Here is a 288,358-nt window from a genome sequence, read left to right on the forward strand (position 1 = left end):
GTCTCCGTTTGGCATCCATATTCTTTACTATTAGCCTCATTGCTCACACAAAACCTTAGGTGGAGGTGTGTTTCCCTGTGTAGCATGCACAGAAATGAATACATTTCAGGATGGGAGGGGTGTCCTTTGGCAGACACCCACACTATGTGATATTTTTATTTCGTTTGCAGCAGATCCATTCATACAGGAGCTTGGCAAAGAGGTGAGGCCAATAGGGTTGTTTCTGCATGGGTATCTAGCAGGGAACCACTGAATATGGATGATAGTAAAGCCGCTGTAATTATGTGCAACGCCTGCGAAATGTTTCTATTCTTGTCGGAGGATGTGGGTAGCTATACCTGCAACATCGCAAGCTGACGGCCCTCCCGGAAGAGAAGGTCAAGGAATTAGAGGTCTGTGCATCTACACTTTGGCGTATTAAAGTTTTCTGGAATAGCAAAGCAGGCTGTTCTGAATGATGCGCCAAAATGTCGGATAAACGAAAATGTCGGATAATACGGTGTGCTGGCACAGCTGTGCCAGAAGCTAAATTTTGTTTTTCTATGCATGGTTAGTAGGCATGGGTAGGTACAGTCGTTTTTAAAAAGTCCCAATTCAAATTATCAAAAGCGTTTTCTGCATCCACGGCTAAGAGAGCAACTTCTTTGGTGGGAAGCCTTAGCATTGAACGGTTGTGTTGTTTAAGTGCAAAGCATGGAACCCTGCAGAACGTCTTAAATCGTTATTATTTTGGAAAAAAAGACCTTTTGAACCAATTTCGAGCCATGCAGGAATAGTGGGAGGAGTAATTCCAAATTTCAACCACTTACCCATTGTTCGGAATTATTTTCCGATGTCTCCCACAGTTATTTTGATTTTTAGAACAATTAAGCAACTTTGGCAAAGCCTCACAGTTTCCATTCTTGAAGGCCATGTTTTAAAATCTCACAGTTTCCCCTCCACGGCTGGTGGTGAACACGGCGCTGAAGAGGGACAAGGTGGGCATGGCTAAGCACAGCTCTCCTTGAAGGTCGCTGGGGGCATGGCCTTCAAGGAGAGCTGTCCTTAGCCATGCCCACCTCGTCCCTCTGCATGGCAGCTCACCACCAGGGAAGGGAAACCGCGAGATTTTAAAACTAACAGGGAAGGGAAACCGCGAGATTTTAAAACTGTTTGTTTAGGCTGACTTTGTCAAAGTTGCTTAATGGTTCTGGAGGGAGGGAGGGGCACCTTCCATTAACGAAGCAAATGAAGCAATTCGAATTTTCTGCTACTTCTGAACTTTTTTTCAAGAAAATTTCAGAAATCATTTTAAAATCGAATCGCCAGCGCCCCCTATATACGAAACGAGTTTAGAACCATTTTTTCTGGATCGCCCAAGCCTAATGGTTAGTTTGCACGTGTTTCTGTTAGCCAGGCATTTTGCAGTTAAGCAGCTTTCCAAAGGCTGCAGTCATAGGCTAGCAGCCTATCTATCATCGTTGGGGCTTTTGGAAACGCCCTTTTCCCCAGGTTCAGGAAGGAAAAAGGGGACAGTTTGTTCAGTCTTACAGTTTGAAGCCCAACTACAAGTCGTGTGAGTTTTCCCTCCTGTAGAAAAGCTTCGTTTCTTACAAGCTTGGCTGGGGAAGACAATTCTCACAGCTTTACTAAGAAATACAGCACAGCCCTTGTTGGGGTTAAAGAAACAGATCCACAACATTCGTGGAAAAAATCCAAAGGACTCCAGCTGGAAAATCTTCAGAGTTTTAGCCGGTAAGGTCTACTTGGGTACCCATAAAGCAAATTGGAACCGGTGGTAGGGCCCCACGCCAGCTAAGCCTAAAAGACAGATTGCCCAGTGAGGGGTCAAAAGGATTTCCCTCAAAAGAAAGAAACAGTTCATGGAGCAAGTTGCCTGTCCATTGTGGACAAGTTAAGAAATATTTGGTTGATTTGTTGAAGATCTAAAAAGTATTTGACTGATTTGTTGCACCAATAAAGAACTTTGTTAAACTTTCCAAGCTTCTAAAGACTTTGTATAGAGAAATTCATAGGGTCTCTCATCCGAGGCACCCCGGCATTCTGCTGGGCACATAAAGATCACATCCTGTTAATAGACAATTGCTAAAGGCCCAGCGTGTGACAGCACATACAGAGTCTCCTACTGTTACCCATTCAACACGGTGCTAGACACCTAGAATACTAACAATGGGGACTCAAAGGTTTAAGGGAAGGCAATGCCTGGGGGCTAGAGCTGAACCAGGCATAGGGTTACTGCTGTAGTAAAATCTGTTGGCAATGCTGCAACTGGTAGTAGGAGTGGTAGAAGAGGGAAACGAGACACTCAGGTGTTAGATGAGGAGCAGCAAAGGAAGAGAATCCAGGAGATACTTATGTCACCCACTGATGAAGAGTCCTTTGAAGGTTTCTCTGAGAGGAGAAGGAGGAGTGAGGAGGAGGAAGGAGATACAGATGAGAATAGAGGGATTAAGAGGATTACTCGAGAGCAGGAGTCAGATGAGGAGCGTCAGAGAAAGAAGATCCGGGACATACTTACTGCTCCCACAGAGGAAGAGGATTTCATGGGCTTTTCTGGGAATGATGGGTCTGAGGGTAATGGGGATGAAGAGGAACCACTGGATTGGACCAAGGTTCAGGAGATTCGGAATGTGTGTACTCAACAAACATCCAGTGACACTTTTGAGGGGTTCTCTGGTGGCGGGGATTGGCAATCTGGTGATACCATGGAATCGTGGGGAGACCTAAGTCTTGACAAAAGGTGGAAGAGTTGGAGGGATGGGCGTTCGCATTCAGCTATAGAGGCTAAACCAGCTGACAGTGATGAGGATGGGATGGAGGGCAGCTCATCAACGGATGATGAGTTGTAAGATAAATGAAGGCACTGGAGCAATAGAACTTTGCAGTAGGCAAAGTGTTGGTTTTGTGCCTTGGCTCTTGTCGCTGCCGCTTTTCTGTTGGGCTTGGGTCCTGGATCTGCAGGTTGCTGTTTTGCTTTGTGTACCGACCAGCTTGGATTCTCGTAAGTGCGGATTTCCCCTCTCCTTGACTTCGGACTGCTTTTGACGACGATACTGCCTTGTGGACTTTGGAACCTTCAACTGGAATTTCTTTGACTTTGGGCTGCATTTGGACGACGACTTTGCTTCACGGACCTTTGTTTGCTTAGCCTTTATCTGCTGCTCTATTTTGGGTGACTTTGGACACTACTCAATTTAATCCGGATTATATCTGTTTAATCCGGATTATACATATTTCTGTTTATTCTGGATTATTTCCTAAGTATGTTTTTTGGTTTTCGTTTTACTGGCATGCTAATATTATTGTTAAATGAATTTATTGGATCATTTGTACTATGTTTTAAAATGTTTTTTACTGTTTTAACTGTTATTCTTATGATGTATAGGTTGTAAGCCTCACTGATGCCTATGTGAGGCTGCCTTGTGGGGAGAAGGGCAGGATACAAGCATAGGAAAAAAATTATAAATTATAAATTATCCCATGGGATGAAGTCCTAGGTTCTAGTTTGAAAACTGATAAACAAGTTGTCTCCTCCCAGTTCAATGTCTTAGGCGATCCCTCATTGGACGAGTAAGATGGTCTTCCATTATGGATTTCCTTGTGGGTCCGCATGTGACTGTGGAACCCTATTCTTGCTCTGCATCTTCTTCCGCAGTGTGGGCATTGGTTTCCAGGTGGAAGGCGGTCCTGATTGGGGTTGGCTTGATGTGCTTTCCTCCTGGCACGTTTCTCTCTTTCACCCTCCACTCGTGCCTCCTCGAATTCTGCAGCACTGCTGGTCACAGCTGACCTCCAGCTGGAGCGCTCAAGGGCCAGGGCTTCCCAGTTCTCAGTGTCTATGCCAGAGTTTTTAAGGTTGGCTTTGAGGCCACCTTTCAATCTCTTTTCCTGCCCACCAACATTCCGTTTTCCGTTCTTAAGTTCAGAGTAGAGCAACTGCTGTGGGAGACGGTGGTCAGGCATCCGGACAACGTGGCCGGCCCAGCGGAGTTGATGTTGGAGGACCATCGCTTCAATGCTGGTGGTCTTTGCTTCTTCCAGCACACTGACGTTTGTCCGCTTGTCTTCCCAGGAGATTTGCAGGATTTTCCGGAGGCAGCGCTGATGGAATCATTCCAGGAGTTGCATGTGACATCTGTAGACAGTCCACGTCTCACAGGCATATAGCAGGGTTGGGAGGACAATAGCTTTATAGACAAGCACCTTGGTCTCCCTACGGATGTCCCGGTCCTCAAACACTCTCTGCTTCATTCGGGAAAATGCTGCACTTGCAGAGCTCAGGCGGTGCTGTATTTCGGTGTTGATGTTGACTTTGGTGGAGAGGTGGCTGCCAAGGTAGCAGAAATGGTCATGGCCCGGGAAGTGAGAGAAGAATAACGGAGGGGAACAACAGGCTCCACAAATGGCTTCTTGGTCGACAGTTTCATGAAGATGTGATTCTGTGATTCAGTCCTTTTTTTCTTTTTCTGTAAGTCAAGATTTCAAAATGGTTCCACCCCAGGCCTTCTATTAAATTGTCAGAGTCGAGGGGATTTTGGAAAGAAATAAACAAGTCTGCTTGCGGCTTTAAGAGAGAAAGAGCCATAAAATAAGGCTGAATATCTAAGCTTGGGAGATTTAGAGGCCCATTCGTAAGTATTCCAGGCATCTAATCACAACAGTTGAGTACTTTTGAAAGACTGCGTCAACTTCAGAATGTCAAAGTTGTCAGTTTCCCCGGCTTTTAATTATTAATTTCCCCCCATTTTCTCATTGATTTATTCGTTTCAGTCGATGGTTTACTGCAGCTTGTGTTTACTGGAAACCACCCGGGATCTTTTTTAGAAGAAGGAAAAGTGGTACAAAATGTTCTTAAATGGTCTTGGTAGGAAAATAGAGCGTAAGAACTCTCAGAGGAGTTGAAGAAAAGAAATGGGTTTAATAGGAACTGTCGGAGTTCAGCTTGTGATTGTGTTTCAGGATCAGGGTGCTTTGGATGTGGGGAATGATGTAAATGAGGTTCAAGATGGCAATGGTTTGGTCAGTAAAGAATGACATAGAGACACCTGTTCAAAGTGTAGTTTCCCAAGAGAATGTTCCTACAGGGTATAGGGATGATGGTTTACTCCCTGAATTGCTCCCAGAGAGTTCCCAGGATTTGGGGCTTGAAAACAACTCAAAACTAGTGAGCATACAGGCGAGCGGAAATCAGTCAAAACAGACAGGCCGAGCAATGCCTTCGGCGTTCTGCCAGGCTTCAACAGAAAAAGATAAGGGCTGCTCAAGGAAAGGGAAACCAGTTTCTGAGTGCTTGGAAAGGCCTAAAAGTCCCAATTTTTGTTGTTGTATTTTGCACTTTATTTTGCTGTATTATATCTTTGGCCTCATGTTAGCTGCCTAGAGTCCCCTTTGGGGATATGGTGGCGGGGTATAAATAAAGATGATGATGATTATCCACATTATCTGCTTTGAACTGGATTATATTATAAGTAAGGTAAATAAAATAATAAATAATAAATATTATTTATTATTTATTAACTTTATTTGTACCCCACTACCATCTTCCCAAGGGACTCGGTGCGGCTTACATGAGACCGAGCCCAAACGCAACAACAAAAGCAATAAAACAACAATGCAAGCAATTAAAAAAACATAGACAATAAAATACACAACATTATAAAAAAAAGAAACGTATAATTAAAACAGTGGGAAGGCCAAATGTAGAGTTAAAATTGGAAATAATGTTGGGCTATGAACGAAAGGTAATACTAACGTTTGTGAAGGGGATACAAGCAGACTCAGGGAAATGTTAAGTGTTTTGGAGGACAAAGTGCTATGGGATTTCATTATTCCAGGAAGGCACACTGGAACAGCCATGTCTTCAAGCTCCTCCTGAAGACTGCCAAGGTTGGGGCCTGTCTGATGTCTTTAAGGAGTGAGTTCCAGAGTCGAGGGGCCACCACCGAAAAGTCCCTCTCCCTCGTCCCCACCAAACGCGCCTGCGATGCTGGTGGGATCAAGAGCAGGGCCTCTCCGGAAGATCGAAGGGATCATGTGGGTTCGTATGCAGAGATGCGATCACGTAGGTAGGCGGGTCCCAAACCGTTCAGGGCTTTATAGGTAAGAACCTGAACCTTGAATTGGGTCTGGTAGATGAATGGCAGCCAGTGGAGCTCCTTGAACAGGAGGGATGACCGCTCTCTGTAAGGAGCCCCAGTTAACAACCTGGCTGCTGCCCGTTGGATCATCTGAAATTTCCGGGCCGTTTTCAAGGGCAGCCCCACGTAGAGTGCATTGCAGTAATCCATTCTAGAGGTGACTAAGATGTGGACCACCTTGGCCAGATCTGCCTTCCCGAGATACGGTCGCAGTTGGCGCATGAGTCTTAATTGTGCAAAGGCCCTCCCGGCCACCACTGACGCCTGAGCCTCAAACGTAAGTGAAGAATTCAGGAGGACCCCCAAACTGCGGACCTTGGCTTCAGGGGGAGTGCAACCCCGTCCAGCACAGGTTGCCACCCTGTACCCCAGTCTGGTTTATGATCGACCAGGAGGACCTCTTCAGCTTGTTCGTCCTCATCCAGACAGACACAGCGGTCAAGCACTCGTCTAGCACTCGAGGGGCTTCCTTGGAGGTAGGTGGAAAAGAGTAGTAGAGTTGTGTGTCATCTGCGTAGAGATGGCACCCAACTCAAAAACTCCAGATGACCTCTCCCAGTGGTTTCATGTAGGTGTTGAAAAGCATGGCGGACAGAATGGAACCTTGCGGGACCGCACAGGTCAAAGGCCAGGGGTCCGAGCAGACGTCTCCAAGCTTCACTATCTGGGATCAACCCTCCAGGAAGGACCGGAGCCACGACAAAGCCGTACCTCAAAGGCCCATCTCGGAGAGGCGTCCCAGAAGGATACCATGATCGATGGTATTGAAAGCCACTGAGATGTCCAAGAGAACCAATAGGGTCACACTCCCCCTGTCCAGCTCCCTGCGGAGATCATCCACCAAAGCGACCAAAGCCGTCTCGGTGCCATGGCCAGGCCTGAAGCCAGACTTAGTCTACACTGCAATATAATCCAATTCAGAACAGATACTCTGGATTTTATATGGCAGGGTAGAAGGTGCCTGTGGTGCAAGCTTTCAGAGCCCAACGGACCTCTTTGCTTTCTCCATCCGTATCTGAAATGCAACGTTTGATGCTGTAAATTGACTGCCGAGTGTAATTTATTTGACTCGTCAAAACCCAAGTGGGAATACGAAGCCTTTTGTTGTCTCTCTCTGTTGTTCCAATTTGAGTCAAAAATCTCACCATAATCCAACTGTCTCCAAGGTCAAAATGCCAAATAGGACTGCTGCCAAACATCAAAATACGAGCAAAAACCCCTCGCATGGAGAGCAGAGATCTCTAGCGTTAGGGAAGAGCAATTATTACTCAGTTATTTTGTCCTTAATGAGGACCAATCCTGCTGCGAAAGGTACAATCCCACCCTTTCACAACCTGGATTTTTTGGGTTTAAGATAAGAATGCGATGGAGACTGAAAAGCCAGGAACTGGATGAGATGAAATCAGAACTGAGGTTGGTCAATGGCTTTTGCCGTCAAATGTAATGAATAGGGATGTGCAATCCATTCCAAAAATGGTTCAAACGTCATTACATAACTATAGGGCACTGGCATTTCGTTTCTAAATTGTTTCTAAAATACTATAGAGCAGCGTTTCTCAACCTGGGGGTCGGGACCCCTGGGTGGGTCGCGAGGGGGTGTCAGAGGGGTCGCCAAAGACCACTCGAAAACACATTATTTTCTGTTGGTCATGGGGGTTCTGGGTTCTGTGTGGGAAGTTTGGCCCAATTCTATCGTTGGTGGGATTCAGAATGCTCTTTGATTGCAGGTGAACTATAAATCCCAGCAATTACAGCTCCAAAATATCAAGATCTATTTTCCCCAAACTCCACCAGAGTTCACATTTGGGCATATTGAGTATTCGTGCCAAGTTTGGTCAAGATCCATGATTGTTTGAGTCCACAGTGCTCTCTGGATGTAGGTGAACTACAACTCCAAAACTCAAGGTCAATGTCCACCAAACCCACCAAAACCTTCCAGTATTTTATTTTGGTCATGGGAGTTCTGTTGGTGGAGTTCAGAATACTCTTTTATTGTAGGTGAACTATAAATCCCAGCAACTACAACTCCCAAATGACAAAATCAATCCCTCCCAACCCCACCAGTATTCAAATTTGGGTGTATTGGGTATTTGTGCCAAATTTGGTCCAGTGCATGAAAATACATCCTGCATATCAGATATTTATATCACAATTCATAACAGTAGCAAAATGACAATTCTGAAGTAGCAATGAAAATAATTTTATGGTTCGGGGTCACCACAACATAAGGAACTGTATTAAGGAGTCACGGCATTAGGAAAGTTGAGAAGCACTGCTATAGAGAGTAACGAAATTTCGTTATAGTACGATAAAGGTAAAGGTTTCCCCCGACATTAAGTCTGCTTGTGTCTGACTCTGGGGATTGGTGCTCAACTCTTTTTCTAAGCCAAAGAGCCGGTGTTGTCTGTAGACACCTCCAAGGCCATGTGGCCAGCATGACTGCATGGCACACCGTTACCTTCCTGCCGAAGTGGTACCTATTAATCTGCTCACATTTGCATGTTTTCAAACTGCTAGGTTGGCAGAAGCTGGGGTTGACAGTGGGAGCTCACTCCACTCTCCAGATTTGAACCACTAACCTTTCAGTCAGCAAGTTCGGCAGCTCAGCAATTTAGTGAAAAATTCATCACGATAACGAGAGTAACGAAATTTTGTTACTATTTCAGGGGCTCTTATCTTCCTCATTCTTAAAGCTATTGGGGTGAAACTTGCTACAGTGGTGGAACACATTGACCACTCTTAGCCCACCAAATTTCAGAACGTTTCACTAATCCACAGATTTTTGGGGAATTTTCAAAATTTTTATAAACAACATTTTCATATAATCATAAAATCATTGGCATCTCCCAATTAGCTCAGCGTTTTTAGCAGCTATTCTGGCTGAACGCCATCTATTCTCTGTCTTTTTCGTCTCTCTAGAAATGTGGGCACTTTCAAACCCTCATCATTTGATTCTTCTTCTCCCTCAAATTCCTGAGCACTTCCCTGCTCCCCTCCCTCTTCTGAAGATGAGGAATCCCTAACAGCGGTTCATATCCAGGGAGTGGGGTGAGCTCCTGTTGTTAGCCCAGCTCCTGCCAACCTAACAGTTCGAAAACATGCAAATGTGAGATCGGTAAGTACCCCTTCTGTGGGAAGGTAACAGTGACCCATGCTGGCCACATGACCTAGAAGGCATCTACGAACAAAGCCAGCTCTTCGACCTAGAAATGGAGATGAGCACCACCCTGCAGAGTTGGACACGACTCATGTCAAGGGAGTCAAGTAGTATCCACACTGTTTTCACTGAAGAGGTTCAACCTTAACTTTGTATTTGGAGATATTCTTGCTATCTGATAGTGTTCCCACAATGTAGAATAGAGTCCACAGTGCTCTCTGGATGTAAGTGAACTACAACTCCCCAAACTCAAGGTCAAAGCCCACCAAACCCTTCTACTGTTTTCTGTTGGTCATGCACCAGGATTGTGGCGCAGCTGGCTGAGTGTCAGCTGCATTAAGACCACTCTGACCAAAAAGGTCATGAGTTCGAAGCCAGCCCGGGTTGGAGTGATTTCCAACCAATTGTGTAGCCTGTTGTCGACCTTTGCAACTCGAAAGACAGTTACATCTGTCAAGTAGGAAAATTAGGTACCACCTTAAAGTGTGGGGAGGCTAAATTAACTGATTTATGAGGTCATAAAGAAGACTCCAGCAAAGCATTCCAGCGGGGAAGCGTGCGGGGAATGCGGAAGTGCTTTATCAGCGTCGCAGATGGACGATGAAAGCGACAGCTCCCCTGGTGGCCAGAAAAAGTTAAATAGCCTCTGTGTATGTCTGTATATGTTTGTATGTCAAAAATTGGCATTGAATGTTTGCCATATACGTGTACACTGTAATCCACCCTGAGTCCCCTGCGGGGTGAGAAGGGCGGAATAGAAAAGCTGTAAATAAATAATAAATAAATAGTCTAATTGCACAACTGGCAATAGGTATCATACAACACTGTGCAATAAGGACCGTCAAATTAGCTATTGTGACAGTTTCCACCTCCGTGCAATCAAGTCCTTGGTGTCATGAGACAATGCCATGTAGCTGGATTCGACAGGTATGACATAAAGTATGCTGGGAATGGGATACAATGACAATGAGTGAAGAGAAGTGGCGTCAACACTTCGATTTGTCTTCAGATGCCAACGTAGATATGAAGGGATGACCTGGTTCGCATAAAATCGGGGTTGCAACTGGGACACATTCGTCTCCGCTCCCCCCCAGAAGCAATCTCATAATTCCGAAACGGAGATCCATGTTTTGTTTTCAAGTTATAAGACAACAGGCGGGGAGTCCAATCGCCCCGTGCACAACGAATAAAACGGTCAATAAATCTTTGTAGGTTTGCAATTTTACGGCTCGTCTCTTAGGAACGATCTCATCCCTGCATTTCGACAGTATGTCAAAACAGAGACAATATCGGCGCCTGTCTTCCTTTCTGGCTCAAGCGATATATTAAATAGGGCCTAATTTGTTTTTGAGAGCTATTCTCTCCTGCACTTTGAGAAGACAGACGTGGGCGGGAATATGCTGGTAGCCTTGAGCAACTTCAATAAAGGGGCGAGTTTGTGTTTTGTTTTAAAAAAATGAATATGTGTATTTAAAAGTGGGAGAGACTCTGTCTCAATAGCGGTGTTTCTCAACCTTCCTAATGCCGCAACCCCTTAATACAGATCCTCATGTTGTGTTGATGCCCAATCATGAAATTATTTTTGTTGCTACTTCATAATTGTAATGATGCTACCAGAGGTGGCCCTAGGTAATTTTCAAAGGAAAGCAAACAGTATTTTGCCCCCCCCCCCCCCAACCAATCATTGATATATATTTTCTGTTCGTCGTGGGAGTTCTGTGTGTCATATTTGGTTCAATTCCATCATTGGTGGAGTTCAGAATGCTCTTTGATTGTAGGTGAACTATACATCCCAGTAACTAGGGATGGGCGGTTTCGTTTCGTTAATTCGTAATTCGTTAATAATTCGTTAATTTTTTCAATTACAAAACGATAACGAACCATTCTGGAGCAATTATTAAAAAAACCGAATTTTCAAAAACGTTTTGTAAATGCTTCGTATTTCGGTATTGTATTCGTTTCGTTATTGTTTTGAGGTCGTTTCGTTATTATTTCCGCATGTCTGGGCCAGTTTTATGGTTTAATTAGTGAAAAAAAATTATAATATCACACCAACAGTCAACAACAGAGGGAGAGGGAAGCGTCAGAAGGTTTTGGAGGTTTTTTAGCGTATTTCGCGGTCGCGTCCGCCATTAACGAATTGATTCGTTATTGTTTCGGAAATCGATTCGTTAATTTTTTACCATTTACGAAATTTCGTAAATATCGAACTTTTTAAAAGGAAATTTTTGTAATTATTTTAAATATCGAAACAAAAAAAACCCCCAAATACAAATCGATTTTAGAAACAAATTTTTCCGTTGTTACCCAGGCCTACCAGTAACTATACTTGCCGCACTTGCTCCCTTGCCTGGCCCGCTTTGGGTCCGGAGGCGTGCCTGAAGACCCCGGCGTGTGCAACAAAATTCACCTCTTCTCCTGACTTTCTCCTCAGCCATTGGAACCAAGAGAGAGAGAGAGAGAGAGAGGTGGAGATACCCACCTTTCCTGAAGGTAGGTGCAAAAACAAAGGAGGGAGCGGAGGTGGGAGATACCTCCAGCCAGAGGGTCTCTCTCTCTCTCTCTCTTGGTCCCAATGGCTGAAGAGAAAGTCAGGAGAAGAGGCGACTTTTGGTGTGCACGCTGAGGTCTTCAGACACGCCTCCGGACCCGAAGCGGGCCAGACGTGGTGGCTCCGCCCCTTGGCCCACCCGCGGATTGGGGAGAGGAGAGAAGGCGGGTGGAGTGCCGGGGGATCGGGAAAGGGAGCCGGTCATGGGGAAGGGATCAAACGCAGAGAACGATTGAGCGCCGGCTCTGCTCGCGCACCCGGTGGCCGGGTGGAGCAGGAATGAGAGGGGCTAGGCGAGCCTCAAGGGTCCAGCCCCTTTGGGAAGAGGATCGCCCGGCAGCAAGGAAAGAAAGCCAAGGCTCCCCCCAGACTGCTAGGGCTGTTGTGAGCTGAAGGGGCGCTCCTCAAGTGGTGGTCGAGGGGCATTTACAGAGGCGCTTCTGCGCCCCTGGCAAAAAAAGTGTTCTGCGACCGCTTACTTCGCGTAATGGATGAGCTGCCCCTGGATGCTACTGTTATGAATTGTAATGTAAATATCTAATATGCAGGGTGTATTTTAATTCAATGGACCAGATTTGGCACAAATACCCGGTATGCCCAAATATGAATATTGATTGGGTTGGGGGAGGGATTGATTTTGTCATTTGGGAGTTGTAGTTGCTGAGTGTCATGTATCATGTTCTGCAGTTGATTGTGGTTGGCGGTGGCAGGTCTAGCAGTTGGTGATGGAAGGGTTAATGCAAGTTTTAGTTCTAAAGGGTTGAGTAATCTGTAAGTAAGAGTTCATGGGTGAAAGCAATTAAGGGTGGAGGTATGCAAGCTGGATATAAGGAGCTAGCCTTGGGACTGATCTTTGGGAAAAAAGTACGAGGGGTATTTTTAAAGTAAGGTCCGTTTTGTTGTAGACACTAGTAGTTCATGCGCATACTGCAACAAGCGCATGCGTCGTGTACCGGCATGCCTCGGGAACAACTGTGCTCAGTTTCCGCTCCGTAGCTAACCTGTATGGTTCTGTTCTGTGCTTTAAAAATGTTTAAGACTATCAACTCACCCTCCGCATGTGAGGTTCGCTCAGTGATACGTTTTTTGTCAGCAAGGAACCTGCCTGCTGCAGAAATTCATCAACAGATTTGTGAAGTGTACGGTGATACTGTTATGAGTGAAAGCAAAGTGCGTAAGTGGGTACGACAATTCAAAGATGGCCGTGACAACGTCCATGATGAGGACCGCTCCGGTCGCCCTTCTTTGATTACAGACGATTTGGTTATCGGAGCAGGCGGCAAGTTTTTATGAAGAGGGTATTTTAAAATTGGTTCAGAGGCATGATAAGTGTTTGAACAAACTTGGCAACTATGTCGAAAAATAGAGTGAAGTATGAACTTTCTGAAAATAAATTTACTTTTTGGAAATAAACTTTCGTTGTGTACTTATGTTCCAACGGACCTTACTTAAAAATACCCCTCGTATTTGTCTTATTTTGGTGGTAGATGCTGCTGGTTTCCCCCTAGTTTTGTGGATTTTCGGTATCCTGACCAGTCTTTTGAACCCTGGAACGTTGAATCTTTGAACTGGCTTTTGACTATGGTATAGACTTTTGATCCCTGGACTTTATTTATTTATTTGTTTGTTTATTAATCAATTTTATATACCGCCACTCACATTAAAATCAAAGAAAAATTTCAGCAATATTCAAATATTCAAAAGTTTTACAAGCTCTACGAAAAGATCGTAAGTCTCGGAGAGCTCGTGTTTCCGCTGGCAAGGCATTTCACAGGTAAGGAGCCACCACCATGAATGCTCTACGCCTAGTAGACATCAGGTGAAAGGTCCTAAAATTGGGAACTTCAAGGAGATTCTGATCATCTGAACGGAGTGATCTCGGGGGTTGGTAGGGGGTGAGGCGGTCCCTTGGGTACTCCGGCCCCAGGCCATATAAGGCCTTAAAGGTAAGAATCAGCACTTTGAAGGTAATCTGGTGCTCGATTGGCAACCAGTGCAGAGAATCCGGGCAACAGCATTGTGTACTAGTTTAAGTTTCCGGATCACCAATAAAGGCAGGCCTATGTAGAGGGCATTGCAGTAGTCCAACCTTGAGATGACTGTAGCCTGGATCACCGTGGCCAGGTCGTCCCTGGACTTTGCTCATTGAACTCTCGGTGTTTGACCACTGGATTGGACCTTTTGACTACAGTTTTATCTTGAACCTGCAACAGCTGTCAGTTTTGTTTCATATTCTGTGTCTGAGTGCTATCTTTATGTTTTGGACTATTAAAACAGCCAGAAAGTAAGTGCTGCATTAATTAAATTGTTTAACCCAAACTGGGTGTTTGTTTGGTTCATCTCTACCTGAATAAGGCAGAGCCCTGGCATCGTGACACTGGGGTTTATAGTTCACCTACAATTAAAACTTGTGCGCCAGCTGCGCCCGTACCTTGGGAAGTCTGACCACGGTGGTCCACGCTCTTGTTACATCCCATATAGACTACTGCAACGCTCTCTACGTGGGGTTGCCTCTGAAGACTGCCCGGAAGCTACAACTAGTCCAACGAGCGGCAGCCAGATTACTAACAGGAGCAGGGTACAGGGAGCATACTACTCCTCTATTGCGTCAGCTCCACTGGCTGCCAATTAGCTTCTGAGCACAATTCAAAGTGCTGGCGTTGACCTATAAATCCCTAAATGGCTCCGGCCCAGTTTACCTGTCCAAACGGATTCTCCCCTATGAACCATCAAGGTTGTTAGGATCTTCTGGAGGGGCCCTGCTCTCGGTCCCACCTCCTTTGCAATCGCGTCTGGTGGGGATGAGGGACAGGGCCTTCTTGGTGGTGGCCCCTCGGCTCTGGAACTCTCTCCCGATGGAGATTAGATCTGCCCCTTCCCTCCTGACTTTTAGAAAGCTGGTAATATCTTGGCTCTGGGACATAGCCAAGTGCTGCGTTAATTAAATTGTTTAACACAAACTGGGTGTTTGTTTGGTTCATCTCTACCTGAATAAGGCAGAGCCCTGGCATCGTGACACTGAGGTTTATAGTTCACCTACAATCAAAGAGCATTATAAACTCCACCAATGATGGAATTGAACCAAACCTGGCACAGAGAACTCCTATGACCAACAGAAAATAATGGGTTTGTTGGGCATTGACCTTGAGTTTGGGAGTTGTAGTTCACCTACATCCAGAGAGCACTAAGGACTCAAACAACGATGGATCTAGACCAAACTTGGCATGGATACTCAGTATGTCCAAATGTGAACACGGGTGGAGTTTGGGGGAAATAGACCTTGACATTTGGGTGTTGTAGTTGCTGGGATTTATAGTTCACCTACAATCAAAGAGCATTGTGAACTCCACCAATGATGGAATTGAACCAAACCTGGCACACAGAATACCTATGACCAACAGAAAATCATGGGTTTGTTGGGCATTGACCTTGAGTTTGGGAGTTGTAGTTCACCTACATCCAGAGAGCATTAAGGACTCAAACAACGATGGATCTAGACCAAACTTGGCATGGATACTCAGTATGTCCAAATGTGAACACGGGTGGAGTTTGGGGGAAATAGACCTTGACATTTGGGAGTTGTAGTTGCTGGGATTTATAGTTCACCTACAATCAAAGAGTATTCTGAACTCCAGTAACAATGGAATTGAACCAAACTTGGCACACTGAGCTCCCATGCCCAACAGAAAATACTGGGAGGGTTTGTTGGGCATTGACCTTGAGTTTGGGAGTTGTAGTTTACCTACATCCAGAGAGTACTAAGGACTCAAACAATGATGGATCTGGACCAAACTTGGCATGGATACTCAGTATGTCCAAATGTGAACACGGGTGGAGTTTGGGGGAAATAGACCTTGACATTTGGGAGTTGTAGTTGCTGGGATTTATAGTTCACCTACAATCAGAGTATTATGAACTCCACCAATGATGGACTTCCCACACACAACTCTCATGCCTTGAAGGGTGGACTCCCCAACAATGAAAAGTTGGATGGATATATTTCAGGATTGCTTTCGTTGTGTATTCCGGCATTGCAGGAGGATCAAATGGCTGGACCAAGAGGTCTCTTCCAACTCTGTGACTCAATCGCCGTCCCTTCTTTTCCCTTCCTGCTCGTAAAATACGTCTTTTTGTTGATTAAAGAGGACTAAGAAGGAACATTTTCCCTGATGAAATTGATTTTGTTCTGTGAAATATTGTCATGTTTTTAATTCCGGCAACAGAAGGCGAGCCGTGAAGGCTTGGCCATGTTGTTAACAACAATAATGAAACGACCACATTGAATTTTAATCTGTTCATGCTGTTGCCATTTTGATTAGAAAACGGGGTCTATATCTTGGAGAACGAGAACGAGAGCCTCACAAAGGGTATAATATTGACATCTTTGCAATAAGCAAGGTGTTGTCCACATATGTATGATTTGTTAAAAGTTGGGAAAAGCTATTTCCTTCCTTGATGAAGCTTTGCATGGCAAAGTTAGGAGCACAATTCAAAACAATCTGAATAGATTAGAGAGATGATTGGCCAAAACTAACAAAAATGAAGTTCAACGGGGACGAATGCAAGATACTCCACTCAGGCAGAAAAAAAAGAAATGTAAAGATACAGAATGGGGGACGATGCCTGGCTCGAGAGTGGTACGTGTGAAAAAATCTTGAGTCCTTGTGGACAACAAGTTAAACATAAGCCAATAATGTGATGTGGTGGCAAAAAAAAAAAAAGCCAACAGGATTTTGGCCTCTATAGTGTCTAGATCCCAGGGAAGGCATCCTCCCCATGCGCTCTTCTGCCTTGGTTAGAACATATCTTGACTATTGTGTCCAATTCTGGGCATCACAATTGAAGGGAGATGTTGACAAGCTGGAATGTGTCCAGAGGAGGGTGACTCAAAGGATCAAGGGCATGGAGAACAAGCCCTATGAGGAGCGGTTTAAAGAGCTGAGCATGTTTAACCTGAAGAAGAGAAGGTTGAGAGGAGATATGATAGCCATGTATAAATATGTGAGAGGAAGTCATAGGGAGGAGGGAACAAGCTTGTTTTCTACTGCCCTGGAGACTAGGACAAAGAGCAATACTGTGTCCCGTTCTGGTCACCACAGTTGAAGAGAGATATTGACAAGCTGGAATGTGTCCAGAGGAGGACAACTAAAATGATCCAAGGATCTGGAGAACAAGCCCTATGAGGAGCGGTTTAAAGAGCTTGGCATGTTTAACCTGAAGACAAGAAGGCTGAGAGGAGACATGATAGCCATGTATAAATATGTGAGAGGAAGTCATAGGGAGGAGGGAGCAAGCTTGTTCTCTGCTTCGCTGGAGACTAGGACGCGGAACAATGGCTTCAAACTACAAGAGAGGAGATTCCATCTGAACATTAGGAAGAACTTCCTGACTATGAGAGCTGTTCAGCAGTGGAACTCTCTGCCCTGAAGTGTGGTGGAGGCTCCTTTTTTGGAGACTTTTAAACAGAGGCTGGATGGCCATCTGTCGGGGGTGCTTTGAATGGAATTTTCCTGCTTCTTGACAGAATGGGCTTCGACTCGATGGTCCACTAGGTCTCTTCCAACTCTATGATTATAGGGGCCCGGGGTGTCGAGGGGCTGCATATGCCGCAATACCGCTGAACTGCTGACCCGAAGGTTGGCAGTTCGAAGCTGTGGGTTGGAGTGAGCTCCCACTGTTACCCCTGCTTGAAACTGGATTATACAGCAGCGTAGACTCACATAATTGAGTTCAAAGAAGATAATCTGGATTATATGGCAGTGTAGAAGGGTCTACTGTTAGTTTCAACCAAAAACAATGACCATATAATGCTTCTAGAACATGGCCATATAGCCCACGAAAACCTACAACAACCCAATGACCATATTGTCGAAGGCTTTCATGGCTGGAATCACTGGGTTGTTGTAGGTTTTTCGGGCTATATGGCCATATCTAGAAGCATTCTCTCCTGATGTTTCGCCTGCATATATGGCAAGCATCTATGGATCTTCTGTTAGTTTCGACCAAAAACAATGGCCATGTATTGCCGAAGGCTTTCATGGCTGGAATCACTGGGTTGTTGTAGGTTTTTCGGGCTATATGGCCATATCTAGAAGCATTCTCTCCTGACATTTCGCCTGCATCTATGGCAAGCATTTATGGATCTTCTGTTAGTTTCGACCAAAAACAATGACCATGTATTGTCGAAGGCTTTCATGGATGGAATCACTGGGTTGTTGTAGGTTTTTTGGGCTATATGGCCATATCTAGAAGCATTCTCTCCTGACATTTCGCCTGCATCTATGGCAAGCATCTATGGATCTTCTGTTAGTTTCGACCAAAAACAATGACCATGTATTGTCGAAGGCTTTCATGGCTGAAATCACTGGGTTGTTGTAGGTTTTTCGGGCTATATGGCCATATCTAGAAGCATTCTCTCCTGACGTTTCGTCTGCATCTATGGCAAGCATTTATGGATCTTCTGTTAGTTTCGACCAAAAACAATGACCATGTATTGTTGAAGGCTTTCATGGCTGGAATCACTGGGTTGTTGTAGGTTTTTGGGCTATATGGCCATATCTAGAAGCATTCTCTCCTGACATTTCGCCTGCATCTATGGCAAGCATCTATGGATCTTCTGTTAGTTTCGACCAAAAACAATGACCATGTATTGTCGAAGGCTTTCATGGCTGGAATCACTGGGTTGTTGTAGGTTTTTCGGGCTATATGGCCATATCTAGAAGCATTCTCTCCTGACATTTCGCCTGCATCTATGGCAAGCATCTATGGATCTTCTGTTAGTTTCGACCAAAAACAATGACCATGTATTGCCGAAGGCTTTCATGGCTGGAATCACTGGGTTGTTGTAGGTTTTTCGGGCTATATGGCCATATCTAGAAGCATTCTCTCCTGACATTTCGCCTGCATCTATAGCAAGCATTTATGGATCTTCTGTTAGTTTCGACCAAAAACAATGACCATGTATTGTCGAAGGCTTTCATGGCTGGAATCACTGGGTTGTTGTAGGTTTTTCGGGCTATATGGCCATATCTAGAAGCATTCTCTCCTGACATTTCGCCTGCATCTATGGATAATATCCATTTATTTCAGTCTCATATTATTATAACAGCCTATTCAGGCTGAATTATCCATGGAAGGGAGGCTGGTGGGCAGGATGGGGAAAACACGGTCTTTATTTCCCTGTCAGTTCAAAGAAAGTGGCTGCGCAACACATTCAGCAACAGTTATGTTTTGCAAAAAATAATAAAAAGGGGAACTTTAAAGGTTTTGTTTAACATGCAAGTTGGCAGGGGAAGCTTCAAAAGGCAAGTAATTGTTTTGTGCGGCAAGAGACAACAAGAGTTTTAAAACTGTTGTTAACCCTGCTGAGCTGAAGATATCACCTCTAATTAGCGCGACACACGAGGACTCCGTCACTCACACACACAAGCGCGCACCGAGGCGCAAAACGAATCCAGTCGCGGTTATGTTCACCCTCTCCGAGGTGCCACGGGGGCATGGAAAGGTCTTGTCTGTTTCTTTCCTGCGGTGCTGTGGATGTAGCGTACCTGGATTTCAGGAAGGCCTTCAACAAGGTCCCCCATGACCTTCTGGCAAGGAAACTAGTCCAATGTGGGCTAGGCAAAACGACGGTGAGGTGGATCTGTAATTGGTTAAGTGGACGAACACAGAGAGTGCTCACTAATGCTTCCTCTTCATCTTGGAAAGAAGTGACAAGTGGAGTGCCGCAGGGTTCCGTCCTGGGCCCGGTCCTGTTCAACATCTTCATTAATGACTTAGATGAAGGGCTAGAAGGCATGATCATCAAGTTTGCAGATGACACCAAATTGGGAGGGATAGCCAATAGTCCAGAGGACAGAAGCAGAATTCAAAACGATCTTGACAGATTAGAAAGATGGGCCAAAACTAACAAAATGAAGTTCAACAGTGACAAATGCAAGATACTCCACTTTGGCAGAAAAAATGAAATGCAAAGATACAGAATGGGGGACAATGCCTGGCTCGAGAGCAGTACGTGTGAAAAAGATCTTGGAGTCCTCGTGGACAACAAGTTAAACATGAGCCAACAATGTGATGTGGCAGCAAAAAAAGCCAATGGGATTTTGGCCTGCATCAATAGGAGCATAGTGTCTAGATCTAAGGAAGTAATGCTACCCCTCTATTCTGCTTTGGTTAGACCACATCTGGAATATTGTGTCCAATTCTGGGCACCACAATTCAAGAGAGATATTGACAAGCTGGAATGTGTCCAGAGGAGGGCGACTAAAATGATCAAGGATCTGGAGAACAAGCCCTATGAGGAGCGGCTTAGGGAACTGGGCATGTTTAGCCTGAAGAAGAGAAGGTTGAGAGGAGATATGATAGCCATGTATAAATATGTGAGAGGAAGCCACAGGGAAGAGGGAGCAAGCTTGTTTTCTGCTTCCTTGGAGACTAGGACGCGGAACAATGGCTTCAAACTACAAGAGAGGAGATTCCATCTGAACATTAGGAAGAACTTCCTGACTGTGAGAGCCGTTCAGCAGTGGAACTCTCTGCCCTGGAGTGTGGTGGAGGCTCCTTCTTTGGAAGCTTTTAAGCAGAGGCTGGATGGCCATTTGTCAGGGGTGATTTGAATGCAATATTCCTGCTTCTTGGCAGGGGGTTGGACTGGATGGCCCATGAGGTCTCTTCCAACTCTTTGATTCTTTGATTCTATGATTCTATGCTCAGACCAGGTGAACCGATAATGGATCCATCGCGAGGTGCCCTGACCCAGTCCCAATTAAATAGATAAATAGACCCGAGTGGCTGACTCGGAAGCTCACACTTCGCAGGTCGGTCTTTGCACCAGCAAGGTCTATATTTGGAGGTTGTGTGTTTCTGAAGAACCATAATTAAGAACTGACTATGATCTTGACCAAGGGTCCCCAAACTACGGCCCGCGGGCCACTTCCGGCCCGCCAAGGGCACTTATCCGGCCCGTGGAGGAGGAGCACCCCCCCAACACAGTGCCCCTTCCTTGGCTGGCTCACGCTATCCATCAGGTCTGATGGGAAGCGTGAGCCAACCAAGGGCAGCTGCTCCGCGTGGCCTACTCGCGTGTAAAGCACCTGCTCCTCCCTTGGCAGGCTCAAGATCCTTCTCGGTGGTGGCTCCTCGGCTGTGGAACACCCTTCCCGCAGACATCAGGCTAGCCCCCTCCCTGTTGATATTCCGCACGAAGTTAAAGACCTGGTTGTTTGAGAAGGCTTTTGAATAGTAGTGCAATGACGGGTAACTCGACCATAGGAATGGAACAACGGAAATGGTATTGGATTGTGAACTTGACGATGAGACGACTCGGAATGGCTTGTAGTTATATTGATGTTTTTGATGAGATGTTTTGATAATGATGTACTGTGGATTATTTTCTGTATGTTGTATTTTGCACCTGTTTTTCTATGTTGTACACCGCAATGAGTCGCCATTAGGCTGAGAATTGCGGTATATAAGCGAAGTAATAAATAAATAATATAAAATAAGATCTATTTTCCCCAGACTCCACCAGTGTTCACATTTGGGCATATTGAGTATTTGTGCCAAGTTTGGTCCAGATCCATCATTGTTTGAGTCCACAGTGCTCTCTGGATGTAGGTGAACTACAACTCCCCAAACTCAAGGTCAAAGCCCACCAAAACCTTCTAGTGTTTTCTGTTGGTCATGCACCGGGATTGTGGCGCAGCTGGCTGAGTGTCAGCTGCATTAAGATCACTCTGACCCAAAAGGTCATAAGTTCAAAGCCAGCCCGGGTTGGAGTGGGTTTCCAACCAATTGTGTGCAGCCTGTTGTCGACCTTTGCAACCCGAAAGACAGTTGCATCTGTCAAGTAGGAAAATTAGGTACCACCTTAAAAAGTGTGGGGAGGCTAAATTAACTGATTTATGAGGCCATAAAGAAGACTCCAGCAAAGCATTCCAGCAGGGAAGCATGCGGGGAATGTGGAAGTGCTTCATTAGTGTCGCAGATGGACGAGGAAAGCGACAGCTCCCCTGGCGGCCAGAAAAAGTTAAACAGCCTCTGTGTATGTCTGTATATGTTTGTATGTCAAAAATTGGCATTGAATGTTTGCCATATATGTGTACACTGTAATCCGCCCTGAATCCCCTGCGGGGTGAGAGGGGCGGAATATAAAAGCTGCAAATAAATAAATAAATAATAAATCCCAGTAACTACAACTCCCAAATGTCAAGGTCCATTTCCCCCAAACTCCACCTGTGTTCATATTTGGGCATTTTGAGTATCAGTGCCAAGTTCGGTCCCGATCCAACATTGTTTGAGTCCACAGTGCTCTCTGGATGTAGGTGAACTACAACTCCCCAAACTCAAGGTCAAAGCCCACCAAACCCTTCTAGTGTTTTCTGTTAGATTCAGAATGCTCTTTGATTGTAGGTGAACTATAAATCCCAGTAACTACAACTACAACTCCCAAATGTCAAGGTATATTTTCCCCAAACTCCATCTGTGTTCATATTTGGGCATTTTGAGTATCAGTGCCAAGTTTGGTCCAGAGCCATCATTGTTTGAATACACAGTGCTCTCTGGATGTAGGTGAACTACAATTCCCCAAACTCAAGGTCAAAGCCCACCAAACCCTTCTAGTGTTTTCTGTTGGATTCAGAATGCTCTTTGATTGTAGGTGAACTATAAATCCCAGTAACTACAACTCCCAAATGTCAAGGTATATTTTCCCCAAACTCCACCTGTGTTCATATTTGGGCAAATTGAGTATTCATGCCAGGTTTGGTCCATATCTATAATTGAGTGCTCTCTGGATGTAAGTGAACTACAACTCTCAAACTCAAGGTCAATGCCTATCAAACCCTTTTAGTGTTTTCTTTTGGTCATGGGACTGTGCCACTTTTGGTTCAAATCCATCATTGGTGGAGTTCAGAATGCTCTTTGATTGTAGGTGAACTATAAATCCCAGCAACTACAACTCCCAAATGACAAAATCATTTTTTTAGTCAAGGTCACTCCTTGGGTTAGTAGGTGTCTTGTGTCCAAATTTGGTGTCAATTCGTCCAGTGCTTTTTGAGTTATGTTAATCCCACAAACGAACATTACATTTTTATTTATATAGATGATTATTATTCTTATTATTATTAGTGCAGAACATTACAGCAGAGGGGAAAAAATCCTGTAAATGTTGACCTGGGAACAAGACGAAGTAGAAGCTCAACTAGATTGCATGAGTTTAGAGTCGGCACCTCCATCTTAGCTTAGACACAAACACAACACACATACACGCAAAGTGTTCCGTGATTCATATTTACTGGATTTCATCTACTCTGGACTGGGCTTTTCTGTGAAAGATGGACATTTTCGCATTTTTCTGAAGCCGAAAATATAGTTCAAACGAAAGATCGCCAGCTGTATCATCCCGTCAGATGAGAAACCCAGATAGACAACATCTTCAAAATAAGATTCCATCACTACCAACTGAAATACTAAATCTGCATCTGAACTGGCAACCATCTAGAGCAGAGGTCCTCAAACTATGGCCCGCGGGCTGAATACGGCCCTCGTAGGTCATTTACCCGGCTCTCGCTGAGGGTCAACCTAAGTCTGAAGTGACTTGAAAGCCCAAAACAACAACAGCAACAATCCTATTGTCGAAGGCTTTCATGGCTGGAATCACTAGGTTCTTGTGGATTTTTTCGGGCTATAGAGCCATGTTCTAGAGGCATTTCTCCTGACGTTTCGCCTGCATCTATGGCAAGCATCCTCAGAGGTAGAGGTCTGTTGGAATTAGGACAATGGGTTTATATATATCTGTGGAATGGCTGGGGTGGGGCAAGGAGCTCTTCCCTGCTGCAGTTAGGTGTGAATGTTTCAGCTGATCACCTTCATTAGCATTTGAAGGCCTGCCTGAGCCTGGGAAAATCTGTTGCTGGGAGGTGTTAATCTGTGCCTGGTTTTTTCCTCTCTGTTGTTTAGCTGTTATAATTTTAGAGTTTTTTAATACTGGTAGCCAGATTTTGTTCATTTTCATGGTCTCTTCCTTTCTGTTGAAATTGTCCACATGCTTGTGGATTTCAATGGTCTGTACTTTCAATGTAGTCTGACATGGTGGTTGTTGGTGTGGTCCAGCATTTCTGTGTTCTCAAATAATATGCTGTGTCCAGGCTGGTTCATCAGGTGCTCTGCTATGGCTGACTTCTCTGCTTGAAGGAGTCTGCAGTGCCTTTCATGTTCCTTGATGCGTGTCTGGGCAATGCTGCTGCGTTTGGTGGTCCCTCTGTAGGCTTGTCCACAGCTGCATGGTATACGGTAGACTCCTGCAGAGGTGAGAGGATCCCTCTTGTCCTGATGAATCAGCACCTGATGAACCAGCCTGGACACAGCATATGATTTGAGAACACAGAAATGCTGGACCACACCAACAACCACCATGTCAGACTACACAGAGAAGCCATTGAAATCCACAAGCATGTGGACAATTTCAACAGAAAGGAAGAGACCATGAAAATGAACAAAATCTGGCTACCAGTATTAAAAAACTCTAAAATTATAACAGCTAAACAACAGAGAGGAAAAAACCAGGCACAGATTAACACCTCCCAGCAACAGATTTTCCCAGGCTTAGGCAGGCCTTCAAATGCTAATGAAGGTTGAAACATTCACACTTAGCTCTAGCAAGGAAGAGCTCTTTGCCCCACCCCAGCCATTCCACAGATATATAAACCCATTGTCCTATTTCCAACAGACCTCACCTCTGAGGATGCTTGCCATAGATGCAGGCGAAACGTCAGGAGAAATGCCTCTAGAACATGGCTCTATAGCCCGAAAAAACCCACAAGAATCTAGCAACAATCCTATCTCATCAGCCAAAAGCAGGCCCACACTTCCCAATGAAATACTAATGAGATTATATTTATTAAAATTGTTCTTCATTTTAATGTTTTTTGCACTACAAATAAGATACGTGCACTATGCATAGGAATTCATTCATTTTTTTTCCAATTATAATCCGGCCCTCCAACAGTTTGAGGGACTATGACCTGGCCCTCTGTTTAAAAAGTTTGTGGACCCCTGATCTAGCGGTAAAGAAGACCTCCTGAGAACATGCCCTGATGTAGACACCACAAAGCTAAGGCAACGTCACCTATCCATTCTGGATCTTTCCTTTTGACAGCCATCAAAGTTCAGCTCCTTTCTGAGGTCTTGGAGAAACCATAACACACGTTTTAGGATTATTATTATTATTATTATTTTAAGAAAAAGGCTTTTGTGACACAAGGCAAAGAGGAAGAAGAACCCTAGACAACTGTTCTTTGAAAAGCCAAGCTGTATGTCAGAGTGGTCCTCCAGAGGTCCTTGGATTGCAGCTCCCATCATCCCTCACCCCTGGCTTCCCAACTAGCACTGATGGGCGGTGCAATCTAAGGAGAGCCCAAATTGGTCATCCTGGCACAGCTTGGATGTCAGGAGTGGAGGCACCTTGAGTTGCAAAATTATTATTACGAGGGGTATTTTTAAGTAAGGTCCGTTTTGTTGTAGACACTAGCAGTTTGCGCGCATACCGCAACGAGCGCATGCGTCGTGTACCAGCATGCCTCGGGAACAACTGTACTCAGTAGGCCTGGGCAGTTTCGTTTTGTTAATTCGTAATTCGTTAATAATTCGTTAATTTTTTCAATTACAAAACGATAACGAACCATTCTGGAACAATTATTTAAAAAAACGAATTTTTAAATATGTTTTGTAAATGTTTCGTATTTCGTTATTGTATTCGTTTCGTTATTGTTTTGAGGTCGTTTCGTTATTATTTCCGCATGTCTGGGCCAGTTTTATGGTTTAATTAGTGAAAAAAATTATAATATCACACCAACAGTCAACAACAGAGGGAGAGGGAAGCTTCAGAAGTTTTTGGAGGTTTTTTAGCGTATTTCGCGGTCGCGTCCGCCATTAACGAATCGATTCGTTATTGTTTCGGAAATCGATTCGTTAATTTTTTTACCATTTACGAAATTTCGTAAATATCGAACTTTTTAAAGGGAAAATTTTGTAATTATTTTAAATATCGAAACAAAAAAAAACCCCAAATACAAATCGATTTTAGAAACAAATTTTTCCGTTGTTACCCAGGCCTAGTGCTCAGTTTCCGCTCTGTAGCTAACCTGTACGGTTCTGTTCTGTGCTTTAAAAATGTTTAAGACTATCAACTCACCCGCCGCATGTGATACGGTTTGTGTCAGCAAGAAACCTGCCTGCTGCAGAAATTCATTGACAGATTTGTGAAGTGTACGGTGATACTGTTATGAGTGAAAGCAAAGTGCGTAAGTGGGTACGACAATTCAAACATAGCCATGACAACGTCCATGATGAGGACCACTCCGGTTGCCCTTCTTTGATTACAGATGATTTGATTTGATCGCACACTCAAATCTTTGGTTTTTATGGTCCTCTGTTAGGAGTTTCGGGACCCAATGGGAGCACAGTTTCCTAAACTTTAGGTGTTCAGAAACAATGTTGTAAAGCACTGATCTCGACACATCAGGAAATTCGTTTGAGAGACCTGTTATTGTGAAGCGGCTGTTCTCATGACTCCTCGCTTCAACTGAAGCCACCAAATTGTTTGTAATCAAAGAAGGGCAACCGGAGCAGTCCTCATCGTGGACGTTGTCACGGTCATCTTTGAATTGTCGTACCCACTTACGCACTTTGCTTTCACTCATAAAAGTATCACCGTACACTTCACAAATCTGTTGATGAATTTCTGCAGCAGGCAGGTTCCTTGCTGACAAAAACCGTATCACTGAGCAAACCTCACATGCGGAGGGTGAGTTGATAGTCTTAAACACTTCTAAAGCACAGAACGGAACCGTATAGGTTAGCTACAGAGCGGAAACTGAGCACAGTTGTTCCCGAGGCATGCCGGTATACGACGCACATGCTCATTGTGGTATGCGCGCGAACTACTAGTGTCTACAACAAAACGGACCTTACTTAAAAAATACCCCTCATATTTTCCCCTTCCGGGCTCCCACTGAAATGAGTATCTGAAATGAGCACATCTACGAAAAACTCTGAGATCCAGGGAAAATCAGATTAATTCAACAGGGATGGAAACATCTGCCAATGCCACACACATCCCTCTGGACCAGGCAGCAAACACATTGGCAAATTTATGCATAACTGAGTATATCAATATCATCGCAGCCTCAGACTAGGCCCATCCAGACAGTACCTTTATCCCGGGAGCTTCCAGAGCAAACAGGAGAGTGGCCAGACACAGTCCCTTGTAAACATGGAAGCAATCGCTACAAAAGGTAAAAAATGCGAGATTTCCCGGTGCGGGATATGCGGATTTCGCATGTCTATACGTCCCTGCAAGGATTTTTTAAAATCTGGGTTTGTTCCTGGGTTTTAGATATTTGTTCCTGATTGGTGAGTTCCTAAAAAGAAAGGCGACATTGGAGTAGAAGGCAAAAACTTTGTTTGTGTGACAGAAACTTCATGAAACATGCGGAGAGCACAGTTTCTCTGGCCAGGACAAAGAACGAAACTTTTTGCAGTGATTCTCCACATATCCGCATTTTGAGATCCCATGGAGGCCATCTTGGGAGCCTCTAAATCTCGTAACAAAGCATAAACAGAGACAGAAATCCCAAGGCCAACAGGTCTATATGTGGACCTCGTCGGAATTCCCGGGATTTTTCCCTCCTGTTTAAAACCCGTGATTTAGTGCTGTCTGGAAGCGCCCTAGGATAGACCTCTACATACAAAGACAAAAAGGTATGTTATTTTTGTAATGTAGTAAAGTCCTTCCAATCTGACATCGTCTAGAGGTGGGCAACGACAGTACTCCGGATGTGGCAGGATCTCAATTCCCATCCAACATAGCTAGCTGGGAGTTGAAGTCCCAAACGACATCTTAGAGGACCACAGTTGGCCTGAATCTGGCCTTAAACGGTAGGGAACTGGAGTCGTCAACACACTCCCAACTACCCTGTTTTGTTTTGTTTTGCACCATTGGCCATCAACACTGACTGGACCCGGTTCTTGCTTTGACTGGGATAGAAGGCCTTTCTCGCTACTTGCTCAAGGAAGACACAGGAGGGTTGATACCCTTTTGCACAAAGGAGATGTGGCTCCAAATGGAGAGAATTTCCAGGTGACCGAACCTCCCTTTGATCGGGACTGTAAACATCTGAGTTGACCAGTTGGGAAGCTCAAAGGACATTCAGGTTGGCACCCAAAACCCACTTTCCCCCCTCGTTGTGTGTTTGTTAACCGTGGGTTTCTGTAGAGACTGGAACTGGATACCTGGCGCCCCTTGGTACACTGACCACACAACAACATTCTCCTCTCAAACAAATAGACTCAACTGGAGAAACAAAACCATCTTGAAGAATAAAATCAGTGTGTCTTGTTAGTCCCTCCCTGCCTAATGCCCGTGCATCTGCTCCCCATTCATGGGAACCAAATGCTATGGAGGTTTCAAGAAAAGGAGAGGCAATGTGAAGGAAGACTCTGATATATTTCCTCCTCTTTCACATTATAGAGGAGATGCTTAGGAGCTTTCCAAAATCCCGGACGAGCCCCCATATCTATTTCCCCAAGCGCCGTTGGGGTCCCTAAACTAATCACAAATTCTCAACATTTTCCACACACAAACTCCAACACCTTATCTTTGACACCCTCGAAATGAACGGCGTCGCATTTGGAAGAGATTGATTCCCAACTCTACGTACCGATCCCGCAAACTGATTTTATCCTTCAGGTGGCAAATGAAAAGCAGAACAACTCCAAAAGGAAAGCAAGAGATACACCAACCAAACGCCCCAAAGCCCCATCCCGCCCGCCCCCATCAAGACATCCCAAACAGAAGGCAACGCAAACAGAGAGTCCAAAAGAAAGAGAGAAAAGGTAAGAGTCCCAAACCGAGTACGCAATCTAAAAAAAAGAAAACCAGAAAAGCCAGAGGTTGGGGTGGGGATGGGGGGACAAGACCAAAGAAACAAGCCAAAAGGAAGGGAGGGAGGGAGGGAAGGAGGGGAAGGAAGAAAGGTTATTATTATCACTCACTCTCCAGCTCTGTGTGTTTAGTGCGAGTATGGCAGCTGCAGATATGTAGGTACAAGCAAGCAGGAACAGGGGGTTTTTGGAGGGGTTTCTCAATGTTCAGGTGTTTTGTTTTGTTTTGTTTCGGTTTAGTAACAATGTTTTATACAAGTTCAACGAAGCGCTGTGAGCCAAGCTGGTTCTTCCTTTCTCTCTCTCTCTCTTCCTCCGTCTCCGTCCGTCGCCGATCATGGTCCCCACCATCGTCCCACTGTCTGTCCGTCCATTCCTTCCTAGGCGCGAGAGAAATTCCATAGACATATTGGTTGGGTGGGTTCCGCTGTCACTCAGTTGAGGTTGGGTTCCGATTTGCCACATCTTCCTCCTCCTCCTCCTCCCCCCCTGCTGCCCTGCCGCCATGCCCCACCCTCCCCGCTCAGATGAAATACTCCTTCTTGTCGTCCCCGCCAGTCTGACCGCCCTCGGCATTGATGATGGCCGTGTCCGCGTCCGGGGCATCGTCGGAGCCTTTGGCCTCATGAGTCAGGTAGGTACCTGTGTAGAGAGGGTGACACATGAGAGGCTAATTGGCTTGGCACAGGGGTGTCAAACTTGCCCCTACCCTAGAAACATTTAAAAAGGACCTCAAAACCTGGCTCTTCCGCTGCACATTTGATGAGTAGATCTACATCCTCATACTAGTTTAACGGTTTTTGTTATTGGAGTTGTACAGGAGTTGATTATAAATTGTATGATTTTAATTGTATTTGTGTTTAGATTGGCTGCAGTAATGCTGGAGCGGCTTAAGTCAGAGGAGTCCTCCATGTGCGTTGCAGGAGAGAGGGAAGTGGGAGGAGCTTAGAGGGGAGAGTTTGAAAAAACGACAGTTAAAAAATCAGTTAGGGTTTAGGTTTAGAGGAGTGACCAGTCAGGAGTTAGGTTCAGAGGAGTGAGGAGTTAAGAGAGAAGGAAAGGAAAGGAAAGGTGGTGGAGTGACTTGTGAAGTAAAACTTTGAGGCTTGAAAAGCTGGGTTTGGCTATTGGAAGTTTCTCAGGCTAGTGCAGCCGAATGGTGAAACATAGCTGGTATTCTGTTAGTCTAAGGAGAGGCTAAAGAATAGTTTACTTAGTATTTGATCTAGGGAGGATCAACTAAGGAAAACATCCCTGTATGGAAACATTGTCTGAAACAAGTGCTCTACGTCAGAAAGATACTGTGTTACTTGAAAGAATGAACTGTTAAAGTTACAAGTATTATCCCAAGTGCAACAAGGAAAAGTTACCTCTTGCAACCACATGCTGTGTACTTAAATAAAATTGTTAATTTTTATTTGAAGATTGCCTCAGCTCCGTCTATTCTGGGTCCAAAGTGCCATTTCTCACAATATTACAACTTACCTCACGTGGTGGCAGAAACCCAGGGAAAAGTAACCAAATAAACCTACATTCTTCTCTCCAGTCACGCTACAGTATATACAGTGTAATTACTACTAAGTTATTACTTTCTTAATAAAGGAGGAGGTGCAATTGAACAGCCTCCCTTCTAACTTGATGGTAAATTTGGTTCCTAATCGGCAACCTCCATTGCAAATCGGCTAGTTCTTTTTAAAAACGGGAACTGGGGTAAAATCTCCTGAATATTGGTTCCTTTCAAATTGGTAGCAACAATGAATTATCCCTCAGCTCCCCTGCTTCTTCTCAGGAGTGCATTCCCCCCATAGGAAAGTTTTGCTCCACGACCTCCACTAACCGAGCTCTCCTCCGCAAATAATCTGTCCTTGTTTATCTCGTGTTTGTCTTGCCTGAGTTTTTAATCTGTTTCTACCCAATTTTCTTTTATCTATTACATGTAGATCGCCCATGTTACCGTGATTGTGTTTATTGTAATTTTATATTGCTATGTTGTTTTATGTAATTGCATTATTATTGTTTATTATTTGCGTTTTCGGTTTTGTTTTATTTCATGTAATTGTTGTTTTGGGCTTGGCCTTATGTAAGCTGCACCGAGTCCCCATCGGGGAGATGGGGTGGGGTAAAATAAAGTTATTATTATTATTATTGTTATTATGATTATTGTTACAGCATGCACGAAATCACAGTGTGTGTCAACTGTAATATAAGATGTATGAAGCTGATTGGTTGGGATATGCTCAAGGTGATGGCCAAGCCTGGGACTTTTGGATACTGTTACATTTATCAGTCTTTTTATTCTGAAAGCTATCAAGAAAAGAGCACATTTCCTGAAATAAGAATCAGGAAAATAAGATTCTGACTGTAAATAGAAGGTCAGCTGCTGTCCTCTCCTTTTTGCCTTGACTTTTACTTGTGTTGTATTTTGAAATGGTCATATGACTAGTCAAATTATTATTATTATTTTCTCTGGATCTTCTATTATGCAGATAATATCGTCCACATATGCTCTAAGTTTATAGAATCATAGAATCAAAGAGTTGGAAGAGACCTCATGGGCCATCCAGTCCAACCCCATTCTGCCAAGAAGCAGGAATACTGCATTCAAATCACGCCTGACAGATGGCCATCCAGCCTCTGTTTAAAAGCTTCCAAAGAAGGAGCCTCCACCACGGTCCGGGGCAGAGAGTTCCACTGCTGAATGGCTCTCACATTCAGGAAGTTCTTCCTCATGTTCAGATGCAATCTCCTCTCTTGTAGTTTGAAGCCATTCCATCTGAACATGAGGAAGAACTTCCTGACTGTGAGAGCCATTCAGCAGTGGAACTCTCTGCCCCGGAGCGTGGTGGAGGCTCCTTGAAGGGTTTGGCAAATGTGTGGATGCCTCTGGGGCCAGTCCAGACCCCAGGAGGTCTTTAGATGGTGTGTTCTTGCATGACAGGGGGTTAGACTGGATGGCACTTGGGGTCTCTCCCAACTCTATGATTCTCTGATTCTATTTCTGCCCTGGAATGGTTGCAGATTTGGTAGCTCGTACAGATTTGCCCAGAGACAAAAATGGTCCAAAAAAAAAAAAGTCCTATGCTTAACTTGTAATGACACAATAAACAGCAGTAAGGGAAATAGCTAGAGCCCCCCTCCAAAAAACCCCCCAAAAACCAAACAAAAACAAACAAACAAACAAAAACCTATATAAAAGGGCCAAACCTCCCACACGAATGTACCTTTGTGCCGGATCAGATAATGTCCCAGAATTATGAGCAGGATCAGAAGAAGGAAAACAATGACGGCGACAATTCCCCCAATGACAGCATGGTAGGTACTTCCGGCGTGCGCCACTGGACTTGCATCTGTTTCATGGGAAAGAGAATGGAAAGAGCTGTCAAACAAGCATAAGAAGCACACCGTTCTCTTTTTGTGGGTTTCTTTTTTCCCCCACTTGCCAAGTGGAGTAAAAGAACCAAGAAGAAAAGCAAAAAGCCAAGAGTCTATGGAAGGGATGTTGAGATCTATCTCCAGTTGAGTAGGGTAGAATGCTTGTATTTTTATTAGAGTTCAACAGCGAAAACAGGAGCTGTCTTCATAGACCTGTCAGTGGCTTATGATACTGTGAACCACTGCCTTCTCCTGAGAAAAATGTATAATATCACAAAGGACGACCACCTCACCCGCCTCATAGGAAACCTGCTACACAACAGGAGCTTTTTTGTTGAGTTCTAGGGCCAGAGAAGCAGATGGCGGAAACAGAAGAACGGCCTGCCTCAGGGGAGCGTGCTTGCCCCATCCATGTTCAACATCTACACAAATGGCCAGCCACTGCCAGAAGGGACAGAGAGCTTCATCTATGCTGATGATCGTGCCATCACTGCTCAAGCAGGGAGCTTTGAGATGGTTGAACAGAAGCTCTCCAAAGCTCTAGGTGCTCTTACTGCCTACTTCAGGGAAAACCAGCTGGTGCTTAATCCATCTAAAACACAGACATGTGCTTTTCATCTCAAGAACAGACAAGCATCCCGAGCTCTGAGGATCACCTGGGGAGGAATCCCACTGGAGCATTGCAGTGCACCCAAATACCTGAGAGTCACTCTGGACCGTACCCTGGTCTACAAGAAGCACTGCCTGAATATCAAGCAAAAAGTGGGTGCTAGAAACAATATCATACGAAAGCTGACTGGCACAACCTGGGGATCACAACCAGATACAGTGAAGACATCTGCCCTTGCGCTATGCTACTCTGCTGCTGAGTACGCATGCCCAGTGTGGAACATATCTCACTGTGTTAAAATAGTGGATGTGGCTCTTAATGGGACATGCCGCATTATCACAGGATGTCTACACACTACACCTGATGCCCACTTTAACAACACAACTGTTCAATACTAAGGCTTCCTGCCAAAATGGAATTGTAGAGGAGAGTCTACTGAACAAGCCAGTACCTGCCACATACCAGTACTGCCATCTGTTGAGGAGCTACGAAGGTGGAGGCATTACTTTTCATTCAACCCTCGTATATGTCAAGAAACATTAATTTTTAGTGTTTTGACTGTATTTCCTCGCTTGAGCATTTTGAGTGATTTCCGGGAACAGAGAAGCATGAAACCGCCATTATGCTCTCGTTGCTTGTTTAACATCTTATCATTGCTACAGACATTTCCGTCCAAACAGGAGTTCTCAAATTCACCTTGAAATTGCCTTTAGGCAAAACTTGGGAGCGCAATCACGCAGGTTTGTTCGTATGTGTGCATCGTTTCAGTCCATTCGGAGACCGGTCGCTGCGCCTGTGCAGTGGATCGAAAAGCTTTGGAGACGATAATGTCTGTTGATGGCATTAAATTTGTACTCACTGGTTTAATTGTTTTTAAACTGCCGTTTGTCCTTGAAGATATTAGAGCAGTCGGGAGGATTAAAATTATACGCGACACGATAAAAACAGTCGAAACAACATCATTACGACCAAGCAAAAAAAAAAAAGGTACTACAGAGAAATTACATTAGGACATTTAAAATTAAAATAACCAACCATAGAATCATAGAATCAAAGAGTTGGAAGAGACCTCATGGGCCATCCAGTCCAACCCCATTCTGCCAAGAAGCAGGAATAAATATTGCATTCAAATCACCCCTGACAGATGGCCATCCAGCCTCTGCTTAAAAGCTTCCAAAGAAGGAGCCTCCATCACACTCCGGGGCAGAGAGTTCCACTGCTGAACGGCTCTCACAGTCAGGAAGTTCTTCCTAATGTTCAGATGGAATCTCCTCTCTTGTAGTTTGAAGCCATTGTTCCGCGTCCTAGTCTCCAGGGAAGCAGAAAACAAGCTTGCTCCCTCCTCCCTGTGGCTTCCTCTCACATATTTATACATGGCTATCATATCTCCTCTCAGCCTTCTCTTCTTCAGGCTAAACATGCCCAGTTCCCTAAGCCGCTCCTCATAGGGCTTGTTCTCCAGACCCTTGATCATTTTGGTCGCCCTCCTCTGGACACATTCCAGCTTGTCAATATCTCTCTTCAATTGTGGTGCCCAGAATTGGACACAATATTCCAGGTGTGGTCTAACCAAAGCAGAATAGAGGGGTAGCATTACTTCCTTAGATCTAGACACTAGGCTCCTATTGATGCAAAATGGTTTGGGTTGATATTTGATTTGTTTTATTTTTATTTGTTTATCGTGTCCGAAACGAATTGAGGATACAGTTATAACGTATTTTAGGATACAAAGTTTAAAAAATTGGGGTTGTACTAAATGTCCTTTGATTAGGAAATAGCCTCTGGTGTCACTGTGAGAAGGTCCTCCATTGTGCATGTGGCAGGGCTCAGGCTGCATTGTATCAGTGGTCAGTGGTTTGCTCTTCTCCACACTCGCATGTCGTGGATTCCACTTTGTGGCCCCATTTCTTGAGGTTGTCTCTGCATCTCGTGGTGCTAGAGCGCAGCCTGTTCAGCGCCTTCCAAGTTGTCCAGTCTTCTGTGTGCCCAGGGGGGAGTCTCTCATTGGAAATCAGCCATTGGTTGAGGTTCTGGTTTTGAGCCTGCCACTTTTGGACTCTCACTTGCTGAGGTGTTCCATAGGCCTGGGTAACAACGCAAAAATTTGTTTCTAAAATCGATTTGTATTTGGGGTTTTTTTTTGTTTCGATATTTAAAATAATTACAAAATTTTCCCTTTAAAAAGTTCGGTATTTACGAAATTTCGTTAATATTTACAAAATATTTTGTAAAGATGGCGCCCTTTTTTTTTCAATATTTTTTCAATATTTTTTCAATTTAATTATTAATTTAGTAGAATAGGGAGGAGAAATTATTATTAAGGAGGGAAGGCAGGCACTCACGCTGGCGGGCCCTCAAGTGCTGCCGCCGAGTCGGGCCCGGCTCCTCCGAAGCAATGCGAAATTGGGAGAAGGGCTCCCCAAAGGCCATCTAGCCCAGCCCTCCGCTAAGGAATTGGGAGAATGAAGCACAGCCCTCCGCTAAGGAATTGGGAGAATGAAGCACACCCACCGCAAAGGTGAGGAAGGAGGGACGGGCCGCCTTCCCGCTGAGGGTCGCTCGCCCTCTCGCTCGCCCTCTTGCTCGCTTGCTCAGCCGGCGCCTTCCCCGCCCTCTCCTCCTCCTCCTCCTCCTCCTCTTTCAGGCTCTGACTGGCTAAGGAGAGGAGAGAGAGGAGAGCTCCCAGCAAGCATCTAGCCAAGCCATCTTACGTATTTCCGAAATGGACAGAAATACAAAAATATTTGGCGCATGCCGTTTCGATATTTAAAAACACTTCCGGGTTTAAAAATAAGTTTTGTAATCGTTTTGTAATTGCTAAAATTAACGAATATTTAACGAATTACAAAATTAACGAACGAAACCGCCCAGGCCTAGTGTTCCAGCGAGTGTCTCTGTAGATCTTAGAAAACTATTTCTTGATTTAAGTCATTGACGTGCTGGCCGATATCCAAACAAGGGATGGGCTTGAGATGTCACTGCCTTGGTCCTTTCACTATTGGCTGCTACTTCCCGGCGGATGTCAGGTGGTGCAATACCGGCTAAGCAGTGTAGTTTCTCCAATGGTGTAGGGCACAGACACCCCGTCTCATTAAGAGCCACATCCACTGTTTTAGTGTGGTGAGATGTGTTCCACAGTGGGCATGCGTACTCAGCAGCAGAGTAGCACAGCGCAAGGGCAGATGTCTTCACTGTATCTGGTTGTGATCCCTAGGTTGTGCCAGTCAGCTTTCGTATGATATTGTTTCTAGCACCCACTTTTTGCTTGATGTTCAGGCAATGCTTCTTGTAGGTCAAAGCATGGTCCAGAGTGACTCCCAGGTATTTGGGTGCGCTGCAATGCTCCAGTGGGATTCCTTCCCAGGTGATCTTCAGAGCTCGGGATGCTTGATGTTGATTGAGATTATTGTCATGGTTATAGAATCATAGAATCATAGAATCAAAGAGTTGGAAGAGACCTCATGGGCCTAGTCTCCAGGGAAACAGAAAATAAGCTTGCTGCCTCCTCCCTGTGGCTTCCTCTCACATATTTATACATGGCTATCATATCTCCTCTCAGCCTTCTCTTCTTCAGGCTAAACATGCCCAGCTCCTTAAGCTGCTCCTCATAGGGCTTGTTCACCAGACCCTTGATCATTTGAGTCGCCCTCCTCTGGACACATTCCAGCTTGTCAATATCTCTCTTGAATTGTGTTGCCCAGAATTGGACACAATATTCCAGGTGTGGTCTAACCAAAGCAGAATAGAGGGGTAGCATGACTTCCCTAGATCTAGACACTATGCTCCTATTGATGCAGGCCAAAATCCCATTGGCTTTTTTTGCCGCCACATCACATTGTTGGCTCATGTTTAACTTGTTGTCCACGAGGACTCCAAGATCTTTTTCACACGTACTGCTCTCGAGCCAGGCATTGTCCCCCATTCTGTATCTTTGCATTTCGTTTTTCCTGCCAAAGTGGAGTATCTTGCATTTGTCACTGTTGAACTTCATTTTGTTAGTTTCGGCCAATCATCTCTCTAATCTGTCAAGATCGTTTTGAATCCTGCTCCTGTCCTCTGGAGTATTGGCTCTCCCTCCCAATTTGGTGTCATCTGCAAACTTGATGATCCTGCCTTCTAGCCCTTCCTCTAAGTCATGAATGAAGATCCTGAACAGGACCGGGCCCAGGACGGAACCCTGCGGCACTCCACTTGTCACTTCTTTCCAGGAGGAAGAGGAAGCCTTGGGGAGAATCACCCTCTGGGTTTGTCCATTTAACCAATTCCTGATCCACTTCACCATAGTTTTGCCTCGCCCACATTGGACTAGTTTCCTTGCCAGAAGGTCATGGAGGACCTTGTCGAAGGCCTTCCTGAAATCCAGGTACGCCACATCCACGGCATTCCCCGCATCTACCCAGCATGTAACTCTATCGAAGAAAGAGATCAGATGAGTCTGGCATGATAAATCCATGTTGACTATTAGCGATGACCGCATTTGTTCTAAGTGTTTGCAGACTACTTCCTTAACAATCTTTTCCAGAATCTTGCCTGGTATCAACGTGAGGCTGACCGGACGGTAGTTGTTTGGGTCATCCTTTTTTTCCCTTCTTGAAGATTGGGACCACATTGGCCCTCCTCCAGTCTGCTGGAACTTCTCCCGTTCTCCAAGAACTCTCAAAGATGATTGCCAATGGTTCCGAAATGACTTCCGCTCGTTCCTTCAGTACTCTTGGGTGTAGTTGATCTGGCTCTGGGGACTTGGTCTCATTTAGAGCGGCCAGATATTCCTGGACGACTTGTTTCCCAATTTGGGGTTGGATGTCCTCTAATCCCTCATCCACTCCATCTTGCTGAGGTTGAAGATGAAACTTCTTTTTGTGAGAAGACCGAGGCAAAGAAGGCATTAATTGGCCAGCTTGATTGGCATTTGATAGCCTTGAAGCTGTAAAGCCTGACTGGTTGCTGCCTGGAGGAATCAATCAAAAACTGGGGCTTCCAACAGACCTCACAACCTCAGACGATGCCTGCCATAGATGTGGGTGAAATGTCAGGAGAGAATGCTTCTGGAACATGGCCATACTGTCAGGATTAATTTAGTTATGTATGTGTTTTTCAATGTGCTTCTATGTATTGCCACGATGGATGCCACTGTGAATCGAAAATGCCACGCAGAAATGTTTATACTTTGAGGCTGTGATTAGGTGAACTTGAGAAAAGTAAGATAAGGTTTGTTCTTGCTGAGAACAGAAGGGAGTTGCCAGTCTCAGCAAGAGAAGATAAGCAGATGTGAAGAGGCTTTCGGTTTTGACTAGTTTCTGCATTGTAGCTCGCTGTAGTAAGACGTGTCTGTTGTATGGACTTAGTAAACTTAGTTTCTTTTGTAACTCAAAGACTGCAGAGTCCTTATTTTGCAACTCAGTGTCTGCTTGATCTAGCATTCCTTCCGTTGGGGATCGCCAATCTCTGACACATACAGCCTGGAAAACTCACAGCAACCCAGTGATTCCAGCCATGAATGCCTTCAACGTTGAAGGTAATCATCCCTGTATGTATCCACTATCAACATAAGCATAACTCTAGCAGAATAGCAGATTGGTGCAACAAAGTCCTAGTGTAGAGATGATGGAGGAACCTACTTCTATCCAATGCTTACCGTTGACGTCCAGCTTATAGCGCGTGGTGAACATGCCCATCATGCTGGATGCGTGGCAGATGTAAGTCCCACTGTCACTTTTGTTCAAATTGGGGAAGATGAGGATATTCTCTTGGGCTTCGGGAAGGGGTCCATCGGTTCCCTCCTTTTCCCACTTGTATTGATGAGGACTGTCAAGGAGGAAAAAGGCTGAGAATTAGTAATATCAGATTACAACAAACAGACATGCTGTGTTCGGGGGAGATCATGTATTGATGAAGGCATTCATGGCCAGAATCACTGGGTTGTTGTAGGTTTTTCGGGCTGTATGGCCATATTCTAGAAGCATTCTCTCCTAACATTTTGCCTGTATCTATGGCCATACAGCTCGAAAAACCTACAGCAACCCAGAGAGCTTCATGAACTAACTATGTCATGAGTCTCAATTTTTTTCTAACAGAATTGGTATTGCCCAACTGTAGTAGTAGTAGTGTGACGGCGCGAATGGCGCCACCTATGTGTAGAACTGTTAGTTGCAAGATTTAAACCAGGGATCCTCAAACTAAGGCCCGCGGGCCGGATATGGCCCTCCAAGGTCATTTACCGGCCCTCGCTCAGGGTCAAACTAAGTCTGAAATGACTTGAAAGCACACAACAACAACAGGTTTCAGCGGTGGCCGGGAGAGCTTTTGCGCAATTAAAACTTGTGCACCAGTTGCGCCCGTACCTTGGGAAGTCTGATCTGGCCACGGTGGTCCACGCTCTTGTTACATCCCGAATAGACTACTACAATGCGCTCTACGTGGGGTTGCCCTTGAAGACTGTTCGCAAACTTCAACTAGTCCAGCGAGCGGCAGCCAGATTGCTCACCGGAGCGACATACAGGGAGCATACCACTCCCCTGCTGTGCCAGCTCCACTGGCTGCCAATCCAGTTCCGAGCACAATTCAAGGTGCTGGTTTTGACCTACAAAACCCTGTACGGTTCCGGTCCTGTGTATCTGTCCGAACGTATCTCCCTCTACGTCCCACCTCGGAGTCTGAGATCATCTGGGGAGGCCCTGCTATCGACCCCACCACTGTCACAAGTGAGGCTGGTGGGGACGAGGAGCAGGGCTTTCTCAGTGGTGGCCCCTCACCTGTGGAACTCACTCCCGGGGGAAATCAGGGCATCATCATCCCTCCTCGCCTTTAGGAGAAGGGTGAAGACTTGGTTATGGGACCAGGCCTTTGGGCACTCCGGCAATTAAATCAGACAACCAGGCGAGTAAGACCAGCAGGATTGATGAAGTGGAACGTAAAACTAGATCTATGAGTAGCGAACGCTGACCATGTAAGAGGAGAATCTGGGTTTGTATTTGGTTTTATTGATTTTATTGATTTTATGGTTATAATGTATATTTGGTGTTAACTGTGTATTGATGTAATTTTGTGTTGATTGTTTTTATGATGCAGGCATCAAATTGTGCCTTTGCTTTTGTAAGCCGCCCTGAGTCCCCTTCGGGGTGAGAAGGGTGGGGTAAAAGAACCACAAATAAATAAATAAAACAACAACAACAACAACAACAACAATCCTATCTCATCAGCCAAAAGCAGGCCCACACTTCCCAGTGAAATACTAATAAGTTGTTCTTCATTTTAATTATTGTATTGTTTTTAAATGTTTTGCACTACAAACAACATATATGCAGTGTGCATAGGAATTAATGCATTTTTTTTCAAATTATAATCCAGCCCTCCAACAGTTTGAGGGACTGCGACCTGGCCCTCTCTTTAAAAAGTTTGAGGACCCCTGATTTAAACTGTTGTATCATGCTTAATCCTGCCTTTTTACCCTGCTTATGTATAGTTGGATTGATTGGTTATTTATAGCTGTCAATCAATGTTGTTTGCACCAGTTGAATTGCTTTCTCAGCTCAACTGTTTGGCCCCACCTCTTCCTGGAGGAGGGGAGTGCTTCCTTTTTTCATTCTGCCATCAGAGTTTCTATCAGATGGACGTGAGTAAGAGACTTGACTCTAAAAAGACCCTGATTAAATTACCTCTCAGCACCAATTCTGAGGTTTTTTACCCTTGAGACTTATGCTTCATGTTCAGACCAACCTGAACGACGTTGGAAGTATCATATCAGTGGCTTATGATACTATGAACCACCGCCTCCTCCTGAGAAAAATGTATAATATCACAAAGGACGACCACCTCACCCGCCTCATAGGAAACCTGCTACAAAACAGGAGCATTTTTGTTGAGTTCCAGGGCCAGAGAAGCAGATGGCGGAAACAGAAGAACGGCCTGCCTCAGGGGAGCGTGCTTGCTCCATCCATGTTCAACATCTACACAAATTACCAGCCACTGCCAGAAGGGACAGAGAGCTTCATCTATGCTGATGATTGTGCCATCACCACCCAAGCAGGGAGCTTTGAGATGGTTGATCAGAAGCTCTCCGAAGCTCTAGGTGCTCTTACTGCCTATTACGGGGAAAACCAACTGATCCCTAATCCATCTAAAACATAGACATGTGTCTTTCACCTTAAGAACAGACAAGCATCCCAAGCTCTGAGGATCACCTGGGAAGGAATCCCACTGGAGCATTGCAGCACACCCAAATCCCTGGGAGCCACTCTGGACTGTGCTCTTACCTACAAGAAGCATTGCCTGAACATCAAGCAAAAAGTGGGTGCTAGAAACAATATCATATCATGTTTGCTGGGAGAATCATTTTTGCACATGCACTGTAGCGTCTTTTTGCTTTTTTGGCTTTAGAAGTTCCTTCTGCTGTGTTTTAATGTGTTTTTATGAGTGATTGTCACTCATTGGCCTGATAGGTGTATTGTGTCCAAATTTGTCTAATGGTTTTTGCGTTATGTTAATCCCACAAACTAACATTACATTGTTATTTATATAGACTCTGTGTGGTCTGATATGGGAGGAGATCCACGAAAGTGACACCCCGAGTTACCACACTGACATGAAACTTAGGGACACAATTGGATTTGGTCAAAGGAGAGGAAGGACTTACATTGGGTTTCCTTGTCCATCACAACGAAGCTCCAGGTTCTGCCCTTCTCGTGGATGCTCAGGTTTTGGTTCAATTCTAGCTGTTGGCATATCTGGAGAGATGGAGAAAGGAGAGGAGAGGAGGGGGGAAAAGCCTAAGACAATGGACCATCTCAATGAATATTTGTGGGGTTCGCCATCAATAAGATTCCAACTACCATCATACCATTACAGCCAAAAAGCTATAGACCAATCTCCCTGTTGTGCCACCTTTACAAAGTTCTGGAGAGACTTATTTTGCATAGAATATAAATGTCGTAAATAAATAAATAGGTCAACAGCAAGCTAGACTATTAATGGTCGGGAGCTCACTCCAACCCAGGTTCGTTTCGCACTCATGATCTCTTAGTCAGTAGTGATTAATGCAACTGGCTACTAACTAGCCGTGCCACAGCCCGGTCCTTAGAGAAACTTTGGAGAGAAACAACCAAATAGGGCAGAAGTCATTTTGGTCAACTGCACTGCATCCTGTCACATCCCCAAAATCTGGAGGAAAGCAAGAGTCATCGCCATCTTGAAGCCAGGCAAAGACCGTAATGACCCAAAAAGCTATAGACTAATCTCCCTGTTGTGCCACCTCTACAAAGTTCTGGAGTGACTTATTTTGTATAGAATTATGGAAAAAATAGACCCCTGACTGATCCCACAACAAGCTGGCTTCAGGAAAGGCCAAAGCTGCACATCGCAAGTGCTGAACCTGACTCAGCACATAGAAGATGGCTTTGAAAGACAGCAGATCACAGGAGCTGTCTTCATAGACCAGTCAGCAGCTTATGATACTGTAAACCACCGCCTCCTCCTGAGAAAAATGTATAATCTCACAAAGGACGACCACCTCACCCGCCTCATAGGAAACCTGCTACAAAACAGGAGCTTCTTTGTTGAGTTTCAGGGCCAGAGAAGCAGATGGCGGAAACAGAAGAACGGCCTGCCTCAGGGGAGCGTGCTTGCTCCATCCATGTTCAACATCTACACAAATGACCAGCCACTGCCAGAAGGGACAGAGAGCTTCATCTATGCTGACGATCATGCCATCACCGCTCAAGCAGGGAGCTTTGAGATGCTTGAACAGAAGCTCTCCGAAGCTCTAGGTGCTCTTACTGGCTATTACAGGGAAAACCAGCTGATCCCTAATTCATCTAAAACACAGACATGTGCTTTTCACCTTATTTATTTATTTACAGCATTTATATTCCGCCCTTCTCACCCCGCAGGGGACTCAGGGCCGATTACAGTGTACACATATATGGTAAACATTCAATGCCAATTATGACTTACAACATATACAAACATACACAGAGGCTATTTAACTTTTTCTGGCCGCCAGGGGAGCTGTCGCTTTCATCGTCCATCTGCGACGCTGATGAAGTACTTCCGCATTCCCCGCATGCTTCCCCGCTGGAATGCTTTGCTGGAGTCTTCTTTATGGCCTCATAAATTAGTTAATTTAGCCTCCCCAAATTAGGTGGTACCTAATTTTCCTACTTGACAGATGCAACTGTCTTTCGGGTTGCAAAGGTCGACAACAGGCTACACAATTGGTTGGAAACCCACTCCAACCTGCGCTGGCTTCAAACTCATGACCTTTTTGGTCAGAGTGATCTTAATGCAGCTGACACTCAGCCAGCTGCACCATAATCCCGAACAGACAAGCATCCCGAGCTCTGAGGATTACCTGGGAAGGAATCCCACTGGAGCATTGCAGCGCACCCAAATACCTGGGAGTCACTCTGGACCATGCTCTGACCTACAAGAAGCACTGCCTGAACATCAAGCAAAAAGTGGGCGCTAGAAACAATATCATATGAAAGCTGACTGGCACAACCTGAGGATCACAACCAGACACAATGACGACATCTGCCCCTGCGCTATGCTACTCTGCTGCTGAGTATGCATGCCCAGTGTGGAACACATCTCACCACGCTAAAACAGTAGATGTGGCTCTTAATGAGACATGCCGCATTATCACGGGGTGTCTGTGCCCTACACCACTGGAGAAATTACGCTGTTTAGCCGGTATTGCACCACCTGACATCCGTCGGGAAGTAGCAGCCAATAGTGAAAGGACCAAGGCAGTGACATCTCCAGCTCATCCCCTGTTTGGGTATCAGTCAGCACGTCAATGACTTAAATCAAGAAATAGTTTTCTAAGATCTACAGAGACATTCGCTGGAACACCTCAGCAAGCGAGAGTCCAAAAGTGGCAGGCTCAAACCCAGAACCATCCCCATTGATGTTAAAATCTGATGTTGTTTTGTCTTACTTTGGATCCTATGCCTGTTATGGACTTTGCATCCTGTTCTCTCTGCAGGTTCTTGACTCAGTTCAAGGGTCAATGCCAACCCTACCCACCCCTTGGCCCATAGTTACGTACAATATACTGATATCTGTTGGGACGTGGATTTATCCGAGTTCTGCAAGGAGGCATGGTCCACCGTGCAAGTGACCTCAACGCCGTCGTCCTCTTTTCCGACAGCAAATTCAACGCGACTGGTGACGGTGAACGTTTTCCCATTGGAGTCTTCTTCCACCTCGGAAGGTTCGCCTATCAGGAGAGGGAAGGAAGAGCAATAGAACAAGAAATGCGTGACTGTAAGGATGGGATTGGGGACTATAGAGCAGCTTGGATTTGAGGATCATCGTGATGCATCCATAAAGGCTCAAGGCCGTATTAGACTGTGTTGATGATACTTCAAGACTCAATCACCTGGAGCTACTTTTGGCTTCGTCTCAGGCAATTAATGGTCTGCCACTTAAATGAACGACAGATGAATAAATGCAACAGTTTTATAACTATCTCCACCAATAATCGGATTCCATGGGATGGGGTGAGCTCCCACTGATAGCCCCAACTTCTGTCAACTTAGCAGAGTGATCTTGTCTGCTGTGGACTCATCTTGTTGTGCTTCAAATAATAATAATAATAATAATAATAATAATAATAATAATAACAACAACTAGATGCTTGGGAAGTGTTTGACTTGTGATTTTGTGATACGAAATCCAGCATATAGATCTCGTTTGCTGTGACATACTGTGCTTTTGTGTCAGTAAAATAATAACAATAATATTACATAATAATAATACGCAGTGGGTTTACCACTGAGCTACTGAGCTTGTTGATCGAAAAGTCACAGGTTCGAATCTGGGGAGTGGGGTGAGCTCCCACTGTTAGCCCCAGCTTCTGCCAACCTAGCAGTTCGAAAACATGCAAATGTGAGTAGATCAATAGGTACCGTTTCAGCAGGAAGGTAACAGCGCTCCATGCAGTCATGCCCGCCACATGACTTTGGAGGTGTCTATGGACAGCGTTGGCACTTTGGCTTAGAAATGGAAATGAGCACCACCCTCCAGATTTGGACTTGTGTGTATGCATATCCAGAAATTGACCTTTGTTTAAGCTTGGGCCCTATTTGCAAGATATATCATTGTGTATATATTTGCATTTTTTTGAACTGCTAGGTTGGCAGAAGCTGGGGCTAAGAACGGGTGCTCACCGCGTCCCATGGGTTCAAACCTTCCAGTCACCTTGTAAGTAAGTTTAAAGATGTTGAGGTGGCACCTTCTGCTGTCAAGAATTCAATGACTGCACGTTACTTAAGTTGCAGGGTTCCATACTTCGCACTTTAACAACACAACTATTCAATGATAAGGCTTTTTGACAAAATAGAATTGTAGAGGAGAGTCTACTGAACACAAAATATGTACTATATATATACACACATACACACACAAAATATATTCAATGAAATGTGTATAATTACCACCAAAATGGAACTGTAGAGGAGAGTCTACTGAACACAAAATATGTACTATATATATACACACACACATACACACACACAATATATCCGATGAAATGTGCAGTTCCAAAATAGAACTGTAGAGGAGAGTGCTGAACACAAAATATGTACTATACACACACACACACACAAAATATATTCGATGAAATGTGTATGATTACCACCAAAATGGAACTGTAGAGGAGAGTCTACTGAACACAAAATATGTACTCTCTCTCTCTCTCTCTCTCTATATATATATATACATATACACACACACACACATACATACATACATACATACACACACATATACAGAAAATATATTCGATGAAATATGTATGATTACCACCAAAATGGAACTGTAGAGGAGAGTCTACTGAACACAAAATATGTTCTCTCTCTCTATATATATATATATATATATACACACACACACATATACACACAAAATATATTAGAAGAAATGTGTATGATTACCACCAAAATGGAACTGTAGAGGAGAGTCTGCTCAACACAACATATGTTCTCTCTCTCTCTCTCTATATATATATATACACACACACACACACACACACACACACACACATATACACACAAAATATATTCGATGAAATGTGTATGATTACCACCAAAATGGAACTGTAGAGGAGAGTCTACTGAACACAAAATATGTACTATATATATAAACACACATACACACAAAATATATTCGATGAAATGTGTATGATTACCACCAAAATGGAACTATGGAGGAGAGTCTGCTGAACAAGCCAGTACCTGCAACATACCAGCACTGCTATCTGTTGAGGAGGCATTAGTTTTCATTCAGCCCTCATATATGTATGTGTGTATATATATATTCTATATAAAATGGACCATATTGTGTAGATGAAACAAAGTTTGTGCCACCTACTTGGGAGTGCTCTGCCACCCTTATGCCACCGGAGTTCAGCCGCTGGCTTGCTGCCTGAAGAGATGCATGTCATCTGGGCCAGATCGCCTTCTCGAAGAGGAGATGAGTAGCCAAAGATCTGGGGCTTTTGTGGGATCCCTGCGTGAAGCAAGAAACACCTTGAGACAGAGAACTAGCCATTGGCTTGAAGGATCCATAGCTGTACTTGAAACAGCGGAGGGAGAGAACAGCCTTTCTCATTTTTGCAGCCGCACTTCAGAGTCCCACTGGATTTCCCCAAGGTTTTGAAGCTGGCTCAGAGACGCAATGGAAAAAAAATTGGGATCAGGCAAGGACAAATGCTCAAAAACATGTCATGTATTGCTTACTGACAAATTCAGCTTTCGGATTCATTTCTTGCCTTTAGAGCTGAGAACTCCGGAGTGGTTTGATGTGGGGGAACATTTGGATTTTCTGATTATTTTTTGTGGTTGACATCAGCTCCTTTGAACAAGGCCAATTCCAAGGGGTTCTGCAAAAATGATTCCATTTGGGCTCCTCAAAAGCCTCTCATCTCTTCGCTTTGCCATTCCCTCCCACCCTCAATCATTCCCACAGTCACAAACAGGGATTTCTGGCTGTGTGTCTCTGTGTACGTTTAAGTCACAAGTCAATTTATGGTGACCCCATTAATTTCATGGATAATTGAGGAAGCCTACACCCCGCCACTGCCTTCATAATGTACTGGGGACCCCCAAAACCCAAGAGATTTATTTATTTACTTCGTCTATTTGTATTATTATTATTATTATTATTATTATTATTATTACATGTAATATTACTAATAACATTACAATATAACGTATTCTCCCCTACGAACCATCAAAATTACTAAGATCATCTGGAGAGGCCCTGCTCTCGGTCCCACCGGCCTCGCAAGCGCGCCTCGTGGGGACGAGGGACAAGGCCTTCTCGGTGGTGGCCCCGCGACTCTGGAACTCTCTCCCTCTGGAGGCCAGAACCGCCCCATCCATCCTAACATTTAGGAAACGGGTGAAGACGTGGCTGTGGAGTCAGACCTTCGAGGAATGAGACAACACCATAGGACCCTGGATGGAAGTTGATGTAGATAGGATGACTGACCACAGTAGTTTTAGACATAGTGTTATTTTAAAGTTTTTGTAATTGTGATATATGATATTTTAATGAATGTATATGTTTTTATGGCTGTAAACTGGGCTGAGTCCCTCAACGAGGTTGAGAAGCTCGGTATACAAAACTGTGAAATAAAAAAATGTGAAATAAAAAAAATAGTATTGTCGAAGGCTTTCATGGCCGGAATCACTGGGTTGTTGTAAGTTTTTTCGGGCTATATGGCCATGTTCTAAAAGCATTTTCTCCTGAAGTTTTGCCTGCATCTATGGCAAGCATCCTCAGAGGTAGTGCTCACTACCTCTGAGGATGCTTGCCATAGATGCAGGCGAAACGTCAGGAGAGAATGCTTTTAGAATATGGCCATATGGCCCGAAACAACCTACAACAACCTAATGGTAAATTGTGGGCACCACAATTGAAGAGAGATATTGACAAGCTGGAATGTGTCCAGAGGAGGGCGACTCAAATGATCAAGGGTTTGGAGAACAAGCCCTATGAGGAGCGGCTTGAAGAGCTGGGCACGTTTAGCCTAAAGAAGAGAAGGCTGAGAGGAGACATGATAACCATGTATAAATATGTGAGAGGAAGCCTCAGGGAGGAGGGAGCAAGCTTGTTTTCTGCTTCCCTGGAGACTAGGACGAATGAACAATGGCTTCAAACTACAAGAACGCAGATTCCATCTGAACATTAGGAAGAACTTCCTGACTGTGAGAGCCATTCAGCAGTGGAACTCTCTGCCCCAGAGTGTGGTGGAGGCTCCTTCTTTGGAAGTTTTTAAACAGAGGCTGGATGGCCATCTGTCAGGGGTGCTTTGAATGCAATATTCCTGCTTCTAGGCAGGGGGTTGGACTGGATGGCCCATGAGGTTGTGACTTATAAAGCCCTAAACAACTCCAGCCCAGTTTACCTGTCCGAACGGATTCTCCCCTATGAACCATCAAGGTTATTAAGATCCTCCGGGGGGGGGGGGGAGGGCTGCTCTCGGTCCCACCACCCTCGCAATCATGGTTGGTGGGGACGAGGGACAGGGCCTTCTCGGTGGGGGCTCCCCGGCTTTGGAACTCCCTCCCACTAGAGATTAGATCTGCTCCCTCCCTCCTGACTTTCAGGAAACTACTAAAGACCTGGCTCTGGAATGTGGTATTCGAGGACTGAATCTATAACCTCCGTCTACAAGGGAACTGTGACTATGACTATGACTATGACTATGACTGAATTGACGACTTGGCTTAGGTAATTGTGATGATGATGTTTTTATTGTACTTTATTGTACTATTTTAATCTGTAATGACGTTGCACTTTGTTGTACTTATATATTACTGTATTTGCATATATGTTGTAAACCGACCTGAGTCCCTCGTTGAGGTGAGAAGGTCGGTATAGAAAACTTCTAAATAAATAAATAAATAAATAAAGGGGGACTCAGGGTGGCCTCGCAACAGGCATTCATTCAATACCAATAATTTTGCAAGGCCAACAGTTTGTTCATCACAAGCACAACAACCCAAGAAATGACTATGTGCAGGGGCGGCTCAAGACGGTACGCAAATAACGCTTTTGCGTAGAGCGCGCGTCTCGGGGGGGGGGGGGGGCAGCGTGCGTCTCTCTCCCGGCGTTAGGAAGTGCGCGGGGAAGGAGGGGTGATGCAGGGCGCGCACTTCCTAATGCCGGGAGAAGGACGCACACTGGCGTTGCTGGGCGCTTGGGAAAAGAGGCCTCATGCAGGGAGCATGCCTTCCTCGCCAGGCTGGGTTCCCAAGCCTGGTGCCCAGCCTGGTGAGGAAGGCACACAGAGCAGTGGATGGGTGAGGGAGAAGCTGCTGAAATCTTCTTCGGCAGCGCCCTCCTCCTTCCCTCTCCGTTGCTCCATGCCTTCTTTGCCAAGCTGGGCTCCCAAGCCTGGCACTCAGCCTGGCGAGGAAGGCGCACAGAGCAGCGGAGGGACGAGGGAGAAGCTGCCGTTCTTCGGTAGCGCCCACCTCCTTGACTCTCTGTTGCTCCATGCCACAAAGTTTCGCTTCTTCACCAGGCTGGGCTCCCAAGCCTGGCACTCAGCCTGGCGAGGAAGGTGCACAGAGCAGCGGACGGGTGAGGGGGAAGCTGCCGAAGCCTTCTTTGGCAGCGCCCACCTCCTTGTCTCTCTGTTGCTCCATGCCTCAAAGTTTCCCTTCCTCGCCAGGCTGGGCTCCCAATCCTAGTGCCCAGCCTGGCGAGGAAGGAGCACAGAGCAGCGGAGGGGGAATCTGCCGCCGCTGAGGCCCTCTTCGTGCCCCGAAGGAGTATGTGTGTGTATATATTTATGTATAATTTTTCAATGATTGGGGGGGGGGGGGGCAAAATTCTGTTTGCTTACCCCTGAAAATTACCTGGGGCCGTCCCTGACTATGTGCTTTAATATCATCAGATGGTCGATACAAAAATCAAATAGACAATCAAGAACAGAAGAGCTCCATTCTCCCTGCAAAAACAAGACCAGGAGCAGATTGGGGCATCAACCACAAGTATCAAAAATTAAAAGTAAAGAAGAATACTAAACCGACTATCATGTCAAAATACAATCTGAAGAATATCCCCATAGCATTTAAAGACAATGTGAAAAATAGATTTGCACAATCAAGCCGGATACACCAGAAACCAGATGAATGACAGACTGAAACCGGGGATATTGTCACCATGCAACCCAATTTCTGTGTCCTTGTCTCACCTAGCACAGTGACAATGGCCTTAGCAGTCCTGACGGGCATGGTGAATATGGAACAGGTGTATTCTCCTTCGTCGGCCAGAGTTGCATTGTCGATACTGATGGTCAGCTCGTTGGGTGTTGACCTCTCCAATTGGATTCGAAGATCTCGCAATGCTAGGCAATCAGAGAAAGAAATACAATTCAATGAAGGGTTGGTTCCATCAACTTCACGTTATAGGTTTTCAGTGTAAAGCTTAAGGTAAAGGTCCCTGGTCGAAGCAGTCCCTGGTCAAAGTGGTCTCTGATCAAGTGGTCTTTCATCAATGTAGTCCCTGGTCAAAGTGGTCCCTAGTCAAGTGGTCCCTGATCAAGTGGTCTTCATCAATGTAGTCCCTGGTCAAAGTGGCCCCTGGTCAAAGTGGTCTCTGATCAAGTGGTCTTTCATCAATGTAGTCCCTGGTCAAAGTGATCCCTGATCAAGTGGTCTTTCATCAATGTAGTCCCTGGACAATGTAGTCCCTGGTCAAAGTGGTCCCTAGTCAAGTGGTCTTTCATCAATGTGGTCCCTGGTCAAAGTGGTCCCTGGTCAACTGGTCCCTTTTTTTGACCAGGAACCACTTGACCAGGGACTATTTCGACCAGGGGCCAACATTAGTACCAAAAAGGGTACAAATTAGTTTCTGGTCAACTTGAGATTCGGTTTGGTTATTTGGGGTGCTGATTCAGAAAATTGCATTGGATAGACCACATCAGATCTAGTTACCGATACAGAACATATGCCATCTAGTAGTCTCCATCTGCTCACCCAGAGAAAACCATATTTAATAATCTAGAGCTGATGTGGTAGTCGTAATTTTTCATGGGTAGTCAGCCTTTCCTCTTCCGACATCCCCGTTGCCTCGGCACTATAAAAGGGTTTTGCAAGACCAGTCGCTCTTGTTGCCACGTGGTTTCGAGGGAACGGTGTAGTAATGGTAAGGCAGCAGATCATATTTTCGTTGGAGCCCCCGGTGGCGCAGAGGGTTAAACCCCTGTGCCGGCAGGACTGAAGACCGATAGGTCACAGGTTCAAATCCGCGGAGAGGCGGATGAGCTCCCTCTATCAGCTCCAGCTCCTCATGCAGGGACATGAGAGAAGCCTCCCACAAGGATGATAAATACATCAAAATCATCAAGGTGTCCCCTGGGCAACGTCCCTGCAGACGGCCAATTATCTCACACTAGAAGTCACCCCTGACACGACCAAAAAATATTTTCGTTCATGTGGACCACTGGTGGTCCACGGACTAGAGGTCAGGAACCACTGATTCAGCTGTATCTTAATACTCTTACCTCTTTTTTCCCCAAAATAGAGTGTTTGCTGGGCAGGGTTGGACCACTGGAGTGAGGAATCATCGGGGTCTTCCACCTCACAGCGGAGGAACACCTTGGAGCCTGCTACTACGATTTCATCTGACGTCGTGGGTTGGCTTGCTGCAAAGAGACAAAGGAGGAATTGGTGCTATCAGAACACAAGGTAAGATCATCTGGAAATGTACTTTTTCAAAACCAATCACAGTCAGCTGTCCACATTTGCTGTAGTTAGGGGCACAGGACCTCTCTATGAATCTGTAGGTCCTCCAATATGACTTAATGGTCAACTTCTGCCATGGAGCCACAGTGGAGGACCTAGCGACCCTTAGAGAGAACATTTTACCCGACCCCAAGAACGATAAATCCTGCAAAAAGTCAAATTCACAAATGTGGAAGACCATCTATTATAGCAGGCTTGTTGTTGTTGTTGTTGTTGTTGTTGTTGTTGTTGTGTGCTTTCAAGTCATTTCAGGCTTAGGTTGACCCTGAGCGAGGGCCGTGTAAATGACCTTGGAGGGCCGTATCCGGCCCGCGGGCCTTAGTTTGAGGACCCCGGCATTATAGTGACACTTTAAAACTTTTTAATCTTAGTGTTCCAAACTAACCAAATAATTGCTTTTATAGATATCATAAAAAAAAAAAAAACAGAAAGTGCCAAGCCTTTGGTAAAAAATACCTTACTATTCTGAAACACATCAACCACATGTTGCACTCTGGCATTGAAACACCTTTTCACCCAGTACCACACCAGAAAGTACCACATAATACTATCTATCTATCTATCTATCTATCTATCTATCTATCTATCTATATTAGGCTTGGGCGGTTTCATTCGTTAATTTCGTAATTCGGTATTAATTCGTATTTAAATTAGCTTACGATCCGATATTGAGCCATTTTGGTATAGTGTGAGGAGTAATTAAGAATCGAAACAATTTTTCCAATTTTCGTAATTATTTCGTAATATAATATAATAATATATAATATATAATACAATATATTATAATAATATAATATAATAATATATAATATAATATATTATAATAAAATATACAATAATATAATATAATAATATAACAATATATAATATAATATATAATAATATAATATAATATAGTTGTTGTTTGTTTTATCACACCAACAGTCAACAACAGAGGAAGAGGGAAGCTTCAGAAGTTCCCCCTGTCCCGTTTGGAGGTTTTTTTAGCATATTGCGCAATCGCGTCCACCATTAACGAATCAATTCGAAATTTACGAAATTTCGTAAATTTCGAAATATTTTAAAGAAAAAAATCGGAATTCTTTAAAAAAATGAAAAGCAATGGACCCCCTAAAAACGAAACGAGTTTAGAAACAAATTTTTCCATTGTTACCCAAGCCTTATATATATATATATATATATATATATATATATATATATATATATATATAATGCTCTGTGCATAATGAGTGCCTTAAAAACAAAAGAACCAATGAACGAAATCACACCAAATTTGGCAACAAAGCGTCTCACAACACAAGGAGTGTCCATCACTCAAAAAAATATGATTTTGTCATTTGGGAGTTGTAGTTGCTGGGATTTATAGTTCACCTACAATCAAAGAGTATTCTGAACCTCATCAACGATGGAATTGAACTAAACTTGGCACACAGTTCTCTCATGACCAACAGAAAACACTGGAAGGGTTTGGTGGGCATTGACCTTGAGTTTGGGAGTTGTAGTTCATCTACATCCAGAGAGCACTGAGGACTCAAACAATGATGGATCTGGACCAAACTTGGCATGAATACTCAATATGCGCAAATACAAACACAGATGGAGTTTGGGGGAAACAGACCTTTACATTTGGGAGTTGTAGTTACTGGGATTTATAGTTCACCTACAATCAAGGAGTATTCTAAACCCCACCAACAACAGAATTGGGGCAAACTTCCCACACAGAACCCACATGACCATCTGAAAATGCTGTGTTTTCTGGTGGTCTTTGGTGACTTTTCTGACACCCCCTCGCAACCCCCCAAGGGATCCCCACCCCCACCCCCAGGTTGAGAAATGCTGCCTTAAGGCCATCCAGTCCAACTCCCTTCATCAGGGCAAGAAAACATAAAGCCCTCCTGACAAAGACCCATCCAGCCATAGATATAGATAAATATATATGATTCACACATAGACGCGCACACACACACACACACGTTTATGACAGATATAGTATCATAGATTGAAAGGGACCCCTAAAGAAGGACAAGTATATGTTGCATGTTCCAGAGTAGGCAAACCAGACAATCTTTACATCAGCACTGACAAAGAAACAACGAAAAATACTGTTTACCCACGAGGATAGAGAAATTACATATATTAGAAACTAACACTTTCTCATTACATTATTTTCCAGATCACCAGACTGGGCCACAGCAACGCGTGGCAGGGGACCGCTAGTAAAATATAAAATAGCAGTAATCCAAAACTGGCAAAGCACATAAAGTCAAGAGAACCAGAATCCACAGCAGTTATTCAGACATGAATCCCTATACCAGGAAACAGGACCTCCTTCCAAAGCAAACCCTTACAGGAACAAAGAGATGAGCGAGAACAGGAAACTTAGATCATGAACTTGAGAGCAGTAATAGGAAAATCATCCTTTAGCAGCATTCTCTCCTCTGAGAGGCTTGAAGCCAGACTACTTAATTTAAACCTGTTCAGGCACTCATGACATCATGCCGAATACACCTGGACTTCATGGTCTTCTCACAGATTCTGCGAGAATATCTAGTTTGTCTGTTGTTTTACTCCCTCTGTTCTCAGGCCTAATCTAGTTTCCTGAGAAAACTCCCCATCAGCCCAAGGACTTTCATTTTCCCCTGTTGCCTGGGAACCAAAACATTGGCCTCATCTGCCTGCAATTTACTCTGATCTGAGGCCTGCTATTCTCTCCGATCACACACACAGAGGTGGCCCTAGGTAATTTTCAACGGTAAGCAAACAGTATTTTGGCGCCCCCCCCCCCCAACCAATCATTGATATATATTTTCTGTTCATTGTGGGAGTTCTGTGTGCCATATTTGGTTCAATTCCATCATTGGTGGAGTTCAGAATGCTCTTTGATTGTAGGTGAACTATACATCCCAGTAACTACAGTTGCTGCACTTGCTCCCTTGCCTGGCCCGCTTTGGGTCCGAATGCGTGCCAGAAGACCCCAGCGTGTGCACCAAAAGTCACCTCTTCTCCTGACTTTCTCCTCAGCCATTGGGACAGAGAGAGAGAGAGAGAGAGAGACAGAGGTGGAGATGCCCACCTTTCCTGAAGGTAGGCGCAAAAACAAAGGAGGGAGCGGAGGTGGGAGATACCTCCAGCCGGAGGGTCTCTCTCTCTCTCTCTTGGTCCCAATGGCTGAAGAGAAAGTCAGAAGAGGCGACTTTTGGTGCGCATGCTGGGGTGTTCAAACACGCCTCCGGACCCAAAGCGGGCCAGGCGTGGTGGCTCCGCCCCTTGGCTCACCTGCAGATTGGGGAGAGGAGAGGAGGCGGGTGGAGCGCCGGGGGATCAGGAAAGGGAGCCAGTCATGGGGAATGGATCGAACGTGGAGAACGATTGAGCGCCGGCTCTGCTCGCTCACCCGGTGGCCGAGTGGAGCAGGAACGAGAGGGGCTAGGCGAGGCTCAGGGGCCCGGCCCCTTTGGGAAGAGGATCGTCCGGCAGCGAGGAAAGAAAGCCGAGGCTCCCCCCAGACTGCTAGGGCTGTTGTGAGCTGAGGGGGCGCTCCTCAAGTGGTGGTCGAGTGGCATTTACAGAGGCGCCTCTGCGCCCCTGGCAAAAAAAAGGTGTCCTGCAACCGCTTACTTCGCGTAATGGATGAGCCGCCCCTGCACACACAGATTGCTCATTTTGAAACCCAACTTCTCCCTCATCTTCTGACAAATCCTTGGACTCTTGCTGTGCTGGAACACTATATTGACTACATTACAACCATCAAAAAACTAAGTTACTGCAAAAAGTTATTTAACGATAAGTCTGTTATGATACATAATGTGTCACTTCCAAGATCTAGATCATTTCTAGCACATCACAAATTTCATGCAATGCATCTGGGCACATCTGACTCCATAGGGACAGTGGAGCTCACATGATGGAATGACTCATCTATATAACTAAATGTCTTGCATATAAAAGAAGTACAGCAGGTAAATGGTCATCCTCCATGTTAGGTTTCTATCTCAAAAGAACACATATTTTAATGGAGGAAGGTTCTTTTCCCCAAACTTAATCACTTCAGTGATATCGACACTAAGAACAGCCTGTTCCGTTCTATATTTAATGCTTCAGAATAGCAAAACTCAAAGAACTAGCAGAAGATAACTGATCAGAAAGAGTGGAAAGGGAGGTCAGTTTTCATGTTGCAAATTCAAGATGGGAGCGTTTTGCAGGATTGGTGGGCGGATATTTGGCTAGGTTCTGGGCCGACGTATTCAGTCCGCTTTCTTCCCTTCCTTGCCTCCAGCAACCCAAGTACGGAAGAGCCAAGTGGCACTGAAAAAGAGTACAGATACTCAAGAATTCAACTGAACTTTGCATGCTCTGCGGCCATCAGCAGCAGCAACATATTAAAAATGTGCTTTCAGCACGGATACCCTGTAGTGCGCTGAACCAAAGAACCTCTCCCTTTCCCACTCTGTTGACTTTGTTGTCTCTCTGCTCCGTGGGTGTCTCTACCAAGCACATTCTCTTCTGCCTTGTTAGACCAGAGGATGGGATGGGGGGGGGGGTCATGTGCCCAAGTTTCTCTCCTCCTTCACTTGCCTGGTTGACCAAAGTGAAAAGTGGCTAGAGAAGGGAAAGAGGACCTTTGGCAGATATCATTAGTACGGCGCATTAGCTGGTCAAAACTGGGCCAGAGTGAAAAGAGAGGGGGCCAGGAGACAGTTCCATTTTGTCTCCTGCATATGTCATCCATTGGGGACCCCTCCCCTCAGCACCAACTGCTGCTCTGGGCCAGAGTGAAGAGAGAGGGGGCCAAGAGACAGTTCCATCTTGTCTCCTGCATATGTCATCAGCTGGGGACACCTCCCCCCAGGACCAACTGCTGCTCTGGGCCAGAGTGAAGAGAGAGGGGGCCAGGGGACAGTTCCATCTTGTCTCCTGCATATGTCATCAGCTGGGGATCCCTCCCCCCAGCACCAACTGCTGCTCTGCTGCTCTGTCTCCTGCATAAGTGAAGAGAGAGGGAGCCAGGGGATAGTTCCATCTTGTCTCTTGAATATGTCATTAGTTGGGGATCCCTCCCTTCAGCACGAACTGCTGCTCTGGGCTATAGTGAAGAGAGACGTGGCGGGGGACAGTTCCATCTTGTCTCCTGCATATTTCATCAGTTGGGGTCCCTTCCCCCCAGCACCAATTGGCGCTCTGGGCCAGAGTGAAGAGAGAGGGGGCAGGGGACAGTTCCATCTTGTCTCTTGCATATGTCATCAGTTGGGAACCCCTCTCCCCAGCACCAACTGCTGCTCTGCGCCAGAGTGAAGAGAGAGGGACCAGGGGACACTTAAATCTTATCTCCAGCATATGTCATCAGTTGGGGAACCCCCGCCCCAGCACCAACTGCCTCTTTGGGCCAGAGTAAAGAGAGAGGGGGGCCAGGGGACTGTTCCATCTTGTCTCCTGCATATGCCATCCGCTGGGGACACCTCCCCCCAGCACCAACTGCCGCTCTGGGCCAGAGTGAAGAGAGAGGGGGCCAGGGGACAGTTCCATCTTGTCTCCTGCATATGTCATCAGTTGGAGACCCCTCTCCCCAGCACCACCTGCTGCTCTGGGCCAGAGTGAAGAGAGAGGGGGCCAGGGGACAGTTCCATCTTGTTTCCTGCATATGTCATCAGTTGGAGACCTCTCTCCCCAGCACCACCTGCCGCTCTGGGCCAGAGTGAAGAGAGAGGGGGCCAGGGGACAGTTCCATCTTGTCTCCTGCATATGTCATCAGTTGGAGACCCCTCTCCCCAGCACCACCTGCCGCTCTGGGCCAGAGTGAAGAGAGAGGGGGCCAGGGGACAGTTCCATCTTGTCTCCTGCATATGTCATCAGTTGGAGACCCCTCTCCCCAGCACCACCTGCCGCTCTGGGCCAGAGTGAAGAGAGAGGGGGCCAGGGGACAGTTCCATCTTGTCTCCTGCATATGTCATCAGTTGGAGACCCCTCTCCCCAGCACCAACTGCCGCTCTGGGCCAGAGTGAAGAGCGAGGAGGCCAGGGGACAGTTCCATCTTGTCTCTTGCATGTGTCATCAGTCGGGGATCCCTCCGCCCAGCACCAACTGCCGCTCTGGGTCAGAGTGGAGGGGAGCCAGGGGATAGTTCCACCTTGTTTCCTGTGCTATGCTAATAGTATAATATAATATAATACAATATAATACATTGTATATACATATAATATTCATAATACTATAATGTAATACAATATAATTCTAATAATAATATGACATTATAATTAATAACTTTATATTACTAATAATATTACAATATAATGGTACAGTACGATATAGCAATATATAATACTGATATTGTACTATGCTAATAATATAATATATTGTATGTATATATATCTTGTAAGCCCCTCTGAGTCCCCTTCAGGGTGAGAAGGGCGGCATAGAAATGTCGTAAATAAATAAATAAACATCCTTCTCCCATCAGAACAAGCAAGCCCTTGTCTGGGCTAAGCGGCCCCCGCATCTCAAGGCATGCACACTTGTTGAGATTCAGCACAATGCCCTGTACAATCGGCCACGCACCAGGGCATCAAAAGCGCTTCATAGGACGAGGCGAAAGGGCTCAGGAATGCGCCAGAGTGGGTGCTTTGATGTTTCCTTCTGAACCCCCTAATTCATAAGAACATAGGGAGATAAGATTTGGCATCCTGTTCCTGACAGTGGCGAACTTCATGTTCCCAGAAAAGCTTGAAGTCAAATCTATGGGGAAGTTTTTCAGTTGCTACTCCTTCCCCAAATGGATATTGCAGAACTTACTTGCATGGCTCAGTGTTTTTATGAGTGATGGTCACTTGTTGGCCTGAGAGGTGTGTTGTGTCCAAATTTGGTGACAATTCGTTCAGTGTTTTTTGAGTTATGTTAATCCCACAAACTAACATTACATTTTTATTTGTATAGATATCATATCATAACATTTTGGGGGCTCCACAAGAAACTTTTGCTTCAAAATGGGTTCTATGTCTTAAAAAGTCTGAGAGCCCCTGCTGTGGAGAATTTCTGCTCCAAACCGGATGTGGAATAAGTCGCCAGTTTAGATAAGCCTTTATAGGCAAATGAATGATGAGAGAGCGAAATTCCATTTCAAATAACTGTGTCTAATAAAGACCAAAGAGGAATCCTGTGGATCACATCAAATGTCCATCTGAACCATCATATCGAGGCCAATCAGATGCTTGGCATGGCAGTGGCAGCTATCTCCTACTGCAATATCCTACTCAAAGGTTTTGCCAGCTTGTCATTTGACTTGCCTGTGTGAATGCTAACAAGCCAAATCTATATTCAGGCCTGGTTCTATTTCCAAAGATAGTTCCTATTTCCTATTGTATCTCGCAGGCCAGGGCCCCATTGTCATCTGTTTTTTGGGGACATTGTACTGAATTGTTCTCAAGGTGATTGGTGATCATGTATTCAGCTCCTTCTGCAGTTTCCGAGTGGGGAAATGAATGCATCTGGCCTCCAAGAACATCAATGTAAATGCATGCATATGTACACCAAGGCATCATGCAGGGCTTAGTTGGTGGTGTAACACAGCTGTAATGTTCATTTGTGGGATTAACATAACTCAGAAACCACTGGACAAATTCACACCAAATTTGGACACAAGACACCTATCAGACCAATGAGTGTCCATCTAGATATATAAAAATGTTCTGTTCGTTTTGAGTGACACCATAACTCAAAAACCGCTGGACGCATGGCTGCCAAATTTGGCCACAAGACACCTACTAACCCAAGGAGTGACCAACAGTCAAAAAATTGATTTTGTCATTTGGGAGTTGTAGTTGCTGGGATGTATAGTTCACCTACAATCAAAGAGCATTCTGAACCCCACCAACGATGGAATTGTACCAAACTTGGCACACAGTTCTCCCATGACGAACAGAAAATACTGGAAGGGTTTGGTGGGACCAAACTCTACATGAATACTTAATATGTCCAAATGTGAACACTGGAGTTTGGGGAAAATACAATCTTGACATTTGGGAGTTGTAGATGCTGGGATTGATAGTTCACCTACAATCACAGAGCATTCTGAACCCCACCAATGATAGAAATGGGCCAATCCTCCTACACAGAACCCCCATGTGGGCCACAACAACGCATGGCAGGGGACGGCTAGTTATTCATAAAAACACTGAAAAACACAGCGTAAGAGACTAAAAAAGTAAAAAAAAAACATTACAATTCATGCACAAAACCACATAGATACACATGGACACATACGTACACACAAAAAAACACAAATACACAGACTGGGCCACAGCAACACGTGGCAGGGGATGGCTAGAATATAAATAATAATGTAAGGTTCATTTGTGGGGTTAACATAACTCAAAAACCACTGGATGAACTGACACCAAATTTGGACACAAGACACCTAACAACCGAATGTATGTCTTTCACTCAAAATTTTTTGATTTTGTCATTTGGGAGTTATAGTTGCTGGGATTTATAATACACCTACAATCAAAGAGCATTCTGAACTCCACCAATGATGGAATTGAACCAAACTTGGCACACAGAACTCCCATGACCAACAGAAAAGACCGGGAGGGCTTGGTGGGCAATGACCTTGAGTCTGGGAGTTGTAGTTCACCTACATCCAGAGAACACTGTGGACTCAAACAATGATAGATCTGGGCCAAACTTGGCATGAATACTCAATATGCCCAAATGTGAACACATGTGGAGTTTGGAGGAAATAGACCTTGACATTTGGGAGTTGTAGTTGCTGGGATTTATAGTTCACCTACAACCAAAGAGCATCCTGAACTCCACCAACAATGGAATTGAACCATGATCATCAGAAAATACTGGAAGGGTCTGGTGTGTGTTGACTTTGGGAGTTGTAGTTCACCTACATCCAGAGAGCACTGTGGACTCAAACTATGATAGATCTGGGCCAAACTTGGCACGAATACTCAATATGCCCAAATGTGAACACAAGTGGAGATTGGGGAAAACAGACCTTGACATTTGGGAGTTGTAGTTGCTGGGATTTATAGTTCACCGACAATCAAAGAGCATTCTGAACCCCACCAACGATAGAACTAGGCCCATGACCAATAGAAAATACTATGTTTGCTGATGGTCTTTGGTGATTCTCTGACAACCCTTCATGACCCCCCTCCCAGGAGTCTCGACCCCCAGATTTGGAAACGTTGCTCTAAACCAGAGGTCCTCAAACTCTCTAAACAGAGGGCCAGGTCACAGTCCCTCAAACTGCTGGAGGGCCGGATTATAATTTGAAAAAAACATGAATGAATTCCTATGCATACTGCATATATCTTATTTGTAGTGCAAAAAACACTGAAAAACAATACAATAATTAAAATGAAAAACAATTTAACAAATATAAGCTTATATTAATATTTGAATGGGAAGTGTGGGCCTGGGATTGTTGTTGTTGTTTGCTTTCAAGTCATTTCAGACTTAGGTTGACCCTGAGCGAGGGCCGGGTAAATGACCTTGGAGGGCTGTATCCGGCCCGCGGGCCATAGTTTGAGGACCCCTGCTCTAAACATTAGTACAACTTGATGATTGAATTTTATTGTTGAGTAAAGACCTTAGGTCCTAGTTAGTTTGCACAGAAAGGCTTCCAGCATCTCCAGAAGATCCCAGCAAAGACTCATCTCAGAAATTCTGGAAATGTGTTGGAGGCAGTGAGTCAAGCAGGAATCAAAGAAGCATATAATGCCCTGGAAGTGAGTTGGTAGAAGGGTAATAAACATTACATTTCAATTACCGGAGCATTGCTTGCCTGCAGGGATCTACCTGACCTCCTCCTGACCTGTACACTCCTACGGTGAAGAAGTGGAGATGGCATGGAGCGAGTACACTGGCTTGAAGCCATAACGCTCATCAGGAGCAGGTCTTCTACAATATTAATGGGTCGAAATGGCCCATTCCCATGAAATCACTTTTCCTTGTAGTGAAGACAGCAGACAATCACATAGTGCAGTGTTTCTCAACCTCATTCTAATGCCGCAACCCCTTCATACAGTTCCTGTTCCGTCTTCCAGGAGCATAGTTTGCATTACCTTTTAGTTGCATGGGATAGTGTTCTTTTGCATTTCCCCGGGGTGCTGCAGACCCAGCAGCAGCCTGGAAGTTAAACAGTATCGGAGTCTGCAAAGCCAGCCTACAGGCCTTTTTTTGCAGCTATTGGTTTAGAAAGTATCTCTTTGGATTTAGAAACCGCCTTTTTTCCTGGGCTGAGATCTCCATTTTGGAATCTTCCCTGCCTCCTTCAGTGTAGAGAAAGAAAGCTTCAGATGTGCTGTTGGTCAGGCAGGTAACTCTGAAAAAACCATTGTAAGAACTATTGAGCTATATAGATAAAGAAGCTGATTGAGTAATATTGGGTCTGATTGAGAAATAGATAGCTAGAATCATAGAATCATAGAATCAAAGAATCAAAGAGTTGGAAGAGACCTCATGGGCCATCCAGTCCAACCCCCTGCCAAGAAGCAGGAATATTGCATTCAAATCACCCCTGACAAATGGCCATCCAGCCTCTGTTTAAAAGCTTCCAAAGAAGGAGCCTCCACCACACTCCGGGGCAGAGAGTTCCACTGCTGAACGGCTCTCCCAGTCAGGAAGTTCTTCCTCATGTTCAGATGGAATCTCCTCTCTTGCAGTTTGAAGCCATTGTTCCGCGTCCTAGTCTCCAAGGAAGCAGAAAACAAGCTTGCTCCCTCCTCCCTGTGGCTTCCTCTCACATATTTATACATGGCTATCATATCTCCTCTCAGCCTTCTCTTCTTCAAGCTAAACATGCCCAGTTCCCTAAGCCGCTCCTCATAGGGCTTGTTCTCCAGACCCTTGATCATTTTAGTCGCCCTCCTCTGGACACATTCCAGCTTGTCAATATCTCTCTTGAATTGCGGTGCCCAGAATTGGACACAATATTCCAGATGTGGTCTAACCAAAGCAGAATAGAGGGGTAGCATTACTTCCTTAGATCTAGACACTATGCTCCTATTGATGCAGGCCAAAATCCCATTGGCTTTTTTTGCTGCCACATCACATTGTTGGCTCATGTTTAACTTGTTGTCCACGAGGACTCCAAGATCTTTTTCACACGTACTGCTCTCGAGCCAGGCATCGTCCCCCATTCTGTATCTTTGCATTTCATTTTTTCTGCCTAAGAGATTGAGATTGAGTAGTATCGGGTCTGATTGAGATATAGATAGTAATTGAGTTACATATAGAAAGATAGATTGAGTTATATAGATAAAGAAGCTTATTGAGTTATAGATAGATATTGAGTCATTCAGTATTATTGAGCATTACTTCATCTCCAAAGCTAACCTTGAGCTATAGAAAGGGGAAAAAACCCTGTTTTTTTCTAACCATAGCAGCTCAGGGTTAGCGTGAAAAGATCCCTGGATTTTTTTCTACCATTTGGGAAAAAGTTACCTCAGTAACTGAAGGAAAGTAAAGAAAGATCATCTCTATGGTTTCACCAATTGACTGTTTTGTTTGTAACTTTGGCAAGCTGTGCCAAGTCTGCAAGGACTTTGAGAAATAAATATTCTGTTTTGGTGTTCAAAACCTGTAGTAGCCTCAGTTGCTGGGAATCTCAAGCTTCTAAAGAAAGACCCCTGCGGTCCGCCCAGACAAAGAGAGAAGCACATCTTAGTTTTATTTTTATAGGATCTGGGTGTGACGGCACAGTTCCTCAGGTTGTGTTGACCCCCAACCATAACATTATTTTCATTGCTCCTTCATAACTGTAATTTCTGTGTAGTCTGACATGGTGGTTGTGAGAGTGGTCCAGCATATCCGTGGACAAGTCTACATAGGGACCACCAAACGCAGCATTGCCCAAACAAGAATCAAGGACCACGAAAGGCACTGCAGACTCCTTCAACCAGAGAAATCAGCCATAGCAGAGCACCTGATGAACCAACCTGGACACAGCATTTTCTTTGAGAACACAGAAATGCTGGACCACTCTCACAACCACCATGTCAGACTACACAGAGAAGCCATTGAAGTACACAAGCATGTGAACAATTTTAACAGAAAGGAGGAAACCATGAAAATGAGCAAAATCTGGCTACCAGTATTAAAACACTCTAAAATTACAACAGCACAACAACAGAGAGGAAACAAACAAGGACATCTAATCACCTCTCAACAAAAGATTGCTCCATGCACTGCCAGGCCATCAAATGCTAATCAAGGTGGTCAGTTGAAACATTCACAACTAGCTCCAGCAGACAAGAGTCCTTTGTCCCACCCTGGTCATTCCACAGATATATAAACCCCTTATCCTAGTTCAAACAGACCTCACTACCTCTGAGGTTGCTTGCCATAGATGCAGGCGAAATGTCAGGAGAGAATGCCTCTAGACCATGGCCATATAGCCTGAAAAAACCTACAACAACCCAATAATAATATTTTTATTATGTTTATTACATTTATTTATATCCTATTTTTTCTCACCACGAAGAAAACTATTTGTTTTTGTCCTCTTTTCTGTTGTCTTAGATCAGCGTTTCTCAACCTGGGGATCGGGACCCCTGGGGGGGTCGCGAGGGGGTGTCAGAGGGGTCACCAAAGACGATCAGAAAACGCAATATTTTCTGTTGGTCATGGGGGTCTCTGTGTGGGAAGTTTGGCCCAATTCTATCATTGGTGGGGTTCAGAGTGCTCTTTGATTGTAGGTGAACTATAAAACCCAGCAGCTACAACTCCCAAATGTCAAGTCTATTTCCCCCAAATTCCACCAGGGCTGACATGCGGGCATATTGAGTATTCACGCCAAGTGTGGTCCAGATCCATCATTGTTTGATTCCACAGTGCTCTCTGGATGTAGGTGAACTACAACTCCCAAACTCAAGGTCAATGTCCACTAAACCCTTCCAGTATTTTCTGTTCGTCATGGGAGCTCTGTGTGCCAAGCTTGGTTCAATTCCATTGTTACTGGAGTTCAGAATGCTCTTTGATTGTAGGTGAACAATAAATCCCAGCAACTACACTCCTACATGTCAAGTCTATTTTCCCCAAATTTCACCAGTGTTGGCATGTGGGCATAGTTTGGTCTAGATCCATCATTGTTTGAGTCCGCAGTGCTCTCTGGATGTGGGTGAACTACAACTCCCAAACTCAAGGTCAATGTCCACTAAACCCTTCCAGTATTTTCTGTTCGTCATGGGAGCTCTGTGTGCCAAGCTTGGTTCAATTCCATCATTACTGGAGTTCAGAATGCTCTTTGATTGTAGGTGAACAATAAATCCCAGCAACTACACTCCTACACGTCAAGTCTATTTTCCCCAAATTTCACCAGTGTTGGCATGTGGGCATAGTTTGGTCCAGATCCATCATTGTTTGAGTCCACAGTGCTCTCTGGATGTAGGTGAACTACAACTCCCAAACTCAAGGTCAATGTCCACCAAACCCTTCCAGTATTTTCTGTTGGCCATGGAAGTTCTGTGTGCCAGGTTTGGTTCAATTCCATCATTGGTGGAGTTCAGAGTTCAGGTGAACTATAAATCCCAAATGTTAAAATGTTAAAATCAATCCCCCCCCCCCCAGCCCCACCAGTAGCAACAAAAATAATTTTAGTTTTGGGGGGTCACCACAGCATGAGGAACTGTATTAAGGGGTCACAGCATTAGGAAGGTTGAGAAACACTGTCTTAGATAAATCCTTGTGTTCTCATTTGCAGTCAACGCATACTTTCCCATCCCCACATTACTTTGTGATTCCTTCTTTTTAAAGCCCACATAAACATTCAGGTGGACTCACACCCATTTTTGGATCCAATTTCCTCTAATATACGTCAGGGTTGCTGACGGCTGCCTCCTTTGTCTCCTCTTTCCCTTGAGGTGCCCGTTCTTATTGGAGGACTGTATTGCAAAACCCAGAGAAGTGTGACAAACAAAGTGGGGGAGAGACTGCAAAGTGTTCCCACTTCCCATATTAGTTTGGGAAGTGCAAATTAAATTGCATCGTATCCGAACGCGAAGCAAACAAATCTATCTTCCTTTCCTAATTGCGACTAGAGTCTGTAAAGAATTTTGTATCAGTTTGTTTTTTTCCCCAAACCGATCTGATAGATGTGAGAGAAAGCAAAACTGACAGATTTGCCCAAGTCTAATTACAACCCAGTGTCTCCAACCTCAAGATTTGAATAGCTATTCATCTGTTTGATCAGCTCTGCCTCCTCATTTGCATATCCCCGCCCCTCGTTCTGTTCCTGCTCGGTGTAATGCAACCGTACGTACCTACACTGAAAACCAATTAGTGGTTGTTCAAAAATCTGGTAGTAAACTGAGTGCTGATCCTTATGTACCCAAAACAAATAAGTACCAATCACATTGGAGAAGGCTATTGGCAAGACAGTCTTCTCCAATAAGAATAATGTGTGGTGACTGGCACACTGGGTACAGTGTCTAAAGACCTTGGCCTGCACTTAAACACAATTGGCACTGCCAGCTGCAGAAAGCCACCTTACTGGGATCTGCATGCATTATTTGCCGATACATCACACAGTCCTAGACACTTGGGAAGTCTCCGACGTGTGATCCAATACAACAGCCGGCAGAGTGTCTGCTGTGGACTCATCTTGTGGTGTTTCAAAGAATAATAATAATAATAATAATAATATCCGACATGTGATCCAATACAACAGCCAGCAGAGTGATCTTGTCTGCTGTGGACTCATCTTGTTGTGTTTCAAATAATAATAATAATAATAATAATAATAATAATAATGTCCGACGTGTGATCCAATACAACAGCCAGCAGAGTGATCTTGTCTGCTGTGGACTTATCCTGTTGTGTGCCATCACACCCAGATCCTATAAAAATAAAACTAAGATGTGCTTCCCTCTTTGTCTGGGAGGACCGCGGGGATCTTTCTTTAGAAGCTTGAGATTCCCAGCAACTTTATTTCTCAAAGTCCTTGCAGACTTGGTACAGCTTGTCAAAGTTACAAACAAAACAGTCAATTGGTGAAACCATTGAGATGATCTTTCTTTCTTTTTTCCTCTAGTCGTTGAGTTGCCTTCCTCCAAATGGTAGAAAAAATCCTGAGATCTTTTTACCCCAACCTTGAGTTACTATCTTTTAGAAAGATTTGTTACAAACAAAACAGTCAATTGGTGAAACCATAGAGGTGATCTTTCTTTTTTCCCCTCTAGTCGCTGAGTTGCCTTCCTCCAAATGGTAGAAAAAATCCTGAGATCTTTTTACCCCAATCCTGAGTTACTCTCTTTTAGAAAACGTAGGCCTTCCCTATTCCAGCCCAAGATTAGTTTTGGAGATGAAGCAAACAGTGTTCAATAACTATCTCAATAGTCATTTATACTAAATAGCTCAAAATCTCAATATGCTAAGACTCAATTGCCTTTCTTAATGCTGAACGACGAATAGTTTTATATAATGTGGTTTGTTTACTTCGTGTGTTTAACGGTAACAATTGTTTTAATTGTTTTAACTATGACTTTATTATGTGTAACTGTAATTGTATAGGCATCAAGGGGTGCCTTGTTGTGTAAGCCGCCCTGAGTCCCCCCTCGGGGGTTGAGAAGGGCGGGGTAAAAGTAACGGAAATAATAAAATAATAAAATAAATAATTAATAACTCAATTTGGCTCAATCAGTACCAATCACGTTGGAGAAGGCTATTGGCAAGATAGTCTTCTCCAATAATAATAATGTGCCGTCACACCCAGATCCTATACAAATAAAACTAAGATGTGCTTCTCTCTTTGTCTGGGTGGACCGCGGGAGTCTTTCTTTAGAAGCTTGAGATTCCCAGCAACTGAGGCTACTACAGGTTTGAACACCAAAACAGAATATTTATTTCTCAAAGTCCTTGCAGACTTGACACAGCTTGTCAAAGTTACAAACAAAACAGTCAATTGGTGAAACCATCAAGATTATCTTTCTTTCTTTTTTCCTCTAGTCGCTGAGTGGCCTTCCTCCAAATGGTAGAAAAAGTCCTGAGATCTTTTTACCCCACCCCTGAGTTACTATCTTTTAGAAAGCGTAGGCCTTCCCTATTCCTGCCCAAGGTTAGTTTTGGAAATGAAGCAAACAGTGTTCAATAACTATCTCAATAGTCATTTATACTAAATAGTAGGGCTGGGCAACCACTGAAAAATTTGTTTCTAAACTCGATTCGTTTTTTGGGGTTTTTTGCGTTTCGATATTTAAAAGAATTCCGAATTTTTTCTTTAAAAAAGTTCGATATTTACGAAATTTCGTAAAATTATGAAACAAAACGAAACGATTACGAAACGAATACGAATCGATTCATTAATGGCGGACGCGACCGCGCAATATGCTAAAAAACCTCCATATGGGACCTCTCCCTCTGTCGTTGACTGTTGGTGTGATATTTATATTTTTTTTCACTGATTAAACAAACAACAACTATAAAACTTGCCCCAGACATGCGGAAATAATAACGAAACGATTTCGAAACGATTTCGAAACGAATACGAAACGAATACGAAGCAATTACGAAACGAATTGAAAAATTCGTTTCGTTTTTTAGATGCTCCTGAATGGTTCGTTATCGCTTCGTAACCAAAAAACCCCAAAAAAACGAATTTTTAACGAATTACGAAATTACGAAACGAAACCGCCCAGCCCTACTAAATAGCTCAAAATCTCAATATGCTAAGACTCAATTGCCTTTCTTAATAACTCAATGTGGCTCAATCAGTACCAATCACATTGGAGAAGGCTATTGGCAAGATAGTCTTCTCCAATAATAATAATGTGCCGTCATACCCAGATCCTATAAAACTAAAACTAAGACGTGCTTCTCTCTTTGTCTGGGTGGATCGCGGGAGTCTTTCTTTAGAAGCTTGTGATTCCCAGCAACTGAGGCTACTACAGGTTTACTAGGTTCTTGTGGGTTTTTTCGGTCTATAGGGCCATGTTCTAGAGGCATTTCTCCTGACGTTTCGCCTGCATCTATGGCAAGCATCCTCAGAGGTAGTGAGGTCTGTTGGAATTAGGACAATGGGTTTATATATCTGTGGAATGGCTGGGGTGGGGCAAAGAGCTCTTCCTTGCTAGAGCTAGGTGTGAATGTTTCAGCCTTCATTAGCATTTGAAGGCCTGCCTGAGCCTGGGAAAAAATCTCCTGCTGAGAGGTGTAAGCTGTGCCTGGTTGTTTCCTCTCTGCTTCATTAGCAGGGGTTGGACTGGATGGCCCATGAGGTCTCATCCAACTCTTTGATTCTATAATTCTATGATTCTACTAATTTTTTTTGTCGTGTCAGGAGCAACTTGAGAGACTGCAAGTCGCTTCTGGTGTGAGATAATTGGCCATCTCAAGGATGTTGCCCAGGGGACGCCCGGATGATTTGATGTTTTTATCATCCTTGTGGGAGGCTTCTCTCATGTCCCCGCATGAGGAGCTGGAGCTGATAGAGGGAGCTGGAGCTCATCCGCCTCTCCCTGGATTCGAACCTGCGACCTGTCAGTCTTCAGTCCTGCCGGCACAGGGGTTTAACCCATTGCGCCACCAGGGGCTCCATTACTACTACTACTACTACTATAATATAATTATATATTTATATTACATGTAATATTACTAATAATATTACAATATAATGGTATAATACAATATAGGTAAAGCTAAAGGTAGTCCCCTGACATTAAGTCCAGTCATGTCTGACTCTGGGGTGTGGTGCTCATCTCCATTTCTAAGCCGAAGAGCCGGCGTTGTCCATAGACACCTCCAAGGTCATGTGGCCGGCATGACTGCATGGAGTGCCGTTACCTTCCCGCCGGAGAGGTACCTATTGATCTACTCACATTTGCATGTTTTCAAACTGCTAGGTTGGCAGAAGCTAGGGCTGACAGCGGAAGCTCACGGCGCTCCCCGGAATCAAACCTGCGAAGTTTCGATCAACAAGCTCAGCAGCTCAGTGCTTTAACCCACTGCGCCACCGGGGGCACCGTAATACAATGTAGTAATGCTAATAATATAATATATTGTATGTGTATGTGTGTGTGTGTGTGTGTGTGTGTGTGTGTATATATATATATATATATATATATATATATATCTTGTAAGCCACTCTGAGTCCCCTTCGGGGTGACAAAGGTGGCATATAAATGTCATAAATAAATAAATAGGTCAACAGCATGCTAGACTATTAATGGTCAGGAGCTCACTCCAACCCATGTTGGTTTCGAACTCATGACCTCTCGGTCAGTAGTGATTAATGCAGCTGGCTACTAACTAGCTGGGCCACAGCCCGGTCCTTAGAGTAACTTTGGAGAGAGTGAAGAGAGGGAAGCCAGGGGACAGTTCCACCTTGTCTCCTGTGCTATTCTAATAATATAATGTAATATAATATAATATAATATATATACATATATTATTTATAATATTATAATGTCATACAATATAATACTAATAATACTAATAATATATTATTATTATATATTTATATTACATGTAATATTACTAATAATATTACAATATAATGGTATAGTACAATATAGTATAGTATTACAATATAATGGTATAGTACAATAGTACAATATAGTACAATATAGTAATGCTAATAACAGAGACGGCCCTGGGTAATTTTCAACGGTAATTTTGCCCCCCCCCCCCAACCAATCATTGATATATATTTCCTGTTCGTCGTGGGAGTTCTGTGTGCCATATTTGGTTCAATTCCATCATTGGTGGAGTTCAGAATGCTCTTTTTTTTTAGGTGAACTATACATCCCAGTAACTACAACTCGCATATGTCAAGGTCTATTTTACCCCAAGAGCACTCCAAGAGCGCCCCTGGGCAAAATCAACTTTACTGCAAATGCTTACTTTGCGTAATGGGTTGAGCCTCCCCTGGCTAATAATATAATATACTGTATGTATATATATATTGTAAGCCACCCTGAGTCCCCTTCGGGGTGAGAAGGGCGGCATATAAATGTTGTAAATAAATAAATAGGTCAACAGCAAGCTAAACTACTAATGGTCGGGAGCTCACTCCGACCCAGGATGGTTTCGAACTCATGACCTCTCTCGGTCAGTAGTGATTAATGCAGCTGGCTACTAACTAGCCGCACCAAAGCCCGGTCCTTAGGGAAACTTTAGAGCATGGATAGAATAGAGCAGAATAGAGCCCCCCTCTCTTCACTCTCTCCAAAGTTTCTCTCCAATCTGCCTTGGTTAGACCACATCTGGAATAGTGTCCAATTCTGGGCACCACCATTGAAGAGAGATATTGACAAGCTGGAATGTGTCCAGAGCAGGGCGACTCAAATGATCAATGGTCTGGAGTACAAGCCCTATGAGGAGCAGCTAAAGGAGCTGGGCATGTTTAGCCTGAAGAAGAGAAGGCTGAGAGGAGATATGATAGCCATGTATAAATATGTGAGAGGAAGCCACAGGGAGGAGGGGGCAGGCTTGTTTTCTGCTGCCCTGGAAACTAGGATGCGGAACAATGGCTTCAAACTACAAGAAAGGGGATTCCATCTGAACATGAGGAGTGTAGTGGAGGTTCCGTCTTTGGAAGCTTTTAAACAGAGGCTGGATGGCCATCTGTCAGGGGTGATTTGAATGCAATATTCCTGCTTCTTGGCAGGGGGTTGGACTGGATGGCCCATGAGGTCTCTTCCAACTCTTTGATTCTATGATTCTATGATTATTATTATTATTCTATATCTTGTAAGCTACTCTGAGTCCCCTTCGGGGTGTCATAAATAAATAAATAGGTCAACAGCAAGCTAGACTATTGATGGTCAGGAGCTCACTCTGACCCAGGTTGGTTTCGAACTCATGACCTCTCAGTCAGCTGGCTAGTAAGTAGCTGAACCACAGCCCGGTTCTTAGAGAAACTTTGGAGAGAAACAACCAAATAGGGCAGAAGTCATTTTGGTCATCTCTCTTGTTGCGTTGAACCGAGCCTTTGGACTCCAGCAAGTCAAGTTGCGGAGTGCGCAGCGCACATATTAATGGCAAAATGATCTGTCTGAAACTCGGGAGCCGAAATTAATGACCTTATTTAAATCACCCATTTCAAATGAAGTCATTTCATTCCGAATGTAAAGCGCGAGGGGGGTGTCGGCACTTCACTTTCCGAGGCGCTCCACAAATTGGAAGGCCAAATGGAAAAACGAGCCTGGCTTTATGGAAGGGGGGAGATTGATAATGAGGCGAAGAGGCGAGGAACGACAGGGAAGGAGGAAGGAGATACGAGAGAGAGAAGGAGCCAAGCGTTGGGGGAAACCAGCCGCGATCAATGGAATAGAAGAGAGGCGAATCAATATCAGAGGGAGCTGTTGTGGGGAGAAGTCGGAAAAAATACCCCCAGAGGGAGAAAAGGAGCCAGTGAGCGAGATGGAGAATGCGTCAGATGTGGAAACAGAAGGAGAAACAATGACAGCGGCTATATTTTCGCCAAGGCAGGCAAAGAAAAGTCCCACCGGTTGATGGGCTCAAACCGTGGCCAAACGCTATTTGTATTGCTGTTGTTCTTTGCTATCGCAATGTAAGGCAGCCAAGCATGGCGGAATCAAACACAAAGTCTAAAGTCTGCCGAAAGGCAAGGTATTTTCTCATCTGATAAAAAAAGCACACACATATGAGGCAGTTCCTTCGAAACCTTTGGGAACTAGAAAATCCGATCAGGTGGAAATTATCAACAGAGTTCCAAATAGAGCTTGTGTGTGCCCCTGACATACTCCATCCCAAAGGTGGGTGCATCTACATTGTAGAAATTATTATTATTATTATTATTATTATTATTATTATTATTATTATTGTCATGTCAGGAGCAACTCGAGAAACTGCAAGTCGCTTCTGGTGTGAATGAATGCAGTTTGACACCACTTAACTGCCACATCTCAATGCTATGGAACGTGGGAGCTGTAGTTTAAGGGAGCGTTTCTCAACCTGGGGGTCGGGACCCCTGGTGGAGTCGCGAGGGGTGTCAGAGAGGTTGCCAAAGACCATCAGAAAACACAGGATTTTCTGTTGGTCATGGAAGTTGGCCCAATTCTATCGTTGGTAGGGTTCAGAGCGCTCTTTGATTGTAGGTGAACTATAAATCCCAGCAACTACAACTCCCAAATGTCACGGTCTATTATCTCTAACCTCCTCCAGTATTCACAGTTCGGCATGTTGAGTATTCGTGCCAAGTTTGGTCCAGATCCATCATTGTTTAAGTCCACAGTGCTCTCTGGATGTAGGTGAACTACAATTCCAAAACTCAAGGTCAATGCCCACCTAACCCTTCCAGTATTGTCTGTTTGTCATGGGAGTTCTGTGTGCTAAGTTTGGTTCAATTCTATCGTTGGTGGGTTCAGAATGCTCTTTGATTGTAGGTGAACTGTAAATCCCAGCAACTACAACTCCCAAATGTCAAGGGCTATTTTCCCCCAAACCCCACCAGTGTTCACATTTGGGCATATTGAGAATCCATGCCAAGTTTGGCACAGATCCACCATTGTTTGAGTCCACTGTGCCCTCTAGATGTAGGTGAACTACAACTCGCAAGCTCAAGGTCAATGCCCACCTAACCCTTCCAGCATTGTCTGTTCATCATGGGAGTTCTGTGTGCTAAGTTTGGTTCAATTCTATCGTTGGTGGAGTTCAGAATGCTCTTTGATTGTAGGTGAACTGTAAATCCCAGCAACTACGACTCCCAAATGTCAAGGTCTATTTCCCCCAAAACTTCACCGGTGTTCACATTTGGGAATATTGAGAATCCATGCCAATTTTGGTCCAGATCCGTCATTGTTTTAGTCTGGATGTAGGTGAACTACAACTCCCAAGCTCAAGGTCAATATCCACCAAACCCTTCTAGTATTTTCTGTTGGTCATGGAAGTTCCGTGTGCCAAGTTTGGTTCAACTCTATCATTTGTGGGGTTCAGAATGTTCTTTTATTGTAGATGAACTATAAATCCCAGCAACTCCAACTCCCAAATGTAAAGGTCTATTTTCCCCAAAACTTCACCGGTGTTCACATTTGGGCATATTGAGTATTCGTGCCAACTTTGGTCCACACCTATCATTGTTTGAGTTCACAGTGCTGTCTGGATGTAGGTGAACTACAACTCCCAAACTCAAGGTCAATGCCCACCAAACCCTTCCAGTATTATCTGTTGGTCATGGGAGTTCTGTGTGCTAAGTTTGGTTCAATTCTATCGTTGATGGGGTTCAGAGTCCATCTTTGATTGTAGGTGAACTATAAATCCCAGCAACTACTCAAATCGCAAGGTCTGTTTTCTCTGAACTCCACCACTGTTCACATTTGGGAATATTTGAATATTGAGTATCCATGCCAAGTTTGGTACAGATCCACCATTGTTTGAGTCCACAGTGCCCTCTAGATGTAGGTGAACTACAAATCCCAAGCTCAAGGTCAATGCCCACCTACCCTTTCCAGTATTATCTGTTGGTCATGGGAGTTCTGTGTGCTAAGTTTGGTTCAATACTATCATAGGTGGAGTTCAGAATGCTCTTTGATTGTAGGTGAATGATAAATCCCAGCAACAACGACTCCCAAATGTCAAGGTCTATTTCCCCCAAAACTTCACCGGTGTTCACATTTGGGAATATTGAGTATCCATGTCAAGTTTGGTCCAGATCCGTCATTGTTTTAGTCTGGATGTAGGTGAACTACAACTCCCAAGCTCAAGGTCAATATCCACCAAACCCTTCTAGTATTTTCTGTTGGTCATGGAAGTTCCGTGTGCCAAGTTTGGTTCAACTCTATCATTTGTGGGGTTCAGAATGTTCTTTTATTGTAGATGAACTATAAATCCCAGCAACTCCAACTCCCAAATGTAAAGGTCTATTTTCCCCAAAACTTCACCGGTGTTCACATTTGGTCATATTGAGTATTCGTGCCAACTTTGGTCCACACCTATCATTGTTTGAGTTCACAGTGCTGTCTGGATGTAGGTGAACTACAACTCCCAAACTCAAGGTCAATGCCCACCAAACCCTTCCAGTATTATCCGACGGTCATGGGAGTTCTGTTTGCCAAGTTTGGTTCAATTCTTTTGTTGGTGGGGTTCCGAATGTTCTCTGATTGTAGGTGAACTATAAATCCCAGCAGCTACATCTCCCAAATGGCAAAATCAATTCCACAACCCAAAAGAATTGGCCGTCTGCAAGGACGTTGCCCAGGGGATGCCCAGATGTTTTGATGTTTTACCATTCTTGTGGGAGGCTTGTCTCATGTCCCCGCATGAGGAGCTGGAGCTGACAGAGGGAGCTCATCCTCTTGCTCCCTGGATTCGAACCTCTGGCCTGTCAGTCTTCAGTTCTGCCAGAACAAGGGTTTAACCCATTGTGCCACTGAGAGCACTCCTTGGCAGAGAAGACTAAACACCTTATAAAACTACAACTCCTATGATTCCCTAGCAGTGAGCCATGGCAGTTCAAGTGGTGTCAAACTGTGTTAATTCTAATGTGTGTACACCACTGTTGCTGCCCAGCAGTGAGGGATGATAGAAATTGCAGTCTTGGGTACTGTTGCCATATTCCAATCCCTTACATACGTACATATATTTGGGAGGTCATGCCAATTGTTCCTATTATGCAGATTGAAGTAATTTGCATATTAATGGTGCAGATTGCTAAAATTTGCATATTGACTATGCAGATTCTAATGTGCATCTGTAGCTATGCAAATCAGGCAGGGTGATTTGCATAGCTACTTCTGCTGATGTTAGAATCTATATAAATAAAAATATAATGTTCGTTTGTGGAATTAACATAACTCAAAAACCCCTGGACGAATTCCTCCCAAATTTGGCCACAGCACACCTACTAACCCAACGAGTGACCATGACTAAAAAAATGATTTTGTCTTTTGGGAATTGTAGTTGCTGGGATTTATAGTTCACATACAATCAAAGAGCATTCTGAACTCCACCAATGATGGATTTGAACCAAAAGTGGCACACTCCCATGACCAACAGAACCAAATTTGGCACACTCCCATGACCAAAAGAAAACACTACAAGGGTTTGATAGGCATTGACCTTGAGTTTGAGAGTTGTAGTTCACTTACATCCAGAGAGCACTCAATTATAGATATGGACCAAACCTGGCATGAATACTCAATATGCCCAAATATGAACACAGGTGGAGTTTGGGGAAAATATACCTTGACATTTGGGAGCTGTAGTTACTGGGATTTATAGTTCACCTACAATCAAAGAGCATTCCGGACTCCAGCAATGATGGAATTGAACCAAAAGTGGCACACAGGACTCCCGTGACCAACAGAAAACACTAGAAGGGTTTGGTAGGCATTGACCTTGAGTTTGAGAGTTGTAGTTCACCTACATCCAGAGAGCACTGTGGACTCAAACAATTATAGATCTGGGCCAAACCTGGCATGAATACTCAATATGCCCAAATATGAACACAGGTGGAGTTTGGGGGAAAATATTCCTTGACATTTGGGAGTTGTAGTTACTGGGATTTATAGTTCACCTACAATCAAAGAGCATTCCGGACTCCAGCAATGATGGAATTGAACCAAAAGTGGCACACAGGACTCCCATGACCAACAGAAAACACTAAAAGGGTTTGGTAGGTATTGACCTTGAGTTTGAGAGTTGTAGTTCACCTACATCCAGAGAGCACTATGGACTCAAACAATTATAGATCTGGACCAAACCTGGCATGAATACTCAATATGCCCAAACATGAACACAGGTGGAGTTTGGGGAAAATATACCTTGACATTTGGGAGTTGTAGTTGTAGTTACTGGGATTTATAGTTCACCTACAATCAAAGAGCATTCTGAACTCCACCAATAATGGATTTGAACCAAAAGTGGCACACTCCCATGACCAACAGTACCCAATTTGGAACACTCCCATGACCAAAAGAAAACACTACAAGGGTTTAATAGGCATTGACCTTGAGTTTGAGAGTTGTAGTTCACTTACATCCAGAGAGCACTCAATTATAGATATGGACCAAACCTGGCATGAATACTCAATATGCCCAAATATGAATACAGGTGGAATTTGGGGAAAATATACCTTGACATTTGGGAGTTGTAGTTACTGGGATTTATAGTTCACCTACAATCAAAGAGCATTCCGGACTCCAGCAATGATGGAATTGAACCAAAAGTGGCACACAGGACTCCCATGACCAACAGAAAACACTAGAAGGGTTTGATAGGCATTGACCTTCAGTTTGAGAGTTGTAGTTCACTTACATCCAGAGAGCACTCAATTATAGATATGGACCAAACCTGGCATGAATACTCAATATGCCCAAATATGAACACAGGTGGCGTTTGGGGAAAATATACCTTGACATTTGGGAGTTGTAGTTGTAGTTACTGGGATTTATAGTTCACCTACAATCAAAGAGCATTCTGAACTCCACCAATAATGGATTTGAACCAAAAGTGGCACACTCCCATGACCAAAAGAAAACACTACAAGGGTTTGATAGGCATTGACTTTGAGTTTGAGAGTTGTAGTTCACTTACATCCAGAGAGCACTGTGGACGCAAACAATTATAGATCTGGACCAAACCTGGCATGAATACTCAATATGCCCAAATATGAACACAGGTGGAGTTTGGGGAAAATATACCTTGACATTTGGGAGTTGTAGTTGTAGTTACTGGGATTTATAGTTCGCCTACAATCAAAGAGCATTCCGGATTGCCAGCACTCCAGCAATGATGGAATTGAACCAAAAGTGGCACACAGGACTCCCATGACCAACAGAAAACACTAAAAGGGTTTGGTAGGCATTGACCTTGAGTTTGAGAGTTGTAGTTCACCTACATCCAGACAGCACTGGGGACTCAAACAATTATAGATCTGGACCAAACCTGGCATGAATACTCAATATGCCCAAATATGAACACAGGTGGAGTTTGGGGAAAATATACCTTGACATTTGGAAGTTGTAGTTACTGGGATTTATAGTTCACCTACTATCAAAGAGCATTCTGAATCCTAGACATACAACGAGGGATCATCAAATAAGTTAATAATTTCATAACCTCTTATAGTTGCATTCCAAAAGCTCTTATAGGGTGGAATACAAATGAAGTGTTGTTGTTGTTGTTTGTTAGTTATTTTAATTTTCTAATGGTTGTCAAATTATTTAAGCCTCACAAACACAACACGGACTACTGCCTTGGCATAAATGTAATGAGAAGGATGCATTTTTTGCATTGACCACACCTTTCAATGCGTGTCAAAACTCCAACGCTTCCCAAAAATGACGGGGCCGATCAAAACAAATATGCCTTCTTGGAAAGAATACAAGAAGCTTCATTCCGCTTGTCAATCCAATGCATGATCCCAACCCCTCCATCTATTAGCTGTCCCTATTAGCAAATTAATTAATTATCTAATTACTCCAAATATGACAGTCTCTCCGTATAACTGACGGCATCTAAGATGACAGTTTTCCTTAACTAATTAGTACAGACAAATCATTCCATCTTTGGGGAGGTGGAAGGGTTGAGTCTTAAATTGAGAAGGTGCGATCCGCACGGCTCACCCGTTCAAGGAGGTCAGCTCCCAATTATGTCCAAATAATAATCCCTGTGGTTTAAAAAAGGTGGTTTAATCTGCATTTCGGTCATTTCCCTCCTAGTCTCATCATTCATATCTTCATTCAAATCCTGTCAAATCCGAACTCTTTCAATATTAATGAGAGGTGGGTGAAAGTTTCATTTCGGAGTGGCTTTGATAGCGGTGTGCATTCGGGTAAACCCTGACTGGTTTTGTGTCTTGGCTTTTGGTGGAGGCCCTGATCCATTTTTAGAGAGCCTCTCAAACTCAGGAGGGCAGATATCTGTTTTCGCTGTCCGGTGCTGAAATATCCATTTTCTATTACCTGAGATCAGCGTTTCTCAACCGGGGGGTCGGGACCCTTGGAGGGGTCGCGAGGAGCTGTCAGACGGGTCACCAAAGACCATCAGAAAACACAGTATTTTCTGTTGGTCATGAGGGTTCTGTTTGAGAAGTTTGGCCCAATTCTCTCGGTGCCAAGTTTGGTTCAATTCCATGTCTGGTGGAGTTCAGACTACGTTTTAATTGTAGAACTATACATCCCAGCAACTACAACTTCCAAATGTCAAGGTCTGTTTTTTCCAAACTCCACCAGGGTTCACATTTGGACATATTGAGGATTTGTTCCAAGTTTGATCCAGTTCCATCATCGTTTGAGTCCACAGTGGATGTCCCTCCATTACCCACTTTCGATGGTGCCGCCCTATCTCCATCGACCACTGTTAGACCCGTCGCAAACTAGGTTCCTGCGGGAGAAAACCTTGCTAGCACGTCCCTGACGTCACGAGACTCCGCCTCTCTCCCCGCCCCTTTCTCCACCCCTTTCTCTTTGCCAGCGTGGTTTTTCCTTTGCTAGGGCAGCATTGCCAGCATACTCTCTCAGTTGGCAGAATTCAACTGAGAGAAAATGCGGGCAATGCTGCCCTAGCAAAGGAAAAACCACGCTGGCAAAGAGAAAGGGGTGGAGAAAGGGGCGGGGAGAGAGGCGCAGGCTCATGACGTCAGGGACTTGCTAGCAAGGTTTTCTCCCGCAGGAACCTAGTTTGCGACGGCTCTTAGAGCCGTAGCAAACTAGGATTTTGCAAGAGCAAACCAAGCCAGCACGAGCGATGCTCCGCCTCTTTCTCAGCCTCTTTCCCTTTGCTAGGGCAGCGTTGCGAGCATATGCTCGTGCTGCAGCAAACTACAGGAAGCTTGCGCTCGGGCTTGCTCCGAAGCCCCGCCTCCCCCCCCCCCCCCGAGGCTGCTCTCTCTCTTGCTAGCGTGCCTGTTTTCCATTGCAGAGGGCAGGGATGCGAGCGTACGCTCACAGTTGAATTCTGCCAACTGTGAGAGTACACTCGCATCGCTTCCCTAGCAAGGGAAAACAGGCACACTAGCAAGAGAGAGAGCAGCCTCGGGGGGAAAAAGGCAGGGCTTTGGAGCGGGCTCGAGCACAAGCTCGCTCTCGCTGCCAGTAGTTTGCTACGGCTAAGAGCTTAGGTTTCAGCGGTGACCAGGGGAGCATTTGCACAGTTAAAACTAGTGCGCCAGCTGCGCCCGTACCTTGGGAAGCCTGACTTGGCCACGGTAGTCTATGCTCTAGTCACATCCCGTTTAGACTACTGCAATGCTCTCTAAGTGGGGTTGCCTCTGAAGACTGCTCGGAAGCTTCAAATGGTCCAACGCTTGGCAGCCAGGATATTAACAGGAGCGGCACTCAGGGAGCATACCACTCCACTGCTGCGCCAGCTCCACTGGCTGCCAATTTGCTACCGGGCACAATTCAAAGTGCTGGCTTTAGCCTTTAAAGCCCTAAACGGTTCTGGCCCGACCTACCTGTCCGAACGCGTCTCCTCCTATGAACCAGTTAGGACATTAAGATCATCTGGGGAGGCCCTGCTTTCAATCCCGCTGGCTTCACAAGCACGCCTGGCGGGGACGAGAGACAGGGCCTTCTCAGTGGTGGCCCCTCAGCTGTGGAACGCCCTTCCTACAGATATTAGATCAACCCCCTCCTTGCTGGCATTCCGGAGGAAAGTAAAGACCTGGCTGTTTGAACAGGCATTCGACTAAGCAGTGTGATTGTTTGACTGACTATCGGAACACGGAATATCAGATAATGAGTTTGGATTCTGATTTCATTGATGAGACCTGATGGATTTGTTATACTGATGTAGTGATGTATTGATATTGATGTTTAATGATTTGTGGTGCTATTGCTTTTAAATGCTTAATGATTTTGTATTGTGTATACCTAAATTGTTGTAAACCGCTCTGAGTCAACTAAGGGCTGAGAAGAGCGGTATACAAATAAAGTAAATAAATAAATAGGTGTCATCCTGGATTCACAGCTGACAATGGAAGCTCAGGTCGCTGCTGCCAGCAAACAGGCCTTTTTCCATCTACGACAAGCGAGGCAACTGGCACCCTACCTATCTGACGAGGCTCTGGCAACGGTCATCCATGCCACGGTCACATCTAGGCTGGACTATTGCAACGCCCTGTATGTGGGCCTTCCGATGTCTACGACCCGAAAGCTCCGTATTGTTCAGAATGCGGCAGCCAGGCTACTCCCAAGAACACCCATGAAATGCCATAGAACACCAGTGCTGCAACATTTACATTGGCTTCCAACTGAGTCCCGTGGCCTGTCTAAGATATTAGTTCTGACCTTTAAAACTCTTTCCGGCCAGGGTCCATCGTACCTTAGGGACCGCCTCTCCTTCTCCCATCATCGGAGGTCGCAACGACCAGCACAACGTCACTTACTCCGTAAACCGAGTCCTAGAGAAGTGCACTTGGAAAGGACCAGGCGCAGATGGGCTTTCTCTCTTTCTGCCCCTGCCTTGTGGAATTCCTTGCCGCCCTACATGAGAGCCATGCGGGACTTAGGGCCTTTTACTCTCGCACTTAAGACCTGGCTTCTTACTAGAGCATTCGATCTCTGTTGATTTTTAATTTTTGTATGTATGTATTTTATCTTTTGTAATTTAGCTGTAAATCGCCTAGAGCATTCTCGGATGAAGGGCGATTAATAAGTTATTAAATCATTATGATGATGTAGGTGAACTACAACTCCCAAACTCATGAAGAGCGGCTTAAGGAGCTGGGCATGTTTAGCCTGAAGAAGAGAAGGATGAGAGGAGATATGATAGCCATGTATAAATATGTGAGAGTTTGGGGAAAATACAATCTTGACATTTGGGAGTTGTAGATGCTGGGATTTATAGTTCACCTACAATCACAGAGCATTCTGAACCCCACTAATGATAGAATTGGGCCAAACCTCCCACACAGAACCCCCATGTGGGCCACAGCAACACGTGGCAGGGGACGTCTAGTTAATAATAAATCCAAGTTCAACTTGCAAGGTCATTCAATATTAATCAAGCTGGCCAAATGCAACATTCACACTTGCCTCCAACAGACAAGAGTTCTTTCTCCCACCCTGGCCATTATTCCACAGATATATTAACCCCACTTGCCTAGTTTCCAACACATTTCACAACCTCTGAGGATGCCTACCATAGATGGGGGAAAAACATCAGGAGAGAATGCTTCTGGAACACAGCAACCCAGTGCTTCCAGCCATGAAAGCTTTCGACAACAAATCCAATCTCTTTCTTTTAAACAGTTTTCAATGGAGGAAGATGCAATGAAAACACCCAGCGCGCTCCCATCCTTTCATATTAGACCCAGTCTTTCCATTGAAAAAACTCCCCCCCCCCCCATCTTTCCGCATTACCATGTCTTTAATCCATTTAGGAAATTAGTTTTGTTCTTTCCTCAAACATTGTATTTGCCCTTCTGTGTTGAGGGCACAGTCTTCAAACCTTGAAAGAAGAAAGCTCAATATCTTTGACTTTAATATGAAAGGCAGGAAACTCACCATGGAATTGATAGAGCTACTGATTCGATGATAATTTTTTTTGCTTACATCAGATTGCCATTACAAACATAGATGCAAAAAGAGAGTGTGGTTTGACAATTTAATGTCAATTAGAAACCTTTCCGAACAGTCGGGCAAGCCTCATTGAGTGCCCCAAACATGGTTGAACACAATGGTATCAAATCCCCTGGCTTTTAAGACCTAGATTTATATGAATCCATCTGACAGGTCCCACTATACTCAAAAGTATATAAAATCAAGTCTTTTCCTCACTATGAAATCGCTTGTGGACTTTGGTCAATTTGAATCAATGCCTAGAGTTGTCTGCTGAATTAGTTTCTTATTTATTTACAACATTTATATGCTGCCCTTCCCACCCTGAGAGCAGCTTACAAGATATACACACTGTGTGTGTGTGTATGTATGTAATGTTCATTTGCAGGATTAACAGAACTCAAAAACCAGTGGGCAAATTGACACCAAATTTGGACACAAGACACCTAACAACCCAATGTATGTACTTCGCTAAAAAAAAAAATGATTTTGTCATTAGGGAGTTGTAGTTGCTGGGATTTATAGTTCACCTACAATCAAAGAGCATTCTGAACTCCACCAACGATGGAGCTTGATTAATATCGAATGGCCTTGCAAGTTGAACCTGGATTTATTATTAATTATTTATTTACATTATACATATTCAGCCCTTTTCGCCCTGCAGGGGACTCAGGGCGGATCACAATGCATATATACATGGCAAACATTCTATGCCACATACACACAACAGATATAGACAGACACACAGGGCTATTTAACTTTCCGGCTTCATGAGGGTATGCTTCAAATTCCAAGGATTCCCCGAAGCAGGAAGCAGCCAGGCTTTGAAGCTGCAAGGCTATTTCAATGCTAATCAAGGTGGCCAATTGCAACATTTGCACCTGCCTCCAACAGACAAGAGTTCTTTCTCCCACCCTGGACATTCCACAGATATGTAAACCTCACTTGCCTAGATTCCAACAGACCTCACATCTATGGGGATGCCTGCCATAGATTTGGGCGAAACGTCAGGAGAGGATGCTTCTGGAACACGGCCAGACAGCCCAGAAAACTCACAGCAACCAAGTAAACTGGATTGTTTTGCAAAAACAGATTTTTTTTGGCTGAAAGAGGTCCCCCAAAGCAGAAGCGGCCCTAGGTAATTTTCAATGGTAAGCAAACAGTATTTTGGCGCCCCCCACCACCACCACCAACCAATCATAGATATATATTTTCTGTATTGTCGAAGGCTTTCATGGCTGGAATCACTAGGTTCTTGTGGTTTTTTTCGGGCTATAGAGCCATGTTCTAGAGGCATTTCTCCTGACGTTTCGCCTGCATCTATGGCAAGCATCCTCAGAGGTTGAGAAGGTCTACTCAACCTTCTCAACCTCTGAGGATGCTTGCCATAGATGCAGGCGAAACGTCAGGAGAAATGCCTCTAGAACATGGCTCTATAGCCCGAAAAAACCCACAAGAACCTATATATTTTCTATTTGTCGTGGGAGTTCTGTGTGCCATATTTGGTTCAATTCCATCATTGGTGGAGTTCAGAATGCTCTTTGATTGTAGGTGAACTATACATCCCAGTAACTACACTTGCCGCATTAGCTCCCTTGCCTGGCCCACTTTGGGTCCAGAGGCGTGCCTGAAGACCCTGGCGTGTGCACCAAAGTCACCTCTTCTCCTGACTTTCTCCTCAGCCATTGGGACCAAGAGAGAGAGAGAGAGAGAGGTGGAGATGCCCACCTTTCCTGAAGGTAGGAGCAAAAACAAAGGAGGGAGCGGAGGTGGGAGATATCTCCAGCCGGAAGGGCTTTTTCTCTCTCTCTCTCTCTCTCCATTAGGCCTGGGCGGTTTCGTTCGTTAATTTTGTAATTCGTTAAATATTCGTTATTTTTAGCAATTACAAAACGATTACAAAACATATTTTCAAACCCAGAAGTGTTTTTAATTATCGAAACGGCATCCTCCATCTTTTTTACGGGCTTCCGCCCGTTTTGGAAATGACGTTTTAGGGATGGAGGATGCTGGGTGCGCCGGGAGCCAATCCTGCGCTCCCAAGCACCGTGGCTGATTGTGATTGGGCGGGCTGCCCTTTAAAAGCGGCTCCGCGTGGCCGCATTGCTCATTGCTGGGGAAGGCGAGGAGACGGGAGGTTCGGGAGGGAGGCTTGGCTTGCATTCATTCATTGCTTGCATTCATTCATTCCCTGGGCTGGGAGCAGCGGGGAGGCTTTGCCGTTTGCTCCACAACAGGGCAAGCATTTTTAAATATTTCTGAAAAATATCTTTCTTTTATTCTTAAAAAAATTCAAAAAATATTCTAAAAAAAGAAAAGACCCTTGTGTGCCTGTGTGTGTGAGTTTGTCCCTGTCCTGTGGCTATGTTCGCTCCACAACAGGGCAAGCATTGTTAATTTTCCATTTTTAAATATTTCTAATAAATATTTCTTTTTTAACGAATCGATTCGTTGCCACCTTAACGAATCGACCCCCGTCTTCATAACGAAGTTTCAGAGGTGATTTGCGCATGCGCAGGGGGTCCGCCATCTTAACGAATCGATTCGTTAATATTAACGAAATTTCGTAAATACTGAACTTTTTTAAAGGAAAGTTTTGTAATTATTTTAAATATCGAAACGCAAAAAACCCCCCAAATACAAATCGATTTTAGAAACAAATTTTTGCGTTGTTACCCAGGCCTACTCTCCATCTCTTGGTCCCAATGGCTGAAGAGAAAGTCAGGAGAAGAGGCGACTTTTGGTGTGCACGCTGGGGTCTTCAGACACGCCTCCGGACCCGAAGCGGGCCAGGCATGGCGACTCCGCCCCTTGGCTCACCCGTGAATTGGGGAGAGGAGAGGAGGCAGGTGGAGCGCCGGGGGATTGGGAAAGGGAGCCAGTCATGGGGAAGGAATCAAATGCGGAGAACGATGGAGCGCCGGCTCTGCTCGTGCACCCGGTGGCCAGGTGGAGCAGGAACGAGAGGGGCTAGGTGGGGCTCAAGGGCCCGGCCCTTTTGGGAAGAGGCTCGCCCGGCAGCTAGGCAAGAAAGCCAAGGCTCCCCCCGGACTGCTAGGGCTGTTGTGAGCTGAGGGGGCGCTCCTCAAGTGGCGGTTGAGGGGCATTTACAGAGGCACCTCTGCGCCCCTGGCAAAAAAAGTGTTCTGCGACCGCTTACTTCGCGTAATGGATGAGCCGCCCCTGCCCCAAAGAAAGCAAGGGGAATGACAACAGAGGCAAAATGCCAAGCTGTGTCTCTCTGTATTGTTAACTCTTTGTATGTCAATATTTTGATTTGGGAAAAAAAAAAGAGAATGTGACAAATGCAAAGCCTGCCATACATAGCAAACCGCAGGGATGTGGCGAGAGATAGCGGAGGAATACCGACTGATGAAAAACGACCTTTCCGAACTTTAGACTGAACTTTAAATTGAAATTTGGATTAGCCGAGGAATTGGAAAAACAAGCGAGAAAACCGGAGGGAGATACGGGAGATTAAGACAGAGGAGTCAGAAGAGCACGAAGAGACATTTGTAGATGGAGGTCTATGCCCAGATTAGGAAGATTGGGGGGTTTTGGGGGTAATTCTGGAAGAATTGGGCAAGAACATTGGGGAAACAACATATATCGGAAGAGTGACATTGAGTGTGGAGAGGATAGTCATAGGAGTAGACGGTATGGGAGAAGGAAACGGAATGTCTGCGTTGTTGTAGGTTTTTTGGGCTATATGGCCATGTTCTCGAAGCACTCTCTCCTGACGTTTTGCCTGCATCTATGGCAAGCATCCTCAGAGGTTGTGAGGCTATAAGTGACCATCACTTATAAAAACACTGAAAAACACAGCAGAAGGGACTGAAAAAGCAACCCCCCCCAAAAAATACATTACAACGCATGCGCAAAACCATATATATACATGTAAACACACATATATACGCATATACACGAATATAAACACACATATATACATATATACATAAACGTAACACATATACACAGAAAGGAGGAAGGAAGGAAGGAAGGAAGGAAGGAAGGAAGGAAGGAGAGAAGGAAGAAGAGAAAGAGGGCAAGAAGGAGGGACGGAGAGAAGAAAAGAAGGAAGGAAGGAAGGAAGGGAAAGGAAAGGAAAGGAAGGTAGAAAGGTAGAAAAGGAAGGAAGGAGAGAAAGAAATAAAAAGTGAAATAAGGAAAGAAAGAGAGGGAAGGAAGGAGAGAAGGAAGGAAAAAGCGAAATAGGGAGGGAGGGAGGGAAAGAGCCAAGGAAGGATGAAACCAGAGCAAAGGAAGGAAGGAAAGAAACAGGTCGAGAAGGAAGAAAGAGGAAAGGAAAGAAAAAGAGGGAAGGAAGGAAAGAGCGAAAGAGGGAGGGAGGGAAGGAAGGAAAGAGCCAAGGAAACCAAAGAGCAAAGGAAGGAAGGAACGAAACAGGTCGAGAAGGAAGAAAGAGGAAAGGAGAGAAAAAGAGGGAAGGAAGGAAAGAGGAGGGAAGGAAGGAGAGAAGGAAGGAAGGAGCGAAAGAGCAAAAGAGGGAGGGAGGGAAGGAAGGAAAGAGTCAAGGAAATCAAAGAGCAAAGGAAGGAAGGAAAGAAACAGGAAGGAAGAAGGGAAGAGGAAAGGAAAGGAAAGAAAAAGAGGGAAGGAAGGAAAAGGGAGGGAAGGAAGGAAAGAGCGAAAGAGGGAGGGAGGGAAGGAAAGAGCCAAGGAAGGAGGAAACAAAGAGCAAAGGAAGGGAGGAAAGAAACAGGTAGAGAAGGAAGAAAGAGGAAAGGAAAGAAAAAGCAGGAAGGAAAGAGGGAGGGAAGGAAGGAGAGAAGGAAGGAAAGAGCAAAAGAGGGAGGGAGGGAAGGAAGGAAAGAGTCAAGGAAATCAAAGAGCAAAGGAAGGAAGGAAAGAAACAGGAAGGAAGAAGGAAGAAAGAGGAAAGGAAAGAAAAAGAGGGGGGAAAGGAAAGAGGGAAGGAAGGAAAGAGCGAAAGGGGGAGGGAGGGAAGGAAGGAAAGAGTCAAGGAAATCAAAGATCAAAGGAAGGAAGGAAAGAAACAGGTCGAGAAGGAAGAAAGAGGAAAGGAAAGAAAAAGAGGGAAGGAAGGAAAGAGGGAGGGAAGGAAGGAAGGAGAGAAAGAGGGAGGGAAGATTGGCCACAGCAACGCGTGGTAGGTACATCTAGTAGGAAATATATGTTGGCGACCCCTTTGAAACCCCCTCGAGATCCCCCCCAGGGGTCCTGACCCCCAGGTTGAGAAACATTGAACTAAATGGAAAATTTTAAAGATTTTGGAGTATTTAAGTAAAGGGAGTAAAGAACTAACAGGAAGGAAGAAACAGCTGCCACATTTCAATGTACCATGACTGTCTCTTTCCTTCCCTAGCCAGTGGCCACTCCACCCTTCAATGACTTGCTGCAGCAGAAGGGCTTTTTGTATCTCCTGCCCGGCACACCCCATATCCACCATCCCTCTGTTCCCTTGCTGTCATCTCAGTTGATTGTTCAGACCTAACCAGAAATAAATTTGGAATAAATATGACTATTCGCAGCCTCTGGTTTCAGTTTCACGTTGCTGCATCACCTTCGCTGCTGAGTTATTTGGGGCAGCTTGTTATGCTTCCAGGTGTGTCGCTGGCCTCACGTGGAAACATCATGTCCCCAAAAGCTTTGTGTTGAATGAGAGCACCCGAAGAAAAAGGATCGAGAGAAGGCGGCCTGCTGCCAAATTGGTGGCCTGTCTTCCTAAAACCGGATTTGCAAAGGAATAGCATTTGTGCTCCTTTGTTTATTCTCTGTTTAATGGCTGCACAAGTGTCCCTTGTAAGCAGGGGCGGCTCAACCATTACGCAAAGTAAGCAGTCGCAGTATAGTTGATTTTGCCCAGGGGCGCTCTTGAGGCGCTCTTGGGGGAAAATAGACCTTGACATATGCGAGTTGTAGTTACTGGGATGTATAGTTCACCTACAATCACAGAGCATTCTGAACTCCACCAATGATGGAATTGAACCAAATATGGCACACAGAACTCCCACGAGGAACAGAAAATATATATCAGTGATTGGTTGGGGGTGCCAAAATATTGTTTGCTTACCGTTGAAAATTACCTAGGGAATATCAGGGTCGAGCAAAAAACTACATGGTTAGTAAAAAAAAGCTCTAGGTGCCCTTACTGCCTATTACAGGGAAAACCAACTGATCCCTAATCCATCTAAAACACAGACATGCGCCTTTCACCTTAAGAACAGACAAGCATCCCGAGCTCTGAGGATGACCTGGGAAGGAATCCCACTGGAGCATTGCACCCAAATACCTGGGAGTCACTCTGGACCGTGCTCTGACCTACAAGAGGCACTACCTGAACATCAAACAAAAAGTGGGCGCTAGAAACAACATCATACGAAAGCGGACAGGCACAACCTGGGGATCACAACCAGACACAGTGAAGACACCTGGCCTTGCGCTGTGCTACTCTGCTGCTGAATATGCATGCCCAGTGTGGAACACATCTCACCACACTAAAACAGTAGATGTGGCTCTTAATGAGACATGCCGCATTATCACGGGGTGTCTGCGCCCCACACCACTCAAGAAATTACACTGCTTAGCCGGTATTGCACCACCTGGCATCTGCCGGGAAGTAGCAGCCAACAGTGAAAGGACCAAGGCGGAGACGGCCCGGAAGCTTCAGAAGATGGCCCGGAAGCTTCAGCTGGTTCAGCGCGCGGCAGCCATGTTACTAACTGGAGCGGGTAGCAGGGAGCACACAACGCCCTTGTTGTCCCAGCTCCATTGGCTGCCGATTTGCTACCGGACCCAATTTAAGGTGCTGGTTTTGGCCTACAAAGCCCTAAACGGTTCCGGCCCAAAATACCTTTCGGACCGCATCTTGGCCTACGAGCCCACGAGGACCTTGAGATCGTCTGGGGAGGCCCTTCTCTCGATCCCGCCTGCCTCACAGGCACGTCTGGCGGGGACGAGGGAGAGGGCCTTCTCGGTGGTGGCCCCCCGGCTGTGGAACACTCTCCCTGCAGACATCAGACAGGTGCCCTCCCTTATGTCCTTCTGAAAAAGCCTCAAGACATGGCTGTTCGAGAGGGCATTTAATTAGTGCTATAACAATGTGGTAAAGATGACTGGAATGGAACAAGGAATATGAGATTGGCTACGATTCCACTATGAGACGAAGCGGATTTTTAGTGTAGTTTTGTAATTGTTGTGTAGTTTATAGGTTGTTGTAATTGCCTCTTTGTAAATTGTCTTTATATGTGTGTACACCGCCATGAGTCGCCCTAAAGGGCTGAGAATGGCGGTTAATAAATGCATCAAATAAATAAATAAATCTCCAGCTCATCCCCTGTTTGGGTATCAGCCAGCACGTCAACGACTTAAATCAAGAAATAGTTTTCGAAGATCTACAGAGACACTCGCTGGAACACCTCAGCAAGCGAGAGTTCAAAAGTGGCAGGCTCAAACCCAGCACCTCAATCCGTGGGTGATACCAGATGAGAGACTCCCCCCTGGGCACACAGAAGACTGGGCGACTTGGAAGGCGCTGAGCAGACTGCGCTCTGGCACCACGAGATGAAGAGCCAACCTTCAGAAATGGGGCTACAAAGTGGAATCCACGACTTGTGAGTGTGGAGAAGAGCACACCACTGACCACCTACTGCAATGCACCCTGAGCCCTGCCACATGCACAATGGAGGACCTCCTTGCGGCAACACCAGAGGCACTCCAAGGGGCCAGATACTGGTCAAAGGACATTTAATCAGCTACCAAGTTTGAAAAAATTGTGGTTTTTTAAAATTAATTTATTTATTATCTGTTTGCTTGTTTTGTTCTGTTAGAAATGTAATACAATGTTCTGGTTGTGGATGACATGATAAATAAATAAATAAATAAATATTGTATATCAAATCATATATATTTTGAAATGCTGTGCTAGAGTAACCTCTTTTAGTGTTTATCCAAGCCTAGTGGATTTTTTTTTGTGCAGTTGTAACAGGAGGTGCATCTACACTCAGGGGCGGCTCGTCCATTACGCGAAGTAAGCGGTCGCAGAACACTTTTTTTTTGCCAGGGGCGCAGAGGCGCCTCTGTAAATACCCCTTGACCGCCACTTGAGGAGCGCCCCCTTAGCTCACAACAGCCCTAGCAGTCCGGGGGGAGCCTCGGCTTTCTTGCCTCGCTGCCGGGTGATCCTCTTCCCAAAGGGGCCAAGCCCTTGAGCCTCGCCTAGCCCCTCTCGTTCCTGCTCCACCTGGTCACCAGGTGCATGAGCAGAGCCGGCACTCAATCGTTCTCTGCGTTTGATCCCTTCTCCATGACCGGCTCCCTTTCCCGATCCCCTGGCGCTTCACCCGCCTCCTCTCTTCTCCCCAATCCACGGGTGGGCAAAGGGGCGGAGCCGCCGCACCTGGCCCACTTTGGGTCCAGAGGCATGTCTGAAGACCCCAGCGTGCGCACCAAAAGTCGCCTCTTCTCCTGACTTTCTCTTCAGCCATTGGGACCAAGCGAGAGAGAGAGAGAGAGAGAGAGAGAGCCCCTCCGGCTGGAGGTATCTCCCACCTCCGCTCCCTCCTTTGTTTTTGTGCCTACCTTCAGGAAAGGTGGGCATCTCCACCTCTGTCTCTCTCTCTCTCTCTCAGTCCCAATGGCTGAGGAGAAAGTCAGGAGAAGAGGTGACTTTTGGTGCACACGCCAGGCTCTTCAGGCACGCCTCCAGATCCAAAGCAGGCCAGGCAAAGGAGCAAGTGCGGCAAGTGTAGTTTCTGGGATGTATAGTTCACCTACAATCAAAGAGCATTCTGAACTCCACCAATGATGGAATTGAACCAAATATGGCACACAGAACTCCACGACGAACAGAAAATATATATCAATAATTGGTTGGGGGGGGGGGTAAACTTTGCTTACCGTTGAAAATTACCTAGGGCCGCCTCTGTCTACACTGTGGAATTAATGCAGTTTGACACCACTTGAATGGCCCTGGTTCCAGGCTGTGGAATCCTGGGGGTTGCATTTTGGTGAGGACTACAACTTCCGTCTCTTTGGTAGAGAAGGAGAAAGACCTTGTAAAACTCCTGGGATTCTAGAGTATCTGTTTAGATCTAGAACAGTGGTTCTCAACCTTGCTAATGCCGTGACCCCTTAATGGAGTTCCATATGTTGTGGTGACCCCCAACCATAATATTATTTTCGTTGCTACTTGATACCTGTCATTTTAGTACTGTTATAAATTGTAATGTAAATATCCGATATGCAGGATATATTTTCATTCACCTGACTAAATTGAGCGCAAATACCAAATATGCCCAAATGTGAATGCTAGTGGGGTTGGGCGAGGGGGGGGGGGATTGATTTTGTAATTTGGGAGTTGTAGTTGTTGGGATTTATAGTTCACCTACAATCAAAGAGCATTCTGAACTCCACCAATGATGGATTTAAACCGAACTTGGCACAAAGTACTCCCATGACCAACAGAAAACACTGGAAGGGTTTTGTGGGCATTAACCTTGAGTTTGGGAGTTTTAGTTCACCTACATCCAGAGGAGCGCTGTGGATTCATGCAATGATGGATCTGGACCAAACTTGGGACGAATACTCAGCATGCCCAAATGTGAACACTGGTAGAGTCTGGGGAAAACAGACCTTGACATTTGGGAGTTGTAGTTGCTGGGATTTATAGTTCACCTACAATCAAAGAGCATTCTGAACTCCACCAGCGATGGATTTAAACCGAACTTGGCACACAGAACTCCCATGACCAACAAAAAACTCTGGAAGGGTTTTGTGGGCATTGACCTTGAGTTTGGGAGTTGTAGTTCACCTATATCCAGAGGAGCGCTGTGGATTCATGCAATGATGGATCTGGACCAAACTTGGCACGGATACTCAGCATGCCCAAATGTGAACACTGGTAGAGTCTGGGGAAATTAGACCTTGACATTTGGGAGTTGTATTTGTTGGGATTTATAGTTCACCTACAATCAAAGAGCATTCTGAACTCCACCAGCGATGGATTTAAACCGAACTTGGCACAAAGAACTCCCATGACCAACAGAAAACACTGGAAGGGTTTTGTGGGCATTGACATTGAGTTTGGGAGTTGTAGTTCACCCAAATGCAGAGGAGCTCTGTGGATTCATGCAATGATGGATCTGGACCAAATTTGGCACGAATACTCAGTATGCCCAAATGTGAAAACCGGTAGAGTCTGGGGAAATTAGAACTTGACATTTGGGAGTTGTATTTGTTGGGATTTATAGTTCACCTACAATCAAAGAGCATTCTGAACTCCACCAGCGATGGATTTAAACCGAACTTGGCACAAAGAACTCCCATGACCAACAGAAAACACTGGAAGGGTTTTGTGGGCATTGACATTGAGTTTGGGAGTTGTAGTTCACCTATATGCAGAGGAGCACTGTGGATTCATGCAATGATGGATCTGGACCAAACTTGGCACGAATACTCAGTATGCCCAAATGTGAACATTGGAAGAGTCTGGGGAAAATAGACCTTCGCATTTGGGAGTTGTAGTTGCTGGGATTTATAGTTCACCAACAATCAAAGAGCATTCTGAACTCCACCAGCGATGGAGTTAAACCAAACTTGGCACAAAGAACTCCCATGACCAACAGAAAACACTGGAAGGGTTTTGTGGGCACTGACCTTGAGTTTGGGAGTTGTAGTTCACCTATATCATGTAATGATGGATTCATGCAATGATGGATCTGGACCAAACTTGACACGAATACTCAGTATTCCTGCCTTTTGGATCTCAACATTATTTGGAATACAAGCTGCGTGGATAAGTAAAAAGGGGGAAAATGCAAATGGGATTCTTCTACTGTGAAACATTTTTTGCAGAAATGTTGTTTGTGCCAACGCGGCTGGGAAAGCTGTTATTGAAATGACAAATAATATGATTGTTTGGGTGTTTCTCCAGACGCTTTCATCGTTCCCGCTGCCATCCCCGAAACTCACCCCAATTTGTCAATTAGCTTTTTTTCCTCCCCGCTTTCCCCCTTTTCGAGGTGGCGCGATGAGCCAAGCGCATGGTGCAGCCTTAGATAAGGGCAACTGGCTGATTTACATAATGGCATTGTGACATTGCCATGACTATCCTCTACACTCATGCTTTTTTCCAACCATAACATTGTTTTCGTTGCTTCTCCATAACTGTAATTTTGCTACGGTTATGGATCGTCATGTAAATCTCTGATATGCAGGATGTATTTTCATTCACTGGACCAAATTGGGCACAAAATACCCCATACGCCCAAATTGGAATACTGGTGAGGTTGGCTTTGTCATTTGGGAGTTGTAGTTGCTGGGATTTATAGTTCAGCTACAATCAAACACCATTCTGAACGCCACCAGTGAAGGAATTGTACCAAACTTGGCACACAGTACTCCCATGACCAACAGAAAATTCTGGAAGGGTTTGGTGGGCATTGACTTTGAGTTTGGGAGTTGTAGTTGCTGGGATTTATAGTTCAGCTACAATCAAACACCATTCTGAACGCCACCAGTGAAGGAATTGAACCAAACTTGGCACACAGTACTCCCATGACCAACAGAAAATGCTGGAAGGGTTTGGTGGGCATTGACTTTGAGTTTGGGAGTTGTAGTTGCTGGGGTTTATAGTTCAGCTACAATCAAACACCATTCTGAACTCCACCAACGATTGAATTGAATCAAACTTGGTACACAGAACTCCCATGACCAACAAAAAATACTGGAAGGGTTTAGTGGGCATTGACCTTGAGTTTGGGAGTTGTAGTTGCTGGGATTTATAGTTCAGCTACAATCAAACACCATTCTGAACGCCACCAATGAAAGAATTGAACCAAACTTGGCACACAGTACTCCCATGACCAACAGAAAATGCTGGAAGGGTTTGGTAGGCATTGACCTTGAATTTGGGAGTTGTAGTTACTGGGATTTATAGTTCAGCTACAATCAAACACCATTCTGAACGCCACCAATGAAAGAATTGAACCAAACTTGGCACACAGTACTCCCATGACCAACAGAAAATGCTGGAAGGGTTTGGTAGGCATTGACCTTGAATTTGGGAGTTGTAGTTACTGGGATTTATAGTTCAGCTACAATCAAACACCATTCTGAACGCCACCAATGAAGGAATTGAACCAAACTTGGCACACAGTACTCCCATGACCAACAGAAAATGCTGGAAGGGTTTGGTGGGCATTGAACTTGAGTTTGGGAGTTGTAGTTGCTGGGATTTATAGTTCAGCTACAATCAAACACCATTCTGAATGCCACCAGTGAAGGAATTGAACCAAATTTGGCACACAGTATTCCCATGATCAACAGAAAATGCTGGAAGGGTTTGGTGGGCATTGACCTTGAATTTGGGAGTTGTAGTTACTGGGATTTATAGTTCAGCTACAATCAAACACCATTCTGAACGCCACCAATGAAGGAATTGAACCAAACTTGGCACACAGTACTCCCATGACCAACAGAAAATGCTGGAAGGGTTTGGTGGGCATTGACCTTGAGTTTGGGAGTTATAGTTGCTGGGATTTATAGTTCAGCTACAATCAAACACCATTCTGAACGCCACCAATGATGGAATTGAACCAAACTTGGCACACAGAAATCCCATGACCAACAGAAAATGATGAAAGGGTTTGGTGGGCATTGACCTTGAGTTTCGGAGTTGTAGTTTTCCTACATGCAGAGAGTACTTTGGACTCAAACAATGATGAATCTGGACCAAATTTGGCACAAATACTCAATATGCCCAAATGTGAACACTGGTGGAGTTTGGAGAAAACAGACCTTGACATTTGGGAGTTGTAGCAGCTGGGATTTATAGTTCACCTACAATCAAAGAGCATGCTGAATTCCATCAATGATGGAATTGAACTAAACTTGGCATTCAGAACTCTCCTGACCAACAGAAAATACTGGGAGGGTTTGGTGGGCATTGATCTTGAGTTTGGGAGTTGTAGTTGCTGGGATTTATAGTTCACCTTTAACCAAAGAGCATGCTGAACTCCACAAATGAAGGAATTGAACTAAACTTGGCACACATTACTCCCATGACCAACAGAAAATGCTGGAAGGGTTTGGTGGGCATTGACCTTGAGTTTGGGAGTTGCAGTTGCTGGGATTTATAGTTCACCTACAATCAAACACCATTCTGAACTCCAGCAATGATGGAATTGAACCGAACTTGGTACACAGAACTCCCACGACCAACAGAAAATACTGGAAGGGTTTAGTGGGCAATGTCCTTTGGTTTTGGAGTTGTAGTTCACCTACATCCAGAGATCACTGTGGACTCAAACAATGATGGATCTGGACCAAACTTGGCACGAATACTCAATATGCCCAAAAGTGAACACTGGTGGAGTTTGGGGGAAATAGACCTTGGCATTTGGGAGTTGGCCGTTGCCGGGATTTATAGTTCACCTACAACCAAAGAGCATTCTGAACTCCACCAATGAAGGAAATGAACCAAACTTGGCACACAGTACTCCCATGACCAACAGAAAATGCTGGAAGGGTTTGGTGGACATTGACCTTGAGTTTGGGAGTTGTAGTTGCCGTGATTTATAGTTCACCTACAATCAAACACCATTCTGAAACCAGAGGTAGGATCAACACAACTTCCAGTCTATCTCTCCTCAATTTGTTGTAAGCCCAAATTGGTTGGGAAACTGTGCTCAAAGAGTCATCATCAATGGCTTCACTTCAAACTGGAAGGAGGTCTCCACTGGAGCGCCTCCGGGTTTTGTCCTGGGGCCATTGCTGTTCAACGTTTGTATCGACGCCTTAGATGATGGGATGGAGGGATTTCGACCAAATGTGCAGATGATACAAAACTGGGAGGGATGTCTAACAGCTTGGAAAACAGCAACAACATTCAAAAGATGCTTAGTAAATTTTGGCAGGCATTTAAACATGAACCTCAATAGAGACAATGGCAAAATTTCACATTTTAAGCAACACAAAAAATGCACAAGGGACAAGATTATGAAACATGAGGGGCTTTCATTAAAGATTTCCCCTGATCGACTTCTATTTATCAGAGGACGCTAAAACTGCACATGTGTAATGATATAAGGACAGGGCAAACCTTCCCTCCCTCTTTCTTCTTCCTTTCTTTCTTTCTTTCTTTCTTTCTTTCATTCATTCCTTTCCTCCCTCCTTTCCTTCCTTCCCTCTTTTTCTTTCTCTTCTTCTTTCTTCCTTCTCTACCTGTTTCTTTTCTCGGTTCCTTTGCTCTTTGGTTCCATCCTGCCTTGTCTCTTTCCATCCTTCCTTCCTTCACTCTTTCTCTCTTTCGTTCCTTCTCTCCCTCCTTCCCTCCTTCTTTCCCTCTTTCTCACCTTCCTTCCTTCTCTTTCTTTCTTTCCTTCTTTCCCTCTTTTCCCCCCTCTTTCTCTCCCTCCTTCTCTCCTTCCCTCCTTCTTTCCCTCCTTCTCTCCTTCCTTCCTTCCTTCTCTATCTTTCTTTCTTTCCTTCTTTCTCTCCTTCCCTCCTTCTTTCCCTCTTTCTCTCCCACCTTCTCTCCTTCCTTCCTTCTCTACCTTTCTTTCTTTCCTTCTTTCTCTCTTTCCCTCCTTCTTTCCTTCTTTTTCCCTCTTTCTCTCCCACCTTCTCTCCTTCCTTCCTTCCTTCCTTCCTTCCTTCCTTCCTTCCTTCCTTCCTTCCTTCCCTACCTTTCTTTCCCTCCTTCTCTCCTTCCCTCCTCCTTTCCCTCTTTCTCTCCTTCCTTCCTTCTCTCCCTTTCTTACTTTCCTTCTTTCTCTCCTTCCCTCTTTCTTTCCCTCTTTCTCTCCCACTTCTCTCCTTCTCTACCTTTCTTTCTTTCCTTTTCTCTCCTTCCCTCCTTCTTTCCCTCTTTCTCTCCCTCCTTCTCTCCTTCCTTCCTTCTCTCCCTTTCTTTCTTTCCTTCTTTCTCCCCTTCCCTCCTTCTTTCCCTCTTTCTCTCCCTCCTTCTCTCCTTCCTTTCTTCTCTCCCTTTCTTTCTTTCCTTCTTTCTCCCCTTCCCTCCTTCTTTCCCTCTTTCTTTCCCTCTTTCTCTCCTTTCTTCCTTCTCTATCTTTCTTTCCATTCTTCTCCCCTTCCCTCCTTCTTTCATTCCTTCCTTCCCCTTTCTGTATATGTGTTTTGTGTGTGTATATGCATATGTGTGTATATATGTGTGTTTGTGTGTGTGTGTGTGTGTATATATATATATATGTGTGTGTGTGTGTGTGTGTGTGGTTTTGCACATGCGTTGTAATTTTTGGTGGGTTTTTTTTTTGCTTTATAATTCCCTTCTGCTGTGTTTTTCAGTGTTTTTATGAGTGATGATCACTTGTTGGCCTGATAGGTGTATTGCGTCCAAGTTTGGTGTCAATTTGTCCAGTGGTTTTTGAGTTATGCTAATCCCACAAACGAACATTACATTTTTATTTCTATAGATTCCTTCAGTGAAAGGAAGTGTTCAATAATGATTTTGAGATAAGTAAAATGTGCGTTGTTGCGTAAAAACGACCCATTTTTGCATGCCTTTCCATTCAAAAAGATGCCCGGCATAGGCGTCCTTTGAATGATGCATGACACCCTTTCAAATCCATAGGAGGATCTCACTGTTCTTCACCATCCATAGGACCAAAGAAGGTTAAAATGAAAGAGAAGGAACTTGCTTTCAACTGATTGCCCAGATAACCCTGGAGCAAGGAGCCCATGTACACACACAAACACACACTCGCGGTACACGGCCAGTGTTGACCTTAATCTGTCCTCTTTATTCCCCAGGCTCTCCATCTCAACATATAGGTCAATCTATTTGCAGCCTCTCTCTCTCTCTCTCTGGGAATCCCCAGCCCAGATTGTTTTTTTGTAGAATCGCAGACCCTGAGGATACAAAGAGCCCTAAACACACGGAGAAAAGGAATGTGGAGAGTTTAAATAAAAACCTTATACTGTCCCCCATGTTGTTCAACATCTACATGAAGCCGTTGGGAGAGATCATCCGGAGTTTCGGGGTGCGGTGTTATCTGTACGCGGATGATGTCCAACTCTGTCACTCCTTTCCACCCACTACTAAGGAGGCTGTCCAGGTCCTGAACCGGTGCTTGGCCACTGTGTCGGTGTTGAGACTCAGCGTCTGTCTCATGCACCTACTACTAGTAGTAGGAGGAAACGTAGCTTAGAGAATGATGAAGCTCAGCGGCAGCTGAAAAGGATCAGGGATTTGTTCCTAGAAACGACCGATGAGGAAGATTTTGCAGGTTTTACTCGCGAGGAAATGGAGCTGGATGATTACAGAGGTGTAAAAAGAGTAGCCAGCAGCTCAAATAGCGATGTAGGATCTGTTGCTAAACGCTTGAGAGATGTAGCAGATTGTGGGGACTTTGACAGTGATGAGGAAAATCTGGATTGGACTAAAGTGCAAGAAGTCATGGATGTCCTTAACGCCCCCACCTCAAGCGATGAATTCCAGGGGTTTCAAGATAGTTGGGATGTAGATAATTCCTTGCAGGATGGAGCACGGAGTGCTGACTGGCAACAATGGCGCAGCATGGATTCACCTGAGGAATTGGACCCAGCTGACAGTAACTCCAGCGATTCGGATGAGATTTAAGCAGCAGCCTGGGGACAGAATAATCGCAGAGTTCAAAGTGTTGCATGCCGTGTGCCTTGTGTTAACTCCTGCCTGAGTTCTTGTTGCAGCTTCGTGTTACCTGATTCCGTGAACAACCCTGCTGGTTCCTGACTCGTGAGTCTTCTGTGCCTTGACCCTCGGACTGCCTGACTACGCCCCTGCTTAATCCTGTTAACGTCGTTGAACCGCTCCTCACGAGGATTGTTGTATGCTGTTTCGTTGGCTTTTGGAATGGACTAAGTTTCCCTGCTGAATTGAAGCAGTTTGTTTTGGTTTAAGACTGACTTTCCTTTTCGTCAGCCTAAGCTGACTGGGACTGCTTTGTTTACTTCTCTGCTGCCTGCAAGCCTCTCTAATTTGCATCTCTGAAGATAAGAGCCTCCTTTGGTTTGTTAATAGACATTAAACACCTTCTTTTAACTCTAACGGTGCCGTTTGTGTTCCTGCCTGGCCTGGGTCTTGACAGTCGGACTGGATGAGGGTGAACAAATTGAAATTGAATCCAGACAAGACAGAGGCACAGTCGAAAGGCCGAACGGGGTATAGGGTTATAGCCTGTGTTGGATGGGGTCGCACTCCCCCTGAAGACGCAGATTCGCAGCTTGGGTGTGATCCTGGATTCATCGCTGAGCCTGGAACCCCAGCTCTCGGTGGTGGCCAGGGGAGCATTTGCACAGCTTCGGCTCGTGCGCCAGCTGCGCCCGTACCTCAGGAAGTCTGACTTGGCCACGGTAGTCCACGCTCTGGTCACATCCCGCATAGATTACTGCAACGCGCTTTACGTGGGGCTGCCCTTGAAGACTGCCCGGAAGCTTCAGATGGTCCAGCGCTCGGCAGCCAGGTTGCTAACGGGAGCGGCACTCAGGGAGCATACCACTCCTCTGTTGAGCCAGCTCCACTGGCTGCCAATCTGCTACCGGGCACAATTCAAGGTGATGGCGTTAGCCTACAAAGCCCTAAACGGTTCCGGCCCCACTTACCTCTCCGAACGCATCTCCACCTATGAACCGACGCGGACACTAAGATCTTCCGGGGAGGCCCTGCTCTCGGTCCCGCCTGCATCACAGGCACGGTTGGCGGGGACGAGAGACAGGGCCTTCTCGATGGTGGCCCCTCGGCTATGGAATGCCCTACCCATTGACATCAGACAGGCCCCTTCGCTGCTGGCGTTTCGGAAGAAGGTTAAAACCTGGCTCTTTGAGCAAGCGTTTGGCTAATCAGCGCAATTGAACATAGGACGACGGTAAATTGAACATAGGAATGGCACAAGGATTATGAGAATGGATTTTGCTTTGCGATCGAGGCATCATGAATTGATAATAATTGTGTATTTTGTTATTGTGTATGATGTGTTTTAACTGTTATTGTTGTGTTAATTTACATTGTGTAAACCGCATTGAGTCGCCTAATTAGGCTGAGAAACGCGGTATAGAAATAAAGCAAATAAATAAATAAATAAATACTCAGCCATATGGGGCAGGTGGGGCTGCGGAGGTAGATATACAAGGGGTCTTCATTAAAGATTTCCCCTGACCCACTTCTATTTATCACAGGACGCTGAAACTGCACAAGCGTAATGATATAAGTTGTTCTGGTACGGCTGTACCAGGAGCTCCAACTTTATTTGCTTTGTATTAAATGTTTGTTTGCAGTCCTAGGTTTTGGGGACTCTGCAGATAGGTGGCTTCCTTTGGTTGCAGTCATAGGGCAGGCTTCCTGTCCATCATCGTTAAGTTTTGCTCAGGGCAATTGGGAAGGGAAGGGAGCCATTTTTAGTTAGTCTCTGCAAGGAAATCTAATGTACAGGATGTGTGCAAGCTTCCCCTGTACAAAAGCTTCAACCCTTAAGACTTTCTGGGGGGAAACAGTCTTAAGAGCATCCAAAGATTCCCAAAGATTCCCAGGGAAACAGCCCTAAAGCTCTGAGGAATTTTGGAGGGAAAAACAGCTTTGAATATCAAAGAACTCCAGCTGAAGAGACTACAGGCCTTGCTGGTAGGTCCACTCGGTGCTTTGAGACGCAGTTCAACCCCGGTAGTGGAGCCCACATCAGTTAGGTTTAGGTTCACAGTCAGCCTGGGAGAAGTTAGAAAGGGATTTTCCTTTAAAGTAAAGTAACAGTTAGTAGCCACCAGTTGCACAAAAGCCTGAAAGCATGTGTTTAACCTTTTGAAGACAAGAGAAGTTTCTGTTTGATTGATAAAAGACTTTGTTATATTTCACAAGCCCTCTAAAGACTGTTTGTGGTGGAAAATTCCTAAGAGCTTCTCCTTGGGCCCCCTGGCTTCCCGCTGGGCAAAGGTTGCACGTCCTGTTCTAAAGGAAATTCTTTACAGGCCCAGCGTGCGACAGAACATAAGTCTCTATAGCAGATGTTTTTGGCCTACAACTCCCAGAAATCCTAGCCAGTTTACTAGTTGTTAGGATTTCTGGGAGTTGAAGGCCAAAAACATCTGGGGACCCCAGGTTGAGAACCACTGCTCTATAGGTTATATGCCAATTTACAACTCAGAACTAATAACGGTCTTGATTTGACAGGTGCCGAAGTGGTGTGAAGTTTGGGGATGGACCCAGCAGAATACAGAGCAGTCCTCGAGTTCCTTTCCTCGAAAGGCAATATAGGAGATATTCGATGAGATAAAAGAGGTTTCTGGTGAGGATTCCCCATCATATGATGGAGTCAAGAACTGGAATCATCCATTCAAATATGGTCGGACTTCGGTGCAAACAGCTCCAATACCAGGGCGACCCCACTCTGTAATTGATGAACATCCAGCAAGTGGAGGTCGCCATTTTGGAAAATTGCTATATAACCAGCCACCTAGCCCAAAATGCACTGCATCCTGTCAGATCCCCAAAATCTGGAGGAAAGCAAGAGTCATCGCCATCTTGAAACCACACAAAGACCGTAATGACCCACACAAAGACCGTAATGACCCAACTCTACAAAGTTCTGGAGAGACTTATTTTGCATAGAATTATGGAAAAAATAGACCCCTGTCTGATTCCACAGCAAGCTGGCTTCAGGAAAGGCAAAAGCTGCACATCGCAAGTGCTGAACCTGACTCAGCACATAGAAGATGGCTTTGAAAGGCAGCAGATCACAGGAGCTGTCTTCATAGACCTGTCAGAACCACCGCCTCCTCCTGAGAAAAATGTATAATATCACGAAGGACTACCACCTCACCCGCCTCATAGGAAACCTGCTACAAAACAGGAGCTTTTTTGTTGAGTTCCAGGGCCAGAGAAGCAGATGGCGGAAACAGAAGAACGGCCTGCCTTAGGGGAGCGTGCTTGCTCCATCCATGTTCAACATCTATACAAATGACCAGCCACTGCCAGAAGGGACAGAGAGTTTCATCTATGCTGATGATCGTGCCATTACTGCTCAAGCAGGGAGCTTTGAGATGGTTGAACAGAAGTTCTCCAAAGCTCTAGGTGCTCTTACTGCCTATTACAGGGAAAACCAGCTGATCCCTAATCCATCTAAAACACAGACATGTGCTTTTCACCTTAAGAACAGACAAGCATCCCGAGCTCTGAGGATTACCTGGAAAGGAATCCCACTGGAGCATTGCAGCACACTCAAATACCTGGGAGTCACTCTGGACAGTGCTCTGACCTACAAGAAGCATTGCCTGAACATCAAGCAAAAAGTGGGTGCTAGAAACAATATCATACGAAAGCTGACTGGCACAACCTGGGGATCACAACCAGACACAGTGAAGACATCTGCCCTTGTGCTATGCTACTCTGCTGCTGAGTATGCATGCCCAGTGTGAAACATATCCCACCACGCTAAAACAGTGGACGTATCTCTTAATGAGATATGCCGCATTATCACAGGGTGTCTGCGCTCTACACCACTGGAGAAATTGCACTTTTTAGCCGGTATTGCATCACCTGCACCTTGAATTGGGTCCGGTTGATGAATGGCAGTCAGTGGAGCTCCTTGAACAGGAGGGATGAGCGCTCCCTGTAAGGAGCCCCAGTTAACAACCTGGCTGCTGCCCGTTGGAATCATCTGAAATTTCCGGGCCATTTTCAAGGGCAGCCCACGTAGAGTGCATTGCAGTAATCCAGTCTAGAGGTGACTAAGGCGTGGACCACTTTGGCTAGATCCGCCTTCCCGAGGTACAGTCGCAGTTGGCGCATGAGTCTTAATTGTGCAAAGGCCCTCCCGGCCACCACTGACGCCTGAGACTCAAACGTAAGTGAAGAATCCAGGAGGACCCCCAAACCACGGACCTGTGACTTCAGGGGGAGTGCAACCCCATCCAGCACAGGTTGCCACACTATACCCCGGTCTGGTTTATTTACTGTTTGTTTATACCTTTGATGAACTGTGCCAAATCTGCAAGGACTTTGAAGAATAATTTTTTTTTTATGTTCAACCTTTAATAGTCTCAGTTGCTGAATATTATTTATTTATTTATTTATTTATTTACAGCTTTTATATTCTGCCCTTCTCACCCCGCAGGGGACTCAGGGCGGATTACAGTGTACCCATATATGGCAAACATTCAATGCCAAGTTTTGACATACAAACATATACAGACATACACAGAGGCTATTTAACTTTTTTCTGGCCGCCAGGGGAGCTGTTGCTTTCATCGTCCATCTGCGACACTGATGAAGCACTTCCACATTCCCCGCATGCTTCCCCGCTGGAATGCTTTGCTGGAGTCTTCTTTATGGCCTCATAAATCAGTTGATTTAGCCTCCCCACAATTTAAGGTGGTACCTAATTTTCCTACTTGACAGATGCAACTGTCTTTCAGGTTGCAAAGGTCGACAACAGGCTACACAATTGTTTGGAAACCCACTCCAACCCGGGCTGGCTTCGAACTCATGACCTTTTGGGTCAGAGTGATCTCAATGCAGCTGACACTCAGCCAGCTGCGCCACAATCTCAAGCTTCCAAAGAAAGACACTTGCAGTTCTCTCAGATATAGAGAGCAGCACATCATAGTTTATTTTTATAACGTCTGGATGTAACGGCACAGTGTAACCGATGGGGAGAAGGACTCAGAACTGGGCAAAGTTAAGTTGCTCTCAGTCCACAGAAAGTGGGTCAGGGGAAATCTTTAATGAATGTCCCTCATATGTTCAAAAATTCCCTATAGCCACCCGGATTGTCAAATATCAAAGAATAGAAATGAGTTGGTTCAATGGATCGTTCAACTTCTGGTTGGGGACGAAGGAGAATTATGTCCATCTTTATGCATAAATATAATAGCCTACTTTCTTCATTTGAATGTTGGTGTTTTTTTAATGAGCATTGGGAAATGTGAGCCTGCCAAATCCATCTCTCCTGGCAGATGCCATTGAGCACTTAGCTTTGAATCCATGTGCATTCAGCCATGATTGTGTAGCTGAATCAGAGGTGCCGACTCCTTTTTGTGTGTGTGTCTTCTCTCCCTCTTTTTGACAGGTTCCTCATCTTTAACCGCCCAAACAAAACACGATTCTTTCTCCAAGCTGAGAATAGCTGCGCCTATTGAATTCCTTCGGTGCAACGGCAAAAATAACATTCTTTCCCTTGTTGCCTTGACCTCGGCTGTCTGGCATTCAAAGATATCCTTCCTGTGAATAGGAAGGTTCCTCTTCGAGGTGGCTTGCCTCAAAGTACCAATTGGGAGGTAGCGGAGGTCCCTCTGCTCCGTCTGTGAGCTTCTTGTGGGAAGTCTCCATCTCGCTTTGGGAAAGAAAGATTATTATGGGATTCTATGGATGCTAGGATGTGCTGGTCCTTTGAAATAGTGGGCATCAGAAACATGACGGGATCCCCAAGGGGGTCCTTCCATCTATACACACATTATCACCCAGGGGAATGGAAGAGAAGCACTGCACAGGGTCCCTTGAGGTTGGTTTGCATAGAGAAGCAGGGCATGTTTGCATCCGTAATGCCTCTCCGGACGACGCGAGCAGAGGAGGGAGATCCAGAAATCTCTAAGAGCAAGTGTGCCACTTTTCTCAAGAGCCGGAAACATTTATTTCCTAATTACAGAGTGCGGGAAATTAGGACACATTGGTGCCAAGTAGACCCATTCTGCTATACAGTGATCCCTCACTTATTGTGGGTGTTCCGTTCCAGGACCAACCGCAATAAGTGAAAATCCGCGAAGTAGGGACGCTGTGCCCACTCGAGCGGGCAGAGTGTCCCTACTTTGCGGCCGCCTTCGCTACTCCCCACCTCGAAGGTCCCTTCCTCACCAAGCTGGGCACCCAAACCTGGCACCCAAACTGGAGAAAAAGGAGTGGGGAGCAGCGGAGGTGGCGGCCGAGAAGTATTTATTTGATTTATTTATTTATTTGATGCATTTATTAACCGCCATTCTCAGCCCATTAGGGCGACTCATGGCGGTGTACAATACATATAAAGACAATTTACAAAAAGGCTAATTACAACAACATATAAACTATACGACAATTACAGACTACACTAAAAATCCGCTTCGTCTCATAGTGGAATCATAACCAGTCTCATATTCCTTGTTCCATTCCAGTCATCTTTACCACATTGTTATAGCACTTAATTAAATGCCCTCTCGAACAGCCATGTCTTGAGGCTTTTTCGGAAGGACATGAGGGAGGGCGCCTGTCTGATTTCTGCAGGGAGAGTGTTCCACAGCCGGGGGGCCACCACCGAGAAGGCCCTCTCTCTTGTCCCCGCCAGACGTGCCTGTGAGGCAGGCGGGATCGAGAGAAGGGCCTCCCCAGACGATCTCAAGGTCCTCGTGGGCTCGTAGGCCAAGATGCGGTCCGAAAGGTATTTTGGGCCGGAACCGTTTAGGGCTTTGTAGGCCAAAACCAGCACCTTGAATTGGGTCCGGTAGCAAATCAGCAGCCAGTGGAGCTGGGACAACAAGGGCGTTGTGTGCTCCCTGCCACCCGCTCCAGTTAGTAACATGGCTGCCGCACGCTGAACCAGCTGAAGCTTCCGGGCCGTCTTCAAGGGCAGCCCCACGTAGAGAGCGTTGCAGTAGTCGAGGCGGGATGTGACCAGAGCGTGTACCACCGTGGCCAAGTCAGACTTCCCGAGGTACGGGCGCAGCTGGCGCACGAGCCTGAGCTGTGCAAATGCTCCCCTGGTCACCGTTGAAACCTGGGGATCCAGGCTCAACGATGAGTCCAGGGTCACACCCAAGCTGCGAACCTGCGCCTTCAAGGGGAGTGCGACCCCATCCAGCACAGGCTGTAACCCTATACCCTGTTCGGCCTTGCGACTGACCAGGAGTACCTCTGTCTCGTCTGGATTTAATTTCAGTTTGTTCGCCCTCATCCAGACCGTTAAGTAGGGACACTCTGCCCGCTCGAGTGGGTGGAGCTTCCCTACTCCGCGGATTTTCACTTATCGTGGAGCATCCCTACATTGCGGAACGCAACAAGTGAGAGACTTGAACCATGGTTCATATATCAAACTGACAATTTATTAGGATACATCGAACATCATCATCATAATCATTAATATTATTATTTGAAATGCAACAAGATGAATCCACAGCAGACAAGATAATTCTGCTGTCTGTTGTATTAGATCACATGTCGGACACTTCCCGTGTCTATTATTATTATTATTGTTATTATTATTGTTATTATTATTATTATAGAATAAATAGAATCATAGAGTTGGAAGAGACCTCATGGGCCATCCAGTCCAACCCTCTGATACAAAAACACAGTATGACACTGCAAACAATATACACACAAACAATATAACACAGCAAACAAAAACACTATGACACAGCAAACTCCCTCTGTCTCTCTCTCTCTCTATATATATATATATATTTATATATAAAACACACACACACTAGCCATTCTCTGCCACACATTGCTGTGGCCTAGTCTGTGTATATGTGTTTTATGTGTGTAATAATAATAATAATAATAATTTTTTGTCATGTCAGGAGTAACTTGAGAAACTGCAAGTTGCTTCTGGTGTGAGAGCATTGGCCGTCTGCAAGGACGTTGCCCAGGGGATGCCCGGATGATTTGATGTTTTTTCATCCTTGTGGGAGGCTTCTCTCATGTCCCCGCATAAGGAGCTGGAGCTGATAGAGGGAGCTCATCCGCCTCTCCCCGGATTCGAACCTGTGACCTGTCGGTCTTCAGTCCTGCCGTCACAGGGCTTTAACCCACAATAATAATAATAATAAACCTTTATTTATACCCCGCTACCATCTCCCGCAGGACTCGGTGTGGCTTACAAGAGGCCGAGCCCAAATACATCAGAAACAAAAAACACAACAACAACACAACAATAAATAACTCATAGGAAAGCAAAACAATAACAAAAATCACGACGCATTTAAAAACCTGGGGCAGGGCCAAATGTAATGGTTAAAATTTTTAAAAGAAATGCTGGGCATGTCCAGGTGAAATAGGATGGATATTTTAGGGATAAGTGGGTGTGCAGACAATTCTAACTCTCTTGTGAAGTGCATTTGGGACAAATTGCTTGGGATACCTTAATCTGGGAAGGCACACTGGAACATCCATGTGTATATATGTGTATATGTGTGTGTATATATATATATTTGTGTATATGTGAGTTTGCGTATCTGTTGTAATGTGTGGGTTTTTTATTTTTTGGCTTTTAAAGTCTCTTTTGCTGTGTTTTTCAGTGTTTTTATGAGTGATGGTCAATCGTTGGCCTGATAGGTGTCTTGTATCCAAATTTGGTGTCAATTCATCCAGTGGTTTTTGAGTTATATTAATCCCACAAACGAACATTTTTATTTATATAGATAATAATATATTGAGCCCCCAGTGGCGCAGTGGGTTAAAGCGCTGAGCTGCTGAGCTTGTTGACTGAAAGGTCCCAGGTTCAAATCCGGGGAGCAGCGTGAGCTTCCGCTCTCAGTCCCAGCTTCTGCCAACCTAGTACTTTGAAAACGCTCCCAGTGGCGCAGTGGGTTAAAGCGCTGAGCTGCTGAGCTTGTTGACTGAAAGGTCCCAGGTTCGAATCTGGTGATCGGTGTGAGCTTCCGCTCTCAGCCCCAGCTTCTGCCAACCTAGCAGTTTGAAAACATGCAAATGTGAGTAGATCAATAGGTACCTCTCCGGTGGGAAAGTAAGGGCATTCCATGCAGTCAAGCTGGCCACATGACCTTGGAGATGTCTACGGACAACGCCAGCACTTTGGCTTAGAAATGGAGATGAGCACCACACCCCAGAGTCGGACACGACTGGACTTCATGTCAGGGAAAAACCTTTACCTACGTATATATATATACAGACACACACACTGAATTATTATCAATATTAATAATGTATTATTATTATTATTATTATTATTATTATTGATTTCCATTGCTTCTCTGTGTAGTGCGACATGATCGTTATCAGAGTGGTCCAGAATTAGACTTTTTTTTTTGTCGTGTCAGGAGCAACTTGAGAAACTGCAAGTCGCTTCTGGTGTGAGAGAATTGGCCGTCTGCAAGGACGTTGCCCAGGGGACGCCCGGATGATTTGATGTTTTATCATCCTTGTGGGAGGCTTCTCTCATGTCCCCGCATGAGGAGCTGGAGCTGATAGAGGGAGCTCATCCGCCTCTCCCCGGATTCGAACCTGTGACCTGTCGGTCTTCAGTCCTTGCCGGCACAAGGGGTTAACCCACTGCGCCACCGGGGGCTCCAGAATTAGATTAATCCAACCAGAGAAGTCAGCTATATAAGAGCACATGATAAACCAAACCTGGGTATAGAATATTCTTTGGGAACACATAAATTCTGAACCATTCGTTCTACAGTGTAGATGCGCCTCTGATGTCCTCCTTGTGTTTTGGATGACAGCTCTGACCATTAGGCATTCTTAGTTAGCATTTATGGGTGCTGTACTCCAAAGGCCCCAGAGGGCCTCGCGCCAAGTGAGTAATATTACTACTTATCGCATTCATCACAGACAGAGAGCTACAAGAGCTTTACATTCATTACCACGGTAATTTGTGTAATCCAGTAAAACTGAATCCGTCAGTAGGTCTCCTAAATGGTATCCAGGAGACTGAAAAAGAACAAGACCCGTCTATGTCAAAAACCAGACGCCAAAGCGATTCCCTCCTTATACCTCTTCTATGATTTTGTTGACATCTGGTGTACATTCAATTCTTTCACTCAACGCAAACTCCAGATTCTTCACTTCTAGACAGCAGTGATCGATTTTGCTTGCAATACAGAACAACGCGGTCTAAATATGCAAAAGCACCAGATCCCACGTGATCTTGAAAGCTAAGCAGGGTCGGTTCTGGTTAGGACTGGGTTAGGACACCACCAAATCATTGCTAGGAATCACTATCCTTTGTTCTGTAGGCATGCCACAGAATCATAGAGTGTGAAGAGACCTCATGGGCCATCCAGTCCAACCTCATCCTGGCAAGAAGCAGGAAAATCGCTCCTTGGATTTTGGACTTGTACTGTTATTTTACTGCTTTGCCTACATATATTCTATAATAAACTGCTTGCTGATTTTACCAAGCTGGTGTGGTGTTTCAAGTCTGAAGTGTTCCTGCTCTAGAACCACAGAATCATAGAATCACAGAGTTGGAAGAGACCTCATGGGCCATCCAGTCCAACCCCATCCTGGCAAGAAGCAGGAAAATAGCTTCTTGGTTTTTGGATTTGTACTGCTATTTTACTGCTTTGCCTACATATATTCTACAATAAACTGCTTGCTGATTTTACCAAGCTGGTGTGGTGTTTCAAGTCAGAAGTGTTCCTACTCTAGAATCATAGAATGACAACGTTGGAGGAGACCTCTTGGGCCATCCAGTCCAACCCCATTCTGCCAAGAAATCGGAAAATCGCATTCAAAGCACCCCAACAGATGGCCATCCAGCCTCTGTTTAAAAGCCTCCAAAGAAGAAGCCTCCACCACACTCTGGGGCAGAGAGTTCCACTGCTGAAGAGCTCTCACAGTCAGGAAATTCTTCCTAGTGTTCAGATGGAATCTCCTTTCCTGTAGTATGACGCCATTGTTCCATTGCGTCCTAGTCTCCAGGGCAGCAGAAAACAAGCTTTCTCCCTCCTCCCAATGACTTCTTCTCACATACTTATACATGGCTATCATGCCTCCTCTCAGCCTTCTCTTCTGCAGACTAAACATGCCCAGCTCCTTAAGCCGCTCCTCATAGGGCTTGTCCTCATAGGGCTTGTTCTCCAGACCCTTGATCATTTCAGTTGCCCTCTGAGTTGTAGTTGCTGGGATTTATAGTTCACCTGGAATCAAAGAGCATTCTGAACTCCACCAATGACAGAATTGGGTCAAACTTCCCACATGGAACCCCCATGGCCATCACAAAATACTGTGTTTTCTAATTGTCTTTGGTGACTCCCCTGACATCCCCTCACGACCCCCCCCCCCAGGGGTTCCGACACTGAGAAACACTGATCTATATGGTTTCCTAAATTGACTGTTTGTGTTTGTAACTTCATCAAGCTGTGCCAAGTCTGCCAAGGACTTTGAAAAATAAATGTTCTGTTAATGTTCAAATCTGGACTGGCCTCAGTTGCTGAGTATCTTGAGCTTCTAAGAAAGGCACCCGCAGTTCACCCAGATAAAGAGGAAAGCACATCTTAGTTTTAACCTTATAGTGTCTGGGTGTGACGGCACTATTATTATTATTATTATTATTATTATTATTATTATTCATGCTCCAACTCTCTCCCCAGGGAATATTGAAGTTAAATCTCCCAAAGAAGAATGGAAATGTCACGAACCATTAATGCTAATGATGAAATCCTATATCTCTAACCAGTGGACACACCTCATTTAGCTCAATGAGATGTATTTCTAAGCAGATGTGAACAGCATCATGCCGAAAACAACACCAGAGAATGCTACAACTCACGGAAATCTATATAGTGTAGCCGGGGCTGGTGAGAACACCTTTTGAACTGCGGGAACGTGGACATCATCGGCCACTCCATTCAATTATTTCCGTTCATCTTCTGCAGCTTAATTACAGGCCTCGGAATTGCTTAGTTGTCGGATTATGGATTTTCCCAGCAAGCTCTTGGAACTACCTTTGTTGTAACACAAACAGAGCACGGGGTGGTCTTGAAAGAGCAATTAAGACCTATTAGCTTCATGAGAAGCCTACTTTGGATTGAAATCTATACCATTTCTTGATGTGGATCAATTCTGACTCCAATAACGTTGAGGTCCTCCTTCAAAGTGAGGCTATGGAATGAGGAACGACCATAGAGAGAGTTGAATATGAGAGAGTCTTCAACTTCTGACAATGGGAAGAACCTCCTCAAACTCACTTCTGGGTGTTCCTATGACCTTGACCAACTTCTGGTGAGTATTATGGGTTCTAGAGCAAAGTCAGGATACTTGAGAGTTTGGAGCATGCCATGGCTTCAGAGCAGCCTGGACAATGGAACTGGTTCTACAAGGGTTGAATGAAAAATAATGCCTCCTCCTTCGTTCCTTGGGTTTGGATGGGAATATTTTAATAAATCGAACGCAGAAATAATCCTTAGAACAGTGTTTCTCAACTTGGGGGTCGGGAACCCCTTAGGGGGTCACGAGGGGGTGTCAGAGGGGTCGCCAAAGACTGTAAGAAAACACAGTATTTTCTGATGGTCATGGGGATTCCATGTGGGAAGTTTGAACCAATTCTATCGTTGGTGGAGTTCAGAATGTTCTTTGATTGTAATGAACTATAAATCCCAGCAACTACAACTCCCAAATGTCAAGATCTATTTCCCCCAGACTCCACCAGTGTTCACATTTGGGCATATTGAGTATTTGTGCCAAGTTTGGTTCAGATCCACCATTGCATGAGTCCACAGTGCTCTCTGGATATAGGTGAACTACAACTCCCAAACTCAAGGTCAATGCCCATCAAACCCTTCCAGTGTTTTCCATTGGTCATGAGAGCCAAGTTTGGTTCAAATCCTTCGCTGGTGGAGTTCAGAATGCTCTTTGATTATAAGTGAACTATAAATCCCAGCAACTACAACTCCCAAATTACAAAATAAATCCTCCTCCAACCCCACGAGCATTCACATTTGGGTGTATTGGGTATTTGTGCCCAGTTTGGTCCAGTGAATGAAAAGACATCCTGCATATCAGATTTTTCCATTATGATTTATAACAGTAGTAAAATGACAGTTAATGAAGTAGCAACGAAAACAATATTATGGTTGGGGGTCACCACAACATGAGGGGCTGTATTAAGGGGTCATGGCATTAGGAAGGTTGAGAACCACTGCCTTAGAATGTGCCCTTGAAATACAACTATTCACTTTTCCACATAATAACCAGACAATTGGATATCTTTGTGCCAATGATTAAAAAGTTTTCTGAAGCCGTCGCAGAAGAAGTCGACACTCTGTTTCCGCAACCAGCATCTCACAGTTCTCTCAACGTCTTCATCAGAAGCATAACGATGTCCCCGCAGATCTTCTTTCATCATCGGGAACAGATAGAAGTCAGACGGTGCTAAATCTGGACTGTACGGAGGATATCGTACGGTGGCGAGATCCAGTCTCTGACCTTCTCAGGCGTCAGCATTCTGGGTACCCATTGTGCACAGATCTTCCGATAGCCAAGCAAAGCAATTATGTGACCCACACATTCTTGTGAAATGCTGATTATGCTTGAAATTTCTCTCTGAGTGATACAATGATCGTCCTGAATCAATCTGTCAACCTTTTGCTTGCGAAACTCAGTGCTTGCTGTTTTGTCACTATGGAGAAATTGAAGGGAATCCCTCTTTTGGTTTTTTTTAAATATATAGATATCTTTGTAAAAATATTTTTTAAAAAAATTCCTTAAAATTAATGGATAAGCGAAAGATTCTGAAACTTTGCAGGATGGATGCCTTACTTATGTTCTGTCACTGTGGAGAAATGGAAGTGAATATTTTCCAGATCACCAGACTGGGCCAGAGCAACGCGTGGCAAGGAACAGCATGCATATATATATATATATATATATATATATATATATATATATATACACTTTTGAAAAATTCCTAAAAATCTGTGGATAAGTGAAACATTCTGAAACTTTGCAGGACGGATGCCCTACTTATGTTCTGCCACTGTGGAGAAATGGAAGTGAATATTTTCCAGATCACCAGACTGGGCCACAGCAACGCGTGGCAGGGAACAGCTTATATATATATATATATATATATATATATATATATGCTTTTGAAAAAATCCTAAAAATCAGTGGATAAGTGAAACATTCTGAAACTTTGCAGGACGTATGCCCTACTTATGTTCTGTCACTGTGGAGAGATTGAAGGGAATACCTCTTTTGAGTTTATTTAAATATATTGATATATTTCTAAAAACATTTTTCAAATTCTTTAAAATCAGTGGATAAACAAAACATTCTGAAACTTAGCAAGATGTATGCCCTACTCATGTTTTATCACTGTGGAGAAATTGAATGGAATACCTCTTTTGGGTTTTTTTTTTTTAAATATATAAATATATTTCTAAAAACTTTTTTAAAATTCCTTAAAATCAGTGGATGAGCGAAATGCTGTGAAACTTTGCAGGACGGATGCCGTACTTATGTTCTATCGCTGTGGAGAAATTGAAGGGAATGCCTCTTTTGGGTTTTTAATATATATCTATATACACATAAATGCTCTGTGCATAATGAGTACCTTCAAAACAAAAGAACCAATGAACAAAATCACACCAAATTTGACAACAAAACATCTCACATCACAAGGAGTGACCATTACTCAAAACATTATGATTTTGTCATTTGGAAGTTTTAGTTGCTGGGATGTATAGTTCACCTACAATCAAAGAGCATTCTGAACTCCATCAACAATGGAATTGAACCAAACTTGGCACACAGGACTCCCCTGACCAACAGAAAACACTAGAAGGGTTTGGTGGGTATTGATCTTGAGTTTTGGAGTTGTAGTTCACCACATCCAGAGAGCACTGTGGACTCAAATAATGATGGATCTGGACCAAACTTGGCACAAATACTCAATATGCCCAACTTTGAACACAGATGGAGTTTGGGGGAAATAGACCTTGACATTTGGGAGTTGTAGTTGGTGGGATTTATAGTTCACCTACAATCAGAGAGCATTCTGAATCCCACCAATGACAGAATTGGGGCAAACTTTCCACACAGAACACCCATGACCAACAGAAAATACTGTGTTTCCTGATTGTCTTTGGTGACCCTTTTCACACACCCCTGGTGAACCCCCCCCCCCCGGGGTCTTGACTTCCCAGGTTGAGAAATGCTGCCTTAAGGCCATCCAGTCCAACTCCCTTCACCAGGGCAAGAAAATATAATCAAAGGTCTCCTGACAAAGGGCCATCCATCCATTCACACACACACATCTATGTATATGACAGATGCAGTATCATAGATTTGAAAGGGACCCCGAAAGAAGGACAATGATATGCTGCATGTTCCAGGGTAGGCAAACCACACAATCTCCACATCAACATTGGCAAAGAAACAGCAAGAAATACTGTTTACCCACAAGCATAAAAACATTACATATATTAGAAACCAACACTTTCTCATTACTTTATTTTCCAGATCAGACTGGGCCACAGCCACGCATGGCAGGGGACAGCTAAAATATATATATCTAAAAACTTTTGAAAAATTCCTAAAAATCAGTGGATAAGTGAAACATTCTGAAACTTTGCAGGACGGATGCCCTACTTATGTTCTGTCACTGTGGAGAGATTGAAGGGAATACCTCTTTTGGATTTGTATATATATCGTATATACTAGAGTATAAGCTGACCCGAATATAAGCCGAGGCACCTAATTTTATCACAAAAAACTGGGAAAACATATTGACTCGAGTATAAGCCGAGGGTGGGAAATGCATCCCCTATGGGTCAATTTCAAAATAAAAATAAATACCAATAAAATTACATTAATGGAGGCATCGATAGGCTAAATGTTTCTGAATATTTACATAAAACTGTAATTTAAGGTAAGACTGTCCAACTCTTATTAAACCATTATTCTAACCTCCTTCAATGTAAATGTACTTATTATTAAAATAATAAATATAATAAAAATAATAGAGTAAAATAATTTAAATGCAATAAAACAGTAATAATAGAGTAAAATAATAAATGTAGTAATAATAGGGTAAAATACTGTAAATGTAATAATAATAATAATAATAATAATATAATAATAATAATAGGGTAAAATACTGTAAATGTAATAATAATAATAATAATAAAATAATAATAGGGTAAAATACTCTAGATGTAATAATAATAATAGAGCAAAATAATAAATAGAATAATAATAGAGCAAAAAATGCAAATATAATAATAATAGAGTAAAATAATAAATGTAATAAAATAATACTAATATCAGAGTAAAAGAATAAATAACCTTGACTCGAGTATAAGCCAAGGGGAGCTTTTTCAGCCTAAAAAAGGGGCTGAAAAACTAGGCTTATACTCGAGTATATACTGTATATTTCTAAAAACTTTTTAAAAATTCCTAAAAATCAGTGGATAAGTGAAACGTTCTGAAACTTTGCAGGATGGATGCCCTACTTATGTTCTGTCAGTGTGGAGAAATAAAAGGGAATACCTATTTTGAGTTTTTAAAATATATAATATTTCTATTTTTTAAAAAAAAATTCTTAAAAATCAGTGGATAAGCAAAACATGCTGAAACTTGGCAGGCTAAGAGTGGTAAATGTGTCGTACAAGTGTCCCAAGTCTTATCCCGATAGCACTAAAAATGAGAGAGAATCAAGGCTCTAAAGTTCCCCCAGTGCTGCCAATGGAACAAAACTTCTGAAATTCGGATTTGAAATGAAACGGCGCTATCCCCGAATTTTTCGAAACATTTCCAAAATGAAGTAGAGGCCACCTGAATTCTGAAACAAAAAATGAAATGGATGTCTACCATTTTGCACACCCTTTGCGATCAGCTCTGTCGAACGTTCTTAGCTGGATAGATTTCTTGGCAGCGAGTCTATGCAGAAAGGTTTTTATGAAGCTTAGCAGACCTTCGAAGCAGCTGCTGGGCCCCAACGGCAACCTCCCTGCAGACAATGCCAGATCCGCATATTCTTCATTTGCATTCAGTAGCTTGGTGCTTGACTGACTCCTTGCTCTCTGCAGGGTCTTTTTGGCAGATCCAGCCACCGGCGTGCCCCCGAGGAGAGCTCAGCCTCCCTTGGCAAGGACTCAAAGCTAATTGTCATGAGATCATTGCTTTCTGACCCGAGGTCTCTCCACCCCTTCGATATTATCCGATCTACTACCTCCCACTCCAAGCTGAGTCACAGGCTCTTTTCACAGGCCTCGGAAAGCGCCCGCTTGGAAATGTTCCTGCACACAGGGATCAGACAGCCTCAACCCAGCCTCAACCCATCTATCCCTCCCTCCCTCTATATCCATCCATCCATCGTTTTATCTATCTTGCAGTCCACAAGAAGAGAAGAATGGCAGCATTATGGTTAGTCACATGACTGTCATTGTAGCTTCGTGGATGGCCATCTGTAGGGAGGGATCAGATGGTGTCTTTGTGGTTGGACTGGGTGGACTTTGGGGTCTCTTCTGGCTCTAATATTCTATGATTCTATGTCTACCGTGCTGCATTTGAGCTGACAATATATATTCCAAGTAGTTTATTTTACAAGGCCATGACAAAAAATTACAGGCACAGAGTGCACAGAACAGGAAGCAAAAGAAAACAAACAAATCTGTCTGTCTGTCTATCTATCTATCTATCTATCTATCTATCTATCTATCTGTCTATCCATCCATCCATCCATCTATCTATGTATCTATCCATCTATCCTTCCCTCCCTCTATATCTATCTATCTATCTATCTATCTATCTATCTATCTATCATCTATCTATTTATCTATCTATCATCTATCTATCCATCCATCCATCCATCTTTTTATCTATCTATCCTTCCTTCCATCTATCTATGTATGTATGTATCTATGTATCTATCCATCTATCCCTCCCTCCCTCTATATCCATCCATCTTTTTATCTATCTATCCATCCATCTTTCTATCTATCCATCATCTACCCATCCACCCATCCATCTTTCTATCCTATCCTTCTCTCTCTCTCTATCCCTCCCCCTCCCTCCCTCCAACTTTTTATCCATCTTTCTTTCTTTCTTTCCTTCCTTCCTTCCGTCCGTCCGTCCATCCATCTATCCATCCGTTCATCCTTCTACCCTATCCTTCTATCTATCTCTCTCCCTCCCTCCCTCCCTCCATCTTTTTATCTATCTATCTATCTATCTATCTATCTATCTATCTATCTACCTATCTACCTATCTACCTATCCTTCCGTCCTTCCTTCCATCCTTCCTTCCTTCCATCCATCTCTCTCTCTCCTTCCTTCCTTCCTTCCTTCCTTCCTTCCTTCCTTCCTTCCATCCATCCTTCCATCCATCTATCCCTCCCTCCCTCCCTCCCTCCCTCTATATCCATCCATCCATCTTTTTATCTATCTTTTTATCTATATATCCATCTATCTTTCTATCTATCCATCATCTATCCACCCGTCCGTCCATCTGACCGTCCTTCTATCTCTCTCTCTCTCCCTCCCTCCCTCCTTTTATCTATCTATCTATCCTTCCATCCATCCATCCATCCATCCATCTATCCATCCATCATCTATCCAACCGTCTGTCCATCCGTCTGTCCATCCTTCTATCCTTCTATCCTTCTATCTATCTATCTACCCACCCACCCATCCATCCCTCCCCCACTCTCCCTCTATCCATCCATCCATCCATCCATCCATCCATCCATCTATCCACCCATCTATCTATATATCTATACACCTATCTATACACATAATAAAGTGGAAATATATATGCGGCTGGGTTGTCCACTTACAGAGACAAGCTACTGCTTCCACAAACAGCTACAGCTTCCACCACTCAGGAGATACCAATGGCCCTCCCTCCAATGACATTGCAGGTTATAGTGAGCGCCATGAACATGTCCAAGAACCCTGCCAATGTCCTCCACCAACACCATACTGCCCACCACCCAAAGGAAGACTTACAGATAGGGACAATTCTATCTTAGATTTTATGTGTTTCCTCCACCACAGATATCCCAGTGTTTATGACTCTCTCAATTGGTGTGGAATTTGCATGACCCGCCCACTGTCTCTCCGTAACCCTTTCCTATGCTTTTCTATGGCACACAGCAAACAGAGGAATTGATCCACAATTGGACATACTAGGAAGGTTTTGGGAGAATTCACCATGACACAAAAACCAAAGTTACAAAAAGATCTGTTATACAACTCCAGTATGCTGATAACAATGTCTTCTCTGCGCATTCAGAAGACCTAAAAGCCACTCTAAACACCTTTGCAGAAGCACACGAGAAGCTTGGCCTGTCACTGAACATCAAGAAAGCCAAAGTGCTCTTCCAGCAGTCACCAGCCAATCCCTCTCCAATGCCAGAGATACAGCTTAATGGTGTAATGTTAGAAAATGTCGACCATTTCTGCTCCCTTGGCAGCCCCCTCTCCACAAAAGTAAACATTGACACTGAAATTCAACACTGCCTGAGCTCTGCAAGTGCAGTATTTCCCCAAATGAAGCAGAGAGTGTTTGAGGACCGGGACATCCGTAGGGATACCAAGGTGCTTGTCTATAAAGCTATTGTCCTCCCAACCTTGCTATATGCCTGTGAAATGTGGACTGTCTACAGACATCAACATTGACACTGAAACACAACACCGCCTGAGCTCTGCAAGTGCAGTATTTCCCCAAATGAAGCAGAGAGTGTTTGAGGACCGAGACATCCATAGGGATACCAAAGTGCTTGTCTATAAAGCTATTGTCCTCCCAACCTTGCTATATGCCTGTGAAATGTGGACTGTCTACAGAACTCAACATTGACACTGAAACACAACACCGCCTGAGCTCTGCGAGTGCAGCATTTTCCCAAATGAAGCAGAGAGTGTTTGAGGACCGGGACATCAGTAGGGATACCAAGGTGCTTGTCTATAAAGCTATTGTCCTCCCAACCCTGCTATATGCCTGTGAAATGTGAACTGTCTACAGACATCAACATTGACATTGAAATACAACACCGCCTGAGCTCTGCGAGTGCAGCATTTTCCCAAATGAAGCAGAGAGTGTTTGAGGACCGAGACATCCCTAGGGAGACCAAGGTGCTTGTTTATAAAGCTATTGTCCTCCCAACCCTGCTATATGCCTGTGAAATGTGGACTGTCTACAGACATCAACATTGACACTGAAATACAACACTGTCTGAGCTCTGTGAGTGCAGCATTTTCCCGAATGAAGCAGAGAGTGTTTGAGGACCGAGACATCCGTAGGGAGACCAAGGTACTTGTTTATAAAGCTATTGTCCTCCCAACCCTGCTCTATGCCTGCGAAACATGGACTGTCTACAGATGTCACATGCAACTCCAGGAATGATTTCATCAGCATTGCCTCTGTAAAATCCTGCAAATCTCTTGGGAAGACAAGCGGACAAACGTCAGCGTGCTGGAAGATGCAAAGACCACCAGCATTGAAGCGATGCTCCTCCGCCATCAACTCTGCTGTCCGGATGCCCAACCACCGTCTCCCAAAGCAGTTGCTCTATTCCGAACTCAAGAATGGAAAACGAAACGTTGGTAGGCAGGAAAAGAGATTAAAAGATGGGCTCAAAGCCAACCTTAAAAACACTGAGAACTGGGAAGCTCTGGCCTGTGAGCACTCCAGCTGGAGGTCAGCTGTGACCAGCAGTGCTGTAGAATTTGAAGAGGCACGAATGGAGAGTGAAAGAGAGAAACGTGCCAAGAGGAAGGTGCGTCAAGCCAACTCCGACAGGGACCACCTTGCACCGGGAAACCGACGGAGGGATCGCCTATGACACGCAACTAGACTTAATGTCAATGGGAAACCTTTGCCTAATAGTTAAGCAACTAGAGAATATCAGAGCAGATGAGGAATTTGGAAGAAATAGAGAAAGAGCTCCATGTCATCTCCAACACAAGGGTTTTTGCCTCTTTGGTGCAGGAAGCTTGACGGTGTCCGCACGGGTCAGGAAACAGCCTCCGTCCCGCTTTGGTTCCTGTGCTCCTCAAGTGTGCCCAACTGTTTGCCACCCTCCGGCGTGACCTAAATCCGCAGCTCGCCCTCAAGCGACTCACAAGCCTGGCAGCTTTAACTAACAGATGGGAGCTCTGAAGCTGCCTTTGCCACTGCCAGCTAGATTTAATTAAAAGCGCTCCCCGGCTGTAACCCACTGGCCCTTGACAGAATGGGGTCACCGCAGTGACGGGCATGGAGCTTTTCTCCCTTGTAACCGGGTCTCCAGCCGCTCTGGATGCCAGGGAGGCCGGACTAGCAGGGGGTTGCCAAAGACAGACAGGAATCCTCAGCTGTATTTACCTTAGACAAGGTCTGAGCCAGTACAAGGCTAATAAAGAATCGTAGAGTTGAGACAAGAACCCAAGCACCATCTAGTCCAACCCTTTGGAGGAAAAGCACAATCAAAGCACTCCCAACAGATGGCCATCCGGCCTCTATTTAAAAGCCTCCAAAGAAGGAGCTTACACCAGACTCCAGACTTTGATCAAATGAGAACAAGCCCTATGAGGAGCGGCTTAAAGAACTGGGCATGTTTAGCCTGAAGAAGAGAAGGCTGAGAGGAGACATGACAGCCATGTATAAATATGTGAGAGGAAGCCACAGGGAGGAGGGGGCAAGCTTGTTTTCTGCTGCCCTGGAGACTAGGACGCTGAACAATGGCTTCAAACTACAAGAAAGGAAATTCCATCTGAACATGAGGAAGAACTTTCTGACTGTGAGAGCCGTTCAGCAGTGGAATTCTCTGCCCCGGAGTGTGGTGGTGGCTCCTTCTTTGGAAGCTTTTATACAGAGGCTGGATAGCCATCTGTCAGGGGTGATTTAAATGCAGTATTCCTGCTTCTTGGCAGAATGGGGTTGGACTGGATGGCCCATGAGGTCTCTTCCAACTTCCAACTGACACAAAAACATGTTCAACATCTACAGAAATGCCAGCCACTGCCGGAAGGGACAGAGAGCTTCATCTATGCTGATGATCATGCCATCACCGCTCAAGCAGGGAGCTTTGAGATGGTAGAACAGAAGCTTTCCGAAGCTCTAGGTGCTTTTACTGCCTATTACAGGGAAAACCAGCTGATCCCTAATCCATCTAAAACACAGACATGTGCCTTTCACCTTAAGAACAGACAAGCATCCCGAGCTTCGAGGATCACCTGGGAAGGAATCCCACTGGAGCATTGCAGCGCACCCAAATACCTGGGAGTCACTCTGGACCATGCTCTGACCTACAAGAAGCACTGCATGAACATCAAGCAAAAAGTGGGTGCTAGAAACAATATCATACGAAAGCTGACTGGCACAACCTGGGGATCACAACCAGACACAGTGAAGACATCTGCCCTTGCGCTCTGCTGCTGAGTATGCATGACCAGTGTGGAACACATCTCACCACACTAAAACAGTAGATGTGGCTCTTAATGAGACATGCCGCATTATCACGGGGTGTCTGCGCCCTACAACACTGGAGAAATTACACTGCTTAGCCGGTATTGCCCCACCTGACATTCGCTGGGAAGTAGCAGCCAATAGTGAAAGGACCAAGGCAGAGACATCCCCAGCTCATCCCTTGTTTGGGTATCAGCCAGCACGTCAATGACTTAAATCTAGACATAATTTTCTAAGATCTACAGAGACACTCGCTGGAACACCTCAGCAAGCGAGAGTCCAAAAGTGGCAGGCTCAAACCCAGAACATCAATCAATGGCAGATAACGAATGAGAGACTCCCCTCTGGACACACAGAAGACTGGGCGACTTGGAAGGCGCTGAACAGACTGCGCTCTGGCACCACGAGATGCAGAGCCAACCTCAAGAAATGGGACTACAAAGTGGAATCCACAACATGCGAGTGCGGAGAAGAGCAAACCACTGACCACCTGCTGCAATGCACATTGAGCCCTGCCACATGCACAATGGAGGACCTTCTTGCGGCAACACCAGAAGCACTCCAAGTGGCCAGATACTGATCAAAGGACATTTAATCAACTAGCAAACTCACAAATTCTGTATTTTGTCTGTTTGTTTGCTTTGTTCTGTTAGAAATGTAATATAATTTGACTGGTTGTCCTGACACGACAAATAAATTATTATTATTATTATTATTATTATTATTATTATTATTATTGTTAACCATGTGAGTGGAGGATTTGACTCAGCTCCTCCTGGCCCCAGTTCCACCTATTTGCCTGAGCAGTGTTGTCCTCTTGCCCAAATCGACAACATACGTAATAGTATCGCCAGGTTCAACCGGTGAATCTGTCGAACATCCGAGGCACCTCCTGTTTGAAAGATCGCAGGCAACGGCAAAGATGGGCCATTGATCTGACCCAACATGGCAGCTCTTATGTTCTTGGCCATCAGGTGTCCAACGGAGGGAGAAGGTCATGGACCGGCAGAGGTTACGAATCGGAGCTGTCAGCCGCGGGAACGCAAAGCGGAGGAGAAAAGAACGTGAAAAATGGCTCCATTACGTCTCCAATGAGCGGCCTCTAACAGCATCCCTGGCAAACGTGACGGGGCTGCTTCATGAGCGATCGCGGAAAGATGGAAGAACCAAAAGATGTGAAAGATGGAGGGAGGAAAGTCAGAAGGGAGGCGGCCGTTGAGACGTGACTTGATGCATCAGCACCATGGACAGCTCCTTTGTTCAGCGCCTTCAGTGGCAAGCAGAACAGGCGTCAAAACTTTTGCTAGATCAGAATGCCCAGCAAATTCGGAAACTTCTCTTTGGGCATCAGGAGAATGGTGCCAATCATTTATTTAAACAGAAGCCAGACCTGTACGAAATCATCATCATCATCACCATCATCATCTTTAATTACATATTAATCGCCCTCCATCCGAGATGCTCTAGGTCAGTGGTTCTCAACCCCTTACTACAGTTCCTCATGTTGTGGTGACTCTCAACCATAACATTATTTTCGTTGCTACTTCATAACTGTAATTTTGCTACTGTGATTAATCATAATGTAAATATCTGATATGCAGGATGTATTCTCATTCACTGGACCACATTTGGCACAAATACCCGATATGCCCAAAATGGAATACTGGAGGGGTTGGGGGGGAGTTGATTTTGTAATTTGGGAATTGTAGTTGCTGGGATTTATAGTTCACATACCATCAAAGAACATTCTGAACTCCATCAGAGATGGAATTGACCCAAACTTGGCACACATAACGCCCATGACCAGCAAAAAATAATGAAAGGGTTAGGAGAGCATTGGCCTTGAGTTTGGGAGTTGTAGTTCACCTATCTCCAGAAAGCACTGTAGAATCAAACCATGATAGATCTGGACTAAACCTGGCATGAATACTCAATATGCCCAAATGTGAACAATGTTGAGAGTTTGGGGAAAATAGACCTTGACATTTGGGAGTTGTAATTGCTGGGATTTATAGTTCACCTACAATCAGAGAGCATTCTGAACCACACCGATAGAATTGGGCCAAACTTCCCACATATAACCCCCATGACCAGCAGAAAATACTGTGTATCCTGATGGTCTTTGGTGACCCCTCCAACACCCCATCACGACCCCTCCCCAGGGGTCCCGACCCCCAGGTTGAGAAACACTGCATTATGCAAAGTAAACATTTGCAGTATAGTAGATTTTGCCCAGGGGCGCTCTTGAGGTGCTCTTGGGGGAAAATAGACCTTGACATATGCGAGTTGTAGTTACTGGGATGTATAGTTCGCCTACAATCAAAGAGCATTCTGAACTCCACCAGTGATGGAATTGAACCAAATATGGCACACAGAACTCCCACGATGAACAGAAAATATATATCAGTGATTGGTTGGGGGGGGGGGGGCAAAATACTGTTTGCTTACCATTGAAAATTACCTAGGGCCACCTCTGAGCAGCACTATCAAAGGTAGGTAACAGATGGGTTGGACCTATCGGGCGGCCATGCCAAAGGATCTCAGTCTTTGCCGGATTCACCGTCAGTCTACTAGTACGTAGCCAGTTTGACAGAGCCTCCAGACATAAGGTGAAATTGTCTGGTATTGACGTTACTCCAGGCTCCAAGCACAAAAGGAGTTGGGTGTCGTCTGCATATTGATAGCAGTCCAGGCCGAATCTCTGAGCCAAACTCGCAAGGGGTCTAACGTAGATGTTGAAAAGAAGAGAGGAGAGAATTGCACCTTGGGGTACCCCACATAGAAGGGGGGAACTTGCAGAGACTTGATCCATATATTCCACGTACTGACTCCAGTTTTGGAGGAATGAATTAAACCAATTGAGGGCCTGACCCGAACTCCGGACATGGCGGATCATTAAATCGTAGTCAATGGTGTCAAACGCTGTGGTAAGATCGAGAAGTACCAGTAGCACCGATCTGCCACTATCAGACTGACAACGAAGTTCATCTGTAATAGCAACCAGAACTGTCTCCGTCCCATGAATCAAAATCAGAATATTTGTCTTTCTGCCCAAACGCTATTTACTTTGAAAAGATTGCTCCCTACTTGTTTTGATCCTTTCATTGGCAGAAGCAAGGACTGAAGCTGGGACTGTCTGCATGCAAACCATGTCCTCTTCCTCTAAACCAGCGTTTCTCAACCTGGGGGTCGGGACCCCTGGGGCGGTCACAAGGGGGTGTCAGAGGGGTTGCCAAAGTGTCCGACGTGTGATCCAATACACAGCCAGCAGAGTGTCTGCTGTGGACGCATCTTGTTGTGTTTCAAATAATAATAATAATACTCCAATATATTTTACACTAAGCAGTAGCAACTCTCCAAAGTCTCAGAGTGATAACACTATCCTTTCTCTTCCTCTGAAGGTACCAAAACAAAGGGTAGAAAAAATAAATTCCCATCTAATAAGCAGCAACATCCCTGCCAGCCCGAAAAGGCCAAAAATCCATTCGCTTGGAAGTTCCCATCAACCAGCTTAAAGAGGAGCTAGTTTAAAATGCATGAGCGAAGAAACCCAAGGAAACAGGTTTGATTTGCTGCCAAAAAATGATATAACCATCGGCACAAGTCAAGCCTGTTTGCTTCCTCTGTAATCCCTTGGACCGAGCCTCATTTGAAGGCATTCTGGAGGAAGAACAATGGGAGGCCACCCCCGGAATGGCGGAGGGCATCCAGAGCAATGTGCACAATCGGCACTTTTTGCAGAAAAATATGCAAAATTGCCTTCTTGTTTGGACCGAGGATTGGACAAAGAGGGCTCTCAGAAACGTCTCATTCAAGTGTGAAAGAGAAAGGAAGCCAGCTCCGTGCAAGATGCCCTTGATTCTCCCTCCATTCCATTGTCCATCCTGATTCAACATCATCATTGCGAGGCACCTGGGAAGAGGAGAACGCGGGGAGATTAATCTGTAGCAGACGGGCATTGCCAAGAACAGCAAAGCGACGCGGATGCTCACTTGATTTTTTCAGTCTGCTGCTCATTGTTGTCCCTGTTTCGATAAGGCTTGCCCCGAGGCGAGGGGCAGGGAGGAAGGGCGAATGGGACCTGACACAACAATCTCGGTTATCGCCCGTGAAGGGTTCAGTTGGGCGTAAACCATTTGTAAAACAACCATAGTCGTTCTATCTATGGCTGTGAGAAACACTAGTGAGAAACACTGTGAGAAACACGCAGGATCATCAAGTTTGCAGACGACACCAAATTGGGAGGGATAGCCAATACTCCAGAGGACAGGAGCAGGATTCAAAACGATCTTGACAGATTAGAGAGATGATTGGCCAAAACTAACAAAATGAAGTTCAACAGTGACAAATGCAAGATACTCCACTTTGGCAGGAAAAACGAAATGCAAAGATACAGAATGGGTGACGCCTGACTTGAGAGCAGTACGTGTGAAAAAGTTCTTGGAGTCCTCATAGAATCATAGAATCATAGAATCAAAGAGTTGGAAGAGACCTCATGGGCCATCCAGTCCAACCCCATTCTGCCAAGAAGCAGGAATATTGCATTCAAATCACCCCTGACAAATGGCCATCCAGCCTCTGCTTAAAAGCTTCCAAAGAAGGAGCCTCCACCACACTCCGGGGCAGAGAGTTCCACTGCTGAACGGCTCTCACAGTCAGGAAGTTCTTCCTAATGTTCAGATGGAATCTCCTCTCTTGTAGTTTGAAGCCATTGTTCTGTGTCCTAGTCTCCAAGGAAGCAGAGAACAAGCTTGCTCCCTCCTCCCTGTGGCTTCCTCTCACATATTTATACATGGCTATCATATCTCCTCTCAGCCTTCTCTTCTTCAGGCTAAACATGCCCAGTTCCCTAAGCCGCTCCTCATAGGGCTTGTTCTCCAGACCCTTGATCATTTTAGTCGCCCTCCTCTGGACACATTCCTCGTGGACAACAAGTTAAACATGAGCCAACAATGTGATGTGGCGGCAAAAAAAGCCAATGGGATTTTGGCCTGCATCAATAGGAGCATAGTGTCTAGATCTAGGGAAGTAATGCTACCCCTCTATTCCGCTTTGGTTAGACCACATCTGGAATACTGTGTCCAATTCTGGGCACCTCAATTGAAGAGAGATATTGACAAGCTGGAATGTGTCCAGAGGAGAGTGACTAAAATGATAAAAGGTCTGGAGAACAAGCCCTATGAGGAGCGGCTTAAGGAGCTGGGCATGTTTAGCCTGAAGAAGAGAAGGCTGAGAGGGGATATGATAGCCATGTATAAATATGTGAGAGGAAGCCACGGGGAGGAGGGAGCAAGCTTGTTTTCTGCTTCCTTGGAGACTAGGACGCGGAACAATGGCTTCAAACTACAAGAGAGGAGATTCCATCTGAACATGAGGAAGAACTTCCTGACTGTGAGAGCCTTTCAGCAGTGGAACTCTCTGCCCCGGAGTGTGGTGGAGGCTCGTTCTTTGGAAGCTTTTAAGCAGATGCTGGATAGCCATCTGTCAGGGGTGATTTGAATGCAATATTCCTGCTTCTTGGCAGGGGGTTGGACTGGATGGCCCATGAGGTCTCTTCCAACTCTTTGATTCTATGATTCTATGATTCTATGATTCTCTCTAGTCCAGTGTTTCTCCACCTTCCTGACGCCACAATTCCTTAATACAGTTCCTCATCTTGTGTTGACCCCCCCCCAACCATAACATTATTTTCGTTGCTACTTCATAACTGGCATTTTGCTACTGTTATGAATCATCATGTAAATATCTGATATACAGGGTGTATAAGGCAGATCAGATAGCACACCAACTCTTGAAGAATGGGAAACCCAACTTTGCCACCAAAGTAGGAAAGAAACCAATAGCCAGACAACAAGAGATTGAGAACAACAACCTTCATGAACCCTTTACATCTACTGAATTGGACATGGCTCTCAATAAATGTAAAAATGGCAAAGCAGCTGGTCTGGATGATCTACGGATGGAACAAATCAAGAACTTTGGTCCAAAAGCAAGGTGCTGGCTGCTGGAGCTGATGAACAACTGCACTGCATCCTGTCAGATCCCCAAAATTTGGAGGAAAGCAAGAGTCATCACCATCTTGAAGCCAGGCAAAGACCGTAATGATCCAAAAAGCTATAGATCAATCTTCCTGTTGTGCCACCTTTACAAAGTTCTGGAGAGACTTATTTTGCATAGAATTATGGAAAAAATAGACCCATGTCTGATTCCACAGCAAGCTGGCTTCAGGAAAGGCAAAAAGCTGCACATCGCAATTGCTGAACCTGACTCAGCACATAGAAGATGGCTTTGAAAGGCAGCAGATCACAGGAACTGCCTTCATAGACCTGTCAGTGACTTAAATCAAGAAATAGTTTTCTAAGATTTACAGAGACACTCGCTGGAACACCTCAGCAAGCGAGAGTCCAAAAGTGGCAGGCTCAAACCCAGAACCTCAACCAATGGCTGATACCAAATGAGGGCTGCAACTCCCAGATGTCAAGGTCCGTTTTCCCCAAACTCCACCAGTATTCACATCTGAGCATATTGAATATATATGACAAGTTTGGTCCAGCATTGTTTGAGTCCATTGTGCTCTCTGGATGTAGATGAACTACAACTCCCAAACTCAAGGACAATGCCCACCAAACCCTTCCAGTATTTTTTGTCCATCATGGGAGTTCTGTGTACCAAGTTTGGTTCAATTCCATCATTGGTGGGGTTCAGAATGCTCTTTGATTGTAGGTGAACTATACATCCCAGCAACTACAACTCCCAGATGTCAAGGTCTGTTTTCCCCCAAACTCCACCAGTGTTCCCATCTGGGCATATTGAGTATTTGTAATAAGTTTGGTCCTGATCCATCATTGTTTGAGTCCATTATGCTCTCTGGATGTAGGTGAACTACAACTCCCAAACTCAAGGACAATGCCCACCAATCCCTTCCAGTATTTTTTGTCCAACATGGGAGTTCTGTGTGCTAAGTTTGGTTCAATTCCATCATTAATGGAGTTCAGAAAGCTCTTTGATTGTAGGTGAACTATAAACCCCAGAAACTACAACTCCCGAATGACAAAATCAATCCTCCTCCCAACTGCACCAGTATTCAAATTTGGGCATATGGGGTATTTGTGCCAAATTTAGTCAAGTGAATGCAAATACATCCTGAATATTTGCATAACAGTATCACAATTACAGTTGTGAAGTAGCAATGGAAATAATGTTCTGGTTGGGGGTCACCACAACATGAGGAACTGTATCAAGGGGTCACAGCATTAGGAAGGTTGAGAAACACTGGTCTATTCAACTGCAGTTTTCTCTTATTTGGAGGATACTGTATGGGAATGAAAGGATTATTCACAGTGGCTCAACGTATGAGTATGAAAACTGACCCCTGTCTCTAAATCTGACTCAAGCTTGTTTTATCTTCTTGGTCATCTCACAATTTTCACAGTATAATCCTCTCCTCCATCTCCAAATCTAGCTTGAAAGTCAGCCCACGGACACCTTGCCGTACTACCAAGAGGAAGAGAAGACAAAGGCAGGTTTGTGTCCCTCGCTGAAGGAGAAGTGCCACAGAGAGGACTAATCCAACCAAGGACCGTATTGCTATCATGAGCATTTATTTCTCCAGCCATCTTCATTCAGCCTTCCATGTCAGCCTTCCATGTATAAAGGGTCTGGAGAACAAGCCCTATGAGGAGCGGCTTGAAGAGCTGGGCATGTTTAGCCTGAAGAAGAGAAGACTGAGAGGAGACATGATAGCCATGTATAAATATGTGAGAAGAAGTCATAGGGAGGAGGGAGTGAACTTATTTTCTGCTGCCCTGGAGATTAGGACGCAATGGGCTTCAAACTACAGCAACGTTTCTCAACCTGGGGGTCGGGACCCCTGGGAGGGTCACAAGGGGGTGTCAGAGGGGTCGCCAAAGACCATCAGAAAACACAGTATTTTATGTTCGTCTTGGGGGTTCTGTTTGGGAAGTTTGGCCCAATTCTATCATTGGTGGGGATTGGAAATGCTCTTTGATTGTTGGTGAACTATAAATCCCAGCAACTACAACTCCCACTTATCAAGGTCTGTTCCCCCCCCCCCCCCCCCCAACTCTACCAGTGTTCACATTTGGGCATATTGAGTTTTCATGCCAAGTTTGGTCCACATCCGTCATTCTTTGAGTCCACAGTGCTCTCTGGATGTAAGTGAACTACATCTCCAAAACTCAAGGTCAATGCCCACCAAACCCTTCCAGTGTTTTCTGTTGGTCATGGGAGTTCTGTGTGGGAAGTCTGGCCCAATTCTATCATTGGTGGGGATCAGAAATGCTCTTTGATTGTTGGTGAACTATAAATCCCAGCAACTACAACTTCCACTTGTCAAGGTCTGTTCCCCCCACCCCACCCCAAACTTCACCAGTGTTCACATTTAGACAAACTGAGTTTTCATGACAATTTTAGTCCAGATCCATCATTGTTTGAGTCCACAGTGCTCTCTGGATGTACGTGAACTACATCTCCAAAACTCAAGGTCAACGCCCACCAAACTCTTCCAGTATTTTCCATTGGTCATGGGAGTTCTGTGTACCAAGTTTGGTTCGATTCCATTGATGGTGGAGTTCAGAATGCTCTTTGATTGTAGGTGAACTATAAATCCCAGCAGCTACAACTCCCAAATGACAAAAGCTTGACAGATTGATTCAGGACGATCATCGTATCACTCAGTGAGAAAATGAAAGCATAATCAGCCTTTCACAAGAACGTGTGGGTCACATTATTACTTTGCTTGGCTATCGGAAGATCTGTGCAGGATGGGTACCCAGGATGAGAGAACTGTGAGACACTGGTTGCGGAAACAGAGTGTCTACTTCTTCCATGACGGCTTCAGAAAAACTGTTCATCATTGGCAGAAATGTATCAAATTGTCTGGTGATTATGTGTGGGTCACATTATTGCTTTGCTTGGCTATCGGAAGATCTGTGCACAATGGGTACCCAGGATACTGATGCCTGAAATGAAAGCGCACAGACTTCTTCTCTGACGGCTTCAAAAAAAACTTGGCAGAAATGTATCCAATTGTCTGGTGGAAAAAGCGAATAGTGGTAGTTCAAGAGCACATTCTATGGATTATTTCTGCGTTTGATTTATTAAAATATTCCCCTCCAAACCCAAGTAACGAAGGTGGAGGCGTTACTTTTCATTCAACCCTCTTAGCCCTCCGACTTTGGCAAAACTATACCTCCAACTGAAACCACCCACTTAGAGTTGTTGCAAAGTTGGGGAAAAGGGGAATGATCGATACTCTCTTAATTAAACCTTTTGCACTCTTTTGCAGCAATGCTCAATTCCCTGAATATTCATAAGGCAAAGTGGTCAGCATGGGGATACATATTAGTACATTGACACATTTGCCTGAACATAGCTGGAGGGGCCAATAGCACACTCTCTACTACAAGAGTAACCCAATGAAGACGTTCGAAGTTATTGGAAATAGTTACCGGCAACTAGTTGCATGCAATTAAAGTACTAAATAACAAAAGAATAATTGAGTCCCAAATGCTCAGAGCGAACGGGACGAGGCATAGCTTTTGCAATTTACGAGGGTTGAATGAAAAGTTATGCCTCCTCCTTCGTAACTCCTCAACACATGGCGGTTCTGGTATGGCGGCTTATTTACTTATTTAGCAGTTTTGTATACCGGTCTTTTCACCTCCGTTCGAGGGACTCAGGCCGGTTTCCAACATCAATATTACAGACAGTCATTAAAACATCATATTCTAAATCACACTAAAACATTAAAATAGCAAAATACAATCCTATAATTACAGTGGTCAGTCGTCATCAAAAATCATTATTCGTCGTCATCCATCCATATCACACAGGATCATGGCTCATTCGTCGAATGCCAATCCCCAAAGCCAAGTTTTCACCTGTTTCCTGAACGTTAAGATAGAAGGGGCAGTTCTGATCTCCAGTGGAAGGGAGTTCCAGAGTCGAGGGGCCACCACCGAGAAGGGATAGCCAATAGTCCAGAGGAGGGATAGCCAATAGTCCAGAGGACAGGAGCAGAATTCAAAACGATCTTGACAGATTAGAGAGATGGGCCAAAACTAACAAAATGAAGTTCAACAGTGACAAATGCAAGATACTCCACTTTGGCAGAAAAAATGAAATGCAAAGATACAGAATGGGGGACGCCTGGCTCGAGAGCAGTACGTGTGAAAAAGATCTTGGAGTCCTCGTGGACAACAAGTTAAACATGAGCCAACAATGTGATGTGGCGGCAAAAAAAGCCAATGGGATTTTGGCCTGCATCAATAGAAGCATAGTGTCTAGATCTAAGGAAGTAATGCTACCCCTCTATTCTGCCTTGGTTAGACCACATCTGGAATATTGTGTCCAATTCTGGGCACCACAATTCAAGAGAGATATTGACAAGCTGGAATGTGTCCAGAGGAGGGCGACTAAAATGATCAAGGGTCTGGAGAACAAACCCTATGAGGAGCGGCTTAGGGAACTGGGCATGTTTAGCCTGAAGAAGAGAAGGCTGAGAGGGGATATGATAGCCATGTATAAATATGTGAGAGGAAGCCACAGGGAGGAGGGAGCAAGCTTGTTTTCTGCTTCCTTGGAGACTAGGACGCGGAACAATGGCTTCAAACTACAAGAGAGGAGATTCCATCTGAACATGAGGAAGAACTTCCTGACTGTGAGAGCCGTTCAGCAGTGGAACTCTCTGCCCCGGAGTGTGGTGGAGGCTCCTTCTTTGGAAGCTTTTAAGCAGAGGCTGGATGGCCATCTGTCAGGGGTGATTTGAATGCAATATTCCTGCTTCTTGGCAGGGGGTTGGACTGGATGGCCCAGGAGGTCTCTTCCAACTCTTTGATTCTATGATTCTATGATGCCTCCACCTTCGTAACTCCTCAACAGATGGCAGTACTGGTATGGTGGTTTGGCGTGTTCATTCTCTGTAACTTTTTCCGGCTTGTGATCCCACCAGTTCTTTGTCGCAGGCAGATGGTGTTTGTGGCACAAGTTCCAATAAATCATCTGAGCAACGGTGTTGTGCCTCTACTTGTAGTCTGTCTGCGCGATCTTCTTGCAGCAGCTGAGGATGGGATCTATTGTTTCATCTGCCTCCTTGCAGAGTCTACATTTGGGATCTGTCATCGACTTTTCAATTCTGGCTTTGATGGCAGAATAATAATACAATAATAATAATAATAATAATAATAATAATAATACAATTTAATATAATAATACTATATTATACTAGCCGTCCCCTGCCACGCGTTGCTGTGGGCCACATGAAGGTTTTGTGTGGGAGGTTTGGCCCAATTTGTTCTATCGTTGGTGGGTTTCAGAATGCTCTGTGATTGTAGGTGAACTATAAATCCCAGCAACTACAACTCCCAAATGTCAGAATGCTATTTTCCCCCAACTCCACCAGTGTTCACATTTGGGCGTATTGAGTATTCGTGTAGAGTTTGGTCCAGATCCATCGTTGTTTGAGTCCACAGTGATCTCTGGATGTAGGTGAACTACAACTCCAAAACCAAAGGACACTGCCCATCAAACCCTTCCAGTATTTCTGTTGGTCATGGGAGAACTGTGTGCCAGGTTTGGTTCAATTCCATTGTTGGTGGGGTTCAGAATGCTCTGTGATTGTAGGTGAACTATAAATCCCAGTAGCTACAACTCCAATTGCCCAGGTCTGTTTTCCTCAAACTCCACCAGTATTCACATCTGGGCATATTGAATATTCATGACAAGTTTGGTCCGTCATTGTTTGAGTCCATTGTGCTCTCTGGATGTAGGCGAACTACAACTCCCAAACTCAAGGTCAATACCCAACTAACCCAGGATTTTTTGTCCCTCATGGGAGTTCTGTGTGCCAAGTTTGGTTCAATTCCATCATTGATGGAGTTCAGAAACCTCTTTGATTGTAGGTGAACTATAAATCCCAGCAACTACAACTCCCACATAAAAAAAAATCCCCCTCCCGACCCCACCAGTATTCAAATTTGGGCATATGGGGTAATTGTGCCAAATTTGGTCCAGTGAATGCAAATACATCCTGAATATTTACATGACAGTATCACAATTACAGTTGTGAAGTAGCAATGGAAATAATGTTATGGTTGGGGTCACCACAACATGAAGAACTGTATTAAGGGGTTGCAGCATGAGTCCTGTGTGCCGAATTTGGTTCAGTTCCATCGTTGGTGGAGTTCAGAATGCCCTTTGGTTGTAGGTGAACTATAAATCCCAGCAACTACAACTCCCAAAAGACAAAATCATTTTTTTTAGTGATGGTCACTCCTTGGGTTAGTAGGTGTCTTGTGGCCAAATTTGAATCCAGATAAGACAGAGGCACTCCTGGTCAGTTGTAAGGCCGAACAGGGTATAGGGTTACAGCCTGTGTTAGACGGGGTTACACTCCCCCTGAAGACGCAGGTTCGCAGCTTGGGTGTTACCCTGGACTCTTCGCTAAGCTTGGAACCCCAGGTTTCGGCGGTGTCCAAGGGAGCATTTGCACAACTCAAACTTGTGTGCCAGTTGCGCCCGTACCTTGGGAAGTCTGACTTGGCCATGGTAGTCCACGCTCTGGTTACATCCCGGATTGATTACTGCAACGCGCTCTACGTGGGGTTGCCCTTGAAGACTGCCCGGAAGCTTCAGATGGTCCAGCGCTCAGCGGCCAGGTTACTAACGGGAGCGGCACTCAGGGAGCATACCACTCCTCTGCTGAGCCAGCTCCACTGGCTGCCAATCCGCTACCGGGCACAATTCAAGGTGCTGGCTTTGGCCTATAAAGCCCTAAACAGTTCTGGCCCTGCTTACCTCTCCGAACGCATCTCCACCTATGAACCGACGAGGACGTTAAGATCGTCCGGGGAGGCCCTGCTCTCGGTCCCGCCTGCGTCGCAAGCGCGGCTGGCGGGGACGAGGGGCAGGGCCTTCTCGGTGGTGGCCCCTCGGCTATGGAATGCCCTACCCGTAGACATCAGGCAGGCCTCTTCGTTGCTGGAGTTCCGGAGGAAGGTCAAGACGTGGCTCTATGAACAGGCGGTTGGTCAACAAGGCAACTGAACTCATGAAGACGGTATATATGAACATAGGAACGGTAGAAGGATTATGAGAACGGAATCTGATTTTACTGAGGCGTTGATGACTATGTTGTGTTGTCTTGTATTGTCTGTTGTGTATGCTGTGTTTTAACTAATTGTTATTGTAATAAATTGCATTGTAAACCACATTGAGTCGCCGAATTAGGCTGAAAAATGCGGTATAAAAATAAAGCAATAAATAAATAAATAAATAATTCTTCCAGTGGTTTTCAGGTTATGTTAATCCCACAAACGAACATGACATTTTTATTTATATAGATTATAATATTATTATATTATATTATTATTACTATTATTATTAAGGGGTCGCAGCATTAGGAAGGTTGAGAAACACTGGACTAGGAGCTTGTTCAATGAAGATCCCTGGTTCTCCGTTGGCTCAAATGCGCAGCCAATAACATCACCTCCAGCACTTTGGTTTCAGCCTTTGCGCAAGGAGCCTCTTTCTCCTCCCGCTGCAGCCCAGAGGCATTTCTTTTCTGCCTTTGCAAGTCCCTCCAGGGAGGATGCCAAGCGCTGTGCTGAGAAGATGCATGTGCCGCCTTCTGCAAACAAACACTCCAGCTGGAGACACAACTCTCGCACAATGCCAGCAAGCTTCGCTCAGTGTCACAACCACTTTAGCACAGCACAACAGCCTCGCAGACCCAGGGCACCGGGATACAAGAGGGTTATGTAACAGCAAGCGGCCAGGGACCCGCCGAGCAGGGTCACGTGCATAGAGCCACAGGATTACCAAATCTGCCCTCCTTCCTACACACAAACAACCCTCCTGCCAACTCCTCAGGCATGACTGCTTCTCCCAAGTCGAGTTGACAGAGTGTTTTGTTTTGCCGCGTCGCAAGCATGATAATCCCATGCCGCTTGGCACCAGCCGGACTGGCCAATGGCCTGGTGGGCAGCTGGAGCAGAATGATCGCCCAATTCAAATGGAGTTTTACCATTGCGTGGATTTTTTTTTTAAAGTCTGTACGCACATTTGCATGAAAGATGGGCCAAATGTGTTTTATGTCATCCTTTCGAGTGCTCCGAAACCCTTTTATGGAGTCCTGTTGTGTAGTGTTTCAAAGGCTCAGATAGGGGAGATATTTTGCATTGTTGTGCTATGCCTTTGAGTTGTTAGGAACACCTCCAAATTTCTCCACTGATTTTGGCACTTTTCTGACCTAATCCTCTTTCCAAAGTGGAGTCCATGCATTAGGAACTTTCTGTTGTTCCATTGACTAAAACTGGGACTCTGCACAGTCCAGTACGAAGTTCCATTCTATGATGACGATACCAATAGCCAGACAACCAGAGACCCATGCCAACATAAAGGCAGATCAGATAGCACACCAACTCTTGAAGAATGGGAAACCCAACTTTGCCACCAAAGTAGGAAAGAAACCAATAGCCAGACAACAAGAGATTGAGAACAACAACCTCCATGAACCCTTTGTTGTTGTTGTTCATTCGTTCAGTCGTCTCCGACTCTTCGTGACCTCATGGACCAGTCCACGCCAGAGCTCCCTGTCGGCCGTCACCACCCCCAGCTCCTTCAAGGTCAGTCCAGTCACTTCAAGGATGCCATCCATCCATCTTGCCCTGGGTCAGCCCCTCTTCCTTTTGCCTTCCACTTTCCCCAGCATCATTGTCTTCTCTAGGCTTTGTTGTCTCCTCATGATGTGGCCAAAGGACTTCCACTTTGTCTCTAGTCTCCTTCCCTCCATCCATCTTGCCCTTGGTCGGCCCCTCTAGATTCAGTAGATGAACCCTTTACATCTACTGAATTGGACATGGCTCTCAATAAATGTAAGAATGGCAAAGCAGCTGGCTTGGATGATCTACGGATGGAACAAATCAAGAACTTTGGTCCAAAAGGAAGGCGCTGGCTGCTGAAGCTGATGAACAACTGCACTGCATCCTGTCAGATCCCCAAAATCTGGAGGAAAGCAAGAGTCATCACCATCTTGAAGCCTGGCAAAGACAGTAATGATCCAAAAAGCTATAGACCAATCTCCCTGTTGTGCAACCTCTACAAAGTTCTGGAGAGACTTATTTTGCATAGAATTACGGAAAAAATAGACCCTGTCTGATCCCACAGCAAGCTGGCTTCAGGAAAGGCAAAAGCTCCACATCACAAGTGTTGAACCTGACTCAGCACATAGAAGATGGTTTTGAAAGGCAGCAGATCACAAGAGCTGTCTTCATAGACCTGTCAGTGACTTATGATATCGTAAACCACCGCCTCCTCCTGAGAAAAATGTATAATATCACAAAGGACGACCACCTCACCTGCCTCACAGGAAACCTGCTACAAAACAGGAGCTTTTTTGTTGAGTTCCAGGGCCAGAGAAGCAGATGGTGGAAACAGAAGAACGGCCCGCCACAGGGGAGCGTGCTTGCTCTATCCATGTTCAACATCTACGCAAATGACCAGCCATTGCCAGAAGGGACAGAGAGCTTCATCTATGCAGATGATCATGCCATCACCGCTCAAGCAGGGAGCTTTGTGATGGTTGAACAGAAGCTCTCCAAAGCTCTAGGTGCCCTTACTGCCTATTAGAGGAAAAAACCAGCTGATCCCCAACCCATCTAAAACACAGACATGTGCTTTTCATCTCAAGAACAGACAAGCATCCCGAGCTCTGAGGACCACCTGGGAAGGAATCCCACTGGAGCATTGCAGCGCACCCAAATACCTGGGAGTCACTCTGGACCGTGCTCTTACCTACAAGAAGCACTGCCTGAACATCAAGCAAAAAGTGGGTGCTAGAAACAGCATCATACGAAAGCTGACTGGCACAACCTGGGGATCACAACCAGACACAGTGAAGACATCTGCCCTTGCGCTATGCTACTCTGCTGCTGAATACGCATGCCCAGTGTGGAACACATATCACCCCACTAAAACAGTATATGTGGTTCTTAATGAGACATGCCGCATTATCACGGGGTGTCTGCGCCCTACACCACTGGAGAAATTACACCGCTTGGCCCAGTGTTTCTCAACCTGGGGGTTGGGACCCCTGGAGGGGTCGCAAGAGGGTGTCAGAGGGGTCGCCAATAACCATCAGAAAACAGTATTTTCTGTTGGTCATGGGTGTTCTGTGTGGGAAGTTTGGCCCAATTCAATCATTGGTAGGGTTCAGAATGCTCTTTGATGGTAGGTGAACCATAAATCCCAGCAATTACAATTCCCAAATGTCAAGGTCTGTTTCCCCCAAACTCCATCAGTGTTCTCATTTGAGGATATTGGGAATTCGTGCCAAGTTTGGGCTAGGTCTATCATTGTTTGAGTCCACAGTGTTCTCTGGATGTAGGTGAACTACAACTCCAAAACTCAAGGTCAATGCCCATCAAACCCTTCCAGTATTTTCTGTTGGTCATGGGAGTTCTGTGTGCCAGGTTTGGTTCAATTCCACCATTAGTGGAGTTCAGAATGCTCTTTGATTGTAGGTGAACTATAAATCCCAGAAACTACAACTTCCATGGGATAAAATCAATCCCACCAACAACCTCACCAGTATTCAAATTTGGACGTATTGGGTATTTGTGCCAAATATGGTCCAGTGAATGAACATACATCCTTCATACCAGATATTTACATTACGATTCACAACAGCAGCAAAATGACAGTTATGAAGTAGCAACAAAAATAATTTTATGGTTGGGGGGTCACCATAACACGAGGAAGTGTATTAAGGGACCAAGGCAGAGACATCTCCAGCTCATCCCCTGCTTGTGTATCAGCCAGCACGTCAACGACTTAAATCAAGAAATAGTTTTCTAAGATCTACAGAGATACTCGCTGGAACACCTCAGCAAGCGAGAGTCCAAAAGTGGCAGGCTCAAACCCAGAACCTCAATCAATGGCTGATACCAAATGAGAGACTCCCTCCTGGGCACACAGAAGACTGGGCGACTTGGAAGGCGCTGAACAGACTGCCCTCTGGCACCACGAGATGCAGAGCCAATCTTAAGAAATGGGGCTACAAAGTGGAATCCACAACATGTGAGTGTGGAGAAGAGCAAACCACTGACCACCTGCTGCAATGCACCCTGAGCCCTGACACATGCACAAGGGAGGACCTTCTTGCATCAACACCAGAAGCACTCCAAGTGGCCAGATACTGGTCAAAGGACATTTAATCAACTACCAAACCCGCAAATATTGTATTTTGTCTGTTTGTTTGTTTTGTTCTGTTAGAAATGTAATACAATTGACTGGTTGCCCTGACACGACAAATAAATAAATGATGATGTTCATGTTTATTATGTTTATGTTTATTATGTTTATATTTACATAACAACACAGCACACATGCACATTAGGTCCAAGTGTCTGGGATTCATCTCTGAATATTGGGCTCTTCCAAAGGGCCTAGGATATTATGTTTATTATTATGTTTATGATCATTATGTTTATGATTATTATGTTCATTAGAAAAATGCAGGGAATCAAATCAACCTCTGTCCATGGCATTCACTTGGCTACAGTAGTCCACGCTCTGGTTACATCCCGTATAGACTACTGCAACGCTCTCTATGTGGGGCTGCCTTTGAAGACTGTCCAGAAGCTCTAAATGGTCCAGTGAGCAGCAGCCAGATTGGGACTGCCTTCCACTTGGAAATTTTAGCATAGCATTAGCAGCTTTGAGTCTCCTTATGGATAAATATAATAATAATCAACATAATAATAAACATAATAGGGGCCAGGCTTGGCACAGAAGGCTAAACCACTGTGCTACAGACAAATCCTGCTCATCAGAACGTCAGTAGTTTGAGCCCAGATTGGGGTGAGCACCCGCCGTTAGCCCCAGCTCATCTGCCCAACTAGCAGATCAAAAGCAGAAATGTGAGTAGATAAAATAGATACCGCTTTTAGCGAGGAGGTAATAAAGGCACCGTTAAGGACATCGATCGGAGGAAAGCTCCTTGGCTCGCTGGATTCGAACCATCGACCTTTCGGTCAGCAAGTTCAGCAGCTCAGCGGTTTAACCCACTGTGCCACTGGAGGCTTCCAGAACGTCAATGGATGGCACTCCTTAGACTTTTCTACAAGAGTAGTGCTATAGCCATTTAGAGGCAGCCCTAGGTAATTTTCAACAGTAAGCAAACAGTATTTTCGTGCCCCCCCCCCCCAACCAATCACTGATATATATATTTTCTGTTCGTCGGGGGAGACTGGGTGTCAAGCAGGGATGTGTTATTGCCCCAACTCTATTCTCCATCTTCATTGCTATGATACTTCACCTTGTTGTCGGGAAGCTTCCCACCGGAGTGGAAGTCATCTATCAAACCGATGGCAAGCTGTTTAACCTCAGCAGACTGAAAGCCAAAACCAAGGTTACAACAACTTCTGTTATAGAACTCCAGTATGCTGATGACGATGTCATCTGTGCGCATTCAGAAGAAGATCTACAAGCCACTCTAAACACCTTCGCAGAAGCATACATGAAGCTTGGCCTGTCACTGAACATCGAGAAAACTAAAGTGCTGTTCCATCAGTCACCAGCCGTCCCCTCCCCAATGCCAGAGATATAGCTTAATGGTGTAACATTAGAAAATGTTGACCATTTCCGCTACCTTGGCAGCCACCTCTCCACCAAAGTCAACATCGACACCGAAATACAACACCGCCTGAGCTCTGCGAGTGCAGCATTTCCCTGAATGAAGCAGAGAGTGTTTGAGGACCGGGACATCCGTAGGGAGACTAAGGTGCTTGTCTATAAAGCTATTGTCCTCCCAACCCTGCTATATGCCTGCGAGACGTGGACTGTCTACAGACGTCACATGCAACTCCTGGAACAATTCCATCAGCGCTGCCTCCGGAAAATCCTGCAAATATCTTGGGAAGACAAGCGGACAAATGTCAGCGTGCTGGAAGAAGCAAAGACCACCAGCATTGAAGCTATGATCCTCTGCCATCAACTCCGCTGGACTGGCCACGTTGTCCGGATGCCTGACCACCGTCTCCCAAAGCAGTTTCTCTACTCTGAACTTAAGAATGGAAAACGGAATGTTGGTGGACAGGAAAAGAGATTGAAAGATGGCCTCAAAGCCAATTTTAAAACTCTGGCATAGACACTGAGAACTGGGAAGCCCTGGCCCTTGAGCGCTCCAGCTGGAGGTCAGCTGTGACCAGCAGTGCTGCAGAATTCGAGGAGGCACGAGTGGAGGGTGAAAGAGAGAAACGTGCCAAGAGGAAGGCACATCAAGCCAACCCCATCCGGGACCGCCTTCCACCTGGAAACCAATGCTTTCACTGTGGGAGAAGATGCGGGTCAAGAATAGGGCTCCACAGCCACCTACGAACCCACAAAAATAGTCATCAAGGAAGACCGTCTTACTCGTCCAACGAGGGATTGTCTAAGTAAGTAAGTAAGTAAAGTAATTCCATCATTGGTGGAGTTCAGAATGCTCTTTGATTGTAGGTGAACTATACATCCCAGTAACTACAACTTGTATATGTCAAGGTCTATTTTCCCCCAAGAGTGCCCCTGGGCAAAATCAACTATACTGCAAATGCTTACTTTGCTTAATGTGTTAGCCACCCCTGTAGCCATTCATACTGTGAACAATAATAATGTCCTATTGTGAAACAATAATAATGTCACACCTGTAGGATATTATTATTTATTTATTTATTATTTATTTATTTCTTGCATTTATTGACCGCCCCTCTCAGCCCGAGGGCGACTCGGGGCGGTGAACAGCAACAAAAAGAACAGTGTACAATAGGTCTAGACAATACAAACTCGACAATACAAACATAACATATACTTATCCTAAAAATCCGCTTCGTCAAGTCCTGGGGTCATAGCCAATTTCGTAATCCTAGTCCATTCCAGTGTCGTTCAAGATACTTTCAGTTGAAGGCCTGCTCGAAGAGCCATGTTTTTAGGCCTCTACGAAAGGCCAACAAGGAGGGCGCCTGTCTGACTTCAACAGGGAGGGTGTTCCACAGCCGGGGGGCCACCACCGAGAAGGCCCGCTCTCTCGTTCCCGCCAGGCGTGCCTGTGAGGCAGGCGGGACCGAGAGAAGGGCCTCCCCGGATGATCTCAAGGCCCTCGTGGGCTCATAGGCCGAGATGCGGTCTGCAAGGTATTTTGGATATGTGATTTCATATGTCATTGAAATCAATTGTTCGGTTCCCTCCAGTTACTGCCTGGTTTTGAATCTCTCGTTCCTGGGCAAGGTGACTGAGAGGGCAGCAGCGGAGCACTTGCAGCAATTCCTAGACGACACAGCCGGACTAGATCCCTTCTAGTCCAGCTTCCGTGCAGGGCACGGGACAGAGACTGTGCTGGTCTCCATCACGGATCACCTTCGATGCCAGCTTGACCAGGGAGGGTCAGCGCTGCTTGTGCTATTGGATCTCACAGCAGCATTTGACACAGACGGCCACAATCTTTTGACCCACCACCTTGCTGCTGTTGGAGTCAGAGGGAAAGCTTTAAATTGGCTGTCCTCCTTTCTTCACAACCATGGACAGCGAGTGGAGAGGGGAGGCCTGGTCTCTGAGAGGTCCCTTCTATCTTGTGGGGTTCCTCAGGGGGCCACTCTCTCCCCTCTGTTATATGCGACCACTTGCTCAGCTGGTTCGAGGTTTTGGGCTTGAGTGTTATCAGTACGCCGATGACACTCAGCTTGTGCTGAAGATGGAAGGCCGACCGGACTCTGTACCCGATTGTTTCCATCAGTGCCTCGAGGCCATGACTGGATGGCTGCGTGCCAGCAGGTTGAGGGTGAATCCAGCAAAGACGGAGATCCTATGGCTGGGTCGACTGGGCAGTGGGGATATCCAGCTGCCTACCTTGGATGGCGAGGCGCTACACCCGTCATCATTGGTCAAGAGTCTGGGAGTCCTTTTGGACCCTCTGCTGACGATGGAGGCCCAGGTCTCTGCCGTGAGCAGAACCGCCTTTTTTCATCTGCGGCAGGCTAGACGGCTGGCCTCCTCCCTGTCCAGGGACGACCTAGCTACGGTGATCCAGGCTATGGTCATCTCAAGACTGGACTACTGTAACGCCCTCTACATTGGCCTTCCTCTGTCGGTGATCCGGAAGCTCAAGTTGGTACAAAACGCAGCGGGAATTCCGATGAGATGCCACATAACACCAATCTTACTGCAGCTGCATTGGTTACCAATTGAGCGCCGGATCACTTTCAAAGTGATGGTACTCACCTTTAAGGCCTTGCATGGTCTGGGGCCGATGTACCTGAGGGACCACCTCACCCCCTACCAACCCCAGAGATCCCTCCGTTCTGAGGACCAAGATTTGTTGGAAATTCCCAATGTCAAGACCTTGCGTCGAACAGCAACCGGACGCAGAGCCTTCACAGCAGTGGCACCATCACTCTGGAATACTCTGCCACCTGAAGTCCGTGCCTTGCGGGACTTATCAGCTTTCCGCAGGGCATGCAAGACATATCTGTTTCGACAGGCCTTTGATATTGCTGTTTTTAAATGGATGCTCTTAAAATAAAGCGGGCAGACAAGGATCACATTTCTAAGAATAATTCATTAAAGCAGCTTGAAGGGGAAAATACACCCCTGGGTCCCCATGGCTGGGCTTGTTTCCTTACCATGGAAACAAAGGGATTTTTGTATATAATCGTTTCAGTAGAAGAATTGTCCGTAAACAGCCTTGGGGAGACTACTCTGTGGGTTGCAAAGTCATCCCAAGACATGCTGTTGCCTATGGCGAAGGGCGAGGCAACATTCCTTCCACTTGGTATAACAAAGCTAACTGAAGTTGGAGCTGGCAGAAATCATAGAATCATAGAATCCTAGAGTTGGAAAAGACCTAATGGGCCATCCAGTCCAACCCCCTGCCTCCACCACACTCCAGGGCAGAGAGTTCCACTGCTGAACGGCTCTCACAGTCAGGAAGTTCTTCCTTATGTTCAGATGGAATCTCCAGAATGGGGACAATGCCTGGCTCGAGAGCAGTACGTGCGAAAAAGATCTTGGAGTCCTCATGGACAACAAGTTAAACATGAGCCAACAAGACTCCAAGACTTTGTGATGTGGCGGCAAAATCAGCCAATGGGATTTTGGCCTGCATCAATAGGAGCATAGTGTCTAGATCTAGGGAAGTCATGCTCCCCATGCTCTATTCTGCTTTCGTTAGACCACATCTGGAATATTGTGTCCAATTCTGGGCACCACAATTCAAGAGAGAGATTGACAAGCTGGAATGTGTCCAGAGGAGGGCGACTAAAATGATCAAGGGTCTGGAGAACAAGCCCTATGAGGAGCGGCTTAAGGAACTGGGCATGTTTAGCCTGAAGAAGAGAAGGCTGAGGGGAGATATGATAGCCATGTATAAATATGTGAGAGGAAGCCACAGGGAGGAGGGAGCAAGCTTGTTTTCTGCTTCCTTGGAGACTAGGATGCGAAACAATGGCTTCAAACTACAAGAGTTGCTTCAAAAGGGTGTGACTAGAGTGTGTCCCTCGGTGGCTGTTCCGTCTCGCAGGAGCCTGGGAAAAATGAAATGCAAAGATACAGAATGGGGGACGATGAGGCCTGGTTCGAGAGCAGTACGTGTGAAAAAGATCTTGGAGTCCTAGTTGGACAACAAGTTAAACATGAGCCAACAATGTGATGTGGTGGCAAAAAAAGCCAATGGGATTTTGGCCTGCATTAATAGGAGCATAGTGTCTAGATCTAGGGAAGTCATGCTCTCCATGCCCTGGAATATTGTGTCCAATTCTGGGCACCACAATTCAAGAGAGATATTGACAAGCTGGAATGTGTCCAGAGGAGAGCGACTAAAATGATAAAAGGTCTGGAGAACAAGCCCTATGAGGAGCGGCTTAAGGAGCTGGGCATGTGTAGCCTGAAGAAGAGAAGGCTGAGAGGAGATATGATAGCCATGTATAAATATGGGAGAGGAAGCCACAGGGAGGAGGGAGCAAGCTTGTTTTCTGCTTCCTTGGAGACTAGGACGCATTGGAACAATGGCTTCAAACTACAAGAAAGGAGATTCCATCTGAACACGAGGAAGAACTTCCTGACTGTGAGAGCCGTTCAGCAGTGGAACTCTCTGCCTCGGAGTGTGGTGGAGGCTCCTTCTTTGGAAGCTTTTAAACAGAGGCTGGATGGCCATCTGTCAGGGGTGATTTAAATGCAATATTCCTGCTTCTTGGCAGAATGGGGTTGGACTGGATGGCCCATGAGGTCTCTTCCAACTCTTTGATTCTATGATTCTATGAATATCTGCCTGGGAGTCCAGCGGAATCTCCTTCTCTGGAGGTTATTAAATAAGGGATGGATTGGGTTGCTGTGAGTTTTCTGGGCTGTCTGGACATGCTCCAGAAGCATTCTCTCCTGATGTTTCACCCACATCTATGGCAGGCATCCTCAGAGGTTGTGAGGTCTGCTGGAAACTAGGCAAGTGGGGTTTATATAGCTGTGGATTGTTAGATAGAAATGGCACAGCATTTTTAGTCATATAATAATAATAATAATAATAATAATAATAATAATAATAATTATTTAATATCCCGCCACCATAAATAAAAATATAATGTTTGTTTGTGGGATTAACAGAATTAAAAACCACTGGACGAATTGACACCAAATTTGGACCCAAGACACCTAACAACCCAATGTATGTTCTTCACTCAAAAATTGATTTTGTCATTTGGGAGTTGTAGTTGCTGGGATTTATAGTTCACTTACAATCAAAGAGCATTCTGAACCCCACCAACAATGGAATTGAACCAAACCTGGTACACAGAACTCCCATGACCAACAGAAAATACTGGAAGGGTTTGGTGGGCATGGACCTTGAATTTTGGAGTTGTAGTTCACCTACATGTAGAGAGCACTGTGGACTTAAACAATGATGGATATATGGGCCAAACCTGGCACGAATACTCAGCATGCCCAAATGCAAACACTGGTGGAGTTTGGGGAAAATAGGCATTGACATTTGGGAGTTGTAGTTGCTGGGATTTATAGTTCACCAACAATCAAAGAGCTATCTGAACGCCACAAATGATAGAATTGGGCCAAACTTCCCACACAGAACCCCTATGACCAACAGAAAACACTGTTTTCTCTGATGGTCTTTGGCAACTGCTTTGACACCACCTTGCAACCCCCACAGAAGTTGCGACCCCCAGGTTGAGAACCACTGATCTAAACATTAGAACTTCCTGATGGTAAGAGTTGTTTGGCAGTGGGATATCTGCCTGGGAATCCAGAGGAGTCTCCTTCTCTGGAGGTTATTAAATAAGGGGTGGATTGGGATGCTGTGAGTTTTCTGGGCTGTCTGGACATGTTCCAAAAGCATTCTCTCCTGATGTTTCGCCCACAATCAGAGAGCATTCTGAACGCCACCAATGATGCAATTGAACCAGACTTGGCACACATAACTCTCATGACCAACAGAAAATACTGGAAGGGTTTGGTAGGCAGTGACCTTGAGTTTGGAAGCTGTAGTTCACCTACATCCACATAGCACTGTGAACTCAAACAATGATGTATCTGTACCAAACCTGGCACGAATATTCTATATGTCTATATGTCCAAATGAGAACACTGGTGGAGTTTGGGGGAAATAGACCTTGACATGTGGGAGTTGGAGTGCTGGAATTTATAGTTCACCTGCAATCGAGCATTTTGAAGCCCACCCATGATATAATTTGGCCAAACTTCCTGCACAGAACCCCCATGACCAATAGAATACATAATGTGTTTTCTGATGGTCTTTGACGACCCCTCTGACACCCCCTCATGACCCCCAGGGGTCCCGACCCCCAGGTTGAGAAACACTGATCCAGGGTCTCCAAAATGGAGAGTTGACCACGTCTAAGCGTGTCTAGATCTAAGGAAGTAATGCTACCCCTCTATTCTGCTTTGGTTAGACCACATCTGGAATATTGTGTCCAATTCTGGGCACCACAATTCAAGAGAGATATTGACAAGCTGGAATGTGTCCAGAGGAGGGCGACTAAAATGATCAAGGGTCTGGAGAACAAGCCCTATGAGGAGCGGCTTAGGGAACTGGGCATGTTTAGCCTGAAGAAGAGAAGGCTGAGAGGAGATATGATAGCCATGTATAAATATGTGAGAGGAAGCCACAGGGAGGAGGGAGCAAGCTTGTTTTCTGCTTCCTTGGAGACTAGGACGCAATGGAACAATGGCTTCAAACTACAAGAGAGGAGATTCCATCTGAACATTAGGAAGAACTTCCTGACTGTGAGAGCCGTTCAGCAGTGGAACTCTCTGCCCCGGAGTGTGGTGGAGGCTCCTTCTTTGGAAGCTTTTGAACAGAGGCTGGATGGCCATCTGTCAGGGGTGATTTGAATGCAATATTCCTGCTTCTTGGCAGAATGGGGTTGGACTGGATGGCCCAGGAGGTCTCTTCCAACTCTTTGATTCTATGATTCTATCTAATCACCTCTCAACAAAAGATTGCTCCAGACACTGCCAGGCATTCAAATGCTAATCAAGGTGGTCAGTCAAAACATTCACACCTAGCTCCACCAGACAAGAGTCCTTTGTCCCACCCTGGTCATTCCACAGATATATAACCCCCCCTTTCCTTGTTCCAACAGACCTCACTACCTCTGAAGATGCTTGCCATAGATGCAGACAAAAGGTCAGGAGAAAATGCCTCTGGAACATGGTCATATAGCCCGAAAAAACCTACAACAACCCAACTACTGAAGTTGAAAAAAGTTCTTCCTGATGCTTTGCTAAACGAGATATGCTTTCCTGACAACTCTTTGAGCTCTCCCGCTGCAGTTTCCAAGCTCCCGATTCCAGCCACCCGGCAACATCCAAAGCCCCCTCCCGAGTTCAGAACAAAGAGGGGTACCAATGGAAAGAATGGACAGCGCTAAGCGATTTGAATATCACTGAACCACAAAATCAGCTGATGCTGCAATGTTCCAGAGCGAGCCGCCCAGCCTTTCTTGGCGCAGCATCTTTGCCTTGGCAATGGGCCCTTCCACCATCCGCCGCTGGGATTTGGAGTCTTCCATTCCAGGTAGACATTGGCAGGACCAAGAAGAAAGGACGGGTTTTACAAGACCTGGGGCCATCGGCCTCACAACAAGCCTTCAGATTCATTATTTACAAGACAACAAGAATAAACCTTGGGAGGGCTTGCAGGCATCAACTATTCCACTAGATCTCTTTGAGAAATAGCACTAAATCTGTCCAAACTTTCCTGAATTCTCGTGATGTTCTGCTTTGGAAGGAAGAAGCTCTACATTGGAGTTCTAGTTTGCTTCAGGGAGAATTCAATACAGTTAGCCTTTGTGGAAATGATTACACAATGTAACAAAATTTGAAGAAGAAAAAATCTGCTCCTGGTTTGGAAGTGTTATTTTCTTTGAAATACTTTGAAATACTTTGAAAGTATTTGCTATACTACGGAAACTTTGTTTCTGTGGCTGCCACAAACTATGTTAAATTGACTGGGACTCTATGAGATATTATTGATTTATTTACGACATTTATATGCTGCCCTTTCAATCCCAAAGGGGACTCAGAGCAGCTTACAAGATTTTATATATATATATATATACACACACACACACACACACACACACACACACACACATATATACACACATATATATACACATATATATATACACACATATATATATACACACACATATATATATACACACATACATATATACATACACACACACATACACACACACACACACATGCATCCTAGGCCTGTTTGATCAAGAAAAAATTTGTTTCTAAAATCGATTTGTAATTGGGGTGTTTTTTTGTTTCGATATTTAAAATATTTACAAAACTTTCCAAAAAAATGTTTTGTTATTTACGAAATTTCGTAAATATTTACAAAACATTTTGTAAGTGTGAAGGTTGCAGTAATGGTCACCTTGATTAGCATTGAATGGCTTTCATTTCTCCCACCCTGGACATTCCATAGATAAACTCCATTTGCCTAGTTTCCAACAGACCTCTGAGGATGCCTGCCATAGATGTGGGCAAAATGTCAGGAGAGAATGCTTCTGGAACATGGTCATACACTCATACAGCCCTGAAAACTCACAGCAAAAAAGCCTGGATGGATGCAGCCTTCAATTTGTGGCAATCAGATGGTATTGGTCTCATCTCAGGCGGGCCACGGAGGCAGAGCCGGCGCTGCAGGAATCCCCTCCCCGGCTCCTGCGCTCCAGCTCCGGCTCCTGCGCCCTCCTCCTCCTCCTCCTCCTCCCAGCTGTGTTGCAGGAAGTGCCAGGAGGAGGAGGAGGAGGGCGCAGGAGCCGGAGCCGATTGGATGGCGCGCGGAGGCCGGTTGTAAGGGTGAGCGCGCGCGGGCCGGGCGCCCAACAGGCAGGGGCGGTGCTTGGCTCACTGGGTGTGCGCTTGCGGCGCCCCTTCGCCCCGCCCGCCCCATTTACAAAACGGGCGAAAGCTCGTAAATACCGTGGGAGTTGCCGTTTCGATATTTAAAAACCCTTCCGGGTTTGAAAATATGTTTTGTTATCGTACCGTAAATGCAAAAATTAACGAATGTTTTACGAATTACGAAATTAACGAACGAAACCGCACAGGCATCCATATATATATATTGGCAACAAAACATCGCACAACACAAGGAGTGACCATCACTCAAAAATTACGATTTTGTCATTTGGGAGTTGTAGTTGCTGGGATTTATAGTTCACCTACAATCAAACACCATTCCAAACTCCACCAACAATGGAATTGAACCAAACTTGGTACACAGAACTCCCATAACCAACAGAAAATACTGAGAGGGTTTAGTGGGCATTGACCTTGAATTTTGGAATTGTAGTTCACCTACATCTAGAGAGCATCGTGGACTCAAACAATGATGGATCTGGACTAAACTTGGCACGAATACTCAGTATGCCCAAATATAAACACAGATTTTGGGGAAAATAGACCTTGACATTTGGGAGTTGTAGTTACTGGGATTTTTAGTTCACCTACAATCAAAGAGCGTTCTGAACCCCACTAATGACAGAATTGGGACAAACCTCCCACACAGAACTCCCATGACCAACAGAAAATACTTAAAGCCATCTGGTCCAACTCCCTTCACCAGGGCAAGAAAACATAATCAAAGCCCTCCTGACAAAGACCCATCCAGCCATAGATATAGAGAGAGATATATGACACACACACACAGATATAGATTTGAAAGGGACCCCTAAACAAGGACAATTCTATGTTGCATGCTCCAGAGTAGGCCAACCAGACAATCTCTACATCAATGCAAGCATAAAGAAATTACATATATTAGAAACCAACACTTTCTCATTACTTTATTTTCCAGATCACGAGACTGGGCCACAGCAATGCATGGCAGGGGAAAGCTAGTACAATATATTATGGTTTCTTTTGAGGGTTTTTTTTTGTCATGTCAGGATTGACCTGAGAAACTGCAAGTCGCATGTTGTAGTAGAGTCTGCTGGCAACGATGCTGCTACTAGTGGGAGTAGTAGAGGAGGGAAACGAGGGGCTCAGGTGTTAGAAGAATAACAACAAAGGAAGAGAATCCGGGAGATACTTACGTCTCCCACAGACGAAGACTCCTTTGAGGGATGGATCTGGACTAAAATTGTCATGAAAACTCAGTTTGTCTAAATGTGAACACTCGTGGAGTTTGGGGTGGGGTGGGGGGAACAGACCTTGACAAGTGGGAGTTGTCGTTGCTGGGATTTATAGTTCACCAACAATCAAAGAGCTTTTCAGATCCCCACCAATGATAGAATTGGGCCAAACGTCCCACACAGAACTCCCATGACCAACAGAAAATACTGGAAGGGTTTGGTGGGCATTGACCTTGAGTTTTGGAGATGTAGTTCACTTACATCCAGAGAGCACTGTGGACTCAAACAATGACGGTTTCTCAGAGAGTGAAATGTGTGAGGAAGAGGAGGGAGATGGGAGTAGAGGTGTCAAACAGATTACTCGGGAGCAGGAATCTGACAAAGAACATCAAAGGAAAAGGATCCGGGACATACCTAGTGCTCCCACTGAAGATGAGGATTTTATGGGCTTTACTGGAAGTAATGGGTCTGGAAGTAGTGAGGACAATGAAGAGCCATTGGATTGGACTCAAGTTCAAGAAGTGTGGAATGTGTGCATGCAACCCATGCAACCCACATCCAGTTCCTCTCTGTTGTAATGTTAGAGTTTTTTAATACTGGTAGCCAGATTTTGTTCATTTTCATGGTTTCCTCCTTTCGCAACAACAGAGAGGAAACAAACAAGGACATCTAATCACCTCTCAACAATAGTTTGCTCCAGGCACTCTCAGGCCATTATATGCTAATCAAGGTGGTCAGTTGAAACATTGACACCTAGCTCCTACAGACAAGAGTCCTTTGTCCTACTCTGGTCATTCCACAGATATATAAACCCCTTTTCCTGGTTCCAACAGATCTCACTACCTCTGAGGATGCTTGCCATAGATGCAGGCGAAACGTCAGGAGAGAATGCCTCTAGACCAGTGTTTCTCAACCTGGGGGTCGGGACCCCTGGGGGGGTCGCGAGGGGGTGTCAGAGGGGTCCCCGAAGACCATCAGAATATACAATATTTTCTATTGGTCATGGGGGTTCTGTGTAGGAAGTCTGGCCTTATTCTATCATTGGTTGGGTTCAGAATGCTCTTTGATTTTAGGTGAACTATAAATCCCAGCAACAACTCCCAAATGTCAATGTCTATTTTCCCCAAACTCCACCAGAGTCCACATTTGGACATATTGAGTGTTTGTGCCAAGTTTGGCCCAGATTGATCATTGTTTGAGTCTACAGTGCTCTCTGGATTTAGGTGAACTACAACTCCCAAACTCAAGGTCAATGCCCACCATGGTCATGGGATTTCTGTGTGGCCAGGTCTGATTCAATTCCATCGTTGGTGGAGTTCAGAATGCTCTTTGATTGTAGGCGAACTATAAATCCCAGCAACTATAACTCCCAAATGACAACATCAATCTGCCCCAACCCCACCAGTATTCAAATTTGGGCGTATCGGGTATTTGTGCCAAATTTGGTCCAGTGAATGAAAATCCTTCCTGCATATCAGATATTTACATTCCGATTCATAACAGTAGCGAAATGACAGTTATGAAGTAGCAACAAAAATCATGTTATGGTTTGGGGGTCACCACAACATAAGGAAATGTATTAAGGGGTCGCGACATTAGGTAGGTTGGGAACCACTGCTCTAGACCATAGAATCATAGAATCAAAGAGTTGGAAGAGACCTCTTGGGCCATCCAGTCCAACCCCCTGCCAAGAAGCAGGAATATTGCATTCAAATCACCCGTGACAGATGGCCATCCAGCCTCTGCTTAAAAGCTTCCAAAGAAGGCGCCTCCACCACACTCCGGGGCAGAGAGTTCCACTGCTGAACGGCTCTCACAGTCAGGAAGTTCTTCCTAATGTTCAGATGGAATCTCCTCTCTTGTAGTTTGAAGCCATTGTTCCGCGTCCTAGTCTCCAAGGAAGCAGAAAACAAGCTTGCTCCCTCCTCCCTGTGGCTTCCTCTCACATATTTATACATGGCTATCATATCTCCTCTCAGCCTTCTCTTCTTCAGGCTAAACATGCCCAGCTCCTTAAGCCGCTCCTCATAGGGCTTGTTCTCCAGACCCTTGATCATGGCCATATAGCCCGAAAAAACCTACAACAACCCAGAAAATACTGAGTTTTCTGATGGTCTTTGGCGACCCCTCTGACACCCCCTCATGACCCCTCCAGGGGTCCCGATCCCCAGGTTGAGAAACACTGGTGTAGGGTTTTATAGATTAAAACCAGCACTTTGAAACCTGCGGCTCCTCCATGATGACAACAGTTTTGGACAGCAATGGCTCCCAAAGTGACCCATTTAAGGTGGAATCCGGGGTCAAACAGGGATGTGTTATTGCCTCAACTTTATTCTCCATCTTCATCGCTATGATACTTTACCTTGTTGTCGGGAAGCTTCCCACCGGAGTGGAAATCATCTATCAGACAGATGGGAAGCTATTCAACCTCAGCAAACTGAAAGCCAAAACCAAGGTTACAACAACATCTGTTATAGAACTCCAGTATGCTGATGACAATGTTGTCTGTGCACATTCAGAAGAAGATCTGCAAGCCACTCTAAACACCTTTGCAGAAGCATACGAGAAGCTCGGCCTGTCATTGAGCATTGAAACCAAGGTGCTGTTCCTGCAGATACCAGCCAACCCCTCTCCAATGCCAGTGATACAGCTTAATGGAGTAATATTACAAATGCTGGCCATTTCCACTACCTTGGCAGCCACCTCTTCACCAAAGTCAACATTGACACCGAAATAGAACACCGCCTGAGCTCTGCAAGCACAGCATTTTTCCGAATGAAGCAGAGAGTGTTTGAGGACCGGGACATCCGTAGGGATACCAAGGTGCTTGTTTATAGAGCTATTGTCCTCCTAACACTGCTATATGCCTGTGAGACGTGGACTGTCTATAGACGTCACATGCAACTCCTGGAACGATTCCATCAGCGCTGCCTCCGGAAAATCCTGCAAATCTTTTGGGAAGACAAACGGACAAACGTCAGCGTGCTGGAAGAAGCAAAGACCACTAGCATTGAAGCGATGGTCCTCCGCCACCAACTCCGCTGGACCAGCCACGTTGTCCGGATGCCCAACCACCGTCTCCCAAAGCAGTTGCTCTACTCCGAACTCAAGAATGGAAAACGGAATGTTGGTGGGCAGGAAAAGAGATTGAAAGATGTGCTCAAAGCCAACCTTAAAAACTCTGGCATAGACACTGAGAACTGGGAAGCCCTGGCCCTTGACCGCTCCAGCTGGAGGTCAGCTGTGACCAGCAGTGCTGCAGAATTTGAAGAGGCACGAATGGAAGGGGTAAGGGAGAAGCGTGCCAAGAGGAAGGCGCGTCAAGCCAACGCTGACCGAGACCGCCTTCCACCTGGAAAGCAATGCCCTCACTGCGGAAGAAGGTGCAGAGCAAGAATAGGGCTCCACAGCCACATACGGACCCACAAGAATATCGGAAAACAAGGGATTGCCTCAGTAAGTAAGTAAGTAAGTTTGAATATTAAGCGATTATGCTAGTTCCACCTATTCTCTCCTTTAGGAGAATGCGTGCACCTTCGGCGCACCAAACAACACAAACAAACCTGCAGCTATAAAGTTTCTTCGCCATTACAGAGGTAAAATAAGGCGTCCCCTTGGTGTGCTTGTGTATTCAAATCCAAAAAATTAATTCCTGTATGTATTTTGGAAGCTTTTCCACGATTAGCAATAAATTCCAAACCGTTTACAAGCCTCGTGCCAACTTGCAGATGGATCGCTTCCTCTCGCAAGCTGTTGCTGATGCTTCAGGTTAAAAAGATTCCCAAAGAAAGTACAGTTGCTGTGTGTTAAATAGAAAGGGGTTTTGGAAACATATACAAGCAGGGGAAGAAAAAACTCGGAGGGATGGAGATATGCCAGTCTTATCTCCCCCAGAGAGAGAGACATAAAGAAAACAGAGCTGTCTTTGCAAGATGGAGGGAGAGATGCACCGCATCAGGTCAATCATAGGGAAGTATGGCTCACGTCGGCAGCTGAAACATTGGCATGGGCTTTGCAGGAGACAGCCTGTTCCGGGAGGCCGCTCAAGCCGTCAGAGCAATGCCACACCTAACAAGAACTAAACGATTGGAAAACGGCTGGTAATTAGCAATCGATAGACAATTAACAAGGAACAGGAAGACGGCAGGCGTGTTGGGAGGCAGACGTCGGATACAGGAGGCAAGGGGCCAGCGCCATTCCAAGGCCTGCATTTTGTTTTGAAAAGGTCTTTGAGTGAAATTTGCAAATGCTAAGCAAGGGGCTTTGAATGAAATTAACAGCCAAAGAGAAATATACCCTTTCTCTGTAGAAAAGGAGCAACAGGGAAGAAAATGTTTTTAAGAAACAAGATGTGACATGTAGAGGTCGGAAGTTGTGTTGTGGTTAAGTTCAAAGGTTGTGGTTAAGTGCAGAGTCTGCAGGTACAAGAAGGTACTTTCCATCAAAAGGTCAAGGGAGAGGGGCTGGAAAGAGAGTACTTTCCATGACCTATTACTTGAGTATAAAAATCAGCAGAAAAAGAGGAAGGGCGCGGCAGTCACTTGAAGGGTAGCATCTGCGTATGCTGCCAGGCTGTCCGTCTTCTTCATGAAGAAACTAAAATTTGATTTTTTTTGGGACTGTCTCCTTCCTTATGTATCCTCGTGATGTGGACCTAAGAAGACCCAATTTAGGGTCTCTAACAGTTTCACTCAACAATTCATTCCAGCCCAAAACAGTGCTGGATTCTGGACAAAAAAGAGCATTCATATATAAGGTGTACTTCATGTACAGGCAGTCCCCAAGTTAAGAACAAGATGAGTTCTATAGCTTAAAGCCAACCTCAAAAATCATAGCATAGACACAGAGAACTGTGAAGCCCTGGCCCTTGAGCCCTCTAACTGGAAGTCAGCTGTGACCAGCAGTGCTGCAGAATTTGCCCGACCACAGTCTCCCAAAACAGTTGCTCTACTCTGAACTCAAGAATGGAAAATGGAATGTTGGAGGGCAGGAAAAGCAACTTAAAGACGGGCTCAAAGCCAATCTTAAAAACTCTGGCATAGGCACTAAGAACTGGGAAGCCCTGGCCCTTGAGTGCTCCAGCTGGAGGTCAGCTGTGACCAGCAGTGCTGTAGAATTTGAAGAGGCACAAATGGAGGGTGTAAGAGAGAAACGTACCAAGAGGAAGGTGCGTCAAGCCAACCTGAACCGGGACCGCCTTCCACCTGGAAACCAATGCCCTCAATGTGGGAGAAGAAGCAGATCAAGAAGAGGGCTCCACAGTCACCTACAGACCCACCGCCAGGACACTACACTTGGAGGACCATCATCCAAGGACTATCAGAGATTGCCTAAGTAAGTAAGTAAGTACAGATGGCCATCTAGCTGGTCACCTATGGATCCACCACCAGGACACTACACTTGGAGGACCATCATGCTCGGACTATGAGAGATCGCCTAAGTAAGTAAGGAAGTACAGATGGCCATCTAGCTGGTCACCTATGGACCCACCACCAGGACACTACACTTGGAGGACCATCATCCTCGGACTACGAGAGATCGCCTAAGTAAGTAAGTACAGATGGCCATCTAGCTAGTCACCTATGGACCCACCACCAGGACACTACTCTTGGAGGACCATCATCCTCGGACTACGAGGGATCACCTAAGTAAGTAAATAAGTACAGATGGGGAGTCAAAACTTCCTTCCTTTCTTCCATCCATGCATCATTTTAATCTGATTTCACTGACACTCCCTCAGAGAAGTGCTGCCTTGTGACTCCCATTACCGCAAACCAGACAGAACATCATCATCCATCTCAAGGCGGCCAAAATTGGCTGGGGACCTCATAAGGCATGTCAACTTTTGAGCCTTTCCGGTGGCAAATTGAGTCAAGATACACATCATGAGGTTTGCATGACCTTTCCCTCCAAAGAGAGGATGTTAGAAAGAGAACATAGTGGGAGACACTGGGTTGCTGGTGTGTTGTTTTTTTTTGGGGGGGGGGGCTGTAAGGCCATGTTCCAGTAGCATTCTCAACTGATGTTTCACCTGCATCTGTGGCTGACATCTTCAGAAGTTCTGTTGGCAGTGAGGCAAGTGGAGTGTGTGTATGTATGCGTACATCTAAATAAAACTGTAATGTTCGTTTGTGGGATTAACTCAAAACCCACTGGACGAATTGACACCAAATTTGGACAGAATATGCCTAACAACCCAATGAGTGACTATCACTCTAAAAAAATTATATTGTCATTTGGGAGTTGTAGTTGCTGGGATTTATAGTTCATCCACAATCAAAGTGCATTCTGAACTCTACCAACGATGGAATTGCACCAAACTTGGCTAACAGGACTTCCAAGACCAACAGAAAATGCTGGAAGGGTTTGGTGGGCATTGACCTTGAGTTTTAGAATTATAGTTTACCTACACCCAGAGAACACTGTTGACCCAAACAATGATCAATCTGGACCAAACTTAGCATGAATACTACATATGCCCAAATATGAACACAGAAGGAGTTTGGGGAAAATAGACCTTGACATTTGGGAGTTGTAGTTGCTGGGATTTATAGTTCAGCTACAATCAAAGAGCATTCTGAACTCCACCAATGATGGAATTGCACCAAACCTGGCACACAAGACTTCCAAGATCAACAGAAAACAGTAGAAGGGTTTGGGGGGGGAGAGGCATTGACATTGAGTTTCAGAGTTATAGTTTACCTACACCCAGAGAACACTGTTGACTCAAACAATGATCTATCTGGACCAAACTTGGCATAAATACTCCATATGCCCAAATACGAACACAGCAGGAGTTTGGGGAAAATAGACCTTGACATTTGGGAGTTGTAGTTGCTGGGATTTATAGTTCACCTACAATCAAAGAGCATTCTGAACTCCACCAATGATGGAATTGCACCAAACCTGGCACACAAGACTTCCAAGATCAACAGAAAACAGTAGAAGGGTTTTGGGGGGGGGGGGGGGGCATTGACATTGAGTTTCAGAGTTATAGTTTACCTACACCCAGAGAACACTGTTGACTCAAACAATGATCTATCTGGACCAAACTTGGCATAAATACTCCATATGCCCAAATACGAACACAGCAGGAGTGTGGGGAAAATAGACCTTGACATTTGGGAGTTGTAGTTGCTGGGATTTATAGTTCACCTACAATCAAAGAGCATTCTGAACTCCACTAATGATAGAATTGAACCAAAGTGGCACACAGGACTCTCATGACCAACACTAGAAAACACTAGAAGGGTTTGGTGGGCATTGACCTTGAGTTTGGGATTTGTAGTTCACCCACATCCAGACAGCACCATGGAGTCAAACAATAATGGATTTGGACCAAACTTGGAACGAATATTACATATGCCCCAATATGAACACTGATGGAGTTTGGTGGAAATGGACCTTGACATTTGGGAGTTGTAGTTGCTGGGATTTATAGTTCACCTACAATCAAAGAGCATTCTGAACCCCACCAACGATAGAATTGAACCAAACTTTCCACACATCACCCTATGTGTTTTCTGATGGTTTTGGTGACTCTCTGATACCCCTTTATGACCTCCGCAAGGGGTCCCATCCCACAGGTTGAGAAATGCTGCCTATAATCCATCCAGTCCAAGCATTATTATTATTATTATTATCCTCACTATGACTTCCTCTCACATATTTATACATGGTTATCATGTCTCCTCTCCGCCTTCTCTTCTTCAGGCTAAACATGCCCAGCTCTTTAAGTCGCTCCTCATAGGGCTTGTTCTCCAGACCCCTGATCATTTTTTCTCATTCTTTTTTTTCAAAACAGTTCTTCAGCTTTTGGCCAAAAGTGATGAAAGGACGTGCGTGTGCACCTCGGACAACAACGGCTTTATCACTCCCTCTGCTATAACTCGAGAAAAATATTATTTGTCTCCAATCCCTCTACCAGCGTGTGCATCATTCACGCACTGGATGTTACAGCCATGACGTTGTGCACAGAACCCGCCTCACATTCCTGAAGTTGCGCATCCAAACAAAAAAAGGGAAAAGATGAAGGGATTTGGAGGGCTGCCTGATCCAGCCACTCATCCATCTGCTGCTGGATGCGCATGTCAGAGCATGTCGGTCCCACCGTTACAAAACTCCATCTCTATAGCAAACAAGCTCAGCTGGGAAAATGATGACTCCAGGGAAACGGTGGGAAAAGATCTCGGTGGATTGTCATTACTCCAAGCTAGGAGGCCAGGCCACCGCCCGGAGCCAACAACATTGTTCGCTCACTTGGAACGAGCTGCGGGGCATGTTGGGAATGAGAGAGAGGATCAACCGATTGTTTCCTCAATGAGACGTCCTCATAATACCTGCCCTTAGACAACCCAAGTGCTCCATTTCATGTTGTTGTTGTTGTTGTCGTCGTCATCGTCATGTGCCTTGATGTCGTTTCTAAGTCATGGTAACCCCAAAGCCAAATTATCATAGTTGGCAGGATTTGTAGCTTGCCTTTGCCTTTCTTTGAGACTGAGAGAGTGTGATGTACCCATGCATACACACACTGAATAATAATAATAATAATAATAATAATAATAATAATAATAATAATACAGATACAGAATGGGGGACGATACCTGGCTCGAGAGCAGTATGTGTGAAAAAGATCTTGGAGTCCTCGTGGACAGGAAGTTAAACATGAGCCAACAATGTGATGTAGCGGCAAAAAAAGCCAATGGGATTTTGGCCTGCATCAATAGGAGCATAGTATCTAGATCTAAGGAAGTAATGCTACCCCTCTATTCTGCTTTGGTTAGACCACACCTGGAATATTGTGTCCAATTCTGGGCACCACAATTCAAGAGAGATATTGACAAGCTGGAATGTGTCCAGAGGAGGGCGACTAAAATGATAAAAGGTCTGGAGAACAAGCCCTATGAGGAGCGGCTTAAGGAGCTGGGCATGTTTAGCCTGAAGAAGAGAAGGCTGAGAGGGGATATGATAGCCATGTATAAATATGTGAGAGGAAGCCACAGGGAGGAGGGAGCAAGCTTGTTTTCTGCTTCCTTGGAGACTAGGACGCGGAACAATGGCTTCAAACTACAAGAGAAGAGATTCCATCTGAACATTAGGAAGAACTTCCTGACTGTGAGAGCCGTTCAGCAGTGGAACTCTCTGCCCCGGAGTGTGGTGGAGGCTTCTTCTTTGGAAGCTTTTAAACAGGGGCTGGATGGCCATCTGTCAGGGGTGATTTGAATGCAATATTCCTGCTTCTTGGCAGAATGGGGTTGGACTGGATGGCCCATGAGGTCTCTTCCAACTCTTTGATTCTATGATACTATGATGATTATGATTATGATTATGATGATGATGATTATTATTATTATTTTGTCGTGTCAGGAGTGTCCTGTTGTGAGAGAATTGGCCGTCTGTAAGGACGTTGCCCAGGGGACACCCGGATGATTTTGATGTTTTATCATCCTTGTGGGAGGCTTCTCTCATGTCCCTGCACGAGGAGCTGGAGCTGACAGAGGGAGCTCATCCGCCTCTCCCCGGATTTGAACCTGTGACGGTCTTCAGTCCTGCCGGCACAGGGCTTTAACCCACTGTGCCATTGGAGGCTCCATAATAATAATAATAATAATAATAATAATAATAATAATAATGTATTGTCGAAAGCTTTCATGGCCGGAATCACTGGGTTGTTGTAGGTTTTTCGGGCTATACGGCCATGGTCTAGAGGCATTCTCTCCTGACGTTTCGCCTGCATCTATGGCAAGCATCCTCAGAGGTAGTGAGGTCTGATAATCAGAGGCGGTCCTAGGTAATTTTCAACAGTAAGCAAACAGTATTTTGGCGCCCCCCCCCCCCCAACCAATCACTGATATATATTTTCTGTTCGTCGTGGGAGTTGTGTGTGCCATATTTGGTTCAATTCCATCATTGGTGGAGTTCAGAATGCTCTTTGACTGTAGGTGAACTATACATCCCAGTAACTACAACTTGTATATGTCAAGGTCTATTTCCCCCCAAGAGCGCCTCAAGAGCACCCCTGGGCAAAATCAACTATACTGCAAATGCTTACTTTGCATAATGGTTGCGCCACCCCTGCTGATAATAATAATTATAATGATGATGATGATGATGATTGAAGAGAAACAACTGGAAAAGCTGACAAAATATGAGGATTTAAAAATTGAACTGCAAAGACTCAATATTCCCTGGGGAGAGAGTTGGAGCATGAATAATAATAATAATAATAATAATAATAATAGCTGACCTGATATGAGGATTTAAAGATCGAACTGCAAAGACTCTGGCACAAGCCAGTCAAGGTGGTCCCAGTGGTGATGGGCACACTGGATGCAGTCCCTAAAGACCTTAGAATCATAGAATCATAGAATCAAAGAGTTGGAAGAGACCTCATGGGCCATCCAGTCCAACCCCATTCTGCCAAGAAGCAGGAATATTGCATTCAAATCACCCCTGACAGATGGCCATCCAGCCTCTGTTTAAAAGCTTCCAAGGAAGAAGCCTCCACCACACTCCGGGGCAGAGAGTTCCACTGCTGAACAGCTCTCACAGACAGGAAGTTCTTCCTCATGTTCAGATGGAATCTCCTCTCTTGTAGTTTGAAGCCATTGTTTCGTGTCCTAGTCTCCAGGGAAGCAGAAAACAAGCTTGCTCCCTCCTCCTCCCTGTGGCTTCCTCTCACATATTTATACATGGCTATCATATCCCCTCTCAGCCTTCTCTTCTTCAGGCTAAACATGCCCAGCTCCTTAAGCCGCTCCTCATAGGGCTTGTTCTCCAGACCCTTGATCATTTCAGTTGCCCTCCTCTGGACACATTCCAGCTTGTCAATATCTCTTATGTACCTCTCCTTGCTGTAATTTCCCCTTTTCTTCACTTTCCGGATAGCTGGTTCCCCCATTACATTACTTAGGCTGGCCTGCACTTAAGCACAATCGGCGCTGACAAAATTAACATCTGCCAGCTGCAAAAGGCCACTATCCTGGGATCTGCATGTATTATTCGCAGATACATCACACAATGCATACAATGCATACAAATGCACAATCAGGATATCTCAGACAGGCTTGGCCTTGCAAATAATCAGATCTCTGAGAGTCAGATACTCACAATGAGTCATGCAGGAGAGAGAAAGATGGAACCTTTCTTCCCCCTTTTATAGCTACCTGCTGATAGGTAAGGGACAATGTCTGAGGCAATACACCTCACATGGTTATGACTCGGCCATTACCACATTCCCTTAGGTATTTCATTGTCATAATGACTAGACCGTGGAGGGTGCAAGGAGACATTCCTTTCCTAACACAATAACACTGCCATTTTTCATTGACCAGCCCAGAAGGGGATCACGTATGAAAGGAGCAAACACACCAGATTTCTGCAAGGACATTGCCCAGGGGATGCCCAGATGTGTCACCATCCTGTGGGATGCTTCTGGTGTGAGAGAATTGGTTGTGTGCAGAGACGTTGCCCAGGGGATACCCAGATGTGTCACTATCCTGTGAGATGCTTATGATGTGAGAGAATTGGCCATCTGCAGAGATGTTGCCCAGGGAACACCCAGATGTGTCACTATCCTGTGAGATGCTTATGATGTGAGAGAATTGGCCATCTGCAGAGATGTTGCCCAGGGGACACCCAGATGTGTCACTATCCTGTGAGATGCTTATGATGTGAGAGAATTGGCCATCTGCAGAGATGTTGCCCAGGGGACACCCAGATGTGTCACTATCCTGTGAGATGCTTCTGGTGTGAGAGAATTGGTCGCCTGCAAAGACGTTGCCCAGGTGATGCCCAGATGTGTCACCATCCTATGGGATGCTTCTGGTGTGAGAGAATTGGCCGTCTGCAAAGACGTTGCCCAGGGGACACCCAGGTGTGTCACCATCCTGTGGGATGCTTCTGGTGTGAGAGAATTGGTCACCTGCAGAGACATTGCCCAGGGGACGCCCAGATGTGTCACCATCCTGTGGGATGCTTCTGGTGTAAGAGAGCTGGCTGTCTGCAAAGACGTTGCCCAGGGGACGCCCAGATGTGTCACCATCCTGTGGGATGCTTATGATGTGAGAAAATTGGTTGTCTGCAGAGACGTTGCCCAGGGGACGCCCAGATGTGTCATCATCCTGTGGGAGGCTTCGCTCATGTCACTGCATGGGAAGCTGGAACTGACAGGTGGGAACTCACCCCATACAATGGATTTGAACCACCAACCTTCAGGTCAGCAGTTCAGCCAGCACAAGGGTTTAACCCATTGCACCACCACAGCTTCTAACTCGATGATGATGAATATCGAGACGTGTTAGTCTTTCTCTGTACACCAGAATACAAAGATGGGTTGTCCTTACAAACACTCAGATCAGAGAGTCACATACAGAATAGACAGATACTCACAATGAGTCATGCAGGAGAGAGAAAGATGGAACCCTTCATCCCTCTTTTATTTATTTATTATTATTTATTTAGAGCTTTTATAACCCGGTCTTCTCAACCTCCAAAGAGGGACTCAGGTCGGTTCACAACAGAATATTCATAGACAATAGTATAAAACATCACAACCTCATAATACATTAATCCATAAAATACATTAAAATACAATCATACAATTACACAAGGCCAAGTCGTCAGAGTGAAATCACAATTCATCACCATCCGTCAGTGTGGTGAAGACTTATTGACTCAATCATCAAATGCCATATTCCAAAGCCAAGATTTCACCAGCTTTCTAAAAGTCAGGAGAAAAGGGGCAGATCTAATCTCCAGCGGAAGAGAGTTCCAGAGCCGAGGGGCCACCACCGAGAAGGCCCTGTCCCTCGTCCCCACCAGAAGCGATTGCAAGGGTGGTGGGACTGAGTGCAGGGCCCCTCCAGAAGATCTTAACAATCTTTATGATTCGTAGGGGAGAATCCGTTCGGACACGTAAACTGGGCCGGAGTCATTTAGGGATTTATAGGTCAATGCCAGCACTTTGAATTGTGCTCGGAAGCTAATTGGCAGCCAGTGGAGCTGGCGCAACAGAGGAGTAGTATGCTCCTGGTTCCCCGCTCCTGTTAGCAATCTGGCTGCCGCTCGTTGGACTAATTGAAGCTTCTGGGCAGTCTTCATAGGCAACCCCACGTAGAGAGCATTGCAGTAGTCTATACGGGATGTAACCAGAGCGTGGACCACCGTGGCCAAGTCAGACTTCCCAGACCTATCTGATGATAGGTAAGAGACAATGGCTGATGCAATACACCTCACATGGTTAAGACTCTGCCAATCAGATCTTGGAGAGTCACATACAGAAGAGACAGATACTCACAATGAGTCATGCAGGAGAGAGAAAGATGGAGCATCCCCTTAGATATTTTGTCATCATCATGACTAGACAGTGGAGGGTGCAAGGAGACATTCCTTTTCTAACACAGTAATACTGCTATTTTTCATTGACCAACCTGAGGTGGATCGGGTATGAAAGGAGCAAACACACGGAGAGATCAGGCCTGTCTTGAATGACGGATCCAGATTTATGGTCTGGAGGTTCCATCACACACAAAAGAGTAAATTATTGCTACTCCTGCTGCTCGGTAATCCCATCCAGGCCTCGTATTCCAGGTGAAAAAAAGGTACTTAGAAATGTCTACAGGGGTACTATCCATCCTTCCTTTAGCGAACAACCAGGCTGCTGTGCTGTTGATGGAAAAACCGCTCTCTCAAAGGTCTCATAAAAGCAGCTAACTGAATGTCAGGCTTCCGACCGTGGCTGCCTGCCAACCATCTATAGATTTCCGACTACTGAATGTAAAAAGAGGACATATTGAACACAGCCCATCTTCTACTGAGACAACATCAAGCTACCATTTTTATCATCATTTCGTAGGGATTTGCCACCTGAATTTGGCCTCTTTCTAAAAATCGTGATCTATAAATCCCAGTAACGACAACTCCCAAATATCAAGGTCTATTTCCCCTAACTCCACCTGTGTTCATATTTCGGCATATGGAGTATTCATGCCAAGTTTGGTCCAGATCCATCATTGTTTGAGTCCAAAGTGCTCTGTGGATGTAGGTGAACTACAACTCCCAAACTTAAGGTCAATGCCCACCAAACCCTTTCAGTGTTTTATGTTAGTCATAGGAGCCGTATGCCACGTTTGGTTCAATTCCATTGTTGGTGACATTCAGAATGCTCTTTGATGGCAGGTGAACTATAAATTCCAGCAACTACAACTCCCAAATGACAAAATCAAAAAAATTTGAGTGAAGAACATACATCGGGTTGTTAGATGTATGCTGTCCAAATTTGGTGTTGATTCGTCCAGTGGTTTTTGAGTTATGTTAATCCCACAAATGAAAATTACATTTTTATTTATATAGATGAGAGACAAACAAGATGAACTTGAACTCTTAACTAAGGGCATATTTACACTGATCACTTAGGTTGGTGCAAAACCAACTACCATTAAAATGAAAATAGGGACATCTCGTGAAGCTGATGAAGATTAGATTTAAATGTGGGCAAGAGAGACAATATTCCAGAAGGTAGAGAAAAACTGGGAAATCATTTGACAACCTAGTCATGGAAAGGGTTAAAAACCAAGGAAGCCCAAGATCTTAATAGGCTTTATATAGAGAGCATGAGAGTCAAACAAGATGAACTTGAACTCTTAACTAAGGGCACATCTACACTGACCACTTAGGTTGGTGTGAAACCAACTGCCATTAAGATGAAAATAGGGACATCTCATCAACCTGATGAAGATTAGATTTAAATGTGGGGAAGAGAGAAAATATTCCAGAAGGTAGAGAAAAACGAAGAGAGATACACTCAATGATAGAAAGGAAACTGGGAAATCGTTTGACAACCTAGTCATGGAAAAGGTTAAAAACCAAGGAAGTCCAAGGTCTTAATAGTTTTTATAACAGTATGTAAAGCATGAGAGACAAACAAGATGAACTTGAACTCTTAACTAAAGACATATCTACACTGACCACTTAGGTTGGTGCGAACCCAACTGCCATTAAGATGAAAATAAGGACATCTCATCAGCCTGATGAAGATTAGATTTAAATGTGGGGAAGAGATATTCCAGAAGGTAGAGAAAAACTGCGAAATCATTTGACAATCTAGTCATGGAAAGGGTTAAAAACCAAGGAAGCCCAAGATCTATAATTGGCTCATAGAGAGCATGAGAAACAAACAAGATGAACTTGAACTTTTAACTAAGGGCATATCTACACTGACCACTTAGGTTGGTGCGAAACCAACTGTCATTAAGATGAAAATAGGGACATTTCATGAACCTGATGAAGATTAGATTTAAATGCGATGAAGAGAGACAATATTCCAGAAGGTAGAGAAAGTCGAAGAGGATACACTCAGTGATAGAAACGAAACCGGGGAATCGTTTGACAACCTAATCAAGGAAAGGGTTAAAAACCAAGGAAGCCCAAAGTCTTAATAGTCTTTATAACAGTATAGAGAGCATGAGAGACAAACAAGATGAACTTGAACTCTTAACTAAGAGCACATCTACACTGATCACTTAGGTTGGTGCAAAACAGTCAGAGAAGAAATCAGTTCTAGTGTGTAAGCCGCCCTGAGTCCCCCCATTGAGAAGGGTGGGGTACAAATGTTTGAAATGAATAAATAATAAATAACTCCTGGAACTAATTTGAAGTGCATTAATGGTCAATGTAGATGTGCCCAAAGGAAGGCAGATATGCATTAGTAGTAGGGGTGTGCAAATGTTTTTTTCGGATCAAATTCATTAAATTTGTGCATACAAATTAATATTAGATACATACAGGAAAAGCGGGGGGCGGGTTAGAAATGTAAACATTCACCAATCATTTTCGTTAAGATTCTGTAACATTCGTATGTCTCCCAAGATCAGTTTAATTTTCAGTATAAGCATTAAGCAACTTTGGTAAAGCCAAGAAAATATACCACTGGAGAAACTACACTCTTTAGCCGGTATTGCACAATCTGATAACCACCGGGAAGTAGCTATCAGTAATGAAAGGAACAAGGCATTAACATCTCCGGTCCACCCTCTGTTCAGATATCAACCAGCATGTCAACAACTTAAATCAAGAAACAGCTTTCTAAAATCCACAGAGATACTCGCAGGAACACCTCAGCAAGCAAGAGTCCAAAAGTGGCAGGCTGAAACCCAGAACCTCAATCAGTGGTTGAGACTGGATGAGAAACCCCCTCCTGGGCACACAGAAGACTGGAAGACTTGGAAGGCACTGAACAGACTGTGCTCTGGCACCACAAGATAAGAAATTGGGCCTCAAAGTGGAGTCCACAACATGCGAGTGTGGAAAAGAGCAAACCACAGACCACCTGCTGCAATGCAGCCTGAGTCCTGCCACATGTACAGTGGAGGACCTTCTCACCGTGACACCAGAGGCAAATCTACTCAAAGGAAATTTAACATAATACTTTGTTTGTGGTTTTTAATACATTACAACTGTATTCCCAATTTGTTTCTGACACGATAAATAAATAAATCCCACCTAGAGCTCTTGAGATATTCTGCTGTTGCACCCAAACGCTTGCTGGCAAAATGTTCCGTAAGACTGGCTCGCTCTTAAAAGCTGGAGCTGTTCTCAGACTCTTTTCCCATCTACTTTGCCCATTCTAGTTTGTGAAACTGACAGTTGAAATCGCTCAAGCACCAGAAAAATACATTAACTGGCAAGTCAATGGAGGAGGGAGTTACCTGGAAACTCAAGGTCTTGATTTAATCGGTTGCCCTTTGTCTACAATATGGTAATGCTTTCCAACTCACAGGCCTGCTTCTAAAGAGGTTCTCTTGAATGATCTTTCCTTGAAAATGGAGAGAAACTGCTACTTCATTTGTTGCAACAGTTAGGACACAGAGCAATGGATTGAAATTGTAGGAAAAATATTCCTAGATACCTAAATGTTAGTCTTGTGCAAAGAAAATCAGAAGTTTCGAACATTGGAAGAAAATCGGAAGACTTGTGCAAAAAAAATTGGAAGTTTCGGAAATCGTAAGAAAATTGGAAGACTTGTGCAAAAAAATCGGAAGTTTCAGAAATCGTAAGAAAATCGGAAACCTATAAAAAATTGGAAGTTTCGGAAATCATAAGAAAATCGGAAGACTTGTGCAAAAAAAATTGGAAGTTTTGGAAATCGTAAGAAAATCGGAAGACTTGTGTAAAAAAATTGGAAGTTTCGGAAATCGTAAGAAAATCGGAAGACTTGTACAAAAAAATCGGAAGTTTAGGAAATCGTAAGAAAATTGGAAGACTTGTGCAAAAAAATCGGAAGTTTCTGAAATCGTAAGAAAATCAGAAGACTTGTGAAAAAAAATCGGAAGTTTCAGAAATCGTAAGAAAATCGGAAAACTATAAAAAATTGGAAGTTTCGGAAATCCTAAGAAAATTGGAAGACTTGTGCAAAAAAAATCGGAAGTTTCAGAAATCGTAAGAAAATCGGAAAACTATAAAAAATTGGAAGTTTCGGAAATCGTAAGAAAATTGGAAGACTTGTGCAAAAAAATCGGAAGTTTCTGAAATCGTAAGAAAATCAGTCTTGTGAAAAAAATTGGAAGTTTCGGAAATCGTAAGAAAATCGGAAGTTTTGTAAGTTGGAAACCATATTCGAAGCATGGCCGGAATCACTGGGTTGTTGTAGGTTTTTTTGGGCTATATGGCCATGTTCTAGAGGCATTCTCTCCTGACGCTTCGCCTGCATCTATGGCAGAGGTAGTGAGGATGCTTGCCATAGATGCAGGCAAAACGTCAGAAGAGAATGCCTCTAGACCATCTCCATATAGCCCGAAAAAACCTACAACAACCCATATTCGAAGCATTTGCATGGCCCACACCAAATATTTTAGAATTGAAACTTACCCCATAGATGCAGGCGAAACATCAGGAGAGAATGCCTCTAGAACATGGCCATATAGCCCAAAAAAACCTACAACAACCCAGTGATTCCCAAAGTCAGTTTCATATTCAATGCAAGGCAAAGAAGGAAAGCTAAAAGCTATCTTAGCGCCTTCTCATTCCTATGGGAAATTGATACACTCTTGGCATTAGCAGTTGGGAAAAGAAGGAGAAGTACATTTTGGGAACAGCACAGAACTCTGGGAAATGTAGTTTGGGAAGGAAGGAGCCCAATGCCAGAGAATTCAAAAGACCCTGTCCTAAACTACATTTCCCAGACTGCATCAGCATCAGAAAGCCCCAATCAGCACCAACGTATTTTATTATTAAAAATGTTTTTATTAAAAAAAAACTTTGAAAATTTGCCAAAAATCGATGGATAAGTGAAATGTCCTGAAATTTGGTGGGCTACCAGTGGTAAATATGTTCTAGCATTTTAGCAAGTTTCACCATAATAGCTTTAAAAATGAGGGAGATAGGAGCCCCTGAAGTTTCACAAATTATAGTAATTTATTTACGCGGAAGTTTCGGAAATCGTAAGAAAATTGGAATGCGCAATTACTATAACGAAATAGTAACAAAATTTCATAATGAAATTTTCACTAAGCATACTTAAGAAACACTTTAGAAATGACGCACCGGTGTCCGCAAGTTTTGTAATGAGTTTTGAACCATTTATTTTATGGATCCCACATCCCTACTAAACATTAGGAAGTATTTTCTGGTGCTAGTCAATAGAATATGCTGCCTTGGAGTCAAGTGGAGTTCTCTTCTCTGCAGATTTTCAAGCAGAGGTTGGATGACCATCTGTTAGGGTGCTTTGAGTGTGTTTCCTGCCTGGCAGAAGGGGGTTGGACTGGATGGTCCTTGAGGTTTCTTATGATCTGCAACTTCATCATTAGAACCTGGCATCCTTGGGCAACTGACCCATTGCTAATGTCTACTGCCAATATTACTTCTCCATATTTATTTCCAGCCGAGCACTCCAAACAGCCATGGGCAGCTCCATATAGCAATTTTTCCCATCTCCTGGATGTAGGTCACATCTACACAGCCGAACAGATGTTATAGAATAACATTTGTTATAGAACTCCAATATGCTGATGACGTCATCTGTGCACATTCAGAAGGAGGCCTACAAGCCACTCTAAACACCTTTGCAGAAGCATACGAGAAGCTCAGCGTGCCATTGAACATCAAGAAAACCAAAGTGCTCTTCCAGCAGTCATCAGCCAATCCCTCTCCAATGCCAGAAATACAACTTAATAGTGTAACGTTAGAAAATGTTGACAATTTCTGCTACCTCGGCAGTCACCTCTCCACAAAAGTCAATATTGACACTGAAATATGCTGAGCTCTGTGAGTGCAGCATTTTTTCCGAATGAAGCAGAGTGTGTTGAGGACCCGGTAATCCGTAAAGAGACCAAGCCATTGTCCTCCCAACCCTGCTATATGCCTGCAAAACGTGGACTGTCTACAGACATCATACGCAACTCCAGGAACGATTCCATCAGTGCTGCCTCCAAAAAATCCTGCAAATATTTTGGGAAGACAGGCAGACAAATGTCAGTGTGCTGGAAGAAGAAGCAAAGACCACCAGCATTGAAGCGATGCTCCTCCACCATCAACTCCGCTGGACTGGCCACGTTGTTCGAATGCCTGATCACGATCTCCCAAAGCAGCTACTCTACTCCAAACTCAAGAACGGGAAACATAATGTTCGTGGACAAGAAAAGGGATTTAAAGATGGTCTTAAAGCCAACCTTAAAAACCTGTAGCATAGACACCGAGAACCACGAAGCCCTGGCTGTTAGGGATTCCTCATCTTTGGAAGAGGAAGGGAAGCAGGGAAGTGCTCAGGAATTGGAGGGAGAAGAAGAATCAGACTATGAGGGTTTGAAAGTGCCCACATTTCTAGAGAGATGAAAAGAGACAGAGAACAGATGGTGATCAGCTAGAATAGCTGCTAAAAACTCTGAGCTAATTGGGAGAAGCCCTAGCACCTCCTGCATGGGGAATTCAGGGCTATAAATCAGAAACAGTAGCAGTCAGGACCAACCCACAATGGATTGCACCACACTTGGCACACTACCTACATAGCTGACATAGCATACTGGTGGGGTGGCTATTCTTAAATTCTGGGAGTTGTAGTTCACCAGCATCACAAAAAAGAGAAGGACAGGCAGAGAGCTCTTCATCTTTCTCTGCCAAAAGGGTTCCTAAGACCATTAGAAATATATATTTTCAGATGGTCTTTGGCGACCCCTCTTTAATCTCCCTCGCGACCCTCAGGTTGAGAAACACTAATCTAGAAGGCCAAATTGTTTATTTTTTTTCCTGCAAAGCTCTTCTTCTTGAACAATACAGCAAACAGGTGTGCTGTGATTTATCCATGCTGTGAACAGATGTACCTATTGAATTCCACCAACGCAAAGGAGGGGCAATTTCAACTCTTTTCCCCCCGTCCTGTCTATCAAAACGCAGTCTTCTTCATAATATTGAAGTTGGAAGGAAGTTGAATAGATCAGGATGGAAAGCAAGGAGATTTTCCTATCTCAACTCCTGGATGTTTCGGGCATCTGTTACGAAAACAAAGCCTGGTGCTTGAAAGCGGATGCCACCGTAAATTTATGTCTCCAGGATGCTAAGAGACTCTTTGTGTTTTCGGCTGCAACCGACCAACACGACTCTTCCTCGGGGACCACTTCTAAGATGTGGTGTTCCGATGACACATCAATGCGGCATCTGCACATAAAGGACAGCAAGCAGCTCCAACGGTGCACTTCCAGTCCCAAGGGCTGCTTTGGGGAAAGTTTTAAGGATGGAAAGATTGAAAGTGAAGACTTAACCTTTCCACTTAAATCAATCGGTTTTTCCAAAGCAGGTTACCTTTGTGTTGTCGAAGGCTTTCATGGCCGGAATCGAGGGGTTGCTGTGAGTTTTCCAGGCTGTATGACCATGTTCCAGAACGTCAGGATGTTGCATGAACCCCGCCCCCATGGCAAAATTATTATTTGTTCCCTTCGTGCTTGCAGCAGAGAGTTCCAAAGGCTGCAGACACTTAAAGTATAGTTGTGTGGCTCTGCGCATGTTCAGATAATCAGGAAACTAGCTACAGACTGCTTATGATCCCTTAATAAATTGGCTGCTCTGAACTCTGTGATTCTCTTGACTTTCCTTGCTGTAATGCATCTGAGGCGAGGGAGAGAGACTATTTCCTCTTTAAAAACCTCTTTGCTGCCTTATACTGATTCAGTTTCTTCTCTTATATTGGTAGGGACTTTCTGGGTGCTGTTAAACCTTTGTATTTTACATCGCAGGCAATGAAACACTCTTGTGTATAACGAAGTAACACAGTTTATTTATAACTTCTGGCTCCAACGCTTGTGGTTACATTTGTGTTTTGTTGCAATCTTGAGGCTTACAGTCAGTATCATTTACTTGGTTAACTTTTCTGAATAAACTATCAATGTTTCACATTCACAAACATGTTACTTGCTTTACACACTCTTGGCTGAATTATATTCTGAACTAAGGCAACACTAGCCTTCTTTATGTTCCTTAAAACTCGAGCTCTATTTAACTAACTGCTTCTCTATATCAGAAGTCTTTAACACATCTCTTCTTCACACACAGATTCCTAACTGTCATTTTCAAACTCCCTCACTCTAACTGCTTCTTTCAGAACCTTGGCTTCGCCCCTTTGGAATGTTCAGCTCTGCTTTCCCAACTGTCATTTTGGCCTAGCAGCCTTTTCAAATCTTGGGCCTAAACTAATCTGCATATGACCAATCGGCTTCACATATGCAAATGAATCCTATCTCTGCTGTTGCTACCCTGTCTGTACTTATTCTTCCCTATCTGCCATATGTAAACATAGAGCTATACACCAAAACTTTAACACAGAGTAGCAATTTCACTACAGTATCTTTCCCAACCATCATGTACCTCTCCTTGCTGTAATTTCCCCTTTTCTTCACTTTCTGGATAGCTGGTTCCCCCATTACTTAAGCGATCCCTCGTAGTCTGAGGATGATGGTCCTCCAAGTGTAGTATCCTGGCGGTGGGTCCATAGGTGACTATGGAGCCCTATTCTTGATCTGCATCGTCTCCCACACTGAGGGCATCGGTTTCCAGGTGGAAGGTGGTCCTGGTCGGGGTTGGCTTGACACGTTTCTCTCTTTCACCCTCCATTAATGCCTCTTCAAATTCTGCAGCACTGCTGGTCACAGCTGACCTTCAATTGGAGCGCTCAAGGGCCAGGGCTTCCCAGTTCTCAGTGTCTATGCCAGAGCTGTTAAGGTTGGCTTTGCGTCCATCTTTAAATCTCTTTTCCTGTCTTCCAATATTCTATTTTTGAGTTTGGGGTAGAGCAACTGCTTTGGGAGACAGTGGTCAAGTATCCGGACAACATGGCTGACTGCGGAAACTATCAAGGTATCTCCCTTCTAACCTCCGCTGGGAAATTCCTCGCAAGAATCCTTGCAAACCGCCTTCTGCCCCTCTCAAGAAGACACTTTCCCAGAATCCCAGAACGGCTTCCGCAGAAGCATACGAGAAGCTTGCCCTGTCATTAAACATCGAGAAAACCAAAGTGGTCTTCCAGCAGTCACCAGACAATCCCTTTCCAATGCCAGAAATACAGCTTAATGGTGTAACATTAGAATATGTTGACCATTTCCGCTCCCTTGGCAGCCACCTCTCCACCAAAGTCAACATTGACACTGGAATTCAACACCGCCTGAGCTCTGCGAGTGCAGCATTTTTCCGAATGAAGCAGAGAGTGTTTGAGGACCGGGACATCCGTAGCGAGACCAAGGGGCTTGTTGATAAAGCCATTGTCCTCCCAACTCTGTTATACGCCTGCGAGACATGGGCAGTCTACAGACATCACACTCAACTCCTGGAACGACTCCATCAGCGTTGCCTCCGAAAAATCCTGCAAATCTCTTCAGAAGACAGGCGGATAAATATCAGCATGCTAGAAGAAACAAAGAAGAAGCAAAGACCACCAGCACTGAAGCGATGATCCTCCACCATCAACTGAACTGAAAGCCATGTTGTCCGAATGTCCAAAGATCACTGTCTCCCAAAGCAGTTTCTCAAGAATAGGAATGTTTGCGGTCAAGAAAATAGATTGAGATATGGGCTTAAAAACTGTGGCATAGACACAAAGAGGGAACTGGGAAGCCCTGGCCCTTGTGTGCCCGAACTGGAGGTCAGCTGTGACCAGCAGTGCTGCGGAATTCGAAGAGGCACGAATGGAGGGCGAAAGGGAGAAACGGGCCGAGAGGAAGGTGTGTCAAGACTATCTTCAACCTGGAAACCTATGTCCTCATTGCGGAAGAACATGCGGATCAAGGATAGGGCTCCACATCCACCTACGTATCCAATAGGCCTGGGTAACAACGCAAAAATTTGTTTCTAAAATCAATTTGTAATTGGGGGTTTTTTTTGTTTCGATATTTAAAATAATTACAAAATTTTCCCTTAAAAAAGTTCGGTATTAACGAAATTTCGTTAATATTTACAAAACATTTTGTAAAGATGGCGCCCTTTTTTTTTCAATATTTTTTCAATATTTTTTTAATTTAATTATTAATTTAGTAGAATAGGGAGGAGAAATTAAAATTATTATTAAGGAGGGAAGGCAGGCACTCACTCTGGCGGGCCCTCTCGCTCGCCGCTCGCCCCTCTCGCTCGCCGCTCACCCCTCTCGCTCGCCGCTCGCCCCTCTCGCTCGCCGCTCGCCCCTCTCGCTCGCCGCTCGCCCCTCTCGCTCGCCGCTCGCCCCTCTCGCTCGCCGCTCGCCCCTCTCGCTCGCCGCTCGCCCCTCTCGCTCGCCGCTCGCCCCTCTCGCTCGCCGCTCGCCCCTCTCGCTCGCCCCTCTCACTCGCCGCTCGCCCCTCTCGCCCGCCGCTCGCCCCTCTCGCTCGCCCCTCTCGCTCGCCGCTCGCCCCTCTCGCTCGCCGCTCGCCCCTCTCGCTCGCCCCTCTCGCTCGCCGCTCGCCCCTCTCGCTCGCCGCTCGCCCCTCTCGCTCACCCTCTCGCTCACTTGCTCAGCCGGAGCCAAGAGAGGAGAGCTCCCAGCAAGCATCGCCAGGCGGCCATCTTAAGTATTTCCGAAATGGACGGAAATACAAAATTTTTTGGCGCCTGCCGTTTCGATATTTAAAAACACTTGCGGGTTTAAAAATAAGTTTTGTAATCGTTTTGTAATTGCTAAAATTAACGAATATTTAACGAATTACAAAATTAACGAACGAAACCGCCCAGGCCTAGTATCCAATACCAAGACACTACACTTGGAGGACCATCATCCTCGGGCTATGAGGGATCACCTAAGTAATTAGAAAATGATATTTGTAACCCTGAAACCAAAAATATATAATATAATGTTATTAAGAGAGGAAAGTCGGTATTCTCCATGGGAATTATGAGCGTTCCTGAGCACTACAAAAAATTGAATCGGTATATGTCGATAGGCATCTTTCCGATCGCGGCATCCACCGCAAAACAGCGGCTCAGCTCTGCAGCGAGTTATGAATAAAGCGAAGAGTCCGCTGTTCCTGATTCCTGTGATCCCGCTGATATTTGCTGTTTTGTGTTTTATTAAAGGCCGGCTTGTTGCGAGGTGCAACGCTTGACACTGTGGCACAATTGCTGAAGCAGACCCTTTTGTCTCCAGGGTTAAGCGAGTAACTCGGCAGACCGGCTTGTTCCATTCGCCAAACTGTGCTGAATATTGAGCAACGGTGGGTGGGATTTACGAGTAATTGAGACGCTACAAATCCAAGCAACCGTCACAGAAAGCAAGGGAACTTGTGCTCAGACCTACATTGAGAAATATGATGGCTTTCACAGCTGCCCACCACCCAAGCGAAGGCTTTCGTATAGAGACTATTTCATCTAGATTTTATGTGTTTCCTCCACCACAGACATCCTAGTGTTTCTTACTCTCTCCATTGGTTTGGAATTTACATGAATCTGTCCACTGCTTCTCCCATAACCCTTCACAAACACCACCCTACCCACCACCCAAGTGAAAGCTTTCATATAGATTTTATGTGTTTCCTCCATCACAAACATCCCAGTGTTTCTTTTCTCTCCACTAGTGTGGAATTTGCATGACTCCGCTCACTGCCTCTCCCATAACCCTCCGGAAACATCACCCTGCCACCACCCAAGTGAAAGCTTTCATATAGAGACAATTCCATCTAGATTTTATGTGTTTCCTCCACCACAGACATCCCAGTGTTTCTTTTCTCTCCACTGGTGTGGAATTTGCATGACTCTGCCCACTGCCTCTCCTACAACCCTCCACAAGCATCACATTGCCCACCACCCAAGTGAAGGCTTTAATATGGAGACAATTTCATCTAGATTTTATGTGTTTCCTCCACCACAGACATCCCAGTGTTTCTTACTCTCTCCATTGGTGTGGAATTTGCATGACTCTGCCCACTGCCTCTCCCATAACCCTCCACAAGCACCACACTGCCCACCACCCAAGTGAAGTCTTTCATGCGGAGACAATTTATCTAGATTTTATGTGTTTCCTCCACCACAGACATCCCAGTGTTTCTTTTCTCTCCATTGGTTTGGAATTTGCATGACTGCTCACTGCCTCTCCTACAACCCTCCACAAGCATCACATTGCCCACCACCCAAGTGAAGGCTTTAATATGGAGACAATTTCATCTAGATTTTATGTGTTTCCTCCACCACAGACATCCCAGTGTTTCTTACTATCTCCATTGGTGTGGAATTTGCATGACTCTGCCCACTGCCTCTCCCATAACCCTCCACAAGCACCACACTGCCCACCACACAAGTGAAGTCTTTCATACGGGGACAATTTCATCTAGATTTTATGTGTTTCCTCCACCACAGAATCCACAGATTCTCCCATTACCAACAGAAAATACTGGAAGGGTTTGGTGGGCAGTGTCCTTTGGTTATGGAGTTGTAGTTTACCTACATCCAGAGATCACTGTGGACTCAAAAAATGATGAATCTGGACCAAACTCTACACGAATACTCAGTATGCCCAAATGTGAACATTGGTGGAGTTTGGGGGAAATAACCTTGACACTTGGGAGTTGTAGTTGCTGGGAGTTATAGTTCACCTACAATCAAAGAGCATCCTGAACGCCACCAACGATAGAATTGAACCAAACTTGGCACACAGTTCTCCCATGACCCAACAGAAAATACTGGAAGGGTTTGGTGGGCAGTGTCCTTTGGTTTTGGAGTTATAGTTCACCTACATCCAGAGATCACTGTGGACTCAAACAACGATGGATCTGGACCAAACTTGGCACAAATATTCAGTATGCCCAAATGTGAACACTGGTGGAGTTTGGGAAAATAACCTTGGGATTTGTAGTTGCTGGGAGTTATAGTTCACCTACAATCAAAGAGCATTCTGAACCCAACCAACAATGGAATTGGACCAAACATGGCATACATGACTCCCATGACCAACAGAAAATATTGGAAGGGTTTGGCGGACATTGACCTTGAGTTAGGGAGTTGTAGTTCACCCACATCCAGAGAGCACTGTGGACTCAAACAATGACAGATCTGGACCAAACTTGGCACGAATACTCAATATTCTCAAATGTGAACACTGGTGGCGTTTGGGGAAAACAGACCTTGACACTTGGGAGTTGTAGTTACTGGGATTTATAGTTCACCTACAATCAAAGAGCATTCTGAGCTCCACCAACAATGGAATTGAATCAAACGTGGCATACATGACTCTCACAACCAACAGAAAACACTAGAAGGGTTTGGTGGACTTTGATTTGAGTTAGGGAGTTGTAGTTCACCCACATCCAGAGAGCACTGTGGACTCAAACAATGATAGAGCGGGACCAAACTTGGCACAAATGCTCCATATACCCAAATATGAACACAGATGGAGTTTGGGGGAAATAGACCTTGACATTTGGGAGTTGTAACTACTGGGATTTATAGTTCACCTACAATCAAAGAGCATTCTGAACTCCACCAACGATGTAATTGCACCAAACTTGGCACACAGAACTCCCATGATCAACAGAAAATAGTGGAAAAGTTTGGTGGGCATTGACCTTGAGTCTGGGAGTTGTAGTTCACCTACAATCAAAGAGCATTCTGAACTCCACCAATGATGGAATTGAACCAAACATGGCATACAGGACTCCCATGTGGGCCACAGCAATGCATGGCAGGGGACGGTTAGTATAATTAATATATATATATATATATATATATATATATATATATATACATACAAACACACACACACACATAAAATAATATATATAATATATATGGTATAATTCAATCTCATATAAAAGTTGATGGTAGGATTTGGGTTGCTTTGACTGTATATACGTTTACATGTATATACAATAGTTTAATATAACTGGGCATGGACTGGATATCTGCTGCAGAAGCCCAAATCCTGCATTTCCAGAACAGGGAGGTTAGATGATCTTTGCAATTCCTTCCGATACTTCTGACCCCGTGGCACTCGCAGTCTTAACAGTACAATCTGGGCAGATCTATTCAGATGTCAGTTTCATTTATTGCCTTGTGACTTCCTCTAAGGCAGCAATCCTATACGTACTTAGCGGGGAATAAAACCTGTTCAACTCAGTTACATTATTAATGTTTGAAAGCTTTTTAACCTTAAGTAAATTTCGGTGAGATCTCACTTCAGTCAAAGGAGAGCACCGCATGATTGAGAATCGCAGCTCGCTGCCGTGCCCGGGAAGACAGCTGGCATCACGTTGGCATCCTAATCAGCTTCTCCTCTGTATTGTTCTCTCGCTGGCTTTGGAAACTTCTCTTTCGAATGGACAAAAGCACAATCAGACGAGGTGTAGCCCTACCGATGGTCTATACTACACTATATAGTTGAAGGGACCTCCGACAAAAGGGAAGACACCACCAAAGCCCTCCCGACAGATGCCCATCGAAGCTTTGCTTCAAAACTTCCAGAGAAGGAGACTCCCAGGCAGTCTAAACTACACTACAGAGTTGGAAGGGACTTCCAAGGGTCATCCAGTCCAACCCGATTCTGCCAAAAGGGAAGACACCATCAAAGCCCTCCTGACAGATGGACATCCAAGCTCTGCTTCAAAATCTCCAGAGAAGTAGACTCCCAAGCAGTCTATACTACACTACAGAGTTGGAAGGGACTTCCAAGGGCCATCCAGTCCAACCTGATTCTGCCAAAAGGGAAGACACCATCAAAGCCCTCCTGACAGATGCCCATCGAAGCTCTGCTTCAAAACCACCAAAGGAGGAGACTCCTATGCAGTCTATACAACAACATAGAATTGGAAGGGAGCTCTAGAGATCATCCAGTCCAACCCGATTCTGCCAAAAGGGAAGACACCATCAAAGCCCTCCAGACAGATGCCCATCGAAGCTCTGCTTCAAAACTTCCAGAGAAGGAGACTCCCAGGCAGTCTAAACTACACTACAGTGTTGGAAGGGACCTCCAAGGGTCATCCAGTCCAACCCGATTCTGCCAAAAGGGAAGACACCACCAAAGCCCTCCCGACAGATGGCTATCCAATCTCTGCTTTAACATATCCAGAGAAGTAGACTCCCAAGCAGTCTATAATACACAATAGAGTTGGAAGGGACCTCCAAGGGTCATGCAGGCCAACCTGATTACGCCAAAAGCAAAGACACCATTAAAGCCCTCCTGACAGATGGTCATCCAACCTCTGCTTCAAAACCACCAAAGGAGGAGACTCCTATGCAGTCTATACAACAACATAGAATTGGAAGGGACCTCTAGGGATCATCCAGTCCAACCTGATTCTGCCAAAAGGGAAGACACCACCAAAGCCCTCCCGACAGATGGTAATCAAACCTCTGCTTCAAAACCTCCAAAGAAGGAGACTCCCAGGCAGTCTATATCACAATATAGAATTGGAAGGGACCTCCGGGAGTCATTCAGTCCAACCTGAGTCTGCCAAAAGGGAAGACACCACCAAAGCCCTCCTGACAGATGGACATCCGGTCTCTGCTTCAAAACTTCCAGAGAAGGAGACTCCTAGGCAGTCTATACTGCACTACAGAGTTGGAAGGGACCTCCAAGGGTCATGCAGGCTAACCTGATTACGCCAAAAGCAAAGACACCATTAAAGCCCTCCTGACAGATGGACATCCAGTCTCTGCTTCAAAATCTCCAGAGAAGGAGACTCCACCAGACTCCCAAGACGTCTATATTACACTATATAGTTGTAAAGGATCTTAAAGGGCCATCCAGTCCAAGACACCATTAAAGCCCTCCCGACAGATGGACATCCAGTCTCTGCTTCAAAATATCCAGAGAAGGAGATTCCCAAGCAGTCTATACTAGATTACAGAGTTGGAAGGGACCTCCAAAGGTCATGCAGTCCAACCCGATTCTGCCAAAAGGGAAGACACCACCAAAGCCCTCCCGAAAGATGGACATCCAGTCTCTGCTTCAAAATATCCAGGGAAGGAGACTCCTAGGCAGTCTATACCACAATATAGAATTAGAAGGGACCTCCAGGGGTCATCCCATCCAACCCGATTCTGCCAAAAGGGAAGACACCACCAAAGCCCTCCCGACAGATGGCCATCCAGTCTCTGCTTCAAAATATCTAGAGAAGGAGACTCCCAGGCAGTCTATACTACACTACAGAGTTGGAAAGCACCTCCAAAGTTCATGCAGTCTAACCTGATTCTGTCAAAAGGTAAGACACCATCAAAGCCCTCCCGACAGATGGTAATCAAACCTCTGCTTCAAAACCTCCAAAGAAGGAGACTCCCAGGCAGTCTATATCACAATATAGAATTGGAAGGGACCTCTGGGAGTCATTCAGTCCAACCTGAGTCTGCCAAAAGAGAAGACACCATCAAAGCCCTCCCGACAGATGGACATCCAACCTCTGCTTCAAAACCTCCAGAGAAGTACACTCCCAAGCAGTCTATGCTATACTACAGAGTTGGAAGGGGCCTCCAAGGGCCATCCAGTCCAACCTGATTATGAAAAAGGGAAGACACCACCAAAGCCCTCCCGACAGATGGCCATCCAAGATCTGTTTCAAAATCTCCAGAGAAGGAGACTCCACCAGACTCCCCGGAAGTCTATATTACACTCTATGGTTGTAAGGAGTCTCAAAGGACCATCCAGTCCAACCTGATTCTGCCAAAAGCAAAGACACCATTAAAGCCCTCCCGACAGATGGACATCCAGGCTCTGCTTCAAAGTATCCAGAGAAGGAGACTCCCAGGCAGTCTATACTACACTACAGAGTTGGAAGGGACCTCCAAGGGTCATGCAGTCTAACCTGATTCTGCCAAAAGGGAAGACACCACCAAAGCCCTCCCGACAGATGGACATCCAACCTCTGCTTCCGAACCTAGAAGAAGGAGACTCCCAGGCAGTCTATACCACAATATAGAATTTGAAGGGACCTCCAGGGGTCATCCAGTCCAACCTGATTCTACCAAAAGAGGAGACACTATTGAAGCCCTCTCGAAAGATGGACATCCAGTCTCTGCTTCAAAATATCCAGAGAAGGAGACTCCCCGGGAGTCTACACCAAAATATATAATTAGAAGGGATCTCCAGAGGTCATCCAGTCCAACCTGATTCTGCCAAAAGGGAAGACACCATCAAAGCCCTTCCGACAGATGGACATCCAGTCTCTGCCTCAAAATATCCAGAGAAGGAGACTCCACCAGATTCCCAGGAAGTCTATATTACATTATATGTTTGTAAGGGATATCAAAGGGCCATCCAGTCCAACCTGATTCTGCCAAAAGCAAAGACACCACTAAAGCCCTCCCGACAGATGGTCAACCAACCTCTGCTTCAAAACCTCCAAAGAAGGTGACTCCCAGGCAGTCTACAGCACAATACAGAATTGGAAGGGACCTCCAGGAGTCATCCAGTCCAACCTGATTCTGCCAAAAGGGAAGACACCATCAAAGCCCTCTCGACAGATGGGCTTCAAAATATATTCTATAGGAAACTGGGGCTCTTTTGGCCATTGCAGCCTTTGAAGGCATCAAAATATGCTCCTGAAGGTGTTTTTTTGCCATCCAAGAAAGGCTTTAGGTACATAAGATTAACTGCATTTGGTGGAAATAGTAGACTCTAGGGGGAAAATACCACTGGATTCAGGGCCAGCTTAAGACAAGCTGATGCCTTTGGCTATATCAAATTTAAGAGAGCCCGTACCACTATCGAAAGATGTGTTAGTTACAATAACGTGAATTATGTTTTCAGTTTTCTTTTCCGAAGTTGGGATTTAGAGGTCTCCGAATATGAGAAAATACGCTGAACTTGGCTTCACTCATGTATAAATCTGGCTTTGATTCAATCTAGAGAAATACAAACATGGAGAAAGGAAAATGGACATGTTTTTACATCGGATGACCCTTCTGTCTAATCCAGTTTTTTCCCATAAAGAATCATAGAATCACTAGCTGACCCCTGCCATGTGTTGCTGTGGCCCAGTCTGTCTATATGTGTTTTGTGTGTGTATATATTTGTGTATATGTGTATCTATGTGTGTTTGCGTTTATATAGGTGGTTTTCCACATGCGTTGCAATGTTGTTGGGTTTTTTTTTTGCTTTTTAAGTTTCTTCTGCTGTGTTTTTCAATGTTTTTATGAGTGATGGTCACTTGTTGGCCTGATACCTGTATTGTGTCCAAATTTGGTGTCAATTCGTTCAGTGGTTTTTGAGTTGAATAAAGGATGAATAAAGGGTTAATTACACCTCGGAATATCATAAGTAACTTAAAACAATACATTACAAAAAGGAGATCTTGCTGGTTGCAGTCATCCTTCTGGAAATTGCCTTTTGCCTCTTGTGTAAAGTGATGGATTATAAGTTGTTGCTTACAAACTGTCTTAATCTTCTTTCCTGTGAAGCTTAGGCTGGCCAAAAGCCAAATGTGGACACTGGTGGGGACTGGAGAAGATAGACCTTGACATTTCAAATTGAAATTGAATCTAGACAAGACAGAGGTACTCCTGGTCAGTCGCAAGGCCGAACAGGGCATAGGGTTACAGCCTGTGTTGGACGGGGTCGCACTCCCCTTGAAGGCGCAGGTTCGCAGCTTGGGTGTGATCCTGGACTCATCACTGAGCCTGGAGCCCCAGGTCTCGGCGGTGACCAGGGAAGCATTTGCACAACTAAAGCTTGTGCGCCAGCTGCGCCCGTACCTTGGGAAGTCTGACTTGGCCACGGTAGTCCACGCTCTGGTTACATCCCGTTTAGACTACTGCAATGCTCTCTACGTGGGGTTGCCTTTGAAGACGGCCCAGAAGCTTCAATTGGTCCAACGTGCGGCAGCCATGATACTAACAGGAGCGGGACGCAGGGAGCATACAACCCCCTTGTTGTACCAGCTCCACTGGCTGCTGATTTGCTACCGGGCTCAATTCAAGGGCCTATAAAGCCCTAAACGGTTCCGGCCCAAGATACCTATCCGACCGCATCTTGGCCTACGAGCCCACCAGGACTTTGAGATCTTCCAGGGAGGCCCTGCTCTCGATCCCGCCTGCAACACAGGCACGGCTGGCGGGGACGAGAGATAGGGCCTTCTCGGTGGTGGCCCCTCGGCTGTGGAACGCCCTTCCCACGGACATCAGATTGGCCCCCTCATTGATGGTATTCCGGAGGAAAGTGAAAACCTGGTTATTTGAACAGGCGTTTGAATAAGCAGTGCAATGAAGTTCAGGAAATGGAACTACGACTGACGAGTTTGGATCATGATTCTAGTTATGAGACGCCACTGAATGTTTATTACTGTTAAATTGTTTAATTTGTTTCTGTGTTAACTGTTTTTAAGTACCTTGTTGATACCGCATTGAATTTTTGCCTTGATTGTTCACCTTGTTTTTGCTTGTTGTAAACCACTATGAGTCGCCTTAGGGCTGAGAATGGCGGTATACAAATGAAGTAAATAAATAAATAAAATAAAATAAGTTGTTGCTTACAAACTGTCTTAATCTTCTTTCCTGTGAAGCTTAGGCTGGCCAAAAGCCAAATGTGGACACTGGTGGGGACTGGAGAAGATAGACCTTGACATTTCGGAGTTGTAGTTGCTGGGATTTATAGTTCACCTGTAATCAAAGCGCATTCTGAACTCCACCAATGACAGAATTGGGCCAAACTTCCCACACGGAACCCCCATGGCCATCAGAAAATACTGTGTTTTCTAATTGTCTTTGGCGACCCCTCTGACACCCCCTCACAACTCCCCCAGGGGTCCCGACCCCCAGGTTGAGAAACACTGATCTAGGCACTAGACTCCCATTGAAGCAGGCCAAAATCCCATTGGCTTTTTAGCTGCCGCATCACATTGTTGGCCCATGTTCACGTTCCTGTGCTGCAGCAGCTACAATGGATCAGTGAGTCTTCTCTCACACTCCAAAACTCAAGTTCTTTCTGTCTTGAACACAAAGACAGCCAAATGTTTTGAGAAATATTCATAAAATGAATGCAATGTAAGTCCTCACCTATCCACCCTGCCTTAAAATATCTGATAGGACTGTCATATAAAAAGCGATAACACCGAATCGGAAAGGTCTCCCCTCATTCTCCGCTGGCTTTGTACCATCATCGCATAGACAAAGAGAGCTGGTTACACTGAGCTGTGACATTTTCCCCACTGACTGATGAGACCAAATTAGGAGGAGAAGTTCGGAATTCAAAACGATTCGAGAGATGGATTCAAACTCACAAAATGAATTTGCAATAGGGAGAAATGTAAAGATATTACACGTAGGCAGAAAAAAAATGAAATGTACAACTATAGGATGAGTGACACCTGACTTGACAGCAGTCGGCGTGAAAGGGATCTATACTATAGTTGAAGGGACATAAATTCCTTCCTTTCCGGTTTAAAACTGGCTTCTCTAGCTTGAGCCAAGGCCAGGAAATTCCTTCCTTCCCTGGTTTAAAACTGGCTTCTCTGGCTTGAGCCGAGACCAGGAAATTCCTTCCTTCTCTGGTTTAAAACTGGCTTCTCTGGCTTTAAAATTGGTTTCTCTGGCTTGAGCCAAGGCCAAGAAATTCCTTCCTTGCCCGGTTTAAAACTGGCTTCTCTGGCTTTAAAACTGACTTCTCTGGCTTGAGCCATGGCCAGGAAATTCCTTCCTTGCCTGGTTTAAAACTGGCTTCTCTGGCTTGAGTCGAGGCCAGGAAATTCCTTCCTTCCCTGGTTTAAAACTGACTTCTCTGGCTGGAGCTGAGGTCAGGAAATTCCTTCCTTCCCTGGTTTAAAACTGGCTTCTCTGGCTTGAGCTGTGACTAGGAAATTCCTCCCTTCTCTGGTTTAAAACTGGCTTCTCTGGCTTTAAAACTGGCTTCTCTGGCTTGAGCCGTGGCCAGGTAATTCCTTCCTTCTCTGGTTTAAAACTGGCTTCTCTGGCTTGAGTCGAGGCCAGGAAATTCCTTCCTTCCCTGATTTAAAACTGACTTCTCTGGCTGGAGCTGAGGTCAGGAAATTCCTTCCTTCCCTGGTTTAAAACTGGCTTCTCTGGCTTGAGCAGTGACCAGGAAATTACTCCCTTCTCTGGTTTAAAACTGGCTTCCCTGGTTTAAAACTGACTTCTCTGGCTTGAGCTGAGGCCAGGAAATTCCTTCCTTCTCTGGTTTAAAACTGGTTTCTCTGGCTTGAGCCGAGGCCAGGAAATTCCTTCCTTCTCTGGTTTAAAACTGGCTTCTCTGGTTTAAAACTGGCTTCTCTGGCTTGAAAACTGGCTTCTCTGGCTTGAAAACTGGCTTCTCTGGCTTGAGCCAAGGCCAGGAAATTCCTTCCTTCCCTGGTTTAAAACTGGCTTCTCTGGCTTGAAAACTGACTTCTCTGGCTTGAGCCAAGGCCAAGAAATTCCTTCCTTGCCTGGTTTAAAACTGGCTTCTCTGGCTTGAAAACTGACTTCTCTGGCTTGAGCCAAGGCCAAGAAATTCCTTCCTTGCCTGGTTTAAAACTGGCTTCTCTGGCTTGAAAACTGACTTCTCTGGCTTGAGCCAAGGCCAAGAAATTCCTTCCTTGCCTGGTTTAAAACTGGCTTCTCTGGCTTGAAAACTGACTTCTCTGGCTTGAGCCGAGGCCAGGAAATTCCTTCCTTCTCTGGTTTAAAACTGGCTTCTCTGGTTTAAAACTGGCTTCTCTGGCTTGAAAACTGGCTTCTCTGGCTTGAAAACTGGCTTCTCTGGCTTGAGCCAAGGCCAGGAAATTCCTTCCTTCCCTGGTTTAAAACTGGCTTCTCTGGCTTGAAAACTGACTTCTCTGGCTTGAGCCAAGGCCAAGAAATTCCTTCCTTGCCTGGTTTAAAACTGGCTTCTCTGGCTTGAAAACTGACTTCTCTGGCTTGAGCCAAGGCCAAGAAATTCCTTCCTTGCCTGGTTTAAAACTGGCTTCTCTGGCTTGAAAACTGACTTCTCTGGCTTGAGCCAAGGCCAAGAAATTCCTTCCTTGCCTGGTTTAAAACTGGCTTCTCTGGCTTGAAAACTGACTTCTCTGGCTTGAGCCAAGGCCAAGAAATTCCTTCCTTGCCTGGTTTAAAACTGGCTTCTCTGGCTTGAAAACTGACTTCTCTGGCTTGAGCCGAGGCCAGGAAATTCCTTCCTTCTCTGGTTTAAAACTGGCTTCTCTGGTTTAAAACTGGCTTCTCTGGCTTGAGCCAAGGCCAGGAAATTCCTTCCTTCCCTGGTTTAAAACTGGCTTCTCTGGCTTGAAAACTGACTTCTCTGGCTTGAGCCAAGGCCAAGAAATTCCTTCCTTGCCTGGTTTAAAACTGGCTTCTCTGGCTTTAAAACTGACTTCTCTGGCTTGAGCCAAGGCCAAGAAATTCCTTCCTTGCCTGGTTTAAAACTGGCTTCTCTGGCTTGAAAACTGACTTCTCTGGCTTGAGCCAAGGCCAAGAAATTCCTTCCTTGCCTGGTTTAAAACTGGCTTCTCTGGCTTGAAAACTGACTTCTCTGGCTTGAGCCAAGGCCAAGAAATTCCTTCCTTGCCTGGTTTAAAACTGGCTTCTCTGGCTTGAAAACTGACTTCTCTGGCTTGAGCCGAGGCCAGGAAATTCCTTCCTTCTCTGGTTTAAAACTGGCTTCTCTGGTTTAAAACTGGCTTCTCTGGCTTGAGCCAAGGCCAGGAAATTCCTTCCTTCCCTGGTTTAAAACTGGCTTCTCTGGCTTGAAAACTGACTTCTCTGGCTTGAGCCAAGGCCAAGAAATTCCTTCCTTGCCTGGTTTAAAACTGGCTTCTCTGGCTTGAAAACTGACTTCTCTGGCTTGAGCCAAGGCCAAGAAATTCCTTCCTTGCCTGGTTTAAAACTGGCTTCTCTGGCTTGAAAACTGACTTCTCTGGCTTGAGCCAAGGCCAAGAAATTCCTTCCTTGCCTGGTTTAAAACTGGCTTCTCTGGCTTGAAAACTGACTTCTCTGGCTTGAGCCAAGGCCAAGAAATTCCTTCCTTGCCTGGTTTAAAACTGGCTTCTCTGGCTTGAAAACTGACTTCTCTGGCTTGAGCCGAGGCCAGGAAATTCCTTCCTTCTCTGGTTTAAAACTGGCTTCTCTGGTTTAAAACTGGCTTCTCTGGCTTGAGCCAAGGCCAGGAAATTCCTTCCTTCCCTGGTTTAAAACTGGCTTCTCTGGCTTGAAAACTGACTTCTCTGGCTTGAGCCAAGGCCAAGAAATTCCTTCCTTGCCTGGTTTAAAACTGGCTTCTCTGGCTTGAAAACTGACTTCTCTGGCTTGAGCCAAGGCCAAGAAATTCCTTCCTTGCCTGGTTTAAAACTGGCTTCTCTGGCTTGAAAACTGACTTCTCTGGCTTGAGCCAAGGCCAAGAAATTCCTTCCTTGCCTGGTTTAAAACTGGCTTCTCTGGCTTGAAAACTGACTTCTCTGGCTTGAGCCGAGGCCAGGAAATTCCTTCCTTCTCTGGTTTAAAACTGGCTTCTCTGGTTTAAAACTGGCTTCTCTGGCTTGAGCCAAGGCCAGGAAATTCCTTCCTTCCCTGGTTTAAAACTGGCTTCTCTGGCTTGAAAACTGACTTCTCTGGCTTGAGCCAAGGCCAAGAAATTCCTTCCTTGCCTGGTTTAAAACTGGCTTCTCTGGCTTTAAAACTGACTTCTCTGGCTTGAGCCGAGGCCAGGAAATTCCTTCCTTCCCTGGTTTAAAACTGGCTTCTCTGGTTTTAAAACTGGCTTCTCTGGCTTGAGCCAAGACCAGGAAATTCCTTCCTTCCCTGGTTTAAAACTGGCTTCTCTGGTTTTAAATCTGGCTTCTCTGGCTTGAGCCGAGGCCAGGAAATTCCTTCCTTCCCTGGTTTAAAACTGGCTTCTCTGGCTTTAAAACTGGCTTCTCTGGCTTTAAATCTTGGCTTGAGTCAAAACCCAGTAGTGTTCAAATGTGGGCATATTGGGTCTGCATGCCAAGTTTGATCCAGATCCATCATTGTTTGGTTTCATAGTCTGCTCTGGATGTAGGTGAACTACAACTCCTATAAAACCCTCCAAAGACCTCCAGTATGTTTTGTTGGCCATGGGGATTCTGTGTGCCAAGTTAGTCCATCGTTGGTGGAGTTCAGAGAGCAAGAAAGGGAGCTGCTCTATTCTGTTGCTATTCCCAAGCACAAAAGTAGACTGCCATTGTTCATGGAGGCTCCATTGAGGTGCCATGGCAGAACTGATAAAGTTTCAGGATTCCTTTTATATCCATGTTTCTATCCGGATTTTGAAAGCTGAGGATTTTGGGCTGAAACGGGCACCATCCCAGGGATATGAACCTGGCACCGCCAACATTAACAAAAGGAAAAAACTTGGCTCCTTCTTCCGCTGTGCTCTCTTTGCAGCCTTCTGCTCGTGCAACTTTGTTAACTCGCCTTAATTGAAGCACGCTCTGTACCAACCTTAATGGGAAAGGCAGATGGAAAAAAGGAAGAGAACACGCAAGAGAGAGAGAGAGAGAGAGACGCGAAGGGAGCGATATGGCTTGTGAGGCAAAGAAGTAAAGACAGGAAGCCAAACAGAACGTGAAGGGGATGTTCGGAAAGCACTGGGAAATCCAACAGCAGAGAACTGAGATCGGTAAAAATAGCCTTTTTCTTCCATTCTAAGATGCACTCTTCCCCGTCCAAAAAGGTAAAGGTTTCCCCTGACATTAAGTCTAGTCGTGTCCGACTCTGGGAGGTGGCACTCATCTCCATTTCTAAGCCAAAGTGCCGGCATTGTCCGTAGACACCTCCTAGGTCAGTGTTTCTCAAAACCTGGGGGTTGGGACCCCTGGGGTGGTCGCGACGGGGTGTCAGAGGGGTCGCCAAAGACAATTAGAAAACACAGTATTTTCTGGGTTGTTGTAGGTTTTTTCGGGCTATATGGCCATGGTCTAGAGGCATTCTCTCCTGACATTTCGCCTGCATCTATGGCAAGCATCCTCAGAGGTAGTGAGGTCTGCTGGAACTAGTTCCTCGTTCCTTTTTCATAGTTCCAACAGACCTCACCACCTCTGAAGATGCTTACCATAGATGCAGGTGAAACGTCAGGAGAGAATGCCTCTATTATTATTATTATTATTATTATTATTATTAAACTTTATTTGTACCCCGCTAGCATCTCCCGAAGGACTCGATGCGGCTTACAAAGGCCAAGGCCTCAACACAACAACAGCAAAACAATAACAGTACAATTCAAAGCAAATTAAAACATAGGCAGCAATTAAAACATAAACAATAACAAAACATTACACCAAACGCAATAAAAAACCAGGGCCGGGCCAGTGATGGGCACAGGTTAAAAAGTGCTGGGTGTGGCAGGTGGTATGTTGGATTTCTGGGCAAGTGCAATGTGCAGAGAGTCTTAAACTCTAATAAACTACTCCTGGGACATAGTGCTGGAGGTTATCCTATTCCGGAAAGGCACATCGGAATAGCCAGGTCTTCAAGTTCTTCCTAAAGACTGCCAACGTGGGTGCTAGTCTAATGTCTTTGGGGAGGGTGTTCCAGAGTCGGGGGGCAACCACAGAGAAGGCCCTGTCCCTAGTCCCCACCAAACGCGCCTGCGACGCAAGTGGGATCGCGAGCAGGGCCTCTTCGGATGAACGAAGGGAGCGCGTGGGTTCATAAACGGAGATGCAGTCACGTAGGTAGGCAGGTCCCAAACCGTTTATGGCTTTGTAGGTAAGCACCTGCACCTTGAATTGGGTTCGGTAGGTAAATGGCAGCCAATGGAGCTTCTTAAACAGGAGGGTTGACCTCTCTCTGTAAGGAGCGCCAGTTAACATCCTGGCCGCCGCCCATTGGACCAGTTGGAATTTCCGAGCCGTTTTCAAGGGCAGCCCATGTATAGCGCATTACAGTAATCCAATCTAGAGGTGACCAAGTATGGACCACCCCGGCCAAATCAGCCTTTGTGAGGTATGGTCGCAGCTGGCGCACAAGTCTTAGTTGTGTAAAAGCCCTCCCAGACACCGCCGACACCTGAGCCTCAAGCGTAAGTGATGAATCCAAGAGAACTCCCAAACTGCGGACCTGTGACTTCAGGGGGAGTGTAACCCCGTCCAGCACAGGTTGCCATCCTATACCCCAATCTGGTTTATGATTGACCAGAAGGACCTCTGTCTTGTCGGGATTGGTCTTCAGCTTGTTTGTCCTCATCCAGACAGACACAGTGGTCAGGCACTCGTCCAGCACTCGAGGGGCCTCCTTGGAATTAGGTGAAAATGAGTAGCAGAGTTGTGTGTCATCTGTGTAGAGATGGCACCTAACTCCAAAACTCCGAATGACCTCTCCCAGCTGTTTCATGTAGATGTTAAAGAGCATGGGAGACAGAATAGAGCCTTGCGGGACCCCACAGGTCAAAGGCAAGGGGTCCAAGCAGGCGTCTCCCAGCTTCACCATCTGGGATCGACCCTCCAGGAAGGACCGAAGCCACGACAAAACCATGCTCCCGAGACCCATCCCAGAGAGTCGTCCCGGAAGGATACCATGATTGATGGTATCGAAAGCCGCTGAGATGTCAAAGAGAACCAACAGAGTCACACTCCCCCTGTCTAGCTCTCTACGGAGGTCATCCACCAAGGCGACCAAGGCCGTCTCAGTGCATGGCCAGGCCTGGAACCAGACTGTAACTGATCTAGGTAGTTGTTGTCATCTAGAAAATGCTGGAGCTGGGAGGCGACCACCTGCTCCAGCACCTTGCCCAAGAATGGGAGGTTGGAGATTGGTCTGAAGTTGTTCAGCACCGTGGAGTCAAGGGAAGGCTTTTTAAGAAGTGGCCGAACCACCGCTTGCTTCAGTTGAGATGGAAAAACCCCCTGCTCCAATGATGCATTAATGATCAACACAAACCAATCTACCAACCCCTCCCTGGCCGATTTAATTAGCCAAGATGGGCAAGGGTCTAGAGCCGACGTGGTCGCCCTCACAGCACCAAGGACCTCCTCCACGGAGATCATTGGAGCCTAAAAGAATCCCACAAAGTTGGACAAGCAGATGCCTCAGTCACCTCCCCTGGCACTGTGATAAAATTGGAGTCCAACTCAAGACGTATCTGAGCAACTATGCCTGCAAAATGGTGTGCGAACTTGCAGCACCGAGTTGCTGGGTCATCAAAGGTCTCCTCCACCGCAGGTGGGTGAAGGAGCTCCCCGACAACCCGAAACAGCTCCAATGATCTATTGGATGCAGACGCTATACGGGTGGTCGTGAAAGACTCCCTGGCTACCCGTATAGCCACGGTATAAGCCCTAAGAGAGGCTGTAGCCCGTGCTTGGTCAGACACGTCTTGAGATTTCCTCCATATGCGCTCTAGCCCTAGTATAACAAAGTCCTTTATTAATGAACAATCAAACAGAAACTTCTCTTGTCTTCAATAAAGTTAAACAAATGCTTCCAGGCTTTTATGCAACTTGTTGTTGTTCATTCGTTCAGTCGTCTCCGACTCTTCGTGACCTCATGGACCATCCCACGCCAGAGTTCCCTGTCGGCCGTCACCACCCCCAGCTCCTTCAAGGTCAGTCCAGTCACTTCAAGGATGCCATCCATCCATCTTGCCCTTGGTCGGCCCCTCTTCCTTTTGCCTTCCACTTTCCCCAGCATCATTGTCTTCTCTAGGCTTTGCTGTCTCCTCATGATGTGGCCAAAGGACTTCAACTTTGTCTCTAGTCTCCTTCCCTCCAGTGAGCAGCCGGGCTTTATTTCCTGGAGGATGGACTGGTTGGATCTTCTCGCAGGGCAAGGCACTCTCAGCACTTTCCTCCAACACCACAGCTCAAAAGCATCTCTCTTCCTTGGCTCAGCCTTCCCGAAGGTCCAGCTCTCACATCCGTAGGTGACTACAGGGAAGACCATGGCTTTGACTAGGCAATGGATCTTTGTTGCCAGTCTGATGTCTCTACTCTTGACTATTTTATTGAGACTGGACATTGCTCTCCTCCCAAGAAGGAAGCGTCTTCTGATTTCCTGGCCACAGTCTGCATTTGCAGTAATCTTTGCGCCTAGAAATACAAACCCTGTCACGGCCTCCACATTTTCTCCCTCTATTTCCCAGTTGTCAATCATTCTTGTTGCCATAATCTTGGTTTTTTTGATGTTCAGCTGCAACCCGGCTTTTGCGCTTTCTTCTTTCACCTTGATTAGAAGGCTCCTCAGCTCCTCCTCGCTTTCGGCCATCAGAGTGGTGTCATCTGCATATCTGAGGTTGTTAATGTTTCTTCCAGAAATGTTCACCCCAGCTTTGCATTCGTCAAGTCCCGCACATCACATGATGTGTTCTGCATACAAGTTAAAAAGGTTGTAATTTATGCAACTGGTGGCTTCCTAATCTTGTCCACGAGGGACAGGCAATTCTCTTCAATAACTGTTTCTTTACTTTAAAGGAAAATCCCTTTTTAACTTCTCCCAGGCTGATTGTAATCTAAGTCTTACTGATGTGGGCTCTGCTACCGGGTCAAACTGTGTCTCGAGCACCGAGTGGACCTACCAGTAAGGCCAGTAGATTCTCCAGCTGGAGTTCGTTGGTCTTCCAAACTGTTTACCCTCCGAAATTCCTCAAAGCTTTAGGGCTGTTTCCCTGGAAATCTTTGGAAATCTTTGGATGCTCTTATTTATTTATTTATTTATTTATTTATTTATTTATTTACTTTGCTTCTATACCGCTGTTCTCAGCCCGAAGGCGACACACAGCGGTTCACAAGACACAGAACACAGCAGAATTCAACACCAATATAAAACAGTTAATAGCCTAATCTAATACACAATTAATACACAATTACTAAGATAACCATTCACTAGCGTCTCGTCACTAAAAACATGATCCAGATTAGTCATCCATTGCTCCATTCCTATGTCATTACCAGTCTAGCATTAATTATTCTAACGCCTGCACAAATAACCTGGTCTTTACTTTTTTGCGGAAGACCATTAGAGATGGTGCTAATCTAATCTCTGTGGGAAGGGCGTTCCACAGCCGGGGAGCCACCACCGAGAAGGCCCTGTCTCTCATCCCCGCCAGCCGTGCTTGTGAAGCTGGCGGGATCGAGAGCAGGGCCTCCCCAGAAGATCTCAAAGTCCTGGTGGGTTCATAGGCCGAGATGTGGTCGGAAAGGTAGCTTGGGTCGGAACCGTTTAGGGCTTTAAAAGTCAACACCAGCACTTTGAATTGAGCCCGGTAGCAAGTCGGCAGCCAGTGGAGTTGGCGCAACAGGGGTTGCGTTCCGCTCTTGGCTGCCGAGCGTTGGACTAGTTGAAGCTTCCGAGCCGTCCTCAAAGGCAACCCCACGTAGACTGTTCTCCCCCGGAAAGTCTTAAGGGTTGAAGCTTTTGTACAGGAGAAGCTTGTACACATCCTCTAAATTAGCTTTCCTTACTGAGACTAACTAAAAATGGCTGCCTTCCCAATTGCCCTGAACAAGGGGTGGAACCAAAACTTAACGATGATGGACAGGTGACTTGCCCTATGACTGCAACCAAAGGAAGCCACCTTTCTGCAGAGTATCTGAAACCTTGGACTGCAAGCAAACATTTAATACAAAGCAAATAAAGTTGGAGCCCCTGGTACAGCCGTACCAGCACAATAGGTCATTGGCCCTATAGTTGCAAACCAAGGGAAGCTACCTTATTGCAAAATGCATGGAACCTTGGAATACATGCAAACATTCAAAGAAAGAAAAAGAAGTTGGAGCTCCTGGTACAGCCGTACCAGCACAGAGAGAGAGAAGATAAATAATGTTTTGTTTCTGCTGCTGGAATGAATATGCATCAGCATCAAAGAAATACGGTATATTGTGCTGTCCACCACACCTCCTCTCCAAAGAGCCCAGGAAAACAAAATGGGAAAGCCTTCATTGCAAACCAAGATTCGTTTTCACCATAGCAGTAGAAAAACAGTCCCCGGCTGCTAAGCCCGACCCTTGACCCGTCTCATCGGCTCTTGCCTTTGACCTCCGGACCCAGCCTAGAAGAAGCCCCACTTCACCCCCTGCTTTCTTCTTCCGCTCCTTGTTCCAGAATCAATAGAGGCACTCTGTGCACAATGACCTTGCTCTTTCCCCCGCTAGAAGGGACAAGAGCCCTTCAGAAGTGGATTGCCTTTCGTGATTTTGGCAGCAGCGCCAAACGGCCTCTTAAAGAGATGTTTTGAAATGTGTTAAGAGGCAATTCTGGAACATCCTACAGTTCAGTATTGCCACACCGGGGAGGAGAGATCTTTGGATGGAGTGGAGTTAGAAAGGCCTTTTTTTTATAGCCTAGGGTGCATCTACACAGAAGATTAGATGCGTGCAAAGTGGCTGAAATCCAAATATGGCAATAATAATAATAGGCGCCCCCGGTGGCGCAGTGGGTTAAACCCCTGTGCCGGCAGGACTGAAGACGGACAGGTCGCAGGTTCAAATCTGGAGAGAGGCGGATGAGCTCCCTCTATCAGCTCCAGCTCCTCATGCGGGGACATGAGAGAAGCCTCCCGCAAGGATGATAAAAACATCAAATCATCCAGGCGTCCTCTGGGCAACGTCCTTGCAGACGGCCAATTCTCTCACACCAAAAGCGACTTGCAGTTTCTCAAGTCGCTCCTGACATGACAAAATAATAATAATAATAATAATTTTTATTATTATTATTAATAATAATAATTTTTATTATTATTATTATTAATAATAATAATAATAATCCAATTCAACAGCCAGCAGAGTGATTGCGTCTGTTGTAGACTCATCTTGTTGTGTTTATAATAATAATTATAATTATAATTATAATAATAATCATAATAATAATCCAATTCAACAGCCAACAGAGTGATCGCGTCTGTTGTAGACTCATCTTGTTGTGTTTATAATAATAATCATCATCATCATCATCACCATCATCCAATTCAACAGCCTACAGAGTGATCGCGTCTGTTGTAGACTCATCTTATTGTGTTTCTAATAATAATAAAAAATATTATTATTATTATTTTATTAATAATAATAATAATCCAATTCAACAGCCAGCAGAGTGATTGCGTCTGTTGTAGACTCATCTTGTTGTGATTCTAATAATAATAAAAATTATTATTATTATTATTATTATTATTATTATTATTAATAATAATAGAATCATAGAATCAAAGAGTTGGAAGAGACCTCATGGGCCATCCAGTCCAACCCCATTCTGCCAAGAAGCAGGAATATTGCATTCAAATCACCCCTGACAAATGGCCATCCAGCCTCTGCTTAAAAGCTTCCAAAGAAGGAGCCTCCACCACACTCCGGGGCAGAGAGTTCCACTGCTGAACGGCTCTCACAGTCAGGAAGTTCTTCCTCATGTTCAGATGGAATCTCCTCTCTTGTAGTTTGAAGCCATTGTTCTGCGTCCTAGTCTCCAAGGAAGCAGAAAACAAGTTTGCTCCCTCCTCCCTGTGGCTTCCTCTCACATATTTATACATGGCTATCATATCTCCTCTCAGCCTTCTCTTCTTCAGGCTAAACATGCCCAGCTCCCCAAGCCGCTCCTCATAGGGCTTGTTCTCCAGACCCTTGATCATTTTAGTCGCCCTCCTCTGGACACATTCCAGCTTGTCAATATCTCTCTTGAATTGTGGTGCCCAGAATTGACCACAATATTCCAGATGTGGTCTAACCAAAGCGGAATAGAGGGGTAGCATGACTTCCCTAGATCTAGACACTATTCTCCTATTGATGCAGGCCAAAATCCCATTGGCTTTTTTTGCCGCCACATCACATTGTTGGCTCATGTTTAACTTGTTGTCCACGAGGACTCCAAGATCTTTTTTATAGCCTAGGGTTCATCTACACAGAAGATTAGATGTGTGCAAAGTGGCTGAAATCCAAATATGACATTAATAATAATAATAATAATAATGTATGGTTCGTCAATGTTGCAATCCCAGGCGACAGCAGGATTGACGAGAAGCAGCTGGAAAAGTTGATACGATCTTGTTTGCTGTGACATACTTTGTTTTTGTGTCAGTAAAATAATAATAATAATAATAATAATAATAATAATAATAATAATAATGGTGACAGCAGGATTGACAAGAAGCAACTGGAAAAGCTAACATGATATGAGGATTTAAAGATCGAACTGCAAAGACTCTGGCACAAGCTGGTCAAGGTGGTCCCAGTGGTGATTGGCACACTGGGTGCAGTGCCTAAAGACCTTGGCCTGCACTTAAACACAATCAGCGCTGACAAAATCACCATCTGCCAGCTGCAAAAGGCCACCCTGCTGGGATCCACACGTATTATTCACTGATACATCACACAATCCTAAACACTTGGGAAGTGTCCAATGTGTGATCCAATACAACAGCCAGCAGTGTGTCTGCTGTAGCCTCATCTTATTGTGTTTCTAATAATAATAATAATAATAATAATAATAATAAGCCAATTCAACAGCCAACAGAGTGATCGTGTCTGTTGTAGACTCATCTTATTGTGTTTCTCATTATTATTATTATTATTATTATTTTATTATTATTATTAATTCAATTCAACAGCCAGCAGAGTGATCGTGACTATTGTAGACTCATCTTATTGTGTTTCTAATACTAATACTAATAATAATAATAATAATAATAATCCAATTCAGCAGCCAGCAGAGTGATTGCGTCTGTTGTAGACTCATCTTATTGTGTTTCTAATAATAATAATAATAATAATAATAATAATGTTCAACTTGTGATTTTTTGATACGAAATCCAGCATTTAGATCTCATTTGCTGTGACATACTGTGTTTTTGTGTCAGTAAAATAATAATAATAATAATAATAATAATAATAATAATAATAATAACCCTTCCCCTAAGCAGTGTTTCTCAACCTGGGGGTCGGGACCCCTGGGGGGGTCGCGAGTGGGTTTCAGAGGGGTCACCAAAGACCATCCAAAAACACATTTCTGATGGTCTTAGGAATCCCTTTGGCATAGTCATTTGGATTCACAGTGCTCAGTGGATATAGGTGAACTACATCTCCCCTAAATCACTGTCAATTCATCCCAAAGCTCTCCACCACTTCCTGTTGGTCATGGGGGTTTCTGTATGGGATGTTTGGCCCAATTCTATCATTGGTGGGGTTCAGAACGCTCCTTGATTGTAGCTAAACTATAAATCCCAGCAAGTACAACTCCCAAATGTCAAAGTCTATTGTCCCCAAAACCCATCAGTGTTCACATTTGGGCATATCGAGGATTCATGCCAAGTTTGGTCCAGATCCATCATGGTTTGAGCCCACAGTGCTCTCTGGATGTAGGCGAACTACAACTCCCAAACTCAAGGTCAATGCCCACCAAACCCTTCCAGTATTTTCTGTTGATCATGGGAGTTCTGTGTGCCAACGTTGGTTCATTTCCATTGTTGGTGGGGTTCAGAATGCTCTTTGTTTTCAGGTTAACTATAAATCCCAGCAACTACAACTCCCACCAGTATTCGAATTTGTGCATACCTGGTATTTGTGCCAAATTTGCTCCAGTGAATGAAAATACATCCTGCAGATCATTATTTACATGGCGATTCACAATGTTAGGGTTATGGTTGGGGGTCACCACAACATGAGGAACTGTATTAAGGGGTCGCGGCATTAGGAAGGTTGAGAACCATTGACCAAGGGATCAACTTCGCAGGGTTGTTGTGAAGCTAAAGCGAGCGGGAGAGCCACATAATGTGACCCTGACTTGATTGGAAAGAAAGAAGAATGGGATGCCAAAGAAACACCTCCCAGCAACAGATTTTCCCAGGCTCAGGCAGGCCTTCAAATGCTAATGAAGGTGATCAGCTAAACATTCACACCTAACTGCAGCAGGGAAGAGCTCCTTGCCCCACCCCAGCCATTCCACAGATATATAAACCCATTTTCCTATTTCCAACAGACCTCACAACCTCTGAGGATGCTTGCCATAGATGCAGGCGAAACGTCAGGAGAAATGCCTCTAGAACATGGCTCTATAGCCCGAAAAAACCCACAAGAACCTAATATTCTTATCGGCTTGCGCTCGATATTAATTAAGAGGAGGACGGAGAGGAGATGCAATTTGCATTTTCGCCCTTTAAATGTCAAAATTCATCGGGTTCGGAAGGATGAGGGTTTGTTTCATTTCAGTACAAGTTAATAAGAATCTTCCCATATTTACCGGTTTTTTATTTGAAGCGAGTTGAAAAGGCAACGCAACGTTGGAGGAAACCAAAACTCAGCAATTCACCCACTCGAGTTGAATGCTCAAAATTCCATGTTTCCGCTCGCGCTTTTGCTTTCTCTGAAAAATTCCAACATCTCAACATCTGTGTTGTCAAACGCTTTCATGGCTGGAATCATTGGGTTGCTGTGAGTTTTCAGGGCTGTCTGTCCAAGTTCCAGCAGCATTCTCTCCTGATGTTTCACCCATATCTATGGCTTTGAAAGGCAGCAGATCACAGGAGCTGTCTTCATAGACCTGTCAGCGGCTTATGAGACCGTGAACCACTGCCTCCTCCTGAGAAAAAGGTATAATCTCACAAAGGACGACCACCTCACCCGCTTCATAGGAAACCTGCTACAAAACAGGAGCTTTTTTGTTGAGTTCAGGGCCAGAGAAGCAGATGGCGGAAACAGAAGAACGGCCTGTCTCAGGGGAGCGTGCTCACTCCATCCATGTTCAACATCTACACAAATGACCAGCCACTGCCAGAAGGGACAGAGAGCTTCATCTATGCTGATGATCGTGCCATCACCGCTCAAGCAGGGAGCTTTGAGATGGTAGAACAGAAGCTCTCCGAAGCTCTAGGTGCTCTTACTGCCTGTTACAGGGAAAACCAGCTGATCCCTAATCCATCTAAAACACAGACATGTGCTTTTCATCTCAAGCATCCCGAGCTCTGAGGATGACCTGGGAATCATAGAATCATAGAATCAAAGAGTTGGAAGAGACCTCATGGGCCATCCAGTCCAACCCCATTCTGCCAAGAAGCAGGAATATTGCATTCAAATCACCCCTGACAGATGGCCATCCAGCCTCTGTTTAAAAGCTTCCAACGAAGGAGCCTCCACCACACTCCGGGGCAGAGAGTTCCACTGCTGAACGGCTCTCACAGTCAGGAAGTTCTTCCTCATGTTCAGATGGACATGAGAAGGAATCCCACTGGAGCATTGCAGCGCACCCAAATACCTGGGAGTCACTCTGGACCGTGCTCCGACCTACAAGAAGCACTGCCTGAACATCAAGCAAAAGTGAGCTCTAGAAACAATATCATACGAAAGGTGACTGGCACAACTTGGGGATCACAACCAGACACAGTGAAGACATCTGCCCTTGCGCTATGCTACTCTGCTGCTGAGTACGCATGCCCAGTGTGGAACACATCTCACCACACTAAAACAGTGGAAATGGCTCTTAATGAGACATGCCACATTATCACAGGGTGTCTGCGCCCTACACCACTGGAGAAATTACACTGCTTAGCCGGTATTGCACCATCTGACATTCGCCGGGAAGTAGCAGCTAATAGTGAAAGGACTAAGGCAATGACATCTCCAGCTCATCCCTTGTTTGAGTATCAGCCAGCACGCCAATGACTTAAATCAAGAAATAGTTTTCTAAGATCTACAGAGACACTCGCTGGAACACCTCAGCAAGCGAGAGTCCAAAAGTGGCAGGCCCAAACCCAGAACCTCAACTAATGGCCAATACCAAATGAGAGACTCCCCCCTGGGCACACAGAAGACTGGGCGACTTGGAAGGCGATGAACAGACTGCGCTCTGGCACCACGAGATGCAGAGCCAACCTTAAGAAATGGGGCCACAAAGTGGAATCCACGACATGCGAGTGCGGAGAAGAGCAAACCACTGACCACCTGCTGCAATGCAACCTGAGCCCTGCCACATGCACAATGGAAGACCTTCTTGCGGCAACACCAGAGGCACTCCAAGTGGCCAGATACTGGTCAAAGGACATTTAATCAACTACCAAACACGCAAATTTTGTGTTTTGTCTGTTTGTTTTGTTCTGTTAGAAATGTAATACAGTGTTCTGCTATGGCTGAATTCATTGGTAGTGCCTTTCTTGTTCCTTGATTCGTGCCTGGGCCTTGCTGCATTTGGAGGTCCCTCTATATATGGCAGAATATTGCCAAGGTGAGACTACATGCCAGACTACACCGAGAAGCCATTGAAATCCATCAGAGTATGAGTTGTAGTTTACCCTCCAGCCAAAGAGCACACTGAACTCCACTGATGATGCAGCTAGAGCAAACTTGCCCAACATAACAAACTTTTAAGTCCTGATGGAGTTTCAGGGGGTTAACCTGGCATGATGGGAGTTGTAGTTCGCCCACAACCTTATGCATTTTGTACAATGTAAAAAACTGACTTTTCCAGTTCACCCTGGCAACGCCGGGTACCCATGCTAGTATCTATATATATAAAAATGCTCTGTGCATAATGAGTACCTTAAAAACAAAAGAAACAATGAACGAAATCACACCAAATTTGGCAACAAAATGTCTCACTACACAAGGAGTGACCATCACTCAAAAACTTATGATTTTGTCATTTGGGAGTTCTAGTTGCTGGGATTTATAGTTCATCTACAATCAAAAAGCATTCTGAACTTCACCAACGATGGAATTGAACCAAACTTGGCACACAGAACTCCCATGACCAACAGCAAATACTAGAAGGGTTTGGTGGGCGTTGACCTTGAGTTTTGGAGTTGTAGTTTACCTACATCCAGAAAGCACTGTGGACTCAAACAATGATGGATCTGGACCAAACTTGGCACAAGCAGTCAATACACCCAAATATCAACACAGATGGAGTTTGGGGGAAATAGACCTTGACATTTGGAAGTTGTAGTTACTGGGATTTATAGTTCACCTACAATCAAAGAGCATTTTGAACTCCACCAATGTCGGAATTGAACCAAACATGGCACACTGGACTCCCATGACCAAGAGAAAACAGTAGAAGGGTTTGGTGGACATTGATGTTCAGTTTGAGAGTTGTAGTTCACCTACATCCAGAGACCACTGTGGACTCAAACAATAATGGATCTGGACCAAACTTGGCACGAATATTCCATATGCCCGAATATGAACATGGATAGGGTTTGAGGAAAATAGACCTTGATATTTGGAAGTTGTAGTTACTGGAATTTATAGTTCACCTACAATCAAAGAGCATTTTGAACTCCACCAACGATGGAATTGAACCAATCTTGGCAGATAGGACTCCCATGACCAACAGAAAACACTAGAAGGGTTTGGCATTGACCTTAGGTTTGGGGAGCTGTAGTTCACTTACATCCAGAGAGCACTGTGGACTCAAACAATGATGGATCTGGACCAAACTTGGCACAAGCAATCAATACACCCAAATATCAACACAGATGGAGTTTGGGGAAAATAGACCTTGACATTTGGAAGTTGTAGTTACTGGGATGTATAGTTCACCTACAATCAAAAAGCATTCTGACCCCCACCAATGACAGAATTGGGCCAAACTTCCCACACAGAAGCCCCATGGCCAACAGAAAATACTTAATACTTGAGAAACTGCAAATCGCTACTGGTGTGAGAGAATTGGCCGTCTGCAAGGATGTTGCCCAGGGGATGCCCAGATGTTTTGATGTTTTGCCATCCTTGGGGGAGGCTTCTCTCATGTCCCCACATGGGGTGCTGGAGCTGACAAAGGGAGCTCATTCGTGCTTTCCCCAGATTCAAACCTGCGACCTGTCAGTCTTCAGTCCTGCCGGCGCAAGGATTTAACCCCTTGCACCACCAGGGAACCAATAATCCACATTCTCTGCTTTGAACTGGATTATCTCAGTCTACACTGCCATATAATCCAGTTCAAAGCAGATAATCTGGATTTTATATAGCAGTGTAGAAGGTTGGCGGTTCGAATCCAAGGAGCGAGGTGATCTCTCCCTTTCATCCCCAGCTTCTGCCAACCTAGTAGTTCGAAAACATGAGTGGGTCAATCGGCACCACTTCGGCAGGAAGGTAAAGGCACTCCATGCAGTCATGCCAGCCACATGACCTTGGGGGTGTCTATGGACAATACCTGCTCTTCAACTTAGAAATGGAGATGTGCAGCACCTACCAGAGTCAGACACGACTGGACTGGATTATGGACACATCTGAAAGCACCAGGGTTTTTTTTTTATCTCGCACGTACATTACTGACATGCAGTGAGGCACTAAATGGGATTCTATTGTCTTTGCGTGTTTATGTAACCAGAACTTCCACAGCACGGTTTCTATGGTTTTTGCTTCTTCATGTTGCCTTGCAATAATCTCCCACTCGGTCCCCAGTTCCTGCAGCTCTGGTCCATTCCTCGGCTCTTTTTGGCCAGACCCAATCTAACCACAAAGCACATCAAGTCGTTGCAATAAAAATACTTGTTTATTGAGAGCGCTGAGGTCAGTCTCGATCATTCCACACCAATGTGTGGCTTCCTTTTGGATTCTGCAAGTTGTCAGATTTTGTGACACTATTTTTGCCTCTGGCTGCTCATAGATTGCTTTGATTGCAGAAATAAAATAAAATCCCAGATCCAACTCTTTCAAAAACCAGAGTGAAGAAATCCCAATTAATATTATCGAAGGCTTTCTCTGCATCTAATGCAAGTAATGCCCCTTCCTTTTGATTGTGTCCAGACCCAATCTTACCGCAAAGCGCATCAAGTCAGGAAGTTCTTCCTCATGTTCAGATGGAATCTCCTCTCTTGTAGTTTGAAGCCATTGTTCCGCGTCCTAGTCTCCAGGGAAGCAGAAAACAAGCTTGCTCCCTCCTCCCTGTGGCTTCCTCTCACATATTTATACATGGCTATCATATCTCCTCTCAGCCTTCTCTTCTTCAGGCTAAACATGCCCAGCTCCTTAAGCCGCTCCTCATAGGGCTTGTTCTCCAGACCCTTGATCATTTTAGTCGCTCTCTTCTGGACACATTCCAGCTTGTCAATATCTCTCTTGAATTGTGGTGCCCAGAATTGGACACAATATTCCAGGTGTGGTCTAACCAAAGCGGAATAGAGCATGGGGAGCATGACTTCCCTGGATCTAGACACTATGCTCCTATTGATGCAGGCCAAAATCCCATTGGAATTTTTTGCCGCCACATCACATTGTTGGCTCATGTTTAACTTGTTGTCCACGAGGACTCCAAGATCATTTTCACACGTACTGCTCTCGAGCCAGGCATTGTCCCCCATTTTGTATCTTTGCATTTTGTTTTTCCTGCCAAAGTGGAGTATCTTGCATTTGTCCCAGTTGAACTTCATTTTGTTAGTTTTGGCCATTCATCTCTCTAATCTGTCAAGATCGTTTTGAATCCTGCTCCTGACCTCTGGAGTATTGGCTATCCCTCCCAATTTGGTGTCGTCTGCAAACTTGATGATCCTGCCTTCTAACCCTTCATCTAAGTCATTAAGAAAGATGGTGAACAGGACCGGGCCCAGGATGGAACAATACAATATTTGTTTATTGAGAGCGTTGAGGTCAGTCTCGATCATTCCACACCAATGTGTGCCTTCCTTTTGGATTCTGCAAGTTGTCAGATTTTGTGACACTTTTTTTGCCTCTGGCCGCTCGTAGATTGCTTTGATTGCAGAAATAAAATAAAATCCCAGATCCAACTCTTTCAAAAACAGAGTGAGGAAATCCCAATTAATATTATCGAAGGCTTTCTCTGCATCTAATGCAAGTAATGCTCCTTCCTTTTGATTGTGTCCAGACCCAATCTTACCGCAAAGCGCATCAAGTCGTTTCAATAAAAATATATGTTTATTGAGAGTGCTAATGTGAAGTCTTGGTTTTGCCTTCCTCTCCTTTGCTTTAGCTATAAAGTTATAAAGAGGAGCCTAGTGTCTAGATCTAGGGAAGTCATGCTACCCCTCTATTCTGCTCTGGTTAGACCACACCTGGAATATTGTGTCCAATTCTGGGCACCACAATTCAAGAGAGATATTGACAAGCTGGAATGTGTCCAGAGGAGGGCGACTAAAATGATCAAGGGTCTGGAGAACAAGCCCTATGAGGAGCGGCTTAGGGAACTGGGCATGTTTAGCCTGAAGAAGAAAAGGCTGAGAGGAGATATGATAGCCATGTATAAATATGTGAGAGGAAGCCACAGGGAGGAGGGAGCAAACTTGTTTTCTGCTTCCTTGGAGACTAGGACGCGGAACAATGGCTTCAAACTACAAGAGAGGAGATTCCATCTGAACATTAGGAAGAACTTCCTGACTGTGAGAGCCGTTCAGCAGTGGAACTCTCTGCCCCGGAGTGTGGTGGAGGCTCCTTCTTTGGAGACTTTTAAGCAGAGGCTGGATGGCCATTTGTCAGGGGTGATTTGAATGCAATATTCCTGCTTCTTGGCAGGGGGTTGGACTGGATGGCCCATGAGGTCTCTTCCAACTCTTTGATTCTATGATTCTATGAAAACCCTATACGGCTCCGGCCCAGCTTACTTATCCGAACGTATCTCTCTCTACGTTCCACCTCGTAATTTAAGATCTACCGGCGTCACAAACGCGTCTGGTGGGAATGAGGGACAGGGCCTTCTCAGTGGTGGCCCTTCGCTTGTGGAATTCGCTCCCCAATTTGATTAGATCGGCGTCCTCTCTCCTCACTTTTAGGAAAAAACTAAAGCCGCGGTTTTGGAGTCAGGCTTTCGGCTAGTGGACTTAGCAGCACTTAGACACAGTATTATGACAATAGGAAACGGATATGTGATTTTGATTATGCGACTATGTTAGTATATGAGTATGTGATTTTAATTAATGTTATTGTTAATTTTTATGTATTTGGTTTTATGTTGTTGTACTGATATTATGGCACTGAATTGTTGCCCTGAGTCCCCTCTCGGGGGTGAGAACAGCGGGGTAGAAGCGATGTAAATAATAAATAAATAGTAATAATAGTTCCCCCTGTTTATAGGCTTTCCCAATATTGTAGATACCTTCTTTTTGTATTAGTTTTTGGGTGGAGCTTAAAACACCCCTCAGAAGCCGGTCTCAGTTGGTCTATTCCATGTTCCATGCACATAGCTCTTTGCTGGACTCCTTTCTGCTGTAGAGCCTTAGAGGGCTGGATATTGTCTGGAATTCTAGCCTAGCAATCCAAACCAGCAGTTTTTGCACCTTCTTCTGCTTCATTTAGCAGCATTTTATACCAGCAATCCAAAGGATAACAGAAGCTTTTGGCCAACCTAAGCTTCACAGGAAAGAAGATTAAGGCAGTTTATAACCATCGCTTTGCACCAGAGGCAAAAGAGTCTTTCAAAGGTCCCAGAAAGATGCCTACATCTAGCAAGTTATTTTTATTTATTTATTTATTATTCGAACTTACATGCCGCCACTCCCCTGGGACTTGGAGTTATCCTTTTGTAATGTAGATAACTTCCTTTGTATACGTTTTTGGGTGGAGCTTAAAATCCCAAAAGTTGAGATTGTCTGAGAAGGCCCTGCTCTCGATCCTGCCTGCTTCACAGGCATGTCGGGTGGGGACAAGAGACGGGGCCTTCTCAGTGGTGGCCCCTCGGCTGTGGAACTCCCTGCCTAGGGATATTAGATCATCCCCCCTCCCTCCTGACCTTTTGAAAGAGGCTCTTTGAGAAAGTGTTTGGAACTTCAACATGACCATATACACTCAAATTGGAATATGAACTTGGAACGGCTAAGATGATGGAACGGTTGAGGATTTGAACCAGAAGACATAGTTTTTATAATTTTTATTGTTATTGCTTTTACAGTTTTTAAATGTATTGTAATGTGATTTATTTTATTTTATTTTATTGCTTTTAACTGATGTATTTTATACGACATGTAATTGTGCCGATTTGTACACCGTCCTGAGTCGCCTTTGGGCGGAATAGAAGTAAATAATAAATAAATACCCCCCCCCCCCAGGCCAATTTTAGTTGGTCTGTTCCATTTCCTGTATAGAGCTTCTTTGCTGGACTCCTCCTTTCTTTCTACAGCAGAGCTACTGTGAATTACTGTGACAATACTTGGATATTGTCTGGAATCCTAGGTCTAGCAATCCAAAACAGGCATTCTTCGCACCTTCTGCTCCAGCATTAATTAGTATTTTATAACAGTCCAAAGGACAACAGAAGCTTTTGGCCAGCCTAAGCTTCACGGGAAAGAGGATTAAGACAGGTTGTCAGCAACAACTTATAATCCATCGCTTTACACCAGAGGCAAAAGGCAGTTTCCAGAAGGATGACTGCAACCAGCAAGATCTCCTTTTGTAATGTATTGTTTTAAGGTATCAGATAGTCCCCGAGTAAAGTCAGACACTATATCAGGGGTCCTCAAACTATGGCCCGGGGGCTGGATACGGCCCTCCAAGGTCATTTACCCGGCCCTCGTTCAGCATCAACCGAAATTTGAAATGACTTGAAAGCACACAACAACAACAACAACAACAACAATCCTATCTCATCAGCCAAAAGCAGGCCCACACTTCCCATTGAAATACTAATAGGTTTATACTTGTTAAAACTGTACTTCATTTTAATTATTGTATTGCTTTTAAATGTCTTTTCCAGTACAAATAAGATATATGCAACGTACATAGGAATTCATTCATGCTTTTTTCAAATTATAATCCGGCCGTCCAACAGTTTGAGGGACTGTGACCTGGCCCTCTGTTTAAAAAGTTTGAGGACCCCTGTTTTATACCAACAGTCCAAAAGACAACAGAAGCTTTTGGCCAACCTAAGCTTCATGGGAAAGAAGATTAAGACAGTTTGTCAGCAACCACTTATAATCCATCGCTTTACACCAGAGGCAAAAGACAGTTTCCAGAAGGACTGTGACCTGGCCCTCTGTTTAAAAAGTTTGTGGGTTCCTGCACTATATAGTTTTCCCCAAGGCTAAGGCATAACATCCGTGTTAAGGTCAGCCTCGGTCATCCCGAACCAATGTGTGGCTTCCTTTTCGATTCTGCAAGTAGCCATATTTTGTGACACTCACCATTATAATGCATAGCATATTTTGAAATGCATACTACTTTCAAGATGGGATGAATATGCGACTTTTCCCCCCAAGTTAATACGTTTCGAGATCAATATCCAAAGTCCCATCCAGAATATTTTCTATTTAAAACTCGCAAGGAAATGGAAATGGATGAGCTGATCGATAGCTATTGTCCAGAACAGAAATGGGCTGATTCATGCATCTTTAGATGCAGATCCCTATCTCCCGTCACCATCGCTGTGGAAACACTGGATGCCGGAGTCATGCTCGCTGTGCATCCCGCAGAGCGTGCTTGCATAACCGACATCCCATAGTGCTACTAACTGTGCCTCGTCTCTTCGCCAGGTGATCTCTCTCTATCTCTCATGCACAAACATCCTACAATCATACAGTGTTTCTGCTCCAACTAACCAATTCAAATAGCCTTATGCAAATTCAGTCGACCCATGATTTTGTCATTTGGGAATTGTAGTTGCTGGGATTTATAGTTCACCTACAATCAAAGCACATTCTGAATGCCACCAACGATACAATTGAACCAAACTTGCCACACAGAACCCCCATGACCAACACAAAATCCTGGAAGGGTTTGGTAGGCACTGACCTTGAGTTTTGGAGTTGTAGTTCACCTACATCCAGAGAAAACTGTGGACTCAATCTATGATGGATCCAGACCAAACTTGGCACGAATACTCAATATGCCCAGATGTGAACACTGGTGGAGTTTGGGGAAAATACACCTTGACATTTGGGAGTTGTAGTTGCTGGGATTTATAGTTCACCTACAATCAAACAGCATTCTGAACCCCACCAGTGATGGAATTGACCCAACTTGGCACACAGATCTCTCATGATCAACAGAAAATACTGGAAGGGTCTGGCGGGCATTGACCATGGATTTAGGAGTTGTAGTTCACCTACCCCAGAGAGCACTGTGGACTCTCTGGGGTAGGTAGTGAAGTAGTTTGGTCGAGATCCAATGATGGATCTGTACCAAACTTGGCATGAATATTCAATAGGCCCAGATGTGAACACTGGTGGAGTTTGGGAAAAATAGACCTTGACATTTGGGAGTTGTAGTTTCTGGGATTTATAGTCCACCTACAATCAAAGAGCATTCTGAAGTGCACCGATGATGGAATTGAACCAAACTTGGCACACAGAACTCCCATGATCAATAGAAAATACTGGAATGGTTTGGTGGACATTGACTTTGGGAGTTATAGTTCACCTATATCCAGAGAACACTGTGGACTCAAACAATGATAGATCTGGACCAAACTTGGCATGAATACTCAATGTGCCCAGATGTGAACACTGGTGGTGTTTGGGGAAAATAGACCTTGACATTGGGATTTGTAGTTGCTGGGATTTATAGTTCACCTACAATCAAAGAGAATTCTGAACTGCACCAATGATGGAATTGAACCAAATTTGACAGAGATCTCCCATGACCAACAAAAAATACTGGAAGGGTCTGGTGGGCATTGACCATGGGTTTGGGAGTTGTAGTTCACCTACCCCAGAGAGCACTGTGGACCAATGATGGATCCAGACCAAACTTGGCATGAATACTCAATGTTCCCAGATGTGAACATTGAGAGTTGTAGTTGCTGGGATTTATAGTTCACCTACAATCAAAGACCATTCTGAACCGCACCGATGATGGAATTGAACCACACTTGGCACACAGAACCCCATGACCAACAGAAAATACTGTGTGTTCTGATAGTCTTTGACGACCCCTCTGACACCCCCCTCGCGACACCCACAGGGGTCCTGACCCCCAGGTTGTGAAACACTCACATAGAGAACTCTATGTTGCAAATGGGTCCTACAAGGGCCTTACAGCAAACCCATGCATAGATGTAAACAATACACTATGTTTCTATATTTAAGTGTCTTGAAGTTTTCTGTCTACTTATGGCAACCCCATACATTTAACAAGGTGTTCTTAGGCAGTGGCTTTCTCCGTTCCTTTTCAACTCCTTGAAGCATTTGTTGGCCTTCTCCCATCCAAATACAAACCAGGCCTGGCCCTGCTTAGCTTCCAGGATGTAATGGGCTCTTGTGTGTTCAAACTAGAAACTCCAAGCTGCCTCCCACAAATGCTGAACTTCCAACCAGGGGCGGCTCAACCATTATGCAAAGTAAGCATTTGCAGTATAGTTGATTTTGCCCAGGGGCGCTCTTGAGACGCTCTTGGGGGAAAATAGACCTTGACATATGCGAGTTACTGGGATGTATAGTTCACCTACAATCAAAGAGCATTCTGAACTCCACCAATGATGGAATTGAACCAAATATGGCACACAGAACTTCCATGATGAACAGAAAATATATATCAGTGATTGGTTGGAGGGGGGGGGGTGCCAAAATACTGTTTGCTTACCATTGATAATTACCTAGGGCCGCCTCTGCTTCCAACCCACAACTGTGAGAACAGGGGAGGGGTGGGATTTAAAGTTCTATAGAGAAAGGCCACCATTCTGTGGAAGACAAGGCGATCTATAGTTACTGGCATCGAAGGAGAGACGCAGCCGCCAGCACCAAGGGCACCGCACGTTTGGAGACCAGTTGCCATGGAACAAGCGCAGTGGGAAAGGGCCGCTGCCCTTTTCACATCCTGCTTGTCGGCTTGCCAGTGGCATCTAGTTGGGCACTGGGGAAAAACCATAGCAAAGGTCTGATCCAGATGGGGCTATTCTTAGCTTCCTATTAAGTCTTGCAATTCAGACAAAAGACAACCTGGCAAAATGGCACTACCTGGGGGTCAGGACTCCTGGAGGGGTCGTGAAGGGGTGTCAGCAGAGGCGGCCCTAGGTAATTTTCAACGGTAAGCAAACAGTATTTTGCCCCCCCCCCCCAAATCAATCATATATTTTCTGTTCGTTGTGGGAGTTCTGTGTGCCCTATTTGGTTCAATTCCATCATTGGTGGAGTTCAGAATGCTCTTTGATTGTAGGTGAACTATACATCCCAGTAACTACACTTGCCGCACTAGCTCCCTTGCCTGGCCCGCTTTGGATCCGGAGGCGTGCCTGAAGACCCAAAAGTCACCTCTTCTCCTGACTTTCTCCTCAGCCATTGGGACTGAGAGAGAGAGAGAGAGAGAGAGAGAGAGAGAGAGAGAGAGAGGTGGAGATGCCCACCATTCCTGAAGGTAGGCGCAAAAACAATGGAGGGAGCGGAGGTGGGAGATGCCTCCAGCCGAGGGGCTCTCTCTCTCTCTCTCTTGGTCCCAATGGCTGAAGAGAAAGTCAGGATAAGGTGCGCACGCTGGGGTCTTCAGACACACCTCTGGACCCGAAGCAGGCCAAGCATGGCGGCTCCACCCCTTGGCCCACCCGTGGATTGGGGAGAGGAGAGGAGGCAAGTGGAGCGCTGGGGGATCAGGAAAGGGAGCCGGTCATAGGGAAGGAATCGAACGTGGAGAACGATTGAGTGCCGGCTCTGCTCGCGCACCCGGTGGCCAGGTGGAGCAGGAACGAGAGCGGCTAGGTGAGGCTCAAGGGCTTGGCCCATTTCGGAAGAAGATCGCCCGGCAGCAAGGCAAGAAAGCTGAGGCTCCCCCAGACTGCTAGGGCTGTTGTGAGCTGAGGGGGCGCTCCTCAAGTGGGGCATTTACAGAGGCGCCTATGCGCCCCTGGCAAAAAAAAGTGTTCTGCGACTGCTTACTTCGCGTAATGGACGAGCCGCCCCTGGGTGTCAGAGGGGTCACCAAAGACCATCAGAAAACACAGTATTTTCTGTTGGTCATGGGTGTTCTGTGTGGGAAGTTTGGCCCAATTCTATCGTTGGTGGGATTCAGAATCCTCTGTAGGTGAACTATAAATCCCAGCAACTACAACTCCCAAATGACAAAATCACAATGTTTTGAGTAATGGTCACTCCTTGTGTTGTGAGACGTTTTGTTGCCAAATTTGGTGTGATTTCGTTCATTGGTTCTTTTGTTCTTTAAGGTACTCATTATGTACAGAGCATATATATATATATAGATAATAATTAGAATACCATATTATTATTATTATTATTATTAGTAGTAGTAGTAGTAGTAGTAGTAGTAGTACCCTTTACCTTTTACTTATTCATGCAATGCTTTGACACGAAATAAATGAGGCAATTCAGACTACGAGTTCTGCAACCATCTACCCATAAATAAATACTGGGAGTATGAGCTACTCAGCACTCCTTCCCTCCAGCCCTACTTCCACTGCAGATGCCAGGCTCAGTTGGCCTTTGGATTACTCAACAGAGCTGTTGCCACAAGCGAGAAGAACATCATCTTCGAGGCTTCTCTGCGGAAGCATCTTTCTCCTGCAGCAGGCATTGGGGTGACTCCTGCCTCTCAATGCGCTGTGCCCCCATAACCCGCCAAAGGGAAAGATGGAGCAGGAGGCAGGTGCCCAGCCTCGCCTAAACCAGCCAACGGCAGAGGCAGCTGCCTTCCTCTGCATTCCAAGTGCAACCGTGCCAGATGTTCCTGCTTTCAGCAATCTAACCCCCACCAATCCGGGCGGGAACGACAACGAGGAGAGAGGGACCAGCTCTCTGCCTCTGACCTAGATAACCACGCAATAGGATGGCACGGCAAGCAAAGCGCCTTCCTGCTTTTCCTTCAGAAGGACCCCCTCCTAGGCTATAGTTCAAACTGTGTAACCCACCCCACCCCCCGCCCAATCCCCCTACTACAGTGATTCTCAATCTGGGAGTCGGGACTCCTGTGAGGGTCATGAAGGGGTGTCGGAAGGGTCGCCAAAGACCATCAGAAAACACAGTATTTTCTGTTGGTTCTGTGTGGCAAGTTTGACCCAATTCTCTCATTGGTGGGGTTCAGAATGCTCTTTCATTGTAAGTGAACTATAAATCCCAGCAACTATAACTACCAAATGTCAAGGTCTATCCCCCCCCCCCCAAACCCCACCAGTGTTCACATTTGTACATACTGAGTATCCATGCCAAGTTTGGCCCAGATCCATCATTGTTTGAGTCCACAGTGCTCAAGATCTTTGATTGTAGGTGAACTATAAATCCCAACTACTACAATTCCCAAATATCAAGGTCTATTTTCCCTCCAAACTCCACCAGTGTTCACATTTGGACATACTGAGTATCCATACCAAGTTTGGCCCAGATCCATCATTGTTTGAGTCCACGGTGCTCTCTGGATATAGGTGAACTATAACTCCAGAATTCAAGGTCAATGCTTACCAAACCCTTCCAGTATTTCGTGTTTGTCATGGGAGACCTGTATACCAAGTTTGGTTCCATTGTTGGTGGAGTTCAGAATGCTCTTTGATTGTAGGTGAACTATAAATCCCAGGAAATACAACTCCCAAATGTCAAGGTCTATTTTCCCCCAAACTTCACCAGTGTTCACATTTGGACATATTGAGTATTTGTGTCAGATGCATCATTGTTTGACTCCACAGAGTTCTGGAGGTAGGTGAACTACAACTCCCAAACTCAAGGACAATGCCCACCAAACCCTTCCAGTTTAATCTGCAGCTGGAAGGTTTTATGGCTTCGCAAATTAGTTAAATTAGCCTCTCCGCATAAAGCAGTACCTAAATTTCCTACTTGAGGGATGCAACTGTCTTTCGGGCTGTATAGGTAGACTATTAGTGGTCAGAAGCTCACTCCGACCCGGGCTGGCTTCAAACTCATGACGCTTCACCGTCCACTTGTGACACCGAGTCCTTGATGGAGTACTTCCTCATTCTTATACATGCTGCTGGAAGGTTTTATGGCTTCGCAAATTAGTTAAATTAGCCTCTCCGCATAAAGCAGTACCTAAATTTCCTACTTGAGGGATGCAACTGTCTTTCGGGCTGCATAGACCAACAGCAAGCTAGACCATTAGTGGTCAAGAGCTCACTCCGACCCAGGCTGGCTTCGAAGTCAGTAGTGGTCAGTAGTGATTTTATGCCACAGCCCAGTCCTCATGAAGGTGTGTCAACCAGACCGGGTCGGGGTTACGCTCCTCCTGGAAGACTGTCCGCAGCTTTGGAGACCCCTGGATCGGTGTCTCCAAAGATCAGACCAAGTTGATACAATAGTCGGGAGTCATTTACTATCAGCTTTGGCTGGCACACTAACTGCACCCCTTCCTAAGGATCCAAGGACCTAAAGATGGTAGTACATGATGCTGGTCACCTCAAGGTTCATGTTCTACAAAGCCCTCTACATTGGGATGCCAGTGGACCAAATTCAGAAACTCCAATTCCTTTCAAATGCAGCAGCCAGATTGGTCAAAGGAACATCTTGGAGTAAGCACAATACACTTACAGAGGTTCTCAATACCAACAATCCCTGGATGACAACACACAAACCGTTACATGAGATGGATGCTCAGGTTGGAGAAACAGGGAGTGCCATGTGCACTTATTTATGACAGCGTTGCCACTCCCTACCCAGCCTCTTCATCCTCCCTGGCACCATTAGCTGGCTGGCACTGCATCCCGGAGAGCTCCTGGGATGCCACTGCGGAGAGGGAAAGCAGGGAGAGGAGGCGAAGTATCAAAAAAAAATACACAAACAGCTCAAAGGATGCCAGCAATGCAGTCCTGCCGGATGCCCATCTCGCTGGCATCCTTGGCAAGGCCCCCTGCCACCGCCCTCTGCCCCTTCGCCTCGCCAGCGTTGCGTCGAAGGCTGCGACAGCCGCTTGTTGATGTCGCTGGCGATGGGAAGCCCCCCTCCCACAGGCACACAAAACACATCTTGCCCACCAGCCCCTCCCAAGGTGGGTGTGTTTGCATACATTACCAGATGCCCGCATCTTCCTTGCCTACCTCTCCCCAGAATCTATAGACACACAACCAGAGGAGGGGTGAGCAAAACCAAGCAGATGCCAGTGAGAAGTCATCACTATAGAAAGGTCTCTCTCTTCTCTTTCCAAACAAGTGCCCCCTGTCCGCCCCCTTCCACTCTTATATTTATATGGGGTGACACAAATAAACATACACATAGGGTTGTTGTGTGTTTCCCTGGCTGTCTGGCCATGTTCCAGAAGCATTCTCTCCTGACGTTTCGCCTGCATCTATGGCAGGCATCCTCACAGGTTGTGAGGTCTGTTGGAAACTAGGAAAATGGGGTTTATATATCTGTGGAATGTGTATATTTGAAGGGGACACCCTGAAGGGTCAACATGAGGGGATATAATCAAGTAATAGTTGAGATCTCAATAATAATAATAATAATATTATAATAATAATAATAAAATAATATAAACAACAATAATAATATAAACAATAATAATAAAATAATAAAAATAATAAAATAATAAAATAAATAATAATAATAATAATAAAATAATAATAATAAAATAATAATAATAGTAATAATATGATAAAATAATAAAATAATAATATGATAAAATAATAATATAAACAATAATAATAAAATAATAATAAAATAATAATAAAATAATAATATGATAAAATAATAAAATAATAAAATGATAAAATAATAATATAATATAATAAAATAATTATATAATAAGATAATAATATAATAAGATAATAATATATTAAAATAATAAAACTAAAATAAGCCCCCAGTGGCGCAGTGGGTTAAACCCCTGTGCCGGCAGGACTGAAAACCGACAGGTTGCAGGTTCGAATCCGGGGAGAGGCGGATGAGCTCCCTCTATCAGCTCCAGCTCCTCATGCGGGGACATGAGAGAAGCCTCCCACAAGGATGATAAAAACATCAAATCATCCGGCCATCCCCTGGGCAACGTCCTTGCAGACGGCCAATTCTCTCACACCAGAAGCAACTTGCAGTTTCTCAAGTCGCTCCTGACACGACAAAAAAATCCTCAGAGGTTTTGAGGTCTGTTGGAAACTAGAAAAAATGGGTTTATATATCTGTGGAATGTGTATATTTGAAGGGGAGACCCTGAAGGGTCACACGAGGGGATAATCAAGTAATAATTGAGATCTCAATAATAATAATAATAATAATAATAATAATAATAATAATAATAATATGAGTCGCCTTTGGGCTGAGAACAGCGGTATATAAGTAAGGTAAATAAATAAATAATAAATCACCTATTATTCAACTACATTCTAGCACATCTATATATAATTAAATATGTATTTTTGTGGGATTAACATAACTCAAAAACTATTGGGTGAATTGAGACCAAATTTGAACACAATAAGCCTATCAGGCCAATGAGTGACCATCACTCATTAAAACACAGCAAAAGAGACTTTAAATGCCAAAAAATACAAAATACATTACAATGCATGCGCTAAACCACACAAAGCTGCAAAGGTCAACAGCAAGCTAGACAAATTGGTCGGAAGCTCACTCCGACCCGGGTTGGCTTCAAACTCATGACCTTTTGGTCAGTAGTGATCTTAATGCAGCTGATTCCCAGCCAGCTGCGCCACAGTCCCGGTGCACAAATATATAAACAACACACACATATATATATACACACACACATATACACACACAAAACACTTATACACAGACTGGGCCACAGCAACGCATGGCAGGGGATGGCTAGTTAAAATATAAATATATATGGGGAGTTGCAGGTCCAACACTGAAAGACCTTCTGATCCCTAGTCTAAATAGATACATAATAAATACATAAATACATAATAGATACGTAAATAGATACATAAAAACATAGTAATAATAATAAATTGTCAAAGGTTTTCATTCCCGAAATCACTGGGTTGTTTTAGGTTTTTCTGTCTGTCTGACCATGTTCTAGAAACATTCCCTCCTGACGTTTTGCCTCCATCTATGTCAGGCATCTTCAGAGGGTGTGAGGTCTTCTGGAAACGAGGAAAATTGGGTTTATATCGGGAAAGTCCAGGGTGGGAGAAAGAACTCTTGTCTGTTGGAGATAGGTGTGAACGTTTCAATTGGCCACCTTGATTAGCATTTGATGGCCTAGCAGTTTTTAGGTGTGGCTTGTTCCTGCCTGGGGAAATCCTTTGTTGGGAGGTGATTAGCTGTTCCTGGTTGTTTCTTGTCTGGAGTTCCCCTGTGTTTGAGTTTTGTTCTTTCTCCCACCCTGGACTATTATTATTATTATTATTATTATTATTATTATTATTATTATTAAGATCTCAACTATTACTTGATTATATCCCCTCATGTGACCCTTCAGGGTCTCCCCTTCAAATATATACATTCCACAGATATATAAACCCTATTTTCCTAGTTTCTAACAGACCCCACAACCTCTGAGTATGCCTGCCATAGATGCAGGCGAAACGCCAGGAGGGAATGCTTCTAGAACAAGGCCATACAGCCCTGAAAACCTAGAACAACCCAATAATAGACCACCTGCCTCTCCTTTTCGCTCAAGGTGGGACGCAATATAGTCAAACACGTTATAGCACATATTAAAATAGGAGGCCAAGCATCACCGTGGACCACAACAGATGGCATTGCAACCAGCAAGAAAAAAAGGAAGACTATCTATAACTAAAATAAAAAAGGAATGTTTGTATGTGGAGGGTGAAGGGCGGGCGTAAGGAGAGTGGACGGAGGGAGGTGTATGTGGCAGTGTTCTGATTGCCTGTCACTGTGGTACAATTTGCATATGGTCTCTGATTGGCCAGCCTCAACATTCCAACATTATGAGGTGACAGAGAGAGGAGAGATAAAGGCCTGAGGCTGTGGTAGCTTTCTGATTGGTGACCACTGTGGAACAATTTGCATATGGTTTCTGATTGGCCAGCCTCAACATTCTGAGGTGACAGAGAGAGGAGAGATAAAGTCCTGAGGCTGTGGCAGCTTTCTGATTGGTGGCCACTGTGGAACAATTTGCATATGGTTTCTGATTGGCCAGCCTCAACATTCCAACATTATGAGATGACAGAGAGAGGAGAGATAAAGGCCTGAGGCTGTGGCAACTTTCTGATTGGTGGCCACTGTGGAACAATTTGCATATGGTTTCTGATTGGCCAGCCTCAACATTCCAACATTATGAGGTGACAGAGAAAGGAGAGATAAAGGCCTGAGGCTGTGGCAGCTTTCTGATTGGTGGCCACTGTGGAACAATTTGCATATGGTTTCTGATTGGCCAGCCTCAACATTCTAACATTCTCAAGTGGATGAGCGGGGAAAGGAAAAGGACTGAGGGATTTGCAGTACCTTCACTCACTTTCTGTGACCACTAAAACACTCATCCAATGACTAATCAAGACCAAACTTGGCCCACAGAGCCCGCAAGACCCACTCTACATCCTGGTGCTCTTTGGAGGAGGACAGACCATGGATGATGAGACTTACACTACCACTCACTTACTGAGACCACAGCAAGACTCATCCAATCTATATCTATAATAAAAGTGAATGTTTGTTTGTATGTATGTATGTAAGTGGAGGGCAGAAGTGTATGTGGCAGCTTTCTGATTGGCTCTCACTTTCACAGGCCTCAGAGACTTGCACGAGCGACGGACCTGGACCAAACTTGGCACACATAACCCCCATGACCCCCTGTATGTCCTGGTGAGGTATGGGGGAGGGTGGACAAGGGATGATGGATTTGTAGTACTTTCAACCCCTTTGGCTCCGACAGACCACTGTGGCCCCCAACAAAGACCGATAAAGACCAAACTTGGCACATAGACCCCCCGTGTCCCAATCTACTTCCTGCTGTAGTTTGGAGGAGGGCGGACCATGGATAATGGGACTTCAAGTACCTCCACTCACTTCCCAAGACCGTTGCAACCCTCATCCGATGACTGATCAAGACCACACTTGGCACATAACCCTCGTGACCCCCTTTAGTTCCTGGTGAGGTTTGGGGAAGGACAGACAGTGGATGATGGGATGTGTAGTACGTTCCAACCCTTCGGTTCCCACAGAACTCTGCAGCCCCCCACAAAGACTGCACAATGGGATTCGCAGCACCTTCACTAACTGATAACTGATAAAGAACACCTTTGCCACTCAATGCCTTTCTCAAACAACTCGGGCAGCACCGGGCCCCCAAGCTAGTTACCAATCAAGACCAAACTTGGCACACAGAGCCCCCATGACCCACTCTACATCCTGCTGCAGTTTGAAGGAGGATGGACCATGGATGATGGGACTTGCAGTAGAATGACTGATAAAGACCAAATTGGCATACAGAACCGCCATTACCAAGTTCTCTAATAACCCAGGCAGCGTCGGGTGCCAAAGCTAGTAATAAATAAATGGAAAGGAAGGAAGAAATCACAACCCTTTCTTATCCCTCCCTCTTCTCCTCGTCAGCCCCTGCCAAGACTCAGGAGAGGACCCAGGTCCCGGAAGACCCTCCCAAAAGAGATACAGAAACAGGAATACGTCTATAAGTGAGGGAATCGCCACCTCTCCTTCCCTCTCCCTCTACCCCATTTCAGCTCCAGCCTTGAAAGACCCTCCTTTCTTTAGTCTGAGTCGACATATAAACAAAGATCAGCATGAATCCATATATCAAGAATGTCAGAGCTGGTACCAAAACACCTTGCATAATACAAATAGGTACATAAGCACATATAAATATGAGCATGGAGATATATAGAGATACGTAGAATTGCAGCTCCAGTACAGAAAGACCCTCCTTTAGACTATCCCTAGTCTAAATAGATTTATATACAGATATCAATATAAAGATGAATATATATATACAAACACACAGAAGCAAATTGATATGCAAACACATATAAACAAGAATTGCAGGTCCAGAACCAAAATACCCACGTTTCCTCAATCTAAATAGATTAACATACAGATATGAATATAAAGATGAATATATATATATGTCATGTGTGTGTGTGTATAAATATGCATCTTTATATTCATATCTGTATGTAAATCTATTTAGATTGAGGAAACGTGAGTATTTTGGTTCTGGACCTGCAATTCTTGTTTGTATGTGTTTGCATATCTATTTGCTTCTCTGTATATATATATATATATATATGTGTGTGTATATATATATATATATATATATATATATCTGTATGTATGTGTATATATACATACATACACACACACATATATATACATATATACATATACATATATACATATACATATATACATAATATCTCCAGGATGATAATAATAAATAATAATAATAATTGATACAATATTCTTATTAATATGCATTTGTATATCTATTTAGGTTGAGGAAAGGAGAGTCTTTTGGTACTGGACCTGCCATTCTTATTGATATTGTACAATATATATATACACATACACAGAAGGAAAATAGATATGCAAATACATATAATCAAGAATTGCAGGTCCAGAACCAAAATATCCGCCTTTCCTCAATCTAAATAGATTTACATACAGATATGAATATATATATATATATATACACACACACACACACACACACATACATATATATATACACAGAAGCAAATAGATATGCAAACACATATAAACAAGAATTGCAGGTCCAGAACCAAAATACCCGCCTTTCCACAATCTAAATAGATTTACATACAGATATGAATATAAAGATGTATATATACACATATACATATACACACACACATGTATATATATACACAGAAGCAAATAGATATGCAAACACATATAAACAAGAATTGAAGGTCCAGAACCAAAATACCCGCCTTTCCTCAATCTAAAAAGATATATACAAAGACATATCAATATAAACATATATGGGGAGTTGCAGACCCCCCCCCCTCCCTAAATAGATATATAAACACACATCAGTATCAAGACGAATATATATAAATATATGTCTGCAGATCCAGTGCAGGACAACACTCCTTCCCTCAAACTAATTAGATATACAAACACTTATCAATATTTCTATATCTAGAAATGTAATACAATTGTCTGGTTGCCCCTGACATGATAAATAAATAAATAATAACTTATCAATATAAACATATATGGGGTTGCAGGTCCAGTCCTGAAAGACCTTCCTATCCCTAGTCTAAAGACATATATAAAATACCTGTCTATCTATCTGGCTATCGATCGATCGATATATTGAAACTTGCAGCTCCAATACATAAAGACCCTCATTTAAATAGGTATATAAACACCTATCTATCTGGATATCTATCTATCTATCTATTGATATATTGAGACTTGCAGCTCCAATACAGAAAGACCCTCATATAATAATATCCTTAAATAGCTATACCAAGGCATATTTTTTTCTTTATAGTATGTATATACCGCTTTTCTCACCCCTAAGGGGACTCAATAATCAATAAGAATGATCAATATCAATAAGAATGGCAGGTCCAGTCCCAAATGACCCTCCTTTCCTCAATCTAAATAGATATACAAATGCATATATAAGAATATTATATCAATTATTTATTATTATTATTATAATCATCATCATCATGGAGATATTTATTTATTTATTTATTTACGACATAAATAAATATTTATTTATGACATAAATAAATATTTATTTACGACATAAATAAATATTTATTTATGACATAAATAAATAATGTGGCGCAGCTGGCTGAGTGTCAGCTGCATTCAGATCACTCTGACCAAAAGGTCATGAGTTCGAAGCCAGCCCGGGTTGGGGTGGGTTTCCAACCAATTGTGTGTAGCCTGTTGTCGACCTTTGCAACCCGAAAGACAGTTGCATCTGTCAAGTAGGAAAATTAGGTACCACCTTAAAGTGTGAGGAGGCTAAATTAACTGATTTATGAGGCCACAAAGAAGACTCCAGCAAAGCATTCCAGCAGGGAAGCATGCGGGGAATGCGGAAGTGCTTCATCAACGTCGCAGATGGACGATGAAAGCGACAGCTCCCCTGGCGGCCAGAAAAAGTTAAATAGCCTCTGTCTATGTCTGTATATGTTTGTATGTCAAAAATAGGCATTGGATGTTTGCCATATATGTGTACACTGTAATCCGCCCTGAGTCCCCAGCGGGGTGAGAAGGGCGGAATATGAAAGCTGTAAATAAATAAATTATATGCCGCTCTTCTCACCCCGAAGGGGACTCAGAGCGGCTTACAAGGTATATATTACATACTATATACTATATTATTCGCATAGTACAATATCAGCATTAAACATTGCTATATTGCACCATGCCACTATATCGTAATATTATTAGTAATATAAATATATAATTATAATATGATATTAGTAGTAGTAGTAGTAGGTAGCATCACATTATAATATTATATGTCTATACAATATATTATAAGAATAGCAGAGACAATATTCTCTCTCGCTCTCATATATATATATATATATATATATATCGTAATAGTATTAGTAATATTACATGTAATATAAACATATAATTATATCATACTATTAGTAGTAGTAGATAGTATCACATTATAATATTATATGCATATACATATTATATTATAAGAATAGCAGAGACAATAGTCTCTCTCGCTCTCATATATATATATATATATATATATATATAGTAATAGTATTAGTAATATTACATGTAATATAAATATATAATTATAATATCTTAGTAGTAGGTAGCATCACATTATAATATTATATGTATATACAATATATTATATTATAAGAAAATAGCAGAGACAATATTCTCTCTCTCTCATATATATATATATATATATATATATACACACACACATATCTATATATATAATAAAGGTAAAGGTAGTCCCCTGACATTAAGTCCAGTCATGTCTGACTCTGGGGTGTGGTGCTCATCTCCATTTCTAAGCCGAAGAGCCGGCGTTGTCCGTAGACACCTCAAAGGTCATGTGGCTGGCATGACTGCATGGAGCGCCGTTACCTTCCCACCGGAGCAGTACCTATTGATCTACTCACATTTGCATGTTTTCGAACTGCTAGGCTGGTAGAAGCTAGGGCTGACAGCGGAAGCTCACGCCGCTCCCTGGAATCGAACCTGCGACCTTTCGATCAACAAGCTCAGCAGCTCAGTGCTTTAACCCACTGTGCCATCGGGGGCCCACGTATATATATACACACAATATATTATATTATAAGAATATCAGAGACAATATTCTCTCTCTCTCATATATATATATATATATATATATATATACGTGGGTCCCCGGTGGCGCAGTGGGTTAAAGCACTGAGCTGCCGAGCTTGTTGACCAAAAGGTCGCAGGTTCGATTCCGGGGAGCGGCGTGAGCTTCCGCTGTCAGCCCTAGCTTCTGCCAACCTAGCATATTGTGTGTATATATATATATACACACAATATATATTATATTATAAGAATATCAGAGACAATATTCTCTCTCTCTCTCTCATATATATATATATATATATATATATATAATATATATATAATATATATATAATAAGAATAGCACAGGATACAATATTCTCTCTCTTATATATATATATATATATATATATATATATATAATATTTTATAAGAATAGCACAGGAGACAATACTCTCTCTCTCTCATATATATATAATATATATATAATATATATATAATATATATATAATAAGAATAGCACAGGAGACAATATTCTCTCTCTCTCTCATATATATGTATATATATATATATATATATATATATATATATAATAAGAATAGCACAGGAGACAATATTCTCTCTCTCTCTCATATATATATATATATATATATATTCTGTATATATATACAGAAAGACCCTTCTACCCCCAATTCAAATAGATATACACATATCAATACAAAGACAAAGAGATATATAGATATCAATAACTGCAGGTCCAGTTTCCTCAACCTAAATAGATATACAAATGCAGATCAGTAAGAATATAAATATAATAATATCATTTATTATTATAACATGGATATATATATATATCTCAAGAATTGCAAAGGCAGTACAAAAAGACCCTCCTATCCCCAGTTCAAATAGATATACAAATATCAATACAAAGATATCAATAACTGCAGGTCCAGTGCCAAAAGACCCTCCCTTCCTCAACCTAAATAGACATACAAACTCATAGAAATACGAATTGCAGCTCCAGAACCAATCTAAATAGATATACAAATGCATATCAACAAGACTTGCAGGTCCAGTGCTGAAAGACCCTCCTTTCCTCAATCTAAATAGATACACAAACAAAAGACCCTCCTTTCCCCAACCCAGATAGATATACAAACACAGAGACATAAGAACGGCAGGTCCAGAGCCGAAAGACCCTCCTTTGCTCAATCTAAATAGATACACAACCGAAAGACCCTCCTATCCACAGACTCAAGCACATAGAAATACAACCGAAAGACCCTCCTATTCCCAGACTCAAGCACATAGAAATAAGAAGTGCGCGTCCAGTACTAAAAGACCCTCCTTTCTCCAAACTAAATAGATATATACAAGCAGATATCAATCAGAATTGGAGATCCAGTGCCGAAAGACCCTCCTTTCCTCAATCGAAATAGATATACAAACACATATCATGAAGGATGGCAGGTCCAGTGCCGAAAGACCCTCTTTTCCTCAACCTAACCAATGCATATCAATCAGAATTGCAAGTCCAGTTCCAAAAGACAATAGATATACCAAGGCGTATCAATATATACCAAGGCGTATCAATAAGACTTGCAGGTCCAGTGCCGAAAGACCCTCCTTTCTCCGGTCCAAGTAGGTATACAAACACATGATATATGTATACGTGTATTGTCGAAGGCTTTCATGGCCGGAATCACTGGGTTGTTGTAGGTTTTTCCAGGCTATATGGCCATGTTCTAGAAGCATTTTCTCCTGATGTTTCGCCTGCATCTATGGCAAGCATCCTCAGAGGTAGTGAGGTCTATGTATATGTGTATTTGTACGTATGTATGTATGTATGTATGTGCAAATATATATATATATATATATATATATATATATGTATGTATATGACCGCCCTGAGTCGCCTGCGGGCTGATATGGGCGGGATATAAATAATGTAAATAAATAAATAAGTATATATACATACACATTTATATGTATATTTATGTATATGTATACACACATTTATATGTATATGTATATATAAATATGTATATGTATACATATAGATATATACACAAATACACACACATATAGATATATCATGTGTTTGTATATCTATCTGGATATTTATGTATGTATTCACACATATATAAATGTATATGTATACATGTATGTATATGTATGTATATAAAGTATGTATATGTGTATATATACATATACATATGTGTGTGTGTATATATACATATATACACAAATACACACACATATACATATATCATGCGTTTGTATATCTATCTGGATATTTATGTACGTATACACACATATTTATTTATTATTTTTTATTTATAAATACATATAAATGTATATGTATACATATATGTATATGTATGTATGTGCGTATATATATATGTGTGTGTATACATATATATACACAAGTACACATATATCATGCATTTGTATGCCTATTAGGATATTTATGTATGTACACACACATATATGTATATTTATGTATGTATATACATACACATATATGGTTATGTATACATATATATACATATATGTATGCATATAAAAACATGTGTGTATACATATATCATGTGTTTGAATACCTACTTGGATATTTATGTATGTATATGCACATATATGCATATTCATGTATGTATGCACACATATATGTATACATAAATACATATAGGTCTATATATACACAAATACAAATATACAAATACAAATATACATATATTTGTAAACCAGTTTGGATATTTATGTATTTATAGATACACACCCATATATATGTGTATGTGTGTGTGTGTGTGTATATATATATATATACATACATACACACAAATACACACACATATACATATATCATGTTTGTAAACCTGTTTGGATATTTATGCATGTATAAATACACTCCCATATATATGTATACGCATATATACACATGTGTATATACATATATGTACATATATATATATATATGTATACATATATGTGTATATGTAAGTATATATATATGTGTGTATGTATATATATGTGTGTGTGTATGTATATATATACATACACACAAATACACACATATACATATATGTACACACACAAATATATATATATATATATATATATATATATATACACATATATGTGTATATGTAAGTATGTGTGTGTGTGTATGTATATATGTGTGTGTGTGTGTAGCTGCCTCCTCCCTCTGCCCCCCCCCCTCCCCTCCATCCCTGGCCCAGATCCAGCCCCCAAAGACCCTCCTCTATAGGGCTATCTCCATGCCTATGAAGGTAAACATGACTTCAATATCTCAGCCAGAGAGAGAGCTCAGATTCAGAGGATGGAGGGGAAGGGTCTTGCAAGGCTCCCCTTTCCTTTCCAGAGCCCCCACCCCTTTGTCAAAGCGGGGCCACCCCCAACCCGCCCCTGCCCCTTCCTCCTCCTCTATTCCATCCTCCTCCTCTTTTGCCGGCAAATAGAAGAGACTCACGGTCGCGGGAGAGGTTGCCTCGGGTGGCCACGATCCAGAGGCAGCCCAGCAGCACCAACGCGCTCCAAAACCGGGATAACATCTCTGCTAGGATGGGTTGGGGAAGGGGGAAAGGGAAGGATGGCAGAGCAAGGGAGCGTTCTTCTGGGAGGATGCTCCTTCTCGCCTCCTTCCTGAGCTTGGGTCTTCCCAGACCCCTCTCTCCAGCTCGGGACCCCCAATATTGGGGGGGATCTGTCAGGAAGGGAGCTATGCAGGGGGTCTGCCTCTGCCTCCGAAGCCCCACCGCAGTGGCCAAAAGGTAGAGCAAAGATGCCTCTCTGGACGCCAAAGCAGAAGCAGGAGAGATGCTGCAGTCGCTGGGATTAAATAGAGCATCTGGGAGAGACCATTCAGCGCCAGAGGGGGGGACAGAGAGAAAGGGAGGGGTTTTTTTAAACAGGGGGGGTTAACACAATCTCTCTTTTCTTTCCTTGGTTTGACAATGGCATAACAATGCTTGGCACCCCCTTTCCCATTCAATCCTTTGCCTGAATGGTGGTCCACACCGCCTCTGTTGTGCCAACCCCACCTACTCCCCCCCCTTTCCCAATGTGGTACAGTCCAGACCTCTCTCCCCCTATAAGGGCGTGGAATGGGGCTGCTGAGTCCAGTGTTTATATACATCAGCTGCTTTCTTTTTCTTCTGGGCTGAATGGGAAAGGATTCTCCCACCCACCCCCCATCTAAGCCCTCCTGACAGATGGCCATCCAGTCCTACCCCAATTCTGCCATGAAGGGAGACACAATCTAAGCCCTCCTGACAGATGGCCATCCAGTCCTACCCCATTTCTGCCGTAAAGGGAGACGCCATCTAAGCCCTCCTGACAGATGGACGTCCAGTCCTACCCCATTTCTGCCATAAAGCCCTCCTGACAGATGGCCATCCAGTCCTACCCCATTTCTGCCATAAAGGGAGACACCATTTAAGCCCTCCTGACAGATGGCCATCCAGTCCTACCCCATTTCTGCCATAAAGCCCTCCTGACAGATGGCCATCCAGTCCTACCCCATTTCTGCCGTAAAGGGAGACGCCACCTAAGCCCTCCTGACAGATGGACATCCAGTCCTACCCCATTTCTGCCATAAAGCCCTCCTGACAGATGGCCATCCAGTCCTACCCCATTTCTGCCATAAAGCCCTCCTGACAGATGGCCATCCAGTCCTACCCCATTTCTGCCATAAAGCCCTCCTGACAGATGGCCATCCAGTCCTACCCCATTTCTGCCATAAAGCCCTCCTGACAGATGGCCATCCAGTCCTACCCCATTTCTGCCATAAAGCCCTCCTGACAGATGGACATCCAGTCCTACCCCATTTCTGCCATAAAGCCCTCCTGACAGATGGCCATCCAGTCCTACCCCATTTCTGCCATAAAGCCCTCCTGACAGATGGCCATCCAGTCCTACCCCATTTCTGCCATAAAGCCCTCCTGACAGATGGCCATCCAGTCCTACCCCATTTCTGCCATAAAGCCCTCCTGACAGATGGCCATCCAGTCCTACCCCATTTCTGCCATAAAGGGAGACGCCATCTAAGCCCTACTGACAGATGGCCATCCAGTCCTACACCGTTTTGGCTATACACCATCTAAGACCTCCTAACAGATGGACATCCAGTCCTACACCCATTTCTGCCATAAAGGGAGACACCACTAAGCCCTCCTGAAAGATGGCCATCCAGTCCTACACCGTTTCGGCTATACACCATCTAAGCCCTGCTAACAGATGGGCATCCAGTCCTACCCTGTTTCTGCCATAAAGGGAGAGGCCATCTAAGCCCTCCTGACAAACAGCGATCCAGTCCTACCCCGTTTCTGTCGTAAAGGGAGACACCATCTAAGCCCTCCTGACAGATGGACATCCAGTCCTACCCCATTTCAGCTATACACCATCTAAGCCCTCCTGACAGATGGACATCCAGTCCTACCCCATTTCAGCTATACACCATCTAAGCCCTCCTGGCAGATGGGCATCCAGTCCTACCCCATTTCAGCTATACACCATCTAAGCCCTCCTGGCAGATGGGCATCCAGTCCTACCCCATTTCAGCTATACACCATCTAAGCCCTCCTGACAGATGGACATCCAGTCCTACCCCATTTCAGCTATACACCATCTAAGCCCTCCTGACAGATGGACATCCAGTCCTACCCCATTTCAGCTATACACCATCTAAGCCCTCCTGACAGATGGACATCCAGTCCTACCCCATTTCAGCTATACACCATCTAAGCCCTCCTGGCAGATGGGCATCCAGTCCTATCCCATTTCTGCTGTAAAGGGAGACGTCATCTAAGCCCTCCTGACACATGGCCATCCAGTCCTACACCGTTTCGGCTATACACAGCTAAAGCTTGTGCGCCAGCTGCGCCCATACCTTGGGAAGTCTGACTTGGCCACGGTAGTCCACGCTCTGGTTACATCCCGTTTAGACTACTGCAACGCTCTCTATGTGGGGTTGCCTTTGAAGACAGCTCGGAAGCTCCAACTAGTCCAATGCTCGGCAGCCATGATTTTAACAGGAGCGGAGCGCAGGGAGCATACAACCCCCCTGTTGCGCCAACTCCACTGGCTACCGATCTGCTACCGGGCTGAATTCAAAGTGCTGGCGTTGGCCTTTAAAGCCCTAAACGGTTCCGGCCCAAGCTACCTATCTGACCGCATCTCTGCCTATGAACCCACCAGGAGTTTGAGATCTTCCGGGGAGACCCTGCTCTCGATCCCGCCTGCTTCTCAAGCTCGGCTGGCGGGGACGAGAGATAGGGCCTTCTCGGTGGTGGCTCCTCGCCTGTGGAACGCCCTTCCTACGGACATTAGACTAGCACCATCTCTAATGGTATTCCGCAAAAAGGTGAAGACCTGGATGTTTGTGCAGGCGTTTGAGTAATTTAGTGCAATCTGCTAATGGAACATAGGAATGGAACAATGGACGACGAACCTGGACTACGCTTGGATGATGAGAAGATTGGGTACGGTTGTTTTTTGTAATAATTGTGCATTGTAATTGCTTATTGGTAATTTATGGATAATGTGTTGAGTCAATTGTTATATGTTGTATGGAACCACTGCTGTTTCTACTGTTTTTACTGTTTGTGAACCGCCGTGAGTCGCCTTCGGGCTTGAGATACAGCGGTATATAAGCAAAGTAAATAAATAAATAAATAAATACACGATCCAAACCCTCCTAACAGATGGCCATCCAGTCCTACCCCATTTCTGCCATAAAGGGAGACACCAGCTAAGCCCAACTGACAGATGGCCATCCAGTCCTACACCATTTCGGCTATACACCATCTAAGCCCTCCTGGCAGATGGGCATCCAGTCCTACCCCATTTCTGCCATAAAGGGAGACACTATCTAAGCCCTCCTGACAAATAGCCATCCAGTCCTACCCCATTTCTGCCATAAATGGAGACTCCATCTAAGCCCTCCTGACAGATGGCCATCCAGTCCTACCCAGTTTCTGCCATAAATGGAGATACCATCTAAGCCCTCCTGACAAATGGCCATCCAGTCCTACCCAGTTTCTGCCATAAATGGAGACACGATCTAAGCCCTCCTGACAGATGGCCATCCAGTCCTACCCCATTTCGGCTATACACCATCTAAGCACTCCTGACAAATAGCCATCCAGTCCTACCCCGTTTCGGCCGTAAAGGGAGACACTATCTAAGCCCTCCTGACAGATGGACATCTGGTCCTTCACCCATTTCTGCCATAAAGGGAGACACCTTCTAAGCCCTCCTGACAGATGGCCATCCAGTCCTACCCCGTTTCTGCCATAAAGGGAGACGTCATCTAAACCCTCCTGACAGATGGCCATCCAGTCCTACCCCGTTTCTGCCGTAAAGGGAGACGCCATCTAAGCCCTCCTGACATATGGCAATCCAGTCCTACCCCGTTTCTGCCATAAAGAGAGACACCATCTAAGCCCTCCTGACAAAGGGCCATCCAGTCCTATCCCGTTTCTGCCATAAAGGGAGACACCATCTAAGCCCTTCTGAAAAATGGACATCCAGTCCTACCCCGTTTCTGCCATGAAGGGAGACTCTATCTAAGCCCTCCTGACAGATGGCCATCCAGTCCTACACCGTTTCAGCTATACACCATCTAAGCCCTCCTGACAGATGGCCATCCAGTCCTACACCCATTTCTGCCATAAAGGGAGACACCATTTAAGCCCTACTGACAAATGGACATCCAGTCCTACCCCGTTTCTGCCGTAAAGGGAGACGCCGTCTAAGCCCTCCTGACAGATGGACATCCAGTTCTACCCCGTTTCTGCCGTAAAGGGAGACGCCATCTAAGCCCTCCTGACAGATGGCCATCCAGTCCTACCCCGTTTCTGCCGTGAAGGAAGACGCCATCTAAGCCCTCCTGACAGATGGACATCCAGTCCTACCCCGTTTCTGCCGTAAAGGGAGACGCCATCTAAGCCCTCCTGACAGATGGCCATCCAGTCCTACCCCGTTTCTGCCATGAAGGAAGACGCCATCTAAGCCCTCCTGACAGATGGACATCCAGTCCTACCCCGTTTCTGCCATGAAGGGAGACTCCATCTAAGCCTTCTTGACAGATGGTCATCCAGTCCTACCCCCATTTCTGCCGTAAATGGAGATGCCATCTAAGCCCTCCTGACAGATGCCCATCCAGTCCTACCCCGTTTCTGCCTTAAAAGGAGAGGCCATCTAAGCCCTCCTGACAAATGGCCATCCAGTCCTACCCCGTTTCTGCCATAAAGGGAGATGCCATCAAAGCCCTCCTGACAAATAGCTATCCAGTCCTACCCGTTTCTGCCGTAAAGGGAGACCCCATCTAAGCCCTCTTAACAAATGGCTATCCAATCCTACCCAGTTTCTGCCGTAAAGGCAGACGCCATCTAAGCCCTCCTGACAGATGGCCATCCAGTCCTACCCTGTTTCTGCTGAAAAGTGAGACACCTTCTAAGCCCTCCTGACAGATAGCCATCCAGTCCTACCCCATTTCTGCCATAAAGGAAGACACCATCTAAGCCAATTTTCCCCAACCTCACCAATATCCATCGTGGATGAGGCTCACAGTGCTCTCTGGATGTGAGTGGACTACAACTCCTATCATCCCTGGCATAAATTTGACACAGGATGACATGATAGTAACAGTCTTGGACACAATGGCTGCCAAAGTGACCCATTTAAGGTGGAATCAGGTGTCAGACAGGGATGTGTTATTGCCTCAACCTCATTCTCTATCTTCATCACTACGATACTTCATCTTATTGATGGGAAGCTTCCCAACGGAGTGGAGATCATCTATCGGACAGATGGCAAGCTATTTAACCTCAGTGGACTAAAAGCCAAAATCTGTTATAGAACTCCAATATGCTGATGATAACGTCATTCAGAAGAAGACCTACAAGCCACTCTAAACACCTTTTCAGAAGCATACGAAAAGCTCGGCCTGTCATTGAACATCGAGAAAACCAAAATGCTCTTCCAGCAGTCACCAGCCAATCCCTCTCCAATGCCAGAAATACAGCTTAATGGTGTAACATTAGAAAATGTTGACCACTTCCGCTCCCTTGGCAGCCACCTCTCCACCAAAGACAACATTGACACTGAAATACAACACCGCCTGAGCTCTGTGAGTGCAGCACTTTTCTGAATGAAGCAGAAAGTGTTTGAGGACCAGGACATCCGTAGAGAGACCAAGGTGCTTGTTTATAAAGCTATTGTCCTCCCAACCCTGCTATACGCCTGTAAAACGTGGACTGTCTATAGACGTCAACATTGACACCGAAATACAACACCGCCTGAGCTCTGCGAGTGCAGCATTTTTCCAAATGAAGCAGAGAGTGTTTGAGGACCGGGACATCCGTAGGGAGACACAAGTGCTTGTTTATAAAGCTATTGTCCTCCCAACCCTGCAAGACGTGGGGTTTCTACAGACATCACAAGCAACTCCTGGAATGATTCCGTTAGCGTTGCCTCCGGAAAATCCTGCAAATCTCTTGGGAAGACAGGCAGACAAATATCAGCATGCTGGAAGAAGAAGCAAAGACCACCAGCATTGAAGCAATGGTCCACCACCATCAGCTCCGCTGGACTGGCCATGTTGTCTGGATGCCCGACCACTGTCTCCCAAAACAGTTGTTCTACTCCGAACTCAAGAACGGAAAAGGGAATGTTGGTGGTCAGGAAAAAAGATTGAAAGATGGGCTCAAAAACTGTGGCATAGACACCGAGAACTGGGAAGCCCTGGCCCTTGAGTGCTCCAGCTGGAGGTCAGCTGTGACCAGCAGTGCTGTAGAATTTGAAGAGGCACGAATGGAAGGCAAAAGAGAGAAACATGCCAAGAGAAAGGCACGTCAAGCCAACCCCGACTGAGACCGCCTTCCACCTGGAAACCAATGCCCTCACTGGGGGAGAAGATGCAGATCAAAAATAGGGCTCCACAGTCACCTACAGACCCACCAGAACACTGATCCTGGAAGACTATCCTACTCGGTCAACGAGGGATCGCCTAAGTAAGTTCCCTGAGTGCCGCTCCTGTTAGTAACCTGACTGCCGCCCGTTGGACCATTTGAAGCTTCCGAGCAGTCTTCAAAGGCAGCTCCACGTAGAATGCATTGCAGTAATATATTCGGGATGTAACCAGAGTGTGGACCGTCATGGTCAAGTCAGACTTCCCAAGGTACGGGTGCAGGTGGCACACAAGTTTTAACTGTGCAAATGCTCCCCTGGTCACCGCCGAAACTTGGGTTTCCAAGGATCACACCCAAGCTGCAAACCTGCATCTTTAGGGGGAGTGTAACTAAGGGACTTAGTTCTTCCCTTAGTCCAGTGTTTCTCAACCTGGGGGTCGGGACCCCTGTGGGGGTCACAAGGGGGTGTCAAAGGGGTCACCGAAGACCATCAGAAAATACAGTATTTTATTTTGATCATGGGGGTTCTGTGTGCCATGTATGGTTCAGTTCCATCATTGGTGGGGTTCAGAATGCTCTTTGATTGTAGGTGAACTATAAATCCCAGCAGCTACAACGTCCAAATGCCAAAGACTATTTTCCCCAAACTCCACCAGTGTTCCCATTTGGGCATATTGTGTATCAATGCTAAGTTTGGTCCAGATCTGTCATTGTTTTAGTCCACAGTGCTCTCTGGATGTAGGTGAGCTACAACTCCCAAACTTAAGGTCAATGCCCACCAAACCCTTTCAGTAATTTCTCTTGGTCATGGGAGTTCTGTGTGCCAAGTTTGGTTCAGTTCCATCATTGGTGGAGTTCAGAATGACCTTTGACTGTAGGTGAACTATTTTCCCCAAACTCCACCAGTATTCACATTTGGGCATATTGAGTATTTATGCCAAGTTTGGTCCAGATCCGTCATTGTTTAAGTCTGGATGTAGGTGAACTACAACTCCCAAACTTAAGGTCAATGCCCACCAAACCCTTTCAGTAATTTCTGTTGGCCATGGGAGTTCTGTGTGCCGAGTATGGTTCAGTTCCATCATTGGTGGAGTTCAGAATGACCTTTGACTGTAGGTGAACTATAAATCCCAGCACTTACAACTTCCAAATGTCAAAGACTATTTTCCCCAAACTCCACCAGTATTCACATTTGGGCATATTGAGTATTCATGCCAAGTTTGGTCCAGATCCGTCATTGTTTAAGTCTGGATGTAGGTGAACTACAACTCCCAAACTTAAGGTCAATGCCCACCAAACCCTTTCAGTAACTTATCTTGGTCATGGGAGTTCTGTGTGCCAAGTATAGTTCTGTTCCATTGTTGGCGGGGTTCAGAATGTTCTTTGATTGTAGGTGAACTATAAATCCCAGCAACTACAACTCCCAAATGACAAAAACACTGCCTTAGTCTGCCCTGACTATGGACCATTCACAGGATGACCTCACGTTCCATGGTTGGCAGGGAGGGCGAAAGCAATTAATTCTCCCTACTTCTCCCCATCATGCGCCATGCATCATTTGATGAACCTAATCAGGCTCCCCCTCCACATGCGCACAACCCACCGTAACTTTCCATCCCTGGACGAATCACTGGAGGAATTGAAAAGAAATGAGCAGAGCTGATAAGACTAGCAAAGTGTGGAGGGGAATCGGGAGGAGGAACGCTTTCCTAACACTAAGCTCTATTCTCCTTGTAAATACTCTTGTATGTAAATCTGGAAAGTTTAGTCAAAACATCGACACAAAATCTAGGTCGATGTATCCGTGGGTCGGTATGAGTACTGTACCTTAACCGACCATGGCGAAAGGCACTAGCTTAGATTAGCGGGTCTCAACCTTGTCTTCACCACAAACTTCCAAAATGTAACTCAAGACTTAAGGCATTAAATAATTACTTCAATTAGTTAATCTGTGGATGCGCATACTCCTTTGATAATATAGTATTTTGATGATAACACTATTATTGTTCGTGGGTTATAAATACTATTTCCTAATTGGGTCTATTATAAAAACATGGGAAAAGTTTATTAGACTTTTATAAGAACTTCCTGACTGTGAGAGCCGTTCAGCAGTGGAACTCTCTGCCCCGGAGTGTGGTGGAGACGCCTTCTTTGGAGGCTTTTAAACAGAGGCTGGATGGCCATCTGTCAGGGGTGCTTTGAATGCAATATCCCAGCTTCTTGGCAGGGGATTGGACTCCCAAGATTGGTTCAATTCCATCATTGGTGGAGTTCAGAATGCTCTTTGATTGAAGGTGTACTATAAATCCCAGCAACTACAACTCCCAAATGACAATATCGATTTTTGAGGTTTTTTTGTTGTTGTGTCAGGAGCGACTTGAGAAACTGCAAGTCGCTTCTGGTGTGAGAGAATTGGCCGTCTGCAAGGACGTTGCCCAGGGGATGCCTGGATGATTTTTTTGATGTTTTTATCATCCTTGTAGGAGGCTTCTCTCATGTCCCCGCATGAGGAGCTGGAGCTGATAGAGGGAGCTCATCCGCCTCTCCCCAGATTCGAACCTGTGACGTGTCGGTCTTCAGTCCTGTTGGCACAGGGGTTTAACCCACTGCGCCACCGGAGGCTCCAATTTTTTGAGTGAAAGACATACATTAGATTGTTGTGTCTTGTGTCCAAATTTGGTGTCAATTTGTCCAATGGCTTTTGAGTTCTGTTAATCCCACAGAACTACTTAATGCCTTTTTTGCCTTGGTCTTCTCACAAAAAGAAAGTCATCTTCAACCTCAGTAAGATGGAGTGGATGAGGGATTAGAGGACATCCAACCCCAAATTGGGAAACAAGTCATCCAGGAATACCTGGCCACTCTAAATGAGTTCAAGTCCCCTTTCAGGGCCAGATCAACTACACCCCAGAGTATTGAAGGAACTAGCGGAAGTCATTTCGGAACCATTGGCAACCATCTTTGAGAGTTCTTGGAGAACGGGAGAAGTTCCAGCAGATTGGAGGAGGGCCAATGTGGTCCCAATCTTCAAGAAGGGAAAAAAGGATGACCCAAACAACTACCGTCCGGTCAGCCTCACGTCGATACCAGGCAAGATTCTGGAAAAGATTGTTAAGGAAGTGGTCTGCAAACACTTAGAAACAAATGCGGTCATCGCTAATAGTCAACATGGATTTATCAAAAACAAGTCATGCCAGACTCATCTGGTCTCTTTTTTCGATAGAGTTACAAGCTGGGTAGATGCGGGGAATGCCGTGGATGGAGCGTACCTGGATTTCAGGAAGGCCTTTGACAAGGTCCCCCACGACCTCCTGGCAAGGAAACTAGTCCAATGTGGGCTAGGCAAAACTACGGTGAGGTGGATCAGGAATTGGTTAAATGGATGAACTCAGAGGGTGATTCTCCCCAATGCTTCCTCTTCATCCTGGAAAGAAGTGACGAGTGGAGTGCCACAAGCAGGGTTCCGTCCTGGGCCCGGTCCTGGTCAGGATCTTCATTAATGACTTAGATGAAGGGCTAGAAGGCAGGATCATCAAGTTTGCAGACGACACCACATTGGGAGGAATAGCCAATACTCCAGAGGACAGGAGCAGGATTCAAAACAATCTTGACAGATTGGATAGATGGGCCAAAGCTAACAAAATGAAGTTCAACAGTGACAAATGCAAGATACTCCACTTTGGCAGGAAAAATGAAATGCATACAGAATGGGGGACAATGCCTGGCTTGAAAGCAGTACGTGTGAAAAAGATCTTGGAGTCCTTGTTGACAACAAGTTAAACATGAGCCAACAATGTGATGTGGTGGCAAAAAAAGCCAATGGGATTTTGGCCTGCATCAATAGGAGCATAGTGTCTAGATCTAGGGAAGTCATGCTCCCCATGCTCTATTCCACTTTGGTGAGACCACATCTGGAATATTGTGTCCAATTCTGGGCACCACAATTCAAGAGAGATATTGGCAAGCTGGAATGTGTCCAGAGGAGGGCGACTAAAATGATCAAGGGTCTGGAGAACAAGCCTTATGAGGAGCGGCTTAAGGAGCTCAGCATGTTTAGCCTGAAGAAGAGAAGGCTGAGAGGAGATATGATAGCTATGTATAAATATGTGAGAGGAAGTCACAGGGAGGAGGGAGCAAGCTTGTTTTCTGCTTCCTTGGAGACTAGGACGCAATGGAACAATGGCTTCAAACTACAAGAAAGGAGATTCCAAGGAGAACATGAGGAAGAACTTCCTGACTGTGAGAGCCGTTCAGCAGTGGAACTCTCTGCCCCGGAGTGTGGTGGAGGCTCCTTCTTTGGAAGCTTTTAAACAGAGGCTGGATGGCCATCTGTCAGGGGTGATTTGAATGCAATATTCCTGCTTCTTGGCAGAATGGGGTTGGACTGGATGGCCCAGGAGGTCTCTTCCAACTCTTTGATACTATGATTCTATGATTAGAATATTAGATGGATAGATACTTTGTTTTTCAACACGATCGTAAGGTCACGAATATTGTGCTCCAAAACTCTGTATGTCTGAATCCGGAAGTCCCAGAGTAGCTAGACGTGTTCATTCTCTGTAACTTTTTTCGGCTTGTGATCCCACTAGTTCTTTGTCTCAGGCAGATGGTCTTTGTGGCACAAGTTCCAATGAATGATAAAAGGTCTGGAGAACAAGCCCTATGAGGAGCGGCTAAAGGAGCTGGGCATGTTTAGCCTGAAGAAGAGAAGGCTGAGAGAGGATATGATAGCCATGTATAAATATGTGAGAGGAAGTCACAGGGAGGAGGGAGCAAGCTTGTTTTCTGCTTCCCTGGAGACTAGGACGCAATGGAACAATGGCTTCAAACTACAAGAGAGGACATTCCATCTGAACATGAGGAAGAACTTCCTGACTGTGAGAGCCGTTCAGCAGTGGAACTCCCTGCCCCGGAGTGTGGTGGAGGCTCCTTCTTTGGAAGCTTTTAAACAGAGGCTGGATGGCCATCTGTCAGGGGTGATTTGAATGCAATATTCCTGCATCTTGGCAGAGGGTTGGACTGGATGGCCCATGAGGTCTCTTCCATATCTTTGATTGTATGATTCTATGATTCCATCATTGACAGGAGGCAAAAACCTGCGAAACAGCGAGTCCGCAAAAAAGCGAACCGCAAGGTAGCGAGGGAACACTGTACTTTGACCCTTCGGGTGACTTATACACGGGTATATACGGTATTCCATCAAACTGCATTATTTTGTTCCTTACCAGGCTGCGGGAAATCGGATTTCCTCCTCAAAGCTTCCATGCTTGTCCCTACACCTCAATATTCACAGCGCGGCTCTAAAAGCAGCAGGGGAGAAGGCAGAAGGGAGGGAGAGAATTAGGCCCGGCAGTTGCGGAGGACAATCTTACGGCAACAAACCTCTGTGTGATCCAGTCCTAGAGCAGCTGGAACGGCGGGTGAGGATATAACAAACAACAATAAATGGCAGGAGATTTTCCCTGCCTGTGCACGCACACGTGCCTGCGCACCCCAGCACACCTCATGCTCCAAAAGAGGCAGAGATGCTCTCCTCCAGGCAAACCCCAGGCAACAGAATCAGCAAACACACGCATGCCGGCTTGAAAGCGGAGAGCAGCGCCAAAGTTTGCCTGAGAGGAAGGTGTGCCAAAAGGAGATTGATATGTTAAAACAAGAGGATGGAACCCAACGTGATCATCAGCCCAACGAGGGAAACTTAACCATGGCTCAAGATGGTGTGTTATCTTGCTGTCTGTGATGTAGCCACATCACAACACTGATCTCAGGCCCCTTCCACACTGGGAGAAATAGCATACGATGGTAAGCTATTTAATAGGCTTGGGCGATCCAGTTCGTTAATTTCGTAATTCGTTATTAATTCGTATTTAAATTAGCTTACAATCCAATATCGAACCATGCAGGAATAGTGTGAGGAGTAATTAAGAATCGAAACAATTTTTCCAATTTTCGTAATTATTTCGTAATTATCTCGTAATTATTTTCGTATGTCTGGTGCAAGTTTTACAATCTCGCATTTACCCCACTTCCGGTCCCTTTGCTCTGCTGCTTCCCTCCTCTTTCCTCATGCTTCTTCTTGCCTCACTCTAATATACAATACTATAATATAATATACTAGCTGTGCCCTGCCACGTGTTGCTGTGGCCTATAGTAAAACTTATCAAAGTTGAGGTAGATATCTGGACTATTATGAAAGAGAGGTCCCTACCTATTCCTTCCCCCTTTTCCTCCCCCTTTCTCTCCTTTCTTCCTTCTCTACCTCTTTCTTTCTTTCCTTCTTTCACTACTTGGTTTCATCCTTCTCTCTTTCCTTCATTCCCTCCCCCTTTCTTCCTTTGCCTTTCTTCCCTCCCTGTTTGCTTCCTTCTTTCACTTTTTATTTCCTTTTATTTCACCACCATCATAACAATAACAATTTTTTTAGTTTTGTTTTGCCGTTTTGTGAGTGTATTGTTGTGTTGTTTTTCATTTTGAGTAGATATGTTTGTACCTTGTGGGTTGTGTTATGGGCATGGGAATTTTGGTTAAGTTTCGTTGGGGGGGGGTTGAGTTTTGTTGTTTTGCTGTTTTGTGAGTGTGTTGTTGTGTTGTTTTTCATTTTGAGTAGATATGTTTGTACCTTGTGGGTTGTGTTATGGGCATGGGAATTTTGGTTAAGTTTCGTTGGGGGGTTGTGGAGTTTTGCTGTCCCGTTGAACCAACCTAACAGATTTATATATATAGATATTATATTATATTATATTATTATAATACTATTATATTATAGTATTGTATATATTATATTATATTATTATATTATATATTTTATTACTATATTATTATATTATATTATAATGGTATAATATAATATAATATAATATAATATAATATATATAATATATTATAATATAATATATTATAATATTATATCTATAATATAATAATATTATAATATAATATAATAATATATAATATATAATATAATATATTATAATAATATAATATACAATAATATAATATAATAATATAATATATATATCTATATATATATAATATAATATACAACAATATAATATAATAATATGATAATAATAATATATAGTTCTTGTTTGTTTTATCACACCAACAGTCAACAACAGAGGGAGAGGGAAGCTTCAGAAGTTCCCCCTGTCCCATTTGGAGGTTTTTTTTAGCATATTGCGCAATTGCGTCCGCCATTAACGAATCGATTCGTAATTTACGAAATTTTGGAAATTTTGGAAAGGAGACAAAAGAGGACCTGATTCTGGCAGCCCAAGAACAATGCCATCAAAGCCAGAATTGAAAAGTAGACGACAGATCCCAAGTGTAGACTCTGCAAGGAAGCAGATGAAACAATAGATCCCATCCTCAGCTGCTGCAAGAAGATTGCACAGACAGACTACAAGCAGAGGCACAACACCGTTGCTCAGGTGATTCATTGCAACTTGTGCCACAAAGACCATCTGCCTGATACAAAGAACTGGTGGGTTCACAAGCCAGAAAAAGTTACAGAGAATGAACACGTCAAGCTATTCTGGGACTTCCGGATTCAGACAGACAGAGTTTTGGAGCTCAATATTCGTGACCTCACGATCATGTTAAAAAACAAAGTATGATTGTTGATGTCGCAATCCCAGGTGACAACAGGATTGAAGAGGAAAAGCTGACACGATGTGAGGATTTAAAGATCGAACTACAAAGACTCTGGCACAAACTAGTCAAGGTGGTCCCAGTGGGTGCAGTGCCTAAAGACCTTGGCCTGCACTTAAACACAATCGACGCTGACAAAATTACCATCTGCCTGCTGCAAAAGGCCACGTTATTGGGATCTGTGCACATTATTTGCTGATATATCACACAGTCCTTGACACTTGGGAAGTGTCCGACGTGTGATCCAATACAACAGCCAGCAGAGTGAACTTGTTTGCTGTGGACTCACCTTGTTGTGTTTCTGTTGAGATTAACTTCACAATTCAGCAGCAGATCAGTTGCACAACTTCAGCGCTTTCCAGTAGCTTCTTCCTGCACAGTATTTTCAGTCAACTGCTCCCACAGCCTGCAGTCACTCTGGAACCTTTTACAGATACTTGGGCACATGCCCGGCCATTGTCAGTTTTACCATTGTCTTTCCCCCAGTCTAGATGACATTACAGACTTACCACAGCACACAGTTATATCTTGTCTTAGCAGACAGGTTCCTTTAATCAATTACACAGAGCCTTCGACGAACAACATCACAGCACAAGGAGAGAAATATACACTGTACATGACTTCCTTATATACAATTCTATACAATTACACATAGCAATCTCTGATTGGTTCCCAACTCATTAACTTAACTCAGACCCAGGATTACATCATTCACAATCACCTGGACTAGGCCAGAACACATTCCCCAAATGATTCCCTATACTTACTTACTTAGGCGATCCCTCGTTGGACGAGTAAGATGGTCTTCCATTATGGATTTCCTTGTGGGTCCGTATGTGGCTGTGGAGCCCTCTTCTTGCTCTGCATCTTCTTCCGCAGTGAGGGCATTGGTTTCCAGGTGGAAGGCGGTCCCGGTCGGGGTTGGCTTGACGCGCCTTCCTCCTGGCACGTTTCTCTCTTTCACCCTCCACTCGTGCCTCCTCAAATTCTGCAGCACTGCTGGTCACAGCTGTCCTCCAGCTGGAGCGCTCAAGGGCCAGGGCTTCCCAGTTCTCAGTGTCTATGCCAGAGTTTTTAAGGTTGGCTTTGAGCCCATCTTTAAATCTCTTTTCCTGTCCACCAACGTTCCGTTTTCCGTTCTTAAGTTCAGAGTAGAGCAACTGCTTTGGGAGACTGTGGTCAGGCATCCGGACAACGTGGCCGGCCCAGCGGAGTTGATGTTGGAGGACCATCGCTTCAATGCTGGTGGTCTTTGCTTCTTCCAGCACACTGACGTTTGTCCGCTTGTCTTCCCAGGAGATTTGCAGGATTTTCCGGAGGCAGCGCTGATGGAAACGTTCCAGGAGCTGCATGTGACGTCTGTAGACAGTCCACGTCTCACAGGCATATAGCAGGGTTGGGAGGACAATAGCTTTATAGACAAGCACCTTGGTCTCCCTACGGATGTCCCGGTCCTCAAACACTCTCTGCTTCATTCTGGAAAATGGTGCACTTGCAGAGCTCAGGCGGTGTTGTATTTCGGCGTCGATGTTGACTTTGGTGGAGAGGTGGCAGCCAAGGTAGCGGAAATGGTCAACATTTTCTAATGTGACACCATTAAGCTGTATTACTGGCATTGGAGAGGGATTGGCTGGCGACTGCTGGAACAGCACTTTGGTTTTCTCAATGTTCAGTGACAGGCCGAGCTTCTCATATGCTTCTGCGAAGGTGTTTAGAGTGGCTTGTAGGTCTTCTTCTGAATGCGCACAGATGACATTGTCATCAGCATACTGGAGTTCTATAACAGCTGTTGTTGTAACCTTGGTTTTGGCTTTCAGTCTGCTGAGGTTGAATAGCTTGCCATCTGTCCGATAGATTATTTCCACTCCGGTGGGAAGCTTCCCATCAACAAGGTGAACAGTCCATCGAGGGGGGATTCCCTATACAGTTAATACATGACTCAGCATTTCCAATAGAAGCCCATTAGCAGTGCATGACTCAGCTATCTTACATTACAATACATTGTAAATCCTGACAGTTTCAAATAACAATAACAACAACAACAACAACAACAACAACAACAACAACAAATCACCTGTCTCTCCTTTTGGCTCAAGGTGGGGCACAACAAAAGCCAGCAAAGTGATCTTGCTTGCTGTGTACTAATATTGTTATGTTTCAATTAATAATAATAATAACAACAACAACAAGAACTATGTAACACAAATGTCATTTCCTAATTGGTTCTATCATAAAAACATATAAAAGGTTTATTATACTGCGAAAGCTTTTAACCTGCCAAGAAGCAAGAAAATCACATTGAAAGCACCCCCAACAGATGTCCATCCAGCCTCTGTTTAAAAGCCTCCAAAGAAGGAACCTCTACCACACTCCAGGGCAGAGAGTTCCACTGCTGAACGGCTCTCACAGTCAGGAAGTTCTTCCTCATGTTCAGATGGAATCTCCTCTCTTGTAGTTTGAAGCCATTGTTCCATTGCGTCCTAGTCTCCAAGGAAGCAGAAAACAAGCTTGCTCCCTCCTCCCTGTGGCCTCCTCTCACATATTTATACATGGCTATCATGTCTCCTCTTAGCCTTCTCTTCTTCAGGCTAAACATGCCCAGCTCTTTAAGCCGCTCCTCATAGGGCTTGTTCTCCAGACCTTTTATCATTTTAGTCACTCTCCTCTGGACACATTCCAGCTTGTCAATATCTCTCTTGAATTGTGGTGCCCATAATTGGACACAATATTCCAGGTGTGGATCAATAGGTACCGCTCCGGTGGGAAGGTAACGGCGCTCCATGCAGTCATGCTGGCCACATGACCTTGGAGGTGTCTATGGACAACGCTGGCTCTTCGGCTTAGAAATGGAGATGAGCACCACACCCCAGAGTCAGACATGACTGGACTTAATGTCAGGGGACTACCTTTACCTTTTATCATGTCTCCTCTCAGCCTTCTCTTCTTCAGGCTAAACATGCCCAGCTCTTTAAGCCGCTCCTCATAGGGCTAGTTCTCCAGGAGTTACTGTTTTAATCACCAAATCTAACAAGTGTTATCGGGTGAGTTGGTAGTAAGGAGAAAAACATTAGAGCTCTCAAATGTTGAAAGAGTTTTTCGCTGATAAATCACCTGCCTCTTCGTTGATGAATGGAAGTAATTAATCGATCCGGCTCAAATCAATGTATATATCACCAAAATTCAATATATTTACATTTTTTCCCCTTGAGATATTGAAGTTTTGATAAGAGAACACAGAAATATAATACAGTATAGCATAGTTACATAAACGGGGAACCACAATGTTCCAAATGTCAAGATAGCTGCGTTGATTCATGAAGTTCTAATAGTAGTAATGACGGATGAAGTTACAAGGAGAGAGTAGCAAATCTCTTCCATTTGCAGAACATGGGATCATCCAGAATACTGTATGCAATTCTGGGCACCACAATTGAAGGGAGATATTGACTCTAAGCTGGAATGTGTCCAGAGGAAGGCGACTCAAAGGATCAAAGGTCTGGAGAACAAACCCTATGAGGAGCGGCTTAAAGAGCTGGGTATATTTAGCTTGAAGAAGAGACGGTTGAGAGGAGACAAGATTAGGGCCATGTATAAATATGTGAGGAGAAGTCATAGGGAGGAGGGAGCAAGTTTGTTTTCTACCTCTATGATGCGCAGTGGGTTAAACCCCTGTGCTGGCAGGACTGAAGACCGACAGGTCACAGGTTCGAATCCGGGGAGAGGCGGAAGAGCTCCCTCTATCAGCTCCAGCTCCTCATGCGGGGACATGAGAGAAGCCTCCCACAAGGATGATAAAAACATCAAATCATCCGGGCGTCCCCTGGGCAACGTCCTTGCAGACGGTCAATTCTCTCACACCAGAAGCGACTTGCAGTCTCTCAAGTAGCTTCTGACATGACTATATATATATATATATATATATATCTTTACCACCTCATCCAGCATTTTATCCTTTTACCTCGTCCATTTGGCCTGCCCATTCTGTTCAATTTTATGTGTTTATTTGCTTTATTTATTTTATTTTGCTACTGTATGTATTTTATTCTGGTGTAATTTTTTGTTGTCACCAAAGACCATCAGAAAATACAGTATTTTCTGTTTTTCATGGGGGTTCTGTGTGAGGACTTTGGCCCAATTCTGTCGTTGGTGGGGTTAAGAATGCTCTTTGATTGTAGATGAACTATAAATCCCAGTAACTACAACTCCCAAATGTCAAGGTCTATTTCCCTCAAACTCCATCAGTGTTCACATTTGGGCATGTCAAGTTTGGTCCAGATCTATCATTGTTTGAGTCCACAGTGCTCTCTGGATGCAGGTGAACTACAATTCCCAAACTCAAAGTCAGTGCCCACCAAACCCTTCCAGTATTTTCTGTAGGTCATGGGAGTTCTGTGTGAAACGTTTGGTTCAATTCTATTGTTGGTGGGGTTCAGAATGCTCTGATTGTAGATGAACTATAAATCCCAGCAACTCCCAGATGTCAAGGTCTATTTCCCCCAAATTCCATCAGTGTTCACATTTGGGCATATTGAGTATCCATTCCAAGTTTGGTCCAGATCTATCATTGTTTGAGTCCACAGTGCTCTCTGGATGCAAGTGAACTACAACTCCCAAACTCAAAGTCAGTGCCCACCAAGCCCTCCAGTATTTTCTGTTGGTCATGGGAGTTCTGTGTGAAAAGTTCGGTTCAATTCAATTGTTGGTGGGGTTCAGAATGCTCTGATTGTAGATGAACTATAAATCCCAGCAACTGCAACTCCCAGATGTCAAGGTCTATTTCCCCCAAATTCCATCAGTGTTCACATTTGGGCATATTGAGTATCCATCCCAAGTTTGATCCAGATCTATCATTGTTTGAGTCCACAGTGCTCTCTGGATGCAGGTGAACTACAACTCCCAAACTCAAGGTCGGTGACCACCAAGCCCTTCCAGTATTTTCTGTTTTTCATGGGAGTTCTGTGTGAAAAGTTTGGTTCAATTCCATTGTTGGTGGGGTTCAGAATGCTCTTTGATTGTAGATGAACTATAAACCCCAGTAACTACAACTCCCAAATGTCAAGGTCTATTTCCCCCAAACTCCATCAGTGTTCACATTTGGGCATATTGAGTATCCATGCCAAGTTTGGTCCATATCTATCATTGTTTGAGTCCACAATTACTTATGGACCCACTGGCAACCCTATCTTCGGAAGATAATCATACTTAGCCACAAGTGATCATCACCTATGATGACGTGATGATGTTTTGGAGATCCCGAATGAGTAGAAAGCCACCGTGACTCATATATAGAGAACCCATTCTGCAAGAGCCCAACCTGCCAATGCAGAAGGCTGACTGTATATTTGCACATTTCTGGAAAGAAATTGAAAGCTAAAGACAATAATTTCCCGAGCATTACTTGGAGAAATTGCTTCTTGGCGGATAGGATTGGATCCGTTAGCATTTGATCCTGTGCAATCCGCGCACTCCGTTCCACATTTGAGTCACGATGGCTTCCTACTTTCCTCGCAACCCTTTCTACATGGCGTTTGTGTACAAGGAGGACTGGTGCTACCTGGTCTGCCCAGATACCTGGTCTACCTGGATACCAAAGTGCTTGTTTATAAAGCTACTAGCTGTGTCCTGCCACGCATAGCTGTAGCCTATAGTAAGAATTTTCAAAGTAGAGGTAGATATCTGGACTATTATGAAAGAGTGGTACCTACCTATTCCTTCCCCCTTTTTTCTTCCCCTTCCCCTCTCTCCTTTCTTCCTTCTCTACCTCTTTCTTTCATTCATTCTTTTGCTCTTTCGTTTCATCCTTCCTTCTCTCCCCCTTTCTCTCCTTTCTTCCCTCCCTGTTTCCTTCCTTCTTTCACTTTTTATTTCCTTTTCTCCTTCCTTCTTTACCTGCATTTCCCTCCATTTTTCTTTCCTTTCTACTTTCTCTTTCTCTCCTTCCCTCCTTCCTTCATTCCCTCCTTTCTTCTCTGTTTCCTTCCTTTCCCTTTTTCCTCCCTCCTTTCTTCTCTCCTTCCTTCCTGTCTGTTCTCCCCCAAGACCATGGTAGAGTCCCTTCTAACTCTATTCTATGAGTCTATTTAATATAATAATATATAGTAGTAACATTATATTATATAGCAGTACTAGCCGTCCCCTGCCACATGTTGCTGTGGCCCAGTCTGTATATATGTGTTGTGTGTGTGCATATATACAACACCACCTGAGCTCTGCGAGTGCAGCCTTTTTCCGAATAAAGCAGAGAGTGTTTGAGGACCGGGACATCCATAGGGATACCAAGATGCTTGCTTATAAAGCTACTGTTCTCCCAACCCTGCGAGACATGGACTGTCTACAGACGTCACATGCAACTCCTGGAACGATTCCATCAGCGCTGCCTCCGGAAAATCCTCCAAATCTCTTGGGAAGACAAGCGGACAAATGTCAGCGTGCTGGAAGAAGCAAAGACCACCAGCATTGAAGCGATGGTCCTCCGCCATCAACTCCGCTGGACCGGCCACGTTGTCCGGATGCCCGACCACCGTCTCCCAAAGCAGTTGCTCTACTCTGAACTTAAGAACGGAAAACGGAATGTTGGAGGACAGGAAAAGAGATTGAAAGATGGGCTCAAAGCCAACCTTAAAACTCTGGCATTGACACCGAGAACTGGGAAGCCCTGGCCCTTGAGTGCTCCAGCTGGAGGTCAGCTGTGACCAGCAGTGCTGTAGAATTTGAAGAGGCACGAATGGAGGGCAAAAGAGAGAAACGTGCCAAGAGGAAGGTGCATCAAGCCAACCGCAACTGGGACCGCCTTCCACCTGGAAACCGATGCCCTTACTGCGGGAGAACATGCGGATCGAGAATAGGGCCCCACAGTCACCTATGGATCCACCACCAGAACACCAATCTTGGAAGACAATCCTACTCGGACAATGCGTAAGTAAGTAAGAATTTGATTCTGTGCAATCTGCTACCTGGCCTTTGGTGATGCACCAGATATTGGGGGGTTATCATTGTCCCAAATCATAGAATCATAGAATCAAAGAGATGGAAGAGACCTCATGGGCCATCCAGTCCAACCCCATTCTGCCAAGAAGCAGGGATATTGCATTCAAATCACCCCTGACAGATGGCCATCCAGCCTCTGTTTAAAAGCTTCCAAAGAAGGAGCCTCCACCACACTCCGGGGCAGAGAGTTCCACTGCTGAACGGCTCTCACAGTCATGAAGTTCTTCCTCATGTTCAGATGGAATCTCTTGTAGTTTGAAGCCATTGTTCCGCATCCTAGTCTCCAGGGAAGCAGAAAACAAGCTTGCTCCCTCCTCCCTGTGGCTTCCTCTCACATATTTATACACGGGAGCTTGAAAAGACACATAGATTTCAATGCAGGCATTCACAAGCTGATGGGCAGAAATGAGCTGGTCAAATGAGAACCAGAACCAAACTGGAATGGACAGATTTGCCCACTGCACAGGGATTGAGACTCCAATTTAAACTGATGTCACTCCTGAAGCAGAAAACAAGCTTGCTCCCTCCTCCCTGTGGCTTCCTCTCACATATTTATACACAGCTATCATGTCTCCTCTCAGCCTTCTCTTCTTCAGGCTAAACATGCTCAGCTCCTTAAGCCGCTCCTCATAGGGCTTGTTCTCCAGACCCTTGATTATTTTTTGTTGTTAGTGTCTTGGCAAATTGACCAAGGCTTAACCCTTATTATCCAGTCTGGTGTCCTTGTCCTTTGAATCATAGAATCAAAGAGTTGGAAGAGACCTCATGGGCCATCCAGTCCAACCCCATTCTGCCAAGAAGCAGGAATATTGCATTCAAATCACCCCTGCCAAATGGCCATCCAGCCTCTGTTTAAAAGCTTCCAAAGAAGGAGCCTCCACCACACTCCGGGGCAGAGAGTTCCACTGCTGAACGGCTCTCACAGTCAGGAAGTTCTTCCTCATGTTCAGATGGAATCTCTTGTAGTTTGAAGCCATTGTTCCGCGTCCTAGTCTCCAAGGAAGCAGAAAACAAGCTTGCTCCCTCCTCCCTGTGGCTTCCTCTCACATATTTATACATGGCTATCATATCTCCTCTCAGCCTTCTCTTCTTCAGGCTAAACATGCCCAGCTCCTCTAGCCGCTCCTCATAGGGCTTGTTCTCCAGACCTTTTATCATTTTAGTCGCTCTCCTCTGGACACATTCCAGCTTGTCAATATCTCTCTTGAATTGTGGTGCCCAGAATTGGACACAATTGGACACAATATTTAATTTTTATATTTAATATTTAATAATTGTGATGTGCCCCGCATTTCCGATGGGGTGTCTCTATTTGTCCTAAGCTTGATTTCTCCTCCGCTGGCTTCTCCCCTGAAGGACTCTCCCTGGCTCTTGAATTATACATGTCTGAGCGACGCCTGCAACGGGGAGAAAGGGGATGTGGAGCACACACTCAAGGCCGCTTTGTGGTAATGAGTTCTGCCACCAAGTGCTTAGAAGGACTTCGAAAATCAATTCACCAGCAGCAGGCAGCACCCTTGGACAGTTGCAGAGAGCCCGGCCACTGCTTAGAGGTCACCTTTCCTAGAATCCGGAAAGTTTCCGAGGATTGCAAAGCCTATTGCAATGCGTAATAACAATGGTGGTCTTCTTGGGAAGCCATATACTGCCACTGTTATCCTTCTGATGGAGGTTTCCCATGCACATCCCAGTCCATGATGAAAAATGAGAGGAAGGGAAGCAAGGAAATGGAGAAATATAGGATGGCTTGAAAACAACTCACGTGAAAGGGATGTAGGAGCTTTGAATGCAATTTTCCTGCTTCTTGGCAGAATGGGGTTGGACTGGATGGCCCATGAGGTCTCTTCCAACTCTATGAGTCTATCATTCATAGAATGAAGGAGAGAAGGAACAAAAGGGAGAAAGAGGGAGGGAGGGAGAAAGAGGGAGGGAGGGAGGGAGGGAGGGAGGGAAGGAAGGAAGGAAAGAGAGAAGGAAATAAAAAAGTGAAAGAAGGAAGGAAAGAGAGAGAGGAGAGAAGGAATGAAAGAGAGAAAGAGGGAAGGAAGGAAGGAAGAGAGAAGGAAGGATGGAACCAAAGAGCAAAGGAAGGGAGGAAAGAAACGGGTAGAGAAAGAAGAAAGAAAAAGGGAAAGAAGAAGGGAAAGCAAAAGAGGGAGGGAAGGAAAGAGGGAGGGGAGGAAGGAGAGAAAGAAAGGTAGTGAAGGAAGGAAGGAAGGAAGGAAGGAGAGAAGGAAATAAAAAAGTGAAAGAAGGAAGGAAAGAGAGAGGGAAGGAAGGAGAGAAGGAACGAAAGAGAGAAAGAGGGAAGGAAGGAAGGAAGAGAGAAGGAAGGATGGAACCAAAGAGCAAAGGAAGGGAGGAAAGAAACGGGTAGAGAAAGAAGAAAGAAAAAGGGAAAGAAGAAGGGAAAGCAAAAGAGGGAGGGAAGGAAAGAGGGAGGGGAGGAAGGAGAGAAAGAAAGGTAGTGAAGGAAGGAAGGAAGGAAGGAGAGAAGGAAATAAAAAATGTGAAAGAAGGAAGGAAAGAGAGAGGGAAGGAAGGAGAGAAGGAACGAAAGAGAGAAAGAGGGAAGGAAGGAAGGAAGAGAGAAGGAAGGATGGAACCAAAGAGCAAAGGAAGGGAGGAAAGAAACGGGTAGAGAAAGAAGAAAGAAAAAGGGAAAGAAGAAGGGAAAGCAAAAGAGGGAGGGAAGGAAAGAGGGAGGGGAGGAAGGAGAGAAAGAAAGGTAGTGAAGGAAGGAAGGAAGGAAGGAGAGAAGGAAATAAAAAAGTGAAAGAAGGAAGGAAAGAGAGAGGGAAGGAAGGAGAGAAGGAACGAAAGAGGGAAGGAAGGAAGGAAGGAAGGAAGGAAGGAAGGAAGGAAGGAAGGAAGGGCGAAGGAAAGATGGAACCAAAGAGCAAAGGAAGGGAGGAAAGAAACGGGTAGAGAAGGAAGAAAGAAAAAGGGACAGAAGAAGGAAAAGAAAAAGAGGGTAGGAAGGAAAGAGGGAGGGAAGGAAGGAGAGAAAGAAAGGAGAGAAAGAAGGAAGGAAGGAAGGAAGGAAGGAGAGAAGGAAAGATGGAACCAAAGAAAAAAGGGAGGAAAGAAATGGGTAGAGAAGGAAGAAAGAAAAAGGGAAAGAAGAAGGAAAAGAAAAAGAGGGAAGGAAGGAGAGAGAGAAAGGTAGTGAAGGAAGGAAGGAGAGAAGGAAATAAAAAAGTGAAAGAAGGAAGGAAAGAGAGAGAGAAGGAAAGAGAGAAGGAACGAAAGAGAGAAAGAGGGAGGGAAGGAAGGAAGCTAGGAAAGGGAGAAGGAAGGATGGAACCAAAGAGCAAAGGAAGGGAGGAAAGAAACGGGTAGAGAAGGAAGAAAGAAAAAGGGAAAGAAGAAGGAAAAGAAAAAGAGGGTAGGAAGGAAAGAGGGAGGGAAGGAAGGAGAGAAAGAAAGGAAAGAAGGAAGGAAGGAAGGAAGGAAGAGAGAAGGAAAGATGGAACCAAAGAGCAAAGGAAGGGAGGAAAGAAATGGGTAGAGAAGGAAGAAAGAAAAAGGGAAAGAAGAAGGAAAAGAAAAAGAGGGTAGGAAGGAAAGAGGGGGGGAGGGAAGGAGAGAAAGAAAGGAAAGAAAGAGGGAGGGAAGGTTTGGCCACGGTCATTCATAAAAACACTGAAAAGTACAGCAGAAGAGACTTAAAAAGCCAAAAAAAACCCCAGAAAAACCCATTACAACACATGCAGAAAACCACATATATACACAAACACACATACACAAATATATACACACACATATATGCATATACAGACACACAAAACACATATACACGGGAAGGGGGAAGGAAGGAAGGAAGGAAGGAAGGAAGGAAGGAAGGAAGGAAGGAAGGAAGGAGAGAAGGAGGGACAGAAAGAGGGGGGAAAGGAGAGAAGGAAAGGAAGGTAGTGAAGGAAGGAAGGAGAGAAGGAAATAAAAAAGTGAAAGAAGGAAGGAAAGAGAGAGGGAAGGAAGGAGAGAAGGAACAAAAGAGAGAAAGAGGGAGGGAGGGAGAGAGGGAGGAAAGGAAGGAAGGAAGGGAGGGAGGGAGGGAGGGAGGGAGGAAGGAAGGAAGGAGAGAAGGAAAGATGGAACCAAAGAAAAAAGGAAGGGAGGAAAGAAATGGGTAGAGAAGGAAGAAAGAAAAAGGGAAAGAAGAAGAAAAAGAAAAAGAGGGAGGGAAGGAGAGAAAGAAAGGAAGTGAAGGAAGGAAGGAGAGAAGGAAATAAAAAAGTGAAAGAAGGAAGGAAAGAGAGAGGGAAGGAAGGAAGGAGAGAAGGAACAAAAGAGAGAAAGCGGGAGGGAGGAAAGGAAGGGAGGGAGGGAGGGAGGGAGGGAGGGAGGGAGGAAGGAAGGAAGGAAGGAAGGAAGGAAGGAAGGAAGGAAGGAAGGAAGGAAGGAGAAAAGGAAAGATGGAACCAAAGAAAAAAGGAAGGGAGGAAAGAAATGGGTAGAGAAGGAAGGAAGAAAAAGGGAAAGAAGAAGAAAAAGAAAAAGAGGGAGGGAAGGAGAGAAAGAAAGGTAGTGAAGGAAGGAAGGAAAGAGAGAGAGAGGGAAGGAGAGAAGGAACGAAAGAGAGAAAGAGGGAGGGAAGGAAGGAAGGAAGGAAGGAAGGAGAGAAGGAAGGGTGGAACCAAAAAGCAAAAGAAGGGAAGAAAGAAGCGGGTAGAGAAGGAAGAAAGAAAAAGGGAAAGAAGAAGGAAAAGGAAAAGAGAGAGGGAAGGAAGGAAGGAGAGAAAGAAAGGAAAGAAAAGGGAGGGAAGGTTTGGCCACGGTCACTCATAAAAACACTGAAAAACACAGCGGAAGAGACTTAAAAAGCCAAAAAAAATTACAATGCATGCTCATAACCACAAATATATAAATACACACATACACACATATGTATATACACACACAAAACACATATACACAGACTGGGTCACAGCAACGCATGGCAGGGGACGGCTAGTGTGGACTCTATTGCTCAATGTTGAAATGTAATGGCTTTCCATTGGCCTTGAGCAAGTCCAGTAAGCACAATTATTCCCAGTATGGAAAGGGTCCTTTGTGCTTCCCCATCAAAGACGGAGAGACTCTCAGGGAACGAAAGAAGTGGCAACTCTAATCAGCTCCACAAACTTGGTTGAATATACAGACAGAGAAATGCAAGCGTTTAAGAGCTAATCTCCAAGCGCTGGCCCTGGATGGATGAATCTGTCTGTTTTGGTTTCTCCCGCATTCAGATTTTCCTGATCTCAAGTGCTTGTCCTCTTGAGTATGAAGAGGTTTGCAAAGGCTGGCAAATTCTTATCGAAGATGAATGGAAATAAACCTCTTCCCCAGTCCCAGGTAACGTTAATGCAACCACTGATTTGGTAAATATGATCTCTCAAATCAGTGAGGAATGACCGAGCGCTATGCACTAGGAGGTGGGTGGCATTTCCAAATATATACACAGTTGCAGGAAAATGCAGTGGCGTGCTAAAGATACAGACATATTATATGGATGTGAAAAATACAAAACTCAATGAATTTCCACGATTCGATGAAGAACTGCTAGAGTCCAGTTCAAATCTAACATCCAGCCATGACTTTGGTTTATGAATGCTTCCATTAGAAAAGGCGTAAGGATGTGGGTGAACTACAATTCCCAAAAATCTTGGGTCTATCCTCCCCAAACTCCGCCAGTACTCACAGTTGGCCATCTTGGGTCTGTGTGCCAAATATGGTCCAAATCCATCATTGGTTTGGTTCAGTGTTCTCTGGATACAGGTGAACTATAACTCCCTGATGCCAATGTCAATCACCCCCAAGCCCCGCCAGTATGTACAGTTGGCTGTGTTGGGTCTGGGTGCCAAGTTTGGTGTAGATCCATCATTTATTGAGTTCAGTGTTCTCTGGATGCAGGTGAACTATAATTCCCTGATGCCAATGTCAATCACTCCCAGTTTGCACAGTTGGCTGTGTTGGGTCTGTGTGCCAAGTTTGGTGTAGATCCATCATTCATTGAGTTCAGTGTTCTCTGGATACAGGTGAACTATAACTCCCTGATGCCAATGTCAATCACCCCCACACCCCGCTAGTATGCAGAGTTGGCTGTGTTGGGTCTGTGTGCCATGTTTGGTGCAGATCCGTCATTGGCTGGGTTCAGTGTTTTCTAGATACAGGTGAACTATAACTCCCTGGTGCCAATGTCAATCACCCCCACACCCCGCTAGTATGCACAGTTGGCTGTGTTGGGTCTGTGTGCCAAGTTTGGTGCAGATCCATCATTGGCTGGGTTCAGTGTTCTCTGGATACAGGTGAACTATAACTCCCTGATCCCAATGTCAATCACCCCACACCCCACACCCCACCAGTATGCACAGTTGGCTGTGTTGGGTCTGTGTGACAAGTTTGGTACAGATCCATCATTGGCTGGGTTCAGTGTTCTCTGGATACAGGTGAACTATAACTCCCTGATGCCAATGTCAATCACTCCCAGTATGCATAGTTGGCTATGTTGGATCTGTGTGCCAAGTTTGGTGCAAATCCATCATTGGCTGGGTTCAGTGTTCTCTGGAAACAGGTGAACTATAACTCCCTGATGCCAATGTCAATCACTCCCAGTATGCATAGTTGGCTATGTTGGATCTGTGTGCCAAGTTTGGTGCAAATCCATCATTGGCTGGGTTCAGTGTTCTCTGGAAACAGGTGAACTATAACTCCCTGATGCCAATGTCAATCACTCCCAGTTTGCACAGTTGACTGTGTTGGGTCTGTGTACCAAGTTTGGTGTAGATCCATCATTCATTGAGTTCAGTGTTCTCTGGATACAGGTGAACTATAACTCCCTGATGCCAATGCCAATCACCCCCAAACCCTGCCAGTATGCACATGTTGGATCTGTCTGCCAAGTTTGGTGCAGATCCATCATTGGCTGGGTTCAGTGTTCTCTGAATACAGGTGAACTATAACTCCCTAATGCCAATGTCAATCACCCTCAAACCCTGCCAGTATGCACAGTTGGCTGTGTTGGGTCTGTGTGCCAAGTTTGGGACTTGGACTGGATGGCCTTAAGTATGAGGGTTCTGTGTGGGAAGTTTGCCCCAAATCTGTCACTCAGCATGCTCTTTGATTGGAGGTGAACTATAAATCCCAGTAAGTACAACTCCCAAATGTCATGGTCTATTTCCCCCCATACTGAAGAGGTTTGGGAGGAATTCATTTCAATTCATTAGAGTTGTAGGTACTGGGATTCATGTTCATATTTGGTCATATGGAATATTCGTGCAAGTTTGGTCCAGATCCATCATTGTTTGAGCCCAAAGTGCTCTCTGGATGTAGGTGAACTACAACTCCCAGACTCAAGGTCAATGACCACCAAACGCTTCTACTGTTTTCTGTTGGTCTTGGAAGTCCTGTGTGCCAAGTTTAGTTCAATTCCATCATTAGTGGAGTTCAGAATGCCCTTTGATTGTAGATGAACTATAAGTCCCAGCAACTACAACTCCAAAATGACAAAATCAATTTTTTGAGTGATGAGGCCACTCCTTGGATTGTTAGGCATATGCTGTCCAAATTTGGTGTCAATTCCCCCAGCAATGTGTCCCCTGCCACGCATTGCTGTGGACCACATGGGGGTTCTGTGTGGGAGGTTTGGCCCAATTCGTTCTATCATTGGTGGGGTTCAGAATGCTCTTTGGTTGTAGGTGAACTATAAATCCCAGCAACTGCAACTCCCAAATGTCAATATTCTATTTTCCCCAAACTCCACCAGTGTTCAAATTGGGCATATTCAGTATTCTTGTAGAGTTTGGTCCAGATCTATCATTGTTTGAGTCCACAGTGATCTCTGGATGTAGGTGAACTACAACACCAAAACCAAAGGTTACTGCCCATCAAACCCTTCCAGTATTTTCTGTTGGCCATGGGAGAAGTGTGTGCCTAGTTTGGTTCAATTCCATCATTGGTGGGGTTCAGAATGTTCTTTGGTTGTAAGTGAACTATAAATCCCAGCAACTACAATTCCCAAATGTCAAGATTCTATTTTCCCCAAACTCCACCAGTGTTCACATTTGGGCATATTGAGTATTCTTGTAGAGTTTGGTCCAGATCTATCATTGTTTGAGTCCACAGTGATCTCTGGATATAGGTGAACTACAACTCCAAAACCAAAGGACACTGCCCACCAAACCCTCCCAGTATTTTCTGCTGGTCATGGGAGAACTGTGTACCTAGTTTGGTTCAGTTCCATCATTGGTGGGGTTCAGAATGCTCTGTGATTGTAGGTGAACTATAAATCCCAGCAACTGCAACTCCCAAATGTCAAGATTCTATTTTCCCCAAACTCCACCAGTGTTCACATTTGGGCATATTGAGTATTATTGTAGAGTTTGGTCCAGATCTATCATTGTTTGAGTCCTCAGTGATCTCTGGATGTAGGTGAACTACAACTCCAAAACCAAAGGACACTGCCCACCAAACTCTTCCAGTATTTTCTATTGGTCATGGGAGAACTGTGTGCCAAGTTTGGTTCAATTCCATCGTTGGTGGGGTTCAGAATGTTCTTTGGTTGTAAGTGAACTATAAATCCCAGCAACTACAACTCCCAAATGACAAAATCATTTTTTTTAGTGAAGGACATACACTGGGTTGTTAGGTGTCTTGTGTCCAACATTTGGTGGATTATATGGCAGTGTAGAAGGGGCTGAAGATGTTACGTATGAGAAATATGTGTGCCTAGTTTGGTTCAATTCCATCGTTGGTGGGGTTCAGAATGTTCTTTGACTGTAGAGGAACTATAAATCCCAGCAACTACAATTCCCAAATGTCAAGATTCTATTTTCCCCAAACTCCACCAGTATTCACATTTGGACATATTCAGTATTCATGCCAAATTTGGTCCAGATCCATCATTGTTTGAGTCCACAGTGATCTCTGGATGTAGGTGAACTACAACTCCAAAACCAAAGTACACTGCCCACCAAACCCTTCCAGTATTTTCTGTTGTTCATGGGAGAACTGTGTGCCTAGTTTGGTTCAATTCCATCGTTGGTGGGGTTCAGAATGTTCTTTGATTGTAGCGGAACTATAAATCCCAGCAACTACAACTCCCAAATGACAAAATCATTTTTTTTAGTGAAGGACATACAATCTGGATTATATGGCAGTGTAGAAGGGGCTGAATATGTTACGTATGAGAAATATGTGGGCCTTTTGGTGCAATTTATGTCTTGATAGAGTCTCGAGGATCATCTGCAACACTCACCCATTCCCTTTGATATTTTTTCCCCTTGCTATCTCGTATGCTGATAAGAGGAAAGATACATTCAAAGGAATATATATATATATATATATATATATATATATTCCTTTTAATTGGACTGAATTTGCACGGGATTGTGTTGAAGGGGAGGCTGAGGAATGATATGCCAGGAAAGAATCGCATGGCCACAGTTTTGGAGTTAACCTGTAATTACGGCCTATTAAACTCATAGACATGTAGATGGAAGAAGATGGGCGAACCAGGTTGGACTAATCAGATAAAAACATTTTCATCCACGATAGACGGCGGCTCAGACAAAATCTGCTTGGCAGATACTCAGATACCAGCGTGCATTTTGTAAATGTAATTCTGACGCAAACCCTCCTAAATGCGGCCTTTTGGCACACATCAGCTCCAAAGAGGTATTCCGGATGATTGGTGTCTGTTCTTCCCATTTGGATGTAACAAGCTATTGCTTAAATGCAATGTTTCCCTGATAGACAGACATGCGTCGCCCTGTTCTGATATGCTTTGGGCGTGAGTAATGATGAGCCCCATTTATTTATTGTCTCAGGAGTGAACCAAACATTCGATTAAATGCCCTTTGACCAGTAGCTGGCCACTTGGAGTGCCTCTGGTGTTGCTAGAAGAAGGTCCTCCCTTGTACATTTAGCAGGGCTCAGGCTGCATTGTAGTAAGTGGTCTGTGGTTTGCTCTTCTTCGCACTCGCATGTCGTGGATTCCACTTTGTGGCCCCATTTCTTGAGATTGGCTCTGCATCTTGTGGTGCCAGAGTACCTTCCAAGTTGCCCAGTTTTCTTTGTGCCCAGGGGGGAGTCTCTCAGCCATTGATTGAGGTTCCGGTTTTGAGCCTGCCACTTTTGGACTCTCGTTTGCTGAGGTGTTCCAGTGAGTGTCTCTGTAGATCTTAGAAAACACAAAGTTTGCAAACTTGGTAGTTGATTCAATGTCCTTTGACCAGTATCTGGCCACTTGGAGTGCCTCTGGTGTTGCCGCAAGAAGGTCGTAACATGTGGCAGGGCTCAGGTTGCATCTCAGCAGATGGTCAGTGGTTTGCTCTTCTCCACACTTGCATTACATGGACTCCACTTTGTGGCCCCATTTCTGAAGGTTGGCTCTGCATGTCGTGGTGCCAGAATGCAGCCTGTTCAGCTCCTTCCAAGTCGCCCAGGAAGAAGTCTCTCATTCAGTATCAGCCACTGATTGAGGTTCTGGCTTTGAGCCTGCCACTTTTGGACTCTCGCTTGCTGAGGTGTTCCAGTGAGTGTCTCTTTTTCACCTGCTACTAAGGAGGCTGTTCAGGTCCTGAACGGGTGCTTGGCCGCTGTCACGGACTGGATGAGGGACAACAGATTGAAACTAAATCCAGACAAGACAGAGGTACTCCTGGTCAGTCGTAAGACCGAACAGGGTACGAGGTTACAGCCTGTGCTGGACGGGGTCACGCTCCCCATAAAAGCACAGGTACACGGTCTGGGAGTTCTCCTGGATTCATCGCTGAGCCTGGAACCCCAGGTCATAGCGGTGGTCAGGGGAGCATTTGCACAATTAAAACTTGTGCGCCAGCTGCGTCCATACCTTGGGAGGGCTGACTTGGCCACGGTAGTACACGCTTTGGTTACATCCCGCTTAGACTACTGCAACACTCTCTACGTGGGGTTGCCCCTGAAGACTGCCCAGAAGCTGCTGCAAGTACAACGCGTGGCAGCCAGATTACTAACGGGTGCGGGGTACAGGGAGCACACCATTCCGCTGTTACTCGAACTCCACTGGCTGCCGATTAGCTTCCGAGCACAATTCAAAGTGCTGGTGTTAACCTATAAAGCCCTAAATGACTCCGGCCAGGCACAGATTAACACCTCCCAGCAACAGATTTTCCCAGGCTCAGGCAAGCCTTCAAATGCTAATGAAGGTGATCAGCTAAACATTCACACCTAACTGCAGCAGGGAAGAGCTCCTTGCCCCACTCCAGCCATTCCACAGATATATAAACCCATTTTTCCTACTTCCAACAGACCTCACACCTCTGAGGATGCTTGCCATAGATGCAGGCGAAACATCAGGAGAAATGCCTCTAGAACATGGCTCTATAGCCCGAAAAAACCCACAAGAACCTAGTGACTCCGGCCCTGTTTACCTCTCCGAACGTATTCTCCCCTACGAACCATCAAGACCACTAAGATCGTCTGGAGGGGCCCTGCTCTCGGTCCCTCCGCCTGCACAAGCACGGCTGGTGGGGACGAGGGACAGGGCCTTCTCGATGGTGGCCCCTCGACTTTGGAACTCCCTGCCATTAGAGATCAGAACTGCCCCCTCCCTCATGACGTTCAGGAAACTAACAAAGACCTGGTTGTGGAACGCGGCATTTGACAACTGATTTAATTCTTTGCCCACATGAAAGGAGAATGATGAATGGGATTGTGATGGTGTCGGACGATTTGGCTCTTTTAACTGGGATGATAATGTTTTAATGTGTATGGTGCTGATATTTTAATCGTGTAATGAAGTGGCATTGTGTTGTTATTGTATATTTTTTGTATGTTAACACATGTTGTGAACCGGTCCGAATCCCTCTTTGAAGGTGAGAGGGTCGGTATATAAAACCTTGAAATAAATAAATAAATAAATAATTGTAGTAAGTGGTCAGTGGTTTGCTCTTCTCCACACTCGCATGTCGTGGATTCCACTTTGTGGCCCCATTTCTTGAGGTTGGCTCTGCATCTCGTGGTGCCAGAGCGCAGCCTGGTCAGCTCCTTCCAAGTCGCCCAGTTTCCTGTGTGCCCAGGGGGGAGTCTCTCATTTGGTATCAGCCATTGATGGAGGTTCCGGGTTCGAGCCTGCCACTTTTGGACTCTCGCTTGCTGAGGTGTTCCTGCAAGCATCTTATAGAATCATAGAATCAAAGAGTTGGAAGAGGCCTCGTGGACCATCCAGTCCAACTCCATTCTGCCAAGAAGCAGGAATATTGCCTTCAAAGCACCCCTGACAGATGGCCATCCAGCCTCAGCTTAAAAGCTTCCAAAGAAGGAGCCTCCACCACACTCCAAGGAAGAGAGTTCCACTGCTGAACGGCTCTCACAGTCAGGAAGTTCTTCCTCATTTTCAGATGGAATCTCCTTTCTTGTAGAATCATAGAGTTGGAAGAGACCTCATGGGCCATCCAGTCCAACTCCATTCTGCCAAGAAGCAGGAATATTGCCTTCAAAGCACCCCTGACAGATGGCCATCCAGCCTCAGCTTAAAAGCTTCCAAAGAAGGAGCCTCCACCACACTCCAAGGAAGAAAGTTCCACTGCTGAACGGCTCTCACAGTCAGGAAGTTCTTCCTCATTTTCAGATGGAATCTCCTTTCTTGTAGAATCATAGAGTTGGAAGAGACCTCATGGGCCATCCAGTCCAACCCCATTCTGCCAAGAAACAGGAATATTGCCTTCAAAGCACCCCTGACAGATGACCATCCAGCCTCTGTTTAAAAGCTTCCAAAGAAGGAGCCTCCACCACACTCCGGGGCAGAGAGTTCCACTGCTGAACGGTTCTCACAGTCAGGAAGTTCTTCATCATACTCTGATTGAACTGTGCTTGATCTGCATGCACTGTGAGACCACAAAAGCAAAGCTAAGTGGCACATGCAGTTTGGTTGTGTAGTCTATTGCCGTTCTCAAATGCCCCTGATCAGCTGTTTGAAAATAATTTTATTGCTAAAATCCTTTCGATGTTTTCTCATATTATTTTAAGGTACGCCGAAACGGGATTCGCTCTGAACTCAAGACATGCGTAAGGAGCCCCACAGGTCAAGGAGATGCCTCTGGCCCACAAAGCCTTGGTGTCCACAATCATGACTGAGCTTGGCCTATGCGCACCAAGGTGAAGAGCCTATTAGTGGGAACAGCTGTCTGCTGAATCACAATGATGTGCTTGTGACCCTGTGTCCTCACTGGAAGGAACAGCTGACGGAGACGGTTAAGCCCCCTGAAAGGGGATTAGTGAGGTTTCCGAAGGAAAGGAGTGGACGCATCAGGACGGTGGCAGGTCTACGAAGGGAACGAAAGAAAGAAACAAAACTGTGACTCTCCAGCTGGCGAAACCAGACAACGCAGTTGCCGCGTGCCGTCTTAGTCAATATGTACTTTTGATAGGAGAGCACAATTGCACTGTACTCCTTGGGTTTGTCGTTTTGAGCATTTCAGCATCGCTCGGCCAACTGCAGATCCCAGGAACACCTGTTGGGTTTATGGACCATAATAAATTGTGGTTGTTGTAGATAGATAGATAGATAGATAGATAGATAGATAGATAGATAGATAGATAGAGATAGATAGGAGATAGATAGATTTTTTTCCGTTTACTCTTTGATTGTAGGTGAACTATAAATCCCAGTAACTACAACTCCCAAATGTCAAGGTCTATTTTCCGCAAACTCAGTCTGTGTTCATATTTGGGCATATGGAATATTCGTGCCAAGTTTGGTCCAGATCCATCATTGTTTGAGTCCGCAGTGCTTTCTGGGTGTAGGTGAACTACAACTCCAAAACTCAAGCACTGTGGACTCATACAATGATGGATCCGGACCAAACTCTACACGAATACTCAATATGCCCAAATGTGAACACTGGTAGAGTTTGGGGGAAATAGAATCTTGATGTTTGGGAGTTGTAGTTGCTGGGATTTATAGTTCACCTACAATCAAAGAGCATTCGGAACCCCACCAATGATGGAATTGAACCAAACTTGGCACACACTTCTCCCATGACCAACACAAAATACTGGAAGGGTATGGTGGGCAGTGTCCTTTGGTTTTGGAGTTGTAGTTCACCTACATCCAGAGATCATTGGGGACTCAAACAATGATGGATCTGGACCAAACCTTACACGAATACTCAATATGCCCGAATGTGAACACTGGTGGAGTTTGGGGAAAATAGAATCCTGGCATTTGGGAGTTGTAGTTGCTGGGATTTATAGTTCACCTACAATCAAAGAGCATTCTGAACCCCACCAATGATGGAATTGAACCAAACTTGGCACACAGAACTCCCATGACCAACAGAAAAAACTGGAAGGGTTTGGTGGGCAGTGTCCTTTGGTTTTGGAGTTATAGTTCACCTACATCCAGAGATCATTGGGGACTCAAACAATGATGGATCTGGACCAAACCTTACACGAATACTCAATATGCCCGAATGTGAACACTGGTAGAGTTTGGGGAAAATAGAATCCTGGCATTTGGGAGTTGTAGTTACTGGGATTTATAGTTCACCTACAACCAAAGAACATTCTGAACTCCACCAATGACGGAATTGAATCAATCTTGGCACACAGAACTCCCATGACTAACAGAAAACACTAGAAGGGTTTGGTGGGCACTGACCTAGAGTTTGGGAGTTGTAGTCCACCTACATCCAGAGAGCACTGTGGACTCAAACAATAATGGATCAGAGGAAATAGGCCTTGACATTTGAGAGTTGCTGGGATTTATAGTTCACCTACAATCAAAGAACATTCTGAATCCCACCAACGATGGAATTGGGCCAAACTTCCCACACAGAATCCCCAGGATCAATAGAAAATACTGTGTTTTCTTTGGGTATTTGGCGACCCTTCTGACACCTCCTTGTGACCCCCCCACCAGAGGCGGCCCTAGGTAATCTTCAACGGTAAGCAAACAGTATTTTGGCGTGTAACCCCCCACCCCCAACCAATCACTGATATATATATATTCTGTTTGTCATGGGAGTTCTGTGTGCCATATTTGGTTCAATTCCATTATTGGTAGAGTTCAGAATGCTCTTTGATTGTAGGTGAACTATACATCCCAGTAACTACAACTCGCATATGTCAAGGTCTATTTTCCCTCAAGAGCACCTCAAGAGTGCCCCTCGGCAAAATAAACTATACTGCAAATGCTTACTTTGCGTAATGGTTGAGCCGCCCCTGCCCCCCGCCAGGGGTCCTGACCCCCAGGTGGAGAAATGCTGCCTTAACGCAGCAAATACTGTTTACCCACAAGCATAAAAAATTACATATATGAAATACCAACGCTTTCTCATTATTTAATTTTCCAGATTGCTAGACTGGGCCACAGCTAGTATTTTCTAAAAAGTTACATCCTCTAGAAATTGTAGGCCCAAAATTGGCCCAACAACCCAGCCTGCACATCTCCATAGGTCAATGATGAGTGCTGGGAATTACCTCCCCAAGTCCTTTCCCTGTCTTTCCCTTCCTTCAGCCAACTCCTTATCTAATGTTGCAGTTTCTGGCTCTTCTGACTGACTCTGAAGCACTTCCATTTCCGAGTCGGATTTCCCACAGAGAGAAACATCATTCCCCTGACTTGAATCTTCATCACTTTCAGCCCCAGGAAATCCCACAGGCAATCCCACAATCCTCTCTAAATCATCAGTGAACCCATCAACCTCAGGATGATCTCCAACAGAAAGGACACCAGTCTGGATCTGGATTATCCCGTCGGCTGTAGTCTCACCACAATTGCAGGCCATCCTTCACTGCGTGCTCTTAAACGGATGACGAAGAGGGTCAATGATGTCAATCTGAACCCGAAATGACAAGGCGTTGGGGACAGCTGCCTCGCTTTTCATAAAAATAGGAGCTGGTCCTGACCTACATTTGCCTTCTGTTCCTCAAGTAGGCATGGTCAGAGCTGGATTGCGGACAGCAGGGCAAGTTGGTCCCAGATTCACAGGGCAAGGGTAAGGCAGAATCAGAGCGTAAACCAAGAAACATCATTGAGGAAGTAGCCAGAAGTCAGGATGGAAAAACCAAGCAAAGATCAATGGTAAGAAGGTGCTCTTGTAGTTCTTCCTGTTCAAGAGACTCCAAGGAGTGGCCTATGGGCAGAGTCCGTGCAGAAACTACAGACCATGCACACAAGTCCAGCAGCTTATGATAAGTCAGAAATCCCATATAAGCAGTCTCCATAACACAATGTAACACAATTGTAGTTCCTGGGTTATCAATGACATTTCCTAATTGGATCTATCATAAGAATATGGGGGGAAACTTTGTTTTTTGTAGAACATCCTACAGTACATTTTGCTATAGTTTGTCAATGAATATCTCATTTAATCTCAACTAATTCAACCTCCTTTCCTCCATTTCTTGATCCCTCCCTCCCTCCCTCCTTCCCTCCCTCCCTCCCTCCCTCCCTCCCTTCCTTCCTTCCTTCCTTCCTTCCTTCCTTCCTTCCTCCTTTTCCTCCCTTCCTTCATCCCTTCCTTCCATCATTCTTCCCTTCCTTCCTTCCCCCTTTCTTCCTCCCTTCCGTCTTTCCTTCCATCCTTCTTTACTCCCTCCCTCTCTTCTTTACTCTCTTCTGTCCTCCCTCCCTCTCTCCTTTCCTCCCTCCCTTCATCCCTTGCTTCCTACCACCTTTCCTCCCTCCATCCATCCCTTCCTTTCTTCCTCCCTTCCTCCCTTCCCTCTCTCCCTTCCTCCATCCCTTCCTTCATTCCTTCCTTCCTTCCCCCTTCCTCCCTTTCCTTCCTTCATCCCTCAGTTCCTTCCTTCCCCCGTCCTTCCTCCCTTTCTTCTTTACTTCCTTCCTCCTTTACTCCCTCCCTCTCTTCTTTCATTCGTCCCTTCCTCCCTCCTTCCCTGCTTTCCTCCCTCCCTTGCTTCCTACCACCTTTCCTCCCTCCCTTCATCCCTTCCTTCCCCCCTTCCTTCCTCCTTTCTTTCATGCCTTCCTTCCTTCCCCCTTCCTCCCTTTCCTTCCTTCATCCCTCAGTTCCTTCCTTCCGTCCTTCCACCTTTTCTTCTTTACTTCCTTCCTCCTTTACTCCCTTCCTCTCTTCTTTCATTCGTCGCTTCCTCCCTCCCTCCCTCTCTCCTCCCTCCCTTCCTTCCTACCACCTTTCCTCCCTCCCTTCATCCCTTCCTTCATCCCTCCCTCCCTTCCTTCAATTCTCCCTCCCTCCCTCCCTCCCTCCCTCCCTCTGTTTCTTCATTCCTCCCTTCCTTAATTCATTCCTCCCTCTCCCCTCCCTCCCTTCTTTCCTCCCTTCCTTCCTTTCTTCATTCCTTCATTCATTCCTCCTTCCCTTCCTCCCTCTCTCCTCCCTCCCTCCCTTCCTTGCCCCTTCATCCCTCCCCCTCCGTTCATTCATCCCTTCCTTCCTCTTTCCTCCTTCCTTGCCCCTTCAACCCTCCCTCCCTTCATTCATTCATTCCTCCCTTCCTTCTTTCCTTCTTTCCCCCTCCCTCTCTTCCTTCATTCCTCCCTTCCTTCCCCCTTCATCCCTCCGTCCCTTCATTCATTCCTCCCTCCCTTCCTTCTTTCCCCCTCCCTCTTCCTTCATTCCTCCCTTCCTTGCCCTTTCATCCCTCCCTCCCTTCATTCATTCCTCCTCCCCTTCCTCCCTCTCTCCTCCCTCCCTCTCTTCCTTAATTCCTTCCTTCCTTGCCCCTTCATCGCTCCCTCCCTTCATTCATTCCTCCTTCCCTTCCATCTTTCCTTCTTTCCTTCTTTCCCCCTCCCTCTCTTCCTTTATTCCTCCCTTCATTGTCCCTTCATTCCTCCCTCCCTCCATTCATTCATCCCTTCATCCCACTCTCCTGCCCTTTCTCCCTTCATTCATTCATCCCTTCCTACTTTTAAAGTAAGGACCACACAATTAAACAAGAAACCACACTTTCAAACCAGGAACATATATACATATATATTTTCAAATTTTATTACTTAGTACCATTCATATTGGGGAATAGTGATGAATAGCCAGGGTGGATGGAATCGCCTTGGGGACAACTCAAACCTTTGCTATCCAATCGGCACTTCGTAATTCTAGTATGCATCAGAACACCAATATGTCTATATATAAGGGATCCTGGTTCTATTCCCAGAAACTCCCAATAGTAATGATTCTGTTGCTGTACGCAAGATCTAATTACTGAGACAGGACTAGGAAGGAGGGGGGAAAAACGCAATCCTCAGACCTTCCTGCTTAAATTGCATTCAGGGAAGTATCGTCGCTGCTTGCCAAAACAGGCAGGGAATTAAAAGAGCACTCACCCCTGTAAATCCGGCATATATTTTCAACATCTCTTTCGCCAGATAGCATATTAATTCATGGAGCCTTAAGCAAGGCCTGGAGGACAGAAGTCCTCCAGCAATATGAGACAGATAGGGGAGGAACCGGTGCCAAGAAGCTGTGTCTGACTCACGCTGCTCAGCACCAAGGACAGCGACACAGGCCAAGAAGAGATGTTGATGCTTAGTAGGCTTAGAATCATAGAATCAAAGAGTTGGAAGAGACCTCATGGGCCATCCAGTCCAACCCCCTGCCAATAAGCAGGAATATTGCATTCAAATCACCCCTGACAGATGGCCATCCCACCTCTGTTTAAAAGCTTCCAAAGAAGGAGCCTCCACCACACCCCGGGGCAGAGAGTTCCACTGCTGAACGGCTCTCACAGTCGGGAAGTTCTTCCTAATGTTCAGATGGAATCTCCTCTCTTGTAGTTTGAAGCCATTGTTCCGCGTCCTAGTCTCCAAGGAAGCAGAAAACAAGCTTGCTCCCTCCTCCCTGTGGCTTCCTCTCACATATTTATACATGGCTATCATATCTCCTCTCAGCCTTCTCTTCTTCAGGCTAAACATGCCCAGTTCCCTAAGCCGCTCCTCATAGGGCTTGTTCTCCAGACCCTTGATCATTTTAGTCGCCCTCCTCTGGACACATTCCAGCTTGTCAATATCTCTCTTGAATTGTGGTGCCCAGAATTGGACACAATATTCCAGATGTGGTCTAACCAAAGCAGAATAAAGGGGTAGCATGACTTCCCTGGACCTAGACACTATGCTCCTATTAATGCAGGCCAAAATCCCATTGGTTTTTTTGCCGCCACATCACATTGTTGGCTCATGTTTAACTTCCTGTCCACGAGGACTCCAAGATCTTTTTCACACGTACTGCTCTCGAGCCAAGCATTGTCCCCCATTCTGTATCTTTGCATTTCGTTTTTTCTGCCAAAGTGGAGTATCTTGCATTTGTCACTGTTGAACTTCATTTTGTTAGTTTTGGCCCATCTCTCTAATCTGTCAAGATCGTTTTGAACTCTGCTCCTGTCCTCTGGAGTATTGGCTATCCCTCCCAATTTGGTGTCGTCTGCAAACTTGATGATCCTGCCTTCTAGCCCTTCATCTAAGTCGTTAATAAAGATGTTGAACAGGACCGGGCCCAGGACGGAACCCTGCGGCACTCCACTTGTCACTTCTTTCCAAGATGAAGAGGAAGCATTAGTGAGCACTCTCTGTGTTCAAGAGATGTTGATGCTTAGTAGGCTCGGGCAAGTTCGTTCGGAAGCTTCTAAAATCGGAATGAATTCGGAAAAAACCCCATTTTGAACCAATTTCGAGCCATGCAGGAATAGTGGGAGGAGTAATTCCGAATTTAAACCACTTACCCATTGTTCGGTATTATTTCCGGATGTCTCCCACAGTTATTTTGATTTTTAGAACAATTAAGCAACTTTGGCAAAGCCTCGCGGTTACCCTTCCCTGGCTGGCGGCGAACGGCGATGAAGAGGGACGAGGTGGGCGTGGCTAAGAACAGCTCTTCCTGAAGGCCACGCCCCCAGTGGCCTTCAGGAATCATAGAATCATAGAGTTGGAAGAACGAAATGCAAAGATAAACGAAATGGAAAGATACAGAATGGGGGACAATGCCTGGCTCGAGAGCAGTACGTGTGAAAAAGATCTTGGAGTCCTCGTGGACAAGAAGTTAAACATGAGCCAACAATGTGATGTGGCGGCAAAAAAAGCCAATGGGATTTTGGCCTGCATCAATAGGAGCCTAGTGTCTAGGTCCAGGGAAGTCATGCTACCCCTCTATTCCGCTTTGGTTAGACCACACCTGGAATATTGTGTCCAATTCTGGGCACCACAATTCAAGAGAGATATTGACAAGCTGGAATGTGTCCAGAGGAGAGCGACTAAAATGATCAAGGATCTGGAGAACAAGTCCTATGAGGAGCGGCTTAAAGAGCTGGGCATGTTTAGCCTGAAGAAGAGAAGGCTGAGAGGGGATATGATAGCCATGTATAAATATGTGAGAGGAAGCCACAGGGAGGAGGGAGCAAGCTTGTTTTCTGCTTCCCTAGAGATTAGGACGTGGAACTTCAAACTACAAGAGAGGAGATTCCATCTGAACATGAGGAAGAACTTCCTGACTGTGAGAGCCATTCAGCAGTGGAACTCTCTGCCCTGGAGTGTGGTGGAGGCTCCTTCTTTGGAAGCTTTTAAACAGAGGCTGGATGGCCATCTGTCAGGGGTGATTTGAATGCAAATTCCTGCTTCTTGGCAGAATGGGGTTGGACTGGATGGCCCATGAGGTCTCTTCCAACTCTTTGATTCTATGATTCTATGAAGAGACCTCATGGGCCATCCAGTCCAACCCCATTCTGCCAAGAAGCAGGAATATTGCATTCAAAGCACCCCCGACAGATGGCCATCCAGCCTCTGTTTAAAAGCTTCCAAAGAAGGAGCCTCCATCTGTCAGGGGTGCTTTGAATGCAATATTCCTGCTTCTTGGCAGAATGGGGTTGGACTGGATGGCCCATGAGGTCTCTTCCAACTCTATGATTCTATAATTCTATGAAATACGCAGAAATAACCCTGAGAATGTGCTCTTGAACTACCACTATTCACTTTCCTACATAATCCCCAGACAATTGGCTACATTTCTGCCAACGATGAACAAGTTTTCTGAAGCCGTTACAGAAGAAGTCGACACTCTGTTTCCACAACCCATCATCCGCAGATCTTCCGATAGCCAAGCAAAGCAATAATGTGACCCACACGTTCTCTGAGTGATTGATTCTATGTTCTAGGGCTGGGTAACCACAGAAAAATTTGTTTCTAAACTCGATTCGTTTTTAAGGGGTCCATCACTTTTCGTTTCTTTAAAGAATTCCGAAATTTTCCTTTTAAAAATTTCAAAATATACGAAATTTCGTAAATTTCGAATCGATTCGTTAATGGCGGACGCGATTGCGCAATATGCTAAAAAACCTCCAAATATGCTAAAAATATGCTGAAAAAAACTCCAAATGGGACAGGGGGAACTTCTGAAGCTTCCCTCTCCCTCTGTTGTTGACTGTTGGTGTGATAAAACAAACAACAACTATAAAACTTGCACCAGACATGCGAAAATAATTATGAAACAATTTCGAAACAATTTCGAAACAATTTCGAAATAATTACGAAATAAATTGAAAAATTGTTTCGAATCTATTTAACTCCTCACACTATTCCAAAATGGCTCAATATCGGATCGTAAGCTAATTTAAATACGAATTAATAACGAATTACGAAATTAACGAACGAAACCGCCCAGCCCTACTATGTTCCACACTGGGCATGTAGAGCCCCACGTAGAGAGTGTTGCAGTAGTCTATACAGGATGTAACCAGAGCCTGGACTACCGTGGCCAAGTCAGACTTCCCACTTTTGCAAGAAGATCATGGCGGACCTTGTCAAAGGCCTGACTGAAGTCATGACATGCTCTGCCCTCATATCCTTTGCTTCTCCCTTTCCACTCCGGATTGTATTTCCAAGCGAGCTTTCGTCGTTTGGCATCTTTCACACCGGGAATCTCTTTGGTGCGGCAACAGGAGGGACATATAATAAAATAATCATCATGTGTTCATAGCTGTAGCTCAAATATTGTTGCTTGGAAACTGGTGCCAGGGAGTTTGGAGGGGAGGAAGGAAGGAAGGAAGGGAAGATGGGAACGGGAGCGTTGGCAGGAAGCCCGGCCAGGGAAACCCAAGGGGAGGAGAAGGAGACTGAGCGTTGCAGGTGGCTTTGATTGAAACCGCTTTTCATTTTCCCTCCGTCCCAGTCCAGGTGGCTGTCGGCGATAAACATATTCCCAGGGTGGGCCTTTACAGGGGAAGCATGAAGGAACTGGACTCCAAGTCCCCGATGCACAGCTTCGGATAGATGGAACCGCTATTCTACGACTCTAAATAGGGAAATAGTAGGGCTGGGTAACCACGGAAAAATTTGTTTCTAAACTCGATTCGTTTTTAGGGGGGTTTTGCGTTTCGTTTTTTAAAAGAATTCCAAATTTTTTCTTTAAAAAAGTTCGAAATATACGAAATTTCGTAAATTACGAAACAATTATGAATCGATTCGTTAATGGCGGACGCGATTGCGTAATATGCTAAAAAAAACCCTCCAAATGGGACAGGGGGAACTTCTGAAGCTTTCCTCTCCCTCTGTTGTTGACTGTTGGACATTGAACTTCAATTTCGGAGTTGTAGTTCACCTACATCCAGAGAGCACAGTGGATTCAAACAATGATAGATCTGGGCCAAGCTTGGCACAAATACTCAATATGCCCAAATGTGAACACTGATGGAGTTTAGGGAAAGTAGACCTTGACATTTGGGAGTTGTAGTTGTTGGGATTTATAGTTCACCTACAATCAAACAGCATTCTGAACTCCACCAATGATGGAATTGACCCAAATTTGGCACACTGAACTCCCATGACCAACAGAACATACTGGGATGGTTTGATGGGCATTTAATTTCAATTTTGGAGTTGTAGTTCACCTACATCCAGAGGGCACAGTGGACTCAGACAATGATGGATCTGGACCAAACTTGGCACAAATACTCAATATGCCCAAATGTGGACACTGGTGGAGTTTAGGAAAAGTAGACCTTGATATTTCGGAGTTGTAGTTGCTGGGCTTTATAGTTCACCTACAATCAAAGAGCATTCTGAACTCCACCAATGATGGAATTGACCCAAATTTGGCACACAGAACTCCCATGACCAACAGAAAATACTGGGAGGGTTTGATGGGCATTGAACTTCAATTTTGGAGTTGTAGTTCATCTACATCCAGAGAGTATGGTGGACTCAGACAATGATGGATCTGGACCAAACTTGGCACGGATACTCAATATGCCCAAATGTGAACACTGATGGAGCTTAGGGAAAGTAGACCTTGACGCAAAGATTACTGCAGATGCAGACTGTGGCCAGGAAATCAGAAGACGCTTCCTGTGGTGTTGGAGGAAAGTTCTGAGAGTGCCTTGGACTGCGAGAAGATCCAACCAGTCCATCCTCCAGGAAATAAAGCCCGACTGCTCACTGGAGGGAATGATACTAGAGACAAAGTTGAAATACTTTGGCCACATCATGAGGAGACAGGAAAGCTTAGAGAAGACAATTATGCTGGGGAAAGTGGAAGGCAAAAGGAAGAGGGGCCGACCAAGGGCAAGATGGATGGATGGCATCCTTGAAGTGATTGGACTGACCTTGAAGGAGCTGGGGGTGGTGACAGCCGACAGGGAGCTCTGGCGTGGGCTGGTCCATGAGGTCACGAAGAGTCGGAAACGACTGAACGAATGAACAACAACAACAAAGACCTTGACATTTGGGAGTTGTAGTTGCTGGGATGTATAGTTTACCTACAATCAAAGAGAATTTTTTGGTGGAAGAATTCACCATCTGTTTCCAAATAGGAAGAGAAGGATAGGTAGAGACAACAGAATTGGGCCAAACTTCCCACACAGAAACCTCATGCTTGAAGAGACTCACTGGTACGAGCCTCCCTCCAGCCTTGCATGCTCTCCCTCTCCTGCACATGCGCATCATACAGCCAGGTGAGGCCTGCTCTCCCCTCCTTGTTTGGCTGAGAAGCCCGTCAATCACAGCGGAGGAGGGCTTTAGGTGGGAGGATTCACCATCTGTTTCCAAATAGGAAGAGAAGGACAGGCGGAGAGATCTTCAGCCTTCTCTTCCAAAGGGGTTCCTAAGACCATCAGAAAAATATGTTTTCTGATGGTCTTTGGTGACCCCTCTGAAACCCCCTTGCGACCTCCCCAAGGGTCCCAATCCCTAGGTTGAGAAACGCTGCATTACATGGAATCAAGGGAAACGGGCTGAGAAAGGACACCAGATCGACCAAAACAATCAGGACTAAAGAGAAGAGAATTTGTCTCTGTTCCTTTCCTTTATGGCTCTGAATAACAGGAGGAATTGGAGCATGCACACATTGTCACCGAAGCGGTTCCTTGCATCTTTCGACCCTGCAGCCCTTTGGCTATCGGACTAATATTAGAGCAGGCATCTCTCATGGGTCGAGGGAACCATATGGGGCTTTGGAAGGCCAATGCGCATTGCCGCCACTGAATGTATTTTTCTTATCCCCAGATGCCCCATGGAATATTTTTATGATCTTGCTTCTCGAGCCCCAAATAGGATGGGACATAGCATAGTAAGAAATACCCCATGTCCACTCAGAGTTGTTTGAGAAATAGAGATAGTAACTTATAGTTATAAGAGATAGTAACTTATAGTTTTGCTAAGGGCAAGGACGCCAGGCTGAATAATAAGAGTTAAGCCTTGGTCAGTTTGGTGTATATCATTTAATCAAGGCAATCATGAAAAGACCCTTATCTTTGGACATTCTTTGCATGGACAATAGTAAAGGAAATCCTTTTGACTTCGGAGTTGGGCCACCATTAGGATTTCCGCTTGGCAGACTTTTTAATCATATAACAATGGGGGGAATATGGCCTTCTCTGGAAGGCCGATCCCAGGATCCCCGGACTTGATAGCCTAAAGACATTAAAACTAGGGCTGGGCGGTTTCATTTCGTTAATTCATAATTCTTTAAAAATTCGTTATTTTTTTTATAACGATGCGATAACGAACCATTCTGGAGCAACTTAAAAACAAAACGAATTTTTAAATACGTTTTGTAAATGCTTCGTATTTCGTTATGTATTCGTTTCGTTATTGGTTTGAGGTCGTTTCGTTATTATTTCCGCATGTCTGGGGCAAGTTTTATAGTTGTTTTTTGTTTAATTAGTGAAAAAAAATTATAATATCACACCAACAGTCAACAACAGAGGGAGAGGGAAGCTTCAGAAGTTTCCCCTGTCCCATTTGGAGGTTTTTTAGCGTATTGCGCGGTCGCGTCCGCCATTAACGAATCGATTAGTTATTGTTTTGTATTTGTTTCGTTAATGTTTCGTAATTTTTTTATCATTTACAAAATTTCGTAAATATCAAACTTTTTAAAAGGAAAATTTCGGAAATCTTTTAAATATCGAAACGCAAAAAACCCCAAAAAACGAATCGATTTTAGAAACAAATTTTTCCGTTGTTACCCAGGCCTAATTAAAACTCCATAATCTATATTTCTGGTTGGAAAGCACCTCATGATCCAATTTGTGCACCAAAGTATATGTGCAATGCATAGCTGTGCCTGAAAAATGCACACTAAAAAAGCCCAATAATTTAAAACATTGAGTTCATGTCAAGCAGAGGGGGAAAAAATGCATCCATTTCTAAAAACGTCCCTAAGCTTGTCTGTCTATAATCAAAAGTCAATCCCATTGAGCTCAATGGGACTTTCCAGATAAGCATGTATTGGACTGGCGCCTAACCACCAAAATCTCATTGCTGGCTCCAACTAAAGTAGACCTATTGAATCAGTGACCAAGATGGTGAGCCAACGTTGACAAAAATCCAATTGATTTGTTGGATCTTCTTTAGTCGGGATTAGCAAATGGATTTGGGGCGACGATGGTAGCCCTTTGATTTATTTGACAGCAAATCACATTGAGCTCAGTGAGACTTACGACTCAGTAAACGTTAATGAGATTGGCTTGCCGTACGTTCTCTACGGCGCTATGTGCCTAATGCTGGACTCCGAAATGAGGAGTTCTGGTTCCGGAAAACCTTTTGTTACCGTTTTGCTGAGGCGTTGCTCAGTGAAGGGATCTATTTGTTTTCGAGGAAATCTCTCCAGCTAAATGTTTTGCACTTGGTTTGCTCCGTTTCCTTAGGCCCATTCTGGGATGAGAAAGATAACACCCCAGAGAGTTGCGACTAGTAATTGCTCCTTCCAAACGGGCGAACTCAGGTGCCGAGTGCCAAAGAGACTGGAGCCAAAATGGAAGGAATGACAAACAAGAAAACAAAAGCATGTGTGCAAACCCAGAGGTCTGCAGAATGATCTGCAACGGTCTAAATCAGTGGGTCTCAACTTTCCTAATGCCGCGACCCCTTAATACATAGAATCATAGAATCAAAGAGTTGGAAGAGACCTCATGGGCCATCCAGTCCAACCCCCTGCCAAGAAGCAGGAATGTTGCATTCAAATCACCCCTGACAAATGGCCATCCAGCCTCTGCTTAAAAGCTTCCAAGGAAGGAGCCTCCACCACACTCCGGGGCAGAGAGTTCCACTGCTGAATGGCTCTCACAGTCAGGAAGTTCTTCCTCATGTTCAGATGGAATCTCCTCTCTTGTAGTTTGAAGCCATTGTTCCGCGTCCTAGTCTGCAAGGAAGCAGAAAACAAGCTTGTTCCCTCCTCCCTGTGGCTTCCTCTCACATATTTATACATGGCTATCATATCTCCTCTCAGCCTTCTCTTCTTCAGGCTAAACATGCCCAGCTCCTTAAGCCGCTCCTCATAGGGCTTGTTCTCCAGACCCTTGATCATTTTAGTCGCCCTCCTCTGGACACATTCCAGCTTGTCAATATCTCTCTTGAATTGTGGTGCCCAGAATTGGACACAATATTCCAGGTGTGGTCTAACCAAAGCGGAATAGAGGGGTAGCATGACTTCCCTAGATCTAGACACTATGCTCCTATTGATGCAGGACAAAATCCCATTGGCTTTTTTTGCCGCCAGTTCGTGTTCTGTATATGTTCTGAAAATATGTGTTTTCCGATGTTCTTAGGCGACCCCTGTAAAAGGGTTGTTTGACCCCCAAAGGGTTCGCGACCCACAGGTTTATTTAGACCCGCTGGTCTAAATAAAGAAAACGTACTGAGTCAATAACAACAACAACAACAACAAATCCTTAAGCAAAATAGTACCATGGAACAGTACCAACAGTGTATCCCTTACCTGGAATACCAAAATCCGAATTTGTCCACCTGAGGCAGTGACACCTTTGCTTAGTGTCAGTTCAGTTTACCCAAACTTTGTTTCATGCACAAAAATAGTACCAACATCATTACCAAAATTGAATTGTATACTATTGCTTTCAAGTTAAGCCGCTTTGAGTCTCCTTCGAGAGAGAGTTAAAGTGAGGTGTAAATAATAATAATAATAATAATAATAATAATCCATTAGAACAAATGCCATCAAAGCCAGAACTGAAAAGTCAGCGACAGATCCCAAATGTAGACTCTGCAAAGAAGCAGATGAAACAATGGATCACATCCTCAGCTGCTGCAAGAAGATTGTGCAGACAGACTACAAGCAGAGGCACAACACCATTGCTCAGGTGATTCATTGGAACCTGTGCCACAAATACCATCTGCCTGCGACAAAGAACTGGTGGGATCACAGGCCAGAAAAAGTTACAGAGAATGAACAGGTGGTCCCAGTGGTGATTGGCACACTGGGTGCAGTGCCTAAAGACCTTGGCCCACACTTAAACACAATCAGCGCTGACAAAATTACCATCTGCCAGCTGCAGAAGGCCACCTTACTGGGATCTCAATGTAGTATTCGCAGATACATCACACAGTCCTAGACACTTGGGAAGTGTCCGATGTGTGATCCAATACAACAACCAGCAAAGTATCTGCTGTGGACTCATCTTGTGGTGTTTCAAATAATAATAATAATAATAATAATAATAATAATAATAATAATAATAATACCAAAATTAACACACTTCTGCTTTCATCCCTTCTTTCTCTGTCTTTCCTCCCCTTCCTTTTCTCTTCCTTCCTTGCCTGCTTCTTCTTTCTTCCCTTCTCTCTCCCTCCCTTCTTCTATCTCTTCTCTTTCTTTCTTCTCCCCTTTCTCCCTTCTCCAGCTGTGAGAGGGCCTACCTCTCAATGTCTCCATGTTCGATAAGGTGTTGTTTGTGACCCTTTCCTTCTTCCTTTCCTTTCCTTTGACTGATAGATAGATAGATAGATAGATAGATAGATAGATAGATATGAGGGTTTAATGAAAAGTAATGCCTCCACCTTCGTTACTTGGGTTTGGATGAGAATATTTTAATAAATCAAATGCAAAAATAATCCTTAGAATGTGCTCTTTGACTACCACTATTCACTTTTCCACATAATCACTTTTCCACATTTCTGCCAACAGTGAACAAGTTTTCTGAAGTCGTCACAGAAAACATCGACACTCTGTTTCCGCAACCAGCGTCTCACATTTCTCTCAACGTTTTCATCAGAAGCATCATGATGTCCCCGCAGATCTTCTTTCATTATCGGGAACAGATGGAAGTCAGGTGGTGGACTGTATGGAAGATGCCGAACGGTGGTGAGATCCAGTCTCTGAAGTTTGAAGTCATAGAATAATAGTTTCATAGAATCAAAGAGTTGGAAGAGACCTCATGGGCCATCCAGTCCAACCCCATTCTGCCAAGAAGCAGGAATATTGCATTCAAATCACCCCTGACAGATGGCCATCCAGCCTCTGTTTAAAAGCTTCCAAAGAAGGAGCCTCCACCACACTCCAGGGCAGAGAGTTCCACTGCTGAACGGCTCTCCCAGTCAGGAAGTCTCTGCACTTTCGTTTCAGGCCTCAGCATCCTGGGTACCCATTGTGCATAGTAGGCCTGGGTAACAACGCAAAAATTTGTTTCTAAAATCGATTTGTATTTGGGGGGGTTTTTTGTTTCGATATTTAAAATAATTACAAAATTTTCCTTTTAAAAAGTTCGATATTTACGAAATTTCGTAAATGGTAAAAAATTAACGAATTGATTTCCGAAACAATAACGAATCGATTCGTTAATGGCGGATGCGACCGCGAAATACGCTAAAAAACCTCCAAAAACTTCTGAAGCTTCCCTCTCCCTCTGTTCTTGACTGTTGGTGTGATATTATATTTTTTTTTCACTAATTAAACCATAAAACTGGCCCAGACATGCGGAAATAATAACGAAACGACCTCAGAACAATAACGAAACGAATACAATAACGAAATACGAAGCATTTACAAAACGTGTTTAAAAATTCGTTTTTTTTTAATGATTGCTCCAGAATGGTTCGTTATCGTTTTGTAATTGGAAAAATTAACGAATTATTAACGAATTACGAATTAACGAAACGAAACCGCCCAGGCCTAGTGCATAGATCTTCCGATAGCCAAGCAAAGCAATAATGTGACCCACACATTCTTGTGAAATGCGATTTTGCTTGAAATTTCTCTCTGAGTGATACGACTATCGTCCTGAATCAATCTGTCAACCTTTGCTTGTGAAACTCGGTGGTTGCTGTCACAGGATGTCCAACACTTAGCTACCTTGTATGAGACTGTCCAAAAATGGCTCCTTTCCCTCCCAGAGCCCTGAACGAGGGGTGGAACCAAAGCTTAATTATGATGGACAGGAGGCCTGTCCTATGACTGCAAACAGATAACAGAAAGAAAATAAAATTGGAACTCCTGGTACAGCCGTACCAGCCAGGGGCGGCTCATCCATTACGCGAAGTAAGCGGTCGCAGAACACTTTTTTTTGCCAGGGGCGCAGAGGCACCTCTGTAAATGCCCCTCGACTGCCACTTGAGGAGCGCCCCCTCAGCTCACAACAGCCCTAGCAGTCCGGGGGGAGCCTCGGCTTTCTTGCCTCGCTGCTGGGCGATCCTCTTCCCAAAGGGGCCAGGCCCTTGAGCCTCGCCTAGCCCCTCTCGTTCCTGCTCCACCCGGCCACCGGGTGCGCGAGCAGAGCTGGCGCTCAATCATTCTCCGCGTTCGATCCCTTCCCCATGACCGGCTCCCTTTCCTGATCCCCCGGCGCTCCACCCGCCTCTTCTCCTCTCCCCAATCCGTGGGTGGGCCAAGAGGCGGAGCTGCTGCGCCTGGCCCACTTTGGGTCCTGAGGCATGCCTGAAAACCCCAGCGTGCGCACCAAAAGTCGCCTCTTCTCCTGACTTTCTCTTCAGCCACTGGGACCAAGAGAGAGAGAGAGAGAGAGAGAGAGAGAGAGCCCCTCCAGCTGGAGGTATCTCCCACCTCCGCTCCCTCCTTTGTTTTTGTGCCTACCTTCAGGAAAGGTGGGCATATCCACCTCTCTCTCTCTCTCTTGGTCCCAATGGCTGAGGAGAAAGTCAGGAGAAGAGGTGACTTTTGGTGCGCACGCTGGGGTCTTCAGGCATGCCTCCGGACCCAAAGTGGGCCAGGCGTGGCGGCTCCGTCCCTTGGCCCACTTGCGGTTTGGGGAGAGGAGAGGAGGTGGGTGGAGCGCCGGGGGATCAGGAAAGGCACGCCTCCGGACCCAAAGCGGGCCAGACAAGGAAGCAAATGCGGCAAGTGTAGTTACTGGGATCTATACTTCACCTACAATCAAAGAGCATTCTGAACTCTACCAATGATGGAATTGAACCAAATATGTCACACAGAACTCCCACGACAAACAGAAAATATATATCAATGATTGGTTGGAGGGGGGGCGCCAAAATACTGTTTGCTTACCGTTGAAAATTACCTAGGGCCGCCTCTGGTACCAGCACACTAAGGCTTCCTGCCAAAATGGAACTGTAGAGGAGAGTCTACTGAACAAGCCAGCACCTGCTGCATACCAGTAGAGGTATTACTTCTCATTCAACCCTCGTAGATAGAGAGAGGATTGTATGGCTCTTTTGAAGTGAAATTGGGTATCTTTGCCAAAAGCTATTTTCCACTCAAGGGGGATGGAGAGAGTCCTTCAAAGAAGAGAGGACCACACAGTCCGGAAAAGGGACAGCAAAAGTGCATCATGCCATGGCTAGGTTTCAACTCTATTCAGAGCTCCAGCTCCTTTTGGGTTGCGTGAGGATGCCCACCCCTTGGGATCTGAGGAGATGATGCTGCAAAGGAGGAAAGAGATCCGCAGTGGGAGGACTTGGCATGGCCGCAGCCCTGTCCAATCAATAATCTTCCATCTCTTGCTTTTATGGCGAGGCCTGGCCGCTTAATTGGAGATGCAGAGCATTATGGAAACTGAGCTGCTGAGCAAGGAAGGAAGGACATAATCCCACAAATGAACCATTCCACCCTAGCAGAGGCGGCCCTAGGTAATTTTCAACGGTAAGCAAACAGTATTTTGGCGCCCCCCCCCCCCCAACCAATCATTGATATATATTTTCTGTTCGACGTGGGAGTTATGTGTGCCATATTTGTTTCAATTCCATCATTGTTAGAGTTCAGAATGCTCTTTGATTGTAGGTGAACTATACATCCCAATAACTACACTTGCCGCACTTGCTCCCTTGCCTGGCCCGCTTTGAGTCCGGAGCCATGCCTGAAGACCCCGGCGTGTGCACCAAAAGTGACCTCTTCTCCTGACTTTCTCCTCAGCCATTGGGACCGTGAGAGAGAGAGAGAGAGAGAGAGAGACAGACAGACAGACAGACAGATGCCCACCTTTCCTGAAGGTAGGCACAAAAACAAAGGAGGGAGCGGAGGTGGGAGATACCTCCAGCCGGAGGGGCTCTCTCTTTCTCTCTCCCTCTCTCTCTTGGTCCCAATGGCTGAAGAGAAAGTCAGGAGAAGAGGTGACTTTTGGTGCGCATGCTGGGGTCTTCAGACACGCCTCCAGACCTGAAGAGGGCCAGGCGCGGTGGCTCCGCCGCTTGGCCCACCCGCGGATTGGGGAGAGGAGAGGAGGCGGGTGGAACGCTGAGGGATCGGGAAAGGGAGCTGGTCATGGGGAAGGGATCGAACATGGAGAACTATTGAGCACCGGCTCTGCTCGCACACCCGGTGGCCAGGTGGAGCAGGAATGAGAGGGGCTAGGCGAGGCTCAAGGGCCCGACCCCTTTGGGAAGAGGATCGCCCGGCAGTGAGGCAAGAAAACTGAGGCTCCCCCCGGACTGCTAGGGCTGTTGTGAGCTGAGGGGGGTGCTCCTCAAGTGGCGGTTGAGGGGCATTTACAGAGGCGCCTCTGCACCCCTGGCAAAAAAAAAGTGTTCTGCAACCGCTTACTTCGCGTAATGGACGAGCCGCCCCTGCACCTTAGTGAGGTGGAGAGGGCAGGCTGGATGGCCAAGGGATTAAAAGGTTCCCTTTCCCAAAATGATTATTCACCTGGATTTGAGACTCTGCCAGTGTCTTTATAGGACAACATTCTTGGCTAATCACCTGGCTAATAATAATAAGAATAAGAATAAGAATAAGAATAATATCTATGTAAATAAAAATGTAATGTTCGTTTGTGGGATTAACAGAACTCAAAAACTACTGGATGAATTGACACCAAATTTGGACACAAGACACCTAACAACCCAATGTATGTCCTTCACTCAAAAAAAAAAAAAGATTTTGTCATTTGGAAGTTGTAGTTACTAGGATTTATAGTTCACTTACATCTATATATAATGCTCTGGGCATAATGAGTACCTTAAAAACAAAAGAACCAATGAACGAAATCACACCAAATTTGGCAACAAAACGTCTCACAACACAAGGAGTGACCATCACTCAAAAATTACGATTTTGTCATTTGGGAGTTGTAGTTGCTGGGATTTATAGTTCACTTACAATCAAAGAGCATTCTGAACCCCACCAACGATGGAATTGAACCAAACTTGGCACACAGTTCTCCCATGACCAACAGAAAATACTGGAAGGGTTTGGTGGGCAGTGTCCTTTGGTTTTGGAGTTGTAGTTCAACTACTTCCAGAGAGCACTGTGGATTCAAACAACGATGGATCTGGACCAAACTTGGCACAAATACTCAAGATGCCCAAATATAAACACAGATGGAGTTTGGGGGAAATAGACCTTGACATTTGGAAGTTGTAGTTGCTGGGATTTATAGTTCACCTACAATCACAGAGCATTCTGAACCCCACCAACGATAGAATTGGGCCAAACCTCCCACACAGAACCCCCATGTGGGCTGCAGCAATGCGTGGCAGGGGACAGCTAGTGTGTGTGTATATATATACATATATAGTCATGTCAGAAGTGACTTGAGAAACTGCAAGTCGCTTCTGGTATGAGAGAATTGGTCATCTGCAAAGACGTTGCCCAGGGGACCCCTGTATGTTTTGATGTTTTTACCATCCTTGTGGGAGGCTTCTCTCATGTCCCTGCATGAGGAGCTGGAGCTGATAGAGGGAGCTCATCCACACTTTCCCCGGATTCGAACCTGCGATCTGTTGGTCTTCAGTCCTGCCAGCACAACAGCGCCATCGGGGTCCCCATAATAAAATTAATAATAATAATAATAATAATAATAATAATAATAATAATAAAGTATGGAACGTCGATGTTGCAATCCCAGGTGACAGCAGGATTGCAGAGAAACAACTGGAAAAGCTGACACGATATGAGGATTTAAAAATCAAACTGCAAATGAAGTCGAACATGACCCCCCCCCCCCCTTAAGAGATAGTAACTTATAATTTTGCTAAGGGCAAGGACACCAGGCTGAACAATAAGGGTTAAGCCTTTGTCAGTTTGGTGTGTATCATTTAATCAAGGCTTTATGCTCTATTTTCATATGTTTACAGCAGAAAGTAACCAATTTATTACTGAAAATCATGCCACAAAAGTATTTGAATTTTCCCACCTGAGGCACACCTGGGCTCCTGATGGTCCCCCATCTCACAAACAAGGGACTCTCTTTCCCCCTCATTGAGATATTTCCCTTTATGGACCTTCCTATGAATAATATGAACTATGGACACTGGGGAAGGGTAGTTGGGTTTACTCTCTGTATTATGATTTCTATATTTTCATATTTTCTCCTGTATTTCTATATTTCCCTTCATGTATTTGACCTTGCACTGGCCCTTTTGCCCCCTTCCCCTCTCATTGGGGGAAATCTACAAGGAAGATGCCCTGCCTCTGGAAAAGCAATCAGCGATCATGAAAAGACCCTTATCTTTGGACATTCTTTGCATGGACAATAGTAATCCTTTTGACTTCAGAGTTGGGCCACCATTAGGATTTCTGTTTGGCAGACTTTTTAATCATATAACAATGGGATGAATATGACCTTAGGAAAGTCCTCTTTTCCTCCAAGCCATTTTTCTTTCAAATCTTTCCACTAAGGACATTCACAAAAGTTTCCCCTTTGTGCCCTATCTGATTGTAAGAGGAAAACCTGGATTAAGCCATCAATGCTTATGACAGACCCATCTCAGGACAATAGTATGGCTTCTCTGGAAGGCCGATTCCCAGACTCGATTATCCTAAGGACATTAAAACTCCATAATCCACTCCAGAATGCATTGTCTCCCTTCATGCTGCCTCCCTCCCTTCTGATTCGCTGGAGCGTCGAGGCAGCAGGAGCCTCCTGATAGGCTCTGGTGCCCCGCGAAAGCCCTGTGATTGGCCCTGATGTATGGGGGACAGCCAAGCCTCCTCCCAGCTGTTTGCACGTCAGCCAATCCCCTTTGAGCTGGGTGGGAGGGCGGAGTGGGAATTTTGAAACTCACAACTCTGTATAAAAATGGCCTTTACTTCTGTAGCCACATGCTCTGCTTGGCGAATGATTGCCGCTCTGCATCCTTTTCAGCTGAATCGCTAATAAACCTTGGTGGCACTTCCTTCCACTTGGTGAGACCTTTTATTGGGAAAAATCAGGGATTGGGTGCGTCTCTCTGTCTCGCCAGAGTAACGAACTCTTTCAGGAGTCTGATTGGTCTCTGCCTCCTGGCAAAGACCCCTAAATTCCTGCTCTAAAACACTTGTAGTCTTTTAGCCAACATGCATTTTAAGACCTCACAACCTCCGAGAATGCTTGCCATAGATGCAAGCAAAATGTCACAAGAGAATGCTTCTAGAACATCGCCATATAGCCCAAAAAACCTACAACAACACTGTATTTTAAGCAGTTTTTAACTGTTGTAAATTTTAGCCATTTGTGTGTTTATGTTGTTATTCACCTGCATACCTTATACAACTATGGTGCAATAATGGTCTTGTTTTAGAGCAGGAATTTAGGGGTCTTTGCCAGGAGGCAGAGACCAATTAGACGCATCAAAGAGTTCTTTTTCCCTGGCGAGACAGAGAAGCACCCAATCCCTGATTTTTCCCAATAAAAGTTCTCACCGAGTTGAAGGAAGTGCCACCGAGGTTTATTAGCGATTCAGCTGAAAAGGATGCAGAGCGGCAATCATTCACCAACCAGAGCATATGGTTACAGAAGTAAAGGCCATTTTTATAGAAAATACAGAGTTGTGAGTTTCAAAATTCCCACTCCCCCCTCCCACCCAGCTCGAAGGCGATTGGCTGATGCACACACAGCTGGGAGGAGGCTTGGCCATCCCCCATGCATCAGGGCCAATCACAGGGCTTTCGCGGTGCACCAGAGCCTATCAGGAGGCTCCTGCTGCCTTGACGCTCCAGCGAATCAGAAGGGAGGGAGGCAGAATGAAGGGAGACAATGCATTCTGGAGTGGATTATGACAAGATTGTCCCTTAGGCTTGGCGAGATCCGGGTGGGGGATCTGCCAGCCAAGCCATTCTATTGTGTTCATGAGTGAAGGCAATAAACATATGTTAAAGAAATCCGGGTTTTCCTGTCACCATCAGATATGACACAAAGGGGAAGACTTGGGTGGAAGTTCTTTGTGGAGAAATTTGAAAGAAAAACGGCTTGGAGGAAAAGAGGACTTTCCTAAGGTCATATTCTCCCCATTGTTATATGATTAAAAGGTCTGCCAAGCGGAAATCCTAATGGTGGTCCAACTCCGAAGACAAAAGGATTTCCTTTACTATTGTCCATGCAAAGAATGGGTTACTTTCTGCTGTAAACATATGAAAATAGAGCATAAAGCCTTGATTAAATGATACACACCAAATTGACCCTTATTATCCAGCCTGGCATCCTTGCCCTTAGCAAAACTATAAGTTAATATCTCTTATGGGGGTGGGGGGGTGGGTCATGTTCGACTTTAGTCTTTGGGCCATAATAAAATGTTGTTGTTGTTGTTGTTGTTGTTGTTGTTGTTGTTGAGCTCTTCAGCATTGACATGGAGACAGAATTTCCTCTGTCAATCTACAATCTAATGTCAAAAACTAAAAACTCAGGAAAAAAAATGAAAAAGAAAAGCCAGAGGAAGAGGAGGAGGAATGTCCAAAAATAATTAGACAAAAGACAAGCTGAAATAAATGAGTCTTGAGATTATTTTTTCTCCCAAAAGGGAGAAAATCAATTTAATGGATATTGGCTGGTAAAAAGGGTCCGTAGATAAGGTGCAGTAAGAAGAGGAGGGAGAGAAGCTCAAAGACGTGAAGGAGAGAAAGAGATACAAGGGCTTAACAAGCAACAAAGAGCCAGGAAGACTCAAAGGCCCAAGGAAGAGAATGCAGAGATAAAAGATAAGCTGGAGATAGAGGATGACTACTTTTGAAGATGAGTAATGGAATCTTAAACCGACTGTGGGAAAGGGAGGAGGAAGACATAGAAAGTACGGAAATGAGATCAGAACGGCATGCGGAAACAAAAACACCTAAAAGGTGACAGCAAAATGCAGGCGACGCATCGAGGAAGTGTCTTCCTATCTGTGTTTAACCTGGAAGGAAATCCTTTGTGTTCAGAAAAAGTAGGTTTTGTACGGATATGTAGTAGGCATTCCGGGGAGGCCAGGATAGCGTTCTTATGAACCGCGGATATGGAAATCCATTGGGTCCCCGTATCCGCGAGTCAATGGATTGCTTAAAAATGGTATCATTCTTCTCCTGGGAGTTCAAATCCATGAGACAGGGTGAGCTCCCGTCTGTCAGCTCCAGTCCCTGCCAACCTAGCCGTTCAAAGACACGCAAACTGAACACAGTGGTGGCGCAATGGGTTACATCCTTGTGCTGCTGAACTTCTGACCTGAAGGTTGGCACTTTGAATCCACAAGACAGGGTGAGCTCCCGTCTGTCAGCTCCAGTTCCTGCCAAGCTAGTGAGGTCCAACCCAGAACTCCCTGCCTTCAAGGTGATCTGACCTGCAGCCGGGAGTTCTTCAGTTCTCCATTGCCCTGCTTGGGCCAACCTGGATGAATGTGGCCACAGCAGCAACTGCCGGCCTGCCTGGGATGCGATTTTTGCATCCCGGGGAGGCTGGGACAGCGTTCCTTTGAACCGCGGATATGGAAATCCATTGGGTCCCCGTATCCGCGCGTCAATGGATCGTTTCAAAAATGGTATAATTCTTCTCCTGGGAGTTCAAATCCACGAGACAGGGTGAGCTCCCGTCTGTCAGCTCCAGTTCCTGCCAAGCTAGTGAGGTCAAACCCAGAACTCCCTGCCTTCAAGCTGATCTGACCTGCAGCTGGGAGATCCTCAGTTCTCCATTGCCCTGCTTGGGCCAACCTGGATGAACGTGGCCACAGCAGCAACTGCCGGCCCGCCTGGGATGCGATTTTCGCATCCCGGGGAGGCCGGGACAGCATTCCTATGAACCGCGGATATGGAAATCCATTGGGTCTCTGTATCCGCGAGTCAACGGATCGCTTAAAAATGGTATCATTCTTCTCCTGGGAGTTCAAATCCATGAGACAGGGTGAGCTCCCGTCTGTCAGCTCCAGTCCCTGCCAACCTAGCCGTTCAAAGACACGCAAACTGAACACAGTGGTGGCGCAATGGGTTACATCCTTGTGCTGCTGAACTGCTGACCTGAAGGTTGTCACTTCAAATCCACAAGACAGGGTGAGCTCCCATCTGTCAGCTCCAGTTCCTGCCAAGCTAGTGAGGTCAAACCCAGAACTCCCTGCCTTCAAGCTGATCTGACCTGCAGCCGGGAGTTCCTTAGTTCTCCATTGCCCTGCTTGGGCCAATCTGGATGAATGTGGCCACAGCAGCAACTGCCGGCCCGCCTGGGATGCGATTTTCGCATCCCGGGGAGGCTGGGAAAGCGTTCCTTTGAACCGCGGATATGGAAATCCATTGGGTCCCTGTATCCGTGAGTCAACGGATCGCTTCAAAAATGGTATCATTCTTCTCCTGGGAGTTCAAATCCACGAGACAGGGTGAGCTCCCGTCTGTGAGCTCCAGTTCCTGCCAAGCTAGTGAGGTCAAACCCAGAACTCCCTGCCTTCAAGCTGATCTGACCTGTAGCCGGGAGTTCTTCAGTTCTCCATTGCCCTGCTTGGGCCAACCTGGATGAACGTGGCCACAGCAGAAACTGCCGGCCCGCCTGGGATGCGATTTTCGCATCCCAGGGAGGCCGGGACAGCATTCCTTTGAACCGCGGATATGGAAATCCGCGAGTCAACGGATCACTTCGAAAATGGTATCATTCTTCTCCTGGGAGTTCAAATCCACGAGACAGGGTGAGCTCCTGTCTATGAGCTCCAGTCCCTGCCAACCTAGCCGTTCAAAGACATGCAAACTGAACACAGTGGTGGCGCAATGGGTTACATCCTTTTGCTGCTGAACTTCTGACCTGAAGGTTGGCACTTCGAATCCACAAGACAGGGTGAGCTCCCGTCTGTCAGCTCCAGTTCCTGCCAAGCTAGTGAGGTCAAACCCAGAACTCTCTGCCTTCAAGCTGATCTGATCTGCAGCAGGGAGTTCCTTAGTTCTCCATTGCCCTGCTTGGGCCAACCTGGATGAACGTGGCCACAGCAGCAACAGCTGGCCCACCTGGGATGCGATGTTCGCATCCCGGGGAGGCTGGGACAGCGTTCCTTTGAACCGCGGATATGGAAATCCATTGGGTCCCCGTATCCGCGAGTCAACAGATCGCTTCGAAAATCGTATCATTCTTCTCCTGGGAGTTCAAATCCATGAGACAGGGTGAGCTCCCGTCTGTCAGCTCCAGTCCCTACCAACCTAGCCATTCAAAGACACGCAAACTGAACACAGTGGTGGTGCAATGGGTTACATCCTTGTGCTGCTGAACTTCTGACCTGAAGGTTGGCACTTTGAATCCACGAGACAGGGTGAGCTCCTGTCTATCAGCTCCAGTTCCTACCAACCTAGCAGTTCAAAAACATGCAAACTGAACACAGTGGTGGCGCAATTGGTTACATCCTTGTGCTGTTGAACTTCTGACCTGAAGGTTGGCACTTTGATTCCATGAGACAGGGTGAGCTCCCGTCTGTCAGCTCCAGTTCTCTGCCTCTTGCTGGAGCCCCAGGGGCGGCTCAACCCATTACGCAAAGTAAGCATTTGCAGTATAGTTGATTTTGCCCAGGGGCACTCTTGGGGGAAAATAGACCTTGACATATGCGAGTTGTAGTTACTGGGATGTATAGTTCACCTACAATCAAAGAGCATTCCGAACTCCACCAATGATGGAATTGAACCAAATATGGCACACAGAACTCCCACGACGAACGGAAAATATACATCAGTGATTGGTTTGGGGTTTTTTTTGGGGGGGGGGGGGCAAAATACTGTTTGCTTACCACTGAAAATTACCTAGGGCTGCCTCTGCGGAGCTCCCACCACTGCATTAATCCTGCAATAGAAAAGATGCATCATTGTTTTAAGATTAGGTATCACTGGTGTTTCTATGTGTTGCTTTCTTAAAATCAATTAAGCCGCACTCCATCACAGGGAGGACGTGACGTTCCTCCACCGAATGGCATCACCCCATTCCCTGCCTGCTCTGCCTTCAAAAGAGGACCATTACATAGCCAAGCAAGCTATTAGCTTAATCAAACCGTTTAATCCCATCAAAGTTGAGCAGTTCTCCCTCCCTGCAAAGAATCGGCTTCCGGAGATGGCAAGGGTCCGCCGCACCGCGCTGCCAAGCTTTCATCTCGGAGCACGCGAGTCCTTTCAAGTTCCTTGCTTCTTCCTTCCTTACCTTCTGCTTTTTTCACCATCATCCCCTCCTGCTCGAGACATAACGTTCCAATTCTGTCTGCTCAAACTGTGAGAGTGTTGCACCCTAGCACGGAGACACCCTTTCACCCAGCGCCACGCCAGAGTCCAGCGATCCTGTAATAAAATGTTTCTTGAAGCAAGTATATAAAAAGAGGAAAAGGTCAAATCCAAAAGAGACAGTCAGAATATAAAATGCAATACACAAAATAAGCCAGATTTCAGTAGCAAGAATTGTAATGACCCAAAAAGCTATTGACCAACCTCCCTGTTGTGCCACCTGACTCAGAACATAGACAGAGGCGGCCCTAGGTAATTTTCAACAGTAAGCAAACAGTATTTTGGTGCCGCCCCCCCCCCCCAACCAATCATAGATATTAGGCCTGGGTAACAACGCAAAAATTTGTTTCTAAAATCGATTTGTAATTGGGGTGTTTTTTTGTTTCGATATTTAAAATAATTACAAAATTTTCCAAAAAAAAAGTTCGGTATTTATGAAATTTCGTAAATATTTACAAAACATTTTGTAAAGATGGCGCCCTTTTTTAAAAAATATTTTTTAAATATTTTTTAAATTTAATTATTAATTTAGTAGAATAGGGAGGAGAAATTATTATTGAGGGAAGGCAGGCACTCACTCTGGTGGGCCCTCTCGCTCGCCCTCTCACTCGCCGCTCACCCTCTCGCTCGCCCTCTCGCTCGCCGCTCGCCCTCGCCCTCTCGCTCGCCGCTTGCCCTCTCGCTTGCCCTCTCGCTCGCCGCTCGCCCTCTCACTCGCCCTCTCGCTCGCTTGCTCAGCCGGCGCCGAGAGAGGAGAGGTCCCAGCAAGCCAGGCGGCCATCTTACGTATTTCCGAAATGGACGGAAATACAAAATTTTTTGGCGCCTGCCGTTTCGATATTTAAAAACACTTCCAGGTTTAAAAATAAGTTTTGTAATCGTTTTGTAATTCAAAAATTAACGAATTTTTTAACGAATTACGAATTAACGAAACGAATTGCCCAGCCCTAATAGATATATATTTTCTGTTTGTCGTGGGAGTTCTGTGTGCCATATTTGGTTCAATTTCATCATTGGTGGAGTTCAGAATGCTCTTTCATTGTAGGCAGAGGCAGCCCTAGGTAATTTTCAATGGTAAGCAAACACTATTTTGCCCCCCCCTCCAACCAATCATAGATATATATTTTCTGTTTGTTGTGGGAGTTCTGTGTGCCATATTTGGTTCAATTCCATCATTGGTGGAGTTCAGAATGCTCTTTCATTGTAGGCAGAGGTGGCCCAAAGTAATTTTCAATGGTAAGCAAACAGTATTTTGGCGCCCCCCCCCCAACCAATCATAGATATATATTTTCTGTTTGTCGTGGGAGTTCTGTGTGCCATATTTGGTTCAATTCCATCATTGGTGGAGTTCAGAATGCTCTTTCATTGTAGGCAGAGGCGGCCCTAGGTAATTTTCAATGGTAAGCAAACAGTATTTGGGCGCCACCCAACCAATCATAGATATATATTTTCTGTTTGTTGTGGGAGTTCTGTGTGCCATATTTGGTTCAATTCCATCATTGGTGGAGTTCAGAATGCTCTTTCATTGTAGGCAGAGGCGGCCCTAGGTAATTTTCAATGGTAAGCAAAGAGTATTTTGGTGCCGCCCCCCCCCAACCAATCATAGATATATATTTTCTGTTTGTCGTGGGAGTTCTGTGTGCCATATTTGGTTCAATTCCATCATTGGTGGAGTTCAGAATGCTCTTTCATTGTAGGCAGAGGCGGCCCTAGGTAATTTTCAATGGTAAGCAAACAGTATTTTGGCGCCCCCCCCCAACCAATCATAGATATATATTTTCTGTTTGTTGTGGGAGTTCTGTGTGCCATATTTGGTTCAATTCCATCATTGGTGGAGTTCAGAATGCTCTTTGATTGTAGGTGAACTATACATCCCAGTAACTACACTTGCCGCACTTGCTCCCTTGCCTGGCCCGCTTTGGGTCCAGAGCCGTGCCTGAAGACCCAGGCGTGTGCATCAAAGTCACCTCTTCTCCTGACTTTCTCCTCAGCCATTGGGACCGAGAGAGAGAGAGAGAGAGGTGGAGATGCCCACCTTTCCTGAAGGCAGGCACAAAAATAAAGGAGGGAGCGGAGGTGGGAGATACCTCCAGCCGGAGGGGCCTCTCTCTCTCTCTCTCTCTCTCTCTCTCTCTCGGTCCCAATGGCTGAAGAGAAAGTCAGGAGAAGAGGTGACTTTTGGTGTGCATGCTGGGGTCTTCAGACACGCCTCCGGACCTGAAGCGGGCCAGGCACGGCAACTCCGCCCCCTGGCCCACCCACGGATTGGGGAGAGGAGAGGAGGCAGGTGGAGCGCCGGGGGATTGGGAAAGGGAGCCGGTTATGGGGAAGGGATCGAATGGGGAGAACGATGGAGCGCCGGCTCTGCTCATGCACCCGGTGGCCAGGTGGAGCAGGAACGAGAGGGGCTAGGCGGGGCTCAAGGGCCCAGCCCCTTTGGGAAGAGGCTCGCCCGGCAGCAAGGCAAGAAAGCCAAGGCTCCACCTGGACTGCTAGGGCTGTTGTGAGCTGAGGGGGCGCTCCTCAAGTGACGGTCGAGGGGCATTTACAGAGGCACCTCTGCGCCCCTGGCAAAAAAAGCGTTCTGCGACCGCTTACTTCGCGTAATGGATGAGCCGCCCCTACACATAGAAGATGGCTTGGAAAGGCAGAAGATCACAGGAGCTGTCTTCATAGACCTGTCATAGCTTATGATACTGTGAACCACCACCTCCTCCTGAGAAAAATGT

At 45.0% G+C, this 288,358-nt stretch overlaps 1 protein-coding gene across 1 annotated transcript; it reads right to left on the reverse strand.

Annotated features, from left to right (window-relative positions):
• Positions 1–28,562: 28,562 nt before the first annotated feature.
• Positions 28,563–224,872, reverse strand: CADM3 (cell adhesion molecule 3). Its single transcript, XM_060758164.2, has 9 exons — positions 224,520–224,872; positions 51,286–51,426; positions 49,975–50,127; positions 46,137–46,274; positions 43,813–43,983; positions 41,401–41,491; positions 38,404–38,573; positions 32,008–32,133; positions 28,563–29,428 (listed from the first exon to the last, which is right to left on the reverse strand). Exons 1-9 carry the CDS (start codon positions 224,599–224,601, stop codon positions 29,310–29,312), a joined length of 1,191 nt encoding a protein of 396 aa, XP_060614147.2. The 5' UTR covers positions 224,602–224,872; the 3' UTR covers positions 28,563–29,309.
• Positions 224,873–288,358: the final 63,486 nt, after the last annotated feature.

This window comes from Anolis sagrei, chromosome 12 (genome assembly GCF_037176765.1).
Source record: "Anolis sagrei isolate rAnoSag1 chromosome 12, rAnoSag1.mat, whole genome shotgun sequence".
Lineage (NCBI taxonomy): Eukaryota > Metazoa > Chordata > Lepidosauria > Squamata > Dactyloidae > Anolis > Anolis sagrei.

Excerpts from the sequence above, each read along its gene's own strand:
- CADM3 (XM_060758164.2), bottom strand. The coding sequence starts at position 224,601 with ATGTTATCCCGGTTTTGGAGCGCGTTGGTGCTGCTGGGCTGCCTCTGG. Across the intron at positions 43,984-46,136 it reads GGGTGGCAGAGCACTCCCAA|GCGAACCTTCCGAGGTGGAA; the intron begins GTAGGTGGCACA and ends CTCTCCTGATAG. Across the intron at positions 38,574-41,400 it reads GATGGACAAGGAAACCCAAT|TCCTCATCAATACAAGTGGG; the intron begins GTAAGTCCTTCC and ends CCTCCTTGACAG.